The 288,358-nt window shown below is 36.3% G+C and overlaps 2 pseudogenes; both read right to left on the reverse strand.

Annotated features, from left to right (window-relative positions):
- Window positions 1–82,700: 82,700 nt before the first annotated feature.
- On the reverse strand, window positions 82,701–201,247 carry LOC140593750 (glutamate dehydrogenase 1, mitochondrial-like; annotated as a pseudogene).
- Window positions 201,248–223,146: 21,899 nt separating this feature from the next.
- Window positions 223,147–230,308, reverse strand: LOC112910729 (mortality factor 4-like protein 1 pseudogene; annotated as a pseudogene).
- Window positions 230,309–288,358: the final 58,050 nt, after the last annotated feature.

A 288,358-nucleotide genomic window follows, 5' to 3' on the forward strand; every position in this document is an offset into this window, starting at 1 on the left:
TGATTAAAAAGTAGTTTTAAAATCTCAAAATACTTTCCTGATTAAAAAAATACATAAAATATTTCCTTAGTAAAATGAAGTGTATTTCAAATCAATAGTCAAATTCATATTTACTGTATGTTACTAATATAAATAAGTTATGTCGAATTTTTAATAAATGGGCTTAGATGGCTATCTGAAATAAACACATTGCCAGTCATAGGACTAGATGAAGAGCCAGGTCACTGCCACCTCCCTCACCTCTCCAGACTTCTTTATCTTAGAGATATTGGTTGATTTTGATAACTGACCATTTGGGTTACTTGTTTTTTCACTTTCCATGCTCTGAACTCCTGCTCTTATGTTTTAAATTCAGCAATAAAGAGTAGACCCATGAAGCCCTAGGCTCCTATCCGAATCCTGATTAAAATAGTACCCCAAGCTTGCGAATGCTCTCTCTCTCTCTCTCTATCCCCCCCTTGAACTCACTGTGTGATCCCTAAGTAATATCCAGGACTTGAAAGTTTTAAACCTTTATTTTTGTTCAAAGTTTCCTAATGTTATGCTGAAGATGTCTTGCAATCCTAGGAAATACAAGGGCTGGTCCAGCCACTGTGTTGTTTATCATTAGGCTGAGTCTTAACACACTACAGACTTCCTCTTCCTAGACACTGAAGTGCACGCCAAGCAGGGGAGGTCAGCAAGGTTGGCAAACCATTTCCTTTATTCTGTGTTGTTTCTTATTATGAATATACACACACATTTAATTGTCAACATTCAGCATATACAATTGAATGTCCTTTGTACCTTAAAATATTGGATGTATTCTCCTCTCCATATTTGGTTTTCTGAAAAATGTCTTTTTAATGATTGTCTTTTCTTTATCGCCTTTTTTCTTTTTTTTCTCTTTATCGCCTTTAAAAAAAACCAACATTTTATGTTTTATAATAATTTTAATGAGTAACCCCGAGGTGAATCTGTACAAAAACTTTTGATTATTTTCTTCCTGATTAATAAAGGATTTGGGGGTCTAAAGTAATACATTTGTTAAGGCTTTTGATACATTTTGTCAGACTGTCTGTCATAAGTGTTATAAAAATGTCCACTTTACATTTTAGACTTTGCCTCCTAACAATTCATAAAGGTCAAAGAAAGTACCTTTTCCCTCTACATGCCCCTAGTAGACATATCTCAGAACTTTGCACCTTTTAGGGACACTCCTTATGAAAGTCTCTCATTTAATGCATTGTATGTCTTGCCTTCATCATCAGCAAGACCCCTATCTAGCTGAACGATTTCAGGAATGGCATTTAAACCTCATCATTTGGAAATGCAGTTGATAAAAATGATGCCCTCTGGGTTGAATTCACCTCTTGCTCTACTTACTTGCTGTCTTGCTCAAGATATTTGAGTTGGATTAGAAACCGTGATGGGCAGTTTTATCAATTTTCCGTATCTAGCAGCAGTCACTGAGAGTGCTGGTTGCACTGTATCTAATTGTTACAGCAATAGTCCATGAATGAATGTGATCCTTCCTAGCTTGAAGGGGAGGAAACAAATTCCAAAAGTTTGGGTTGCCCAAGATTACATATTTAGTTTAGCATTAATATTAATATTGTATGAGGGCTTTATACCAAACATCGTGTTTCATCTTTCTACCCCCCTGCAGAGTGTTATCCTCATTTTACAGACATCAAAACAGAAGTTGGAAAATGTTGAGAAACTTGCCTGAGGTAAGCAAAACTGAAAAGTAGTAAGCTGGTTTCCCAGTTTGTACCATTTTTCTTCAAATTCATGCTGCTTCACATGGTGTAGATAACAGTCACCGATAAGTGTGGATTTGCATCTATAATTTATGATTTTTATATTTTGCTGCTCTGTTGTACAATCCTGTTTGGAGGGAAAGAGATAGCAGAAACCATGGAAGAGTATAATAAAATAAATAAGTGGATAATCCAGAGTTTAATATAAAAAGAAATTCTATATTCCGTATCAAGATGTCACTAGCATTACTTTAATTCTAAATACTTTCTTTCTTCTTAATCCTATTGAATATGGGATTTAAGTCCTACTATAAATGCACATTTAGAGATGCTGGTCCTAAGTGCAGTTTTTTGTTTATTGTCTATCTCATGCCAAATGTTAGGTAGGGTCTCTAGATTTGTCATGTATCAGTTTATAAGCTTTTGTCCCCTTCCTAGAAGGGAGATTATTTTTTTAATAAAAAATACCATGGATTCAGAGGGCCATGTTTTTAATTATAGCTTACCTCTCATTTTCTGTGTGCATTTGGTCAAAGTATTTAATCTCATTGGACCTTAGTTATCCTGTTAAAAATTTTATTGAGTTAAGAATAGTAGAGCAGATCCATTATTATTCTATTCAGTATAGTTTAAATACACAGAAAATGAAAACTGCAAAAATAAAAAATAGAAAAAATTAAAAGAAAATTTCCTAAGCCCACACCTCAAATTATGAGTCACATCTGCAAATTCTGGTAATGGTTTTCTCAACATGAAGGGGCTTGCTGTGAAACAACAAACATTTCTCACACCTCCAAGTAGAATGTGACATGAATAAAAGTGAGGCTCTCCATCAGGAAGTGTTGGTCTGGTAATCACATGACTAGAGCAAAGATGTCCCCAAACTCAGAAAAACATGCAATAAGAGTGGAATATTTTTGAAACAATCAATTCAGTGGCAGAAGCAAGACATTTGCAGTTAAAACAATGGCACCCCCATTTTCCAAGACCTTCTCCTGGCTGCTTGAGGTTGCTGTAGTTCAAGTGGATTGAAGATGGCGTATCAGGAAAGTTCAGTCAGGAAAAGAGAAACGATTTTTTGTATTCCAGGGCTCACGTCAGCTTTGGAGAAGCAAGAGTGCCATTGAACCTAGGTTTCAATCGAGCTGACTCCAGTAACTTTGAATCCAGAATCTCTGATAGGTCAAACCATATGAATAAATTTATCCTGACCCAAATCTGGACCATCCCTCCCTCCTTTATCAAATACCCTTAGAATCCATTATGATACATATTCTATGGGTTTCTACACGTATGAGTTGGCAAAATTTTGCAATATTTTTGTTATGTATGATAATTCTTCTCAGAGTTTGTATTTACACTCCTTGAGATTCACTGGGATTTGAGTCTAAGATGAGTTTTGAAACAATGAGTGGTGTGGAATTGGGTCTTAAGGAGATTCAGCTTGGGTGTGTAGGACAAATGCCCCTGGCAAGAAAAGTATTAAGATCTTCAGTCAAGGGGGAGCAAATCTACTCAGACGGGGAGGGACATGTGGTTTTCTGTTTTGTTGTGGGGGTTTGTTTTGGGGTGTTTTTTTTTGTTCCCCCTTTGGATTGGGGAATTCACAATCCCAAACAATTATTATAGTTCCACTTTATTGCAATTGTAACTTAGGAGACCTGGGGAGGTTATGATTTCCATTTACTTTATAATACAGTCACTTGTTGGTTAAGACTTTGGTTTCAATTTCTTGAAATATTTGCCCTATAGCAATATAGCAGAGCTGTCATAAAAAATGTCTATTTTGTATCTATGCTTACAGATGAAATCTTAAAGTCCCACCATTGTCACTTTTGTCCTCTAAGATCTTCAGTGTGTTCAAAAGCAGCCTTCCCACTCCACAAAACATGTACACTTTATTTCTACCATGAGTTTCTAAGATCTACATGGTACTGTCAAATCTCACATTCCATAGGCATTCAATTCCAGGCAACTTCAAGTAGTATGTTAAGAACTATTTACTGATGATTAGTTCTGAATGTAAGACTCATAAATGGTTCTTTAACTTTTTTCACATCATATTGTATGATAAGAGGAAAAGTTCTTTCCCTCAAACAGAATTTTCAAATACTGACAAAGTGTGAATGTAAACTCCTGCACAGGGGTGGCTGGGTGGCTCAGTTGTTGAGTATCTGTGTTTGGCTAGGGTTATGATCCTGGGGTCCTGGGATCGAGTCCCACATCAGGCATCCCACAAGGAGCCTGCTTCTCCCTCGCCCTATGTCTCTGCCTCTGTCTCTGTGTCCCTAATGAATAAACAAAATCTTAAAGAAATATTTTAAACTCCTGCCTAAATAGCAGAAATAATCACAGAGCTGTCTCCCACCCCAACCTCACCCTACCTCAATAAATGACATCTACACTTCATAGCAAGTAAGCATTATTAGTTATCCAAGTGACTACATTTTTTTTCTGTGGTGTTATACTGGAAAAATATTCTCTACGAGCCAAGGGAATTGATCTGTCTTACTAATATTTTTTCATATATGCAGAATGCAAGGATAACTCTGTATTATTTACCCAACACAACAAAGGCATATTTTTTTAACATTTCTCAAACCATTCCCTTGGCATTAGGCAAATGATTTTATTTCTCTAGGTTGGACCCCTCTTTTGTAAAATGGCAATTTTATTACCTGGAACTTAGTAGACACAACTGATAAGGAAGTACTGTGTGAACACAAGAAATAAAAAAAAAAAACACAAGAAATATATAAATTGTTCATTGGATCTTTACTTATAATTGGCTTGTTCGGTCTAAGCCTTGAGGCGTGAAGCTGGCTTCTTTGGTCATATTCTAATAATTCCCGTCTTGTCTAGTTTTCTGCTGACCCAATTCTTTACCTACGATTGTTTGTGAACTGTTCTTTCCAAGCTTCCATCTGTTCATTTTGACCTCTTTAAAAAGTTTCAGGCATACATAGCTCAGCAGCAGAGAGAACCATGGACACACTCATCTACATTTTGTAATTATTAGATATTTACTGAGTCAGATCTATTTTAGCTTGAGATAGAGATATTTGAGAGGTATTGACATATTTTAACAGTATATATATATTTATTCTCATAGGATTATATATATTATATCTACCTATATATATTTTGATAATTATAGAAATTATGTATATAATTTCTATAATTCTTTGAGGATAGGGTCCCATGGGTAAACACTTTGTAAGTGGAAAAGTGGAAGAGGTTCAATTTAAACTCATATAATCATTTCCGTCTGTTTTCTTAACTACTAAGTATACTGCCTTTTTTATACTGAATGTGATTTTTCATATTTTATATAATTTATTTTTATACAGAAGCTATTTTTCTTCACTTTCTCTTATTCTCAGTGACTAATTGTTTTAGTCCTTTTCCTTGATTCTAACCTTGAATTTCCCTAGAATGTTGTACCCCAGATTCCTCTCCATTCCACAAATTTAAATCATAGGTATGCCACCCTTTGTCCTTCCTGATCAGGAGAGGAGTCTAAGACATCATAGAGATCATTCTTAAGTCATTATTAGAATCACCCGAACAGGATCTTTGGTCTTCTCTAGTCTGGTCTTATGCCCTTAACTCTCTGACAAATCCAGCTATTAGAATATCTCAAATAGACCTACTTTTCTCAGTAATTGGATTCAAGGAGTCAGACTCCTGCTAAATCAAATTCGTATATATTTGGCTGGATGACACTTACTACTTCCCAATGAGAAAATAATTGCCCTCCTCAGAAGACCCTTGCTGTGAAGAAGAGCTATACAGGATGCCAAACCATGATCCCGAGTTTACTGAGTGAGTACAGAAGTAGATGAAGAAGAATCAAATGGATGAGATTAATGGCTTAATAAGACTGATGCATCCATGTCTACAACTGAGACCAACTGTTGTAGAAACCAAATAGTGGGAGTGAGAATGGTCTCATCAAAACAGTGCTGAATATCCAATACCAGTGCTTTTTTTCTCCCTCATTTTATGTCCTCTACTGAAAGGAGCTATACAGGATGCCAAACCATGATCCTGAGTTTGTAAATACATTATTTGTTTAGCTTTCTTAAAACTGACTAAGATATCTCTAGGCCTTTTCGGGTGGGGGGGGGGATCTGTTTTAGCTCTGCTTTGTGATTAAGATAATGAGTCTCTTTAACACCTTTTTTTTATATAAGATTTTATTTATTTATTCATGAGAGACACAGAGAGGGAGGCAGAGACACAGGCAGAGGGAGAAGCACGCTCTTCACAAGGAACCCAATGTGGGACTGGATCCTCAGACCCTGGATCAGGCCCTGAGCTGAAGGCAGATGCTTCACTGCTGAGCCACTCAGGTGTCCCTCTCTTTAACTCTTTAAGAGAGGTTTTGCTGCTCTAGAGTGAGCACAAGACTCAGTACTCATTGTCAGTCTGTCACTTCTTCCAAGATGTCACTTACCTAAATACCTCTTACATATTTAAGCTGTGTGTATCTGGGTATTTTTCCCGAATCCCACAGTCTAAAAAGACATTTCAACACAACAAAATATTTGCAGCTTTGTTTCTTCCTGGATAAGAAGGTATGATTTTCTAGTCATAGTTTTGGCCCCAGTTTTCTGAGCCTTGTGGCTAATCACAGCTATGTTTGCAGCTCACTTTCTCCGCAGGGAAATAGAAGATTCAACCAGATAACTACTATATTTATTCTCAAATTGACTTGTGTAATTCAACTTGGTATCCTAGGGACTCCTTCAGGGCATCAGATTCAACATGACAATTTAATAATAATTAAAATAAGAACAAGTAATATTGTGTCTGTTACGCAGGCAGGGTTAAGTATAGAATCTTCATTAAAGAGATAAGAAAACTGATGGTACTGTGTGATTTTCCAAAGATGGCATTGTTTGAAGAAGAACCACCGGAATACAAATTATCTGATCCTAAGGGTCTTGTCTCACCATTTTATTCCAAATAGTTTCTCTTTCTAAGAATCAAATGGAATATCTTGGACACACAAATGACTATGGGATTGATCTCATCTATCTGCTCAAATCAATAGTAAGATATTTAACTTAAGCAATTCCTTTTAGAAAGGAACACAATCTGAATGTTCCAAAAGCAAAACCAAGAAACGAAAAACATTTAAAAAACCAAAATGAAAAATATTTCATGTCCCCCACAAAGACTTGAGGAAATATGTGTTTCTGTTGAAAAGAAACTCAATACACTTCAGATTCAGTCTGTTCTGAGAGAAAGGTATTGTCCATGCACAAGGTGTGAACGATCCAACATTACCAGTGAGAATGGAGTCAAAGGACCAATTAATTTGACTTCCCTAAGGATATAAAATCAAATAATCCTTACGAACATAGGAAAACCATCATTCAATTATTGATGTCAAATAATTCAATTAATTTGGATGTTAAAAACATGAGAATAATTAAAACTACACATATTCCACATCTTAGAAACTGGCAAATCTTATTTATGTTTGAATACTAACGTGAAAAAAATTAAATCAATCAGATACTGACTGAAATAAGTAATTTTCTTCAAAAAAAGTATTATCAAAAGCTTAGAGTTGCACTTTACAGAAAGTTTTTTTTAAGTCATATTTTGTGTTTCTAAGTAGAAACTACTGCCTGTAAACGAGCACATTTTTTGTTTTAGAGAGAGAGAGAGAGAGAAAGAGAGAGAGCATGTGCAATAGGAGTGGGGGGGAAGGGCAGAGGGAGAGAGAGAGAGAGAGAGAGAATCTCAAGCAGGCTCCACACCCAGTGCGGAGCCCCACACAGGGCTCAATCTCATGACCCTGATCATGACCTGAGCCAAAATCAAGAGTCGGATGTTCAACCAACTGAGCCACCCAGGCCCCCCAAACAAGCACATTTTTTTTAAATTGAAAGATTTGACAATGAAACCATATAAAGCTTATGAAATATTTGAGACCCTTTGCATACATTCTAATTTGTGGTCCAGAGCAAATATACTAAGTAGATGAGGAATGTTGGGAGCCGCATGCCAGGAAGGGGTTAATGGATTGAGCAAGGGCTCTCTGTGACTCTTCCAACCACGGCCTACCTCTCTCACCCTTATTGTTAAAGGCCTGTGGATCAAGGACGCTTACCATTGCTATCTAAGGGCCTATACCTTGGCTATCTATTCTAGGGCGCATACTATCGCTATATATTGTAAAAAGACATGTTCGAAGAACTGAGCTTAAGACATCCTGCTTAATATACAACCCTGCTCTATAAAAGAGTGAGTAATACAAATAAAGTTGGCATTGTGGCTGAATCCGGCCATATGTCCCTCCTGCTCCCACTCTGTTTGTGTCTCTTTTCTTTTCCTCATTCCCTTACCCTCATCCCTGGACCGTTGTCGCCCCCAGCGCGCGCGGCAGAGGAAAGTAATATTTCTTCCTTATATGGAAAAGAAGATTTCCTGTGTCATTCTTTGCTATGATTATGGATTTAGCTTTGGACAACCTTAGCCTTCTGGTCAGACCACTTAATTCCTAATTATAATTCCAGATCCAAATTACAGATAGTCCTTTGTCAAGCCTTCTTTGGATTTCCCAGAAAATTTATTACATCTGCATTTATCATCATTTTATGCAAATTCAATCTGTTATTAATATATCACACTGTAATTATTATACTAATATTTTTACATTAATATTGATACCACTCCTGCTCCAGAAAGTAAGTTAGTTTATGCAAATGCATTAAATAAAAAACTTCAGGGAATGCCTGGGTGGCTCAGTGGTTGAGTGTCTGCCTTTGACTCAGGGCATGACCACTAGGGTCCTAGAATCGAGTCCTGCATTTGGCTCCCCACAGGGAACCTGCTTCTCCTTCTGTGTGTGTCTCTGCCTTTCTCTTTGTGTCTCTCATGAATAAATAAATAAAATCTTTAATATCTATATATTTATATATACACATATAAATATTTATATGTGTATATATAAATATATGTATGCATACATATATATGTATGTATACATATATATAAACTTTGGAACATTTAAAAAATTGAATGGCAAATAAAAGGAAAGGGGAAAGGATGGGAAAAAAGTCACTAAAAGAATAACAAAAGAAAACTTACTATATGTTTGCTGAAATTGCATCACAAATTAAGCTCACGCTGTCAGTGAGAGAAAATGTTTTTTTAAAAAGTCAATTATGTAATTCATTATATTCAAAAATGCGAGGGAAGAATGCTCAAGAAAAAAGAAGAAGAAGCTCCTTTGTAGAAGTTGAGACCAAAATTTCTCCCAGCTCTCTGGCACATTTAGTTGGTTTTGTGTCTCTCTCACACTAGACTAAATTCTGAGTTCCCTGAGGGCTGGGTGAGTTTCATTCGCCTGTCAGAGGAGAGATTGATGTTGTTAATAGTTTCTCCCTCAGTGCAGAAGAGGTAACAACCACCCTATAAAAAGCCCACAGCTAACTTTAGCAAGACCACTGATCCCCTCAGGCTCTCTTCTCTTGCTTTCTGCCTCTTTAGTCCTAAATCCTCCTGTTCTATATGAGGGTTCCTTGACTGTTGCTTTTACAAGAATTTTCCTTCTTTGCTTCATTCCATCAGTTTGACACCTTGAATGTTCTGTCTATGGAGCTTCAGTTTCATTCATGAACATCTTCTTTAAAATTTTATTTACTTACTTACTTACTTATTTATTTATTTATTTATTTATTTATTTATTTATTTATTTTAGAGATTGAGAGAGCACTCAACAGGGCAAGGGAGAGGGACTCAGTCCCCCTCTTAACATATCTGTCGCTGTCTTCTTAACATTTTTTAATGTGATGTTTCTTAATGAATTTTAGGAGTTCCTTACATATTCTTTTAGTAGTTATATTCAATTAACCATATTGTTTGTCAGTAGCTTGTCTTCTCACTGTTTGAGGTCATCTTTGTTTTTCTTTGATATATCAGTTTCCCATTTTAATGAAGTCAATTTTGTCTATCTTTCCTGTATAGTTAGTGCTTTTTGTATCCTGCTAAATAAATCTTCCCCTGTTCTGAAAATAGTAATTCTTGAAATTTAACATGTAAAAGAATCCCCTGGAGGGACTGTTAAAATGAAAGCTGCTTTTCCCACCCCCAGAGTTGCTAATTCTCTAGGTTACAGTAGGGCCTAAAAATCTGCATTTCTAACAAGGTCCAAGGTGCTGCTATTGCTGCTGCTAATCCAGGAATTGCTCTATGAGATACATACCCTTAGATTATTAGGATAAACTTATATAGTATGAAATGTATTTACATTTAGACTGTTACTCAGTTGAATACCTATTTACTTTTGATGTGAGGCACACATCTATTTTTTTTTCCTATATGTATACCAATAGTTTCAACACTATTGATTGATTCTTATTTATTCCCTAACTGGAAATGCCAAGTTTATGATTAAATATATATGTATATATATTCAATATAGATATAGATATCTATATATTATAAGTAGAATCTAATTTTATTATGAATATTTTATTTTGGACTTCTAATTTATATTTATAAGTGATATTATTTTACATTTTTTAAGATTTATTTATTTATTTATAGAGAGAGAGAAAGAGGGCATGAGCAGGAGGAGTGTCAGAGGGAAAGGGAGGGAGAGAACCTCCTGTAGATTCCCTGCTGAGTGAGGAGCCCAACGTAGGGTTCAATCCCATGATCCCAAGATCATGACCTGAACTGAAACCAAGAGTGGATGCTCAAGTGACTGAGCCACCCAGGTACTCCTACAATTCTTGTATTATCTTAGACCTTATCTTATTTCAAGGTTCTATCTTCCCCATAAAATAAATTGAGTAAATCACCCTCTTCTTCTAAAACATAAAGCATATGAGAGAAAAAGTCTTTTTCTTGGTTAATTATTAAAGCTTACCTTTAAATAAAATAGATTAAAATTAATGTTCAAGGAATCTTATTGATAATAAATAAATAAGTAAGAAGAGGGAGCTCTAGAAAATCATCATTAGAACACTGCATTAATAGTTGCTTCAAGTAAAACACATCAATGAGTTCTATAGTTCATGGGTGAAATTTTGAAGAGTAGCAGGATATTTGCATAGTCTGAAATTATCTCAAGCATTTATTAGTTATAAATGGAAAAGTAGTTACTTCACCAAGGAGAAAATCAATATGCACAGCCTTACATAAGTGAACAAGGTAAATATCAGTAGGAATAAGATATATTGACACTATGTACTTCCAGATATGACAGAGTGAGAAGGGCATATCACTTTGTTGGTCTAGCCAAAAATGCATAAATCGAATATCATCATGAGAAACATCCAACAAATCCAAACTGAGGAATAGTCTTAAGGACTTGATCAATATTCTTCAAAAATGTCAAAATCATGAAAAACAAGAAATAATCGAGGTACTTTCATAGATTAGAAGACAATCAGGAGGCATAACAAATATGCGACACAAAAGTACATTAGTAGAAAAACTGGCAGGGTCTCAATAAAATCTGGTAATTGATGTTGTACCAGTGTCAATGTCTTAATTTTGACAAGTCTACTATGGTTATGCAAGATGTTAGCATTAGAAAATGTCAGATGAAGGATGTATAGAAATTCTGCAAGTTTAAAACTACTTAAAATGGAAAATTTAAAAGAATAGTTGCCTTATCCAGGGGTCTTTGGTGAGGAAGAATTTTGGTTACCATTACAATCACTTTTTGAAAATGTCCTCTTTTGATAACACAATTTTATTTAAAGGTAATTTCAATCTCACAGAGGAACTACAAGAAGAGTACAAAGAACTCCCACATCTCCTTTGTCCAGATTCACCACCTGTTAACTTGCCACATTTATACTCAGTAATAGATATGATTATTTTTTTCTTCTTCAATCTATCGTGTTCTTAGAGAGAGAGCTCTTAAGTCTCCCACTGTGTTTATGGAATTATGTAATTAACTTTATCAGGCCACTCTTACATCTCCTTTGCCAGAACCCAATCTCAAGACTACACTTCTCTGCAGGAGAGCCTGCAAAATGTGGTTTTCATCGTGAGTGGTGAGGTGCCAGCCTCACATGTGATTGTAGAAGGAAGAAAACAGGTAATGGTGGAGCATCGCCTTCTCTTCCACACAGGTTTGTTTTATTTCCTTCCCTTCCCCCTCCGGGATCTCACACCACCACCATCCTGGTAGCAGAGGTGGGAAATTGACATGGATGGAGAGGGAAGCAGGAAATCTGTACCACTGTCTTTTTTATTTTACCCAACAAATAGGTCTTTTCTGTTTCCAAAAGCCTGGTAATTAAATAAGTGTTCTGGTATCAAGCACTTCTTCAATGGAACCACCTGGTTATGTTTCAGAAGATACCGGATAATCTCTTTCCTTCAGTTCTAAATGATCAACCTAATAAGAAAGACTATCCATAATGATGATAACAATATTACAAACCAATAGCAGTGACTTACATTTATATAGCTTGTACTATGTGCCAAGTTTTAAGTCCATTTATACGTACATATTTGTTTAAACCTCACAGAAATCTTACAAGCTTGATACCAATGCTCTCCCCATGTCATAGGCAATGGGATTGAAACATTCAGATAATGGATTATGAGCTGCACGTCCAAATGACAGTAGAGCCAAAGCTTCCGGCCCAAGCACTCTGTCTGGCTCTAGAGCCTGAGCTCCATTGGTAATGCCACGCCATCCCACACAGTCAGAGTGTGGATGGATTGACCAGAATATCAGGCCGTGCTGAGCCTCTCCTCATTTTCTTGAGTTGGAGAACCACTGCAGGGCAATTTCATGATGAATTCTGCTTCTGCGAAGAATCACAGCGCTACAGGGTAACTACATGAATGTTGTCATGCTAAGCATTACACTTCATCACATTTTATTTTCCGTTTTCAATAAGATTCAAAAACTAAAAAAAAAAAAAAATCTGGCAGAAGTGTGGAAAGTGGATTGAAATGGGGAAAAGTCTAGAAGCAGGCTTGTACCAACAGTTCAGACAAGTTATCAGTGGAGACCAATTTCATCTCAAGTGGGAAAGGGTGTAGGCAGTGCAAGTGGCAAGAGCAAATCAGAAAGTGGTGGCAGCTTGAAAGGCTGTGCAATGGTTAAGTAATTTGCTGAAGTTCACACAGCGGTGTGCTGGTAAACCAGCTCTCCCAAGGGGAAGGAGGTAGAACCATGATTTGCAGTCCACTCATTTCTGCAGTGTAAACACGCCCACCACGCTTACTTTCAGCATATCAGTCTGATAAAACTGAACAGTGGAATTGGGAAGAGATGCATGTACTGGGCTCTCAGGAGCAGGCTGGTGGGTGCTGGACGTGAGCCAGCTGCCATCATGGTCACAGGGTGGACTCCATGCTCTTCTGCACGGTAGTGTTCTGCTTTATGCAGACCTGGCACTGAAGGCAGTTACTGCCACGTTCAGTAGCCTTCAAAGGAGCCCAAGCTCTCATTCTCTCTAAACTTCAACTTCCTCATCTTCAAACTATTGTTAATGCCTACTTCAGGGAGTTCTTTTGAAACCAAAATTACAAAACACCCATTGGAAGCCCAGATACTTGGCACAGTGAGGCCTCCATGAACACATTAAGATTATTGCTACTCTTCAGGAATCAGGAAAGGAGACAGACCCTACAAGAAATAATTCTAGTACCCCCAACTATGGTGGACCCAGGTGATTGAGAGCACGGTCTGGAGTTACAGGGTTTGCATCTGAAGTTTGATTAGATTACCTGCTAGTTTTTTTTGTTGTTGTTGTTTTGTTTTGTTTTGTTGACTGTGGGCTATCTATTCACCTCTCTCTGACTCAAGTTGCTCATCTTCAAAATGGAGATAATAACAATATCCACCACTTCCAAGCATCCTGAGGGTGTAACAAGTTAAGGTGATAAGATGAACTTAGAATGGTGTCTGGCTCAGAGTTGGGACTTTATACATGTTTCCTGTACTTGTTTTTATTTCAAACTTATGCCAAACATGGGTTATTCCTAAAATAACCTTTTCAAGACAGGGCTTCAACTTCTAACTCACCAATGGTAACTAAGAAGCGCTGAAGATGAGACATGTTGAAGATAGGAAAGGAAATCCACATTTTTTAACAGAATGTAAGAATGGAAATGTGGACAAGAGGGCGAATATAAATGAGAAATTTCTTTTTTTTTAAATTTTTATTTATTTATGATAGTCACACGGGGGGGGGGGCAGAGACACAGGCAGAGGGAGAAGCAGGCTCCATGCACAGGGAGGCCGACGTGGGATTCGATCCCGGGTCTCCAGGATCGCGCCCTGGGCCAAAGGCAGGCGCTAAACCGCTGCGCCACCCAGAGATCCCTAAATGAGAAATTTCTGAACCAAAGTACATTTTAAGGAGTAAGTACAAGATTCTAGGACCTCCAAAGACACATCAAGAACATAAAAAAGAGCTAGAGAGTAGAGAAAAAGGTATTTGGAATCATGCAAAAATGTCTTTGGAGGAGGCCATAGCTGGACTCTGCAGCTCTTCCTGGGCCTGAAAGGATGCAGTGGGTTCTGGCTCAACTCCAAAATTTGGGAAGCTCAATACAAAATGAAAATGCAGAGGTCTCATTCAAAAATGCAAGAAAAAAGTTATTTCCCTTTTTTCTTCCGTCTCCTTCTTGATCCCTCATAGAGATTTTTATTTACTATTTAACGCTGCATTCCCTTAGTATAAGGATACATCTGGGTAAGTGCAAGTGAGCACCCACAGGTCCCAGCCCCGTGATACTGCACATGGGGTGCATGTGCTTGAGTCTGATCCTCCCAGCACCCATGCATAGACCCCCTACTGGGATGAGAGAACCCACGTCAGGGAAGCAGGGAGATGGAGAGATGTGGGACCTTACTTAAGTATAGGCCCCAAGGCCCCAGTGCATAGTCCATTATCCCATGGAATTTCACTTATAAAACACAAAGAAGGAATTAGCAAGCATTTCAAGAGAGCACTGACCCACAGAGACTTGACACGTATGTATAGAGCCCCTTTCCAGTATGGTGCATGTGATCTTTTTTGGCTCAGTTTCCCCCTTTAAAAAGTGGGTGTAAGGTCCCAGCGAATAGAACATGAAAAAATCAATATTATGATTATAGTATCAGTCAAGTAAGACCTTTTCTTACCCCAAACTCCTACCACTCTATAACTGAAAGCCGATAAAACATTCTCATTAGGGAATATCTCCTGGCATTATTATGAAGATACTAGTTCACTTAAGAAGTGTAATATACCCAGAGATTCTTCTCTTGCCCTATTTCTAAATCTGGATGATGATAATCCCTAGGCTGTGTGTATGTGTGAGTGTTTTGTGTAAATTAGGATTAGTAAAGTATTAGGTAAAATAAAATCACCCTTTCTTAGTAATATTTTTATGAATTTTGTCAAATGTATAATTTTGTGTAACCATCACCAAAATTAGATACAGACATTTTATCACCTTTAAAGTTCCTGCCTGCTTCTTTGTGGTCCTCTGAAAGTAGGTCCTCTGAAAGTATTCAGTGTTTGTATTCACCACTGGCAAGTAGAGATTGGATTTCTGACCCTGTTTTCACCTTTTCCAGAAAATCACATAAATAATCATGCAGTCAGCAATCTTTTGGGATCTGGATTTTTTTCACTTAATGCAATGCCTTTTTGGTGCATTGTGTCATTGCACCTGTGTATCTGTGGCTTGTTCCTCCATATTACCGAGCACCATCCTGTCCCATTGATGGACTCTTGCTTGGTTTTGTGATGGTGTGATCACAGGACTCTCTGTTATCTAACCCTGTGAGGAAAATTATGGCATCTACCCATGTTTCTATCCAGGGACAGAGTAAGATGACCCTTACTGAAAGCAGAGGGACAAAAAGAAAAAAAAATGCAAAAGAGACGCATTCTATTCTATGAACTCATCATAGAATATATTCTACATTCATATTCTACATTCATCCTAATGCTTTCACAACTTTATTTTTCAAAACATTTTATTATTTATTTATTTATTTATTTATTTATTTATTTATTTATTTAAAGAAGAGAGAGAAAGTGAGGAGAAAAACAGGGGAAGGGAGAGGGAGAAGCAGACTCCCCGCTGAGCATGGAGCCCAATTCAGGGCTCAATCCCAGGACCCCAAGATTATGACCTGAGTTGAAACCAAGAGCCAGACAACTGGGCCCCCCAGGGACCCCTCACAGTGTTACTTTCTGTTCTAGGACTTCTCACTCCCTGGAGTTGATGAAAGTTATAAACTGTGTAGAGAAGGCCAAAAATTAACCACTGCGTTTCTACAAATCATGGCCAAAGGTTTAGGAGGTGAAGGCATTCTGGAAAATACAGTTAAAAATGAAAAGAACCATAACCATAGCTTACATTTATTAGGGTTCACAGCGTGTTTGCCATGATGCAATTATTGTTCCTATTTTATAAAGCTTTATATTGATATAAATATTAACCACAGACTTCTTTAATATATTCTAATTTTACAAATGGGAAAATTAGGTCACTTTGCTAGGATGGCCCAGATTTTAAACCAGCATTTGTTTGGCTAAGAACATTAACCCTCAAGCCCTCTTCCATTCTGCTGTTTTTCAGTTAAGTGGAAAGACTGGGACTATAATCTCATGCCATCTCTTTTTTCATAGTGTCCCTTTTCTTTTTTTTTTTTCCCCCTTTTCTTCATATGGCAAAATAGTAAGGCACAGCCTCAGCAGCAGAAAGCCAAAGGGAAAAGAGTGTAATGACTGTATATATACATATACATACAGACATATACACACACACGTCTGTATGTGTGTGCATGAGTGTGAGTCTATGGTCACATGCATGTATGATCATAAAATCACACACATATTATTTTTATTCCGTATATTATATTTTATTTTGTCTCAAAATATTTTTCAAAGAATCAGGATACTTAGTATATTCGTACTTGGATACATAGTAATTTTTTAAAAATTCTCAAAGAATCTTTGGCAGGAATTTACAAACTATGGAGATTGGTCTGTTTCACAGCCTCCCACTCACTGCCTATTTGGCTATTACTTCTAACATTGAAAAATTGATTTTAAAGCTGTTGTAAGGAGACAAATAATCAGTGCTCACCATCCTGTGACCTGAACATTAGTTGGTGTGATACCCTTAGCTTCTTATCTTGTATAATGCTAAAAATTTCTCCTTGAGATGGAATTTTGGTGTACTTCCAACTTGTCCTCCCATACAACACCCATTATTCCTTGACGGAGTCAACTTTCATTTCTAAGAGAATTTAAAGTCCTATTGGAATTGTTATCACTGGTCTGTGGTCTGTGTCAAATTGATCATGTTTTATTTTTATTAGGTTACTCCAACTCAATACTTCCTTCCAAATATTTCTGTATCCTATAAAACATACAGATGGAAGGGAGGATGCTCTTTTATTAAACACATTTTTTGTGAATCCCTTCGCTACTGTTCTTGGGGGATGTCATAAACTAGGAACAATATGCTCTGTGGAATTTATACTGTCCTGACTATATTAGTTTATCTGCCACCAGGAATTGTGCACATTTAAAAATAAAGATGAAATAAAATGAATCTACTGACAGCAAGTTTCCTTATTTTTCCTCTTGATAAGAACTGTTAGAATAATTTAAATTATGTGGCAAATTGGAGCATTTATCCTCCCATTCCAAACACTCCCAGAAGCTGAAAGCCCCTTGTTCCCCGAGCTTACATCTTTGACCATTCATGTTCATCATGTTAGATGTTTCCTAAACTGCAGGTGCGAAAAAAAAGTGCATTTCTGCTTTCAATAGAGTTAAGTCATTTATTATTTAAAATGCTAGGCAAGATTTAGCCAAAGTTTCTCTTACCGAAACAGCTCAAGAACGTTGAAGAGACAGAAAAGTTGCATTTGAATATATTTTGTGTCTTTGAGAAAAACAAACTTTCACCCACCTAGGAACTGACAGCTGATCGGTGGGGGCAAAGCAACCTGACCCAGGAGTTCCAGTTCCCACACCAGCATGTGCCCTAGCTAAAGAGCAATGTGTTTGTCTGTGTAATAGTTATTTAATGATGGCTCTCCTGTGCATTGTCTAGGGGAGGTTTGAAGCTTACATTTTTTTAAGCATGAAAAATAATTTGAAATTAAAAAAAATAACCCCCTATAAGAAAATGTTAACATCATTGAGTCGGGCGATGTTTTACTGGTTTATCTTGCATTTAGTTTTTTATTTTTTTTATCTTACATTTAAACACGAAGCATAGGCAGATGGTTCCTGTTCAGACTGAACTTTTGAATATTGTCCAGAAGAGCTTATGGTAGCAGAACTGATGTCTGACTGGGGAACAGGTCTGTGCCCTGCACTGGGAGCTTTGTGTGTTGTCCAAGTCCCATCTCCTGAGACTTTATGAGGTTCCTCCTCATAAAGAAAGGGTTCAATTACACTTTCCCTAAGATCTCTCTCATTGCTGTTGAAGGGTCTTTGACTCACAACCATGAACATTACCAGCATCCCTGCACGCTTGTTGGTTTTCAGCCGTGGAAAGACTTCGTACTAACCTCCTGGACTAAATGTAATGGGGAGGTTTGGTGGAGAATTACAACAGCAACAAGTAGTTTAGAGGTGTGATGCCCTGGGCCTGGCACTGCACTCAGACCCCTATTCACCTACAATTCAGAGGAAAGTATTCGTATTTCAGTTTAAAGACGACAAAGCTGAGACTCAAATTGTGGAAGTGGCTGGCTGAAGGTCCCACACATAAGGGAGTGGTAGAGACTGGAATAGAGTGATGAGGATGGCTTTCCCTTTGTCAGGTTCCCTTCCAACCACTCCATTGCTAACCTCTACTGTAGATCCCATTTTCGAAAGAATGTACCACAAGTTACAGATAATCATTTAATTTCCTACATAGACACTTCATAGAAACTTTGTTTCCAGTTTTCCTACCATTTTAGCAAAGCAGTTATTATGACCCATTTTTGATTTGAAGAAACTAAGATTCCACTAGATCTAGCAAATTGCCCCCAAATTATATTATAGATAAATGATGAGTTGCAATTTTTAAAAAAAAACATTTTATTTATTTATTCATGAGAGACACAGAAAGAGGCAGAGACATAAGCAGAGGGAGAAGCAGACTTCCCCTGGGGAGACCGATGCGGGACACAATCCCAGGAACCAGAGATCACAACCTGAGCCAAAGGCAGACGCTCAAACACTGATCCACCCAGGTTACCTAGTAAGTTATAATTTTAATGTTAATTCATCTGACTTGAAATCTTATGTATATGCGCCCAGAGCCCACTTGCTCCACTCATTGGCTGATTGCCCTGCATCCAGCTCTGCCCATTGGCTGTTGCCCTACATCCAGCTCAAGCCTCAACAACAGTGTAGAAGGCAGTAAAGAAACTGCTCTGGGGTTAGACAGCATGGCTCCACTCCCATTCCCCATCTTTACTTTCGGGAAAATAAGAGGACCTGTCACATGGGGTTTCTGAGGAGATTAAAAGGGTTATAGACATGTAATTCTTTACAACAATGCCTGACATATATTAATCATTCAATAAATGATAATTATTACCCTAATGATATTGCAATTATTTTTTCTTGAAGAACAAGTACCAGGGTAATTGCATCTCCACTCTTGGAGACAGTTTTTTTTTTCCCCCTTTAACTCTATTCACTAAATAAGACCCGTAATAGTTAATTTTTAATATGAACATTTCTTAAAGTTTGTTCTTTTTATAATTTTATGCATTTCAAAATGGATTATGTTTCCAATTTGAACAGTTACCTTCACTGATCCAATTAAATATTAAATATATTTTACAAACAAATATGTGCCTTTGTATGATATTCTTAATCATAAAACATTCATTTTGTCAAAAATAGCATTAAGTATTAATACCTTCAGTAGTCAATATTTAATATATGTGCATCCTACCTAAAGATAAGATTATTTTTTATGAAATATTTATAACACTGTTCACCTGTTCTGTGTGAACGATATTAGAGACCTGAAAGTTAGAGTTGTCATCCCTTTCTGGAAGGACTGTGTAGACACAACTGTATGTATTAAGTCACAATCATCCTGTATTTCTTTTTATTCAAGTTTCAAAAATTCAGCTCTAAACATCACTGTTTCTGCACCTATATAGAGGTTTCCTAGCTTCATCCAGCAAAATTAGTCAGATGATTCTCTGCATTCCTGTAATCTGCTGTGCTTATTTATAATGATTCTGGTGCACATCATGGTAGATTATGCTGTGTTTCATCAATTCTAAATTCAACTTACTTATTTTTATGTTTCAACATCTGTGGACTCAAGGTATGTCTTTTAATCTGTCATCCTACAGTTCCTATCAATTAGATATCAACATTATGTAGGTGTCATGATAGGTCCATGCACAAACATCAAAAGGAACAATATTAGAATTTAAGAGAAATGTCCAGAATCAAAACATGGAAACATTTTTAACTCCTAGCATCAAATTGACTGTAGGCAGAGGATGAGGGAGGTAAAAAAAAAAAAAAAGTTTTAGGCAGCATTTAAAAAGAGAGAGAAAAAATTACAAATCTGACTGAATAGCTTTTAGTTCTCCTCACTTATTTTAAAGAATTCAGCAACATCAGTCAATATTTCTGTTAAACACAGAGGATGGCATTGATTGGATAAACATAGGATTGACAACTCTGTTGAAATGTGATTCAAAAGGAACAAACTTCAAATGTCAAGAAATTTCAAGAATAATTTAGCCAATTTTGTTTTGAACAACTTTTAAATAACTCTTTCAACAGGGATAAAGTAAGAATTCTATGTAACAAGGGCAATGTCAGAGTTGCACGGGCACTATTTTGTATTTCTTGGTAGCACACGACATAATGGCACCTGTTATGATCAATAATGTCTTAGCATCACTGAAATAAGGTCTTCAAATATCTGCTACACTAAGAAAAGGATCTCCTGCAGGTCAAGCACCACATGCTACTCACCCTTGCGTTCTTGCCAAGCATGTTTGGCACAGGAAGAAAAGTATTAATTGAACATAAAATAAATATATGAAAGTTTTGTTTTTGTGTATATAGCTTGTCTCCCTTAACCAAGGCATAGACTCCTTGAGTCATTCTTTGATTTTTGCATCGCAAATTTTTTGGATTCCTATTGCGTTAGACATTAAAAATGTAGAAAAGAGCCATAAAATCTATAGATCAAAGAGCCTACCGTCTAATGAATAATCACATACATGGAAAGATACATAAGCCTGTCCTGAGTGCTGTGATAAGGGTGTGTTCAAGATTCAGTGGGAGCATAGAAGATGGTAAAATAAATTAAGCCTGGTATTTTGGGGAAGATTTCCTAGAAGAAGGATGTAAGCTGAGACTTGAGGGAGCAGGATGAATGAAATGAGGGGGCCTTTCTAGGTACATGGAGCAACAACCACAAAGCAAAGTGAACAGGAAACTGCCAAGAGTCCAGTATGATAATCAAGTAACCCTGTACAGGAAGTCAGAAGTAGTATGGCATATAGCTTGAGGACAAACAAGAGCTAGTTTATGGATACTTGTATGCCATGATAAATCTGATAAATTTACAATTCGCAAAATATTCTGCAAATGATATCAAGCAAAATACATACACAAAGTTGACTCCCTTTTAATCATGGAAAGATGCTGTGGGCTAGAACATGATACAAGCAGCCCGTGCATTGGATGGACTGCTGGAGAGACATTGTGCTGGAAAGGCCGATACAACCGATGAGAAGTCTGAAAGACAAAGTGCCTGGGATCGACCTCACAGATAATAATTCATTGTACATCTCCCCAGAGACCAGTCCAATTTATTTGTTTATCCATTTGTTATTTTCGGTAATTTAATATCATTGCTCATCTCCACCATATGGGAGTTTGACCCTGGAGAAAACAGGTAATTTATTTTTGAATTTGCGTAGAAGATTAAGAAAGGGGGTTAGCAGTGTTGACATTTGCATGCTGATAAATACGTCAGTAAATGGAGGAGAAGTTCATTACCAGAACGTGACCCTTGAAAGTGTCATATTGACAGCGCCAGAGAAAATCATTGTGCATGAACCATGAGTCAGGCAATCAGGTTAGGTTAGTTAGACCCCAGCAGAAGTCAAAGAATCTTCCACATCTATTTTAATACATTGTCTCTCTGTTATTTCCTCTGGTCTTCATAATAAAGGCTGCTATTTACGTGTGGATCTCTCTATCAGAAAACAATCCCTTTGAATCATGCCTCAGCTGGTAATCATTTCTGTATTTCCCCCCAATGTCATCCATGCAGTGTTAATATGAAAACTTTTGAAATTATTTGGATTTGTTGCACTGTCCTTGTAGTTGAACCATTTAACATTTCCTAACTATACAAACGTGGATAGGATCTGTTATTACATGCCTGGTGTGGTTATTTTACCTGGTCCTTGTTCTAAAGACATTTTTTTTAGATACTTTTAAGTATCTGTCATGACTTAAGATGAAGTATATGTTCTGATTTTAATGGTTTCTGGTGTGGCATCATATGCTTATTGTGCTCTCTCTCTCTCTCTCTTTAAGATTTTATTTATTTGTGAAAGAGAGAGAGAATGTGTGTGTGTGTGTGTGTGTGTGTGAGTGTGTGTGTATGAGAGAGAGAGAAAGAGAGAGAGAGGGAGCACGAGCAAAAGGAGGGACAGTGGGAGAAGCAGACTCCCTGACAAGCAAGGAACCCACTTGGGACCTGATCCCAGCACCCTGGGATCAACTTATTGGGGTCATTATATTTTCTTACATGCCAGAGGTTGCTCTGTTTCTTTCTCTCTCTCTCTCTTTCTCTTTCTTTCTCTCTCTCTTAATACAGGGAATCTATATTCCCTATTTCTCCAACAGTGAGGTCTTGTGGCCGCCAGGTTAATGTAAGTACACACAATTTCCAGGCTGGGTCCATTAACATCGCCCCCCCCCCCACCACCACCACCTGCACTTCCAGGCAGATTGGCATAGTGACCTCAGAAGCTGGAAGCTGAAGAGATGACCTGGGAGCCTCACTAGGTTGTGAGGAGCAGAGTGCTGGTACACAACATGTTGATCAGGAACGCCCATGTTGCACTATTCCATGAGCAAGAGTCAAACTTACCTTAAACCATTGAGAAGGTGGCCTGGTGTGTGACAATAGTGAAGGGGCCCCCGATCACAGAGCCGAAAGGCATAACTGGAATGAAAAAGCCAAGGAGACTCAAGAACAGCAGCCCCATTTGCAGAGAAGGGAGACTAGCCAACTCTAGGAGAAGACAGGAGTCTAAATCACAAATCAGAGTAGAAGCAAGTCCGATGCCTGGGTCCTGAGGAGTTGTGTAGGACGGATGGATCCAGGGTTTTGATAAGGCAAGGCTCTTTTGCATGGGTAGCTGACTCATAGTTCAAGCACAGTAATTTGGAACAAGATGAAATTATTTTTAAAAAAAATTCAACTTGAGGCCAGAGAGAGGAGTTGTTTAAAAGTAACTCAGGCCATGTTGGACAAATTGGAAGAAGTCAAAGTGGTGGACACGAAGACCCCCAGGGCACAGCTAGCCTCATGCCCACCCGACTTGGGAAGGTGACTGGAGATCCTTCTCAGACTTTGCCCTTGTCATCCTGACCATTGAGTCTTTATGGGCCACAAACAGGGAAGAGCAGGGCCCAGAACTTTGGGCCTTTGAAATCTCAGATAAACAAGCAAGGACAGAAAAGAATTGACCTGTCAAAACACATAGGTGGAATTCATTCATTAAAGTATGAAAATCCACAACTTTGATATTAATGGACCTTGTATTATCTACAAGATAGCCATTAAGTTGATCCCACTAAGATTGCCTTTTATTGTAAGATGTAGTCAAAAATAATCAAAACTCATCATAAAGTAAGGTCACACAATGGGTCATTCTATTAATCAAAATTACAAGGTAATTATTTTTATAACACTGGCAATAATTAGAGCAATGAGAGAGAAATAGGATAAAGTAAAAGTCAGAGCCCAATTAAAGGTTTGGAAATGCAATCTTAGAATGTTAAATGAGGCTGAGACAAAAGAGAGCAGCAATAAAAGTTGTTTCCTATTTGTTAGAAATAAAAGGGGTAACATAAAATCACCGTAGGTACATATCCTCTTGTGGTAAAGAAGGAAAATAGAGGGAAACACTCCTGAACATTGCTGCTTTCCTCTTTAGTGTGACTAAACTGCGTACTGTAACATGACATATGCACTCCTGAATAGCTTGTCTTCTGGAAGAAATGACAGGACTTATCAGACAAAAAAAAAGAACCCTAATATATATTTATGAAAAATATAGTATGATATAAGATCAATGCAATATAATCTCAATACTAGCATTGCCAAAAATGTAAAATTTGTAAAAAAATTTTTAAAATGCTACAAAATATATTGGATGTTTACCCTTCAAATAAAGGTTGGTGTTGTAGATGCCAGAGCTCTACAAACAAGTTGAGGCTGTTAAATCAGAGAGAGAAGAACCAAATGCACACAGATTAGGGAGAACCATGTAGAAAGAACTGGCAAGGCAGGCCAGGACACGTGTCCAAACTGAGCCCAGATAAAAAGTGAAGTGCATAAACAATATATACAACTGTCGAACTCTCTGTGGCTTATGTTCAGGTGTCTTGGTGTACTTTGTATTTAGCTGTTCTTACTTAGATGGCATAAAAGTATTAATGCAATGGGAATAAACATAAATACATCAGTTTGACTTCAATATTATATTGACCTCAATCTCCTATATACTCACTGGATATGAGCCAATTTGCATCCCAGAAACATGCATAGGAGCAGAATAGACTATAAGCCCATGAATACATGCTTTCCTGTTGCAAGCATCCACATTTTTACATTGTTAGATAGTAACTCGTGCACTCACACATTATAATTTTCACATGTTCCAATACTTTGAAATCTACTACAACATACAAGTAGCCATAAGAGTAGTCTGTGCTCGTGGAATAGAATATGAAATCAGGGACCTGAAAAACCAAGGCACAGTTAATACTGCAGAGATTGTAAATTCTAGTGAGGGATCTAGTAAAGAGTGAAATGGAAGGAGTCCAGATGAAGTTAGTATACATGCATTCTATAAACACTGCAACATCTTGGGAAATTTCTGCAAAAGGAAGTAATGTGACTGTCCCAGTGATTTAAGACACTAGCTCTGATGGCAGAATGGTTGAAGGCACAGTTCAGAGGCTGTTGCCATCATCAGAGGTAAAGAGATGGTGTGTGTGAACCAAAGCAGTCTCAGTGGAGATGGCAATTTACTAACAGACAGAAGAGATATGATGGAAACTAGAGATTACAATTTAGATCATAGCCCTTTGGGATTTCCTGATCTATTCATTATGACGTAAAAATTCCCTGTTTTCAAGAAGGCTAATGGGATAAAGAAAGAAAAAACTAGATCAACTCTGCTGAGATTTCAAACAACTAACTCCTAGTAAGTTCTCTGGATTCACAACTCTTAGATACAATTTCCTCCATTATTAACACCATAATTCTAGAATGGAAATAGTTGATGTGCAGAAAGCTCTTAAGTTTCTCCCAAACTGTTTTGTGAAATGAGTAGCCCTTGATGAACATTGCCTAGATCCATTAACCCATCAGAGGTTGCAAAATGGTGATAAATCATCCCTGCACTTTTTAGTTGTGATACTTCTATTAAACGAGCAACTTCCTATAATTGTGAAGAACCCTGTTGTACAGTTTAACAGCAAAGGCATTGTGTAGGATTTATTCTTTTTATCTCTTTTTAAAATAAATTCTTCTCTAGTATGTCCAAAGGTGATCAATCATTTTAATTGTCAACATGTATTCATTTATTTTAAATGTTTTCTGTTTCATTGTATTTACTCCTTTTTTTTTTTTTAATCTTTGGGTCGGCAAGAAGTTTTCTGAAATTGGCTCCTAAGACTTTTTGATGTGCCCTTTCTACTCTTGACAGCTTCTGGAACAACAAGATGTTGTAGGTTTGTCCTGTGTTTATCCTTCGTCATTTCAGAGGGAAATGACATTTTTCAGGCTGAACCAACCCCCATTAAAAAATAAATAAATCATTGAGGGTGCTTGGGTGGCTTAGTGGGTTAAACGTCTGTCTTTGGCTCAGGTCATGATTCCAGGGATCAAGCCCCAGAGCAGGGAGCCAAACTCAGGACTTAATCTCAAGGAGCAGGGAGCCTGCTTCTCTCTCTGCTCCTTCCCTCACTGGTTTCTCTCTCTCTCTCAAATAAATAAATAAACAAACAAACAAAAAAAACAAATAAAATATTTAAGAAAAATAAATCATTGAAAATCTCATTTGAGTTGATACTGTAGCTCTGTTACTCAAAGTTTTCTAAGATACTTATTTTCAATATCTTTTGCTCGATCAAAATACAAAAGTAATAATGTGTGGGACAGTACCTCTTGGATGGAAAAGTGAGTTGCATTATGGAACCATGTTATTATTATTATTATTATTATTATACGTCAAAAACTCATGTCGTTATTGAAAAATGATAAGTTATAGTTTCCAGTACCACCTTTTCCCCTGGTTATCTGGTCTCAACATTCTTTATGACAGCTGACTCAATAGTAAATATAGGGGAATGCCTGGGTGGCTCAGTGGTTGGGCATCTGCCTTTGGCTCAAGTCATGACCCCGGGGTCCAGGGATCGAGTCCTGTACCAGGTTCCCCTCAGGGAGCCTGCTTCTCCCTCTGCCTGTTTCTGTGCCTCTCTCTGTGTGTCTCTCATGAATAAATAAATAAAATCTTTTAAAAGAATAAAAAATAGTAAATATAGAAAAGATAAGGAAGTCTCATTTTCTTTCTTTCAAAACAAGTATTATTTAAAAGCTAAAAAGTTGATGGTAGCACATTCAACTTGCAACTGGTAAATTATCTGGGTAAAGAAGCCCCTGGGGGGAACAAAAAGCATATACTTAGTAAAAATGTCATAGATTGGGCTCTATGTAGATTTTCTTTCTGAGCTTGCTATTCATGTTAAAACAGATGATAGCAAAATACTGATATGCTTATAGTTCAAAATTCACTGAAGCTAGAAATCATCAAGTATCTTTTTAAGTCCCTGCTAATTATACAAATGTAATGCAGATAGATTTTTGTGAAATAATATTTGTGTGCTGTTATGAAAAGAAATTATAAATGTGGACATGTGAACAAGTAATTATGCTCCCTTGTTATGGAGAAGAATAATTTATCACGGAACTGATTATTCTTGCAGGTATTTTCAGAGTAATTTCCAAGTAATAAAAATAGTGTAAAAATATAGAGAAGTGAAAATTAGCCTCAAATAAAGGCATCCTGAAAAGCAGCTGGAGGTCTTCCCTAATTCAAGTGCATGGCCAGAGGTTATCAGTACACACATAGTGGACGGTAACTAGTTGGATTTTTCCAAAGTAAATATTTTCCTGGACTGGTACAGTAGAGAGGCATGTTTTATGCTTGGGGCATAGATAGAATAGGTTTAAGATCAAGTTGATGGATTGTTAAGTTGAGACACTGCAGATGGCCACAGGATATTAATGTGAAACATTAAGATAAGAAAAACAAAATCGGGGGTGTTTAAAATGCAATTATCATGAATTCAGAATCTCAATCTCCACGCCCTCTGTTAAAATGGCATAATATAATTTTTAACATTACCAAATTTGTCTGTGACTCAGCACTAAAAGAGAAAGCCCACACACCAGTGTCAGACCATCAATAATTCAAACTGTGCTTTCTTTGGGGTAGAAATGTTCATTTTCTTGCAGTCCCTAAACACAAATTGAGAGAAGTGACTTATCCTACTTTCACTAAAGAACCTGGCAGTGTTCTCAGAATGACCTCCAGATTAAAATTCTCTAGCTATACTGGTCAAAAGACAAGATTCTCCCCCCTAACTAAGCTCACTGCAACATTCTTTTAAAATAAAATGGAAATGGATTCATTTCACTTTCCCCTCCATTACCAGTTGTAAAGAGTGTGCAATCAGAACAAATCAAGGCATCTTAGATGAGTGGGCAGAGAAAAGCTCAGCTTCTGCTTTTGCAAGTGCACTGAGTTAATAGTCCTACCAAGTCATAGCTTATTGTGAATCGGTAATAGGCAAGCCAGCAGACAGCCCTATTTAGAGCAATAGATGTAGAAGTGGAATCAGAATCCCTACATTTGATTTCCATCTCTGCTTCTTATAGGACAGTATTTCTGGGAATGTTTCTTAACTGTGTGGGGCCTTTTTACTCATCTGTGAAAAGTGCATCAAAATATTTCCCACATAGAATTTTGGTAGCTTTTGACATTGGACTGAGCCCAAAGACTGGCGATGTAATTTATAGAAAAATGCCCTTCCCGCTTCCTTCTAGGAGTCAAATGAAGGAGACTCCATCTCCTTCACTTTGTGTTTTCCCTGACCAATAGCAGTAATAACAGTATTATTATTCTCTGGGCACTAACTCTGTGCCTGAGTATTCTAAGGGTTTTGCATGGATCATCTCACTAGGGTGGAAAGTTCTATTATTATCCTCATTTTACAGATCAAAAAGCTGAGACTCAGGGAATGTAAGTAGCATATTCGAGGTTCCACAGTGTTAAATGAGTAGGCAGGGCTCGGACCCAGCAGCCTGAGAGGAGGTCCTTGATATTCACCTTTCAGTGTCCTTCCCATACTGGGGAGGGGGGTATTTATTGTACCCTGTTTCTTAGCGTTTACTACCCTCTGCTGTACTTGTCTACTTGTCTATCCACTCACCTAATCTTCAGCTCCTTGAGGGAATGGACCACTTCCATGTCCATCTATAGGACGTGGCACATAGAAGATGCACAATGCATTTTTAAGAAACTAAACAGTGCATGTGAAAGTTTTGAGTGAAATATAATTTGATAAGAAATAGTTGAACAGCAGAAACCAACAGATTGTCCAGTAGTGGCAGGTGACTGTGCTACATACTACAGGGAATAATGGAAACACTACCCAGGAAGGAACCACAGGAAAATGCTTTGAGAGGAATCAACCTCATATGTTTCTGCAACGTCCTCATTACAGTAAGACCTTAGGAGGGCAGGCATGTTTTATTATTTATTGTTTTAGTCCTCATGCCCACTATTGGAGAATGTTTATCAAACTGACCTAAAATTGAAGTATTTCTCTTTTGTCCAAAAGTGGGAGCAGCTTAGCATGCCTTATCCAGGAATTCATATGTATATAGATAGATTTTGAGAGATAGATATTAAAATGCATGTAAAATCATAAATGTGCAAAAACAGCCAGGATATTTTAAGAATGAACAGCCAAGTTGGTTTTCCTCCCTACAAGTTATATATTAAAATATAATATTAATTAGGTAAGTGTGATGTGGTACAGATTTGACCAACGGGTCACTGAAATAAGAGACTGGGGAATTGAATTCATGCATATATAAAACTCATATATAATATATATGTAATAACTAATATAATATCTATAAATGAGTAAGATTTCAACTGACTAGTGAAAGGTAGATTACTGAATAGATGTCCTTGGGTTAGTTGGGTATCCACTGGGTAAAAGGGAACTCAAGTTAGACTATTCCTCATAACAAATTCTAGATACATTAAAAAGGAATTTATGTAAACAACACAAAACTAAAGAAAAACAAACCAATAAATAAAAACCTTAAAAACTGTAATAATAAAGATAATATGTTCATCTTAGAGTTAACAGCATATCACAAACTTCTAAATTATATGTATTCTCTGACTTTTTGTATACCTCATAGTACATGGCATTATACCAACGTGGGAGGGATCTCCTTAAGTCATTCTTACTTCTGGTACTCTCAGAGCAGAGGTGAGTTGAAACAAAATATATCATTCCAGAGTATCTACTTTTAAAGTCTATTCAAATTTATCTTTGGCAATGAATTTTGTTGCTCTGTCTAGACCTAATACAGGTGGATCTCTTGGGTTTGGGGATGTACTGAAAGGGCTAGTTCTTTTCACCTTTTGCTCTGGCCCAGGTGATGGAGCTGCATACTTTTGAACATTAGCAAAACTTAGGGAAGAAGCTCATGTTGCTGCCACAAGTCTAGGAGAAAATGCCAAGGCATAATTTCAGAGTGGGTTCAGGTTCCTGGAGAAAGAAATATGAGCTATTATTAATTTCGACTGCTGGTCAGGACAGTGAAACACAATCACATTTCAGCAACAGAACCACATGTAAGAAACCATCTTTTGTGCTCCAGTTAGCTTGCATGATATGAAAAAAATCAACATATGCATTTTTATTTAGCCATTAATATTTGGCATCATTCAAAACAAGACCATGGATGTTTCACAACAAAAATGTTTAAGCAGCAATTAATGAAAGATAAATAAAAATCAAATACATTTTGGAGGATAATTAACACCTAGCAGGTTCAGGGTGTAGGATATTATGGGATACATTGATTTGGAATATCTGGGATAAATTTTTATTGTCTAAATTTTGCATGGAATGTTTGCATTAATAATAGTCATGTTGCCTTAGAGGTTTAGATACTTTCTATTTATTTCTCAAAGTTTTCCTTAGATGTCATGAGCTCCCCTGCATTAGCAGGGTAATGATAGCACATCTGCAATCATCTCCCCTCTCTCCTATATCAATTTCTCATTATCAGATCCCTTCTAAGAGTTTATGTACATATGTAAAAAATCAATCCTTAACTGAGTCCGTGCAAATATTCTTTACTTGTTTAACATGGAAAAAATAGCAAAGTGCCCCTAGATGTCCCCATGCCCTAACCTTCCTGTTCTCTTCGCCACTGGATCCACGTTGCTATACAACTTCTACTCATATCATATCTATCAATGACCTGTTTGTTGATATATCTGTCCAGTAGTTACTTATCTCATTTCACTTTGCAGAAAAACTTCAAAAACTAATCACTTCCTCTTTGCTTCTGGATTACACACAGCATCTGATTTTCTCTTACTTCAGTGGCTATTCTGCATTGGATTTTTTTCTTTTTAAATTTCCTGAGTTTAAAATAAATAAATAAAATAAAATAAAATAAATTTCCTGAGTTTGCCTCCCCACATAACCTCTAAATATTAAGATATTTGAGGACATGGTACAGGTTTTCCTACTTTGATCTACAAATTATCCACAAGTGACCTCGCTCAGTCTACAGCTCTCAAATACCTCTTTCTAGCTGTACTATCTCCCTATAACTTCAGACTTATAGTCATGTAGATCTTTCTGCCTTTCTTAAATAGCCTCTTCTTCGATTCAGTTGGTCAAGACAAAAACTAGGTTTCTCTCTTTCTTCCCCAGTCAATCCCTCTGGAAACCCTGTGAACTTTTTCTCCAAAGCATATGCTGAAATAAACCACTCCACTCCAATCCCACTCAAGCGGGCTGATCAAAGCAGCACCATCTTTCATTAGGACCCCTGCAATTGCCTCCTAACCTTGTTTCTGTATTCATCTTTTACAATACACTCATGACATTCATTCCCTTAAACCTCTCTAACAATTTAACAACTTAGTAAAATACACACACACATATGTATGTATATACACACGCATAGGGACGCCTGGGTGGCTCAGCGGTTGAGCATCTGTCTTTGGCTCAGGGCGTGATCCTAGAGTCCTGGGATCAAGTCCCACATCAGGCTCCCTGCATGTAACCTGCTTCTCCCTCTGCCTGTGTCTCTGCCTCTCTCTCTGTGTCTCTAATGAATAAATAAATAAAATCTTTAAAAAATACACACACACATATATATGTATGTATAATATATTATATATATATATACATATATATATATATAATCTTAGTTTGCATATTATCTCTTTGGGGCAGCCTCCTGGTTATTCAATCTACAGTTTCACCTGTCCACTTGATACTGCTTCACCTTATTTAAATTTCCTAAGAGCATTCCACACTTTCACTTTGTTTCCTTGCTTGTTGCTAGATTGTTCTTTTTGCTCACAGAGGCATGAAGCTCCATATAAGATCAGAACCTTGCACTTCTTGTTGTCTCTGTATTTCCACTGACTTAGAAAGATATCTGACAAGTAATTATTGATGAAATGATATTATTTGAAAGAATGAGTAAATTCATAGCTTTTTAAAAAATATTTACTTATCTATTTTAGAGAGAGTGAGGAGAAAGTCAGAGGGAAAGTGAGAGAGAGAATCCCAAGCACACTCCCCGCTGAGTACAGAGTGTGACACAAGGCTTGACCTCACAACTCTGAGATTATGACCCAGCTGAAATCAAGAGTCTGACACTTAACTGACCAAGCCACTCACGTGCCCCTTAATTCATAAGTTACTATTTATTTGTCATCTCTTGTACCAATATTTGATCTTCCTGAGACCTGTGACTTACACGAGCCAATCTTTGTATCTCCAGTAACCTCTGTTAGCAGGAAATCAATATATGAATGAATGCTTGAATAAATGTAAAATGTCTAATGTGGCCTCCATAGTCAGATCTCTTAGGAGGTCTGAATGGTGAGATCCAATTGCAAAATAACCTAACTTAATAGAATATCATTGCAAGAAAAGTGTACTACAGAACTTGGAGGAAGAATGACTGATTTTACTAGAGAACATGGTTATAGATAGAAAATGTCAACAAAGAAAGTCACTAATATCTAAATGAGTATAGGGGAAGAAGGGTTTCACAGATGTGAAGAAATAAAGAAATATTGGAGACATATTTTGGGCCAGGTGGATGATGGCAAAGATTGCTGGATCATGGGAGAAGTTATTTCCCAAATGGTCTGAGCAATATTTCCCATCCCACATGCCCTTCTTCCATTGTGATGTTAGCATTTCTTCCATCAAGTTACAGGTCTATCTACCCTACTTTTGAAATTGGACAGATTCTTATGACTACCTCAACCAATAGAGAACAGTAGATTTAATGCTACTGGACTTCTAGGTTTGGATCATAGGAGTGCCATACACTTCTACTGTGTTCTGTTGGATCACCAGACCTTAGGTCCTAGCAAATCATGCAGTAAGCAAGCCCAAACAACTACGTGGAGACTCTGGTATAGATGTTCCAGTCAACCACCTCAGCTAAAGCCAACATCAATTATTAGGACCTTCACATAATCCAGGCAAACTGACATTGAGACATCTTAGCCTTTCCAGGGGAGACCCAGAGTCTATGAAGCAGAAAACCCATCTCGTCTGTGCCCTTTCTGTAAGCATAGTAAAATGATGCAACTAAGTTTGGGGTGGTTATCACACAGCAATAAGGACTGGAGCATAGAGAGTTAGTAGACTTACCTATATTATATGGATGAAGAGAATACGTGGACTTCTGAGTCCCTCCATGGCTGGAACATCTCAGACAAGGCAAGAATAAACACTGTTACCAGATATTAATATCACTACATGCAACCCCATGTATAATTAAATATTTGGGGAAAGTATTGCAGAGTAGAGAGCTAGAACTCAAGAGAGGAATTTGAACTTGGCCAAATTGTCACTACCTTGGGGTATAGTGGAGGTTCTTTGAAATTACTTTGCAGGGGTATGTGGAAATTGGGCACTTTCTCCACGAAAGCACATATTGGATGAAACTATATCAAGTGGACAATTACAATCAAAACAGTTTTGTGACAAGTCTCGGCTTCCATCCTTGCACTTTCATATCCCTATATGGTCAGTTTTTCCAATAAGAGAGAGAGATTTAAAAACAAGTCAGAAAGTGACTATTTCATTCAGAATAAAATTCAATCTGTAGCTTGCAAACCCTACATATTCCTGGCCCCAGCCTATTTCTTACCCATATCCTAAGGTTCTCTGCTTTGCTTATCTCAGCCTGGCCACCTTAATGTTCTCGGCCTCAGGGCCTTTGCATTTGATATTACAAATGATTGCAAGATCCTCCGGTTAGCTTGTCCCCCAGGTTCACTGGATCATTTCACTTAGAGTTCTGAATTATCACTGTCTTCTCTCCTGAGTACTTTAAACCACTCTCTACCGATATACCATGCTTTGCTTAGTTCATAGTACTTATTACTGCTTGATATTATTTTACATATGTTATTTTTATTTGCTCATTACCTGCTATTCCCACTAAAATTCATTTCATTCAGGCAGGGTCTTTATTAGGCCCACTGTTGAATGTACATGTAGTATGTGCTCAATACATATTTGCCAAACAATTAAATGGTATTAGATGAATTGAAAGTGATATTTACATTTACATGAGCATCCACATATGTATGCTCACCTAGTTTTTCTTCATTTGGGTTACAGAATCTGAAATTTCTTGTATGTAAGAGACCATTTGGCTCAAAAACATCACATTCAATGCAGCAAGAATAACAAGACAATCACACCAATATTAGCTTATCATTTAGGTGCTAGGCATCACACCAGGTATTTGATAGACATTTACTTAGTAGCTATAATCTTCCTAAGCACTTTATGGATTTTGTGTTTATGCCCATTTAATAATGTGAACTCTCATCATCGGAGACCTAAGTAAGAGAACAGGCCAGAATTTGAACCCAGATCAGTCTGACCCAGGGTCCGTGCACTTCTCACTGTCTTGCTCTGCCCATTTCCATGTAATAATTTCACTCACCAAGAACCAGATCATTTCTGGTGTAGCCCTGTTTCACCTTTGGTCTCCAAAAATGGGAAGTGGCCTGGGTTTTGAACCTTAAACTCAACCAAATTGCCTTTCCTTGTCTTTGTTTCATTTGCTATCTTGGGCTCTCTCTCTCTCTCTCTCTCTCTCTCTCTTTTTGAGACTTCTTTGGGGCAAAAAGGTAGTTTCATTATAGCATGGGGTCAAGGGGACAGGATCCTTGAGCAGATCCATTGGGATCCTAAGGAGCAACTCAGTATATACTTTGGAATTGGGGGTGGTGAAGACAAAGGAAGTTTCCAAAAGGACTTTTATTTTATTTTATCTATTTATTTGGCAGACACAGAGAGTGAGAGAGAGGTTGAGAGAGAGAGAGAGAGAGAGAGAGAGCATGAGCACAAGCAAGGGGAGTGGCATGCAGAGGGAGAGGGAGAAGCAGACTCCCTGCTAAGCTGGGAGCCCAAAACAGGACTTGATACCAAGACTCTGGGATCATAACCTGAGCTGAAGGCAAATGCTTAACTGACGGACTGAACTACTCAAGCACCCCCAAAAGGACTTTCATATGCTAATAAAGACTCACAGGATCCTGGAACTCTTGCTATCCTCACCTAAGGCTGTTTTTCCTTCTACCAACATATTGATATTAAGATTGGGGGTTCCTGGAAGAATGTTTGACTCCTCCTGCCTCAAGTATTTGTCAATGGACTGCAGGTTATGAGGAAATTTAATTTCATTTACATTTCCTTTCGTCTTCGTTCTCTATATAACTACTACAGCACATTATAGTGATGAGACTCAATGAAAACTTAAAATGGAGAGCATCTAGAAAGTTACACAATTTGCTTCTCTCCCCAGCAGTCAACCAGAACTCCAAGACCACTATGGCTGAGATTGAACAAAATAAAACAAAATAACAACAATAAAGAAACCATGATCCATACTTTGGGGGATTCAAAAATTTCCTGTGGGAACACATACACGATTTGAGAAATTATGGGGCACAATTTTAAAATTTACTCTGGGGGGATACTTGGAAGATATTTTATATTGTTGGATGGATGTTTTAGGATTTGGGTATTTAAGCACATACATAATTCTTGTTTGATGACCATATTTTGGTAAAATCACTGATCCGGATAATATCAAGGTAAGAAATAGGAAGTGAGACAGTCCTTATATCGTGTATGAGGTGGCTGTGGGGAAAATGTAACTGAAGTAATATTCTTGCACATTGAGGTGATTTCCAGAGGCAACATTAAAGAGAAGCCTGGGAGCCTGAGTAGGTTATGAGTTCTAGCAGGTTACCAAAGGTCAATTGCAAGGCTGAAATACAAGTTTAAAAAGGTAAATTCTTCTGATTATCTGCTGAGTTCTTCCTTCTAAAATGTTAATAATAGTTCTCACTGACAATAGAACTGACTGTTCAACTCTTTCAATTAAAAGATAACAAACTTGGGGCTCCTGGGTGGTTCATTTGGTTGAGCATCTGCCTTTGGCTCAAGTCATGATCTCAGGGTCCTGGGATCAAGCTCCACAATGGGCTTCCTGCTCAGCAGGGAGTCTGCTTCCCCCTCTGTCTCTGCCCCTCCCCTGGTCTCTGTCTCTTTCTCTGTTTCTCTTTCTCTCAAATAAATAAATAAAACCTTTTAAAAAAATATGTGAGGGTTCATCATTGACAATTCCTTACCTGTAAAGATTAAGGAATTCTCTCTCCATCATTCCATCCCTCCCAAGAAGGGCTGTCATTTGGGCCAAGGATTAACTTGAGTTTTAGAGTTAGGTATGTGAGCTTTCAGGAGAGTGATTAAAAGTTCAAAAGCTCTATATGTCTTGAAACATTCTCCATTTTTTGGATGATACACCACACTGCTTTTCCTTTTATTTTGCTTCTGTGATACTAATGAGTTAAAATGGGGCTTGGGTTCTATTTAAAAAGCTAAGTGGAAATTAAAGTAGAAATCCAAAAAGACAAAGTGGGAAGTGTTCCAGTTAAGTGACTTTAAGAGTCAGGGGACTCAGCAGGCAATAGTGTATTCCATTATTTCTTTTTATTGTCTTCAAACCAAGGGATTTATGAAGTCAAGTATGGGGAACAGGACTGCCATATTAAACTGCTAATTTAGGGTTTGTGTGCTTGGCTCAGTCATTCGTGAGAAGATGGCTAAATAAATACATAAATATTATCAATAACTGATATAAAACATTTTATCATTTATAAAATGCTTCCACATCTGTTTCCACAGCTGCTGTTAGTGAAGTCTATGAGTTATAAGTTATTCTCAGGTTACAGTTTAGAAGAATGTGTTGAGAAAGGTTAAAAGATACACCCAAGGTCACTAAACTGAGCACAGATCACAAATTCACAAATTAAGCTCTTCTATCCCTTTATTTTACATTTCTTTTATATGTTGGAGAAAAGACCAATGTGGCAAGTAAACAAAACTGCCAAATATAAAAGTTACATTTACAATGGAAATGTGCTAGAAATTATGTTTTCAGGCAAATTGAAAACTAATACATATGAAGACAATCCTGCATTTTAAATCAACAACCTATTAAAATTCCTAAAATGGGAGTGAGAATCCTTACATGCATTGTGTGCTAATACAGGCTGATTGTGCTTCATTCATGAGGTTTCCTAGGTTAAGCTAATCATATTTATGTATTGCAATATTCAAAGTTCTCAAATTGCCCACAAGTAATTTAATACAACTGACCCAAATGTCTGCAAGCACTGCCAAACTTCATTTGTGAATTTGCATTATCATCTAGAATATAATGTTACATAGAGCTGATCCAAATGTTGATTTTTAAATTTTTATTATTATTATTTCTAACCTTCCCTATGAATGCCAAACAGATGGTCTGATTTGGGTATCAGTAAAGACCTGTGAAGTGTGAGTTAAGAATACCTTAAAGGGAAAAAAAAAAAAAAAAAAAGAATACCTTAAAGGTCTTAGGGTAACTGTTGCTTCAAAGTATAAAATGTAAAAAACAAAAAACAAAAAACAAAAAAAAAAAAACAGTGTTTTTTTTTTTAAGAATTCTCCCAAGTAGCTAGTCATGTAGAGTCTTGTGTAGATTCTATCATGTAGAAATTTAGAACGCAATTAAGGAAAAAAAGTCTCCCTTCCAAAGTTCAGTTGTGACACTGTTTCTATGCCTTCCTCAGCCTCCCATATGAAGAGGAAATACCCAGGGCCCATGGTTTGCTAAAAAGGTGTATAATTAAAGGAGCTCCAATGTGTAAGGCAGGGGACTGGAGATAAGGAAAATGTTGGGAGAAAGAGCAATGGGAATCTACAGAAGTTTCTCAAGTCATTGTCTAAAACCTCTCAAGGTTAGTCAAAGCACAATTGCTGGGGAAAGAATGATTACAAGGAACATAAAAGTGAATAGTTTCTAGAATTCACCCAGAGGAAGGGGCTTTTTTAGTTCTCCCCAGCCAGAGTATGGAAACCTCATTGGGTATTTGTGCTCCAATAAAAGCCCAAGGATTGTCCATCTCAGTAGAAAAGATAAACTCCTTAGTAAAAAAGAGTAACACTGCTATAGACTTGCCCTAAAAAGCTTTAGAAACAAGTCTCAAAAGACTATGAGAACACAAACACTTTTAAAAGCAATGCAACCAGCTACAGCACTAAAATAATATATATATAGTCTTTAATAGAGAAAAAAGACTCACATGCATGAAAAAAATCAGTCCTTTGAACATACAAAAATAGCAAATATAATAGAATCAATAAGCAAGGACTTTAAAAGAGATATTATAAATATTTTGAAGGATATAAAGAAAATCCTAAAGGTATTAAAAATAGAATATATAAAAAGAACAAATAAAATTTTCTAGGTATGAAGAAAATATACTATCTAATGTGAAGCATATCCTGGATGGACATAATAGACTATTAGTTACCAAAGAAGAAAAGTAATGAACTTGAAGACAAAGCAATAGAAATTAATAAATTGACACCCAATGAAAAAAGATAATAAATAGAAAAATAAATAGAGCTTCACTAACCTGGGAGATAATATCAAGTGCTTTGGTATATGAACTCTTGTGTCACAAAAAGACAAAAGAATTTTTCAAGGCATAATAGCCACAGTTTTAAAATTATAGGACTACAAATGCATAATGTTAAATCAAACACACACAGGATAAATTCCAAAAGGTTGCAAAACAAAAGACATCATATTTTAATATTGTATTTGTTTATTTGAGAGAGACAGAGAGAGAGAGAGAAGGCAGGTGCAAGTATGGAGGGAGGAGCAGAAAGAGAAAATTCCAAGTAGACTCCTCACTGAGTATGGTGCTGACAAGGGACTAGATTTCAAAACCCTGAGATCATGACCTGAGCTGAAACCAAGCGTTGGGTGTTTAACTGACTAAGCCACCCAGGTGCCCCAACAAGAGACATCATATTAAAAATGTCTAAAAGAAGAGTGACAAAGAGAAAGATCTTAAAAGAAAGTTTGAGTGAAAAAAAGATATTATTTAGAGAACAAAGATATACATTTTTTTGTGGATTGTCAGAATCAGAAACTCTGCAAGTCTGAAGACAAAAAGATATTTAAAGTGCTAGGAAGAAAAAAATTGCCATCTAGAATTTCATACACAGGAAAAATGAATCAAAATGAAGATTTTTTTCAGACATTAATTCATTGACAGACCTGCAGTAAAAAAAAAAAAAAAAATGTTAAAGGTAACTCTTCAGGCAGAAAAAAAAATTGGGTGCCAGATAGGAAATATCTACATGAAAGAATAAATAGCACTAGAAATAGTAAATATGTGGTAAAGGTAAACTACTTTTTCCATGTTAAATTTAGTCCACTATCCTTGGAATCATGCTTAAGTTTGAAATTTTAAGAGAACATCCTTAAATATCTGATTTGTGCACATAATAACCTCAGGAAAGGAAAGAAATTTCTAATCATGCCAAAAGACCTTATTATAGTATATACTTGTTTTAATATCACTGGAAAATCTTTTAACTTTTACGACCTTTTTTTGTTATATGCACCGTGGGTAAGATTAGCTTTGCTATTTGTCTCTCAGAATACACATGAGAATAAAGAAATACAGTCAAGGGAAGGGATCTTTTAAAGTATTCAACCAATACAAAATGCTCAGATTGCCAGTCCTCTAAACATGTTAAATTAGGAGATATTTTTTGTAATGAGATTTCAAATATGCAAACAATGAATACCATCCATGCTCTTACAGGGTGTGTAGTCTGGCAGGACATAAAGGGAAAAGCAGAAACTTCACTAATAAACGTCACAATAGGTGTAGACAGGCTTATTAGTCAGCGGAAATAATACTGAATTGGGATTCAGGCAAACAGAGTGCTAGTAGGATTTTGCTAAAAATTAATGATATAATGCCAGGAAGTAATTTTACCAATGTGGTTCACAGTGAGTAAAATTTCTTAGCAAAGATTCCTCTGGTTCTAAAGGTCAGCCGGTTTAATTATCTTAAAACATTAATATGATAATTTGAAGTTATTGGAATTGCTTTTTGGTTGCCAGACCTTTCATGGAGGGACATATATTTTATTTTCAGACATTTAGAAAAACATTTTTAAAAGTAATATGTATAAGTAGGTGAAATTAATATATGATGTAGAAGGATATATAATGCTAAGCAAATATATATAAAGATTATATTTGTATATATAAGTAACATGATTTTATATATTTTTTTCTTTTTTATTTAAAAGTTTTTATTGATTTATTTGAGAGAGAGAGTACATGTATGTGCATGTGAACAGAGCGAGGGCCAGTGGGAGAGAAACTTCAAGCAGGATCCCCGCTGAGCACAGAGCCTTTGTGGGGCTGGATCTCAGGACCCATGAGATCATTATCTGAGCTGAAACCAAGAGTAATGTTCAGCATAACTGACTGAGTCACCTAGGAGCCCCTTATCCATTTTCTATATATGTATACTGAGATCTTTTATTTTCTTCTTCTGTGTCTTGTATAAATGGATTCTCCTCTCTGAACACTTGTTTTCTTGTTAATGACAATGACCTCGTAGATTTATCATGACAATTACGTGATCAAGATGATTGTTCTTTGCAAAACATAAAGTTCTAGAGAAGTGATGTTTACTGCTATTATGAATACATTTTGATCCAAATAATAATTTTATACTGATAGATGTGTGTGCTGTTCTTAAATTAATTCATTCTCAGATCTATCTTTTGCTTTTCCTTGCTCCACTCGGCTTCGGAGGAGCCTGCTGGCTTCTAAAACTTTTCTGAGTTTCTTTGCCAGTTGCATCGTCAGGATACAAACACAACACAAAGAAGCCAGGGATGTCCCCAGTCCATTTTTCTTTCACTCTTGTGGCTCCTAGAGTGGCTGCCTCACCCCTGTGTGCATGTCGTCGTCTGGCAGGTCTTATCAGTAGAGGCTGACCCTTGACTGGCAAAGCAGGAGAAAGGTCTTGCCGTGAAGGAATCCGAAAACTAGAAGAGATAATTTACTTGTCCAAAAATGAGGTGAACTGACTCAGGTTTTAATTACTAGTACGCTGTTATTTCTTTTTTGTGCATTACTTTTAATGGTATTTAAATCAAATGATAAATGATATTTTAGATTCTGTATATAAGTGAAATCCTATGATATTTGTCTTTCTCTGTGTGACTTACTTCACTTAGAATGATACTCTCTAGGTCAATCTATGTCAAATGCTAACATTTCATCCCTTTTTATGGGTGAGTACTATTTCTTTGTGTATATATACCACATCTTCTTTATCCTTTCATCTATTGGGTGGACACTTGGGCTGCTTCCATAATTGTGCTATTGTCAATAATGCTGCAATAAACATAAGAATACATATCTTTTCAAATTGGTTTTTCGTTTTGTTTTGTTTTTTGGGTAAATTCCCAGAAGTGGAATTCCTGGATTATATGGTACCTATATTTTAACAAAACAAATGACAAACTTCCTTTCCTTTATTTTTTTTTTAAGAGAGAGAGACAGAGAGTGAGTAGAGGGAGAGGGAGAGAAAATCTTAAGCAGACCCCATGCTCAGTGCAGCACACAGGGCTCGATCTCATGACCCTAAGATCATGACCTGAGCTATGGTCATGAGTCAGATGCTTAACCAAAATATAAAGAACAAATTGCAGGTTGACAGAGGGGAGATGGACAGGGGATAGGTAAAATAGATGAAGAGGATTAAGAGGTACAATCTTCCAGTTATAAAATAAATAACAACAAAGAGAAAAGGTACAGAATAGGGAATATAGTCAATAACATTATAATAACACGGTATGGTGATAGATGATGACTATACTCTTCATGGTGAGCATTAAGTAATATATAGAATTGTCGAATCACTATGTTGCACTGAAACTAAGATAACGTTGTGTATCAACTATACTTTAATAATAAATTCTTTTAATGAGATTTTAATGCCAGAAGTCTTTAACGAAAAATAAAGATAATCACAGCTTTAGTATTATCCCCACCATTAGCATCTAAGCCTGAAAACTGCCTTTTTCAGTATGTTTTATTTAAAAAATAGTTACACCGAAAAAATATTGCTATTCTAAGTAATCCCCATTAGGCATGTTGTTTAAATGCTAGGTTTGTGATTTGTCTTAATCTCATCAGAACCTTTAATGTTATTACCATTGGTTTTAATATCTGAAACACATTAGCTGAAGCTCCGTATCGTTAAAATGCTTGGTTGTCACGTTTTCTTCTGTAAGTAATAATTCCACAGTTTAAAAAATGTCCTTACACTTAAAGGAGTTTTCTGGGGGGAAGAACACCAAAAAGAAAAAGCCCCCCAAACCAGCATGGCCCTCCTAAGTACAGTTATTTAAGTTTTAAATAGTTATGCCACATGCAGTTAAGTTACTTAAAAATCCAAGGACATGTTGGAACCTTGCTTAAATATGAGATATAATATGAAATTTAAGATAACATCTCTTATCAGTTCAAGGTATCTAAACATCTCTCTTCCCCATGCTTTCCTCTGTTCTTCATGATGGTCAAACTTATTTCCCTCATTGCATTGTATAATTACTTAGTGGAAAAAATGGTACCTAAGCCAGTGCTAGGCTTCTACAAGGGACAAGGGCACAGAATCTGTCCCATTCATTTTCTTCCCCATCTGAAACCTTAAATGCAACTTAACTGGGTTCTTTGCCTTATCTTAACATAGGGAATCTTTGGCTTGACTTTGAGACATTAATGTAGGTAATGTGAAACAACCCACACAATGTATTACACACTTCAACAGGTTTTGAAATTGATGAGCTCCGGGAAGTTAAACATATATTATTATTGTGAGCTTGATCCAGTCTTCCCTGTGCTAATGTGTATGTCCAAGGAGATATTGTGGGGGAAGGGGTACCACCTTCCCCAAAATTACTTGACCTTCATCAAGCCTGTATTTTGTGACCTAGGTTGGGATCAATGCCTTATTCTACACTCGCCACATTGTCTCATTAACTTCCAAGGTCAGCACACATGAGGACCTCAGAGTATATTTTGAACATACACATATTTTTGAATATAGTATTCCACTGGAAATGAAAATGAGACATGGAGGAGGGAAGAAATTGTTTAATTAGTTAGTTGGTTAACTCATAGATCAATTAGTTAGTTAACTTATTCACTTATTTTCCATATAGTTACTGAGTACTGGTGATGTGCCAAGCAGAGTGTTAATCTACATGGAAAAAACTATGGAAGAATAATAAAGCCTCCAAAGCCACAGCTCAGGAGACAATTTGTCCAGCAAAGTCTTTCCAAATGGTTGGGTCACCTGAGTTTGATCTGAAAGATAAGAAAGGTTTGTCAAATAAATAAAAAATATCTTGGGCACAGAAAGAAGACAGAGAAATAAGAAAGTAGACTGAATATTTTGAGAGTGGCAAATTCCATTGATTTTGAGCAATGGAATTCGAACTACGCCTTGAGTATCAGGGTACCATTGAGATGGGTATAAGGGAAAGGATGTTACAGAAATAATTATGGGGAAAATGTGCTGAGGGCTCAGTAAAATATATTTAAAAGAAGAACCCCTGTAAAAGGCTGTTTTGGTTTAGGGATGAAACACACTTTAGCTTTTAAGGAATAGATACAGACATTGATAGACACCCAGGGTAGAGATCAGCATGGCAGGAGCACGCTCATCCAACTTTAAAATCATCTGGAATTCTAAGTCACTGCTAAACATTTGAAACTGAATCTAAAAAAAAAAAAAAAAAAGAAAAGAAACTGAATCTATCTAAATAACATATGTTTCCCACAATTCTGTATCATGTGCTCATCTCTGGTCCAACAGTCAAAGAGCTGTGAAGATCCTTTTGCAGTTTTTGGTTACGTGTTTGGAAATATGGCATAACTGAAGAGTTTGTGATTGAGATGGAAAGAGGGTGCCTACCTAAAACATCATCAAAGCCAAGAAGTAATATTTGGATAAGGACTGCGTCCTCATTTTCTGTTGTTTGTTCAGAAACCCAGGAAAAATAATAATAATAATAAAAAGAAACCCAGGAAAATATTGTGAATGAGGGTTGTCATGATGGGTTTCCCGAAGGAAGTGAGATGAGACAGAAGCTGGAGACCTGCATAGAATCTAACAGGACAGAATTTGCCACCTTTCTGTTTCTGTTTATAAAGAAAATAATATTTACTTTTCTTATAATACCTACCTCATAGCATTCCTCCACAGTTTAAAATTAAACCTGGTAATTTATATACAAAATGTTTCTAAAACATCTGCCTACACAGATGCTATTTTTTGGACATCTCTAATATGACCAGCAGAATGGAAAGGCAGCAGTTTGGGGGAAAATGAATGGTGACAGTACAATTAAGCAAAAGTATTTTCTTCTTCAATTCCTTAGTTATTCTTGTCCTTTTCTCCTTCTCCCTCATATGCTGTCTCTTTACTCTCTCTCCTTGCTTTCTGCTGTTCTTATTCCTTGTGAACTCCCAGGACCAAAATTACCTTGGTTCCCATCTTCTAGAAGATCACGGAATACACACTAGGGAAGTAAACCAGGAGAGCACCTGTAAGCACTATAGCAGAATAAGTGTATGTGTTGGCACAGGGGAGAGGGGCGGGGTTTACCTTTCCTAGGGAGAAGATAAAAAATATCAAACATATATCTCTACAGGGACATCTACATTTTCCCCATCTGCAGCAGCACCCCCCACTGCCAAGCAGGTGTCTGTGATTCTGGGTCTCTCTTAGTCTGCTTGGCATCTTGAGAAAGGGAGAATAAGCAGGAGGGAGAGAGCCTTCTACTGGAGGATGCCACGAAACTCATGTGCATTTACCAAGGAGTTATGAAGCAATACTTGATGTTAAGACTTTAGAATGAGCTTAATTCCCTCTTCCTACTATTTCCTCTGTGATCCAAATGTCCCAGGTCTAACAATCCAGGCACAGCGCAGGGACTTCCTCCTCTGACCCACCCATATAAGATATAGAAAGGATGGTAAGTGTAGTGTGATCTGGGCCACTCATTGATGGAGTCATTAATTGTTTCACATGAGGTCACAGGTGATAAAGGATCACATCTGCCAGCCACTTCTGTCCTGGTCAAAGTGCCTTTGAGTCAAGCTGTCTAGTTAGAAAACTGCCATACACAGCCCTCCTCCTCATTTGAACATCCAATTTTCATAGAAGCTTGCAGTAAAGATTTCAAAATATATTTTCTGTTTATATCTCATGTATAAACTGGGAACTCTGGTTGTTAATTAAGTCTTATAGAGCATATTTTTAGTAGAAATTATTTTTAAATGTGTTATTGGTACAAACTCATCACAGTTCTATCTGTGCCATCTGATTCAATCACTGGCAATCACGGAGTCTTGAATGAAGGCAGGTTTTGTGCGGTAACACCTCTAAAATTAGCAGGGAGAGAAAACTAACAATATTCAGGAGGAATTTTCTCTTCACATGACACTTTACATTTTTAGAGGTACACGTTTCCTCTAAACCAGAAATCAGATTGTATTTCTTTATAATTCATACCACATTATGAATGATTACACGCTTCTAAAAGATACAGAAATGTTCATGTGCTTTTTTGGTAGGAGGGCACTTATTCACATTACCTTATTTGGGGTGTAAGAGGGAAGTGGTCGAAGGATTTATTTCTAATGATAACAGTAAGAATGCACACACAGTTTAAACAGACCAATGAACATTTTACTGTCTCAATTTCTAACCCCCAAATCTTTATTAATTTCTAGTTTTTCTTTCTACATAAAAATAATATACTTTTCATTACAGCCTTTGTTGATGGGAATGTAAATTGCTGCAGCCACTATGGAAACCAGATAAAAAAAATTAAATATGGATTAAAAAAATTAAAGATTTCCATACCATATGGTACAGCAATTCCACTTCTGTGTATTTATCCAAAGGTAAGAAAATCATTATCTCGAACAGAAATCTGCATCCCCACATTCACTGCAGCATTATTTACAATAATCAAGATATGGAAACAACTAAAGAGTTCATCAAGCAATGAATGGATAAATAAAATATATATATACAATGATGTAATATTTGGCCAGAAGAGAGAAGAAAGGCCTTGCATCTGTGGCAACATGGATAGACCTTGAGGGCATCAAGCTAAGTGAAGTAAGTCAGACTAAGACAAATGATTTCACTAATATATGGAATCCAACAAAACAAACAAAATCACAAATAAAACAGAGCAATACTATGGGTACATAGAACGAGCGATGGTTGCTTGGGAGGGGGCTTGGCAGAGTGGGAGAGTTGGGTGACATGGGTGAGGAGGTACAGACTTCCAGTTGTGGAATGAATAGGTCACGGGAATGTGGCATGCAGACTATTGGTAGTGGTATTGTTAGTGCATATTTGAAGTTTCCAGGAAAGTAGATCTTGAATGTTCTCATCACAAGAAATGATAGATAGATAGATAGATAGATAGATAGATAGATAGATAGATAGATAGAGATATAGATGATATAGATATATATAGATATACACACATGTATTTTTTGGTAATTTTCACTTGGCGACAGATGCTGAGTGCCCTTACGTGGTGATTGTTTCACAGTGCATACACATGTGGAATCATTTTGTCGTACACCTGAAACTAATGCTGTGTATGTCTATTACATGTCAATTAGAGGGGAAAAAAACACAGCCACAAGCTCGGGTATGGAGAGAGGTGGGCAGGGACTGAGGCTGGCAGGGGGGCACTGTGCTTGGGTGGACATCTCCTAGGCACAAATCAATGAAGCCAACCCCACCCCAAAGATGAAGTCTCCTGGCATCATTTTCCAAAGGAACCCAGCTCAGTCAGAGTGCCTGATTCCACTTCCAAGTTCACTCATCTACGCATTTGCCTACAGTCCTCAACCCCTTCCCATCTTCTTGAGGTGCCTGGGACACCTCAATACCATCCACAGTGTACTGTTTGAGGAAGTCTTATGACTTCTGTTGTCTCACTCCCTTCCCTTCTGCAAATGGCTGGCACTCAGAGCCCGGTTCTCCATCCAGATACCCAAAGGAAAGCCTTCCCATCACTTTACCTTCTTCTCAGAGACAGTGAAAGGAGCAATGAAGAGACGTTTACAAAGCCCCTGTTTGCACATACACCTGTTTGCAGAGGGAGGGAGAGTTGCTATACACATAGTATTAAGAAGATCCACCTGAGCCAAAGGCACTCTGGAAATTTCATTATTGTGTGTGGCACGTGGCTGTCTTTTGAATAACTCTGCTTACTTGGTTTCTAATTTCCTTTTCTTAAGTGAGTCTCCTTCATAAATCTTTGCATCTTAAAAAAAAAAAAGAAAAGAAAGAAAGTAGATCTCCTAAAACATAAACAAGTACAGATGTGTATTCTGTATCTTTGCATCCTTAGCAGAGTGTAGTTATGTTGGAGGCTGACAAGGTAAAACTTACAACGGAACAAGGATAAAAGCTCCATCTGTAAATACACTAAATACATGATGATATGTAAATAGGTGTAAGTAGTCAAGTATCTTAGCTTAATTATGTTCATTTGCAAGTCTGGATCTGTGCCTGTCCTAAAATTCCATGGCCAGAAACAAAGGGATAGGGAGTAGAGCCATGACCTCCTGAGCCATCAGAACCTCCGGGGGGGGGGGGGGGGGGCACCAGCTCTTTAGAGTGAGTGAGAAATTCCTGTCAGGATTATGCCCTTTGTGACAAAGAGCAAGAGATGCAGATTGTAGGGAAGAGAAGCTCAGGATGGAGGAGACAGTACAAGAGGATGTGGTGCAGAAAGCTATCCTTATGCGCAGACGCACTAAACAAGTGCATATTCCGGGCACTGTTGTGCCCTTTCAGGCTGTGTATGGCTACCTCCGATTTCAATCAAAACTCCCATTTGCACCTGCACACTTTATACTTGGAAATCCAGGTAGCTAAAGTCTGCTTCGTCTCACACTGCTGTGTGGACCCTAGGCTCCTGACTCCATATTCCATTAAGCCACTTGATCAGGAGTCAGGAGTGGGGAAGGGGTTCATTTCCTTCTCCTGCTTCTCCCAAGAAATCGGTCTTTACTTACCAGTGCCAGGACTTCCTTTGTTTTGCAACTAGTCCATCCTCTCAAATATGTGCAAAAATTTAACACAATTTTTTTTTTTGTAAATCATTATGATAATAATTACAGACGAGGAAAAAAATCTCCAGCATTCAACTTTCATCTCAATATGTTCAAGAACCCTCCAACATTAGAGGAATTAAAATATGAAAATGATTTGCTCGGACAGTCATGACTGCTACATAATTAACGGTGTTTATTTAAAAGCCAAAATGAGTGATTGGTAGAGGTTGATAATTAAATAATTTGACAAATACGGTCTTCTTTGTTTCTTAAGTCCTACTACCATTCTGAATTATTCTAACTACACAGTCAGTGACATTCCTTGCAGAAACTTTGTCTGATCTCCTGAGCAATAACAACCCGCCCAACATTTCCGCTGCACTCGTGTGTTCTCAGGGAGCCCTCCCACCTATATGCTTGCAAGTGAACATAATTAGGCTAAGAGTTGGACTTGTCATTTTCTGAATATATGAACTAATGAATTTAGATGACTTCCCATATTTCTTTGACTACAGGAGTCTGACAGTTTTCTTGTACTTGCAACAGGGAGACCATCTCTGTGCTGGACTCCATGGCTCATTCCTTCTCCTACTTGGTTTCTGCTACTCCTTCCCCCCAACTCCTTTGTCCTTGTCACCTTCCATCACCACCTCAACTACAGCATGCCCTCTTCCCTAGATCAGGATATTTTCTCTGCTCTTAAATTCAGGAAACTGAATACAACTTAAATATACCAAATAGGAAACCTTAAAGTGAGTTGACAGTGAGAATACCCAGCAAGATTTATTTCAAAGAAGAGATTACCTAGTGCCATGTGCTTATGCCTTCATGACTATTACTCTGACTTCCCAAGTGCCTCAGCCTGGCACCTGTCCTTCTCCTGAAGTTAGAGTTTTGTTTGGGTCTTAATTTTTTTGACCTAGGAACTGACATGTAAATCCCCAAACTCTTTTCACCATTTCTCCCAATAGAGCAATAGGCCAAGAAGAGATCTGATGGCCTGCCAGATGGTCCTCAACTCTTAGGGTGAAAGTATACATTAAAGCATTCCCATGGCACCACTATAACTTCCATTTGTGCTATCTCATTATCTTTTAATGTCCTGTACTCTGCCCACTACCTGGCCACTTAGGATACGCATCAGTCATAATGCATGCCAACCTCCCAGGCTTCAAACTATGCTTTTATAACACATTTCCATATTACACATTCAAAAAATATATTTAAATTATCTCAGTCTGTCAGAGAAATGAAACACCAAATTTCTTTCGCTGTTAATCCTGTACTAGAAAGGGTGCCCGGAAGGTGGCAGCTGACTATTCCAGACAACTTGGTGATGTCTTCCATTACATAAACCTTTGGTCTGGATGAATTCAAGTAGGGATTTAATGTCATGATAGGACAATTAATCTCTTATTTCAATATGGCTCTCATGTGTTTTTAAAGGTGGGTGGTTTTGTCCATGAACACGTTTGTCAAATTCTCCAAATTTCATGAGAAAAACCAGAAGAGGAAGTTGATGCTAATTCTTAGTTTTATCAACAGTGTCAATTTAACTGATAAAGGTGTCAGTGTATGGGGGTTTCCCCAGAACTTCAAGTAAAATAATCTAGGAAACACGGATACAGAACATAGTATAAAAGACAAGAGAATCTTCTGTGTTCCAAACATATCCTATTCTAGGAAAAATAACATGTGACTCCAAAGGACACGCTTGTTTATTTTCATGCAATAAGAAGTATAGGAGAACTTGAGCTATATTATGTATTATAAACCTAGGAAGGCTGTTATATAGGATTAGGTGGCATTCTACTGGCCTAGATCTTTTTTGAATTTATATTTTTAGTAATCTCATTAAATAGTATTGTAGAGAATAAATTCTGAAATATGAAATTCACAAGAGGTTACCGAAAGCAACTTCTATATTATGATTCTACATTTGAAGAAAGTATTTTGGTTAGTAAGTATCCCATCGATTTTTACCTAAGCGTATGATTAAATACTATAAATCAAGAAATATTCTTAAAACTGAAGAACTAAGTCTAGGAGGTAAATGTACATTACTTTGTCCAGAATACTTAGAAAAGAATTGGAATCTGCAATAAAAAGGCTTACATTTCAATGTATTCAGTATGAATAAAGCATGCACATGCTATTTGAACAAAAAAATAAAGAAAATTGTCCTTCATCTTAAATAAGGCAGATATAGTAACCATATAATGTCCTCTGCTTTTATATATAAACAAGAACCATGAATCAGATTACTTAAAATACAGAACTTATAAATTCTCAAGGGCACTGGAGTAATTCAATACTGTATGGGATTAGCTTTTTAAGAATGCGTTGTATAGTCCCTAAGGGTCCTATACCTCACTAAATTCAAATTCCTAATGTTCTCACTTCAATTTTGTCAGACATAATAATAGACCCTAAGCTGTGAATATGCTATTTAGAGCAATATATAAATATAAAAGCATACCAATGTGCTGTAAATTATAGATGTATAGGCAGAAAATGTTTTCACCTTTAATATGGAACATAATTGAAAGGCAGTATTTATATATAGTAATTCAAAGAAGAGGAAGAAGAAATTACTTTACGGAAAGGAACAGAAGTTGTTTCCTAAACAAAGGTCAAATATGACTCTCTTTTGGCTGGGCCATCAATACCTACTGTACCCATTTGCCTGTGAAAAAGCAGTTATGTGGGGCACCGAGGTGGCGCAGAGAGTTAAGCATCTGCCTTTGGATCAGATCATGACCCTGAGGTCCTGGGAGGGAGCCCCGCATCATCAGGATCCCTGCTCAATGGAGATTCTGCTTCTCCCTCTGCCCCTCTCCCTGCTCATGCACGCGCTCTTTCTCTCTCAAATAAATAAAATCTTAAAAGGAAGGAAGGAAGGAAGGAAGGAAGGAAGGAAGGAAGGAAGAAAGAAAGAAAGAAAGAAAGAAAGAAAGAAAGAAAGAAAGAGAGAAAGAAAGAGAGAAAGAAGGAAAGAAAGTTCTGCATCTAGGTCATTGGAGGTCTCATTCCTCCATCTTAGTTGGCAGATTTTCAGGGAAGAGAAGTTAATAAATTGAGTGGATTTCCAACTTTTTTATTATCAGCAAATCCCCTTATTATTATTTCATCTCACTCTGCTTCTATATATACATATATATATATATATATATCATTTTTGGTAAGGTTTCCTGCCTAGCAACATCTATAAGAAGTAATAACGTCCTATTACGGATTGAGACTGGCCTTTGGAGTGTGTTAGAACTGAACTTGACCTCTCACTTGGCCCTTTGATGCCTTAGTAAGTTTTAGCAAGTTAATTAACCTCCTGGGTTTCCAGGTCCATCTGTGGCTGCTGTGCACCTCTACAGTACAGAAAATAATTGTGGTCTCAGAATGAGGTACAGGACGGCTGTTATTGTTAGCTACAAACTTTTCTTATTTGTTCTTCATCTTTTAAATTCATGCCTTTCTGCAAAACTGAAATTCCAGTAACTATATTCTAGTGTTAACAATGATTTTTTTTTCATTCCAGAAACAGCAGAGAGATTGCACCTCTTATTTATCTTTGATGATCTTACTGTAAAAAGTTTCCTATTCCAGTTATTCCTAAAATAGCATTACAAGTATTCCAAATGAATTTTTTAAATAAAAGTGTTTGTAATAGTACATGAACTCCTATCATTATATAATGTTCACTGACAGGGCTGGGCAAGAGATGCACTGGTTCTTTTCTTTTCTTTTCTTTTATATTTTATTTTATTTTATTATTTTATTTTAATTTTATTTTATTATTTTATTTTATTTTTATTTTTATTTTTTTGCACTGGTTCTTTCATTGTTACTTTCTAGCATTGCTATTTGGTGAACTCCAACGATGGACTGGTGTTCTGGGATTCTTAGAGCAAATGCCAATGTCATTTTGGATTTGGAAGCAGTGTCTAACATCTTCTCTGACTTGGGATGAGTTTCTCTTTATTCTTCTACTCTCTGAGCTGCTCAGTGTTCATTAGTGTTCAACTCTTGTCACAATTTTTTCTTTTCCCTTTCTTCAGAGTCAGAGTGAAGATGGTCAGAGTCTTGTGATACTTAGATTCTGTGGAAAATACTTAGCTCAGGAAATCAGGGCAGGAGGCTCACATGAGCACATTGAAAAATGTCTTCAGTCTAGAACATTTAATTTATGAGTATTTTATTACTTTTTTACTATATAATAATGCTTGCTGAATGAAGAATAGTTGGAAATTATAATAAAGTTCTAAGGAAAATACTACCCATCTCTCACTTTCCAAAATAGTATTTATTAATGTGTTTGAATTTATTATTTCATGCTTTTCTAATGTGTCTGTGCATAGTTTTGAGAAAATGAAAGGTTATTAAAATTATTTGTTACTATATTTATTGAACAATTATCATAACCTACTTGCCACATCAATAACTGTAGATCTTTGACAATGAATAATAGTCAAATGTAATGATGGCATTTTATTATATAAATGTGTATAATGAAATGTATAATTCAATAAATATTTTCATAGTCCAGATGGCTTTTCCCCTAAGATAATGATCAAGGCAATGAATAATTGGTATTTAAAATAATAAAAATATATTAGTTATAGTAAGAAACAAAAATTATAAACCACTACATACAGGATCTATTTGTGGAAAAATAAAATGACTCTGATGGACGAAATCATAGAAAATCTAAAAATGAAGAAGTACTCGATTCTTATAGATTAGAAGGCTCAGTATTATTTAGATTATAATTTTTTTCCAACTTGATCTATTTATTGAATGCAATTCCAACTAAAATCCAACTTATTTTGTAGTTATCAATAAAACAAATCTTAAGTTTATATATAAAGGCAAAAGACCTAGGATAGCCAACATAATATTGAAGAAGGAAAACAAAATTGGAGAATTCACACTATCCTGTTTCAAGACTTGCTTTAAAGCTATAGTAATCTTGTTTTCTCAAGCCATTCTCCAACAAAAGGAACCAGAGTTCCTTGGAGAAATGGCTGATCCATGACTAGGACGGGAAATACAAAAGATGGTTCTGGAGTATCTTGCAGTGCCTCCAAACTATAAAGGTTAGCAAAAAAGAGAAATCTGGGAAATTGTTGTAGTTGAGAAGAGCCTAAATGTAATGACTAAATATAATGTGATATTCTCAATGGGTTTCAGTAAGAGAAGAAAAGAACTTTAGGGAAATGACATCAGGATAAAAAATGGGTTTTGGTTATTTAGTTGTTAGTGATGTATTCCATAATCCAAAGACAAATATACCACAGTGATGTAAGGTATTGATAATAGGGGAAAATAGATAAGAAGTATACTGGAACTTAGTCTTTGGTCTCTTCATCCTCTTCTAAAGACACTAATCCCATCATGAGGACTTCTCCCTTAGGACCTCATCTAAACCTAATTACTTCCCAAAGCCCCACCTCTCAATACCATCACTTTGTGGAACAGGGCTTTTACTTGTGGATTTTGTAGACACAATTCAGTCCATAGCAGGGAATGAAAAAAGAGATGCTAGTGTGATAGAAGATGGGGAAATTCCTTTGTGAGGAGGTGGTATTTCAGCGAAGTGTGGCCATCTTGGAAAAGAGCATTCAATTAGATCCAACCTTTCTGTCTTCCATTCATTCTCTCTGCCTTTCCATCTTGTTTCTGCTGAAGAGCTTTTGTGCCTATTCACTCTGACTGAAGTTCTCCTCCATTAGCTGATTCATTCTCACCTGCAATTCTCAGCTCAAATATTACTTCTGCACAAAGACTGTACTTGAAGTGTACCTGATGGGGATCCTGAGGATTACTATACATTTTATCATCCTGTTCTTGCCTTCATAGAATCTATCAGAATTTGTGATTGCGTTGCTCATTTATTTAGTTGTTTACATCTACCTCTTCCGTTAGACTGCAATTCATATGAGTACAAAGAATTTGTCTACCTCATTTACAAAGGTATTCCTGGTTCCTTTTAAAGTGTGTGTTATGTGAGGGGGGTACTCCATAAATGTCTCTTGAGTGAAGGAATATTATTTCTCGTGATATTGTACCATAAAAAGGAAATTCTGCATATTTTTATCTCTATATTTGTGGTCCATTAAAAGATCCATCCTATATTAGATATCATGCATTGGTTGACTGATGAATAGTAATTTCTACATCTTCCCTGAATGCTCTCTCTTTCTAAATGAATGTCCAAATGTAATTACTTGAATTTTTTATTCAATACTCCTATTTTTTAATTTTTTAAGTAAAAAGGTTTCTTTGTAATGTTTTCTATGCTGCCTAATAATACTCTCAATTTAAGTAACTTGAATTGTCATTTAATTAGTGATATCTATACTATTCTCTTAACATGACAGTTTGGTCCTTATGTTACAACACACCTCCGTATAAACATTTTCTCTAAAAGAGACTTTTCTTTACCCTCAGAATTTTAAAAAACATCCTCTCCTGTATCTTCCTGAAAAAAAAATCCAAATGATTTTCTAAAAGCATAATTTATTAGCAGACATCCTTGTACTGGAACACAAAGTTCTACCCACACATACACTGCTTTCAAGAAATGAAGGGAAATCTGTATAAAATGTGATGAGAAAGTGAAATATGCATATATGTATGTTGGATGTGTATGTGTACATTTACAAAGAAATATTTATGTATATCTTATATCAATGTCTATCTTTATATCTAATCAACCCTACAATGTAAATAATGATATTGGAAATAGAGCCTGGTATTTTATCTATTTGCTTATCTGTAGAGCCTTATAGGTTTTTCAATGTGAAATAAAGTAAGAATTACCCTACAAACATATGAAGTATATGACTCTTCAACAAAGATATGATTAATATCAGATCTAGTTATGTTTTACTATATATATGTGACTATAATATTATTTTAATATAGCTTACCAGATATTTAAAAACTCTTGTCTCATGTTACCTGAACACAATATTTCTTAAAAATATCTAAAATTTAGTGAGGAAGTAAGGAAGGGCCAAGACTACACAATGAGTAGTAATAAAATTAAGGCTAAAATTATATTAGCAGGACTGCCACAAATTTAAAAGCCATATGCTCATGAAAACTGAAAAAAAAAAAAGCTGTATTGGAATCAGTAAGGTTCAAATATTGCTTTAAGAAAGAAGTAAATAATGAAAATAACAACAAAAATAGCACAAAACCTCAGTAACAAATATAATTTATTAAGTGCTTTCTAGCTGAAAGACAGGACTCTAAGCACTCTCTATATATCATCATACTATGTAATTCTCCCAACAAAATTGAGATTTATAGGATCGTCATATTATTTTATAAATAAAAATGAGTCTGAGATTTAAGTAAAAATGCCCATGATATGCCATAGATAGTAATATTTAAGCCCAAATAATGTGATTCTAGTACTATTAAAGTCTTGCACGTGACATGTTTCATTAAATATTCTTACTAAAGTATGTAATTCATACATAAATCATAAATATGCACAAAGTCAACAAACTCATAAAACAACCAGAAATAAAGTAGAAAGTTACCAACACGCCAGGAGCTGTCTTCAGTCCTCTTCCAAATTACTCTCCTTTTTTCTCAAAAGGTAACTGCCATCCTGATTTCAAATAAAATCTTTTAGTTCTGACTTTTTAAATTTTATATATTGACTTGCACAGTACTTATTTCTTTCTGGCCAACTTATTTCATCCTTTACACATTTTTGTGTGTATCAGTAGTTTGCTCATTTCCATTGCTGTGTCACAGTGGAGACCATGCCACTATTCCACAGTTTATTTATTCATTCTATTCACTATTGATGGATATTAGCATTAGGGATATTATCATTAGTACTGCTATGAACATTCTATAATGTCTTTGGACCACATATATATGCATTTGGGGATAAGAATATGCCTACAAGTAGAATTGATGGATGAGTCATATTAGGATATTCAATATGATAAATCATGCCAAAGACATTTCAAAGTGTAAAGATTTACATTATTAGCAGTAATGTCTCACTTCCCATCCTCACAAATACATGATAGTATGAGGTTGCTTAATTTTAGAAAATTTTGTGGATTCCTAAAAGTATCTTATTGTGGTTTTAGTTTCTATTTCCTTGTTGGCTAATGAGATTGAACATCTTTCCACATACTTATTGACTACTTGCATACTCTTTCTTTCTGTGACATGCCTGCACTAGTCTTTCATTTAATTTTAGTTGGTGCTCTTCTTTTTATCAATTTTTAAAGATTCTCTATATATTTTGAATCTAAGTTCTTGTATGCTATAAATATTATGAAATTAAGTTCACTAGTCTTTAACTTTTCTTTTACTCTTTTAAAGTGGTGTTTTGATGAACAGAAATCTATAATTTTAACAATGCTTATACTTAGTGTTTTTTGAATCTTTTTATTTAAAATATACTTTATTTTTTTAATATACTTTATTTTTTAGAGCAGTTTTAGGTTCACAGCAAAATTGCATGGAAAGAGTTCCCATATACCTTCTGTCCTCACACACACAAGGACACATGTGCACATGCTCTTGTGCACACACACACACACACACACCTCCCCATCAACATCCTGCATCAAAATGTTACATGTGTTATAGTCAATAAATTTACATGGATACATGATTATCACCCAAAATCTTGATTCCTGCATGACATTCTGGAGAAGGCAAAACTATGGAGATGATTAAAAAAGACCAGTGGTTGCCAAGGAGTAGGGAAGAAAGGAAGGATGACTAGGAGCACAGAAGATTTTTAGGTTAGTGTGTTTTGGGTCTTTGGAAAAAAATGTCTACTGAGTTTCCCTACCTGTTTTTTAATTGGTTGTATTTTCACTATCGAGTTGTATGAGTTCTTTGTATCTTTTGGATGTTAACTCCTTATTAGATATGTGTAAATTGGTGTAAACACAATGGAAAACATATGGAGTTTTCTCATAAAATTAAAAATAGAACTCTCATATGCCACAGTAATCCCATATTTAAAGGAAATGAAATCAGAGTCTCAAAACTACATATGCACTCCAATGTTCATTGCAGTGTTATTCACCACATCCAAGATATAAAAATAACCTGTTTCCATCAACAATGAATGGGTAAACAAGCTATGTATATGGTGCTTGCAACATGAATGAACTTTGAAGGACATTATGCCAAGTGAAATAAGTCAGACAGAGGAAGACAAATACTGCAGGGACCCACTTATGTGTGGAATCTTAAGAATCTAAACTCATAGACCCTGGATGGAATGGTGGTTATCAGGGCAGGGGAATAGCAGGAGATATTGATCAAAAGTACAAACTTCCAGTTATAAGATGAATATATTCTGGGAATCTGGTGTACAGAATGGTGACATTAGTTAGTTAACCATAGTGTATTATATACTTAAAGTTGCTAAGAGAGTAGATCTTAAGTATTCTCACCAAAACAAAACAAAAGAACAATTATGTGAGGTGATTGACCTGTTAGCTGACACTATCATGGAGTAATCATGTTACAGTATCTATGGGTATCAAATCAACATGTTGTACACGTTAAATATACACAATGCTATATGTTAATTTTGTCTCAATAAATCTAGAAAAAAAACCTGAAATTAAAAAAAATTGCCCTTGTTATATTGGTGAGTACTTCCACTATAAAAATCAACAGACCTATGACAGTAGACATCCATCGGACCTCAGGATGTTGGATTATATAAAAATAATTTTGCATATTTCTGAGATAGGTTTTCTGACATGTTATTTTAATAAAATAAGTCACACTGAGTAGTCATTTTTTAAGTATAAAAGCAACCCATATTCATAGAATAAATCCAAATTGGCAATCATGTATGTTTTTTACTATGACTAGATTCAATTTGCTAATATTTTATGTAGGATCTTTATATATATGTTTATGTCAGAGATCAGCCTATAATTTAAAAAAAAAACATTTCTCTTAATTTAGGTATTTATATTGTGTTTATAAATTTTTAAGAATGACGTAATAATAAATTTACTTCTAAATAATATTCACTATAAATACTTATGGTATCTAAGTTCATTTATCCCCACTCTTTAGTATAATTATTCTCCCATTGGTATTCAGAAATAGATTATGTGTGGCTGTCCCTTCGCATCAGTTAATTTAACCACCAGGCTATTGTGCTTAATTCAGTGCTTTGACTTTGTTATATTCCTTATTTTAGTAAAAAGTCCATCAGAAGAATGTTATATAACACCCAGTTGCTCATCAGATCATGTGCCCTCTTCACACTATATCTGAAACTAAGTATGTACTCGATGTTGGCTAATCAAATTTAAATTAAAAAATATATATATTATCTATCTGTCTATCATCTATCACCTATCTATCTTTGTAATCACTCTTTAAAGCCAAATTTGTCTTTAATCATGGGAAATGTTTTGCAGACTCTAAAAGATATCTACCATCATATATCTTTCATACTGTATGTTAAAAATAGTTCCTTTTAGCTTTCATCAAGCATGGATGATTAATGTAAGACACTCTCATTTGTCTACAAAAAAAAAAAAAAAAACCCACAAAAGAGGAATAAGGCTAATAGTTAAAACTAAGCACCTAACCTCGCTTCCTCAGGGTAGTATGCAGAGTGTCAGTCTTATAAAATTGAGCCTCAGATTTAAAAGAGTATCTTCCAAAATGTTTTTCTTTTTCTACAAAATACCTAATATTTCGGTAAGCTTATTTACTCTAATAGCAAATTACAAGATCCAAATATGTGATCTTCTCATGGTCTCTTAAGTGATGCTATTTTAAAGGATCTTTTTACAACAGAGTTCATAATTTATGGGAAATATAATCACATTTTTTTCTCAATTCTGTTAACTTCTGGGCAGCCTGGGTGGCTCAGCGGTTTAGCGACTCCTTCAGCCCAGGAGATGATTCTGGAGACTGGAGATTGAGTCCCACATAGGGCTCCCTGCATGGAGCCTGCTTCTCCCTCTGCCTGTGTCTCTGCCTCTCTCTCTCTCTCTGTCTCTCATGAATGAATAAATAAAAATCTTAAAAAAAAACTGTTAACTTCTAACTCTTTTGTCATGTGACAAAAATAGTTTTATGTACAGCAATCCTTGTGTCTGCATGAGAGAGAAATAATACTTTAAAAACCCTGATATGGGAAATACACATATTCCTAAAACTTTGTTCCAAGGAAGAAATCTTTAATTATTCGTTGAACAAAGAGATATAATAACTTAGGTAATAAGATCTTAAAAAACATTTTTGAAAGCAAAATATGTCCTGGACATTAGAAACATTTTTGAAAGCAAAATATGTCCTGGACATAAGTAACATTAGAATTTAGAAATAATTTAAAAATAAAATTGAATATTAAGTATGGAAATAAATGAAATGTTTTAATATTAATTTAAATATTGTGGGAATTTAAACCAAGAATGTGAATCATCCATAATATGGTCTCATCTATGTGGACACGTCTGTCTGTTTATTTATCTTTATGTAGTATTTATAGAGAAATTTTTGGAATAACATTCACAGACTTTGAATAAATAAATGCTTCATTCTCCAGGGTTAAATGTTTAGTAAGTGTTTAGTTTTAACTTTAATTATTCTTTTTAATTGCTTGATCTTTTTAAAATTAATGAATATGTATTTTTAATAAAAGAAACAATCACATTATTAAAATTTTTTTTTCAGTCCAAGTCATATCTCCAACTGGTGAATTCTTCTGTTGTGAGCTCTACCAAGCTCCTATTCTTTCCTGAAGCTCTCTGGACATACATTTATTGACATGTGCATGGCAATATTCTGACTTTATTTTCTGTGTGCTCTCTCCTCTACTAATGGGTGAGAGTAAAGAAATAGATAGAATGATGTTTCAAAGGGGAAAGCCTTGGAGATTTTCGTAGTTCCTAATATTTTGATTCAATACATTTATTGAAATGACGCAAAACTTAAAAACAAGAGGCCAGAAATCTCAAATATGAGTACAGATGAAAATCAGCTGGGAAACTATTAAAAATCCTAATGATCAGGCCACATTTTAGATTAACCACAAATTCTGGAGGAAGGAACAAGAGAGCAGTATCATCAAAGTTCTCAAAGTGAGTCCAATGTGAAGTCAAGGATGAGACACTGAAGTGGACAGAAACTCCACTGAAATGTCTGATATAATTTTTTATCTAGAGGGGCATCCTCTTCCACTAGCTTCTAATGAACTTTTAAAAAGTGACATATTTTGTTCTGTGAATCATCCTTTTTCTCTTCTTCTAAGCAGGATGTAAATTAAACACAAATAATATTTTTAAAATAAAATTTTATCCTAGCAGTTTTATATATCATTTGTGTTCACAGGAAAAAGAGAAAACTGCTAAGTACAAAATATAATAGATGTCAGTAGGAGGACAAAGGATACAAGTTGCCAAAATGCAGTCATATCTGAGGAAGATTGGTTGAATTTGGTCTAGAACAATTCCTTGTTAATGCCTAAGGGCTTTCAGAATTCAAGAAATAAATTCATTTATATAAGTCTCAGTAAATACCTTAATGCTACTTTAAAAATTTACCATAAGGATATTCAGAGGGACTGGAAATAACAACAATAGTAACATATTTAGTGAAGATTTATTTTCTGTCAGGGGCTATGCTGAAGGCTTGTACACATTTTAATTCAATTCTCTCAAAACCTTTTGAAGCAGTTATTATAATCTAGTTTTATAGACAATCAAACTGAGGTTCAGAGTTTAGGCAATTTTCCTATTATAACACAACTTATAATTGGCAGAAAAAGAATTGAACATTTCATCTGTGTCCAAAACTTATCCACCATCAGTTCATTTCCTTCCATTTCAAGTCACTTGTGATGGTGAATCATAATACAAATGAATGTATTGTTCATCTATTTTAATAAACCATTTTAGTGAGGAAGAAACATGTTTTCCTTCTATCAGTGAGCCCTAGCAATTAGCCATACTAAATTTGGATCAGAAGGTTGCTAGGTAAGCATGAAACCATTACAAATATGTTAGAAAAAAGAATATTTTTTCAATTATTATTGTTAAATAGATTCTTTTTTTAGCAGATTATAGAACTTAAACAGCTGTATACAAATTAAATAGTCAAAAATTTTCCATAAGGCTTTTTGAGAAAAAAGTCATCTCTTCCCATCCTACTCTTCCCCCAATTCCCTTTGGCTACACAGAGGTATGCCTCAAGTAGGCTTAAATCTTGAGTCTACTGTACCATGGCTTCCAGAAAACTGACCAACATTCTAACCACAAGATTGGGTTATGGCTACTTATGCATGAATTATTTGCACCTGGCTGTGGTAAGAAGAATATAATTTATTTTTGGCATTATCACAGCACTTGGTTTATAAGAAGAATTCAATAAACATTGAATTTATTGGAATTTTTGTGGCTTGAAATTAATTTACTTAACTTGCATTAAAGCCTGGGGCTGTTTCATTTGTTAATGAATTTGTGTATGAATTTCTTAATAAGAGGAAACACATTAAGGCCATGCTTAATGATTGGGATGTAATAACTATAACATTTGTTTTGTTCAATTTCTGTTCTTTGGCTGTGCTTTCCAAAAATAAAATTTATTGATAAAAACCATCACTCATATGAGCAGTCCATTAGTAAAATTTTTTTAGACTTTCTTATTTTAAATTATTATTTTTATTTTTCTATTTTTTAAAGTAATCTCTACACCCAATGTGGGGTTCAAACTCATGACTCTGAGATAAAGAGTTGTATGCTTCTTTGACTAAACCAGCCAGGTGCTCCTATGTTTATTTTATTAATTGCAATGTTTAAGGATTCTTTCACATAATTTTATTTGGCACTTGTACTTTAAACATAAGATTCACTAATTTTTTTTTAATGTTGTCAGAATAAAATGAGACTTTGTGATCATCAGGGGAGTACTTTTTAACTAGTGTATAATAACTCAAGACATTTAATTAAATACAAAGTAATAAGTAATAATCATTTAAAATTAAAACTTTCAGACATTACAACCTTAGTGACTTTCTGATTGCCAAAAATAAGCATAATGATTGGAAATATAATTGCTATATATCCTGTGTCACTACACTGGTAGATAGAATCAAAGCATCTAGTTCCAAGAATTACATTTAGATTAAGTAAAAGTAGAAATATTTACTTGGATTTCCATCACCCCTGCACATCTATGCAGATTGTCTTGAGGCACCTTAATAAACTCCTATACTCAACGTATCCAGATGCAGAAGCATGAATTAAGAGAATTTTTGACAGCATTATGATTTCCAATAAGATGTTTTGAAAGTTTTCCAAGTCCATTTGAGATTCCCAGAGCAATGGAGAACTGCTATGTAGAATGCAGAGTAAAAATAGTCGCATACAATCTTTTGCATATTCCCTCAATGCAGGCTTTGTCTCTTGCTTCCAGTCCTTCACTGTTCTGGTTCCAAAACTCCCATGTTAATGAAAACCTTAGTATACCTTTTCCTTCATGAAGAACCAGTCATCTCCATTCTATCTTTTCCCCCCTTCTATTTAACTATTATTTTTGGTACTGAAGTATAGTTGAACCACAATGTTGCATTAGTTTCAGGGGTCTCCATTCAATCCTAAGACCAGTATTTCTGGAGGGTGGGTCTCTTATCAGAACTTCTGGGGCTATTACTCAGTTTCATTAGGTTAACCCCAGTAAACTCCTGTAGGGGTAGTGTGCCTCTAAAATCAGACCACAGCTACAGAATATGTAAATGGGACCTAGTAGTTTACTAAATTGTCTCAATACAATTTGCATATGTTCAGAGATGATGAAAATCCAAGTAAATTTTTCTGCTACTTTTGTTTACTGTAGGTGTAACTCTTGGATCCAGATGCTTTGTGTCTATCTGCCAGGTTTGTGATACAGAATAGATGATATATTTCTAATTACTATGCCTACTTGTGGCCATCAGAAAGCCACTATGGTTGAAATGTCTGAGAAGTTTCATATTAACTGATTATCCTAGATTGCTATGCCTTTAATTAAGTTGTCTGCATCACCACATAAATTACTTAAACAGGGCAGCCCCAGTGGCGCAGCGGTTTAGCGCCGCCTGCAGCCCAGGGCTGATCTGGAGACCCTGGATCGAGTCCCACATCGGGCTCTCTGCATGGAGCCTGCTTCTCCCTCTGCCTGTGTCTCTGCCTCTCTCTCTCTCTCTCTCTATCTCTATCTCTATGAATAAATAAATAAAACCTTAAAAGATTGCTTAAACAAAATACACCTCTGATGATCATGAAGTCCTGCTTCCTTACATGATAAGTTTCTTTTTTGGACCTCAAAATGTATAATAAATCCATTATATATTTAAAGTGAGGACAAAGGAAAAATGAGGGAGGAGAAAGGTATTGGGAGAAATCTGAATTGTTCGAGTGAATACTGTTTGTCTGTGCTTTGCATAACTCATAAAGTTTATCCAAGTTAGATATGGTTTCATTTCCAAAGGTACATATCAATGCACAGAAAAGATATGTAATTCACTCAAGATCGCATACCTAATAAGTGAATGAAATGGAATTTTTATGCATACATATTCAGTAAGTCCTACCGCCTTTCTATATATGGTATATTCTTAGAGTCTTAGATAGGAGACATAAAAATAAATAACTCTTTAGGGTTAGGCATAAGTATAAGCATAATCAAATTAGATATAGCAGATAGAACTGATATAAAAAGATGATTTTTGTTGTTATTTGTCTTTATTTCTTTTTCAACAGGGCAATCTTGTTTAGATTATCCATATATTAAGGTATTTTTTTCAGGTGAAAATCAATTTTCCTCTTAAGAAATGTGTCTTCTCTGGTGGAAAAAGCACCGGTCTATTTCACAGAAATCCAATATTCTAATATTGTATAAACTTAAGTGTTCTATTTTACCTCCTTGGTGAGCAATTACCTTTTTTTTAATAGGGGAAATAATTACTGTTCTGTCTACCTCACTGGTTTGTTATGAAGGACCCATGAGCTAATGCATATGAAAGCACTGTAAAGAATCTAAAGTACCAAAATCATGCAATAGATATTTAATGCTATTTAATGAATCATTAGACCACAAGTCCCTTCAAAGAGAGTGATACAGTATTTTAGTTTATTTATTAATTTTGAGGGCTCTTCCACACCCAGAAATTGACTGGGACAGTGAAGTGATTTCAGAGGAATTTTACTGAATGAGCTCTAAGCCTGCGTTTATACATACTTTATCAGTTGAGGAGGAATGCTACATACAGAACCTAGTGCATTTATAATCCGCACAGCTACCTTGTGAGGTGATTAATATTCATTCATTAAAATACAAATGGAGAGAGTGGCTGAAAGAATCCAGCATCAATATCATTATTTAAACATCAACCCAAAGTACAAAAATATAGCAATTTGCCCACAAAAGAGAGGGAGGAACGATCACTTCTGTATACAATGAAACATCACAGAAAAAGAGTATCGATTCTCTAGCCAACCAAAGTGAAACCTGCCAGGATGTCTCCTTGCATCTGGTCTCCTGGCTGCAGTAGGAGAACCCAGGTGCAAAGCAGTCCTTGGCAAAATCAGAGAGTAAGTTCTGAGGGTTGCCAGAGCCAATATGATATGACAGACAGGATTCCAGGCCAAGTTTAGGAAATGTCACTTTAGATGGTATTGGAATAGTATTAAAACTTAGAACTCACTTAAACCACTGAAGTGAAGGGATTGGAGGGAGGAGGTTTCCTCTGGCAATTTTCATTTCAATTACTTTCGCTGAGCATTTTATATACTATGGCGTATCTACTGAGTCCTTTATAGTATTGTTCCACAGTGAAAATATAGATGAGTGAGGTATACTCAGGGTCTTTTACCCATTTATATTCTGACTGGTTTATTGCGTAACTCAAAAAATAGTGCAGCATGGTCAGGCAAATCTGGAGATCAGGAAAGATGCTGACACTGAAAGTAAAATGTAGACGTCCACCATCTACACCTAGTATTTATAGACGTGAAACTGGATGAGATCACCCAAGGACATCTCATTTGAGGATGAATAATCAAATACTTTTCATTTGTAGTATATAGTTTGAGAGGGTTTGGGTGTGAAATAAATGCCATTATTTCAGAAGAGCAGAAGTCATGATACAGATTAAAATTTTAGATCACTAGAACTTTCACATCCTATAGATATATCCTTTAATCATGATTTAGGAAGTTCCTGAATACCTGGTAATCATGATACCAAAGGTAAATAGAAGGAAAAGTCAAATGTTGGAAAATCACAGAAATCAAAGAAAGGAATATTCTCTACTCCACATCTTTCATTTAAAAATAATTTGTCACGGGCGCCTGGGTGGCTCAGTCAGTTAAGCTTCTGCCTTCAGCTCAGGTCATGATCCCAGGGCCCTGGGATCACGTCCTGCGTTTTGCTCCCTGCTCCAGGGAGATTCTATTTCTCCCTCTGCCCCTTACTCCTACTCTCTCTCTCTCTCTCTCTCACTCACTCGCTCATTCTCATTCTCAAATAAATAAATATATAAAAATCTTAATAAAAATAACTTGTCACAATCATCAATAGCTCTTCTTCAGAAATACTAGAGCAAGTATCCAAAGATTTACCCTCAAACCTATTGTAATTGGAGGAGGCTTACCTACTGTATTTTCATAATAAATATTTGTTGAATCATAGGATGATAAAATGAATGATCAATAAACCACATTAACAATAATATATAGTTAGTTATTACATATGATAAAAACTTTGCATTAATTTTCACAAATATTCAAAACAGCTTTCTTGGTAATAATGAAAAGGGTACAAATTCTTCCTAGGCTGTTAAAACTGTTCCTGTTAAGAAAGGTAATTTATTTCTCCACCTGTTTTGCGCCCAGCCATGGTCTTACTTTAACCAATGAGACATTAGTATCTCTGACTAAAGCGTCTTGTTAACGATGTTTGCACATGAGGGCTGGCCGTCTCTTCTTTCTGGGGATTTTTCCATCCTCATGTGTCTAACCCTGAGCTAACCTCCTGCAGGATGAGAGGTCATGAGAAGGGAAGCTCCTTCCTCCCCATAGAGCCCAGCTAAGGGCAGACATTTGAGAGCATTCTAGATCAACCACACCAAGAATAGGCAACCCAGACCAGAGGAACCATCCAGTTTACCCACAGAATAAGAGCTAATTGATTGTTGTTTCAAGTCATTAACTTACAGGATAATTTGCTTTGCAGCAATATTAATTGATAAAAGTCCTGTATTTAAATTAACAATTAACCTAGGCTATTGGATGAGACAGTTGAATTTCATCTTGTTGAAGTGACTTTCTCAGTGTCACCTAGCTAAAGAATGGAAACATTGAGGCTTAAAACCATATTTGTTTGAATCCATGTGTTTTGATTTGTCCTTTACAGACCACTGACCACAATCTGGCCCATCAAGTGGTCCGAAGCGTGGCACAGAGTATTGAGCCTTTGTGACATCTTCCGTTAGTTGTGACATCTGGAGCTCTCCCATTGAACTCGAAGGCACACAGAACATTGAAAAGAATGATAATGAGAGAGACAACTACGGTAATTAATGATACACAGGAATACAAGTGCTATAATGAAATCATACACAATGTGCTCTTGCTAATTTCTAGTGAAATTTAACAAGTCCCTGTAAAGCTCACTAGAATTTGTATTTAGTCTAAAATGCTTTTTTCAACCCTCAAAATTGATCCTGGGATGATGCATTGTGCAAAATGGAAAATAAAACTGACTCCTAGAGATTTTTGAAAGCAAAATAAAAATAAAGTGCTTTATCATTCCAAAATATTGATGTAAACAGCCAGTGGCTATATTCCCCTTCTGCCCTGCTGGGCGTTAAGTGAAGCTCAGACTTAGAATTGATAGACATTTGCTGTTCTTATTGACTGAAGTTCCAATGCTACATTTATTATTTCACAAGTTCATATCACGGCAGACATCCGAACTTAAGGAATGCTGGTAATAATGTATAGCACGAGTAAAAGGATTGCCAGCCCTCTGAACGGTTTTCCCACTGACTCAAACTGTTTGTGTGGCTTTGGATTGTCATTTACATTTTATGGCTCTTAGCTTTTGTGTTTAATACATATGTCATGGATGTTTAAAAACTGTAAGTACCAAGACATTTGTACTTGTTTTATTAAAAACATAAACCTTTTATGTTGAGTCTACCAGTAGCATAATGACCTAAAATCAGTTGCCTCAAAATATTCCTTTGGATTTGTCAGAGTTTTTAAGTGAACGGGCTTTCTAGTACATTGCTTTACTCCTACTCCATCACCAGTGTGTCCTTTTGTGTCCACACTTCTGCATCCTACAGATGCTCACTTGTCACTCCAGACTCAGGAAAACGGCTGTCTCCAGCAGAGAAGACTATGACTGAACATATGATGTAGACAAGCATATCAAAGGATTGCTTACAAATATCCCTAGAAACAACCACTCTTGTAACCTAAATTGGCTCTCAGGATCACAAAGTTTCTCACTTTTTCTCTCTCAACCTAAGCTGATGTGAACAATTTTGAAATACCGTATTCATGAAAACACGGGTTTCTGCATTGCTTAGGAGACTAAGCCCTACAGGTATACATACAGGTCACAGGAAGAGAGAAAGCATCTTTCTTTTCTTATGTCCTGCTTCAGTATCCACCTTTTTACAGAGTGATTGACAGTTGAAACCTTGTTACTTAGAAAAACCTCATCATATTTCAAGGGCATGTGCCAGACTCACAGATGGAAAGGCAATTTCAGCATGTGACAGTACATTTCCCACAGTTGGTTTTCCTTAATCTAAGGCACTATCATGTGCAGTGGCAAAGCTCAGTTCATAGAATGCTGCACCAGGCACAGTGCATTTCCTTTTTACATTTGTCCTTCAGTATATGGAAAGAAAGGCTCTCCCATCCAAAGCTGATCTCCCGCAAGCCACTGTTTGGGCAAGAACATACAAACACATGCACACACACACACACACACACACACACACACCCCACAGAAATTTAACACCATGCAAAGTTCCCCAATGCAAACAATCATTTTTAATGTCAAAAACATCATCATTTAAGGGGTACCTGGGGGTGGCTCAGCCGGTTACACATCTGCCTTTGGCTCGGGTCATGGTCCCAGGTCCCTGGAATGAAGTTCCAAGTCAAGCCCCTGCTCTGAGGGATCCTGCTTCTCCCTCTCCGTCTCCCACTAACCCCTGCTCGTGCACTCTCTCTCTCTCTCTCTCTCTTTCAAATAAATAAATAAATGAATAAACTCTTTAAAATAAAAAAAAGAAGCATCATCATATTTAGTCAAAAACAATGCATCCACCTTTCCATGGTATTAATCTTTTTATATCTCCTTTTTATATAAAAGCAGTAAGTAAAGAATTAGTGCCACTTAGTTATTTGAATTCTCTTTGCCTCAGTATATAACTTGTAAGTTTGTTATGAGGACTTAATGAAAGAATGCATGCAAAATGTAGCACCTTACATACATCAATTACTAAGCTTTATATAAATTAAATAAAATAATGACCAATTCACATTTTTAATTTAATCATCATCTATGTACAAAGCATTAATTAAATTAATTATAGCAATTTATTTGTGGATATTTATTCAATACTTACTCTGAGGTATGTAGACAGAGTTGAGTTGCTTTTATTATTTTTGGTGACATTTGCATTTTGGGGGAATGCACAGCAATGTTTTCCTTGCACTTTTGTATTTCTTCAAGATGAATTATGGAAACCAAAATACTTATTTAAAATTATACTTCTCTGTACAATAACTAAGTAGTTTGGCTGCTGATTTGTCTTGCACTTTAATCATATCTGATTACTTCCCTTACAAATATGTTCTTACGATTGTTGGCGGCAGATTCTAGGACAGATGTGGCCAACTCACTTGTCAACACAATTTTAGACTAAGCTTATATTTCAAATGTTTAATTGCTTATGAGGTTAGAAGGTGCCAAGAGAACACTATTGATTTCCAGATTGCAAATTGGAGGTGATAAATTCGGTTGGTGTCTGAAAAAAAATCTGACTCTAAATTATGTAAATGTAATAGAGACACTGTAACATAAAATCAAGTTTTTAAAAATATCATTGTATACTTCACTATATTTTCAGACCAAATCTAAAGTAAAGACTTATGAACGTATTATAGTAATATGACCAAATCTTTATTAACTTCAAGGCTTGGGTCCTCATTATGTGGCCTATGTTCTTCTATTATAAGTCAATTTGACAATTACACAACAGATATTAGATGTGATGTTATGGCAATAGAGGTCTCTATCTCAATGGATCCAAGTATCACTGCACCTGAAAAAATTGATTAGATTGAGTATTTTTACAAATGTGAACTTAAAAAAAAATGTAACCTTTAAATTACATCTAAAAGTATTCCACATGTAATTTGTAAATCATAATGAGATAAAATAAATCTATTAGGTTTGGGAGGGAAAAAAAAGACTTGTCTGCAATGTATAAGAGTTTTCTTCATTGACATAGACATGGCCAACATGAGAAAATGCTCCACATCACCGGCCATCAGGGAAATACAAATCAAAACCACAATGAGATCCCACCTCACACCAGTGAGAATGGGGAAAATTAACAAGGCAGGAAACCACAAATGTTGGAGAGGATGTGGAGAAAAGGGAACCCTCTTACACTGTTGGTGGGAATGTGTGGTGGTTCCTCAAAGGGTTAAAAATAGATCGGCCCTATGACCCAGCAATTGCACTGCTGGGGATTTACCCCAAAGATGTAGATTCAGTGAAATGCCGGGACACCTGCACCTGGATGTTTATAGCAGCAATGTCCACAACAGCCAAACTGTGGAAGGAGCCTCAGTGTCCATGAAAAGATGAATGGATAAAGAAGATGTGGTTTATGTATACAATGGAATATTACTCAGCCATTAGAAATGACGAATACCCACCATTTGCTTCAACATGGATAGAAGAGGAGGATATTATGCTGAGTGAAGTAAGTCAATTGGAGAAGGACAAACAGTATATGGTCTCATCCATTTGGGGAATATAAAAAATAATGAAAGGGAATAAAGGGGAAAGGAGAGAAAAGTAGTGAAAATATCAGTGAGGGAGACAGAACATGAGTGACTCATAACTCTGGGAAATGAACAAGGGGTAGTGGAAGGGGAGGTGGGTGGGGGGTTGGGGTGACTGGGTGATGGGCACTGAGGGGGCAGTTGGCAGGATGAGCACTGGGTGTTATGCTATACGTTGGCAAATTGAACTCCAATAAAAAATGAGTTTTCTTCATTTGCAAATTACATAATAAAATTCACAGGCAGCAATTATATATTGACCACTAAATATAACCATAGGGAATGGAATCTGTGAGCAAAAAAAATAAATCGACATTTAATGAACTACTAATCTTTTCTTTATAGTCCAGTGTGGTTTAGTCTTCATGACACCTCCATGTAGTTCATATTATTATTTACACTACTGATTAAGAAACAGTGGCTCAGAATATAAAGTAAATTTCCTGACATCACACACACACACACACACACACACATAATTTCTCCTTCTGGCAGAATGACTGGCAAAATAACTCAAAAACTCTTCCATTAAAAATATGTAGAGAAGCTCGATAAAATATAACAAACAACTTCTAACAAGCACAGATAACCTTGCAGAGGCTATGAGGAAATGTCAGGTGGCAATAGAGAAACCATGAGGATGTTGTAATCCTCTAAACAGGTGCTCCAATATTCCTAGGAGGGTAATTGGCCATGGAAGATCTTCAGTTATCCAGGACTTAGCATTTTTAGGGTTAAGTTGGTACAGTGATCCAGATTTCACTGTGACATACATGATGAATTGAAATGAGACCTGTTTCTCAATCCAGAGTCCTAAAAGTGCTACCATGTCCCCAAATAGTGAGTTTGAAAAAAATCTTCCCACTGTCTTTAGGAAACAACAAGGAAGCCAAAGTTAGTTTACAGCAAATTTAGGAATATACATACATAAACTAAAGACACATATGAGTTTTTACTATTGGCAATGCTAAAAAACAACATAATAAATTCTTGTAAAATTTTCTTTCAGATATTAAGATACACTAATAAAAATGCTCATTGCATTTTCTTAGCGCATTCTCACTTTCAAAAACCAAAACCAAAACCCAAAAAATCCCATCTGCAATATTATTTCTCCAAAGTGCCAAATGCTCACCATCTTGACTATTAATGACCTCACTTCCTATTTCCTAAGACAAATGAAACTCTGTGGGAAAGAAACTGACGACTGTGCCCCAAATTTCTCACTGCCACACGTTCCCACTCGAACTCATAACCATATATTCTGATTTCCTACACCAGTGACCAAGGAATTATTCACTCACAATCAAAGGCAATTTCCCCAGTTACGAACTATATTCCAAGTGATCATCAATTTCTTTTTTTTTCTCCCAGAGGTATCACTCTAATAATTCTCTCTTCTGCATTAACAAACTCCAACTTTTTGTTGTAATATTTCTAATATCATACAACATCCTGTAATAGCTCTATATAATCTCAGAAAAAATGTCCCATTCCATTTCATATTCCAGCTATTGCCTACTATCTCCATTTATCTTTTCAGTATCAGTATAATTACTCCAGAGAATTGTTATTGATGCCATTAATTCATTTCTTATCATTCTTTGTCATCCTGCCAATATTTTCCTTTTTAAGAAAATAATGAATGCTGAATTACTAAATCAATTAGACAAATCTCAAAATCAACTTTTTTGACTGAAGAAGAAAGGTTGACACATGATATTTCTGTTTGAAGCGCTGTCCTCATTAGTGATTTGGTTATTTATTTCCGGGAGGCACGAGCTCAAAATTCAGTGAAAAAAAATATCCTTGAAGATTTCATGCTTTAATTCGGTGGTTCTTCTCGTGGTCTCACCTGGAGTCTCCCATGGAGCTGAATTAAGCTGATATATTATCTGTGGGATAAATACAGCCAGGGCTATGGTTAGGGTTCCCCAAGTCTCTTTTCATGGCCTCTTTATAAAACTAACTTAGACATCCTTACACATATGCAGTTTCAAGGCAATGGTCCAAAATTCAGCATTTAAAGACCATATAAGTACCTTTAAAAAGATTTTAAAACCAAACTTCAAAAGCCAGTAATGACAAATTCAGCCAAATTCTATTTGTAAAATCTAGTCACAGATTCAACACAGATATAAGCAGAGGAAGAATAGTATCAACTTTTTGATAAGAAAAGTAGCAAGATTTCATTTAAAATCACAACTAATCTAGTAGATTACACTCTTTACTGGCCATGCATTCTGAGGATTTTTGCTGATTCCCTCTGATATCCTTGGCTTTAAACATTGAAATTTCCCAGGACTGAATCTATGGAATCTCATTAGATTTTTAATAGGTACAAAAAGTTAGTTCACACTATGACAAATCGAAATTTGTAGAATATAGCTAAAAAAAGTACTTAGCAGAAAATTCATAGCATTAAATGTGTATATTAAGAAGAATAAACACTGAAAATCAAATTATATAGATATAGATATAGATAGATATAGATAGATATAGATATAGATATAGATATAGATATAGATGATATAGATATAGATGCCTGGGTGGCTCAGCAGTTGAACATCTGCCTTCAGCTCTAGACATGATCCTGGGGTCCAGGGATCAAGCAGCATTGAGCTCCCTGTTGGGAGCCTGCTTCACCCTCTTCCTGTCTCTCTACCTCTCTCTGTGTCTCTCATGAATAAAAAAATAAACACATATATAAAAATTTTAAAAAGAACAATAAACCATAGCCTTAGAATATAGAAAGTATTACCAAGATGAGAGTAGAAGTTAATAAAATAGAAAGGCTATGCTTTGTTGAGAAAACAACAATCAAAAGTTAATTCATTGGAACAGCCTGGGTGGCTCAGCAGTTTAGTGCTGCCTTCAGCCCAGGGCCTGATCCTGGAGACCTGGGATGGAGTCTCACATCAGGCTCCCTGCATGGAGCCTGCTTCTCCCTCTGCCTGTGTCTCTGCCTCTCTCTCTCTCTCTCTCTCTCTCTCTGTCATGAATAAGCAAAAAAAATATTTTTTTAAAAAGTTAATTCATTGAAAAGATTGATAAAATGATAAACCCTAGGAAGACTGACTGCAATTACATAGTGTTTATAAACTATGCCAAAGGAATAAGAAAAGTGACATCACTACAGATCATGCAGACATCAAGCAGTTAAGAGGATATTTCAGAAGTTGAACTGAGGGGATCCCTGGGTGGCTGAGCGGTTTAGCGCCTGCCTTTGACCCAGGGCGTGGTCCTGGAGTCCCAGGGATGGAGTCCGACATCAGGCTCCTGGCATGGAGCCTACTTCTCTCTCTATCTCTCCATGTCTATCATGAATAAATAAATAACATCTTTTTTAAAAAAGAAGTTGAGCTGATACATTTAACAATTTAGCTGTGTTTATCAAGATTACAGAGAATAAATGCAATATATAAAAGTCAGCTGTAATCATATATACTAAAAATAAACAATACGAATTTCAATACTATACTGTATAATAGCACTGGAAAATATTAAGTACTCATACATACAGCTAACAAATTACGTGTGGAAATTTTATGCAGAAAACTATAAAACACTGATGAAAGAAATCAACAAAGATCTAAATAAATTGAGATATATATTATGGTCATGGATTGGTAACCTCAAACTTGTTAAGATTTAGATTTCTTTCTAATTTGTTCCATAGATTCAATGCAATCCCAATCAAAATCACAGAAAATCAGATTTAGAGAATTTGATTCTAAAATTTATATGGGGGGATCCCTGGGTGGCTCAGTGGTTTAGCGCCTCCCTTCGGTCCAGGGCCTGATCCTGGAGACCCGGATCAAGTCCCACATTGGGCTCCCTGCATGGAGCCTGCTTCTCCCTCTGCCTGTGTCTCTGCCTCTCTCTGTGTCTCTCATGAATAAATAAATAAAATATTAAAAAATAAATAAAATAAAATGTATATGGAAAAATAAAGGTAGAATAGCCAAAATATTTCTGAATAGAAAAACTAAATTCAGAGGAAATTACATTACCTGATTTAATTACTTACCTTAAAGATAAAAAACAAAAACAAAAACAAAACACAATTGGCCACAAATAGACACATAGACCAATGGAATCTGATGGAGAGCCCCCAAATAGACAAACAGATATATAAACAACTGAATTTTGATAAACATACAAAAGTAATTAAATAGAAAACAATGACATTTCAACAAAAGGTGTGGGAACAATAGAAAGTGTAATCCAAAATTATATATATGGATCCTTTTTGTAGTTTACTGCTTTACCTCTGACTTCGGATCAGTTTTCCATTCCTATAATTTTGCCTTTTCCAGAATTAATATGAATTGAAATATTCAATATATAGCCTGCATCTACATAGTGTCTGGGTACTGTATATATTCCTTCACTTAAGAAAATGCATTTCAGATATTCACATATGTGAATCAGCAAGTAATTTCTTTTCACCAATGAATTTCATGGATGATCCATAATTTGTTTATTTACCTATTGAAGGAATTCTTGATACCTTCCAATTTTGGGTGATTCATGAATAAAGCTACTATAAACCTAAGTTTTTGGTTTACATGGAAGAACAGAATTACATAGAAGTGGAAATCTTGGATTTTATGATAAGTATGATAAGTGTGGTAACTTTGTTTAATTTATAAGAAACTTCCAAACTGTTTTCCAGAATGGCTGTCGAGTCACAGAAGAAGTCATGTGGAATCATGCTGAGGAGAAATTCGATGGACATCATAGGACACCCACCCCCCCCAAATGCCCAAGATTGCTGGCATCCCTATCTCTGAAAGTAGAAGGATGCAAATGAACTAAAAATTTAAAAAAATGATTGAAGTCTTAAGGTGGAGTAAGACTCACATATTCCTACCTCCTCCAACATGTACATCTTGTAAATGAGCAATGACATCTCTACTGTGACAGAAGACAGAATTTTTATCTTTTGGAGAAAAAAAAATTAAAAGATGTCATATTAAGGGAGATGGTACCATTCCAAAAACCAGATGATTAAATGAAAGTTCCAAGATGTGTAAAGAATTTGAGTCCCCCCCAGTAACTGATCCCAAGATAAGACATTCACATTAGTTTCTGTGAGGAAACTTCTAAGGAAATCATGTATAAGTAAAGACCACAGAATAAAGCTCCTCTTATACACCCAGAACCCCCAAGGAGCTTTCAGATAGCCCATCTTAAATATGATGGGAGAGCTACAACTCACCCAGCTCTAATAAGAATAACTTAAAAGAAACTAAGAAAAAAAGCTACTTAGTGGAAAGAGGGACCATTCAGAAGAAAAAAAATAAATGCAATTTTCATGAAATTGGAATAGGTTGTTTTGAGTAAAGACATAGAGATAACAGGAAAGGATAATTAGAAATTAAGGTAATATGAAAACCTTAAGAACTACAAGCCTTGACTGAAGCCATTGAGAAGTTTCTAGGCAGAAGATAAAATTTATAGGATACACCATGGGTTTGAATGAATAGAGAAGGGATTTACACAATAGAAGGAGAATTTAGAGTAACAATGTCATAAATTCTGAAGCTAAGCTCAGTAACATCATTATCAGCAAAAGCTATTACAACTGAGAATCAACATAAAATAATGATTAAATCGCAAACTGAACATTGGTGTTAGAGTCCTTCAGTACAAATACCACTCTACCATTTTCTAGCCATGTGACTTTGACCAAATTACTTAGCCTTAGTTTCTTCACCTGTAAAGTGGACATATTACCACCTCATAGTATTTTTTTGAAAATTACATATATTAGTATAATATATATTATAATATATATAGTTTTCATATATATGGAGGGAAATAGTGAGCAAAATATAGTGTGTTTAGTAGACTAATGTTTATACAATATTTTTCTAACAAAAATTATAACTATTTGAGAAAGACAAAGTGTATGTGTGTGTGTGTGAGAGAGAGAGAGAGAGAGAGAGAATGATGAGGATGAGAGTTTGGAGGTGGTAATGGAAAATTAAATTCTCATCTTCTATACTAGAAAGATAATAGATAAAAGCTAATACTGAAAAATCACTAAGTGGTTATATGTGCATGTTGTTTATCAATATGGAGGTGAACACTAATGGAGTTAGCTAAAAGAGTCTTAAGCATTTGCTTCTGTAGAGAGTTAAGTGGTTAGGATCTGCTGCTGTTTTCATAATCAGCCTTGTAGAACTAATTGACTCTTTAAACTTCCTGCATTACTTTGATGGAAAGTTAAACCATTTATAAAAATCAATACTAGTATGAATAAATGCCTAAATTTACATTCTTTCTGATAGCTCTCTGCCTTTGCACATTGTTTTCCTCTACCTGTAATGTCCAATTTCTTGAACTTTTTTTTCTGGCCTTTTTTCATCAGTAAACCTGAGTAAACTCACATTCTGGTCTAGGAAATCATTACTGAACTACCCATGCAGATTTGATAGCTCTTTTATTTGCTTCTTGACTGCACTTTGAGCATTCCTCCCTAGTGCACCGCATTGAAATATCAATTATGTGCCTGCCTCCATTTCTAGGCTGGATGCTCATGGTAAGGACTGTATCTTAATTGTCTTTGTATTTTAGACCTCAAGAAAACATAGCAAATACCTAATAATTGTTTTTTAAGTAAACTCAAGTAAATAAATCCTATGGATTAAAGTTCTTAAGGATGTATAGTGCCAAATAAAAGGAATGTCTACAATATTTTCTGGTTGGTTTCTCATAACAAGAAAAGAGGTTAAATCTGAGTTAAGAGTCTGTATGTGATGGCTTATTTATAGATATTATTTTGCCTACCCTGTATGCCAACATCAGTACTACTAACCATGGGATTTCTGAAAAATGCTTCATATTTTCCTGGGAAATGAAACCTTTCTCCTTACCCCTACCTGCCTTTACAAATACACACACACACACACACACACACGTGCACGTACACACACATACATACAATCATTCACACATTCACAAAACTTACATGGTTACTGTGAACGTTAATACGTTATCAATACATGTCTTATAATTGAATGATTTATGGTCAAGGCATAATATTGCTGAGTTGAGTGGTTCACAGATGGGAATGTAACTAATTCTGGGACATCTGGGACAGTCTTGGTCCTCTGGAATTTTGGAACTGAAACTGAGGAAGGCAATGAGTCTTTCTAGGACTTGAAGCTATGTTCCATAGATTTCAAGAGTTTCCATCAGCCCTCTGTTCCACTACCTGAGCTATAGAAGTGGAGAAATTCTACCTTCAGGTAAGAGAAAGAAAAGAAAGAAAGAAAGAAAGAAAGAAAGAAAGAAAGAAAGAAAGAAAGAAAGAAAGAAAGAAAGAAAGAAAGAAAGAAAGAAAGAAAGAAGAAAGAAAGAAAGAAAGAAAGAATCCAGCAGACTTGTTTAGTTTTCTATTGCTGTATAAGAGACTATCACAAAGTTATTGGCATAACACAATACTAGTGTATTATCCCACAGCTTCTGTGGATTAGGAGTCCAGGTGTGGTTTAACTGAATCTTCCGGTCAGGTCTCTAGAAGATGGAAACAAAATGTCAGCTGGTTCTCATTTTGAGCTTGGAGTCCTCTTCCAACCTCATTCAGGTTGTTGGCAGTGTAGTTCCTTCTGGTTGTAGGACTGAGTTTTTAGTGGTTGCTTGTTGCTGTTGTTATAATATTAGCTTTTAGCTTCTAGCAGCATCATACTCAGTTCACAAGATGGTAATATGCTTCTTCTTAAAGAAAGAGCAAGAGAGAAGGAGGGAAAGAGAGGAAAAGAGAGAGGGAGAGGGAGAGGGAGAGGGGAGAGAGAGAGAGAGAGAGAGAGAGAGAGAGAGAGAGAGAGATTATTTAATCCACCAATCCTAAAATTCACTCTCCTACTGGGAAGAAGTAAGCAAGAGATGGAATGATTGTTCAGAAACACGATTTAGCAGAAGAATACATGTGAAAACTTGAAGACTAAAGAAAAATAGGTTTGTGTTTCAGGAGCACAAAGAAAAAGTTTTGTTTTTGTTGTGTTAAGATTGAGATGGCTATTATCCATCCAAAAAGAAATGTCAAGTAGATGAGTTTGGAAGGTAGATACACCACATGTACAGATAAGAATGTAAATGTAAATTGTGTGGGCATGGTGCTTCAAACACTGCAAACTATCCAGAGAGTTTAGAAAGAATATAAAATGCCACCAAAGACAGAATCTCAGTTGCTAAGAGGATAAGTCTAGAAAAAAGGAGACGAAGAAGAGAGGTAGAACTAAAACCAGCACATTACGGGATTCTGAATCCAGGAGAAGATGCCATGAAAGAAAAGAGTTGCAAATGCACAGAATGTTTCTGAGATCTGACTACTACCTTTACAACATATGGGCCCTGATATCTTTAACGAAGGGATCTCAACAGAACAATAGAGAATGAGCATGCTTATAGGTGGTTACAGATACAATTAGAGATGAAGATATAGAAACAATTTCTCTCTCTCTCTCTCTCTCTCTCTCTCTCTCTTTGTGTAGAAGTGCAGGATGGGGTGTTTGGGTAGCTCAGTTGGTAAGAGTCTAACTCTTGTTTCAGCTCAGGTCATGATCTCAGGGTTGTGGGATTGAGCCCTGCATAGGGTTCCATGCTCATCAGGAAGTCAGCTTGAGGATTCTCTTCTTCTGCTCCTCTCCCTACTCATGCTCTTGCTTCATCTCTCTAAAATAGATATAGATTGATGATAGATAGAATAGATGATAGATAGATAGATGATAGATAGATAGATAGATAGATAGATAGATAGATGATAGATAGATAGATGGATAGATAGATAGATCTTAAAGAAAGAAGTACAAGACAATTAAGCTTTAGTTGGATATAGATAATAGAGACTCATTTTATTATTAGTTTTTATTTTCTGTGAAGGTTTATTGAATGTGGTGACAATATTATACTACATTACTTATTAATTGGGTAGATATAAACAAGTTTTCCTAATGTTCTGTGGTCAGTTTATTCAAACATAAAGTAGAAGTATAAACATACCCATCTTGGCTGTGTTATGTCCTACATAAATTATTATGAATTCATAACTATATGAGTTATTGAATACCTTTTGCCTCTGGATTCAGTTCACAAAACATCAGCGCAACCCACCTAATCTGTATTCGAGGCTGTGGTAATTGTTGTAGAACTCTAAAAATTGACTTAAAAAAATCATTGGATTTCAGATGTAAAATGGGAGGATTTATGACATGTAAAATATACTTCAATAAAGCTGTTCAAAATCATCTTAAATGAACAATACCTACTTCCTATGCAGATGTAACTCGAATTATGTACCCACTAAAGTAGAGTGAAGGGTTATCCTCTTGCCCATGTTCCAGGTAAACAATTCTGCTGGAAGATGAGTGACATTCTCAAAGCACTTACTTTCCTTACATAAAATTCAGTGTCTTTTTAAAATATTTGGGGAGATATTTAAGTAGACTATTTAATGACCAATGATTTTCACAGATTATTAATTTTCACATTTTAAAACATTTATGCATCACAAAATATTGTTTTAAGATGCAGCATGATCATCTTCCCTAGATGAACTGATTCATAATTTTAAAATAAAATCTAGTGGAAAATATTCAAGTTAATGTAAGAATTATAGTAACGTGTTTTATAAGCTCTTGTGCTCTTAAAGTTGGCAAAATCCTTCACAGCAAACTAGGGAGCTTGTACATACTCCAGTTTTCTTTGCATATCAATTTTACTTAACACTATTATTGGTGGTATTCTCAGGGCTACATATCAAATAATGATTTATTTAGAGCTCACTTGATTCCAACAAGGATTTAAAGTGGTTGTACCTAAATTATTGGACCATAAATTCTGTTTTTGAATGACATACTATTGAACTGTTCTATATGCCATTCTCTGAAGCCATATCAAAAGCTTGAAATAATTCTAAAGCAATGTACTTATTTGACACACTAAATTGTTTGGGCTATAGTAGACATCCCTAAAGTATAATTTTATTATATTTTTTCTGTGAAAAAAGGCACATTCTGATAACCACCTATTCCTCAAGCGTTACATCACAGTTAATATTTCTTTTCCAAAACTAATCACACTTAATATTTCTTTTCCAAAACTAGAAGATGTAGCATTGTATAATAGTATGACCTACAGTTTAGAAACCTGATTTTGAAATAAGCACAAACTTGTGTTCACAAGTTCAAGTTCACTATTAATTAGCTCTGTGAGACTGGACAGGTTTTTAAAACTTTTGAGTCACTTTGTAATATACTGCTTCCGGGAACTATAAAATATAACTGATAGGATTATTACAATGATTAGTATAAAATATAGAACATAATTTGCAGGACTTCACATAGTGTAAGGTACAGAATAAGTGCTCAATTAAAGTTATCTTTGATAATGATGACAACAATTAAGAAACAGGACTAGTCCTCATTTCCAACTTAGTGATAAGGTGAAAAGTATATTTAAATGATTATAAAAGTAATTCTCCATCCCTATATCACTTGTCAACAATCTCAATTTCCAAAAAACAATAATTTGAGCATTTGATAACACGCCAAATATTGAAGAAATATGGAGATTTTTTTCAGAGATTACTCTGGGCATTCTTTACCAGATGATATATTTCAACTTTTCAGTTGAAGCTTTTCCTGTAAGAAGATAAAAACACTGGCAAGGGACACCTGGGTGGCTCATTTGGTTGGGCATCAGACTCTTGGTTTTGGCTCACACCATGATCTCTGGGTTGTGAGATGGAGCCCCATGCTGAGCCCCGTGTCAGGTTCTGTGCTCGGCAGGGATTTTGCTTGAGTTTCTCTTCCTCTATCTCTCCCCCCACTCATGCATGCATACTCTTTCTCTCCCAAATAAATAAATAAATCTTTAAAAAGCAAAACAAAGCAAAAAAGACCAGCAAGGTCACAGAAGTGATCTAGAACAACATGTATTCTAAATAAGTTTTTGCCACGCTTCAGCAAAAAGAAGAGGGAAATGGAGAAGAATAATTGTAGTAGGGTGGTGCATTATCATCATAATCTTTCCTTCATTTCAACCCATTTAGCTTTAATGTACTACTCACATATTAAGGGAAGGCCAATTTAATCATTGCTGTTATCACAACAACTCAAAACAATCAGATTAATTTTTGCTTTGATTTGAAAATTAATTTATTCTTAGCATGATTCTCATGACTGTTATAAATAAGAAATTCATAAGACAAAGCAATATTTTCCACATCATAGCTGAAAACTCACCTGCACAAACAGATATACCTATTTCATGCTAATTAGGTAAATTTAGCTAAATGAGGAGAAATCTTGAATTTTTTAGTTTGGATAAAAATTAACCACTCTAACTCTTTAAGGCACATATAAGGCAATCAAATAAAAATAGAACTGAACTCACACTCCTCTTTAAAGTCATTTTAGATTTAATTATTTCCTTCTTCCTTGATTTTGTTATTCAGAGGTGTTATTTTTGTTCTGACAACTGACAGAGTAAGATCCTTGAGAACATGAGAAGGTGTGAAAGTCAAGGAACAAGCAGAAAGATTTGACCATTGATAGAGGAGAAGGCATTGCCTCCACTGACAGACAAGGGAAGACAATTTAAGTATGGAAACAGTATATTCGGAGGTCAAGGACTTTCTATGTGATTATCTCTCTTTTCCAATGAAATTGCATCTTGTTATCATGAAACCACAAAGTCGTATATCTAAAGAAAATTGACTGATGTTTTATTTCATCTACTCATTCTGCAAATAATTACTGAGCATGTGCAGTGTGTGTCAGGTACTGTGCTAATTATTGGAGAGGGAGAAAGGTAAACAAGTAACGTGCAGCTAGTTGGGAAGACTTAACACTAAAGAAATCATCACATAAATATGCCATTAAAATTCCATTTAAGATAGGATCCATGCAAAAATTCTTTGAGTAAGAGGAACTTCAGGGGAGGCATGAAAATTGAGTAGTAATCAGCCAAAAAATAGAAAAGAGAGTGTTCTGACCAAAGGAATCATATGTGAAGACTGCAAAGCCTGAAAAATCCCAACAAATTCATTGGAAGGAAAGATGACAACATGAGGGTGGGTGGGCTTGGCAGGCAACATGATAAATGGAGAAAGGACCTGATTCAGTTCTTCAGATCATGCTCAACTCTGAAAGGAATGTTAAAGGCTGGAATTTTTCCTTAAATTTAATCCTAATGGGAAATAACTTAGGGACTTATTTGTCTTATATAACAGGAAGTCATGGACATGGCAACAGTTCAATAAAGGCATTACAAACCCAAGCTCTCCGTTCAACCACCTTGATTATGGAGGCTTTATATTCATACCTTATGGCAGAGAATAGGTGTTCCACTCTCATTATTCACACACTCTATATGGTGGGCCAGAGGAGGGACCAAATGGTCAACAAGGCCGTGAAATTTTTCTCTTTTACGTGAGGGAACTGTCCCCCAGTGATTCCACTGTCAATTCATTAACCAGAAACAGTAATAGTAGGCTTGGGAATGGGATAATTCATGTCTCTGGCCTTTATGCCAGAAGAAAGAAGGACGGGTTATGAGAGGTTTTGGGTAGCCAAATCTGCTGCTATCATTCCTTTCACTACTCAATTCCCGTCTTTCTAGGATGATACTTTATATGGAGTGTTGTCACCTCCACCGTAAGGGAGGCAGTTCCAAAGTTTCACCACAGGATTGCATTCAGCTTGAAATCCAGAGTCTTTGTATTACGAACCATTCTCTGAGTCAGGTCAAGATCCTGCTCCAGAAGGATCCCTTGGTCTTTAGAATCCAACAGGTGAATCAGGTGGTAGAGGCTACATAGATTGTTGTCCTCAAAATGGTCACCTGCAGGGGGATGGCAAGGTGATGATCTCTTGTAGAGCAACTCTTCTTACATAATACAGCATCCACCTGTAGCACTGTCCTTTCAATTCACGTTCTGAAACCAGAAATGATTTTAGAAACACATTTCCATGTCTTTCTTTTCATACCTCCTCCTCCCTATGTAGACAGCTCAAATGACATTCAGTTACTAGCCTTCCATATGTCTGTGATTTAATTATAATTCATACTGTCAGGGAGGGATGCTAAATCACAGAGGTCTGTCAGAGCATGCTGGCACAGCATGAGGATTTTCAGTGTTCATCTTTTCTCTGACTTCAAATTTATATTAATGGCCATCATTTCTCAGGAAGCTTTCCTAAGGAGTACTGGCCACCAAGAACGAAAGAGAAATAAACTATATATTGCCTCAAGCAGGGAATGGCTGCTGTTAAACTGCATGAACACAAACTTAAGATGCTCCATTCAAGCCTTATATGACAAAGACTTTTCTGTCTCATAAACTCATCACATATGTCTTGTCCAACTTCTCCTGCATATACAGGACAGTTAAGCTGTCCTGCCACAAAGATAGAAATTCAGAAATAGAACAACTTTGCATGAAACAAACCAACTAAAAATACATTAATAGGAATGTCACTGAACAGACATTTTAAGAGCCTGAGAATTTCTTTGAACTGGATTACATGCAACAGAACATAAGAAAAGGCATTTTTGAAGCTAAAATAGAATGTGTAGCACATTTAGCCAGGAAAGAAACTTGTTAAGATTGCATACTAAGAGGTTCCACTTAGCTGATTTCTCTCACTTACCCAGTTCTTGACACTGATGAAGCAGATCTGGTCCATATTCTGGTTTAACACACCTGTTCAGGATTTTATAAGTCCTGAAGTCTTTGGATTAAACAATAAGGATTTTCATTAGAAACAAATTCACACCACATAATGGGGATGACATAGAGATATCTACTCATCTACCCACGTACACAGGGATATATACATTGAAACATGACAGTCTCTACAAACTCCAAGGTCACCCAAACAGCAGTGAGGATATTTGGTCAGTGTGGACATGGGAACATCCCCAATTGATTATTTTCTTTCCATGTCCTACTGGCCCCATTGTGTGTCCCACATGATTTCTTCCCTAGAAAATCAATTCTGGGATATTGTTTTTCTGCTGCTCCTCCTTAAATGTCAGTTTCTACTTGAGAATTTTCTCAAATTTTACCCAACACTACTCTGTTACGAAGGTTGAGTTGCCAGCAGCTCTTCATGACCTGGCAGGTGCAGTGAACAAGACAGATCCCAATCTCTGACTGTCTCTCTGTCTATCACTCTCTCTGTCTCCCCTTCCCATTGCTGAATGTGCTCTCTACTTCCCTGCACTGAGTTTTCTGCTGTGCTGTGCTGAACAAAGGAGAATTTTAATGATTTTAGTGGGAGGAAATAGTCACTTCTAATTGGAATCAGATTTGACAAAGTTTTTTTTTCCACTAAACAGACATGTGGATGTTATGATTCTTTCTGAGAAAACCCATTAAACATCTACATCTATGACTTTAGAATATTTTCAGGAATGTTTTATTTTTTATTTTTAATCATTAAATATTTCTCAATTTAACCTCATACATCAGAACAAAGATGCATTTCACATTGCTCAAAAATAGACATGTTAAAGTACTTATATCCCACCCCTAGAGTCTGGGGTGAGCCTTGAAAAGCATTAAAGTGTTCATTAATGTCTATTAACTTGCATTCAGCTAACAAACTTGATGGGCATAAATATGATGTATATTCAATTTTTCTCTTCTCATGAGAGTTGATTTTTTTTAAAGATTTTATTTATTTATTTGAGAGAGACAGAGAAAGCAAAACACAGAGGACTAATGGGGGGCAGTGGCAGAGAAAGAGGAAGAAGCAGACTCTTCGCGAGCAAGGAGCCCGATGTAGGGCTCCATCCTAGGACCCTGAGATCATGACCTGAGCTGAAGGCAGACGCTTGATTGATTGAGCCACCCAGACACTCTAAGAGTTAAATTTTGTGAAGAAAAGGCTGATATTCCAAATATCTGATACATGTTTTAGGTTAAATTAGGTTTCTCAATTTAACAACAAGCAGTGGAATTTAAAAATATATGTTCTTTCTTTTTTGTTTGTTTTTAAATTCTTAAGCTTACATTTTAAAACACCTTTACTGAGGTATATTTAACATATAAAATACTATATATTTAAAGTGTACTACCTGATGTTTTGATATATGTATGCATGGTGAAAAGATCACCACAAACTAACTTATCCATAACCTCAGAATACTTACCATCATGTATTTATCCCCTAAGCAAATTTCAAGTATACAATGCAATATATTTAACTGTCATCACTAGCCTGTATGTCCAGAACTAATTCATCTTGTATAACTAAAATTTTCAATCCTTTGACCAACATCTCATTTCTTCCCACATTCTATCTATCCCTGACATCCAACATTCTATTCTCTGCTTCCATGAATTTGACTATTTGAGATTCCACATGTAAATGAGATCATGCACTATTTCTTTTCCTGTGTCTGGCTTTTTTAGTTTTCATAATGTCCTCCAGGTTAATCCATGTTCATTCATAAAATATAGTTTTAATAATTAAAGCTCTTTAATCATTTATTTTTCAAATAGAGAAGCAATTATTAACCCTGATTAAAAAGCAAATGTTGAAGATTACTAAGACTTAATTGATGTGGTCCAGAATAACATTTGTAAAACTTCACTATTAAATTATTTTGCAGGATAGAATAAAACCATACTTTGTATGCCCCTGCAAGTATCACTTGTCTTCTTCAAGTGTGCACTATTTCCTATACATTTTGTGTAATATTTTCCAATATCATACTAGTATTTATAATAATAAAATAAATTTTTTAAGTTATTAGTTCTAGGTAAAGCAAATAACAGAAAACAAAAGTCAGTAAATATTTTCATGTTAATATTTTCTTATATCAAATCTATGAATTTCAAAAGCTTTTGTGTGTGTTGTCTGGATGTAGGACATCTGACATGACTTATAAACTTCAGGTTCCACGTAGTTTTTATTCATGTATCCATATCATATTTCTACATAACATTGAGAATACCCCTGAATGCGATACTTGGAATTAAGGAGATCTGCTTCCTCTGAGCAACTTTCCTGTTGAAGTGTAAATAAGAGTTGATGAGAAAAATCAGTAAGAAAAAGGCATTCTGGGCTGTAGAGAGAGTTGAGAGATTTATGACAATAGTGTTTATATCAAAGATGGATGAAAAAGAGACAAGAAAGGAGCCCCATTGTAGATGGTGCCTTGCTGAAGTCTTTGGATTTTACCCTTTAGATAGCACAGAGCCTTTGAAAAACTTCAAGAAGGGACTTCCATGATACTGTTGCCCTTCAGACTCATCTCTCAGTAGCATCATGGAAGGTGTATTTGAGGTGACTGAGCAGGAGATGGGAAGATACATACAGAAACTATTGTGATGTTTTAGATGAGAAGTAAGGGCACAGCGACAAGGAATAGAATTCAGGACTTGAATATAGGCCTGTGGGAAAGAATAAAGACTATAATAACTGCTAGATTTTGGCTTGGCATGTGGTACAACTATTAAGGAAAATAAAATGTTTTCAGATTGTGGTAAAAGACAAATTCAACCACGCTATACACGCTAGTTCCTATTAAACTCATAACTGAGTTATAGAAACTCTTGGGTTTGTGGCAGAAGACTGAGAGCATGAAAAACATCACTATATTGATGAACATCTTTTCTCTTATATTTTTGTTGTATTCATGAGACAATAAAAGATGATAATGACTTAAAGATTTAAAAAAGATCATGAGGACAGCCGAGGTGGCTCAGCGGTTTAGCACTGCCTTCAGCTCAGGGTGTGATCCTGGAGTCCCGGGATCAAGACCCACATTGGGCTCCTTGCATGGAGCCTGCTTCTCCCTCTGCCTGTGTCTCTGCCTCTCTCTCTCTCTCTCTCTGTGTGTGTGTGTGTGTGTGTGTGTGTCTCTCATGAATAAACAAAATCTTAAAAAAAAAAGATCATGAGGCTAGTCTAGCGAAATAAAGCTTAGTCTTCATATCAGACAAACTCATACTTTAATCACAGATTTATTACCTACTATACAACTTTGTGAAAGTTCTATAACCTAATTAGAATTTAGTTCTCTTGTATGTAAAATCAATAAAATTATGGTAACCTGACAACACTGATGTAAGGATGAAATAGGAAAACATAAGAGAAATTGCCCAGCCCAGAATTATACACATATAAGATAACTTAATAAATGCTACTTTGCCAAAACAAAGTAATGGACAAACATAGTAATGGATATATGCTAAGAGATATTTATCTTAGTGTTTTATGAATTTGAACATGGGTGGAAATAACGACAACAGGTTCCATTTACTGAGTGACTAGTACAGGCTAGTAATTCTAAGACATTACTTCTCTACAATAATTCAAATAAGCCTCACAATGGCCCTGTTGAGATAAATATTATTGCTCCCATTTTACTAATTCTTCAGATTATGAGTATTCCAGCACCAGGAAAAGAACCCAGATCTGTCTGTCTCTAGACTAAATCTGATAACACTTTCTTGCCTCAAAGATAAGGTCCTACCATGTATATCCTGAATATCAATGCAGAAAAGGACAGAAGCAGCAGTATTGGGCAAAACACCCTGAAAATTAAAACAAAAACAAACAAACAAACAAAAAAAAAACCTTAACACCAATAGCACTATGTTGCTAATATTATTCTGTTTTTGAAATCATTGGTTTATAAATGACAGCTACACACAGCTAAACTAAAGCCAATTAACCAATGAATTTCTTTCTCATTATCATTATGGAAAAGATTGAAAACTGATGTTATACCTGGTTATCTTTCAGAGTTTTATGAAATGTTGTCTTTTTCCATATTACCACTATTTCCCGTGATTCTTTCATCAGTAGCATCATTTTCAAAAACATTTATTATATGTGCCGATTATGCTTCATCCTTCCTTATGTTCCCCATTCCACCATGTAATCACTATCAATACCATACAGAAGCCATCAAAAGGAGGCAGAAGAAAAATAATCTAAATTCCAAGATGTTTTAAGCGGTGCATTCTAAGCAGATAAAAACCAAAGGAATGAATAGACTTCACAGAAACACACACAGCATAGGAAAGATAAGAAATGTCTGCTTTTAGGTCAAAATGTTTAAAGGTAACAGCTGTCTCAGTATCAGCAATGTAGGACTATTTAAGAGATACTTACTTTGGTGGTCAATGTATACTATTTACTAATTGTGCTGTTTTGGATAAGTTACCATGGTTTTTTGAGTGCGGGCTTTCTCATCTGTAAAAAACAAAACAATGAAAGGAAAAAATATTTTAATAACTATCTTATGAGATTATTGTGACTATTATGTAACATAAATATATATAAAGCCTTTGACATGCATCATTGAGGGTTTTTTTGCATCAAAAACTGATCCCGGGCAGCCCAGGTGGCCCAGCAGTTCAGCGCTCCCTTCGGTCCAGGGCCTGATTCTGGAGACCCGGGATCGAGTCCCACGTTGGGCTCCCTGTATGGAGCCTGCTTCTCCCTCTGCCTGTGTCTCTGCCTCTTTCTCTGTGTGTGTGTGTGTCTCTCATGAATAAATAAGAAAAAAGAAAGAAGAAAAGAAAGAAAGAAGAAGAAAGAAAGAAAGAAAGAGAAAGAAAGAAAGAAAGAAAGAAAGAAAGAAAGAAAGAAAGAAAGAAAGAAAGAAAGAAAGAAAGAAAACCAATCCCTTAGGGACATCTGGGTGGCTCAGCGATTGAGTGTCTGCCTTCTGCCTAGGGTGTGATCCCAGAAATCCCTGGATTGAGTCCCACATCATGCTCCCTGCATGGACTCTGCTTCTCTCTCTGCCTATGTCTCTGCCTCTCTCTCTCTGTGTCTCTCATGAATAAATAAATAAAATTTAAAAAAAAAAGAAAAGAAAACAGATCCCTTAAAAAAAAAGAATTCTGGTAAGTGCTGATTTCAATGAGTAACATGTTTGTTTCCATAAGGTAATTAAAATATTTGGCAATGGTTACAAAACTTAAACATACTATAGTCTCTTTCTCAGGCCTTGTTCCAATAAGATAAAAACATAGTTGAAAAATGATAGATTTAGTTCATATGATCAATGCACAAAAGTTTACCTATTTTGTTTAATTTACTTGGCGTGGGTTTAGAGTCTGTTTCTAAATCAGTATTGATAAACTGTCAATCAATAAAGTTATTTTTCCCCCTTTTGGAGATAAATTGTCCAAGTCTATGCATCCAGTTTAACCAGGCTATATTTTTCCAGGTACAACAGGTAGACTCCTTCAAAGGATCCACTAAGGCCAAGTCTTAAAGCCTAATCACAGCAAAAGCCCTCTACAGCCTGACCTCAACCTGTCTATCCAGCGTGATAACCTGAGGCCTCCCCTCCAACCACTGTCCTCATACACTCAGTATTGTAGGCACACTACAGTACCCTGGTTTTCAAAATTATCCATTCCCTTTTTCTTCCTCTCCTTGAGGAGTCCAGCCGTTGGCCCATATCCAGTCAGCCTGTGATCTTTCAGGACCAACCGTAGGCAGTTGTAAGGCATTGCCCAGCAGAACCCACAAGGAGAAGCTGCCTTCCTTTACCAGACTTGCTGCACAGCCAGCCCCCTGCAGTCTCTGCATTGAGAAATTGAGAATTGGTCAAGGACTCCCTCCCTCCCCAGTTTGGCTCATACACAGTCACACGCATAGCTGTATTCCTACCCAATCTGGCACAATTGGGAACCATCTGAGGGGTGGGGAGTTCAGCTAAGGCACATTTTAGATACCTATGTTTAAATTTCATTGAGAGGGGGTTGGCTTAAACATTTCTCAATACTTCTCCATCTTTAGTCTTTCCACATCCTCTGACCCCTACCCCCAGCCCTAGAGGTCCATAAAAAGGCATTCTTTTTCTTATTTCCAATTTGATTCCTTGCCTTTGTTGATGTCTAGAGGCTAGCTCCTTATATGCCTGGAAAAGTCTTTTTACATGTGGCAAGGCACAATGATGTATTCTCTTACTTAAGGGACTCAGAGGAAATTCAACCAATCCCTACATTATAAATGTATTTTTGTCCTAACGTACCTCTACATGTATATTATTATCGTTCCTTATATGCCCTTAAAATTGCATGCTCTTTGGGTTTTTTGTTTGTTTTTGGTTGTTTGTTTTGTTTTGTTTGTTTTATTTGTTTGTTTTGCCTGAGAGATCATGAGGCTTTGGAAAACACTTGTCATATTTATTTCCCCATATAAACTATGTCAATGTGTGACACGTTAGGTGAATAATACAAATGTTCAATGAGCCAGTATTATCAAAATCTAGCAAATGTTTTCGTATCTGGTTCTTATAAAGATGTGCATGTCTTGCTTTGCTTTATATAGTTTAAAAACATGTTTAGGATATGAAAATAACATTATGTAACACATAATAGCTAACATTATCACAAAATAAAATGTTTAAAGAAAAATAATTTCCCAAATAACAAAGGCTTGCATCATTAAATGCTACTTCTTTTTAGTTTTAAGAATTTATTCAGGAGGTGACATTCAATTTCTATTGCCTAATTCCTTTTTTTTTTTTAAATAACTCACTGGTATGTATTTAGATAATCATCAATTTATATTCACATTTACCTCCTCACATAAATATGACAAAAATGTTCTTTGCAGTTTAAAATATCTCCAATTCTGAATTGTTCATAAATACTCCAGTTGCTACTTTTGTTACAATGGACTGGTTATAAAAAGCAAAATACAATTTTTATGTTATGTAGCTATGAAATGAGATGGAAATAATTTGTTCATGAGTCGGATATGCCCATTATTCAAAGAACACTCTCTCAAGTATTAAAATGTCATCCTACTTAAATTTTTACAAAATTATAGTTCCTAAAATAAGCTGATCAACTGTTAAAGAAAGCTAGTTAGTTTAAAATTCTATTAAGAGATACAAAAAAAATGGCCCAAGCCTTTTGGTGTGAATTAGATATTCAGTAAAATTCTCATCTGACTGTGGAATTACTTCTAAAGACTCTTCTCTTCTACTTCTAGGATGTGGTGAGGCGGGTAATAATCCAGCACCAGAAGAATAACAGCGGAAAAAAAGAAAAAAAAAAACCTAGTAAATAGGAAATTCTCATCGCTAGTGGAGAAGTGGATGGCTGAGAAAGCCCTTGATGAATTATCTGCAGAATGTGTGTCCAGTCAGCTTTTGGGATGGACTTCCTCTTCTTACAAACAATCCCCTTGGATCCACTGCTAATGAAACTCTCAGATTGGAGGGGAGAAAAAAAAAAAAAAAGCAGGAGGAGCAACCTGTTTGGTACTCTTTACAGTATTAGTCCCAAAGAAAGAAAAGCTCTCCTTTCAGATGCAGGGAACGCACAGGGATAGAACACGGCCAACTATTCTACTTAAAAAACTATCTTGTAATTTGAATGATTTCTTTATTCTTCCAAAGACTGTAACATCGTATATTGTCATCCATCAGCTCATCTTGTTCTGGGCATTTAAGTCTTTCCTAGTTCATTTGCAATCACCTTGCCCTTTTAAATCAGTGTTTACAGATTAAAGTTAATTCTTTTGGAAACTTGAAATAATGATAATAATAGCCATATTCTAGAATAATATGAAAATGCCTGGACAAGCAGTTGCTTCTGAGTGAGATATAGTAGATACTGGGAAGCCACCGCATCCAAATAAATACAGACAGATGAGCAAAAAAGTTAAAACGAAAGGAATGAATTGCATGATCCATTTGGTTAAAAACACTGAATGGCCATGGTTGCAAAGAAGTTTCCATGAAGTAAAATTCTAGATAGGGAAGCGCACTGCTTCGCTGAGCTGAGCTGATTGGCCATTTTCATCCCTGGGAGAACTTTGCTCTAGTTCTGGTGAAGACCAAGGATCTGGTTCCCTGCCAATGACAGAAGTGTCCTACTGGGGAAAACAGGCAGCGATGGGCCTTACCTCACAGCTGCAGGGGCTTGTAACCTGAAGAAGAGAACTTGCAGTGTCTTCTCCCCTGCTGTGCTTTGCCAAAAGCTAGACCCATGTATGAATGTGGCATGCTGGGAACAAGAATGAAATTCTCTAGTTTTGTTGTTGTTGTTGTTTACTTATTTATTTATTTTGATGCTTAAGAGACAGGACTCTACAAACAAGTTGCCCCCCCCACAGAATCTGCCAGATTTTTAACCTAAATATGAAAGCAGGCTAAAAAGAGCTAAACTCAAAATATCTGAAGGGACAAACTTTCAGGCCAGATGAGAGAGGGGCGTTACGTGTCAGGAGAAAGCCAAATGAAAATGAACAAAAACAAAAACAAAAACAGAACAGAGAAAAATCCCCTTTTCTCATAGTAGGAGAAACACTATCCTTTTAGTTCCCTGTGTTTCCATTAACACTGAAACTTTTTTCTTTTTTCCGTGTCTCTCTCCCCACCCTTGACTCCCACCATTTGTACGATTGCAATCACAGATGGTGGACATACTCTGTGCCACATGTCACTATGTCTATTTAATTTTCAGTCGTTTAGTTTTTGTGTTCAAGTTTGCATAGTTTATATTTTCAGGAAATCAAGCTCACTCTATGTTTTTTTACTGTGGTGTCCAATCAGTTCTTTTTTCTTTTTTAAAAAGATTTTATTAATTTATTCATGAAAGACACAGAGAGAGAGAGGCAGAGGGAGAAGCAGGTTCCATGCAGGGAGCCTGATGTGGGACTTGATCCCAGGACCCCAGGATCACACCCTGGGCGGAAGGCACCCAGGGATCCCTGTCCAATCAGTTCTTAAGCTTATCCAGGAAACTTCATTTTAGTGACTATGGTTTTCAACTCCAGGTATTCATTTGATCGACTATGGATCTTCCATGGCTTTGCCTATATATACTTACAGGACTACACTTATGATGCTAATGTTATTGAAACATATATCTATATCTACATATAGATTTTTCAGAGAGGGGGAGAGAGAGCTCATGCATGGGGAGAAAGGAGGGTAGAGGGAGAAAGATCTTCAAGCAGACTCCATGCCCAGTGAGGAGCCCAACTCGAGGATTGATCTCATGACCCTGAGATCATTACCTGAGCTGTAATCAAGAGTCAGACGCTTATCCAGCTGAGCAACCCAGGCACCCCTTATTGAATATATTTGTGATAGTTATTTTTAAATCCTTATCTGTTAATTCTGTCATCACTTTTCATTTTAAGCCTACTTCCTTTGTCTGATTTTCCCCCACTCGCTTTTGGGTCCTTACTTCTTGCTTCTCTACATTTTTAGCTTTTGAAAGGGACTAAAGGGAAAGGAGGAAACGGAGTGGGGAAAAATTAAAGAGAAAGATTAAAAAAAAGAAGAAGAAGAAAGATAAACCATCAGAGACTCCTAACTCTGGGAAACAAACAAAGGGTTGTAGAAGGAGAGGTGGGTGGGGGGATGGGGTAACTGGGTGACAGACACTAAGGAGGCCATATGATGAGATGAGCACTGGGTGTTATACTATATGTTGGCAAATTGAAGTTAAATAAAATATTTTTAAAATAATATAATGGCGATCCCTGGGTTGCTCAGTGGTTGAGCATCTGCCCTCAGCTCAGGGTGTGATCCTGGGGTCCTGGGATCGAGTCCCACATCGGGCTCCCCACAGGGAACCTGCTTCTCCGTCTGCCTGTGTCTCTGCCTCTCTCTCTCTGTGCCTCTCATGAATAAATAAATAAAATCTTAAGAAAAATAATATAATCACACACACACACAAACATTGTGAATTTTAATCATTCAGGCGTATATTTTGTTTTATTTGTTTGAGTTCTGCCATAGTTTGTTCTGGTTAGCAGTTAATTATTTGCAGGTAGTTTGATTACTGCTGCTTTGAAGCTTTTATAGGGCTTTGTTGTCAAGCTGGTTTAGCTCTACTGCTGAAGCACTGTCATCATGAGAAATCCCCTGAATGCCCTGGGTATTTAAGATCTCTTTCCTGTTGTTACTTGAAACTTGAATATTTTTCAGCAGTGTGCAAGGTCTAAAAACTGTTCCAGTTACACTCACCAGTACCTCTTTGCTTGGTCTTGTGGAACTCCAGCTCTGGCATAAACAGGTTAGTACTCCACAGCAGCATCAAGAGACTGGGGTTATATTTCTGGGGTTCTTTTCTATATAGTTCCATCATCTCATGTATTCTTTCCACAAACACAAGTCACTCATCCTCCTCAAAATCCAATCTCATTATCCCTCACTCAGGAAGATGGCTTTGTTCAGCCTGTGATCCTCTTGATGTCATCATTCCAGAATGCACTAAGGCTGGAGGCTGGGTTGGTCACAGGGCTCACATCTTTATTTTGTCCTCTCCTCCACAATCTCTGTACTGCCCTCAAACAAAGTCTTAAAATTCTGTCTCCTATGCTACGTCCAATTTATATTTGTCCATAGTATAAGGGCAAACTCAATCCAAGACAAGGCCAGAATTGAAATTCTGATTCCTCTTTAATGTTCCACATCACAAATGTTCACAAAATAGCTCTAGTTTAGTTACTCTGTGTAAATAATAATCTTTCTTTCTAATCTTGATCATCAGAATTTTAAGTTGTTGGGATGTGTCAGCTCTTTGTACTCACTGAAATTAAGTTAATTTGTGCTACACAGGGTTTGTTTTTTTTTTTTTTTAAGTTTTTATTTAAGTTCCAGTTAGTTAACATACTGTGTAATATTAGTTTCAGGAGCACAATATAGTGATTCAATACTTCCATAAATCATCGGATGCTCATCACAAGTGCTCCTAATCACTATCACCTGTTTAACCCATCCCTCACTAACCTCCCCACTAGTAGCCATCAATTTGTTCTCTATGATTAAGAGGCTGTTTTGGGATGCCTGGGTGGCTCATTTGGTTAAGCATCCAACTCTTGGATTTGGCTCAGGTCATGATCTCAGGGTCATGAGGTTGAGCCCAACATATGGCCTGTGCACAGTGGGGAGTCTGCTTGAAGATTCTCTCTCTCCCTCTCCCTCTGCCCCTTCCCCTGCTCACATACTTTTTCTCTCTCTAAAATAAATAAGCAAATCTTAAAAAAAAAAAGTCTGTTTCTAGGTGTTGGTGAGGATGTAGAGAAAGGAAAATCCTCTCGAAGTGTGGTGGGAATGTAAACTGGTGTTTGCCACTATGGAAAACAGTATGGAGTTTCCTCAAAAAATTAAAAATGGAACTATCTTATGATCCAGCAATTATACTACTAGATATTTACCTAAAGAATACAAAAATATTAACTCAGTGTTTATAGCAGCATTATCTACAGTAGCCAAACTATGGAAGTAATCCAAGTGTCCGTTGATTGATGAATGGACAAAGAACATGTGGGACATAAGTACAATGGAATATTACTCAACTATAAAAATAATGAAATCTTATAATTTGCAGACACGAACAGAGCTAGAGAGTGTTATGCTAAGTGAAATAAGTCAGTCAGAATGATGAATACCATAGTTTTTTTTTTTTTTTAAGGGAGCCAACACTGTGCTCTACTAAAGTTTGTTTTCATAATATAAATACAAAAATAAGTATATATGCTTTTTAACTGACTTCACAACATTTATAATAAATCAACCATTTAATCTTTTCCAGACTAAAATTCTAAAAGTGTTACTTGGATTTCATGAGCCATTTGAAAAAACAAATTAAGCCATTATTAGAATTAGTTAATTTTTTTGAAGCATCTAATGACACTAGTATTATTTAACTGTTTATAAAGTCTCTCTTTTGCTAATAGAGCCAAAAAATAGCACTTTTTATTTCTACCTAGGACACTCTGGAATCCAAAATGAACAAAACTAGTTTAGAAATGCTTTTGATTTAAATGCAAAGGCATGCTTCATAGAATAAAATATAAATGCATCTTCTGAAATTCTGCGTGTTAAAAAATTCTACATGTACATCTTTGATAACATCTTGTTAAAGCTTCTACTAATTCTGAAATAGATGCTGATGTTTTCAGCAGTGTTGTGTCTGATAGTTTTGTATTATCAGTAATAACACTCTAACTCCACCATGGAAAGTAAATTTAACTTGTATTTTGTGCAAATTATAGATTCATTATCTGCCTTCTTGAAGAATGAAAATTCAATTATTTTTTAATTAAATATTTACTTTTTTGACCACTGCTGCTAAAAGGTATATTGCTCTTATTTAAAACTTTTATTGCAAAATGCATAAGCAACTGATGAATAAATAAGAAGCGTTGCCAAAGAAGATAAGCCAATCAATATATACTTTCACTGCATATTACATGAGCTTCTATAGGTCTCTGGTTATACTTCTCAGCCCCTGCTTTCTATACTTGCTTTCTATATTCTTAATCTTGAATTTTCCACATTTCTCATTGACTACATTGACATGAAAGCTTAGTTTTGCTGGAAGATTAGCATCAACTATGGCAAAACTTGCTGGTACATGTAATGTCTGGCAGACCATAGTATTGAGCACTTCCTCTATTACTGCCCAAGACTAGGAAGAAATCTCTGTCCATAATTGTCAGTGTCTGAGTATTCTGCATTTTTTATTACATAAAGAGAAGGGACTAAGTTAGATTCCATGTGAAAGTTTCATGAAAACGGAGCTGAGTTCCTATTGGTTATTTTTCAGATTAAACTATGTTCCAAAGAGTAAGCCCTTTTACTGAACGTGAATCTGATGAATTAACAGATGGCAAGGAAGTTCTCCAAATCCACCTTACCTTACTTTAATGCAACTTTTCATTATAATATTTTGTTAAAATTAAAAATCTAGAATAAATTTAACAAAGATGGAATGCCAGTACAATAGGACTACCAGAATTTTCCTCAGCTAAGGAGCCACATAGACACCCTGTCTTAGAAAAACTCTCCCATCCCCACTGAGCAGCCTACTCAATTGAGTTATTTTCCTGATTTCTGTTATTTAATTTTTCTATTATGTTTAGACAACTCTAAATTCTTAACAGTTACTGAATCAGGGGAAAACACAACAAAACTTATATAACCTCAAAATGCATGAGAACTATATGAAATTTCAGAAAATCATTTAATTAGTAGCATGAATGTACACTCCAATTTGCATTTCAAATGAATCCCAAAAAAGCACATATGTAAATTAAATAACTCAATAAAGTTGTTTTGATGTACATAGAATTGTTTTAGGCAAAATAGAAGAAAATGATAACAAAATTAACAGTCCTTAACAACTGGGGTTGTATGTGGGAAATGGTATTTGACTAATATGCTCTATGCAGAATAAGTGCCCCGTATTGGGAAAAGATTTAGTATGCACAAAGGACATTAGAGGAATGTTTATAGAAAGGGCGTGGTTTGGGATTTGAGAGGGAAAGCCCTTTAAGAATACATTCTATGTGCTAGAGGAAATGCACAATGTTAGGATGGGACTGTGCCTGAAATGTGCTAGAGGTGTTGATAAAATAGTTCAGCTGAGGCAGAGATTTTTCTATAAAAGAGCAGAAGGTGGAAAGTAACTAGAGTTAGATTGTTAATACCCTTGAAAAGCAAGTTTACAAGTCTAGACTTCAACTTGTTGAAAACCATGAAAATAATATGAAAGAAAGAATAGACGTTCTAAAAGTAGTTTCAGAATAAATTTGAGGAAAGTGTTATTAAATTTGAGCTGGATGAAGGATTCTTTCAAATGCAAGTGTCAGAAAACCAGGCTCAGACTGGCTTATAGAGTAAGTGAATTTATCAGGTTATTGCAAATGGAAAATCTAGAAGCAGAGCTATCTTCAGGCATGTCCGGTAAAGGAATTTACTTCAATTCTCTAGCATTCTGTACCCTGTTTACGTTGGCTTGACCTTTTAATTGTGTAGCTCCATTCCTGGTTACAATACTGCTGCCGTTAGTAATTAGAGTATCAGATCTCTTGTCTTTATCCAAATATTGAACTTTTCATTAATCAATCTAACTTGAAACATATCTATAGGCTTGAAAATCCCATATACTGATTGGCATAGCACTGGGTTATCATCTATCCTTGAAACAACATTTTGGCAAACTCAAAGTCCCTTTGCTTTTTTCTTTTTCTTTTTTTTTAATTGGTCCCTTCCAAAGTTCAAAGTCTCTTTGCTTTTTTTAAGAATTGTATTTATTTATTTGAGAGAGAGAGCATGAGTCAAGAGAACAGCAGATGGAAATGGAAAGGGACAAATGTACTCTCTGTGGAGCATGGAGCCAAATGTGGGGCTCAATCCCAAGATCAAGTCCTGAGCTGAAGTTAGATGCTTAACTAACAGAGATTAAAGGCACCCCATCAAGGTCCCTTTCCAAATCTCAAAGCTATACCCTAAAGTAAACACAAATACCATTCTAAGGAATGGCCTACAAATAGTGAATACCCAGCTCTTCTATAAGTAGTGTGAACAGAATGAATTCTGATTTTTTTCTGTGTAGTCTTATTGTGCTAGTGATCACAGTTAGCAGTTATATATTTACAATAAACTGTGAAAATTCATAAGAATAAATATGCCAATCTTTCAGTTTTGAAACTATCTGATTTAATGATACAGATGAGTAAAAATAAACAAAATTAATCATTTCAGAGATTTTATGGGTATGAAAAAATTAGCGATTTTCTGATCCATGACACAAATTGTAATTAAATTCCATTTAAATAAAACAAGCCAAAGAAACCTTTGGCATATTCGCTAAAACACTAAAGTATGACTTTCCCTATATGACTTGAGGGTACACTAGCAGGGCCTTGCTCCTTAGTATTAGAAGACTTGGTCTTAAAAAACTTCTTTCTTCATCTGCTTCATGTTTAAATATAAACCCAATTAAAACAGGGTATGAGAAGAAAATGTGTGAATTCTTAAACAGTATATGACAGGCATGCTTATGTGTGATCACGTCTAATTCACCTAACAATCTTACAAGTTATTGCAAGAGACATGACTTGTACAGAGATGGGGGCTAGATAATTTGCCATGTTTCTCACAAATTTGTAAGTGGTAGAGCCAGGGTGGGTCTTAAGCTAAGTAGGGTACCTGAGAAGGCAATTCCTACCCTACGTTGGTGCTTTGATTTATTAACTTCTAGATTTTCAATGGATATGTTCAAAGTCAGCCTAGTTAACTTCTTCGTGAAGGATGTCTAGGTGATTGCCTTTTGGGTCTACTCCTTGGTACACGTCTTCCAGTAAGTAGAGCTGACATTTCCTGCTTGCATTCTCTTCACAGCAGCATGACCACATTTCTGCTATTGATGAAGGCATCAACTTAGACCCGCTTTTCCCATGGACAGACCCGCTCTTGTGTGTAATTAGCAAAACAGCATTAGAATTCTTCTATCTACGTGTCAGCATTCCCCTATCTTTTCCCAGAAATCTTTTCATGGATCCCGGAATTCAACTGACTTCTTTATTCCACAATCAGATTAAAGATGAAAAGGCCGGCATTTTCTAGGAGTAATAAGAGTCTGGTTTATATTCACAACAAAGATTAAATGATGGATGCATATTTTCCTGAATACATACTTAAACAGGCTATATATAAACCAGGGATTGATAGTAAATTGGGAAGAAAAAGTAAAGGATAAAATTTGCTGCAGAGGAAGGAAATTCTCAGAGGAGAAAGAGAGAATAGTAAGATCTCTCTTGCCTCCAATTACCTCTTATGCTGGAGATGTAAGTGGGAAAAAATGCCAGGGTTATCTGTCTCTTAAATTTAACTGTCAAAGTCAGACTATAGGAGTTTTTTTCTTAATTTAGGCTTTGTCTTCCTTTCTGCTATGCATATATTTTCTAGACCTACACAATCTGCCTTTTATACCTCCTTTAAAAAAAAAAACAAACGTTCGTAGAGTGTTATTTCATAATAATTTCTGTACTGAAATTATTGGCTGTGGCATGTTTCAGGAAGTGACGAGAGGTTTGACAAATTAATTTTTTTTTCACTTAAATGCCTCTTCTGAGGAATGTAGCGCTGTGTGTGTGTCCTACCTCTTCCACTTTGCATTTCGCTATAGTGAAGGTAAAGCCTATGGCTGTTTTGCTTCCAGTTGCTAAGAGGAAGCAGGAAGAATTTCTGTGGCTAACAAGGTCACCTAATCATCTCCAGCAATCAAAGGATTTGTAAATGTCAGTGCACTTGTTCGCATACTTCCAGCTGCTAAGACAACTGTGATTACTTTGCTTGAGTGCTAAGTTTTTCTTCTTTCTGACCTCTAAACTCCAAGTGTTTGAAGACCATTGGAGAACTGAAAGCTGGAATTCCCCGAAGGAAGTTGCTCAATCAAACCCATTCAATGTGTTTATATCCACGCTAGTTGAACCCCTCGCTGTGTTACCTTTAAAACGCATCTTCTCTAAAAGTGCTTTCTTCTCTCTTTAAAGTTGGTGGAGTTCCTGGCAGTCTGAGCAGAAAATTGAGCCTCTACTTTCTAATGAAACAGAAAGCCCAGTTTAATTTTCTTCAGCAGATATGTATTTAATTCAACACTCTCTGTGTATCACATTGCCTAAGATAATGTGCTCATGCGGGTATACTGAAGTATCTTTTTGACATTAATCAGGTTTCTATTATTTTGAGGACCTTTTGAGCCTTCTGGAAAAAAAACAGGACTGACCGGTTCAGCCTGCTATCCTCTGTTCAGCCTGACAATCAGGTAGTTTGTACATAATAGTCATAATCTTCCAAACCAGGGTATTATATGTGCAAACACATCATATTAAGAAGAAAGAGAATTAGAGACATAACTTTGTTTGGTTTGGTGAAAAAGGATAATTTGAGTACCTCATTATGTGGTGTCATTAAAATTGACCTTTATCTTTGCTTCTAGAGAACTTAAAATAGCGTCAGTCAGTGAACTGGAAAAAAAATCTCTTAATTAGAACAATATGCCTACGGTTACACTGATATGATAATCATAGTGTAATAATCATGCAAAGTATCAACCTATTGACAGTATATTTGATATGGAAAGAAGGTAGTGTAAATAATTGCTTTTTGGCAAACAAGCATAGAACAAGACCTCCCAGATCAAACTAAGATTTTTATCTACCCTAAAATAGGTGAGATTAAAAGACATGAGAAAAAAAAAAGTCCCATCGATGCTAACCATTATCCTCACAGCAAATCACCCTCATCATACCTTCATATTTGAAGGTGACTACTTCGAAACAGACACATTCATACAGCAAGTGGCAAAAAAGCAACTAGAAAGTCACAGGTTGAATGGCAGCATTAGCAAAGAAGGCGGAGGATGCCACATTGCAGGAGAGAAGACTCAGGATTATTTCCAAGCCATTAAAAAAAAATTTAAATCCCAATTATCCCAATTAATTACCATACAGTGCAATTATTAATTCCAAGTATACAATATAGTGATTCAATACTTCCATATAACACCCAGTGATCATCTCAAGTGCATTTTTAGACATGTTCTATATTTATTTATATTTGAATTTATACAGAACCTGGTGTGAAGTCATATTGGTTTCAAAGTGTATGTTTATCTTATCAGAATATATTGCCTAAATATCCAGAATAACTATTGGGGTTGAGAGGTGATAAAAGTACTTGTTAGCATGTAGCAGATATCTACATTGGTTATGGAAAGTAAATGAAGCATTTCGTGGGTTGGTGACTATTTGAAGATTAAAATGACCTTTAACACCTGCTATATTATAGGGAGGAGAAGGTTGAGAAAATTGCTTGGACAGCAAAAAAGGAATGTTCTTCAGTAGCCACTTCAGATGTGACAAGGGGAAATAATGGAGAAGGAGAATCCTCACAAAGATAAAGGACTCTGTGGTTGGCATGGTGGGTAACAGGCTAGGACAAGTGTTAGCATTCAAAATGGAGCAGCAGTTGCTGCTCTATTAGCTTCCTAAATGATTGCAACAGCAGACATCTTCTCCTAACCCTTATGGATAAAAATTTATAGTGAGAAATAAATTTTTGTTATTTAAAAATCTAAGTTGTCTATCCAAAATCAAGTATTAGATTGACTAGAGTAAGTTCTTGAGGTTGCTGGTTATTTTAGTGAGATGTAGCACAGGCTGACCCAATCATTTCTGTTTTCCCCATCAACTATGATGAGTCATCCAAGGGAGTCAGTTGCTCGTGATATCCTTGATCTCCGAGTCTTTGTTGAAACTTTGAACCTTTTGCTGGTTTCTGTTCTCCTTCACCTGCTGCTGATAACTCTACTCTACTCTACATGATAACTCTACTCATGACCAGCTACCAGATAGCTGGTTGAGACTTTTTTATCAAAAATTCAAAGATTCTACTGTTCCAGAGGCTTTCTCTTAGCATCCCTGTGACAAAATTTCTCCATTTGTAAATACGGAAAATAAAAACTAATATTCTACAGAGCATTTAGAGGGATTACAAAATGGTTAATAAGAATTTAGAAGTTTCTGTTATCTCACCATCATCATCACTTTACTATCAGCATCCTCATTATCTCTGAAATCTATAGCAGACATGGAAAAGCTTAAAGATTATTTCCTGTATCATATTCAGAACTATTGGATCACCTAGGCATTCTTTCCTTAAACATTTCACTCAGAGATTGTGATTATTCCATCCTAAATTAATCAATTTTGTGTTATTTCTAGGTTTTACCTTATAAAGGAAGCTCATATGTTCCAGGATACTTCCAAACGTATCTACGAATTTCCATTCATACCCTTAACCATCTCTTTGGATTTGACTAAATGAATCAAAGCAGGAGGTTGTAATTGTTATATTCACTATGTCTAAATTCTACTCAAGACCTCTCTTATTCTCACTCTTCTAACACATGCTTGGAGGCTAACTTATTTTCTCCTTTAGGTAGGAAAATGATAGTGCTATCAGGAATTCTTCTCAATTTTATGGTTTAAGGGCCATATAGTCTGAGGCCTTCTGAGTTTCATCTCAATCTACCTTGCATGCTCTACTTTTTGAATTAAAAATAAACACCCCAAATAAAAAAGAGCATATCAAAAGCACTACCATTTCTGCCAAGGGCTTAAAAAATAAACATTGAAATTTAAAACTGAGAAGTAATTTCTTTATCAGACTGGATCATCACTTTTCCTGGGGCAATACATGCACTGGCTTAATGTGTGAGAGACCATGGAAAAGAGAAAAAAAAGCATGAAAAAGTAACACTTCAGTTTAAAATCTTCAGATTATATCTTGCAATACTAATAATTATTAAAAGGCTGTGTTTTGGGGGTGTTGGCTAGGGAAAATATATAATAGTCTATACCGACTCATTAGATTTAATATTGGTAATTGGGACAACTACATGCTGACAAAACTGTGTACTGTACTGTGTTTCTAATGTATGTTTGTGATTTCACTGCCTTATATGCCATCTCCAAGTGCTTATATGAAGCACTTCCACCTACTCATGGACAACCTTTCCTATTTCATTTCCCTTCCCTGAAGGAGAAAGAAACGGGATTTCTAAAACTTCAGTGGTTCTTGTGTTATTGCTACCTATTTGTTTAATGACGGATTATGTATTTCTTGCCAGAACAAATGATATATCTCACCTATGTTTTTTTTGTCTCTTCATACAGATACATGATTATTCCCTTATCTAATTGTTATCTCTACTTTCCTTGTCATCAAGTTATGCATTTTAAATATCATAATACTCAATAAATAGTTGCTCATGGAGTTCTTTGATTTTGCATCTTTAAATGAAGAGATGATACCTTGTGTGTTGGCAGCCCAGAAAGTGCCCAAATCCCTACACTGCTATTAAAAATGCTCAAATATATTTGTCATCAGAATTTCCCAAGAAACTCTAGTAATGGCATTTAGAACATATTATACACTAATAGAAAGTCTACCACCAAGTAGACTTTTTCCTTTTATGTTATTTTTTTGGCCTAACAATATAATATGAATATATTTCAAAAATATATCCCAAACTTTAAACTTTTATGATCATCCTTTTGGTAACTTAAACTCCCTATATTATGGGTTTTCAAATTTCTGGATTCTCTTCAGCCAGGCTTCCTAGATTAATGGAAGATTTCCATAGATAGGTCCTGTTGCAACTAATGACAGCTATATAAATTAATCCCAAAACTGCTTCTGTTGGCACATCTATTAAAAGCCTGCATTTTTGATGATAACTCAACTAAGTTTTTCTCCCATAATTGGAAATGCGATGACAAAATGGCTTAGGCAACATAACTGCAAATGTTTCCCCTCTAATAGCTCTGTATCTTTTTAAGATTATAGGCAGAGGCAAGGGGAAGGTGAGGATTCCAATGTTTCAGTGGTTTTTGTTTCATAAAAATGAATTGTGTGTGCTTCAATGTACATTAAAATAATAGCCCAGCTGTTATTTGCACACATTTCATAAAGGGTGACAGAAAGTGTTAAAAATACGAAATTACCTGAGAGTTAAAAACAATCCTGTGAATTGATGATAACTAGAAAAAAGTTTCTGGCAGCACATCTCTGGTTTGCAGTATCTATTCAGCCAAGATCTGAAGCACAGAACTATTATGGAAAGAAATACAAGTTGATGAAAGGAGATTTTTTTTCTAATACACCAAGCATTGTTTACAGGAAGGGATGATCTAGTTCTTTCTCTTGAGGTAGATATCCCAGAATAGGAGACTTTCCTTATCCACAAACTACCCCCTTTGATTAGCCTGCTAACAAGAGCTCTTACTCAGAAGGTCTAAAATCCCTCCCTTCTTTTAAAACATATTTTGGTGTCTCTCTGTGTGAACCAGAAGACATCTTTACATAGCGTATGAACAATTTATTAGAGCTCACCATGAAGTTCTCAATTTCACAAACACTGAATTAACCCTTCCTAATCTTTGCTTCTTTTCATCATGGTTTCACATCTCCAAATTTGGGCAAGTGAGTCTGAGTGGAGTTTGGGTCATATGCCTATTCTCTATGGAAGGAGATACTGGAAAAGCAAGAACAAGGCATTTCATTTCCTACTGAGGGAGAGAGGATTGGCTGCCACTGAGTTTTATAATACAGTAAGTTCTCTCTACATTGGAAGGAGTTCAGATACTCAGCAACCTCCATCCCCCAAGTGACAAGTGTCAGGTAAAGGGGTTAAGAAAATAAGCTGTGAAATTACCCAAACTTGGGTTTCAATTCCAGCTCTTAATTTCGTTCCTCTGGGAAAATGGTGTGCCCTCTCTGACCATCAGTTCTTTAACAAGTTAAATGGGGATCCGCCTTCCCTCCCTGTGAATTTACTGTTAGGTTTAACAGAATGTAAATAAAGTGTATAACAGCGTCTGAAATATAGTAGATAAACATTAGTGACAACTGCATATAATGATACGTGGGTCTCTACCTTTCTCTTAAGATTTGAGGGGGGATATTGGGGATTGTGATTAAAAGGCAACAGAACCTTAATGACTAAAGTGCTGAAAGAAATAGCAATCATTTTGGGAAGTTCCTCCTTATACTAGCTCCTTTCCACATGAATCATACTCAAATGAAACACAAAGGCCATTTGGGCAAGGATGCTGGAAAATGGCTTAAAGTCAAGAATACTATTATTATTATTATTATTATTATTATTATTATTATTTATTATTATTATTATTTTACTTTCTCAAAGTATCAGTAGCAGCCTTAGAACTGAGAGTGAAATCAATTCCCCCGGCCTTAGGATAGTTTGCATTGTAGTTTACACAACATATTAATTGGCTTGTTCCAAAAGAATTAGAAGGTATACAAATTGCACCATGGGTATAGAGGTATGTTTTTGAAATCCAGAACAAGCCTGACCTTTCACTGATGATCTGACATTTGCTAATTTTTACATTCATTGGAAAATTATTAGAAATTCTTAAAGTTTAAGTCATCCACTGCGTGATATTTCTGGAATGACTTGTTATAAAATGATACTTCCTTAAATTGTCACTGTTTTAAAGAATGGGGTCTGAAGTTTAAATTAGTTATACCTAAACAATAAAACTGGGATGCACGAGTGCCTGTGGCTGCTGTGGCCTCAGTAAGAATTGCCATCTAATTTTAGACGGAAAGGCAAGGAATTTATCTACTTGTCGCTACTTCCTGATTACATTAGATGTGAAAATTTTAGTGGACAAAATGCAGTGTTAATGATCTCACTGACATTAGTATACATATATCATTACGTTATTTTATCTCCAAAAGCACATAGTCTCAGTTGTAAAAAAATTGCATTTTATTGATTTTAATTATTAGTATTTTAATACATAAACTACTATGCCAATTTCTATTAGAACTTGATTCAGAAAAGTTTGCCAGCATCTTCAAACACTTTATAAAATTGTGATTCTAAAATACTTGTCATTCTAGGTTTTATAGCCAATTCATTTTCAGTAGGGAGTTAATAGTATTGCTCAATTCATTAACAACTAGATCCAAAAATTTGCTTTGGTCTATTGTTTTCAGTCTTTCTTTGATCACTTTCCATATTTGTTCCACTTTATTGACTTTCCATTTGTTTTGCATCCCTCCTCTCTACTCTGTACAGTATAAACTTATCCTTATCTGTGTAGGTATGTCAACATATGTATATTCCTAAATGTACATACAACAAAGTACTTACATATTTCGCACAAATGATAAAAAACACAGATGATCATCATCACCATCATCACCATCATCATTATTAAATGGGGCTTGCACATTGCTACCTTACATGAAACACATTCTCTCGAACATATTTGCTAATGTTCTTAGTCTGCGTTACATGCAATATATCAGCTTTGTGTGGATTCAGACAAGTTTCTTACCTTTTCATGGCCTTATGTGAATATTTCTAAAAATGCAGTAATTAAGATTTATGCCTCACATGCTTGTGCAAATAAGGTAATTATATCCTATACACACTACTTAGTCCCTTGCTAGCTCCTTGCTCGACAAATAGTATGTGTTCAATAAATAGAATCAGCAATTTCTAAATTCTAAGTTGCATAACTTTGATTATAGTAGATTCTTCATTCTATCTCTGATCTCTATATTAAATCTTAATTATATTATCCACGTGGATTCTAGCCTTAAAAGAACAGTTTCCTGCCACTGATTCTACTGAGGCAATAGTTATCATATTTTGTATTTCACAAACAGTTAATTATAAACTAGGAACTGTTGGGGCATCTGGGTGTCTCAGCTGGTTAAGCGATCGACTCTGGATTTCAACTCCAGTCATGATCTCAGGATTGTGAGATTGAGCTCAGTGTCAGGCTCCCTGCTCAGGATGGAGTCTGCTTGAGATTCTCTCTCCCTTTCCCTCGGGCCCTCCTCTCCCTAAAACTAAATGAATTAATCTTTAAAAATAACTAGGAACTCATATATTTTCCATATTTAAAAATTTTTCGACTAATGTATTTCCCACTTGCAAATATCCAAACTCCCACCTTCATTTCTGATGTTCAAAAAAGAATCAAGGAATAAATGATTGCCAATTTGGTTTCTGTCTATGAGTGGAAAAGATTGGGTAGGCACATATAAAATTTTTCATGTCTACAAGTCTCCAGGATAAAACTATCACCTGTATAAATACAATGATGAGTTCATTATAAAACAAATAATGGATATTCTATCATGGACTACAGTCTGCTCAAATTAGATTGGAAAGGCTAACAAATTAGTAGTAGATATTATGCTGCTAAGATGTCTGCCATAGTCAAATTTAATCTAGGAAAATGACATTATAACCCACATGATACCAGTCTTGTGGGGGCTATGGGTAAAAGGACACAAATCTAGCATATTTGCTTTTTATTTTTTTAAACAAAATTAAAAGTTCTAATTAGGAAACCACATAATGGACAGTGGGGAAAAAGAGAACAGTTTAAGTGAATTAAATTTTTTTTCCAATGTGAGTATACTGGGCACTGGAAAATAAATCAATATAGCACAGTAAAGTAACTGAAAATTATTTAAAAAACACCCTTACAATCCACTGAGAGCTTTTATTTAAAAAAAAAAAGGTCAGCTAATGTTGTTAAGATAATATTAAAAACACCCGTAAAAGATCGAATTCTGGACTTGTCAGCATGGGGAGCTTTGTGCGTCCACTTCCCAGTGAAACTGGTGAAAATTATTTTAAAAGAAAAAAAAAACATTTAAAGCTTCTAGAAATAGTCCTAACATAATACAGCAAATGAAGCAATACCTACTCAAGGAAATCTATAAAAATACTATAAGAAAAGCAGGAGTCTGATATTTGAGCCAATACCCCTCTTCCTCCTTTCCAGCAAAGCTCCTTTTGTCTTTTTATATTTGTTTGCATTTTCCAGAACGTTATACAAATAAAATAATACACAACACGCACTTTTGTGACTTGATTCTTTAACTCAGTAAATTAATTTTGAGTTATACCCCTGGAAATTTCATTCGTTCACCTGTTTTCATTGTTGCATATTATTCAATTTTTAGATATCCCACATTCTGTTTATTCTTTCACAGGGACATTTAGCTTGTTTCTAGCTCTTGGCTACTGTGAATAAAGCTCCTATTAACATTTGTGAGCAAATCTTTATGGGGATGTATTTTTTTTTTTTTATTTTGCTTAGGTAAATTCCTGGGAGTGAAATGACTGAACCATAAAGGAGGTGTAGGTTTATGTCCAACCTTAAAAGAAATTTCCCCAAGTTTTCCAAATGGTTTTATTATTTTGCAGTAGCACAATTAATGATGAGAGTTCTAGCTACTTTAGATCCATATCAAAACTTTTGAATTTTTTTTCAGTATTAAAAATTTTAGTCATTCCAGAGGGTGTATATTTCATTATGGTATATTTTTTAAAGATGTTATTTATTTATTCATGAGAGATACAGAGAGACAGAAGCAGAGACACAGGCAGAGGGAGAAGCAGACTCCATACGGGAGCCCGATGTGGGACTCCATCCTGGGACTCCAGGATCACACCCTGGGCCAAAGACAGACACTCAACCGCTGAGCCACCAAGGTGTCCCTTATTGTGGTATTAATTGGCTTGCCCTGATGACTAATTATGTGGATTTTGATGTATTTGGCCATTCACATCTTTTTACAAAAAGTCTATTAATAACAATACCCATTTTATAAATTGGGTTGCCATCTTACCATTGAGTTGTAAGAATTCTTTATCTATTTATGATACAAGTCCTTTTCCATATGTGTTGGAATATTTTCTCCAAGTGTCCAGCTTGCTTTTTCATTTTTTAATGGTGAATTTCAAAGAGCAAATCTTTAAAATATTTTTGACGTTCAATTTTTCTTTTTTAATTTCAATTCAGGCATCTTTATCCTACAAAGACTTTTCAGTGAAATGATAATGATTTTCACTCACTTTCTTCTGGGAGACTTAGAGCTTTTAATTTTAAAAGTTAACATGATCAAACAGCTAGTCATTGAATATAAAATAATAATAGTTGTTACTATCTCCTAACTGTGTAACAGGTACCAGCTACTGTACTAAAGTACTTAGATGCTAAAGGGATATAAAAAAACTTAATAAAGAAACTTAAATAATCAGCTAATCGTTTCCTAGGAGGTAATATCTAAGTTGAACAATTAGGAAATAATGGAATTTAAGTAAAGAAGAACAGGGGAAGGTTAATCATTAGAGAGAAAACTAGCTGTAAATGCCAAGAGATGAGAGTTCATGACAGCGTTGGAAAAGTAATTTTAGCTTGATTGAATCTTAACGTATAGCAGAGAATCAGCTGAGAGACAACTATGGAATGATTAGGAAGGGCTGGATCATAAAATGTCTTACATTCTATGCTCTGTAGACTTTACTCTGAGTTCAATGAGAAACCATTGACATGTTTCTTGTTGTTTTGGGGGGATTTTTTTTCCTCTTTTAAGTTTTTATTTTAATTCTAGTTAGTTAACATACAGTGTTACACCATTAACATGCTTTGAAAGGAACAGGATGTAATACATTTTAATTTTGGGGAAAAACACACTGGTCATGTTCCAAATTTATTAGAGACAGAGTAATAATAGTTCAAGGGCGGTTCTGATAACCGAGAGAGAGAGGTGATAGGAGACTCTAAGTATTGAGGTAATTTTGAGAGATAGTGAGGAGACCAAATTGGCTAAATTCAGTCATTGATTCAATGTGTTCATTAGGCAAAGGGATGAAAAAAGTTTGGTGTGCATGTATCCGGCTCAAGCAAATGTGTGAATGTTTCCAATGTCTGCTAATATAGAAAAACAAAGAACAAGACAAAAACTTGAGAGGGAAATGTCATTGCTTTATCATGTTTGAGAAGCAATAGCATATCTTAATGGCGTTGATTAAATACTTGATAGCATAGGTAAGGAACATAGGACAACACCAAAACTGTACATGTACATTTAGGAAGTCTTACAATTATCAGTGGTGTTTCATTCGATAAGAGAACATACAATTATATGAGGGAAGATTATTAATATCCCTTTGCTTGAGTGTCAGAGCATCCTGAGCTTGCACATACATATTAATCTGGTGATAAGTATTTGCTTGTCTGTTCACACCTACTTTATTAGACTGTGGTTGAGAGTCTGAGCTATGGCTCCTCATAACTACATCCAAGTCATGAAACATAACAGGCATTTATTATTGTTGCTAACACAAATAAACAAATAGTGAGTGAAGGAATGAATATATTAAGGAATCAATGAATAAATAAGATGTGAAGATTTCAAAATGCCCTTCCTATGTCTTATCCTCAAAAGTCCCAGAGCATTACATTAGTCAGGTCATTAATATCATACCTACTCATTGTTGAGCCCAGCAAAATATAGTCATTATATATTTAGAAAAAGTAAATGTCACTATCTAGGTGTTATGCATTATCGTGATTGCTGGAAAGTGGTTTTCTGGACTCCTTGGCAGCTGCTTCTGGGAGACAAGTATGTTTGGCCTTTATTAAATGATGCACCTTTCCGTAAGTGATTACATCAACTAAAATAAATACTACAAGTGACTTTTAAAATTCACTGTATCATTTCTCACTGATTTTATGATCCAAGATAAATATACAACGTGGAAAGGCTTGGGTTAACTATCTTAGAGTGAAATTTATATTCTAAAATAGATCTGCAAACATGGAAACTTTATTCATAGTGTTCCGATAACGTGCTCAAGAAAAGAACCTATTACACTGAATATATTAAGAGATGAATAAATATCTATATATCAATAAATGAAAAATAATTGCCTGAAAGAAGTAATTCTATATAAGAGCTGGGCATGCCAAGCCAGATAATAGCAATCAAAAGTCCATACTCCTCCTTTTAAAATATTATATACAAGAAATAAATAGATGCTAATCTTACTTGATTTTTAACAATCCTTTTCCATGCGCCCTCCCACTCACTACTAATTACAGTAAAATGCCTTTCAGTAAGTAGTTTGTAGTGATTCTGAATTCAGTGCTATTTGAAATAAAGTCTATAAGCTTTACCAGCTCTCAAAAGGTTGATTTCTAGTCTGTAATGAGGTGAATACACAAGTCAGAGTGTTAAGAATTTTTTATACGAATTTTCCTCTTTGGAGGATATTCTCTTTGATGATAAACAATGAAGTAATCAGTTATTTATTTTTATTATGGTTTACAAAAGGATTGGAACACAGCATTTTAAAATCAGAAATAAAATCTGTTTCTTCACCACAGGCAATGTAAAAAGCAATATATCTAGTCAACAATTTATACATTAAATGCACCCTTGTCTTTTTATGTTAGTGGAACTTGTATTTCTTCTTCTGAAACAAGTTGTACACTCAACAATCTGCTTTCATGATATTTCAATGTTAGTGTAATGTAATCTATTATACTTGATGTATTTTATCGCATTGTATAAATATATTATAATGTACATAAATATATATATGGTATATATATATATACACTATTTTTCCTCTACTGAATAAAAATTTAAATTCTTTCTTTTTTTGGAATAATGCAATAAAAACCCTTCCCCATTTATCTTTATATGTACATGTGTGCTGTACTTAGGACAGATTGGTAAAAGCATAATTACCAGCTCAATATATGTGCATAATTAAAGTTCAACTGTATAATGGCCAGTTTCCTTCCAAAAAGGCTTGTTAAAATGTCTTTCTCTTCTACTTCTGACTATGGCAAATCAGTTTACAGGAGAGAAAACTTTCCACCAGGAAGAATTAGAAACTAAATACAATTTTAAAAATTAGTTTTAAGGCTTTGAAGAGAAATCAAGACAGCCAATAAATTCCGGAACTCATTTAGTCTCTAGAGAACACCTGGGATAAACAATTCATTGATGTGATTCCCCACATTCCACAATCTTTTCTTCCTCTCACAATATTATCTAATTCATCAATGGTAAAAAAAAAAAAAAAAAAAGTATAATATGTATTTTTTTTCCAAGTGATCATGATTTTGAGTCAAAATGAGAGCCCAGCATTCACTCATAGCTCATTAGAGAAGAGAATATGGCACAAATCCAGAGTCTGCCACTGAGTAGCTCTTGAAGAGTTGGTCAATTTCCTTCCACTCTTGAAATCTCATCTTTCTTACTTAAAAAATGTGGATAGTGACATCTAATTCACAGAATTCTTAGGAATAAAAATGAGGTTAAAAGTCTTAAAAGTTCTTAGCCTTAAGAATAGTGGTCACTCAGATATTAATGTACTTCCTCATCAATATTCTAATTTCCTTTGACTTTGTTCAAAATGATTTTAAGTCTTCTTTCTCTCTGCAAGGTAGTGAACTGGATATCATTGCTTTATTATATCAACTGCTTAGGACAGAGATAATAAGTTAAATGCCTGCCGGGGGCACCTGGGTTGCTCAGTGGTTGAGCATCTGCCTTCGGCTCAGGGCATGATCCCAGGGTCCTAGGATCGAGTCCTGCATCAGGTTCCCTGTAGGAAACCTGCTTCTCCCTCTGCCTGTGTCTGTGCCTCACTCTCTGTGTCTCTTATGAATAAATAAATTAAAATCTTAAATATATATATATACACACACACACACACACACACACACACATACGCCTGCCAGGCTTAGATGCTTTGTCTACAAGAAGCCTGCTTACTCATTCCTGGTAGGATGCCTGTTTCCTGGGCCAATCATGGATTCACTGCCCCTCCAACCCCCCGCCTGAATTTAGTTAATTGCCACAGGTCTTGGGTAGGGTTTTTTTTTGGGGGGGGGGGTTGTCTTGGGCAGTTTGAGCCTTGATTCTTATGTTCAATGTACTGCTTTCATGCTCTGATACCAGGTAGTGAGTTTGCCTATTTTGCACTTTGTAATCTGAGATTGTGGAGTCAGGGAATATTTATATATCTGGAGGGTTATACATATACTTTCCTGTGTACAGCTGGTAATATATAATGGGCGTTTCCTCAGCCCCCACAACCATGAGGACAGTGGGAAGCTTCAGAGGTCTTTGCAAACTCTCCTAACTATTCCCTACCCAGGAAAGCCTGTTGCCTTGTCTTGCAAGTCCTCGTATTCTGTTAAAACCTTTAACTCGACAGTTGTTTCCTAGGATCCTGAGATAGCTTGTACTTTTTTCCCAGGGAATTGGAAAGCTCACAACCAATGCCATTAGTCCATTCCTAGGCAAGTTATTGTCTTCTAATTTCCTAATTTCCTTCTAACTAGGAAATACACCTGGTGTATTTAGCAACATACACATGGTGGCCCTTCGTGCAGACCCTATTGCAAGGCACTTGGATGGCTCACTCTTTGGTGGAGGCAATGAAGTTGGCTCAAGGAGTAAAATCATTTGGCCTATTTTTAGTTTGTGCACTTCCAATGCCAGTCACCTTCTTTAATATATCTCTTGCTATGTCATTTCTCCCACCCCCAATTCTGCAAGGGCAATTGAGTTTCTTCTATTCCTTTGAACACCAAGTTTCATTTTTATCTTATTCCAGAGAATCATAATACTTACCAGTTTGACCTAAAAAGCTTCAGTCAATATTCCCATGTCCTATCAGCAAACTTGAAATTTAAAAAAAATCCTTTTTAAGTTGAAATTGTGTACTTAACAGTATATATAATAACCATACTTCAACCACTGCTGAATTAGTTATAGTTGCCAATCTGCTCTAGGGAAAAGAGGGTTATCAAGAGGGTTATCAAGTAAAGATGTTACTTTCTTCTCCAGTGTTTTTTTTTTTTTTTTTTTTTTTTTACTCTGCACTACTTTATGTGTTCATGGCCCATGGTCTCCAGGAAGCTGCCATTATGGATTTCTGTTTCTTTTGATTTGAAGTGAGGAGAGCACTATAGGTGAACGGCTTCATGAAGTCCTATTACAGACGATGGAATTTAGACAAAGGAGAAAGATAAGCCTCAAAATACCTTCTTCTGAATTCTAGGAAATATTTCCCCAAATGAAGGTTGGAAATAAAGTACAGAAATCATTTGGAAAATTTTCTGAGTTGAAATGTGAAGAATAGTGTAGTCTTTGGATTGCAGTATCTAAGTTAGTTTAGATTTTGCTGTCATCTGAGACCAGTCAGTTTAATATTGGGAAGCAGTAGGGACATGGGATAGGAAGAGACTCTGGAACTGAGTGTTCCCTAGAATCCCAGCACTTCCACTCACCAGCTGTTTCACAAATACCAGACGTCCCCACATCTCCATGCCTTGATGTCTGCATTTCTAAAATAAAACGATATAAGTAGCTATACAATATAGGGCTGCTTTTTTATAGATAAAATGAACTAATACACATAAAATAGTACTCCGCGGCTTTTTTTTGGCACATAGTAATGGCTCCATAAATGTTAGATATAATTTAGCAAAAAAGGGGGTATTACAAAATTCATTTATGATATGAATATTGTCCAGTTCACTAATATTGGCCACTTAAATATAACTTGCATTGTAAAATATTTGAGTTTTTTTTCAAATTTATATAGTGTATGAGAAAGGAAAGCAGGTATAGGAAAATGCATTAGAGATAATATGCTGATGCATTATTATTTCATGTATCTGAATGTCAGAACATAGTTGTAGGACTGCTACTGTGACTTGGATCTGCTGCACATCTTTCTCATTTGCCCGTGCGGTCCTTGTGCATTTGAAAATATGCACCGCACAGGTATGTATATTTATATGGATGCAGGTAAACAAATCTTGGGACAAAATGATTTATTTCTGTCGCCCTTTTCCCCTTTAAAAATAACTATGAAAGTCTACCATGGAAGGAAATGTTTTGGAAGGCTTTAGTTGTAAGGACTGTCCCCATTTAACCTTTCCACAATATCTGTGCTTCTATAATTTCTTTCAAAATTCACGTTTCAGTTGACAATGCCAAAGAAACTTCACTTACAACCGACAGGCTTGTTATTACACATTTTATTTTATCGTAATCTTCTTATCCATATTCATTTTTATAAGATGATATATTGCTCAGTAACAAATTTTAATATGTGGACTTATGTGTGACTTTCGGTCGTTAATAGCAGTGACTTTTATTAACATCTAGATGATTTGTATTAAGTCAAGGTATAGAGTGGCTATCCTTCCCCCATATTTCATAGTCCCTGAAAATCTTGAATATTTTCTACTATTTAAGCAATTTTAAACATTTAAGAGAAGTAATAGTTTTACCCATGCAAAAGAATAATAGAAGTATATGTTGTGTATATGTCTGTGTACACACACACACATATGTGCATACAAGTATGTACCTAAAACATATATGTATGGACGTGTTTGGATATATGGGTCTATGTATTTATAAAATGAAACATAGTCGATGCATATATGTGTATATATGTGTAATACTTCAGAAATAATAAGCACAAATAATAAACAGCTGTTTTTTTTTAAATTTTCAGCTAGTGAATATATTTTGTAAAAATCACTCAGATCAAGTAACAGAACCTTACTAACAGCATGCAAGCCCCCCTTGAACTGTCTTCAATTCCCTAACCTCCAAGGATAACTGCAATCCCAGTTTCTAACACCATAGATTAATTTTAGTTGTTCTCAGTAAGTTTGTTTTGTTTTTTTTTTTTCTTTCCAGTCTGTACAGCTTCAGAATTTACACATAACCATGCTGGGGTGGAGCTCGTATACTCAAGACCCTCCAACTCTCATTTGTGTCTCTCCAGTCCTTGAAGATCACAATAGCTTGACTGGTTTCTTGATTCCCCAGCAGTCTTTCTCTGCTGGGGCTGAAGCTCAGATGTGTAGCTTCCAGCCCTGCACTCAGAATCAGCAGATACCCTCTGAGAAATGCCCCTGCACAAAGCTAAGTGACCTCCCCCCGACTCTTTCCTCACAAGCATCTTATCCCTCTCCACTCATTTTATTCCTCACAGCTCTCCAATGCCACCAACAATTGATAAATTGTGTTTTATTCAGCTTTTTTAGTTGTTCCTGATGGGAGCATTGTTCCCTTATAAGATACTCTATCTTACTCAGAAACAGAAAACCGGAATATAATATATGTAATATAATTTTGAGACCTACATCCTGTTTCACAGTATGAACATTTATTTATGGTTGTGGTCAGAACCAGCAATAATATTGAAGATAAAACCAACCTAAAGTGGGGGTGATTAATTCAATCTTGTCTGAAACAATTAGCTGAAATATTAAGATAGACAAGGAAAGGTGGTGATAAAATATTGATTGTGCTTGATTCCCAATTAGAGACAAAGTAAAATTCCCGATCTCTTTGTTCCAAGGCAAGTAAAATACAAATCTACCAGATTTTGCTAAATAATGTTTCTGCTCAGTGTTTTTCTCTAAGGTTAAGGAGGCACTCCCTGCAGTCAGATGCAGCTATCAGTCATAATTATAGTCCACACACCTATATCAGAGCTTGGGCAGAATTACATTTAATTTTAGCATTTAAAATGTTAAACATGAAATGTCACCTCATACCTGTTAGAATGCCTATTGTCAAAAAGACAAGAAATAATGGGTGTTGGTGAGGATGCAGAGAAAAGAAACCATTGTGTACTGTTGGCGGGAATGTAAATTGGTGCAGCCATTGTGGAAAACAGTGCAGAGGTTCCCCCTAAAATTTAAAATAGAACTACCATGTGATTCAGCAGTTCCACTTTCTGGGTATTTCTCTGAAGAAAATGAAATTACTAATTCGAAAAGGTATCTGCAGTCACTGCTATATTTGTTGCAGCATTATTTATAATCATCAGAATATGAAGACAACCTAAGCGTTCATCGATGAAGGAATGGATAAAGAAAATGTGGTGTGCCTACCATGGAATATCATTTAGCCTTTAGAAAAGAAGGAAATCTTGCCATTTGCGACAACACAGAGGGACCTTGCTAAGTGACATAAGTCAGATAGCAAAGACAAATATCATATGATCTCACTTAAATATGAAATCTAGAAAAACCCACAAAAACAAAAAACCAAGCTCATCAGTACAGGGGACAGATTGATGGTTGCCAGAGGTGGGGGCCAAGGGGTGGGTCAAAAGGGTAAAAGGGATAAACAGGTACAAAATTCGAAATATAAAATAAATAAATCATGGAGAAGTAAAGAACAGCATGGTGACTAGAGTTAATAATACTGTATTGCATATGTGAAAGTTGCTAAGAGAATAGACCTTAAAAGTTTTCATTACAAGAAAGACAATTCTGGGGATGCCTGGGCGGCTCAATGGTTGAGAGTCAGCCTTTGGCTCAGGTCATCATCCTGAGGTCCTAGATAGAGTCCTGCATCAGGCTCCCTGTAGGGAGCCTGCTTCTCCCTCTGCCTGTGTCTCTGCCTCTATGTGTGTCTCTCATGAATAAATAAATAAAATTAAAAAAAAAAACAATTATGTAACCGTGTATTATAATGAATGTTCATCTGTCTCCTTCAGAGCCTGCCTCCTGCAAGATGATCAGCTTCTCCAGCCTTCCTCTCCTGCAGCACATAATTTCTTCAGTGGTCAGTGCTTGCAGCACAGATGGCTTCTCCAACACCAGGTCCTGGCAACTGAGTATTTTCTCCCTTCAGTCTGCAGTGGTCAACATCACCTGGTGGCCATAGCTTTCCCCGGAAACTCCGAGGCTGACCATCCTGGTTGCCTCGAGACTGAGGAGATCCCTGGGATATGGGACTTTCTCTTTTAAAATTGGGACATTCTTGGACCAGCCATGAGCAGTTGGTCATCCTATGGACAAATCTCCTTTCCCACATGGTTTACTAGCCTCCGGTAAGACACCTTCCCATAACTTGAGTGCTCTGCCAGCACAGCATGTCAGTGACTTCTCTACCATCCAGAAGACCACAGCTGTGATCTCCTGTAAGGCTTGGATCTCAGAGTTGAGGCTTGGGAGTGGGGGCTCTTTGTTGGGCACAGCATCTCAGCTCAAGGCATAGTGATTGTTACTTGCATCTACTATTCCTATATTTTTTAGAATTCTCTTCACTTCTTATCAGCCAATGCCTCATTACTCCAATTCCAATTATAGTCACTAATGCTTTAAATGAAATCTTCCCCAGTCAAATTTCTATGCTGTGTCTGTTTCGTATTTGTACTCTGACTGATACACCTGGCACATTTAGTTTCTAAATAGCATGTAAAACATAACCTGACACATAAAAGGTGCTAAGTACATATTTGTTTATATATTAACATATATTTTATATTGATATAAAAATTATGGCAGTGCATCTCACACAGCATTGAACAATAGAAATCCATAAGGAAAAACTTGTTTATTAAAAAATAGAATTTTTTTTTCTAGTCAGATGATATTAAAGTGGACAGAAGAATATAAAAGATTCTATCCTGTTACATTCCAGAAGCACCATGGCGGTGAAATTTGGGTCAAAGTCTGAAATAATAAAAAACCTCCTGCCTGAATATATTGTGGAGTAAAGACGTACAACAGTATACAGTTGTTGACAGTATTTTGGGAGGATAAATTGAAGAATAATTTCCCTAATTAATAAAATTTCCCTAATTAATAAAATTAATAAATTTTTATAAATAAAAATTTTAAATAAATAAAATTTACATCCTGGAGTACCCAGGTTCACAAAGCCTAAAATAGGATTTATATTTTCAGAACTGGAGGGGTATTTTTAGGATTTGGATCATTACCATTCCTATCAGTAGGAGTTAATGATAACATCACAATATAGAAAACATCACCTTAGCGAATAGTTTCAAGATTAGTATGTTATAAGAAAAACAGGTCATACTGATCAGAGAAATTTAATGTTACCTTTGAATTATCTGCTACCTATAGGGTACCCTTAATTCCTTCAACACTCATCATTGAGCTTGCAATTCTTAACAAGGAGAACTACATTGATTTTTTTCTAGCACTACTAATAGATTGTTCCCTATTGTTATAGATATTGCAAAGGTCTGCCCTTTGTTTGGGGAACGTCTTGAGTTATTACTGTATCCATACTCTCTCTTCTTGTGTTTGAGACTATGACTTCACATCATTTATTTCCCATATATGAGAGGTTATTGTATTTTGCGGTCCAATGTTTTTTAAACCATTGTTTTGTCAGTTTGGTCCAGTTTTTTCACTACATCAGGTTTGAGTGTAAATCTGGTCTCTGTTCTTCAATCTTATTTGGAAGCTACTCAAAATTTTTGACTATTATTATATTACTGGGGGATTGGAAATATGGCTTTAATTTTAAATTACTTTTCAATTCATATAAACCTGATACCCTTAGATTAAGCCACACATCCATGTAAATGGAGTAAAGCAACCTAACACACTTGACTGGTGATTCAGAGTATGATTCCAAATCATTCGAAATCGTTTGGAAGGTTTGATTAGTAAACCTATTTTTCAAGCAAGTTTTTCAAATGACTATATGTGAAGCTGAAGCTAAGCATATGCCCAGGTGAATCTGCACTGAAATTTCTGACATCCACCTCAAGAGGGACCTCCCTGCATTCTCCATTAGGGAGATGAAAAAATGGGTTCAGGATCCAAACTTAGCTCAGCCATGAGATTTGTGAAGCTCAGCATCATATACCTTCAGAAGTTACTTTTTTCATGTGACTCAGACTGTTTTGTCATATCTGAGAAATCAAAGAAGGGGGGGGGGGAAGATCTGCTTTCTTTCCTGTGTTTTTTATTTGTCAAGATTTATATGGCCAGTTCAAAGTTGGTATCAGAAGATTAGTTGTGCTGACAGAGACTGAAGAAGTAGAAGGCAGTTCCTCAGTGGCTCGAACTACTCAAACAAGGAAGTTTTACTTCATTACTTCCATTTTGAAAATGCATTGATCCCGTCTGAGGAGAGGGACTGGAATGTCGGCCTGTATTTTGAAACATAAACTGCCAACAATCTTTTTCAGTTTATTGCTTTCCTAAGACCAAATGAGATATTTTAGAGTTACTTTTCTCCCAAGAAAGGGATAGCTTGAGTCGCAAGTCTCAGCAATCCAGGCCTGGAAAAAAATAGCTATCTTCTTAAGTATCTTAAATACTTCTACTAATGTATTTATCAAAAAAAAATGTTTTCTTTATTTTTTATTGTTTTAAATGTTTTCCATGTTAAAAGCGTGCATAGTCAAAATACCACAAATGGCAGGTTGCATATTCCAAGTGAGTTCACTCTTTTAGGCACTGAATGTTTTCCAAGTTCACAACAGAAGTAGGTATTTGATTTACAGGTTTTTCAAGTGTACTGTCACAATTGTGGCGAAGTTTCAAGTCACAGCAAGTATAAATGAAGTACAAACAACAACACATTTTTGAGAATTGGAGTGCTTTTTAAAATTTAATGTCAACAAAATGAAAAGATGGATGGTTATTATTTGGAAATGAGTACTAAGAAATATGTTATGGAGTCCTGGGTTAATTCAATTTAAAAAGATTTAGAAATTACTATTTTAAATAGATATCTGCACTCTTATGTTTATTCAAACATTACTCACAATAGTCAAGATACAAAAATCTCCTAAGCGCCCATTAATGGATGAAGGGATAAAGAAAATGTGGTATACAAATGAGAGGGGAGAAATAAAAACCAACACCAGAGAAATACAAAGAATTATAAGAGAATATTAGAAACACTATATACCAACAAACTGGAAAACCTAAAAAAAAAATTGGATCAATTCTTAGAAACATATAGATTACCAAAACTGAAACAGGAAGAAATAGAAAATTTGAAAAGGCTGATAACTAGCAAAGACGTTGAATCAGTAAGCAAAGAATTTTCAACAAACAAAAATCCAGGACCAGATGGCTTCTAAGGCAAATGCTACCAAACATTTAAAGAAGACTTACTACCTATTCTCAAATTATTCTAAAAAAATGGAAAGGAAGTAAAGCTTCCAAATATGAGGCTAGTATTGCAATGATAACCAAACCAGATCAAACACCATAAAAAAAAGAGAACTACAGGCCAATATCCCTAATGAACAAGATGCAGAACTCTCCAACAAAATATTAGCAAACCAAATCCAACAATACATTAAAAAATCATTCACCACAAACAAGTAGGATTTATTCCTGGGTTGCAAGAGTGGTTTGATATTTGCTAATCAATCATTGCGATACACCAAATTAACAAAAGAAAGAATAAGAACCATATGATCATCTCAGTAGATGCAGAAAAAGAATTTGACAAAGTACAACATCCATTCTTGATTAAAAAAAGTAACAAAGTAGGTTTGGAGGGAACATTCTTCAACATAATAAAGGCCATATATGAAAAACCCACAACTAATATAATTCTGAATGGGGAAAAACTGAGAGCTTTTCCTCTGCAGTCAGGAACAAGACAAGGAAGTCCAAACTCCCACTTTCATTCAACATAGTACTGGAAGTCCTAGCAACAGAAATCAGACAACACAAGGAATAAAAGGCATTCAAATTGGCAAGGAAGAAGTCAAACTTCACTATTTATAGATGATACCATATATAGAAAACCCAAAAAACTCAACCCAAAAAATTGCTAGAACTGATACACAAATTTAGTAAAGCCACAGGATACAAAGTCAATGTACAGAAATCTGCTGTATTTTTATACACCAATAATGAAGCAGCAGGAAGAGAAATGAGAGTCAACCCCATTTACAGTTGCATCAAAAATATTAAGAGAATTAGGAATAAATCTAACCAAAGAAGTGAAGACCTCTATCTACTCTGAACATTATAAAACACTGATGGAAGATATTAAAGATGACACAAAGAAATGGAAAAGCATTCCATGCTCATGGATTGGAAAAACAAATATTGTTAAAGCATCTATACTTCCCAAAGTAATATACACATACAATGCAATCACTATCAAAATATCACCAGCATTTTTCAGAGCTAGAACAAACAATCCCAAAATGTGTATGGAACCTCAAAAGACCCCAAGTAGCCAAACCAATCTTGAAAAAGAAAAGCAATGCTGGAGACATCACAATTCTGGACTTCAAGTTACATTGCACAGCTGTAGTCATCAAAAGAGTGTGGCACTGGTACAAAAATAGACATAGATCAATAGAACAGAATAGAAAATCCAGAAATGACAATTATGTGGTCAGTTAATCTTCAAGAAATCAGGAAAGAATATCCAATGGAGAAAAGACAATCTCTTCAACAAATGGTGTTGAGAAAACGGTACAGCAACATGCAAAACAGTGAAACTGGACCACTTTCTTACACTATAAACAAACATACATTCAGAATGGATTAAAGACTTAAACATGAGACCTCAGGCAGCCCCGGGTGACTCAGCGGTTTAGCGCCACCTGCAGCCCAGGGTGTGATCCTGGAGACCCGGGATCAAGTCCCACATCAGGCTCCCTGCATGGAGCCTGCTTCTCCCTGTGCCTGTGTCTCTGTCCCTCTCTCTCTCTATGCCTCTCATGAATAATAAATAAAATCTTTTAAAAAATCATAAATGTGAGACCTGAAACCATAAAAATCCTAGAAGAGAACACAGGCAGTAACTGCTTTGAGATCAGCTGTGATAATTTCTTTCTATGTATGTCTTCTGAGACAAGGGAAACAACAACAAAAACAAACTATTGAGACTAGATAAAAAAAAAAAAAGTTTCTGCACAGCGAAGAAAGCAATCAATAAAACTAAAAGACAACCTATGAAAGAAATGACATATCTGATAAAGGGCTAATAGCTAAAATATAAAAAGAACTTATAGGCACCTTAGTGGCTCAGTGGTTGAGCCTCTGCCTTTGGCTCAGGTTGTGATCCTGGGGTCCTGGGATTGAGTCCCCCATCGGGCTCCCTGCGGTGAGCCTGCTTTTCCCTCTGCCTATGTCTCTGCCTCTCTCTCTTTGTGTCTCTTATGAATAAATAAGTAAAGAAACCTAAAAAAAAAGAAAAATAACTTATAAAACTCAACACCCAAAAAATGAATAATCCATTTAAAAATGGGCAGAAAACATGAACAGACATTTTTCCAAAGAAGACATACAGATGGCCAACAGACACAAGATGCTCAACATTACTTATCAGTGAAACGCAAATAAAAACTACAATGAGATATCACCTCATACCTGTCAGAATGGCTAAAATCAACAACATAAGAAACAACAGGTAGTGGTGAGGATGTGGAGAAAGAGGAACTCTCTTGCACTATTGGTGGGAATGCAAGCTGGTGTGGCCACCGTGGAAAACAGTATGGAAGCTCCTGAAAAAGTTAAAAATAGAACTACCCTATGACCCAGCAATTGCACTACTAGGTGTTTACCCAAAGAATACAAAAATATTAACTCAAAGAAATAATGTTTATAGCACCCCAATGTTTATAGCAGCAGCATTATCTACAATAATCAAACTATGGAAACAGCCCAAGTGTCCATTGATTAATGAATGGACAAAAAGGTGATGTGTGTGTGTGTGTGTGTGTGTGTGTGTGATGGAATATAACTCAGCCATAAAAAATAATGAAATGTAGCCATTTGTAACAACATTGATGGAGCTAGAGAGTTAAGTGAAATAAGTTAGAGAAAGACAAATATTACTATGTGATTTCACACATATGTGGAATTTAATAAACAAAGGAGCAAAGGGCCAAAAGGAGAGAGAGGCAAGCCAAGACACAGAATGTTAACAATAGAGAACACACTGATAGTTAACATAAGTGATGGGGATTAAGGGATGCATTTGTTGTGATGCGCACTTGGTGGTATATGCAAGTATTGAATCACTATATTGTACATCTGAAAGTAATATTACACTGTATGCTAACCAACTGGAATTTAAACAAAAACTAAAAAAAGAAAAAGAAAAACCAAACCACCAAACTAGGAAAAAAAGAAAATGTGGTATATATACAATGGGATATCTTTCAATCATAAAAACAAAGAAATCCTGCCATTCACGACAACATGGATAGACCTTGAGGGCATTATTATGCTAAGTGAAATAAGTTAAATACGTCACACAAAGACAAATACTGTATGATCTCACTGAAATATGGGATCTAAACAAACAAACAACGCTCCTAAACAAAGAGAGAAGACTGGTGGTTTCCAGAGGTGGGAATTGTGGGTGGAGGAAAGGTGTGAAGGGGGTCAAAGGTATAAGCTTCCACTTACAGGATAAGTAAGTTCTGGAGATATAATGCACAGCATGGTGACTATAATTAATATTGTATTATTTATTTGAAAGTTGCCAAGAGAGTAGATTTTAAATGTTTTCACCACAGGGGAGAAAGTTGTAACTATCTGAGTGATGGATGTTAACTAAATTTATTGTGGTAATCATTCTATAATATGTATCAGATCATTATTTTGTATACCTTGGACTAATAGAATGTTATCTGTTAATTCTTTATCAATACAACTGGAAAAATTATAATCGAAAGAAAGGATATTTTATTTTATTTTATTTTTATTTTTATTTTTTTTAAGAAAGGACATTTTAAAGAAACTATTCCTACTTATACAGTGTTGCAACTATCACAAATAATTTGGCTTTATTTTCAGTTAATGAGCTATAACCAAATGCTTAGTCTACTTGGCACCTCGGTGTGTTTACTGTGTTCTCATGCTTAGGGAACATTTTGTATTCATTTCATCATATACTACACATGGAATCCCACGTTGGAAGACGGCACTCTGACTTTCAGATATATATTGTTTATGATTAACTTTAATCTGGGAAGTTTTATTTTTTTTCATTTTTGCCTTTTATTTTATCCCTTTTAGAAAAGATGCAAGTGTGTATACAGGGCAGCTTCAAAGTTTTGACATTGGATTTCTACTCAGTGACCTTGGCAAATCATTTCACGTGATTATTGATCTACTAATGAAAATCATAGTCCCTATCCATAGTTGTTTTGTGGATTGAATCAAATAGTAGCGTAACAATTGCCAAGCATAGTGACTGTCTTCTAGTAATAGGTTTTAAAATACACAAGCTGGATCAGATGCAATTTGAGCCCCAGGTATAATTAGGTCCAAAAATTGAGTTTTGCTAACTTATATATTAACAAACTGATATTCTTGTTAGGATGTGATGACAAAATATTGGGATTTGGGGGTATTTTGTCTACGGTAAAAATGGGAGAGAATGAGAAGATTGAATGAATATGATTTGAAGGAAGTCATGTTGTATATAATACCTACAACATTGCTCTAGGTGTACTAAAAGCCCCACATGTATGAATGTTAAAATAAAGAATGTAATGATTATAATAACAATAATAGTGATATTGATAACTCATGAATTTAGCGAGGAAGGGCATAAATGACATTTTCTTTCTTTTTTATTTCAAGATTTTTTTTATGTATTCATGAGAGACACAGAGAGGGAGGCAGAGACATAGGCAGAGGCAGAAGCAGGTTCCCTGCAGGGAGCCAATGTGGAACTCCATTCCAGGACCTCGGGATCAGCCCTGAGCCAAAGGCAGATGCTCAACCACCCAGCCACCCAGGTGTCCTCAATGCTGAAACTTTCAATGCCACTTTTCCAGGGAGAAATATGGGTTGAGCCATTGAGAATAAGGACAGTAAGGCTTTACATTGTCACTACTCCCCTACCACCAAAGCTACCCACACTATGCAATAGAAAGATCAAGTGATGACATTCGAGGTGAGGTTTTTGAAGGAGGAGTGATTTTTCAATTAGAAAAAAGAGGGCTGCCAAAGGTCAGGGAACACAAGGAAAGAGAGACATGAAACTTTGAAAACGAACAGCATTTTGGGAAAATAGTAACCCAGTTTAAAGCACTATATTCATAAAACAAGCACTCATTGATTTTCTTCTGTAAGCTAGGCACTATCTAGCAGGAAGAAGCATCAGATAATTTCATAGCCAACATCTGGTTAGGAAAGGAAGAGTAAATATGGTTTCCTCCAAAACAAACTGAAGTGTCTGTATGTATCTACATATTTTAACAACAGTTTCATTTTTTATTTCTTTCTCCAGTCATTGTCTCCAAGGTAAAAATTGCTACTTTGCGAGGAAATAGGTGGCTTAGTCAGGTTAGCATCTGCCTTCAGCTCAGGTCATGATCATGGGGTCCTGGGATGGAGCCCCCCATCAGGCTCCCTGCTCAGCAAGGAGTCTGCTTCTCTTTCTCCTTCTGCCCCTTCCCCACCCACTTTGTGCTCTCTCTCTCTCAAATAAATAAATAAAATATTTTTAAAAAATTTGTTACTTTGTTAAAGGATGTTACAAATAATTTTTTTCTTATCAGTGAGACTGAGTTAGTTCTCAAAAATGGAAGTAGGATGAATGCTTATTCCTCAAGTTCAGTATCATTCAGTTCAAAACGCTTTGTGATTCACCTTTCTGCTTCTTTGACCAATGTATTGATTATTTTGAAGTTTATTGCTTTATTTCTAAGCAATTAGATATTTTCTAGTTATCTTTGGACTGTTGACTTCTAGCTCGTTTTCATGAAGTTAAGTTAGAAAATATATTTAGTATGATCTCTATCCTTTGAAGTATTTAAGCCTTTTTTTGTAACCCAACATAGGGTCGATTTGGGGAAATGTTCCATGAACATCTAAAGATAATGTTACTCTATATTTATTGGGTACAGTGTCACAGTGTTTAATATGTGCCAGTTGGGATAAGTATGTTAATTTTTATGGTCCAGATACTCTATAACTTAAAAAAGTGTAGTATATCCAGAAATATTTTTTGCATCTTTCTTTTGTTCTTGAAGACATCAAAGCAACATTGCAACTAATTACCTATATTCCAAATGTAAAAAACAAACAAACAAACCACAAAACCAAAACTAGATTATTTCAATTGTCAGATTAGCCCCTACTGATATAACAATAAACTGGCAATGTGGAACATTCCTGTCTGTGTTCAGGAGCAGAGGTAAACTGAATGGATATAGTGAGGGCAGAGAGCTCTCGATGTTGCATATTTTTAGATAATTTTAAATTTCCTTAAATATAAATAAGTTAAAATTTTGAAAACATAAATAAAAAATCACAATAGGTATACTTAAAAAAAACTTTGTTAAAATGAAGAAAAAAAAGTAAGCAAAAAGGTTTGGTAACATGAAATATTGTGTTTTATCACAATTTGTAATAAAATGGCTAACTTTGTTTTCAATGAATGAAGTAAGATGGGAGAGAAATATCAATACAAATATTTATGTCTAATAGCACTGTATGTAATAATTACAGAGGTTATTGAAATTGCATAAATGTAACCATCCTGACAAATTTGTAGTTGAATATTGCACTGTCAACTGCTACTGTGGAGTTTTCATGTGTTTGTGCACAAACCAGCTGTTTACCTTGTGCCTGGATCAAGCTTATATAATGTAGTGAAATCAAAATTCAATATTTACTTTTCAAATTATTTTACATATTGTTCAGGGATAAATTATATGATAATTCTATTTGAAGACATTTCAGGGGCACCTGGGTGGTTAAACATCTGACTCTTGATTTAGGCTCAGGTCATGATCTCAGGGTTGTGAGACCGAGCCCTGCTCCAGGCTGAGCATGGAGTCTACTTTAGATTCTCTCTCTCTTCCTTTCCTTCTGCCCTTCCTCTCCCCCCTCATGCACTATGCACTCTCTCTAAAAAGAAAAAAAGAAAAAAAAAAGATTTCAGCAAACTAAAAATAGCTAAAGCAATATAAAAAATGCTAATTTTACTAATTAGTAAATACAAGTTATAAGCACCTGGGTGTTTACAAGACTAGGCTAGTTGTTTTCAATCTGTTTAAAATTTTTCATCAAATAAAGTTAAAAAACACAAAATATATTGAGTTGTGTTTCAAAATACACCCACCACAATTATCACAGTTCTCATGCAGTTTTACATTTTGTTATAAAAAAAAATTGAAAGTGATTCTGATTACAGATTTTTAAGTGATATAAGAAATTACAATAATTTATCTTGATATTTTTTAAAAAGGTGATATAAACAGAATATTATTGAGATTTTAAAAATACATACTTTTTCTTTGAATATTTTCTTATTTATCTATCATTTCAAATATTTTCTCCTCACTTTTCATTTTATCTTATCAGAAATGAGAGGGCAATTTATCATCAAAGATTTCACTACTTATATAGAATATTGCAAAATGATCATACAAGCTAACATTTATTAGTGAGTTTTATGTGCTCTTAGCTATACTACGGTACCAATTGTTTAATATTTAGATCTAAGTCTTAAGAAAAGAATCTCATTATCTCCATCTTAGATGACAGAACTGAAGATCAGTGAGTTTGAGTAATTTCTCGGATGTCATATGCATGGTAAACAAATGCAGAGAACACTTAACCTGCTATGAAGTGACTGACAGTTAATGAAATATTACTCCAATATGCACATCCCTGTTAATATGTGAAAGAACTGGGAAAATCATAATTTCCTAATAAAATAAAAAAATCTTAGTCTAATTTTAATTGTTCTTTGATAAAACTTTCGTATTCCAGGACTAAAATATACATTTATGGCATATTTAAATGAATCATATTAACTTTTGCTACCAAAATGGTAGTAAAAATGTAAATGGAGAATTTTCAAAATAATACTTTAGTTGAAAACCAGTTGCCAATGCATCATTAGCATTGAGAAACAGCACTAATCATAATAGAAATATTTTCTTTAATCATATCTGATTAAGGAATTTATAAAGTATTTCATTTTGAATAATAGCTAATTACACTGGAATTTTACTTTAATTATAGCTGTACTAGTAAGTAGATGTCATCTCTATAAAATTTGTTTCAATTAACCATTTAGCAAAAAGTTTGTAGTTTATTTTGCATTTAGTTTCAATTCTCCACAATGGAAATTTTATTATCCTTAAAGCCCTTGTTAAAGAAACTCATAGATCGGAGATTGCAAATTCTTAGCCTAAGGGGAGAATCTGGCCAGCAAATATGTTTGGCCTGCACAGTTTTAAAACTTTGGTTTGTGTTTTCCTAATGTTTTATTTTTTTATTTTTTCCTAATGTTTTAAAATAGAAAGATATATCATAAAAATCTAAATACCTTTACCTCAATAAGGAAAATCAAATCCAAAGATATAATATTTAAATAACGTTGAATAATTAATATTTTATTTGTAAGGAATAAAGAAAACAAATCCCAGAGCCCAGCTAAGAAATGGGTAAGTGAAATAAAAAAATATTTTAGTTTCTTGAATTTCAAGGCAAGATATTTATAATGTTGGCTAATTTAGGTATTATTATTTACATTTTATTTTTAAATGTAGGTATCATGCAAATATTTATATATGCTAGAATTTTGGGGTAACCACTAAGATTTCATCAATTTTCTAAGTAATAGAAAAAATATAATAAATTTTCTAAGTAATAGAGAATATAATAAAACCCTAGAAGATTGAATGTAAAAGGATAAAAATATATAAAGGCTAGAGCTAACCAAATATTAAACAACACACAAAATTACTCTTGAGTTGAACATGCTTATTTTGGGGGAAGGGTAGTAATATTGACTTCATTGAATCCATTTGCTAAGTTTATCAGGTTTCGTAAATTATTGAAGATAGTCCTAGTAGTGCAGAAAATTATTTGTCTTTGAAATTTCATGCTTTAGTTAAAATTTCTCTCCAGCTTGGTAATTATGCATACACACAATTATTGCTCCAAGTCTGCTCAGGGCAATCTGTCTCTTTTTGTATATTCTAAGCATTTATTACATAACAGAAAATAGATATTCTCTTGGATTTCCTTTTCCATAAAATCTTGACTAAAATATACATGTATTTCATAGTTATTCGGTTCTGATTTTCAAACCAGTTTTTCTCCCCTTTAAATCTCTCTTTTTATTTGGGGGAATAGACATCTTGATACTGTGTACTTTCAAGCTGTATTAACACAAGGTCAAATAAAATGCATAAGACAGCATTTAGCGCCTTGAATCCATAGTCACATCTAACAGGAATCCATCACCTAAAGCCTAGTAGAGTGACAGAATTTATTATCACTCTTTCTCAAACTCCAGCTTTATTTATTTTGTGAGCAGTCTAAAGAAAATAGCACAGTTAATGGGTAATTCAGTGAAGAATCACTTTTCAATTATGTAGGAAACAATTTGTTAGTGTCAGGATGTGGAAGTAGAGGAAGTACAGCCTGTTTTAAAGAATCATTTTTAAAAATTAGAGGATGTGAGGAATTATTGTGGTTGTGGTTTAAAATTTTTAGCTTACCATATCCACAGCGAGGCTGCACTTCTCTAAGGGGTCAGGGTTCTACGCACATGCCACATAGCCCTGAGGAAGCATGGTGTCGCCGCCACTATATTTGTCACACTGATGTGGGTACAGTCCATGCATCCAATATCCCCTAATCTTCATTTTGAAGAATAGATATTCACAAATACACCCATGTGTATAAACAATGGAGCCCAAATCAACTGCCTTTCAAAGTCTTAAAGGACTCAAGATTGATGGATCCAGATCTGAGAAGAATTTCACCTGACTTTAAGCTTATACCAATGATAGTAAACCAATCCTGAGTCTCTATCTTCAAAGAAGTTGCAGTTTAACTGAGAGAAGGAGAGAAGAAGAAGGAGAAGGAGGAGGAGGAGGAGGAGGAAAAGGAGAAGGGGGAGGAAGGGGCAGAGGGAGGGAGAGAAAGAGGAGGTGGAAGGAGGAGTGGGAGGGGGAGGAGGAGGAGAAGAAACATTACCTAGCAGGCAAATATAAACAAATTCAGGAAATATTAAAAAAGTATCTTCAGTATGGAAGCAGCCCAAGTGTCCATCGATTGATGAGTGGATAAAGAAGATGTGGTATATACACACAATGGAATGTTTCTCGGCCATAGAAAAGAATAAGATCTTGTTATTTGCATGGAAGGACCTGGAGGGTATGCTGCTAAGTGAAAGAAGTTAGAGAAAGGAAAACATTATATGATTTTATGTGGTTTTGGAACATAAAACATAGAACAAATAACAATCACAAAAAAAGCAAAAACAGGTCCATGAATAGAACAAACTGATGGTTGCTAGTAATGGGGGGCGGGGATGGGCAAAATGGGTGAAGGGAAGTGGGGGGTACAGGCTTCCAATTGTAGAATGAATAAGTCATGGGTATAAAAAGCACAGGGTAGGGAATATAGCCAATGGTATGTAATAACGTAACGTTGTATGGTGACAGATGGCAGCTACACTTGTGAGCACAGCCTAGCGTGTAGACATGTCAAGTCAATATGCTATACACCTGAAACTGATGCCATACTGTGGGTTAACTAACTTGCAATTTTTTTAAGTATGTCAAAAAAAGAAGTATCTTGAACTAGCTGGTAAATTAACACACAGATGAACTCATATGAATATGGTGTATTAGCTTTCTATTGCTTCCTAACAAATCTCCACAACTTTAGTGGCTGGAAACAACACAAGGTTATTATTTCACAGTTCTGTAGGTTTAATTCAAATACCAAGTTCACCAAGGTAAAAGCAAAGTGTTAACAGAACTGCTTTTCTATTGGAGGCTCTAGGGAATAATCTGCTTCAAAGCTCATTCAAATTTTGGCATTTAAAGGACTGGTCCCAGTTCTTGCTGGCTCTCACCCAGGACCCACATTTGCCCCTAAAGACTATCTTCCTTCTCGGGTTCTCCATGAGCTCTTGGAGGCTTCTCTCTCTCTGATCCTTGCACATGGGCACCCGTCTGCCCATCTCAGAGGCAGGGCAGCCTATCAAAAGTACCTCGTGCTTAAACTTTTTCTGACTTCCCTTTCTTTGCGCATCATCTCCTCTGCCTTTCTCTTCTACAGCATCTTTATCCCCCCAGCCTGAGTGACTTGAGTGCTTTTAAGGACTCATATGATTACATTGGCTGCACCCAGGTAACCCAGGATCATCTTATTTAAAAGCCCATAGTCTCAGGTACATCTGCAAAGTCCTTTTGACATGTAAGAAAATACACTGGTGTGTTCCAGGGATGAGGGCATAGTCAGCATCGTGGTGGGGACGTGGAGGGTTATTCAGTCAAATACAGCCAAGGGGAAAGAAAGTAAACTTTTTGAAGTAACTGAGCATTGAAGGTACAAATTGGTCTTTGATCCACCTTAGAGAAAACGGCCATGGGATGAATGAGGACTTTGGAATCCAGCCAATGGTTGAAGAGCTTTTTCATAAGACGGTGAGTGGAAAGTACATGGGGGGTTCTTCTGCTTTAGTCCCTTTGTTTTAAAAAGAGAAGCCTTTTATAGAAGAGTAGTGAGTCCTCTGAGTTTTTACAAATACTAGTTGCCAGAGCAACCACTTAAATGGGTTGGGACATATGAATTAATGGAAGTAAAATGCCTACACGGCGGAAGCCCTGTGAGCCTGTTTGCCCTCGCGTGTTCTAGGGCGAGGCAGATTGCCATATTCTCTCTTCCCATTTTCCTGCAAGTGCAGGAGCCTCAGACTGATGGGAGGTTGCAAATTCTTATTGTCAAATCTCCTGTTGATCTCCATTTCTGGGAGATTTAAACTCTCTCTACCTGAGTCCGGATTGCCAACTATCCAATCCAGTACTGCATTACCTTTTACTTGATTCCCTTTGTGGGATCCTTACGTTTGTTTTTTTAAAATGGTGCACTTCCTCCAGAATGTTATGGCAAACAATTTCACCATGTAGGGAAGGGTCACTCTATAGTTTATAATCTTTCTCCTTTTCAGAGAAGTAAGTATCTACTAAGCTTTACAAACCAAATTATCTTACTTTTCATCAACGAGATTTCTTGCTTATCCAAAAGGAAGATTTTTATTGTTGAATATATCATTCAGAATTTTATGTTCTACAACTTTTATTCTATTTCTCTTATGTCAAGTAGAAACTTGTATTTTAATATTGAATATGATTTCCCGAACTTACTTACAAAGTCCCCCTTTGTAATTACTTCTTGCTGCTGCTGATACAATTTGGGAATTATAGGCCACAGACTAGGGGCAGGGATTTGGTTCTCCCTTTGCTCATTTATGAGATTATTGTACCTGGTTTGTTATGTCACATCACTGAGCCTCAGTTTTCTCATCTGTGAAATGAGAATAATACTCAGCCAACTGTATTGCCATATGGATTAAATAAAATCATGTATGTGAAAGCATCTGGATGAAACACTTGCTCACAGTGTTGATTCTCTCTCAAGGCTTCCATTTTAACCGTGCATGTGTTTTCTAGAAAACTGGTGCTGCATTAAATGGATAAGGGAGAGACCTAGATTCTAAATTCACAGAGAATGTGTTAATAACCGTTCATTAATGAAGCTTTGAAGACAATAGTGTAAAGAAAATATTAGGGTAAATTTCAAAACCTTCCTGCAATTCCCCATGTTGTCTTTATAATTAGATCTTTTCTCAGAATGCAGTTATACATTTTGTAAATGACTTGTGAATGTCAGCTAATCTTGTTTTAATTAGAGCAAATAAGACTGATGTGAGGGAAAGTTTCAAACTTTAATGTTGAATTCCTTTCAAGTGTAAAGTGCAGTGAAAAAATTCTTTTTTCAAGTGAGAAAGGAGACAACTATAATGAACCGTCAATCTCATGAGAGAAGAGGCATTTCTTTTTTGATGCACAAGAAAAGATTAATATTTTAAAACAGTAAACAAGTTCCCTTTGAGAAAGTGTATAAAGCCGAATTGCAAATTTAAAAGCTTAGAGCACACACCAAAAAAAAAAAAAAATGATCATTGCACTAATCACAATAGTTAAAGTGCATTGAGGATGTTCTATGTTCTAGTTGTTGATCAAGATGGCCTTCATGTTCCCCTCTGCTTCAGCAAACTTTAGACTGGATTCTAGGCTCTAGCCTCCCTTTCCTTAGAGCACTGACTTCAGAAAAATTGGGATTGCAAATTCCTTTCCTGTGTCTTTGAGATGTAAATCTTTCTAAAAGCCTCTTGCCAGTTTTACAACCCAAGCAGGTCTTTCTCAAGCACCTGGGAGCCATCCCTTTGAAATGTAATCATCAAGGAAGATAGTGTTTCTAGCTCCTCGTTTTTTTATGGGAGGTTAGGAGCAGAACTTCAGTGGGTGTCTTGCTTTCAGTTGCAAAACAAGCTCCTGCCACAAAGCTGTGAGAAAGTCCCCTTTACTTTTGAGTAAGGCCAATTAGCAAACACGGATGGCCTGTCATTCCTTCAGTCCAGCTCTGGGCTCCTACCCTTTGTTTCAGTGGATTTGCCTTCAGACTGTGTTCTGGGATCTCTCCAATTCAATAACCTTGAATGAAGTCTTCCTGACCCATTTAACTTTGTCCAGTGCAACTTTTACCTTGAAAATATCTGTACTTGGTAATTTGCTTATGGGGCATATAATACTTCCACCCTCTTAGAAATTCAATTCCACTATTAGTAAATATACCTGGTTTAGGCAGCATTGCATATGGAAAGCAGTTTGGACAAAGATCACTAGAAGTGTGGCTCATATAATTAGGTGTTGCCTCATGATCTATCAAGTTAGTCTTACAATCTCAGGGGCCCTTAAACTCAGATTTTCCGATTAAAAAAATGTGTTGACATTGACTGAAACCTCATCTTGTGAAAAAATATAAAAATACACATGCCCATAAAACAAAGTTTAAGAATTTGTATTAATGTGGCTTCACAGTCCATTCTATACAGTTCTCTTGAAGTGTCTGGTCAGGTGCTGGCATCCATCCTGGAGACTTCCTACCCAGCTTTGCATCTCGTCCAAACTCTGTCACTATCAGAGGAAGTTCTTAGCCTCAAATGAAGTGACCTCCCGGAGAACAGCCCTGACATACAAAGTTCTCTCAGTGCTTTCTGGATTACATTTGTCAATGTCCAAATCAGCGTTGAGTGCGCAGAGCAGGTCGTGAAGGGCAGCATCACCCTGCATGTCCCACTGGGGTGCCCTATGTGTGTATCTGCACCCTGGGTGTATATTCGCTCTCTGCGAGGACCCTTCACTCTGAGATCAGGTGAGAGTATTTTTAAAACCCTTTGGTAGGAAGGACCATTCCCTGCTTAGTGTAGACTCTGGGAACAACTCACCCCACCTCATTTGCACAGATTTGTCATGACGCTTTTGCGCAGCAACATGAAACACTCCCTCTGGACTCAAGAGCAGTTCAGGTGTGTCCTTGATGATATTATTCCAAGCCTGAGTTTTGTCTGCAGCACCACACTCAATTCACATAACAAAATAGTGCAGAAAAAGCAATGGTCTCCATTTATAAATGGGGAAGCTAATAGAAAGGTGAAGAACATTTTTCAGAGATACGTGACTAGTAATTTAACAAACTTGAATTCAAACCTGACATCTCTAGTCTAAATCAAGCTGTCCTTCCACTTACATTTGCTCTTTCATAGGAAACATCACATCACCTTACGGCGCATAAATTACAGATGAAGAAACAGAGGGTCACAAAGGTGGTAAAGCAATTTTTGCCCAAGCTATTTCCAGCTCCTGAGTGGAGGGGCTTGCTTCTAGGGATCCCAGATCTTCCCATTCAAAGTCAGTGCCTATATCATAATAAGAGAGGGATTGAAATAGATGAAATTGTAAGTCTTCTTCGTGAGGGTGGTGTTAGGGGACATTTGGAAACTAATTGCTTTTTTTTTTGTTTTGTTTTGTTTTGTTTTGTTTTGTTTTGTTTATTTATTTATTTTGGGTGGAGGCCAGGGAAGAGGGAAAGAGAATCTCAAGCCCACTCCAAAGGAAGCATGGAGGTGATATGGGGCTCCATCTCACGACCCCGAGATCATGATCAGAGCCGAAATCAAGAGTTGAATGCTCGACTGATTGCACCACCCAGGTGCACCACTGATTGCTTCTTTTATAGAAGTAATTGCTAATAAAAATACTTCCCCCATAGTAACTCTCAGAGCTTCTATTAGTATAAGTTCTGGAGGTTTTTCAGTGGTACATATTATTCTTTATTTGCGGGCAAAAGAAAGGTAGCCGAGGAAAAAGAACACTTTATCAATTGATTTTTCTTTCCATTCAGTGTTCTGCTGATCGAGATTCTTCAAAGAAAGACAACACATAGAAAATGGGGAGGGTAAGAGGAGGAAAGAGACGGTGAGGATGATTGGTTTTAAGAAATTGGCTCAAGCAATCATGAAGGCAGGCAAGTCCAAAATCTGCAGGATATAGGTGAGCAGGCTGGAGACACAGGGAAGGATGCTGTCGTTTGAGTGTTAAGGCCGTCCACTCTCAGACATCCCTCTTCTTCAGGAGAATTAGTCTTTGTTCTATTAAGACCTTCAACTGATTAGATGAAGCCCACCAATATTATGGAAGGTAATTTGCTTTACTTAAAGTCAATTGAACTAAATGTTAGCCTCAAAAAAAAAAAAAAACTTCACAGAAATATCTAGAATAATATTTAAATATCTGAGTTCTGTGGCTTAGCCCAGTTGATACATAAAAGTAACCATCACAAGCATATACTGAGTCACTCACTGTGTTAATGTTAAATATTCAAAGATTAAATAAATGAAATAAAATAGATTTATGTAGTTTACCAGGGAGGGAAACAATCATCCAAACGGTTACAACACCATGAGATACTTGTGCTTAAGGATAGGTCTGCAGACAAAAAGCAGAAGAGAAATGTACTTGATTGTTGCTAAGAGATGAGCAAGGAAGACTTGATAGAAAGACCGATGGAGGGATCCCCTGGGTGGCTTAGTGGATTGGCCCCTGCCTTTGGCCCAGGGCGCGATCCTGGGGTCCCGGGATGGAGTCCCACGTTGGGCTCCCGGCATGGAGCCTGCTTCTCCCTCTGCCTGTGTCTCTGCCTCTCTCTGTCTCTCTTTCTATCATGAATAAATAAATAGAATCTTAAAAAAGAAGAAGGACCGGTGGATTCTTGCTGCCCAGTATACCACCGGACTATATGGCTTTATTATTATTCAAGTTTCAGCACTTTAGACCCCTGAGCAGGTCACTTCTCTGGGCTTAGTTTCCTTACCTTTAAGATGGGGACAGATCTCTCCCTGGCAGGTTATTGTGGGGAGTTAAAAATAATGTATGGAAAGTATTTAGCCCAGGGTTTGTAGCATAATACTCATCCTAAAATATCATCTGGCTGGGTCAGGTCTTTGACGGCCTGTCTATGTTCATTCCTTCTCCTACCTGACACAGTGTCTTGCTCTTGGATATTGAATATTTTGCTACTCTGAGTCCACCCTGACATGACATCCTTCCCTACTGATCCTCCTGCCTAGAATATCCATTATCTGTAGTGTGGTTGGTGGACTCCTCTTATAATTAAACTCTTAGTTGAAATGCCACCTCCTCCAGGAAGCCTTACCTCTTACCAGCTCTCCAGGCTTCCTGGAACTGCTTCTTCTCTTTATGATAGCTGTCACCCCTGCATTACTGGGGGGCACACTTAGAGCTAAATATGGTTTATTTCCCTTGAAGTTTATGAAGAACATGATGCACAGTGGATGATAAATGTTTACAATAGAAAAAATACAACAGTGAGGTGAAAAGAGCAAATTCAAATACCGGCAAGGGCACCTGGGTGGCTGAGTTGGTTAAGTGACTGAGTCTTGGTTTTGGCTCAGGTCAAGATCTCAGGGTCCTGAGATCAAGCCCTGCATCAGGCTCTGTGCTTGTGGAGTCTGCTTGAGATTCTCTGCCCCTCCCCCTACTTGTGTTCTAGCATTCTCTCTCTCTCTCTCTCTCTCTCAAATAAATAAGCAAATGAAATATTTAAAAACAAACAGACAAGAAACCCCAAATGTACAGGCAATACACCAAGGAAAGATTTCCCACAGGCGTAGTTTCCATATTGATTTAAATCTGCTGTCCTCTTACAAACTTGTTTAGTGAATTCAGGCACAGTATTTCTCCTCCTTGGTACTCCTTTCCTTGTCTATAATAAAGATTGAATTAGATTACTGTATAATAGCATCTGTAGTTCTGAATCTGGGTTCCTTTGAAACAATCCCATAGTAAAAAGGTAAATATTTTCTTGAGAGAGAAAAAAAAATGCCCTGAATTTTAACAGAGAACAATTGCACATTTACTGAAACTAAGTCCTGTGTAGATCACACCCACGTGGGGACGTGCCTCCAGCTGACGAGTTTCCAGAGCATTTCTTCCTTCAAACTCGTCAGCCTGCTGTCTCCTCCTACCATGTACCTGTGTGCGTCAGTGCACATCTCCTGCTCACGCCCTCAAAGGCAGCAATGGTTTGGCTATTTTCCCTTCACTCTTCTCCTAGTCAGAGAAGTGCTTTAGATTCCCAGAGCTCAGCACAGCACTTTACATTTCCAGAGAAAAGAGTGGATTAAAATTCAAGATGTTATTTTCTTTCAAAGTAGATGAAATCTCTGACTTTCAACTGTGTACTTAGACATCATATAAATGCTTAATCTTATGTATTTATATTAATAATTAATAGCAGCCTATTTAATAATTCCTCATAACAATATCACCTCATCTCCCCACTAACCAAAAACGACAAATGATATTTGCATGAGCCATCGCATTTTCTGTTCCATTTATCCTTACGCACATGTAGGCATCAATTATCTGATTGTGATCGTTAGCAAAATATCTTTGCATTGCTTGTTTTCTTAAACTCAGAAAATTCATTTCCTCAGAGTTTTTGCAAACAATTAATATTTTAACCTATTACCTTAGTATTGTTTCTTAAACACATTTCTTTTGTATGATAAAAGCAGAATGGTTGAAATCAGACAGATCTGAATTAGAATTCAGACTGACACCAGTGTGCTGGGTTTCCTTGGACGCACTGTTAACAATGCTAAGCCAGGTTTTCTTATAGAATGGACAAAATAATTCATAAATCATAGAGCATTTATGGAAACTAAATGCTACTATATGTGACAAAATCTGGTGTGTTGCCAAGACACAGTAAATACTTGATACATACATTGTTTTCTTCCTCTCTTAGAAAGTTATTTTTTTATTTTTGCTAGTAGAGATCATGTTGCAGATAATGCGTTAGATATAAGGTTATAGCTATTTATTCTCATTTATTCTCATAAAGATATGTGCGTGGAAAATTGTGCATATGATTTTTTCTAATTTTTTAAATTACACGTATTACATACAATTACATGTATTTCTAGATAAACGGATACATGCATGAGGGCAGGAGTTGTCTAAGCCCTATCCACTTTAAGCCAGTGGTCCCCCGCTGTAAGCATGTTTGCCCCTAGAGGACATGTGGCAATGTTAGCAGACATTTTTGGTTGCCATAACTGGAGGGTGAGGTGAAAGGGGAATCTAGTGAAACCATGGATAATGCTAAACATCCCAGAATGCATAGGACAGCCATGCACAACAAAGAAATCCTTGTCCAAAGTTCCAATAATGCTGAAGATGAAAAACTCTGCCCTAAATGGATGGCAGTACTTGGCATATCATACATGGCCAATAAATATTCGCTGACTCTATGGGAAAGTCTCACCTCCCCACTGAAAACAAAAAGTTGGGTGCATGAATTCACAAGGCCCATTTCCTGTAGTATGCCCATTTTCATATTAAAAGGGAAGAGCAAAGGACACTAATACTTATTACTACATTATTTACATTCTGGGAACATGTTAAATAAAGTACAGTTTCTCCAAATAGCACTTTGTCCTCACGAAGGTAATTTTTTTTTTTCAGATACAAAATAGATTACCATCCACTCTTACCCATTTTATCAAAAGCCATAATGCACTTAAAATTAATAGAAAGGAATGATCTCTATTAGAAATGTTGCCAGCTATCTGTGAGATCAGTGAGTATTTAGATGGCCTAAACTAAATGACACTCTCAGATCAAAAGCACACTAAAGTTGAAGTATACTTCGGATTAAGTTAATTGCCACCCAGGAGGAATGATGCTAACCAATGTTGTTCCACGAAATCATTATAATTAAAGAAAGCCAGGAAGAATCAAGAGCCTTTAGGGACCTCTATCAGGTTACAAACTCCTGAGCTCAACATATTTGGTGAAGTAGAATGTGTTTACAAGGAACAGCGGTACTATCCCAAGAACCATGAGGAATAAAATGAAGGAAGCATCCATCTTGATGGAGAACATGACATTAGGACCTAATTTACATCCTGGATTTAAAAATGTTTTTACCTCGTTTAAACTATCCATTTCTTCATTAGCATCATTATTATTGTCATATTATTATGATTTCTTTTAAAATGAAATAAAAAGTTGGAGCCTGCTTCTCCCTCTGCCTGTGTCTCCGCCTCTCTCTCTCTCTCTCTCTGTGTGTGATTATCATAAATAAATAAAAATTATTAAAAAAATAAATAAAATGAAATAAAAAGAGATGAATACCAGAGCAAACAGTGAGAATACAGTGAAAATGTCTAAGAAAAATTCTAAGAAAAAAAAATGCATGGGTAAAACCTCCTTACACCAGGAAGAGATTTTGTTAGAACTATTTGCATCACCTCATCCAATTCTTGGAGCATGTATTTTTAGCAGTATTTTAAAGATAAAAGAGACCAAGGCACATATAAGTTAAATGGATCAGCCAAGATCATGCAGGGTTAAGTGATGAGAAGAGATTCAACAGTCCCAACTCTTCAAGATATTCCTCAGAGCTAGTAAGGAGAGTGACTGGGCTTAATGTTAAGTCTCCTGATGCCACGCCCTATTAGATATACTCCTATCCATGGAAGACTGGTGCATAAACAATGATAACAAATTCAAAAACTGCCTAAAAAACTTTAGTGGCCATCTGATATTAGCATCTGTGATTTTAGCTAAATTTCCTCAAACTAGGATATAATTAATCATGTGTAGAAAGAAAGTAAGGAAGATGTAGAAAACCATTAAGGACAGTGATTTTAGGTAAGAAGCTTTGCTTTACTGGCTCCAAGAAGCTCTAGAAGCTGCCCTTTGGCCACTTGGGGCCAAGTGGCAAAATAAACCTGAATAGATATATCTTTAAGATAATGCCTTCACTCTGTTAGCTGAAGCAGTCATATAGGAATAATATTTCCTTTTTATTTACTTAATAAATATTGATTGGTCTATTACTATGTTCTAAGGAACTCTGTGCTAGCTGGTAGAGGTAAAGAACACACAATTCAGATAAGATCCTTGATCTCATTAAGCTTTCATTCAAGGCAGAGTGACACAAAATAGACCAGCAATAAGCACCATAATTCATGATAGTGATAAGCACAATTTGGAGAATAAAATATGGTAAGAGAGAGGGAAGAGCACAGGAGGGGCAAAGGGAGAAAAATCCTCAAGCAGAACCTTTCTCCCCCAAGCCAAGGAGGGGGTTCTATCTCAGGACCCTGAGATCATGACCTGACCTGAAATCAAGAGTCAGAGGCTCAACCAACCGAGCTACCCAGGTGCCTTCAGAGGAAATATATTATTAACATTTGTTTTGATGTCCTAAGTCTTTATGACACCTTACCCTTACCTTTGCAAGCCGGGACTAACCATCTGAAATAATTAAGAGCACAAAATTCAGAGGTGGCATTGACTGCACCATCACTCAACTCTACTAATGTAATTAGCTGGAACGGAATGGGAAAAGATTTAGGATTCAAGACCATGGAGGACACTTCTGAGTTTGAAGGTAGCAGGTTACTTGGAGGCTGTAGGGCCACGGATGACTTACACGAATGCTGAGTTTCTGCTTCCCTCTTTGTTGACATGATTGATAACACATCTCAAATAGTTTTGGTCATGTAAAGAATGAATGCATGTGAGAATCTTAGAACAAAGTGGGTGCTAAATGGCCATCCTTTCTACCCCTTTCACCCACTGGCGGGATTGACTCCTAAAGATGACATATGAAGAGTCTGAGCTCAAACTGCTGCCATAAACATAGCTGTCTCTGGAACAATTTCTGTAAAAAAAAAAACCCTAAAAACTAAGTGAGGGACACCAACTCTTGCAAAGAGAAAAAAGATAAAACATATTGAAGTGGGTAGGAAAGGCTGAGCTGCAGTGTGGCCATAATTCTGCAGGGCAAGGTGCAATCCAGAGGGAACTCTGCCTCCCAGACGCCAGCAGAGACTGGAGCACCAAGAGGAGATGGGGGTATGTGCCGGAGACAGACGGGATGACACCTTCTGGGAAAGGCAGGCACATGCCCACGATGACACAGCTGCCCACTGGGGAGGCTCAGCCAAATAATCCCCATTTGATGCTCTTTCCAAGACTCTGTTTACCCACTTCGGTGATGTGAGGAATTTAAGTGGTAACGGGCAAAAAGACTTCAGAGGAGGATCTGAAGAGGGCCGTGAGTGGTCCAAGCTTCTTTGTGGGAGGAGTGGGCTTGAACCTCAGTGAGGCCTTTCCTGGTTCTCAAAGTGTGTTCCTAGGAGCAGCAGCATGATTGCCTCTGGGGAACTAGTTAGATAATGCAAAGATCTGGGGCAGGCCGGAGCCATCTGTGCTTTAACAAATTCCTGTGATCGGGGAATGCATCAGAGTTTGCAAACCACTGTGCCAGACAGATGGTTAGAAAGAGAAAGGGTATCCACTAAAAAAACAAAAACAAAAACAAAAGCAAAAAAGGTTAGGAGTCCTTTGTAGTGTGATGATGAAAAAATGAAATTCTCACCCTATAAAGGACGCTTTGTGAATGGAAAATTGAATATAGATAAATGATAGATATCCATGGCACCTAGGTCACAAATCATGTTTACTTTCTTTTTCTTTTAATTTTAAAAGATTTTATGTATTTATTCATGAGACACAGAGAGGCAGAGACACAGGCAGAGGGAGACGCAGGCTCCTGCGTGGAGCATGATGTGGGACTCGATCTCAGGACCCCAGGATCACGCCTTGAGCCAAGGCAGATGCTCAACCACTGGGCCACCCGGGTGCCTCTCATGTTTGCTTTCTAGCTATCCCTTAATTCATTTTGCTTTTACTTCCTTTGCTTCTCATTGCCCTAAAAAGCAGCTTGGCAATATTGTATCTGGTAATTTTAGGTAATAATAATCATATTGTGTTTATTCACTTTCACTTTACATAACTGCAGAAAAAAATTTTTTTCTGTAGGATAATTTAATGAATGTTCATGGAATTGCCCTCAGACTTTGAGCAGAGCTGTTGTATGATGCTGAGTGAAGATATCCAAGGTCTGAAGCATCCCTTGTGGGTGTTGCCATAATCTGGGCTACACTATCAATAATCACTTTGTAAACCCTAAAATAGTAATCAAATATTAATCATCGCCTATAAGAGAATCCGACATGTGCTCAGATAATCTCAGATGGATTCTTGCTATAACATGATTTTATACTTTACTTGCTCATAACATACATGCTATTTTGGATAGATTTGGTAGAGGAGGTACCTTGGAGATTTAGCATCATGGATCAATGAGAGAAAGAACAAAATCTGTCTCAGGTGGTGGGCATGTCAAGGATAAAAATCCCTCATTTACTGAGATCCATGTGTGGATATTGTTGCTGTGGATTTACAGATGTTCTATGAACTCCTCACAGCTCTACTTTGAGTCTTGTGTTATTCCATATTAAGTTGAAAAAGTCAAAGCTTGACTTTAGAGAAAGCTGAAATCTTCACACCTAGGAAAACTGATTGAAACCCAATTCTGATTGCTTAAAAGTTCTTGCTTTTCTACTCTCTGGAGTCATAACCATAAAACAGTTTGGTCTCCACCTGTCAAACCCTTTTTTGCACTTTTCATGCCAGCGGATGTTCTGTAGAGGATGGGGCTATTTCTTACTTTTTTCTACTCTGCCTCCTTCACCCTCCAGCCAGTTTCAACTCTAATATCTTGTAGAAGCCTTAGCTTAACATTCTGCACCTCGGGTTTCTCATTTATCAAATAAAGCAAATAATATTCTGTAATATATAGAGTTGGGATGAAGATTAAAATGTATTTAAAGGTATCATTAGTAGAATAATAGGTGTTTTTTTAAGGTTCTGCAGTTTCCCAATGTTCCATAATGAATATATATTATATAAATATTGGTAAGTACATTTATTTTCTAGAGAGAATCGTTTTCTGCCAATGTTCTATAAAATGTATTCAATCTCTCTTCTTCTTAAAAAATCGTATTTGTCTCTCCCGTCATCTTGGGTATTGCTGATATCAGAATAAACGGAGGTATGAAACAGCAGTGGATAAGTAAGGGGGCCATTTCTGAACTCCTAAAATAATTAAGATATTAAAGGGAAAAATGAAATGCATGTAGAAAAAAAGGATCTTCCCTACCAAGTTTGGAATCCAAATCCTTGGGCAGATTTCCTTCGCAAATTTTTACAAGACTGCTTTGAGGTCTTTTGATAGGTGCCTTGTCAATTTCTGTAGAAAAATGCTTCAACTACCAATATCTATCTGTATGCAAATTGTGCCCTTCCTTCAGACTCCAGCCATAGGGGCCAGTAAGTCTGTCTTCCCTGGTTCTTTCCACCCAGGAACCTATATACCTTCTCTGTATTTAATGGTTCTTTACCTTTGGTGTCTCCCAGGACACATGCTTAAGGAATTGTTGATAAGGAGGAGAGGGTTATTATTACACTGCTGAAAAGGAGTATGGAGAAGAAAGAAAAAAAAATGTCTGTATTTTATTCTAAAGACATTGACTGTAAGTATTTTGTTTTTTTTTTTATGTTCACTATTTTTTTCTTTTTAAAAATATTTTATTTATTTATTTGAGAGAGGGGGAGAGAGAGAGAGAGAGAGAGAGAGAGAGAGAGAGAGAGAACAGGGTTAGAGGGAGAGGAAGAAGCAGACTCCTCACTGAGCAGGGAGCCAGATGACAGGGGCTGGATCCCAGGACCCTGAGACCATGACCAGAGCCGAAGGCAGACACTTAACTGACTTGAGCCGCCCCTGTTCACTATTTATTTTTCAATGTTTATTTGGAGTGTGTTTTTGCTTACCTAATTAAAGTCAACATAAAAATATAACATCAATATGCAGAAATGATCAAATTTTACATGGTAAAGTGACATGATAATTAATTTGTCAAGGCAGTAAATTTTTTGGGATACATAGTTTTCCAACACACAGTGTAGGCTGTCATTGTTTGTTACCCACCATACTAGAATACAAACTGGATGAAATCATAAATTGTATCTGAATTGTGCTTTTCCCCTGGATCTCCCAATAGTAGATATTCAACAAATAGTTGTGTACTGAGTGGCTTTCACTTTTATTGCATATTGGAATCTATGAAATACATTGTGTCATTTAACAATGACAACCCCTTAGGAAAGAGTAGACCTTTTTACTTATTTCATGGGTGATTTAACTTCTGGGAGTGAGCGGCCAAAAACACTTAACCATCCATCCTGAGCTTTTGTCTCAGAGCTGGTGTTCTTTCTTACAAGACAGGTTGACTTAAATGGAAAGAATGGATTCCAAAGGGTCTTTTAATTTGGATTCATACTCTTTATAGGATAGCCAACCAACTCTTCCCTGGTGATATTCGGGATATCAATATGCCAAGAAGTTTGAGATATTTCTAATGAATCGGTCTTAAAATCTTCTAAGCACATAGAGTGCCAAAGTCATTATTTTGATGAATAGGTCCTAAACTTTTAAAAAATGAAGCAGTGATGACAAATATCAAATCTTTTAAACAAAATCAAATTCAGGAGTTCAATTTAAATCTTGGCAAAGTTTCAGGCACATTAAAAGAAAATTAAATGGGTTTTAGGAAGCAGAGCATTCATATTTTACCTTTATTATTAAACAACTCTTAAAACCTCTACCTTTTTGTCTCCCCAACCCAGAGAAAAAAGGCCTCTTTAGCAGCAACCAGTCTGACCTCAGACATATTAATTAAAATTAATAGAAGAACAAGAGGTTTTTATTTTAAAAACTTTCAGTAGTGAAGAAAGTATATCACCAAGAGTAAGCAATTAGAAGTTTACAGCTGTGTTGTTTTGATTTAAAAATATACATATATGGAATCCTATTTTCAAGGGGAAGTTAAAAGAGTCATCATATCTACTATTTTAAAATACCTACTATGAGAGAGATATAGTTCTAGGCTTTTTAATACTTTAAGTCACTAGTTTCCAGGACAGCTGTTAGTATCTCTGTTCCATAGATAAGATCATAATCCCTGAGATGGTAAGAATTTTTGCTATAGTGGTGTGCTTATTACCTGATGAATTGTGGCCTTTGACTTTAAAATATCTGTGCTCTGCATACTACCCAGCCATTGCTAAAATCCATAAGTCACGGTGCTTAAAAAATGTAAAACTTCCCCTATAGTATGTAATATGTCCATTTATTTTAATGCACAGTTAATATTTTACATTGTCTACCATCAAGAAAAATTGGTACTCTGGAAGGAAATGCCATGTTTTTCCTTGAGCTTTCTATACATCTTGCAAACAGATGTTTATCCCAGGAGTATGTGCTCCACATTTGAGAAGAATAAACAATGTACCATGTATTAGGTGTTCACAGTGAGAAAGGATTATACTAAGGACTTTGCACTCATGTTTTCACTTGATCCTCAGAGAAATCATTGAGACACAAGTTTTTGAGATCTATTTGTATAAAATATCCTGTGGCTTATCATTTAATAGCATCATTAATTTCCCTTAAACTGAGTTGTTTTATAAGTCACACCAGGTTTGAGCTACGGGTATAGGGTCTATGTGGTTGATTTGTTTCCCCAACGTGTAGAAACAGTGCCCCTGGGGGAAGGGGAAGTGGATGGGGGGAGTATCTAGTTATAGGCAGTGGGTAGGATTTCAGAACTTTTTGAGAAAGATCGTCTTGATATGTGAATCTGTAAATACTACACTCTTCAGATTGTATCTCTTTTTTATGGAACATGAAAACTTTTATGTTAAAAGGAGTTAACATTTGTGAAGTTAACTGTCATTTAATAGCTAATGAGAGAAGCGGGGCAAGATGGTGGAGGAGTAGGAGTCCTCAACTCACCTGGTCCCACCAACTTACCTAGATAACTTTCAAACTGTCCTGAACACCTATGAATCTGACCTGAGATTTAAAGAGACAATAGCCAGAATGCTACAGAGAGAAGGGTTTTGGCTTTTAACAAGGGAATGGGGCAGCTCCCCCAGGTACACACACCTGAGAGTCAGCACACCAGACCCTCTCCCAGAAGACCAGCTGGAAGGACAGGTGAGGAGCAAGTTCTTGACCAAGCAGCACAGGAAAGTTCCAGAGGAAGTCGAGGGATTTATAGTATATAAAACTAGAGGGCACCCCTCCTGTTTTTTTTTCCTTTTTCCAATACAACTCGTTTTTATATCAGACTATAAATTTACATTTTTTTTCTCTTTTCCCACCTTAACTACAATATTTTACCACTCTTCATTTTTAAGTTTCTTCTTTTTTGACTTTCATATTTCTATGATTACAGGTCTTAGATATATTTTCCACTTCTAGATTCCCTTCAACATACTCAACTTAATTTGGGGAGATAGACAAGATATGTTTTTTGTTTTGTTTTGTCTTGTTTTGTGTTTTTTGTTTTCTCTGCCTCATTTTGCTCTACAATGGCAGAAATTAATAACTTCTGAAACATGACCAGCATGCACCCAAAACCAAGTGGTGTACCACGCTGGTTCATCCTGTGAGATCATATTTTCTCTTCATCCCCATTCTGCCCCTCTCTTTTATCTCTATGTTGTGGTGGTCAATGCTGGGGCCCTCTACAAGTATTTCTGGTTTATATAAATTTGGGACTGAGCGCCTCCTAACATACAGAACTTAATATATGCAGAACCAAGAGGATAACCCTCTAGAACCCCTCAGGTAGACTACATTCTCCTTACACTACAACTTCATCACCACCACCTTCTCCCAATCCTCCTCCCCTTTTTTTCTTCTCCGTTTTTTCTATATTTTTTCTTTTTTTTCTCTCTCCTTACTTTTGCCTCTTTTACCCTTTTTTTCTCTTTTCTTTTTTTCCTTCTTCTTTGGGATTTTCAGCCTTTTTTTTTTTTTTTTTTACTACTTTGTTATTAAATTTGTTTTCACTTTAGTGGTCCCTTTGTTTTATTTTGTTCTGATCTTTGTTTTCAATTTCTGGTCTCTGACCTTGAAAGAATCATCTGGAGTGAAATTTACATAGGTTGTGGTTGATATTCTTCACTCAACATGTTCATACAGCCACACTGCACTGAGCAAAATGACTAGAAAGAAGAACTCACCACAAAAGAAAGAATCAGAAACAGTACTTTCTGCCACAGAGTTACAGAATTTGGATTACAATTTGATCTCAGAAAGCCAATTCAGAATCACAATTATAAAGCTACTGGTGGCTCTGGCAAAAAGCATAAAGGATTCAAGAGTCTCCCTGACTGCAGAATTTAGATCTAATCAGGCCAAAATTAAAAATCAATTAAATGAGATGCAATCCAAACTGGAGGTCCTAAGATGAGGGTTAATGAGGTGGAAGAAAGAGTAAGCATAGAAGACTAGTTGATGGCAAGGAAGGAAGCTGAGGAAAAAAAAGAAAAAACAATTAAAAGACCATGAAGAAAGGTTAAGGGAAATAAATGATAGCCTCAGAAGGAAAAATCTACATATAATTGGGGTTCCAGAGAGCACCGAGAGGGACAGAGGGCCAGAAAGCATATTTGAGCAAATCATAAATCATAGTTAAGAACTTCCCTAGTTTGGGGAAGGAAACAGGCATTCAGATCCAGGAGATAGAGAGATTGTCCCACAAAATCAGTAAAACTGTTCAACACCTCAACATTTTAGTGAAACTTGCAAATTCCAAAGACAAAGAGAAAATCCTTAAAGCAGCAAGAGACACGAGATCCCTAACTTATATGGGGAGAAGTATTAGGTTAACAGCAGACCTCTCCACAGAGCAGGGCAGGCAGGATATATTCAGGGTCCTAAGTGAGAAGAACGTGCAGCCAAGAATACTATACACAACAAGGCTCTCATTCAGAATAGGGGAGACAAAGAGCTTTCAAGATAGGCAGAAACTGAAAGAATTTGTGACCACCAAACCAGCACTGCAAGAAATATTAAGGGGAACCATGTAAAAGAAAGAGGAAGCCCAAAGAAATAATCCACAAAAACAGGGACTGAATAGGTATTATGAAGACACTAAATTCATATCTTTCAATAGTTACCCTAAAAATGAATGGGCTTAATGATCCCATCAAAAGACACAAGGTTTCAGGCTGGATAAAAAAGAAAGACTGTGTACAAGAGACTCATTTTAGACCTAAGGACACCTGCAGCCTGAAATGAAAGGTTGGAGAACCCTTTACCATTCAAATGGTCCTCAAAAGAAAGCTGGGGTAGCAATTCTCATATCAGATAAATTAAAATTTATCCCAAAGACTGTAGTAAGAGATGAAGAGGGATACAATATACTTAAAGGGTCTATCCAGCAAGAAGACCTAACAGTCATGAATATTTATGCCTCTAATGTGGGAGTTGCAAGTATATCAATCAATTAATAACCAAAGTAAAGACATATTTAGATAATAATACACTAATAGTAGGAGACTTCAACACAGCACTTTCTGCAAATGACAGATATTTTAAGCAGAACATCACCAAAGAAATAAGAGCTTTAAATGATACACTGGACCAGATGGATTTCACAGATAGATACAGCACTTTGCATCCGAATACACCTGAATACACATTCTTCTCAAGTGTATATGGAACTTTCTCCAGAATACACCACATACTGGGTCAGAAATCAGGTCTCAATCAATACCAAAGGATTGGGATTGTCCCCGCATATTTTCAGACCACAAAGCTTTGAAACTAGAACTCAATCACAAGAAGAAATTTTTAAGAAACCCAAACACATGGAGGTTAAAGAGCATCCTGCTAAAAGATGAATGGGTCAACCAGGAAATTAGAGAAGAATTAAAAAGATTCATGGAAACCAATGAAAGAGTAACAACCATTCAAAATCTTTGGGATACAGCTAAAGCAGTCCTAATAGGGAAATACATCACAATACAAGCATCCTTCAGAAATTTGGAAAAAACTCAAATACACAAGCTAATCTTGAACCTAAAGGAACTGGAGAAAGGACAGCAAATAAAATCTACACCAAGCAGAAGAGGAGAGTTAATAAAGATTGGAGCAGAAGTCAATGAAATAGAGACCAGGAGAACTGTAGAACAGATCAACAAAACCAGGAGTTGGTTCTTTGAAAGAATTAATAATATAGATAAATCATTAGCCAGCCTTATTAAAAAGAAGAGAGAAAGGACTCAAATTAATAAAATCATGAATTGAAAAGGAGACATCACAACCTATACTAAGGAAATACAATCGATTTAAACCATATTATGAGCAGCTAAATGCCAATAAATTAGGCAATCAAGAAGAAATGGACACATTTCTGGAAAACCACAAATTACCAAAACTGGAACAGGAAGACATAGAAAACCTGAACAGGCCAATAACCAGGGAGGAAATTGAAGCAGTCATCAAAAACCTCCTAAGACACAAAAGACCAGGGCCAGATGACTTCCCAGGGAATTCTATCAAACGTTTAAGGAAGAAACAATACTTATTGTACTAAAGCTGTTGCAAAAGATGGAAAGGGACAGAATACTTCCAAACCCATTTTATGAGGACAGGATCACCTTAATTTCAAAATCAGACAAAGACCCCACCAAAAAGGAGAATTATAGACCAATATCCCTGATGAACACAGATGCAAAAATTCTCACCAAGATACTAGCCAATAGGATCCAACAGTACATTAATAAGACTATTCACCATGACCAAGTGGGATTTATCCCCAGGATGCAAAGCTGGTTCAACACTCATAAAACAATCAACGTGATAGACCATATCAATAAGAGAAAAAAATAAGAACCATATGGTCCTCTGAATAGATACAGAGAAATAATTTGAAAAAATACAGCATCCATTTGTGATCAAAACTCTTCAGAGTGTAGGGATAGAGGGAACATTCCTCAGCATCTTAAAAGCCATCTACAAAAATTCCACAGCAAATATCATTCGCAGTGGGGAAACACAGGGAGCCTTTCCCCTAAGATCAGGAACAAGACAGGGATTTCCACTCTCACCGCTGCTATTCAACATAGTACTAGAAGTCCTAGCCTCAGCAATTAGACAACAAAAATAAATAAAAGGCATTCAAATTGGCAAAGAAGAAGTCAAACTCTCCCTCTTCACAGATGACATGATACTGTACATAGAAAACCCAAAAGACTCCACCCCAAGGACTCATACAGCAATTCATCACTGTGGCAGGATACAAAATCAACGCTCAGGAATCAGTGGCATTTCTATACACAATATGAGACTGAAGAAAGAGAAATTAAGGAGTCAATCCCAGTTACAATTGCACCCAAAAGCATAAGATACCTGGGAATAAACCTAACCAAAGAGGTAAAGGATCTATACCCTTAAAATTTAGAACACTTCTGAAAGAAATTGAGGAAGACACAAAGAGATGGACAAATATTCCATGCTCATGGATTGGAAGAATTAATATCGTGAAAATGTCTATGCTACCCAGTGCAATTTTCATGTTCAATGTAATCCCTATAAAAATACCACGGACTTTTTTCAGAGAGTTGGAACAAATAAACTTAAGATTTGTGTGGAATCAGAAAAGAGCCTGAATAGCCAAGGAAATATTGGGAAAAAAAACAAAAAACAAAAACAAAACAGAGCCAGGGGCATCACAATGTCAGATTTCAAGTAGTACTACAAAGCTGTGATCATCAAGACAGTGTGGTCCTGGCACAAAAACAGACACATAGATCAATGGAACAGAATTGAGAACCGAGAAATGGACCCTCAACTCTATGGTCAACTAATATTGGACAAAGGAGGAAAGACTGTCCACTGGAAAAAGGATCGTCTCTTCAATAAATGATGCTGGGAAAATTGGAGAGCCACATGTAGAAGAATGAAACTGGACCATTCTCCTACATCATACACAAAGATAAACTCAAAATGGATGAAAGGTCTAAATGTGAGACAAGAATCCATCAAAATCCTAGAGAAGAATACAGGCAACACCTTTTTTGAACTTGGCCACAGTAACTTCTCGCAAGATATATCTATGAAGACAAGAGAAACAAAAGAAAAAATGAACTATTGGGACTTAAGATAAAAAGCTTCTGCACAGCAAGAAACAGTCAACAAAACTAAAAGACAACCTACAGAATGGGAGAAGATATTTGCAAATGATGTATCAGATAAAGGGCTAGTATCCAAGATCTATAAAGAACTTATTAAACTCAACAGCAGAGAAACAAACAATCCAACCATGAAATGGGCAAAAGACATGAACAGACATTTCACAGAGGAAGACAAAGATAGACATGGTCAACAAGCACATGAGAAAATGTTCTTCATCACTGGCCATCAGGGAAATACAAATCAAAACCACAATGGGACACCATCTCACACCAGTGAGAATGGGGAAAATTAACAAGACAGGAAACAACAAATGTTGGAGAGGATGTGGAATAAGGGGAACCCTCTTGCACTGTTGGTGGGAAAGTGAACTGGTACAGCCACTCTGGAAAACTGTGTGGTGGTTCCTCAAATAGTTAAAAATAGAGCTGCCCTATGACCCAGCAATTGCACTGCTGGGGATTTACCCCAAACATACAGATGCAGTGAAACACTGGGACACCTGCCTCCAATGTCTTTAGCAGCAATGTCCACAATAGCCAAACTGTGGAAGGAGCCTCGGTGTCCATTGAAAGATGATGGATAAAGAAGATGTGGTCTATGTATACAATGGAATGTTACTCAGCCATTAGAAATGACAAATACCCACCATTTGCTTCCACGTGGATGGACCTGGAGGGTATTATGCTGAGTGAAGTAAGTCAATCAGAGAAGGAGAAACATTATATGGTCTCATTCATTTGGGGAATATAAAAAATAGTGAAGGGGGTTGTAGAGGAAAGGAGAGAAAATAAGTGGGAAAAATCAGTGAGGGCGACAGAACATGAAAGACTCCTAACTCTAGGAAATGAACAAGGGGTGGTGGAAGGGGAGGTGGGCGGGAGTTTGGGGTGACTGGGTGACGGTCACTGAGGGGGGCGCTTGATGGGATGAGCACTGGGTGTTATACTGTATGTTGTTAAATTGAACTCCAATAAAATATATTTAAAAAATGGAAAAACATAGCTAATGAAAAATATCAGGCTGAATTGTACCTGAGAAATTTGTGCGAAACAGAAAATTCATGGAAATGCTGTGTATCCGACAGACTATATTAGATTAAATAAAATATTTCCGTTTTACTCTTTAGCCACACTTTCAGATGGTTTACATCTTTAAGATTTCTTTGGCACTAATTCTATTTGATTTATATAGAGCTGAATACTTAGAATGAGTCTCCATATAGCATCCATTACTGTGGGACAAAGGGAGGTCAGCTCTTACCATCTGTGTGCTACCAGTGTGAACACTGTGGCCCTCAGGCCTTAAACGTTGTCTTAAGGTCAAACGTTAATAGGTAGCAGAGATTGTGCTTAAATAATTTGACTTTAAAGAATTTCAGTTCCCAAATTAACTTCGAATTTTTACTTTGAAAAATAACGCACAGATGTGATAATTTTGCAGGTGGGTGTAGATTGAGGTAATCTGTCACACATCTCTAGTAGCAGCTGGGAATGTGGTCAGTGACGCTGGACCCAGACAGCGATTATTTTGTGGCCAAAAGCAATGTACACTTGATGAGCTACTGATTTGTCTACATCTATCCTCATTTCAGGAGAACTTGATTATAAACATAGACCGTTTATGGAGGGCAGCGATCATTGTTCATTCACTCATTCCCACTATCATGTACAAATTTATTTTGAAGTGAATTGATTTATTTCCGTCTGTTCCTCAGTTGAACAAGGATTACCTCCCAGGCACTGTGCTAGATGCTGGTGCTACATTGTGAGCTTCTTTACTCATCAAACACATATGTGGAGGGAGAAAGACATTCAACTGATTAAAAAAAAAAAAAAAAGATGAGTTACAAAATGAGTCACTTTATTGACACAGAGTTAACAGAGAATTCTAGGCTTTTCTGAAGAGGTGACATTTTAGGTGACATCTGCATGAGTCCAAGAGTGGAAAAAGAGCATGTGGGATAGGAACAGGCTGCCTAGATAAATGGTTTGAGGTGAAAACAGCCTTAAATAAAGTCAGCGTGGCTGGAACAAGTAGAGAAGGAGAGCAAGTCCAAGATGAGATTTGAAAAGGAAGGTGGAAGTTGTAAATCACGAAGAATATTAAGTCATTACATTAAAGTCCTAGGCCTGCTGTAACCAAGTATCCCAAACTGAGTCACTTAAAACAACAGAGGTTTATTCTCCCACACTTTTGGAGGCTGGATGTCTGAAATCAAGGTGTCTAGAGGGTTGATTCCCTCCAAGGGTACTGGGGAGTGCCATGCCGTGCCATGACTGTCCCCGGTTTCTGGTGACAGGTGACAGTACTCAGCATTCCTTGGCTTGTAGATGCAGCTCTCTCCAATCCGTGCCTCTGTCTGCACTTAGTTTCCTCATGTGATCCTGTTTCCTCACATGGCCAACACTTCACAAGGACACCCATCTACAGGGTTAGGGACCCAGGCCACCCCAGTTTGATCTCCATTTAATTATATCTACAATGACCCTATCTCCAAATGTGGTCACATTCTGAGGTACTGGAGATTAGGATTTTGATATTATCTTTCTTGGGGGGGGGGAGGTGACACAGTTTGATTCATAGCAGCCATGTGATGAGATTTTTATCTATTTAAGCTCAAGAAGAAATCACTGAAAAACTTCATGCATCCCTCTGATAATTTTTTGACGAATGTAGAAAGGCAACAGCAGAAAAAGAAAACAAATTAGTAAGCTTCTGCAAATACCTTGGGGTGGTTAGAGATAATAGTGGCTTAAGCTAAGACTGCAATCCTAAAGATAGAAATAGACACATTTGACAAGAGCATCATAAGAGGGGAAATAGATTTGAGGATAGCAGCAAATCAATAAATCATTATGGACTTGTTAAGCTTGGCACGCTATGAGACACCAAGGAGAAATGAAAGTAAGATGTTGGCCCCCTAGGAGCATCATTCAAGAGGGAAGCTGACAATACAGCTTTAGGACTCGGAAGCACACAGATGACGCTTCAAGAGATGAGATGGTTGTCTCATTAGGAGAGTGTAGGAAGGAGGATAGGGTGCTGGGGTGAGTCCAGTCCAGGGAGAGGAGGAGGGCATAGTGGCTTCAGACATAAAGGGAAAAACAGTCAGACAATAATGAGTAAATAAGAGGATAATGTTGTATAAATTAATGGACAAAAATGTTTCCAGAAAGGAAGGTTGAAAAGTGCTTAATTCTGCTGAGGATGACATAAATGGGGGCGGCATTGCCAGAATGGGACTATAGGGGTGCTGTTTTTTTTCTATCTCACAAGAGAATGCCACATTTATTGGAATAAATTCATATGTAAGTAGTAACATAGAGCTCTATGTGTAAGGAAAGTTTGATAATGTAGCCAAACAGGGTAGACCAATTTTGTTCCTGGTACATACAAACAAACGTCAAAGGCATAAATCAATAGGGTTAAATTGATAAGGGCCTGAATAAATCCCAATCTCATTTTTAAAGACTTCGTTGAATCTTACAAGCCTCCAAGCATATTTGGTAGGAATGATTGAAGGCAGTTACTCTGTGTGGAAACTACTCATAGGTGTTTCTCAGTTTTCAGGAATCATCAAGTAATCTTTGAATAGTTGCAGTTTTGATTTTATTTCTATATGGTACTATTTTGTGACATCATAGGGACTTTTTGTTACTTTTCCTGCTCTTACATCTGCCTCTCCTCTATTCTCTTAGTGGAGGGTTTGTAGAGTAGTCATGAAGTCTTGGTGAAAAGTGGAGTCAGTAAAGGACATGCCATGCCTGAAATCATTTATATTAATTTTCAATTTATATTAATTTTCAAGCGTTTTGGAGGACTTCCTAAACAAAAGAAAACAAACAAAAAATGAAAACAAACAAAAAACCTTGCCCTAGCTTCTTGAAGCTTTATGGACTATCTCTGAAAGTACATTTTCATAACACTGGGAACATAAAAGTCTCAGGAAGACAAGAAACTTGAATGAGGTTTTGAGTATACCCAGAGTCCTAATTCTTTCCATGCTTCAATTTATTGGATTCACCCAACAGTATAATATTTTTCTTTCCTTCCAAAAGACTTGTCTACCTACTGTTAAGAATTGGACAAGATTTACTGATTTGGTTGCCTTCTGGTGTGGTGTCTTTAAGTGGTGAATATAAATCTTTAATCACACTGCTTAGAGTGACTTCACTTCCTCCTAGTATCTCATCTGTGAATAGGAAGAAAAAATCTACTGAGACTATATTATTGATGTTTGCAATACCACTTTTTTTCCTATTTAAATTCATTTTCAACAATTTTGGGGAACCATTTTTTTTCCTATTAGAGTGTAGCTAGTATTTTCTAGAAAAACAACCTTAGAAGAAAGAAATGATCTACTCTGCAAATAAAGGCAAATGTGCTGAAAGATGACAAGTTTGAGATGGGACATCTGGCCACCACATATTCTCTTTTAATATCTGATGAATGGACATACTTGAAATGAGTGTTATCTGTTTGTTTACCGAACTTCACTCTTCAGTTCATGATAATGTCAAATGAGTCATCATTTGCTGTTGCTAAGAATTCTGGGACATTGCTGGAATAACTGGACATCCTAAACACCAGCTTCTGGAAACACACCTAACTTTCCCCATTCCACATGTACCGCTGCTCCACATTTCTCTTTGTACTCTTTCTACAACCCCACCTACTCTTTTTCTATTACTGTCTTTCTTTCTTTTTAGATACAGATTATTATAACAATTTAATTTGTGGTTGAACACATATCACCTTTGGCAAATTGTTCAGTTTTTGTGTTAATTTTTCAGACTCCAAGATTTCAAATATACTAAGGTACAGCAACTGCCAATGTCCCTTTTGAGAGTGGAGTAATACTAGGCCCTACCAGTGGAGTGGAGTGCCAGAGACATTGAGGCACATGCACTTTGGAAGAAGAGGTTGGAAATCAAATTCTCTTTGTCCCATGGACTAGCCTTGTTGTTTATGGAGTCAGTAATCATTTCTCTCAGAGTTTCAGGTTACCACCCATCTATATAAACAAAACAAACAAACATGGAAACCCCCAAAATACATTCTAAGAATGATAAGAAAGAATGTAGGTGAAAGACCCTAAAAATTAAAAGGTACTTAAGTAAGAGTACCTTTCTCTTCCCCTTCTTTCTTAAAGACAGGAAAACCAGATGCTATTATTTCTAGGCAAATGGCCTTTTTGAGAAGAAATCTTGCTTTTCAAAAAATATTATGATTATTATATTTTTAGTTAAAAACAACTTGTGTCCAGTGTTAGAATAACTATTATTCTTGGGACATTTGGAAACTTGCTTTCTAGAAGAATTGTATTAGTTTAAAATGTCATCAGTAAGTAGAATACCAAGTCATTTTTACTAATATGCTTGCTATTACTTATTGTTATTTTACTATTTGTAGTGTAAAAGTTGTAACTCTAAGAGAGAAGGACATATGGTGTTATCAGAAAGAGCACTATATTCAGTTACTCCATTTTTTTCTGCATACATATTCAAAGGTTATTTTTCCCTAAGATCCTCACCTGAAATCGAATAGAAACTGCAGGGCTCTTTTGGCTATTTTCAGGTAACAAATGTCCTTGGTAACTTCTAGTCTTGTTGAATAACTTGAATAGTGCAGTAAAATAGTTGCCTCTTTTCTGTTTTGGATCTTTAATGAATTCACCAACTGTACTACAAATTACGATGTAGTTTACCTGTCCATCTTTCCCGATCTAGTGTGCTTTCTTCCATCTTAATAACTATGGTTTCTAATATCTCCAGGGTTAGAAGTAGATATGAGAAGTGATTTGAGGACGCCTGGGTGGTTCAGCGGTTGAGCGTCCGCCTTTGGCTCAGGGCGTGATCCCGGGATCCCAGGATCGAGTCCCACATCAGGCTCTCTACACGGAGCCTGCTTCTCCCTCTGCCTGTCTCTGCCTTTTCCTTTCTCTGTGTTTCACATGAATAGATAAATAAAATCTTTAAAAAAAAAAAAAGTGATTTGAGGCAGGCAAATCCCACTGCAACTACTCATTTGCTCTAACGTCAGAGCATTCTGGTTGCCACAAACTCCTGTTCTTTGGCTCTCTGAATCATGAAATAGGCACCACTGCTTATTGTCTTCCAAGTTTCAGTGGTGATATATTAAACTCTGAGTGGTCCATCAGAGCCACTTTCCCTAGACTTTATCCATTTTTTAGGAGTTGAGAGTAGGATTCACATCTCAATGATAGCTTTTTCCAAAATACCTCCCTAATCTTGAACTGGTTTTACAACCTCCCGTTATAAGAGGATGGAAGTGAATGATCAAGGAGATGTTAACCAACTTTTAAAAATATATACTTTAATTTTTAGGGAAGTTTTATATTCACGGTAAAATTGAATGAAAAGGGCATAGAATTTCCATATACCCCCCTGCCCCTACACATGCGCAGCCTGCCCCACTATCCATATTTGAACCAGAGTGGCACATCTCTTACAGTAGATAAAACATACCATGTTCATGAATTGGAAGACTCAAAATGGTAGATAGGTGGCCAAATTAAGTTTAACACAGTTCCTATAAAAATATTAACAAGGATCTTTGTAGATATTTTATAGATATAGACATGCATATTCTAAAATACTCTAAAATATGAGTGGAAAGAAATTATGACATCTGCAAGACCTCAAAAAGCTAAAAGGATATTGAAAAATATTAATTTTTTTCAATGCTAAGGTATACTAACTATCTCCTGTAATAACACAGTTAATACCAGATGAAGAGCAGACATGGATAAATGGAACAGAGACAGACCTGCACAAATATGTCCAATTGACTTTTATGATAGTGCAAAAATAATTAAATGGAAGAAAGGTGGCCTTTTAGTTGGACATTCAATGGCCAGAAAATGATCGTAGTCTTATTTTTTTTTAATTATTTATTTTTGATAGTCATACAGAGAGAGAGAGAGAGGCAGAGACACAGGCAGAGGGAGAAGCAGGCTCCATGCACCGGGAGCCCGATGTGGGATTCGATCCCGGGTCTCCAGGATCGCGCCCTGGGCCAAAGGCAGGCGCCAAACCACTGCGCCACCCAGGGATCCCTGATCGTAGTCTTGAACCTCAAAACTTACACAAAATTTAGCCAAAATATCACAAACTTAAATACAAACCATAAAGTATAAAATCTTTAGGAATAAATAACAGCATTGGAGGAAATCTTTGGGACCTAGGACTAGGCCATGAGAATTCACACCAAGAACACAATCCATAAAGAAAAATAATTGATAAATACCATATCGGAATTAAACATATTTGTTCTGTGAACAACTCTATTAGGAAGATAAAAAGATGAGTTACAGACTGGGAGGAAATATTCATAAACTATATACCTAAAAACATATCTAGAATGTATAAAAAACTCTCAAAATTCAACAGTCTCAAACCCCTAAACGATCCAGTTAATAAATGGGTAAAAAAAAGGAGCAGTCAGGTTACTGTAGAGGGTATCCAGATGGCAAATAAGCATGGAAAATAATTTTACTATTGTTAATCATTAAATAAGTACAAATTGACATTTTCACAATATTAATTCTTCCAATCCATGAGCATAGAATATTTTTCCATCTCTTTGTGTCTTCTTCAATTTCTTTCAGAAGTGTTCTGTAGTTTTTAGGGTATAGATCCTTTACCTCTTTGGTTAAGTTTATTCCCAGGTATCTTGAGCTTTTTGGTGCAATTGTAAATGGGATTAACTCCTTAATTTCTCTTTCTTCAGTCTCATTGTTAGTGTATAGAAATGCCACTGACTTCTGGGCATTGATTTTGTATCCTGCCACACTGCCAAATTTCTGTATGAGTTCTAGAAATCTTGGGGTGGAGTCGTTTGGGTTTTCTATGTACAGAATCATGTCATCTGTGAAGAGGGAGAGTTTGACTTCTTCTTTGCCAATTTGAATGCCTTTTATTTATTTTTGTTGCCTTATTGCTGAGGCCAGGACTTCTAGGACTATGTTGAACAGCAGTGGTGAGAGTGGACATCCCTGTCTTGTTCCTGATCTTAGGGGAAAGGCTACCGGTGCTTCCCCATTGAGAATGATATTTGCTGTGGGCTTTTTGTAGGTGGCTTTTAAGATGCTGAGGAATGTTCCCTCTATGCCTACACTCTGAAGAGTTTTATCAGGAATGGATGCTGTATTTTGTTAAATGCTTTCTTTGCATCTATTGAGAGGATCACATGGTTCTTGTTTATTCTCTTGCTGATATGATCAAACACATTGATTGCTTTATGAGTGTGGAACCAGCCTTGCAATGCTACCCAGGGAAATTTACACATTTAATGCAATCCCTATCAAAATACCATGGACTTTGTTCAGAAAGTTGGAACAAATTATCTTAAGATTTGTGTGGAATCAGAAAAGACCCTGAATAGCCAGGGGAATATTAAAAAAGAAGACCATAGCTGGGGGTATCACAATGCCCGATTTCAGGTTGTACTACAAAGCTGTGGCCATCAAGACAGTGTGATACTGGCACAAAAACAGACACATAGGTCAATGGAACAGAATAGAGAATCCAGAAGTGGACCCTCAACTTTATGGTCAACTAATATTTGACAAAGGAGGAAAGACTATCCACTGGAAAAAAGACAGTCTCTTCAATAAATGGTGCTGGGAAAATTGGACATCCACATGCAGAAGAATGAAACTAGACCACTCTCTTTCACCAGACACAAAGATAAACTCAAAATGGATGAAAGATCTCAATGTGAGACAAGATTCCACCAGAATCCAAGAGGAGAACTTTTTTGAACTTGGCCACAGTAACTTCTCGCAAGATACATCCATGAAGGCAAGAGAAACAAAAGCAAAAATGAACTATTGGGACTTCATCAAGATAAGAAGCTTTTGCACAGCAAAAGAAACTGTCAACAAAACTAAAAGACAACCTACAGAATGGGAGAAGATATTTGCAAATGACCTATCAGATAAAGGGCTAGTTTCCAAGATTTATAAAGAACTTATTAAACTCAACAGCAGAGAAACAAACAATCCAACCATGAAATGGGCAAAATACATGAACAGACATTTCACAGAGGAAGACATAGACATGACCAACAAGCACATGAGAAAATGTTCTTCATCACTGGCCATCAGGGAAATACAAATCAAAACAACAATGAGATCCCACCTCACACCAGTGAGAATGGGGAAAATTAACAAGGCAGGAAACAACAAATGTTGCAGAGGATGTGGAGAAAGGGGAACCCTCTTGCACTGTTGGTGGGAATGTGACCTGGTGCAGCCACTCTAGAAAACTGTGTGAAGGTTCCTCAAATAGTTAAAAATAGAGCTGCCCTACACCCAGCAATTGCACATCTGGGGATTTACCTCAAAGATGTAGATGCAGTGAAACACTGGGACACCTGCTCCCAATGTTTATAGCAGCAATGTCCACAATAGCCAAACAGGGGAAGGAGCCTTGGTGTCCATCGGAAGATGAATGGATAAAGAAGATATGGTCTATGTATACAGTGGAATATTCCTCAGCCATTAGAAACGACAAATACCCACCATTTGCTTCGACGTGGATGGAACTGGAGGGTATTATGCTGAGTGAAATAAGTCAATCAGAGAAGGACAAACATTATATGGTCTCATTCATTTGGGGAATATAAAAAATAGTGAAAGGGAATAAAGAAGAAAGGAGAAAAAAATGAATGGGAAATATCAGAAAGGGAGACAGTACATGAGAGACACCTAACTGTGGGAAAAGTACAAGGGGTGGTGAAAAGGGAGGTGGGTGGGGGTGGGGGTGACTGGGTGATGGACACTCAGGGGGGCACTTGATCGGATGAGCACTGGGTGTTATGCTATATGTTGGCAAATTGAACTCCAATAAAAAAAAATAAAACAAACTGGGGAAAAAAAGAAGTACAAATCAAGACTGCAGTGAGGTATGACTTCACATGTATCAGCCTGGCTAAAATAAAAATAATAACACCAAATGCTGGCAAAGATGTGGAGAAACTGTATCACTCACACATACTTTGTTGGCGGTAATTTAAAATGGTAGAAACAGTCTGGAAAATAGTCATTTCCCTTTAAAACTAAACATATATTTACCATATGATCCAATATGCATACTTTTGGCCATTTACCCCAGGGAAATACAAGTTTATGGTCACTGAAAAATCTATAAACAAATGTTTATACAGCCCTATTAGTAATAGACAAAAACTGGAAACATTAAAATGTCTTTCAACAGGTATATGATTAAGAAAATTTGGCACACTTACATCATGGAATATAGCTCAGCAATTTAAAAGAAGGATCAAACTATTGGTACACATAAAAACTTCAATGAGTATCAAGGGAATTATGTTGAGTGAAAGAAGCTAATCTCAACAGAGTACATACTTTTTTATTCTATCCATATAGCATTCTTGGCATAGCAAACTAAGAGTGTATTAGTAGTTGCTAATGGTTAGAAATTTAGGAATTGGTCGGGGGATACGGATGTGGCTATAGATAGGTAGCAATGGAGAACCTTGTGGATTGATTGTCCTCACAACTACATGAAGCTACACATATGATAGAATTATGTAGAATTATACAATCACATAAGTATGTGTGAAGATGACAAAATTCAAATAAATTCTAGGAGTTGTACCCATGTCAATAGCTTGCTTTTAATGTTACATACTTGATATAAAAGATGTTATTATTGAGAAGACTGCTACCCGGGTGGCTCAGTGGTTTAGTGCCGCCATCAGCTCAGTGCATGATCTTGGAGACCCGGGATCGAGTCCCACATTGGGGTCCCTGCATGGAGCCTACTTCTCCCTCTGCCTGTGTCTCTACCTCTCTCTATGTGTCTTTCATGAATAAATAAATAAAATCTTTAAAAAAGAAAAACGAGAAGACTGCTTGAAGGGCACATAGGATCTCCCTGAACATTTTTTTTTTTTTTTGCAATTTTCTTCAAATCTCTTATTTCAAAATAATAAGTTTAAGAATGTGATTAATGCTATCTTATGCATACAGTAACAAAATTATTTGTTATCACATATAAAAATAATCCTTAGCTGCTTTCCTAATGTATTCTTTCTACTTATCTACCTTATTTTATTTTTAAGTATTACATGGCATTATAAGATTAGCTATGATCCCCAAAGTCCCAAAGGTCTAATAACTTCTTCTTAGTAGTAGACTCTGATAATACAGTTTTTACAGGTGGAAGTGTTGTGGTGCACCTCGATATAGCAAAACTACTTAAGTATTATTTAACATAGGTTTTATCACTTCCGTTCTGGTGTTCTATTAGGCCTCAATGGTGGCCTTGATCTTAAGTCTCATACAAAGATGAGCATGGTTTCTCTCCTAATTTAACTTATATACTTAATCTTGAGAAACTTTCACCCAAGGAATTTTCTTTTATCCACCTGAGGTCTTTACTATTGCTTAGCATAGCTTCACTGAAGTATTTCTCCCTTCAGTTTGCTCTTTTAAATGTTCTCAAACTTTTCCTTTAGTATCATCTTATTTTTTTTTCTATAAGCTTAGAAATTTCTCTTTACTCAGTCTCAGAAAAAAATGTGCCTTCGACCTTATTTTTAAATAAACCCTCATCTCTTGACTTAAATCATCCTAACATACATGAAAAAAGATGTTTCTATCTTGCAAGAAGAGTGTAGTTGTTGAAAGTACCATGTTATAATATAATGCATTCATTCTGCTTTACTGAACTTGAAAATATTGTATTGTTAAATGACAAAAATGATGAAGGAACATGTAGGGAATCCATGCAGAAAATCATCTTTCCTGACCAAATAAACCTAAAACAAATCTAACATTCTAAGTAAATATCTAGCCCAGCACCGGAAGTGGACATGACACCTCAGGTTAATTTCAGCGACTAGGTGGACCAATGTGGACTAATGCTGGAATACAAGTCATTCTGTGGAAACCTGGGATTTTATCTGAGGCTGAATCTCCAGAGGATTTTTTAAATTTTCTCTTTCTACTCCAGGAAAATGCTTTTCAAAATCCAGTCTCATAAAGTATTTGATTGATAGACAAGAATGAGTTTAATATTTAAAAAAATGGGAGAAAGTTGATAATTTTACAGTTAAGATATGGAAGTCAAGTATTCAGTCTTAGAAGCAATTTGAACTTGTGTGTCTTAAATATATGTAAATAGGATGAATGATAGTGTGATCATCAAAAAATAATGTAGATCTTTATTATCTCAGTGAAATTGCCCCATGATTTATATAGAGTGTATTTAAAATTTTACCTCTTCTGTCTAATTTTTACTTCTTAAGATTCTGGATTTTTTTTAATTGGATTGTATCCAAATAAATAATTTTACTCTATTTTTCAATTTACATAAAGCAGATTTTATCTATTTTGTCCATAGACAGATTTTGTCTATTTTGCCTTAATCTGATGTCGATGGTACATGAATTTATTGATCTCATCACCATTTCAGAGATGGTAAAAGCAAGACCCAGCAAAAGATACGTGTCCTACATCACTTAGCTAATATAAGGCAGAGCTGAAATTCTAATTCCTGTCTATCTAAAATCATAGCTTATGTTTTTTTCTGATCTGTTCCACTGTGTTAATGAATTTTGTACTCACTGCACTTGAAATACTTTTGAGCACCCAGGGGAGAATGCGTTCCCTATGTGGAGTCCTAAAGATCTGTTGAACAATCTTCTCCTTCTCTGATTAATCTAAGCGGTCTAGGAAGAAAGTGAAGTATAAAAAGAAGAATTAGAATTTCATTAAATATTTCAACATCAAAGCATGAAGTTTGTTTTCCTCCTCTGCCATGGACCCCTATCTTACTAGTTTTGCTATGCCACTCTAAGTAGAAGTCTGGGAATTTCTGTCATGGGTTTTACATGGCATAAAGTATCATAGCATTTGGAGGAGGATGGAAGCTCAAGATTCCTCTGGTTTGACTTCCTTCATAATACTTGACTTCCTTTGATAATATTGACTTCCTAAGAAGTTCATAGTATAGAGCTTTTACTTTATTCTCAATTTTTACTTTTTTTTTATACTTTAAGATAAGGACCCTAAAACTCACAGAGGTTTGCACACAGCTTAACCAGTGGCATTGCTAGTAGTTGGCAGTGCTAAGACTTGTGTTCAGATCTGTAGGATCCAAACAAACAAACAAATGAGGCTAAAATGCCAGTTTCCCTCTTGGATGAGCAGTCAACTTTAATTAAGTAGTTAAGATACAGAGGGCCCAGACTCTATGGGAGGAGCCATCTCCCCCTAGGTTCCAGAAAGTGACACACAGCCCAAGGAGTGAGGGTGCACCAGGTTGAGGGACCAAGGCTATTACCCTGGTTTGCCGAAGGTAGGCCTACTACCCTGGTGAACACGGTTGTAAAGCATCTGGCCATAGTGGCTTATTCTCAAACTTTAAAATGTAATAGAATTTGCCCTGGTAGGTTTTGGACTTGTTTGGAAACAGTGACCTCAGAATGTTATAATATTTGAAGGTAGAGTATTTAAAGATATAATTAAATTAAAATGAGATCATATAGGTAGGCCTTAATCCAATGATACTGGCAATGCTTATAAGAAGAGGGAATTTGGACACAGATACCGAGAGAAAAATGTGAAGACACAGAGGAATGGCCATCTATAAACCAAGGAGAGAGCCCTGGAAGTTTTCCTTCATAGCCCCCAGAACAACCAGCCATGCTAACACATTGATCTGGACTTCTAGACTCCAAAATTATGAGAAAATACATTTCTGCTATTTAAGCAACCCAGTCTGTGAAATTTTGTTATGGGAGCCATAGCACACAATACACCATGCACAATGATATCTTTTTTCTACACCTGCTTTCAGACAAGGCTTATGAAGTTAAAAGTAGTCCTGGCACACAAGACTGTCCATTTATGAGAGCATGAATTTATGTAAATGTTCCTTATTTGAAGCCAATATAATGTCAAAGTAACCTTAGTTGTGTATTTGTTTTTCTTACAGTTTCTATGCAATTTTAGCAAAGCGATTATAAATTCGTGCATGATATGGATTGAGAAGAGTCGTGTCTGCCATTCAATCTGGTGCATCAGAGTAATAGTATTTTAGAGCTGGTAAAGCATTTGAGAATTTTATTCCTACCTAATGTTACATAATGTTCTTGGCCCAAGCCTTTATTTAAGTAGTAAGTGTGTGTTAATTTTTGCTATTACTAAAGTAAAATATTATTTATAATTTTGCATCACTTTTTCATTTTAACTAAATTTTTTCTTGGCAGGGAATACTTGTTTATCAATCAGACAGAAATAAATCTCTTTAAAAAAAAAGAAAAGACAAATTTTCACCCAAACATGACTGGATCATGAAGTCATGAAGTAGCATTTTTAGTAGAGGCATAGCCACAAAGGAGGTCTTAATTTCGGACTTTATGAACTCTTTTTTTCAACTTTAAGAATCCACTGAAACATTTTTAAGGACAGAACTACTTTATAGGAAAAAGAACTCTTTCAATATTATATTATTTAGTTAGCTTAAACATTATTTATGATAAGCTCAACTGATATGTAAGGGACTTAGGCAAAAAATACAACTTTTCTCCACTAAGAAACTGATAAACATCTTTAGGATAGATAGGATAAGAGAATAATTTCTGAATGAAACAGACTGTTTGAAAACTGTACCTTTGTGCAGCATGTCCTCCAAACTTAATTCTTGAGAGTGGAGTTTTTAAGCATTCCAGAGAATATTCACTCCACAGCCAGAGTCTTTGATGATGTAAACAACCTTCCAGCTGCAGATAGTGGTCCTGTTTCTGTATTATTTCCAGATTCCTCTGCATTTTGAGATTTTCAAGATCTGTTTCCCTCCAAATCATTCATCTTGTATTGGTCTTTTTCCATGCTAATTTTACATTTACATTAGTTATCACAGACCTGCCCTTTTTATGATTCTACCCTTGGTTTCCATACATACATAATCTGTAACCCCCTGGATATTTCTATTTGAGTGTTTAGTATATAGGTACTCCCATTGCCCTACAGGAAAAAAAAATCTGCTTCTCCTTCAGGAATCTCTACACTAGAAACTATCACTGTATTCTATGCTAAAAAAAAAAACGCACATCATACCCTTCTCTTCATTTCAATATTCATTCAAATCATTCTTTATTCCCAAGGTGTTAAAAGAAATATACTTGTTTCGGCTTGTTTGTTTTTTAAATTTAAATTTTCACCTCCAAAATAAGATAAGATAAAATAAAATAAAATAAAATAAAATAAAATAGAATAAAAATTCTCCTCAGTTTTTCTAAACATTATCCTTGATTTCTGGATTACCATTGTGTCTTTGAAAGTATGTTCCCAGCTTTCCGTCTGGCTTCCTTCAATCTGTTTTCTGTATTGAGTCCAGATTGATCTTTCCAAATAGAAAATCTGCTTTTCAAAATTTTCTTTGCTTCAAATCCTTGCACCTGTTGTCTTCAGGATGCCTTCCAGTATTTTTGGTGAACCCAACCCAGTCCCTCATGATTTGTCCCCAGACTTTCTTTCGTTAATACTGCCTCCTATCTAGTAGAATAAACTCAAAAATTAGACTCATGATCCACTCATAGATTCCCAAAGTCATGTTTCTTCCCTCTTTTATCAGCATCTCATCTGAACAACCTCTTCACATCCGTTAGGGCTCAGATTTGAAGTGTTATTTATTACAAAGAAAATTTTCCAGGGCTGATTTTGCTATTCTTGCAAGATGCTTCACTAAGTATTTTGTCATTGCTTAAACCACAACATTTGTGGGATGTGTGCCCTTTTCTGTTTGCTTCACTAAGCACCTTGTTGGAAAGGAACATTATTTTGCTCCACTTATAGAACCTAACGTAGTTCTTAGTGCATAGCAGACATGCAAAAACTATTTGTTAAAAGTTTGGCTAATAAATGCCTTCACTTTAGCTGAATCCCTTCTAGTTCACTTGGCCTTAATCTAGTCCTCAGGCTTTAGTTAATTTCCCATGTTGCTGGTCCTTACAAGTACAGGACTTAGGTTGGGAGTGAACGTACATGGTACAGATAAATTAGGCTCTATTCTCAGGGTATATATAGTAATCTCCATATAGATTGCTAATGTTGATGGCTTCACAAATAAATATTTTTAAGTGTTTAGGATATTTGACTGACTTATATAAAATTGCTCATATTTCATAGTGTTTTTGGCCTAAAACATAGCAATTTCAATTGCTACAACTTAAAGTTTGCCTATAAATTTGGGACATGTTATGAGATTTGCTTGATTTTATTATGTTCTATAAATAAATTTCAGCATATATATTCCTAGCATAAAACAAGTCAGAAGTCACCATTTCCCTTGGGTTATAATCACATAATCACATGAATTCAAGTAAATAACAGTTACCACCCCAAGATATACTTGCAACATGGATAAAATACATAACTATTGCCTGTAGTCTCTAGTACTTATATCTATTTCGAGTTATAGTGGAAAATTTACTAACCCAAACAACATACTCAGATTCATATTTTGTTTAATTCATTAACTATATTATTAACTATATTAACTATATTATTTTGGATAGTAACCTTGAAAATTTATTTCAGTTACTCAACACAGACATCCTTGGTATTTGTCATTATATACTTTTTGAATTACATATTCACCCCACTCTTTGCCCCAACGTAAGTCAAACTTTGTACCTAGGGGATTGAATATGTTCCTTAATCTATTTTTTAAAAATATTTTATTTATTTATTCACGAGAGACACAGAGAGAGAGGTAGAGAGAGAGGCAGAGGGAGAAGCAGACTCTGTGCATGGAGCCCAATGCAGCACTCGATCCTTGGGTCCTGGGATCACAAACTGAGCCACCCAGGGGTCCCAGTATGTTCCTTAATCTAAATAAATATTAAGAAGATACTAAGGAAATGATTTTAAAAGTGAATTACTCCCCTAAAAATTACATTCTTTCATAAACTCAATTCTCATTTCTCAGATGCTCATTTAGTGGCAGCACATCTCAGGTGCTTCCTGCTGTCTGACTTTGAAGTAGTATCTGATTCCATCCTCCCCGTCTTTCTTGCTAGTGACTGGAAGAACAATTTTTACATAGGTTTAGATAAGCCAGTAATCAAAAGGCAGTCTTTCTATCCCAAAGGAACAATGAAGTTGATTCAAACAAAGAAGCCATTGGAGTTGTCATGACTATGGTTCTGGGTTTTGTCTCACTATCAGAACATATAGAAATAGCAGACAGGGGCCTCTGATACCTCTGCCTCAATCCAAGTGGAAGAGTTTGGTGTGACCCAACAACCATGTCTTGGAGACGTCAAGAACCTATCATCTGGTGCATGTGATTTATGAACTTCCTATTTTCACAATTGTCATTTAATTAAAAGTACTACAATTTATTTTTTAAGAAAATTAAGTTAAAATTTTTTAGGTAGGGGCTTGAACTCACAGCCCTGTGATTGAGAGTTGCATGCTCTACTGACTGAGGCAGCTAGATGCCCCAAAAGTACTAAAGTTTCTTTTGTAGAAATGAAAGATGGTTCAAATTTTCACTATCGCCTGTACCAAGCTGTTAATGTATAATGTATAAGTAGTCTGAGGACAAAGAAGGACAAAGGTATGTAGCAAGTAGTGAGAAGTAGATGTAATATTGAAAAAGTGTTGAGCACAATGTCCCGTTAATGGTAGATTGGTTTCCTATGACTGTTGGCTTCCTATGACTATTGGAGACAATTTCTTATAAATTAAAAAGGAGTGAATGAATAAAGATTCTCATCTATCTTTCCTTTTTAAGATTTTACTTATTAAAATAAATAGTGAGAGTGAGGCAGAGACATAGGCAGAGGGAGAAGCAGGCCTCCTGCAGGGAGCCTGATGCAGGACTAGATCTTAGGATCCCAGGATTATGCCGCTGAGCCACCCAGGCACACCCCCTCTCCTCTGTCTAGCAAAGCCTATTTTAAGTAGTGTTTTTCTCTAAGAAATCTCTATAATCCCTGAGAATTCTGACTCCCATCCCAGACTTCTCTTAGTGTTTTTTTTTCATATGTATGAGAGTGACACTGTATTTGTATTAATATTTACATTTAAAGAATTCCAAAGAAACTGCATGGACAATGCATATGGTTTGTGAAGATTTGGTATGTTTTGAAAAGGGCCTATAGTTGAGCACATATTGCATAAAACTAGGGGAAAGAGGTAGAGTTTGCAGTGGAAATTTAGGGGGAATGGGAGATTAGGTCACATAATTGAAGGTAGAGGAGGTGTTTGGTGACTTTGGTCCTAGTCAGCAGGTTTAAATTATCTACAGTTTTCCATTGAACATCTATGCTCTCATTTCTATAATGAAATGTCTAACCAGGACTAGGGTGTACTCCAAAACTGGAAAAAGAAAAGTGAAGGTAGGAGCTTAAAATTGTCACTGTGGTCTGACAGGATAAATGGACAGAAGTATGGCTCAGTGAAATACGAAGTGCATAAAATGAATCATGTAAAGGACACACTGAAGACTTTTCAGAGCTCAGGGAGGGAACAAGAAGAAAGGATGATTGGATTCTAGTCATTAATCTGCCAGATTATTTGTCATAGTGTCAGGAACATTATGGTTCATAGGATAACAGCTGATTTCATCAACCAAATGAGCCTATTTTCAGGATCCACCCCTCTCCCTGGGTTGAGTAAAAATTAAGATATTTTGAAAGCATCAGATGGAAAGAGAATTATATCAATCCACTATTAACATACATCAATGATTTGAGGCACATTTTCCCCTTAAATGTAAACTTCTTTTAAATTTTCTCAGTTGATAAATACGCACTAAATCCAAGAATTAACAATAGTAGTAAAAGAATCCCTTTAAAAAGTGTCGGGACATTGTAGCTTCAAAGCACATGCAAATGCTGCAATATTATTGTCTATTATGTACCGAAAAGATTGAAAGCTTTTAAAATCATTCAAGTACTTCTGCTAATAGCTGGAGAGAAACATTAGAGTTTTCCCACATCAGGGAATAACGGGACCTATATAAGGGCTTTAAAATTTGAATTACAGTAATGACCCTCTACTTTCACCCTGCAATGTACAATTCAGTTTTGGCTCTAAATCACTCTTCAGTAACACTTCTAATTTTTTTATTTATTTAATATTCTTTGGTGATTTTCATTTTTAAATAAAAGAAACTGCTGAAATTTAGATAATTGATGTAGGGTGTTTTTTTTTTTTTTTTTTTACCTAAGTCAAAGTGAGTGGCTTTGTGTGGCTTCTTCCAACAGGAAGAACTAAGGAAGTTTGCAAATCCTCTCTCCCCAAAAGAAAACTAGACAACACTATCAAAAACAGCCATTTCAGTGCTCTGAAAATTGACCAAGACGTGTAGCAAAATGAGAATTTTTTGTTCATGAGAAACGACCTTTTAGTAGGAAGAGTGGGAAACTGGTGTTTCTGCGTGGGACCAACACCATTCCTTCATTGTGATGATCATTGCTCTTTATATACATTGAACTGTAATAAGAATTTAAAAAAAAAAAAAGAATTTCCGTAAGAGAGACCACCTCCTTCAGTAGGTGAGACTCTGCTGTGGCACCTTTAAGTGGCAGACAGTCTTTTCCCATCCAACACATTTTTACAAACCTTTGGCTCCAGTAATAATACCACCACAATTCTTGAAACTCAAACTATGCTGTCATCACTCAGTTAAAATAGAGCTTTTGTTTCCATATAACCATGTATAATGTTATTTTAGCCATTAACATCCTCATTGAACTTCAAGGCTCAGCTTAAAAGGAACTCTTAAAGAGTTTAATGGATGTTAATCATTCAGGCTGAGGAAGTAATTTTCCCCCTAAGTTTTCCTAGAAATGCATACATGCATGCATAAAGTATTATAATACGTCTTCCAATTTTTACCTATAGTTTCTCATCACATTTTTGTGTGCATCTGTGTTATTGTGTGTGTGTGTGTGTATGACATTTTTAAGACTGACTCTCACATTAGTCTATACATTTCTTGAAGTAAAGAGACTTTCATACATCTGTACTTACTTTAGAGGTGAATTATTAGCTCGACATTTTTTCCCTTAATTTAAGATTATAAGACTATAATGAAGTTTCCCAGCTATTTGCTCAAAAATTGAAGATGAAATTGTTTTAATAAGAATACAGAGATGAATATGAATACATGTAAGAATCACTTTGTATTATAAATTAGACCACATTCCAGCATTTGCTCTAGTTCCACAATGGTGTGGAAGCACACACAGATCGAGGTAAGCCGTGGGAGTGTCTTTTCCTCATGAAATACAGCTCCCTCTGTAAAGGATGTTGAAAAACACCATTTTATGCTTCAGTAGTACTGACTTCATGAAGTAGTTATTTGAGATCTGATTTTTAAAGTAGAGGTGCAATTCATATAACATAAATTAACTATTTTAAATTATACACTCAAATGACATTAATGTATTCACCACGTTGTACAGCCATACTTTGCTCTAGTTTCAAAATACTATCATCACCCCAGAACAACAACTCATATCTAAGAAGTAATTATTCTCCATTTCCCCATCCCTGATGCCCTGCTAACCAATAATCTGTCTCCTATGTATTTGTTGAAGCTGGATAGAGCTTATAAAAAGAAACATAAAATATGTGACCTTTTGTGTTTGGCTTCTTTGACTCAGCATAAGTTTTTTATGGTTCATCATTTTTCTGCTGTGTATCAGTATTTAATATATATTGCTGAATAGTATTCTATTGCATGTAAATACCACAAATTGTAATTTCCTTATCAGTCATTTATGAGACTTTCTATACATTATTGAAAGTGAAATATCGAAGCCTCCAAATATCATTATAGAGCTATTACTCTCATGTTGTCAATATTTTATTCATACATTTGGGACTCTGTTGTTTGATATTTAGTTATAATTATATCTTTTCTGTGAATCAGCCCGTTTATCAATATGAAATGCTTTATCTTTCTCTTATAGTAACTTCTGCCTTAAAAATCCATTCTTGTGGGGATCCCTGGGTGGCTCAGCGGTTTACCACCTGCCTTCGGCCCAGGATGTGATCCTGGAGTCCCTGGATTGAGTCCCACGTCGGGCTCCCTGCGTGGAGCCTGCTTCTCCCTCTGCCTGTGTCTCTGCCTCTCTCTGTCTCTCATGAATAAATAAAAATCTTTAAAAAAAAGAAAAAATCTATTCTTGTTAGTGTAAACTCTTCAATTCTTTTATCGTTATTGTTTGTATGAAATATATTTTTCCATCCTTTCACGTTCAATCCTATTAGAGGCTTAGGATGATACATAACTGGGTTTTGTTGTTTTCATCAATCTGTCAATCTCCATAATTTATTTGGTGATCTTAATCCATTTACATTTAAAATGAACTGATGTTCAAGGACTTCTGACAGTGTGGATTACTTTTCTTTTTGTTAAAGATTTATTTATTTGGGAGAGAGCAGCGCATACAAGTCAGAGGAGGGGCAGAGGGTGAGGGAGAGAGAGAATCCTCAAGCCGACTCCTGGCTGAGCGTGGAGCCTGACACCGGGCTCGATCCCAGAACCCTGAGATCATGGCCTGAGCTGAAATCAAGAGTCAGCTGCTTAACTGAGCCACCCAGGTGCTTCTGTGGATTACTTTTCTTGATTCGCAGATACTGTCTTCCTCACTTCCTTTAGTACTCTTTTATTTTGTGTTTTCTTATTTTTTTTTCTTGTACTGCACCATTTTGATTCCCTCATCATTCCCTTTTCTGTATATTTTTTCAGTTATTTTTTTCGTGGTTACCCTGAGGATTATAGCTAATAAATTTATAGCAATGGGGTATAAATTGTTAACAACTCAGCTTCCATAGAATGATTGAACTCTGCTTTTACAAAGTCTTCCACACCTTTTATGTTCTTATTAAAACAAATAGCATGTTTATTCATTCTATGCTTATCAACATAGGTTTATAATGATTATTTTATGCATTTATCTTTTAAATCATATATAGAAAACTAAATGAAGAAACTTAAGAACTAAGTGCAGTTTTGTAAACCAAAACTACAATAATAGTATTTATAGTTATCTAGATCGTTTCCCTTACAGTGATCTTTCTTTGCACGGTTGTATGGTTTTAAGTCATTCTACACTGTCTTTTTTTCAGCTCAAAAGACTCCCTTCAATATTTCTTACACTAGCAACATACACCCTTAGCATTTATCTGGGAATGTCTTACTATCTCCTTTATTCTTAAAAGATAAGCTTTCCAGATAGAGAATTCTTGGCTAACAGTTTTTTTTTTTTTTTCTTAGCACTTAAAAATATCTTATCACTACCTGCTAATATACATGGTTTTAGATGAGAAATTGGCTGTTAATCCTATTGAGGATCACTTAATGTGACAAATCATTTTTCTCTTGTTGCTTTTAAGATTTTCTCTTTATTTTTGGCTTTTGACAATTTGATTATAACATATCTCAGTGTGGATATTTTTTTTTTAATTTTTTTTTTATTTATTTATGATAGTCACAGAGAGAGAGAGAGAGGCAGAGACACAGGCGGAGGGAGAAGCAGGCTCCATGCACCGGGATCCTGATGTGGGATTCGATCCCGGGTCTCCAGGATCGCGCCCTGGGCCAAAGGCAGGCGCCAAACCGCTGCGCCACCCAGGGATCCCTGGATATTTTAAATATATCCTGCTTGGTATACATTGAGCTTCTAGCATGTATAGATTCATGTTTTGTGTCAAGCGATATTTTCATCATTTTTTATTCCAATTATTTTTTCTGCCCTTTTCTCTCTCTTCTTCTTACTCCACTAATGTTACTCTGCTTGATAATGTTTCACAGATTCTTTATACTCTCTTATTCAATCTTTCTTTTCTTTCTTTTTCTTTTTCTCTCTCTCTCTTTCTTCACTGACTGGGAAACTTTTATTGCCCTAATTTCAAGTTTGCTGATTCTTTCTTTCTTTCTTTCTTTCTTTCTTTCTTTCTTTCTTTCTTTCTTTCTTTTGCTTCCTCAAGTATTCTGTTGAATATCTCTATTGATTTTTTTTTTCAGCTCCTCTACTCTCAACTTCTGAATTTCTACTTGGTTCATTTTTATAATTTCTGTATGTTTATTGGTATTTCCTGCTTGCTCAATACTGTTCTCCTGATTTGCTTTAGTTTTTTATTCATGACTTCCTTTATGTATTTGAGCATTTAAAATTAAAATTTTTAATTAAAAAAAATAAAAAAAAATTAAAAAAAAATTAAAAAAAATAAAAATAAATTTAATTAAAAAAATCAATTCCAGTACAAATAACATGCAGTGTTATATTAGTTTCAAGTGTACTGTATAGGGATTCAACAGTTTTCTGTGTCACCCAGTGCTCATCATTTACTTCACCCATGCTCCCACCTACCTGCCCTCTGTAACCACCAGCTAGTTTGTTCTCTATAGTTAAGAGTCTGTTTCCTGGCTTCTGTCTCTTTCTTTGAGAATTTTTATGACAGATAATTTAAAGTCTTTGCCTAGTAGGTCCAATGACTACGCTTTCTTAGAAATGGTTTCTGTTGAATTTTGTTTGTTTTCCTCTTAATTAACCGTTACTTCCTATTTCTGTTTGCTTTGTCATGTTTTTGTTGAGAACTATACAGTTCAATATTACAATGTACTAAGCGGAAATCAGATTCTTTTCTTTCCCTAGGGATTGCTGTTGTTTCTTGAGGAGAACTGTAATCTATTTAATGACTTAACTATATTTTTTTGCAAGGACTATATTTCTTATCACATATGGTTAATGAAGTTTTGTTTTCTTTTCTCTGTAATCAGCAAGTGACCTGAAAAAGATTTATTGAAATTCCTGATCTAAATGAGGAAAAATAAAAGGCACTCTGGATCTTTAAATCCTCTTGATCAACACCATTAAGGAAGGCACTCGCACAAGTGAAAATGGAAACAGTGGTCAGCTTCTGGGTCATGCCCTCAGTGAAGCATCAGGTACATCAAAACCCACAGCCCCATTTTTTTTTTATAGGATAATGTCTCTATTGTGTAATTTGGTGTAAACTTCACTGAGAATCTGGGCCACCATGCAGGGTTAGGGGTTGGGAAATTGTACCTACTACTCAAAGTGCCAAAGTTGACCAACATTTACAAGCTTTTTCCTGCATGAGGCACTTTTTTGGATGCTGTGCATGTTCAACTAGACTTCAGTTTCAATAGTTTAAATAGTTGATTAGCTCAATTCTTTAGCTACTCTAAACTCAATTCTTGAGCTAAATGCTGTGTCTGCTAGAGTCATGGATTCCTGGAGCTCCCTCCTCTGCATCTTCTGTGAGATCAAAGGTGTGAATGTTCTTTAAAATATTTATTTTAGAGAGAGAGTATGAGTCAGAAGAAAATGGCAGAGGGAGAAGCAGACTCCCTGCTGAGCATGAAACCTGATGTGGGGTGGGGCTGGATCCCAGGACCCCGAGATCACGACCTGAGTTGAAGGCAGACACTTAACTGACTGAGCCACTCAGGGAGTCCCCAAAGATGTTAATGTTTTATGCTGCCTATTTTCATTAGTCCTAGTCTTGCTTGTTTTCTCTTTCTTTCTTTCTTTCTTTCTTTCTTTCTTTCTTTCTTTCTCTTTCTTCTTTCTTTCTTTTCTTTCTTCTTCCTTCCTTCCTTCTTTCCTTCCTTCCTTCCTTCCTTCCTTCCTTCCTTCCTCCCTTCCTTCTTTTTCTTTCTTTAACCTTTAGTAGACCTTTTTGTTTATTTTATTTATTTATTTATTTATTTATTTATTTATTTATTTACTTATTTATTCATGAGAGACACAGAGAGAGAGAGAGGCAGAGACACAGGCAGAGGGAGAAGCAGGCTCCATGAAGGGAGCCCAACATGGGACTCAATCCCGGGTCTCTAGGATCAGGCCCTGGACCGAAGGCAGGCGCTAAACCTCTGAGCCACCCAGGGATCTCTGACCTTTTTTTTTTTTAGAGTAGTTTTAACATCACAGCAAAAGTCAATGGAAAGCAGCAAAAGTTCCCATAAACGCTTTCCCCTATACAAAGCACAATCTCCTGCACTATTGATATCCCACTCCACAGTGGTATATGTGTTACAACCATGATACCTACATTAGTACATAGTTATCACCCATAGTTCACAATATACTTAGGGTTCTCTCAGTGTTGGACACCCTGTTGTTTTGGACAATGTATAATGTGTTTTTAACATTATATTGTCATACAGAATAAGTTCACTAACCTAAAAATCCTCTGGGCTCTGCTTGTTCATTCCTTCATTGCCCCTAAACCCTGGCAACTACTGATCTTTTGAGCCTCTCCATAGTTTTGCCCTTTCCAGAATGTTACTACGTTGGAATCCTATACTGTGAAACCTTTCACATTGGCTTCTTTCCCTTAGAAAAATGCATTGAACTGTCCCTCATGTCTTTTCATGGCTTTACAGCTTATTTCTTTTTGGCACTGAGTAATATTCCATTCTCTGGTATACCATGGTTTATTTATTCATTCGCCTACTGAAGAATATCTTGGTTGCTTCCATGTTTGGAAATAACAAAAGAAAAATAAAGCTGCTATAAACATAGGAACATCTTTTAAGAAAAAACGAATATGAAGAAACCTGTGGTATACATTGGGGTGTATATTTTAATGGGTACATAGATTTTTAATTCATCTGATTAAATACCAAAGAGTGTGATGGCTGGATTGTCTATTTAGTTTTATAATAGGCTACTAAACTGTTTTCCAGAGTGGCTGTACAATTTGGCTTTCCTGCCAGCAGTATTCACTGAGAAATAATTCTCTTTATTCAAAGAGACCCTGTTGCTTTACATCCTCCCAACATTTGATCTTGTCCGTGTTTTGGATTTTGGTCATTCTCATGGCTTAATAGCGGTGTCTCATTATTTTAATTTACCTCTCCCTAATGACATATGATGTTGAAAATGTTGAATATCTTTTGATATTTGTCATCTGGATATCTTCTTTGCTCTAGTGTCTACTAGGTCTTTTGTTTACCTTTTAATTGGATTTTTAATTTTCCTGACATTTGGTTTTAATAGTTCATTGTATATTTTAGATAATAGTCCTTTATCATATACGTCTTTTGTAAATATCTTCTCCTAGTCAGTGGCTTGTCTTATTCTCTTGACAGTGTCTTTCACAGAGCAAAAGTTTTACATTTTAATGAAGTCCAGCTTATTAATTACATCTTTTATGGGCCATGCCTTTGGTGTATCTAAAAAGTTATCACCATTCATAATGTCAACTAGATATTCTCCTAAGTTACCATTCAGGAGCTTTATAGTTTCACATTTTACATTAAGGTCTATATTCCATTTCGGGTTATTTTATTTTCTTTTCTTTTTAGGGATATATGGTCTGTATCTATATTCAATTTTTTTTCTCCATGGATGTCCAGTTTTAGGAACATTTGTTGAAGCAGTGGTCTTTACTTATTAATATTAATATTTACTTATTTACTTTTAATACTTACTGTATTGCCCTCCTTGCTTCATCAGTGATTACTTACCTGTATTAATGTGGATCCATTTCTGCGCTCTGTTCAGTAATATATTTGTTCTTTCACCCATATTACAGTCTCTTGTTTATGATAGCTTTACAGTAAGTCTTGAAGTCAGGTGTTGCCAGTCTACCCACATTGTCTTTTTCAAACTTCAGTATTATATTGGCAACTCTGGGTCTTTTGCCTCTCCATATGAAGTTTGGAGTTAGTTTGTTGATAACCATGAAATAATTTGCTGGAACTTTGATTGATAATATATTGAATTTGTAGGTCAAGTTGGGAAGAATTGACATCTTGATAAAATCAACAGTGTTATTCATTCCATTGCTGAATATGGAATATCCCTTTGTATTTAGTTCTTCATTGGCTACTTTCTTGAAATGCCATACTCCTCTTTTTGCACTTATAAAAATTATTCTTCTGTGTCCATGCGTTTGCCATCTGAATCTCCCTCTGAATACCTTCCTGCAACTGTCCCATCAATAGTATTTAAGGACTGCATTTGATTTGTTTAAAATATGTATCATAAGTTTAAATTAATGTTACTTTTATGTATGAAACCTTGTATCATAGAGATTATCACAGTATTTTGCACTGTCTTATATTTCATCATTCTTTATCCCTTTCTTGTATGAAGTGAGAGATATTTACCTTTCCTAACTTGTAATGATAAATAAATTACTTAAAATGATATACATTTATAACATAATGTGGGAGAATTTCAAAAGTAAACAGAAGATTTTTAAAATATATTGTCTCCATAAATATATATGTAGATTTTATTTTTGTATTAATGAATTTACTTAAGTGTTTTTCTTTCTCTTGTGTGCTCTCTTATCATACATATGTAAACATTTATGAATTTGTTCCCTATAGAATATAAATCTTTGCTTATTGAATTTTATCTCATTATATCATGACCATTTAATTGTGTCTTTACACATTGTTTCAAAATATATCCTTTTCCTAAATGATCTAATTCACAGTCATGGCTTTTTTGATTTGCTTTTATTTATTTGTTTATTTGTTTTTACAATTATAGTTTTGAGAATAACCTATGCAGATCATCCAGAAATGCATACCTCCATCTCATTTGGTCTCGACATCTATATATCAAACTGCCTATTCAAAATATTTTTTGATTCTCCAAGGTTTATCAAACTCAATAAGTAAAAATTCTAATCTTCTAAAACTCTATTTTATAATCTATTCCAAATTTAGTTATATTCAAGCTTTCTATGTTTTCTATAGTTGATATGATCATTCACTCAGTTATAGGAGCCACAAATTTTGAAATAATCTTTATAAACTTTTCTTTCTACTATACTTTATAACATTTTAATTACACTATTTGAACTTAACAATAACAAAACACACATGTAGTTGTAATAGGCAAATTCAACGCTTCACTATTTATATTAGCATAGAGCTTTATTTGAAAGTTGATAGAATACCAGCATTTATCCAAACATCCTGACAGGGATCCCTGGGTGGTGCAGCGGTTTGGCGCCTGCCTCTCGCCCAGGGTGCGATCCTGGAGACCCGGGATCGAATCCCACGTCGGGCTCCCGGTGCATGGAGCCTGCTTCTCACTCTGCCTGTGTCTCTGCCTCTCTCTCTCTCTCTCTGTGACTATCATAAATTAAAACAAACAAAAAAACATCCTGACAATAATCACATCATCCCAGGTTGATTTAAACCTGTAGTCATACTTTTAAATCTTTGATTTATCTTTGGAGCTTGTACATTATTCATCTTCTAACTGATGTCACTTTGCTTTATGATCCAAAACAAATTGATAAATAACCATCATTTTTGGGACTGTATTTTGTCCTTTAAAAAGACAGATAAAGGGGCCCTTGTTAGTTAAGCATCTGACTTTTGCTCAGGTCATGATCCTAGAGTTCTGGAATCGAGCCTTGCATCAGGTTCCCTGCTCAGCGTCTCCCTTTGCTCCTCCTCCCGCTAGTGCTCTCTCTTTCGTTCACTCTGTGTCTCAAATAAATTAATGAAATCTTCAAAAAAATGAAGGGACACTGGGGTGGTTCAGCAGTTGAGCATCTGCCTTTGGTTCAGGGTGTGATCCGGGAGTCCAGGATCGAGTCTCACATCAAGATTCCTGTAAGGAGCCTGTTTCTCTCTCTGCCTATCTCTCTGCCTCTCTCTGTGTGTCTCTCAGGAATAAATAAATAAAATCTTAAAAAAAAAAAAAAGAAAAGACCAATTAAGTTAATACCAAACTATTACATAATTACATAAATCCTAATGGGCCTTTTTAAAAAAGATTTTATTTATCTATTTGAGGGAGAGAGACAGAGACAGAGATAGTGACAAGAGCAGGGAGGAGAGAGAGAAGCAGACTTCCAGGATCCTGACATGGGTTCAATCCCGAATCCTGGGATCATGACCCAAACCAAAGACAGATGCTTAACCCACTGAGCCACCCAGGCACCCCCTTAATGGGCTTTGACAAGGAACCAATATGAAATGCAGATATATGTGTACAAATATTATTCATAATGGTGAAAACATTGTTAACTACATAGATACCCAGTAATAGGAAAATATTTAAGTAGAATAAACTTATAGGTTAGATGATTTATTGCAACCTTTGCAAGGGCAAGAGATAATGAGGTACTGAATTCAAATGTTATAAGTTAGAATGGAAAATAATGGTGTAAAGATGAACACAATGACAATCTACAAACTTTTCAGTAATAAGTTGAATATGTGCAATTTGAATGGGATAAAGTGGTATTTGAAGATGTGATGAACCCCCCCCCCCATTTTTAAATTGATTATCTCTAATCAAGGATAGTGTCAGTATGTAAGTATACATAAACATTCACATGGCCATACAAATTAATAAATATTTAAGACAAAGTTGATAAAGTAAGCTTTGGAAATCCTGAATCATACAGATTTGTCAGATATCCAGGAAGAAGTATACACTAGGTCATTGTCACTACACTTTAGTTCACAAATGAGAGATCATAGTATCTATAAGATTATCTTTATAAAGATGTTTATAAGCATAATTGCTTATAAAAATAAGGTTAATACCCTCAAAGACAAAAATCTAAAAGAAATGAATGAAGACTAATGAGACAGTGGCAATTTTAATGGGAAGATAACATTATGCCTAAAGTCTTTTGTTTCCCTCATTGTTTTCCAGACTTTTCTTAGTATTCAGAGCCTGGGAAGTATGAACACATTTCTACATGTAGAAAAGTCTCACAAATGTGCTTCTCTTGGTTAATGTTAGAACAAAAAGTGATCTGATACCTTAGTTTTCTAAATTGTGCTCTTTGCCATCCCAAGACCCATCACAGGGGCAAGAGCCAATTTGTCTGATTGAAGTCCCTTTTCTTCACTCCAGTGGCAATTTTTCTCTGTCTATTCCGCCTATTGGGATCTTGCATACATTTTCTTTTTCTGTATGAATAAAGAATTGAACTACTCATCATTTCCTGTTCTACTACTAAAACAGGATGGATTTTGACCAACCTATATCCCAGAATGAATATGTGTATAAGAAGTGCTTATTCAAAGAAAATATAGGGAATATCAACAAATCATTCTGTTGGGAAATTATATTGCTTAATTGATTGAGAATTTACTGTGTGCACTTACTAGGCGAACTTACTTCCCAATTCAATGCATTATGCAGTTTATGCAATAACAACAACAACAAAGAGCCATAGCATAAACAAGAGAGTATACATTCAGTAAACTCATAATTTGGTGGTGGACCTAGGATTACTAAAGGAACTCCCACAGACAAAATATGAGTAATAGTAATCACTGTTTTAAAGGGTGTGGTTTATCCTAGGGACGTTTGGGCAAGGTTAAAATATTAAGAGATACCTGCAGTATTTTAACCTTACACCCTCCCAGACAGATAAGCACCTACACACTTCTGTTTGCCAGCCCAGATTGGCCCCATTAGCAATATCTTCAGTAAAAGATTTAGAACCGGGTTTAAATGATGAATTGAAATAGTCCAGGGAATGAAAATAGATTGTGCAGCCAAACATAAAGATAAATTTTCTCATTATATGCTGCCCAATGTACATGTGCATGGATTCTTTTAAGTGTCTGAATGGCTTATAATTTAACATCTATGAACATTTATAAATGCTGTTAGACTATAATGACACATTTCACTCTGAATTATAGCCAATTTATGTATCTGAAATTAAAGAAGCTCAGTTTAAAAAGAAATAATCTCTTGAGCGTTGCAGACTATATAATAGCTTTTCCAAAGAAATGAAATAAAACAAAGCAGGCACATTCACTACAGAAAAATAAATCAAGACTCTTACATGGCATCCAGAATAAACATTCTATTGCAGTTGATAATTGGAAGGCCTAGGATGTAACCTTTTACAGGACAACATAAATTAACCAATTTGTTTTCCAGAAAAATCACTGGCTATAATCCTCATCTTAAACACTTAATGGTATTGTTTGTTTATTTGTTTTGGTTTTGGCTCAGAAAAGATAGCCCTCAGGCCACCAGATGGTATTCCGTTAAAATAAATTATTTCTTAGCACTTATCTGCATTAATTTCAGTAAATATCATTGAGCACATTTCTAAATGCTCACCACACCCAGGAGATTCAAAGATGAATTTGAGTGTACTTTTCCCTTGATGATACCCAAGTCTAATGAGGGAGACAAAGATGTAATTAGAAAATTTCAATATAATATGTCAAGTGTCATGATAAATATATGCCCAATGAGTAAACTATAAGGAGGGGTTGCTTCACCAAATTAGGCACTTAGGGAAAAATTTGGGAAGAAGATACTTGGTTAAATTTTGAGGAATGACTAGGCTTTCTCCAAAAAGAGACTGGGAAAGTAGAGCATTTCAGACAAAGGGAACCAAACAAATGAAGGTACCGAAGCATGAAATCCCATAGCACTCAGAGGAACTGCTGAACGTTTTGATTTACTGGAGTATAAAGTTTAAGATGCAGAATCTTGATGAATGAAACTGTATAGAAAGGAGGAAGCCAGGCAATGGGAGCACTGCATGCCTTATAATAGTTTGGACTTTAACTCAAAGGTAAAGAGAGAGCATGGAAGAAATCAAATACAGAGTATGTCCAATTTTCCCAGCACCATTTATTGAAGAGACTGTCTTTCTTCCAATGGATAGTCCTTCCTCCTTTATCGAATATTAGATGACCATACATTTCAGGGTCCACTTCTGGGTTCTCTATTCTGTTCCACTGATCTGTGTGTCTGTTTTTGTGCCAGTACCACACTGTCTTGATGACCACAGCTTTGTAGTACAACCTGAAATCTGGCATTGTGATGCCCCCAGCTATGGTTTTCTTCTTTAAAATTCCCCTGGCTATTCGGGGTCTTTTCTGATTCCACACAAATCTTAAAATAATTTGTTCTAACTCTCTGAAGAAAGTCCATGGTATTTTGATAGGGATTGCATTAAACGTATAAATTGCCCTGGGTAACATTGACATTTTTACAATATTAATTCTGCCAATCCATGAGCATGGAATATTTTTCCATCTCTTTGTGTCTTCCTCAATTTCTTTCAGAAGTGTTCTATAGTTTTTAGGATATAGATCTTTTACCTCTTTGGTTAGGTTTATTCCTAGGTATCTTATGCTTTTGGGTGCAATTGTAAATGGGATTGACTCCTTAATTTCTCTTTCTTCAGTCTCATTGTTAGTGTATAGAAATGCCATTGACTTCTGGGCATTGATTTTGTATCCTGCCACACTACCAAATTGCTGTATGAGTTCTAGCAATCTTGGGGTGGAGGCTTTTGGGTTCTATGTAGAGTATCATGTCATCGGCGAAGAGGGAGAGTTTGACTTCTTCTTTGCCAATTTGAATGCCTTTAATGTCTTTTTCTTGTCTGATTGCTGAGGCGAGGACTTCCAGAACTATGTTGAACAGCAGTGGTGAGAGTGGACATCCCTGTCTTGTTCCTGATCTTAGGGGAAAGGCTCCCAGTGCTTCCCCATTGAGAATGATATTTGCTGTGGGCTTTTCGTAAATGGCCTTTAAGATGTCGAGGAAAGTTCCCTCTATCCCAACACTCTGAAGGGTTTTGATAAGGAATGGATGCTGTATTTTGTCAAATGCTTTCTCTGCATCTAATGAGAGGATCATATGGTTCTTGGTTTTTCTCTTGCTGATATGCTGGGAAAATTGGACATCCACATGCAGAAGAATGAAACTGGACCACTCTCTTTCACCATACACAAAGATAAACTCAAAATGGATGAGAGATCTAAATGTGAGACAAGAGTCCATCAAAATCATAGAAGAGAACACAGGCAACACCCTTTTTGAACTCGGCCACAGTAACTTCTTGCAAGATACATCCACAAAGGCAAAAGAAACAAAAGCAAAAATGAACTATTGGGACTTCATCAAGATAAGAATCTTTTGCACAGCAAAGGATACAGTCAACAAAACTAAAAGACAACCTACAGAATGGGAGAAGATATTTGCAAATGACCTATCAAATAAAGGGCTAGTTTCCAAAATCTATAAAGAACTTATTAAACTCAACACCAAAGAAACAAACAATCCAATCATGAAATGGGCAAAAGACATGAAGAGAAATCTCACAGAGGAAGACATGGACATGGCCAACATGCACATGAGAAAATGCTCTGCATCACTTGCCATCAGGGAAATACAAATCAAAACCACAATGAGATCCCACCTCACACCAGTGAGAATGGGGAAAATTAACAAGGCAGGAAACAACAAATGTTGGAGAGGATGCGGAGAAAAGGGAACCCTCTTACACTGTTGGTGGGAATGTGAACTGGTGCAGCCACTCTGGAAAACTGTGTGGAGGTTCCTCAAAGAGTTAAAAATAGACCTGCCCTACGACCCAGCAATTGCACTGCTGGGGATTTACCCCAAAGATACAGATGCAATGAAACGCCAGGACACCTGCACCCAGATGTTTCTAGCAGCAATGGCCACAATAGCCAAACTGTGGAAGGAGCCTCGGTGTCCATCAAAAGATGAATGGATAAAGAAGATGTGGTTTAGGGATCCCTGGGTGGCGCAGTGGTTTGGCGCCTGCCTTTGGCCCAGGGCGCGATCCTGGAGACCCGGGATCGAATCCCACATCGAGCTCCGGGTGCATGGAGCCTGCTTCTCCCTCTGCCTGTGTCTCTGCCTCTCTCTCTCTCTCACTGTGTGCCTATCATAAATAAATAAAAATTAAAAAAAAAAGAAGATGTGGTTTATGTATACAATGGAATATTACTCAGCAATTAGAAACGACAAATACCCACCATTTGCTTCAACGTGGATGGAACTGGATGGTATTATGCTGAGTGAAATAAGTCAATCGGAGAAGGACAAACATTATATGTTCTCATTCATTTGGGGAATATGAATAATAGTGAAAGGGAATATAAAGGAAGGGAGAAGAAATGTTGGGAAATATCAGGAAGGGAGACAGAACATAAAGACCCCTAACTCTGGGAAACGAACTAGGGGTGGTGGAAGGGGAGGAGGGCGGGTGTTGGAGGGGAATGGGTGATGGGCACTGAGGTGGACACTTGACGGGATGAGCACTGGGTGTTTTTCTGTATGTTGGTAAATGAACACCAATAAAAATTAATAAAAAAAAAATACAGAGTATGTTAGGAAGATCATCACCCTCACAAAAGGTAGTTCCGAGAGGAAGCAGCTGGGGACAAAGATTAAAAGTTAAGAGAATCCTACTTTCTGTTGGGGATTGGATCAGCAGTTGAGTGCCTACCTTCGGCCCAGGGTGTGATCCTGGAGACCAGGGATCGAGTCCCACGTCAGGCTCCCTGCATGGAGCCTGCTTATCCCTCTGCCTGTGTCTCTGCCTGTGTCTCTGCCTCTCTCTCTCTCTCTCTCCCTCTCTCATGAATAAATAAAATCTTTAAAAAAATAAAAAAATAAAAGTTAAGAAAATCTGTCTCATTCAAGCACTATGGTTATAAAATATGTTAATTCTATAAATTGACCTATGCTCAAATGAAAAATTATTAAGAACTACAGTGGCCATATGGTCTCCTTTGATTTGTTACATAATGATGAATGTCCCCTGTGTGTTTCCCATTCATGGAGAATGGCACTGTGACTCTACTGGTCCCATTTGTTCATCAATAACAACTAACATTGAGCATAGAGAGACCCTACACGGAAAGGTATGTCATTATAATCTATATATTCTGCAGGCCAGAATGAGAAGCCTTTAAGAAAAAAATTGTGGGTGGCTCATATATTTTAAGGAGTTAGTATATCTTGCTCAGCTTCATGACAGTTGGCTGTGGCTGAAACTCACAGATCCTGGGCAGAAATACAGTTTTCTGAAAAGTTCAGGTTATTCGTGGGCTAACTGTCTTCTTGCATGGAAGGAAATTATCAGGAAGGTTTCCCTTAATGGCAAGGTGCCACAGGTGTTTAAGTATTTTTGTAGTTCTTGTTGAAATCTAGAGGTTTTAATGATCATATTAATTGAGTCATTGTTTCCTCAATTATCATTTATTCATTCATCCATTTATTCATTTGGCTAACAAATTCAGAAATTCCTCTGAGACACTTTTATAGGCCCCTATAATGCAGAGTAGAAAACTCTCAACTGCTTGCAAATATTCAATGGCCTAATAACAAGATACTGCTATTTCTTTGCCACTGTGGAAATTAAAGGCAGAAAACATTCTTGAAAAACTTCCAAATATACACAAGCCTTGCTCTGATTAAGCAAATCATTAAATCTATAATATCTCATTTATTTTGAGTGATCCCTTTTATTTACTTATTTTTTCTTCTATTTTCTTGACTCTGTCTTCCAGTCTTCCCAGCCCCTATACAGATGAGTCACTGTCCTAGGTTTTACCTCCTGGTTAGTATAAATCATACATTTTGGTATATGGGATCTTGTCTTTCATTCATACTGCTGGGATAAGGAGATTGAAAATAATCTCAAGCAAAAGATATACTCAATATATTACTGCTATATACTCAATATATTACAAGTTATTTTCAACTACAATATCATACTCACAGCAGTCTTGTGAATTAGAAATTACCATCCAATTTGATAGATGAAGAAAATGGAAATTATTTTAAGATTTGTCTAAGACCACTTATGGAAAATGTCAGAGCTGGGAGTTAAATATGGATCTCTGTGTTCTGAAAATCTGCCTCTGATATCACTGACTACAGTTGTTCGGTCAAATTCTTCTATTTTACAACTTTGCCTTATACACAAATTCCTGATGCCTGCCTTCTCATTTTGTTAATATTAACCTCTAAGTATTGGTCATGGACAATGACCTGAAGACTATGTTCAATGGTCAACTGGAACCATGCAAACATAAGTGACCTGGACTTAATAGAACCCCTTGTCTGAACAACCATGACATAAAATATGAATTTTTAAGCAGCAGGTGGCAGAGTTAAAATGCAAACTCACTCTTTCATTGCATGTCCACATATAATGGATTAGTCTGCAACAAAATCTATACATCTAAGAATATGAACATCGAATCATTCTATGGAGGGTCCTGAACAAAATGTAGTGGTGATTATGTATTTGTTTAATATTACCATCCCCCACTAACTGGATTCTCTTTTTAGGATGCTACTGCAATATACATATAGTTGTCCATATTTTATGTTTGCAAAAACTAAGAAAGAATTTAAAGAATTTGCCACATATCACTTACACAAAGTATATAATTCAGGAAATCAGGTTAGTTCGAGACTAAGTTTCCATACATTCCAAGGACATATAGAGTAGAAAGAAGGGCTACTATTGATGATGATGGATTTGATATGAGAAAAGCATAATTAGTATAGAAGAATATTGTTTTAAAATAGACTAAAGGATAGACGATTACCCTGACATATTTACAACTCTAAGTAAGGCATAAAGGCTTGAATATGAGTCTTTCTCCAAAAGTAGGTTTTGAATGTGTATCAAATTCTAAATGCAGGGGATCCCTGGGTGGCTCAGCAGTTTAGTGCTTGCCTTTGGCCCAGGGCATGATCCTGGAGTCCCAGGATCGAGTCCCGCATCGGTGTCCCGGCATGGAGCCTGCTTCTCCCTCTGCCTCTCTCTCTCTCATGAGTAAATAAATAATCTTAAAAAAAAAGTTGCAAGAGAGTCTTTAACAGATGCCCTTCCCCAGCATCTGTTTGTGCGCCCATTAATCTGAGTGCAACCCTGCAAAAAAGAGCTCTGAATTCATTCCTTCTCTTAAAAAAATAAAATCTAAATGCTACAAAAATCGAGTCTACTGTTTTTAATTTTTTCTTCATTATTGTTTAATTGGCTGTGTCATTTTGTTTACACTCTGTAAGTTTTGAGATAATTGTACATTTAAATATAGTAGAAACAAATAATACAATAATCCCTTTTACCCTTTACCCAGTTTCCCAAAGATAACAACTTGCAAAACTAGAGTACAATATCACAAATAGAATATTGATTGGCATTGGTATAGTTAAGGTCCTTAATATTTCCATCACCAAAAGGAACCCTTATGTTACCCTTTTATATCCACATGCATTTCTCATCAAACCTTCATCCATCCTTCACCCCTGGCAACTTAATCTTTCCACTTTTATAATTTTGGCATTTCAACAATGGAACATAAGTACAATTATAATGTGCTTAACTATTTTATTTTTTCCATAAATTATACTTATCTCAAGATTCATCCAAAAAAAAAAAAAGATTCATCTATCTGTTTTATCAATAGTTCTTCCCTTTTTAGTTAGACTAGTATTTTGTGGTATGTACATACCACAGTTTGTTTAACTCTTCACCCACTGGAGGCTATCCAGAGGGTTTCCAGATTGGTGTTATTATAAATAAAGCTGCTGTGAATATTAGTGTATAGATTCTTGAGTTTTCCTTTTTATGGGATAATTGCATATGTAGTTATATAGGAAACTCCCAAAGTGGTTTCTGTTGCATTTTCATTTTCATTCAGTTCAATGCATTTTTTATTTCCCTTGAGACTTCCACCTTGACCCATGGATCATTTGCATGTGATGTTTACTTTTTTAAGTGTTTGGAGATTTTTTTTTTCTGGTATTAATTTATAGTTAACTTCTTTTTTTCTTTCCCCAAGAGAATACACTGTAAATAATTTCAATGATCTTAATTTGATTATTTGTTTTTTTATGTTCCAGCAAATGGTCTATCTTGGTACATATCGGAGGGCACTCAAAATTAATGCATACTCGGGGATCCCTGGGTGGCTCAGCGGTTTGGCGCCTGCCTTTGGCCCAGGGCACGATCCTGGAGTCCCGGGATCGAATCCCACGTCGGGCTCCCGGTGCATGGAGCCTGCTTCTCCCTCTGCCTGTGTCTCTGCCTCTCTCTCTCTCTCTCTCTGTCTATGATAAATAAATAAATAAATCTTTAAAAAAAATTAATGCATACTCAGCTGCTATTAGGTAGAGTGTGCTACAGATGCCTATTAGAACTTATTGGTGTTGAATTCTTCTATACCTGCTCTGATTTTCATTCTAGTTGCTCTATCAGTTATTTGTAAAATTGTTTATTTCTTTTTCAGTTCTGTCAGTTTCTGCCTCAGATATTTTGCAGTTATTTTGTATTCAGGCATACAGATTCATTATTGTTGTGTCTCCTTGTTGGATTGACCTTTTCTCATATAATGTCCCTTCCTAAAAAAAAAAAAAAAAAAAAAAAAAAAAAGTCCCTCTCTGTCTTGGGTACTCTTCTTTGAACTAATGTGTACTTTAATAAAGCCACTACTGTTTTCCTTTGAGTAAAGTTTGCATGATATATCTTTTGCATTTCTATTACCTTTGTCACTATATTTAAGGTGAATTCATTGTAGAATCTATAGTTAGGTCACACTTTTTTTTTTTTTTTAATTTATGATGGTCACACACACACACACACAGAGAGAGAGAGAGAGAGAGAGAGGGGCAGAGACATAGGCGGAGGGAGAAGCAGGCTCCATGCACCGGGAGCCCGATGTGGGACTCGATCCCAGGTCTCCAGGATCGCGCCCTGGGCCAAAGGCAGGCGCCAAACTGCTGCGCCACCCAGGGATCCCGGTCACGCTTTTTAATCCACTTTGCCAATCTCTGTCTTCTCATTGATGTCTTTTGACAAGTTACATTTTGTGTCATTACTGATATGTTAGTGCTTCAGTCTGCCATTTTATTTTACTAGGGTTTCCTTTTTTTTTTTCTTTTTTTTAATAAATTTATTTTTTATTGGTGTTCAATTTACCAACATACAGAATAACACCCAGTGCTCATCCTGTCAAGTCCTTTTTTTTTTCTTATATTTTATTCTTCCTGCCTTCCTGTGGTTTACTTGAACAGTTTTTACAATTCTGTTTTGATTTATGAACAGTGTTTCTGGGTATATCTCCTTTTTATGGCTTTGTCAGTGGTCTTTCTGGGTATGACATTATATACACATAACATGCCACAGTCTACTTATGCCATTATTTTACCAGTGTTACTGGTATAGAAACCTTGCCTCCCTGCACATACTATTATTATTTTCCATTTATAATTGCCCTCAATAATTTTTATGTTATTAATACTAATAATTAAAAGTTTTTCTACATACATTTAGAACCGTATCTGATAGTATTATAATTTTGCTTCACTTACAAATCATAATTTGAAAAGCTCAAGAGAAGATTTGGAAAGTCTATTATAATACCCTTATATTTCCTTCCTGTGCTCTTTTTTCCTAATCTTCCAAGGTTCTTTATTCTGTTGTCTTCTTTCTTTGGTAAAATTGATTTAGTCATTCTTTTAGGGTAGGTCTGCTGGTGGCAAGTTCTCTTGGTTTTCCTTTATCAGAGTATTTTTTGATTTCCTTTTCATTTCTGATGGATGTATCCTGTGAATCTAAGATTCCAGTTGACAGTTCTTTTCTCTCATCCTTTGAAAAATGTTGTGCCACTGTCATTTGGCTTCCATGGTTTTTTATGACAAATCCACTGTCATTCAAATCATTTTCCCCTAAAGGTAAGGATAGTTATTCTTTCACTACATTCAAAATATTTTCCTTGCCTTTAGTATTCAGAGATTTGACTACTGTGTCTTGGTCTGGATCTCTTGGGGATTCTAGTAGAGGTTTTCTCAGCTTCTTGAAGCTACAAGATTTTGTAATTTTTTTTCACATTTACAGAGTATTCAAAATTATTTTTCTAGTACTTATTTAGTTCTGCTCTCTTTTTCATCTTTTTCTAGGACTCTGATATCACAAAATTTAGAAATTTTTAATAGTCCCACAGGTCACTGAGGATTATTCATAATTTGCCCCCCAATTTTCATGCTATTTTTTAGGTTGGGTATTTCTACTAGTGTATCTTGCATTTGACTCACTGTGGTGAGTTCTCTGGATTTTCTTCTTTCTTCATATATCCCAAACTTAAAGCTAAAGAAGCTACACACCCCAAAACACCAACAGTGTATATTAACAGATGATTAGATCAACAAAATTTGGTGGATGCATGCAACAGAATATTATTCAGACTTAAAAAGGAGAAAAAAAATTCATATATGTTTGTAAATTTAAATCTTTCTATCTTACACCAATCCTCTGCTTTAAGAATAATACTCATATTTCACGCTGGGGGAAATACCCTATTGTGGTCTTTTGGGACTATTAAACATGGTGTCCCAATTTGTAACCTAGAGTTAGAGCCAGTGTTCCAGGGGTCTCCATAACCACTCTCAGGTTGGATAGAAAGACTCACAGAACTCAGTAAAGCTGTTATATTCACTTAAAAAAGGTTTACTACAGAGAAAGGCTATAGATTAAAATTAGCAACCTTTAACAGACATGTGTCCTGAAGTCTAGGCAAATCAAAGCAGAAGATCTCAGCTGACCTCAGTTTAGTCCTATAGACAGCACTTAAGAGCCCAACAATGATGTATGGCAAAATGTATGAAATATTACCAATCAGGGAAGCTCACCCAAGCCTTGATGTTTAGGGTTTTTATTAGAGGTCAGATGACATGGGCACAGAGCCCCTGTGTACCTGACCTCAGCCTCCAGCCATCTCCCAGAGGTTAAACTGATACAACATGGCCCAGAGACCCAGATGAATAAAAATAGATATTTGCCATTAATTCTATCATTAACACAAACTATACAGTGTGGCCAAAGTTCTCCTGTACATGAAAGCACTTTTATCCCAGAAACTAGTCAAGGGCAGGTTCTTTCTTTGGAATGCATGGGGGTTTGAAACCACATTTTCAGCATCAAAATTTGACTGCATAGCTGACTGTGTACTTTGCAGGACTCAGTGCAAAATGAAAATGTGGCTTTCTTTGATGAAAAAGAAGGTAAATAGAGTCATTAAAGGAGCTAAATAGAAAGAATTTTCCTGTCTTCTATTAGCTCTTTCAGAGAGCCATGGTATTTTATATTTGCTGTGTAATATTCTAGTTAAAGAAGAATTAAAATTCTCACCTATTAGGGATACTTTTACTATTTATCTTTATGCTGTGTAGTACCAGTTTTAAATGCAAATAGGAACCTTTAACTCATATATTGAATAACTGGAATTGCACAATCTGTATTTCTTCACTCATGAGAGCATATGTATGCAGCTCTGGCCAGAATGGTGGAAACCACACACAAAATTAACTCAGCTGTTTATATTTCACTTCCCAATATGCACACCTCCTACCAACATTCTCTACCTTTGGTTTATAGATGAGTACAAAGGGCTGAAAGAGAAAACTGTTTGTGTCTGTGTTTTTTTTTTTTTTTTTTTTGTCCCACACTCTCCTTTTCCTTGATGTCCTTCTTTTCAGTGTAAGTTGTTGGCTAACACAGTCGTGCAGCACAAATAAAGAACAGGGACGGCTTCCTTGGTTCTCTGTCATTCTTGGAACACCAGAGTCTTCTTTTTTGGGAGGTGTTACATCTCCACGTTATCAGTGCCTCTCCTTACCTGATGCCCCTGTACTTGCTTTCATGTGTCACGGGCCTCCCAGGATTCTGCTCATGGGGCATTCGAAGCTGAGTACAAACAAGCTAGCCAGGAACCATGCAGACTCACCCACTGTGCAGATTATCTCTGCTTGTTCACAGGCTCCGTCGTCCCATTGACTTCACACATAAAATACAAGTTCAAAGATGAAATTATTAACAATTTCGAGAAAAGACCGCAGAGCCAGTAAACCAAGGCTGGAGTTCATTTCACCACAAGGCCCTGTTCTGTTGTGAGCCTCACGGAGTGGGAATGAGCTTTTTAGTAGTACATAATATAGTGTCTCAACTGGGAGTAGAACAGTAAAATATTACATCATACTGTTCTTAGTGAGCTTGAAGTTTATATGAGGGTCCAAGCAGTTAAGCTAGCATTAGAATAGAGCATGAAACACAGCAAACTAGAGAAGTTTCTGGGTGCTCTGAGAACTCCCTGAGACAACTAGATTAATTCAAGTTTCAGAAAAGGCTTTTTGAAAGAAGTAATATTTAATGATAGCCAGGGGATGCCTGCATGTCTCAGCAGTTGAGGGCATCTGCCTGCAGCTCGGGAAGTGATCTCGGGGTCCTGGGATCGAGGCCCGCAGCAGACTCCCCATAAGGACCCTGCTTCTCCCTCTGCCTGTGTCTCTACTTCTCTCTGTGTCTCTCATGAATAAATAAATAAAAGCTTTAAAAAAATAAATAAAAACAGCCAACTGTAGAAGCTAGCTTAAAAAAATGTGGGTGTTGGGCAACTCGAGTGGCTCAGTGGTTTAGAACCGCCTTCAGCCCAGGGCGTGATCTGGAGACCTGGGATCAAGTCCCACATCAGGCTCCCTGCATGGAGCCTGCTTCTCCCTTTGCCTGTGTCTCTGTCTCTGTCTCTGTCTCTCTCTCTCTCTGTGTCTTTCATGAATAAATAAATAAATAAAATCTTTAAAAAAATTCTTAAAAAAACGTGGGTGAGGGAAAGTATATTTTAGGGAGAAGAAATATCATAGACCATCTCTCTGTATGACTTTTCTCTCACAGTCACTGGATGCATTTTGAAACCCCAAAACCAAAACCAAAAAAAATGCCCCCCAAAAAAACAAAAAAAAAAGGGGAGACTTTTCCCACGATTTTTGAAGATTTTGTATGTTTATTCATTTAGTAAAATGCTCTCCTAAGCCTCAGGGGAAGGCAACCACCATTTGAATTTCAGGGTAAAGGCTGAGAGACAGAGTAGCTGCAATTTCAAAAGAAAACACAATTTTGAATGGCCCTGTTTAAAACGTCACAGCTCCACCCAGAAATTTCCCTCCTAGTTTGTTAGGTACAAAATCGAAGATGATTTGTTCTCTTCTAAAGTTTTCTTTTTTCTTTTTTCTTTTTTTAATTTATCCATGAGAGACACAGAAGGAGAGGCAGAGACAAAGGCAGAGGGAGAAGCAGGCTCCCTGCAAGGAGCCTGATGCAAGACTTGATCCCAGGACCCCGGGATCAAGCTCTGAGCCAAAGGCAGATGCTCAACTGCTGAGCCATCCAGGCATCCCTCCATATAAAGTTTTCAAAATAAAATGGACGATGGAATTACCCAAGTTATTTATTTTAAATCTAATACCCAGACACTGTGATTTTGGGTGTTAGGATAATTGGCAATTTATGCATTACTTTTACTCTCTTCCTCCCTTTTCAAATTATTAATATTAATTCAGGAGCGAGCAAAGTTTTAAAAGAAATAGCACATATCCCCTAAGATCAGGAACAAGACAGGGATGTCCACTCTCACCACTGCTGTTCAACATAGTTCTGGAAGTCCTCGCCTCAGCAATCAGACAGCAAAAAGACATTAAAGGCATTCAAATTGGCAAAGAAAAAGTCAAACTCTCCCTCTTCGCCGATGTCATGATACTGTACATAGAAAACCCAAAAGCCTCCACCCCAAGATTGCTAGAACTCATGCAGCAGTTTGGTAGCGTGGCAGGATACAAAATCAATGCCCAGAAATCAATGGCATTTCTATACACTAACAATGAGACTGAAGAAAGAGAAATTAAGGAGTCAATCCCATTTACAATTGCACCCAAAAGCATAAGATACCTAGGAATAAACCTAACCAAAGAGGTGAAAGATCTATACCCTAAAAACTATAGAACACTTCTGAAAGAAATTGAGGAAGACACAAAGAGATGGAAAAATATTCCATGCTCATGGATTGGCAGAATTAATATTGTAAAAATGTCAATGTTACCCAGGGCAATTTACACGTTTAATGCAATCCCTATCAAAATACCATGGACTTTCTTCAGAGAGCTAGAACAAATTATTTTAAGATTTGTGTGGAATCAGAAAAGACCCCGAATAGCCAGGGGAATTTTAAAGAAGAAAACCATATCTGGGGGCATCACAATGCCAGATTTCAGGTTATACTACAAAGCTGTGGTCATCAAGACAGTGTGGTACTGGCACAAAAACAGACACATAGATCAATGGAACAGAATAGAGAACCCAGAAGTGGACCCTGAAATGTATGGTCAACTAATATTTGATAAAGCAGGAAAGACTATCCATTGGAAGAAAGACAGTCTCTTCAATAAATGGTGCTGGGAAAATTGGACATCCACATGCAGAAGAATGAAACTGGACCACTCTCTTTCACCATACACAAAGATAAACTCAAAATGGATGAGAGATCTAAATGTGAGACAAGATTCCATCAAAATCCTAGAGGAGAACACAGGCAACACCCTTTTTGAGCTCGGCCACAGTAACTTCTTGCAAGATACATCCACGAAGGCAAGAGAAACAAAAGCAAAAATGAACTATTGGGACTTCATCAAGATAAGAAGCTTCTGCACAGCAAAGGATACAGTCAACAAAACTAAAAGACAACCTACAGAATGGGAGAAGATATTTGCAAATGACCTATCAGATAAAGGGCTAGTTTCCAAAATCTATAAAGAACTTATTAAACTCAACACCAAAGAAGCAAACAATCCAATCATGAAATGGGCAAAAGACATGAAGAGAAATCTCACAGAGGAAGACATAGACATGGCCAACATGCACATGAGAAAATGCTCTGCATCACTTGCCATCAGGGAAATACAAATCAAAACCACAATGAGATCCCACCTCACACCAGTGAGAATGGGGAAAATTAACAAGGCAGGAAACAACAAATGTTGGAGAGGATGTGGAGAAAAGGGAACCCTCTTACACGGTTGGTGGGAATGTGAACTGGTGCAGCCACTCTGGAAAACTGTGTGGAGGTTCCTCAAAGAGTTAAAAATAGACCTGCCCTACGACCCAGCAATTGCACTGTTGGGGATTTACCCCAAAGATTCAGATGCAATGAAATGTCGGGACACCTGCACCCCGATGTTTCTATCAGCAATGGCTGCAATAGCCAAACTGTGGAAGGAGCCTCGGTGTCCATCGAAAGATGAATGGATAAAGAAGATGTGGTTTATGTATACAATGGAACATTACTCAGCCATTAGAAACGACAAATACCCACCATTTGCTTCAACGTGGATGGAACTGGAGGGTATTATGCTGAGTGAAATAAGTCAATCGGAGAAGGACAAACAGTGTATGTTCTCATTCATTTGGGGAATATAAATAATAGTGAAAGGGAATATAAAGGAAGGGAGAAGAAATGTTGGGAAATATCAGGAAGGGAGACAGAACATAAAGACTCCTAACTCTGGGAAACGAACTAGGGGTGGTGGAAGGGGAGGAGGGCGGGTGTTGGAGGGGAATGGGTGACAGGCACTGAGGTAGACACTTGACGGGATGAGCACTGGGTGTTTTTCTGTATGTTGGTAAATTGAACACCAATAAAAATTAATTAAAAAAAAAGAAATAGCACATAAATAGGAATTTCTATTTATCTTTACACAGATGTGCCTTAGACTCCAAGAAATAGGTGACAAGGCGGCACAGCTTTATTAAATAAACCCTTAATTCACAAGTAAAATATTACCCCTCCACTTGTTTTCTGCATAATTGTGGCTAAAAGTAGGAAGTAAAAAATTCCAGACTTGGGGGTGGAACTAATTAAGTTGAAAGCCTGGTGCTTCCATCCTGTCATCTTGGTCCTTCCCACACCCTGAAAGATGTGCTTCATGCAAATCACAGCCCTGCTACAGTTTACCTGAGAGCCTGAGATAATAAGATGATCCATTCTGCAGCCTGAGTGAGTTCAAAGCTTGAGAAGGGAGCCTAATAGGTGTTATAACAAGTATACCACGGTGTTTGAAATGCAAAATAGTATAAAGCAGTGGGGCAGGAAGGAAATGACAAGAGAAACAGAATTCAGGTGCTGGGGTCTGGGGTGATTAATTAAATGCCATCACTGGAGGAAAATCAATTGTAGCCATGTCTTTTGTCTACACAGAGAACTGTGCAAAGTTGAGGCATGGCAGAAAAAGAGATTATGAGACAATGCATACTTTTAAGTAGTGGATACGTAGGCACATAAACACACAGCATAATGGTGGGGAGGTCCCAAATTAGAATTGTTACTGGTTAGATTCAAAGGAGATACAGGGAATGGTACCAGAGAAAACATTAAATAGTTTTACGGTATATTTTCTCGCTGACTTGCAGACAGAATCCAGGCTCCGTCACTCTCTGTTGTCTATGGTTCCCCCTTTTGTTATTCTTTGTGTACTGTGTTCTCCTTCTGAGTTCCTTTCTCTGAAGGCTCAGGGACCATCATCTGGCAGTTCTAGAGCACACTAGAACCTTTTACCTGCCCTGTGTACCATCCTCTGGAGGTATCTTTAGAAACTTGAATAGACACAATCTAATCAACCAATCACCCATTTTTAAAATATTTACCAAACACTTTCTATACGCAAGATCGATTTTCATATTTTATTTTATTATTTATAGATTTATTTTAGAGAGAGAGAGAGAGAGAGAGAGTGAGAGTGAAGATGGGTGGGGAGAGGGCCAGAGCAAGAGGGAGAGAGAAAGTCTTACGCAGGCTCCCCACTCATGCCTGATGGGGAGCCTGATTTCGTAACCCTGAGCTGAAACCAAGAATCGGATGCTTCTTTTTTAATGATGTTATTTATTTATTTATTCATGAGAGTCACAGAGAGAGAGGAAGAGACATAGGCAGAGGGAGAAGCAGGCTCCCTGTGGGGAGCCCAATGCGAGACTCAATCCCAGGGCCCCAGGATCACGACCTGAGCTGAAGGCCGTCGCTCAACCACTGAGCCAAGAAAGGTCTATTTTTAAATAATAGAAGACTTGGAGAGATGAAACCGATTTGAATTCTCGTTTTAATGATTTGACACACCTATAAGCAACTGTCTACAATCCAGAATAAAAGTAATAAATGCCATAAGCCTGGTATGAGAATGTTGTAAGAGGAACATGGAAGGATTTTTCAGAAAAGATCCTTATTTAAGTTAGTTCATGAGGATGTGTATACAAGTTTAATACACAGAGATAGGGGCTGCTCTATTTAGGTTATTGGAAAAATTGAACAAAGACAGAACATTAAGTAAGTGTGGATGTTTGGAAAAATTAAGAAAAATTTACATGGGAACATGAGACATATTAGGAATTTTTATGTAAACGCTCTTTCTTTTTGGAAAGATTTGATTCTTAAAACACGGGGATATTAGAATGTGGAACCAGAAAGTGCATTGGAAAGTGAATGGAAGAATTTAGGGAAATAATACAAATTTGGGAGGGAGTATGGAGACTCAATTTTTCATTTACATATTTTTTATTTCTTTTAGTGATTAAAGGCAATTTTATTACAGCAGCATGTACTTATTTTATTCTAAGAGAACAAAATGCATAAAGAGAAACAGCTTTTATCTTTGTTGCAATCTGTAAAACTGAGTTATTTTGCTGATGTAAAATACCAGTAAGTCACTTGTGGACCATGCCACCCCCTGAAAATGCCCCATACCTGCTGCTCAGAGGCATCAGAGCTACCGTAGGTCTCAGACTCGTCCAGAGCCAAGGCAGTGAGCCACTGGCTGCTGCTGGGCAACAGGTGCATTCCCGGCCCCAGGATCCGCCCTGGGGGTCCCATCTTCCCGGAGCAGCCGGAGCAAGGCAGCACAGCCTGAGGGAAGAGACCTTCCATTTAAAGGCAAAAATAGGGATCCCTGGGTGGTGCAGAGGTTTGGCACCTGCCTTTGGCCCAGGGTGCGATCCTGGAGACCCGGGATCGAATCCCACGTCGGGCTCCTGGTGCATGGAGCCTGTTTCTCCCTCTGCCTATGTCTCTGCCTCTCTATCTCTCTCTCTGTGACTATCGTAAGTAAATAAAAATTTTTTTTAAAAAGGCAAAAATACCCAAATGGCTCCGTGGCGCAGGTCGTTTCTAGTTCCATGGTGTAAGCTAGGCCAGAGTGCACGATGTCCTTCTCGGAGGCGCCCGATAGCGTGTCTTGGAATTCTGCTGTGGGCACAACGGGAATGGTTCCACCATGCCTTCCAAATATCCTTTCCAAGCTCTCTTGAACAGACATGAGCAAGTGGTGGTTAGAATCCTTTTCATATTTGAAGGTCAAACGCCCATAGCTGACATGATTCAGATTCTTCAGCCACTCAAAGTAAGATGCTGTCACTCCTCCAGCATTCAAGTAGAGGTCTGGAATCACCATGATGTTCCTCTCCAGGAAGATCTTATCGGCCTCTGGGGTTGTTGGTCCATTGGCCACCCTCAGCAATGATCTTGGCTTTGACTCTGGGTGCATTGGACTTGGTCAGCTGCTTCTCGCTGGCAGCAGGGATCAGGATGTCACAATCAGCTTCCAAGATGCTCCCTTCATAGGTTTGCCTTGGGGAAGCCCAGGATTGATCCATGTTGCAATTTGAAGTCTTCCAGTTCCTTTGGGTCAATACCATCTGGATTCCATATACTCCCATAAGATTCACCAACACCAACACATTTAGCACCAAAACGATGTAAGTATCTCATAGAGTGCAGGCCCACGTTACCAAATCCCTGAACAACAAACGTTTTATCTCCAAACCCTGGTGTCATTCCTAAAATACTCATGTAAGAAGCTTCATTGATGAAATTTTCAATCCCATGGAAGACTCCCTGGCCAGTTGCAGAGATCCCCCATGGATCCCACCCTGACTGATGGGCTTACGGGTAACACAGGCATGGGCATTAATATCATAGTGCCCTATGGTGCTGGCATAGGTGTCAGCAATCCAGGACATCTCCCGCTCACCTCTGCTCATGTCTGGGGCAGGCACATCAATGCCAGGACCAATAAAGCCCTTCTTTGCCAGCTCCATGGTAAACCTCCTTGTGATCTTTTCCAATTCATTATCAGTATAGTTTTTGGGATTGATCTTAACACCAGCCTTGGCACCCCCAAATAGCACATCAACCACTGCACACTTGTAGGTCATCAGAGAAGCCAGAGCTTTCACTTGGTCCACACTCACATCAGTGCTGCAACGGATACCGGGGCTGCGGGTGGGGGCCGCGGGCGCAGGCTTACATATTTTTTAAATGAAGGCATTATTTACATACAATAGAATTTAGCCATTTTGAGTATGTAGTTTGATGAATTTATTAACTGCATGCAATTTAGAAATTACAGCAATGTCTAACGCTCCCTTGGGTGGTTTGGAACCAGATTCATGTCTCTTAAAGGGTTCAACTTTCCTTTCTATAGTGCACCCATTTCTCACGGTATCTACCATGAAATTAAGCCACACAGCTTAGTAGGGTTGAAAGTAAAGCTTGCCTACAAAGAAAAGTAAATGACTTTAGTTTACAGTCATTTGCATGGATATGACTTTACTATTCTAGAGAATTCTTTCTCAGGAAGATGATACTGGAGGTAACTTTATTGTTTCTTTCAGAAGCTTCGCTCCCAGAAAAATCAGTTACCAAATGGGATTTATCAAACAACTGTTTACTTCACAAAATTCATTTTAAAAAATGCCTCATATGCACTAATTCCAAACTATGATATTAAAAACATGGCCCAGCCCGGTCCAGCCTCCAAATTGAAAGTCTTGTCTTAAAAATAAACAAATAAATAAAATAATAAAATAAAATAAAATAAAATAAAATAAAATAAAATAAAATAAAATAAAATAAAATAAAATAAAATAAAATATAAAATAAAATAAAATAAAATAAAATAAAATAAAATAAATAAAATAAAAAGAAGTCTTGTCTTACCCCGGACACCCAGAAATTTGTAAATACTCGACCTCAGACCTCCCTCGTACAAGATAATACTTAGCACTATGTTAACGTGGCTCTCTCTGTCCCTGTAGCCAGCACAAACCCTGATGTACTTGGTCAACAGCTTATTTGATTTCCTTTCATGGGATCAGCAATAAACAGCTCACTTCGCTCCTAGCTGCCACCCCATGAGGAAGACAGGACAAGCATGTTTTACAGGATGAGAAAACTAAGACTAGGAAGATGACACAACTTTTGGTTTTTTTACTTTAATCCAGAGATGTTGCCAATATGCGGATCTACTTCCTAAACAATAACATCTTAAGTTAAGTATGAAGAATTCTAGCCACTGGAAGACCTGAAGTTAACTAGTATCCATCCTAAAGCACTAAGCACATGCCTCACAAGCCAATACTCTTTAACCTTTTTTAATCTTTCTAAAATCACTTGCATGATGTTATATTCATGCTCATAGCTCTATGGTCCTGAGTTTCCTGCAGAGTAAATTACACATAATTAACTTGACATTAAAGACTCTTCCTAATCTGACCCCAAACTTCTCCCTTTGGCTTATTTTCCATTTCTGTCTCCCATGAACCAACTTTCCTTCCTTCCTTCCTTCCTTCCTTCCTTCCTTCCTTCCTTCCTTCCTCCCTTCCAATTTAAGATTTATTTATTTATTTGAGAGAGAGAGTGCTTGAGCATGGGGAGAGGATAAAAGGGAGGGGAGAGAGCCAGAGAATCTCAAGCAGACTCCCCACTGAGCACAGAGCCTGAGATGACAAGGAGATGACATGAGGCTAGATCTCAGAATCCTGAGATCATGACCTGAGTTGAAATCAAGAGTTGAATGCTTAACTGACTGGGTCAGGCAGGTGCCCCTCCCGGGAACCTTTCTTCATCATAGTAATGTTTGCTTGTTCCCACCCCTTGGTGTCAGCTACTTTTGGTTTCTACACTTTTGTTCTCTCGAATTAAAAATGACTGTGAAGATTATTTTTGTTTATGCCTCTTCTCCACCTGTCTATTTTATCTCTGAGAAACTAAAGAAAATCTGAGAATTCATAATTTTACACCTAATGGATTATCAACTGTGTGTTGCTTCAGGAGAACAAATTGCCCACCCTCATCCCAGAAAAGGGTAGGGAGAGAGAAAGAAATGTAAAGCTGTAACTATCTGCCTTAGTATGTTATTTCAGGGAGTTCACACAGGTTAACTTTCACATTCTTCTTGTGATGAGCACAGTGGTCAATTCAGGCTTCTGAAACAACGCAGCAGTAAATTCTGAGGCAGAGAATCACTCTGTGGGCAAATCTAAACAATGTGTTAGAAGACCAAACGGTTTGTACAGAAGGGAAACCAACTCTACTATTACTTTAATTATTCACCCTATTAACTGTGACAGTGTGGTTTTAAAATCTCTTCATTACTCACTGTAATTAAGTAGTGCAGCAAACAACAGGATGTCAGAAATCACATTCAGGAAGACAGGCTGTGAATGATGGCATGCATACCATATATAGACAAAACATTTTAAACAGAATAATTGCCTTCACATCACTTCCCCGGGATGCCTCACCTGCCTTGTTTTATGTTGTTTTAATTTTTTCAAGTGGAATGTATGCAAATGTGCTGCATCAATTTAGCACTTTCTGGTTTGCAACTCTGTAAACATCGGCTTTGCCAGTTGAGCAGCTAAGAGTGAAGCGGAAGTTCAGAATTGTTTGTGTATAATTGTTGATGGATAACAACTGAAAGTAAAGTAAAACACAAGCCTTATAAGGAGAAGAGAAAGAGGAAAGAGGACCATATTCCACAGAAACAAGCTGAGCACTTTTCTAATGGGCTGATCATGGCTTTGAATAGGTTAAGTGTGAAAAAGAAGGAACAGAATTGGGGAAACAAAAGAGATAAAGGTGAGCAGATGGAGAAGTGGTAGGTTTTAGTTCATTTTGTTTTAGTTTTGTCATCTTGTGAACGATATTATCTTCAGCTTGAGAGGAGACATTGCTGAGATAAAATAAAGGAGATCCTTCAATAAGCTAGATTGTTTTTCTTGTTTATTTGAATGTGATATGATGACATTAAACAGTAGCAGAATACACATTTTCTAAGCATCTCCAGATAGGTACCAGGAGGACAGGTGATACCCTAAGTCATAAAATCTCAACAGAGTAAAAAAATGAAATTATACAAAGGGTGTTCCTGACCTAAGCACAATGGAATCCATTTAGAAATCAATGAGGAGAAGGTAGCACAAAGTCTACGAACACTTGGAACTCAACAACCACTTCTTAGAAAAAATCTATGTGTCTCCGAAGAAGACTTAAGAAAAATTTTTAAAAATGCATTAAGTTTAATGAAAATTAAAATACAACATATCAAAAACTGTGGGACACAGCCAAAGCAGTGCTGCTAGGGGTGTGTATGGAGGTATATCTAGCAGATGGGGTTCTTCGTGTGATAGAGTATGTCTGCATCTTGATTGATGTGGTGATGAATCTACACACACGATTAAGATGGAAACACACACACATAGATTGTTCTAATGTTAAATTCTTGGTTTTGACAGTGTATCATAATTATGCAAGAGGCAACCATTGGAAGAAATTAGGTAAAGATTATGTAAGAACTCATATTATTCTTTTTTTCAAGAATTATCTTGGCAAGTCTTTTCATTGTTCTTCTATATAGTTTAGGTACATGAAATACTCTGCTTTTCCTCTTTGGATTTTTGTTACATATTTATTACATGTGTCATATATAATTGACGTATTTATGAAATGTTAACATTTAACTGAATAGGTCAAAATAAAATATTTGAAGATAATCTGTTTTATTTAGGTCTATTCCATGCCTGCTTCCAAAATGCCTCCCTAAAATTTGCATATAAAAACTCAACTAATTTTAATATGCAAAATCTGTACATATCCCAGTTTTTCTCTCTCCTTCTTCAACCCTAAACCCTCCAAAAGCTTTTCATTGACACAGAACAGTATTTAAAATCTTTCTACTGGCCTTATTACTAAGATGTCACCTTCCAGGAGAAGCCTGCTCTCATAACTCAGCCAGAGGTATATGACTGTTCCCTCCCTACCACATGGCTGTGTTTTAGTTCTTAGCCTAGTATTTGTTACTATTGGGGATTTTCTATAGTATTCGTTTATTTACTCTTTCTTCTCCATAGCATGTATGTTCCCTGAAAACAGGTGTTTTCTTTTTTGTTCACTACTGAGCCATCATTAATAATGACAGAAAACACTTTTAAGGTCTAATGTTTTTTAGTCACTGTTCTAAATGATCTGATAGGTATATATATATATATATATATATATATATTTATACATAGGTACATTAACATATTGTTACATATTTATATATAACTAATATCTCTTCATATATTTGAATATATAAATATAGATTCATAAAAACAAACATATTTGGGGTGATATTAGTTATATATAAACACTAATATGAGCTAATTGTCATAACAACAATATAAGTACATATCATTATTGCAATCATTACTATTTTATGGTTGAGAAACTGCACAGAGAGATTAAATTCCTCAAAATCATAAAAGCTAATAAATTGCTGAGAAAGAATTCAAACCCAGTCAGTCTGACTCCAGTCTTTCCTCTTAATTATTAAGTTAGAGCATCTAGAATGGTGTTGAGACCGAGGTTTTTAATTAGTATTTCTTGATTCAGTGAAAGTGTTATATTGGCTCCCCGGAAGAGGTGCTTATATTTTGATTTAACATATTATACAGTTGGCTATACAAAGTTAAACATTTTATATCTAGAGATAATTTTACTTGTGAACTTTTTTGGGGGGGCAATAGTCTACAAATTATATCTCTATTATTTACTAATGAATGAACAATTTAAGTGAGTCTTATTGGAACTGTATGAAATTATATCCTGAGCATATCAAAAGAATTTTTTTCTAATGAGAGCACAAATTAACTATTACATCAGTAAGATTTAACAATGAACATCAGTATGCTTTCATAAAATATTAGAGAACCCAATATACATATGATTTGCAAATATATACCAAATATTATTATAACATAGCTAAAATGGCAATCCACAGCTTTATTAGTTAGAATATACTTAATAATTTTTAGCATATTTCATGTTACATCCAGCTCTCAGGGAAATTCAAAGATCTGTCACAGCCTTGGCTCTCAGAAGCCTTAAGCATAGGCTTGCTTTAGAATCAGGAGCTCTTAAGGACATATTGCTTTCATTTTTTCCCCATATTTTGGATGCTATTGATTTAGATGGAATTCAAAAAACATAATTGCCTTTTAAGAATGGCAATTATTCTTAAATGAAAGAGATGTTAGCAATCGAAGAAAAATAGAGTTGCTCTTTTATTCAACTGAGTCCTCTGTGTATTTGTACTTGTAAAGTGGGTCTGGAGTTTCAACCAGAAATGAGAAAGATACATTATTCTTGGTTGGTAAGTAGAAAAAATTTGCTCTTCCTAGAGTAGAAATACAAGGAATCAGGATGGAGAGGTGTGGGAAAGAATGGAAGACAAATGGAGTGAGCCCCAGAAGATGAGCACTCAGTGGTGGGGTGCAGTGAGAAGTCAAAACAGCACTTGAAAACAGGTGCTTCACCACTATAAGTCCTCAGTAAATATTGTTAATATTGATTCATATCTTTCAAAATTAAAAAAATATATATATTTGTTTATTTTAGAAAGAGAGAACAAGAAAGCAGGGGAGAGGCAGAAAGAGAATCTCAAGCAGACTCTCCACTGAGGGCAAAGCCTGATGTGAGGTTTGATCCTAACATCCTGAGATCATGACCCGAGTGAAATCAAGAGTTAGCTGCTTAACTGAATAAGCCACCCAGGAGCCACAGTGTTGTAACATATTAGAAACTGTATCTAGGAGGATATTTTGTTAGCTATTTCATTAGTTTTGTTTGTATTGTTAACTGTAAATCATGAAAATAGCTGCTTTCATAACTGCATTGGTAGTGATGAAGAAGGCATCAGGTCTTGTGCATGAACCTATGTAGATTATCTCTAAATCTGAAGAACAACTCTGTTACATCATCCTCATTTACTAGTACATAATTGGAGTGAGAATAAGTAATTTGTGCAAGTTTACACATCTCGTCATTGACAAAAATGGGAGTTAAAACACAAATTTTTGTACATGACAAATATGAATTGAAGTCACTGTTCCTTCCAATTCTTCTAATGCTGACTAGGCCCTGATGGATATGAGCCCTGTTTGTTTCACAAGTATAAGGTTTTGCATATGCCATTTTTCCTGTTGTGAAGACGCCTTCCCCATCCTCCCTGGCTTAGAAGTTTTAGTGTGTGATTACAAACAGATTTAAGATGATAAAAGAACAGCTTAAACATATTTTTTGGTAACCTTGGCTACAAAAAAAAAAGTCTCTGTCTTCTTTATTTCTTATAAAGATTTGATTATTGTGGATACTTGTGTTATTGGACACTGATTGTCACCGTGACTTGTTTATAAGACTGGATCATGAGAACGAGAAGGCCAAAGATGGAGTCATGTGGTATAGCACCGATTAAATAATTGTCAAATTAAAATGCAATTGGAATGAGAAGGTGATCCTAAGATTCTCTTATTTGTTAATTATGACCAGAACACAGTCTATCAACACATTAAATAATACCCTATGTCTAACCCCTTCCTACAAATTCAAGGAAGAGGGATGACTTTGTGACCAGTGAAGAGCTTTGAAATAGGGTATAATTTCATTTTAATATTATTTTTTTTCCATTTTGGAGATGTTAAATACATACACACCTCTGTAAGATACCAGGTATTAGAATAATAATTTATTGCTAAGATAATTGTAAAACTCAAGATATGAGGTTAGGAGAAATATTTGTCAGTTTAATACTAATGCACAAAAGCAACTTTTATTGGGCAAAATCAAATTTTTGTGGTATTAAACCATACAAAAACAAGTACAAATACATACATATTTTTTATATACATTGAAAGATGCCTCAAATTTGGGAGGTCAGGCATGCATCAGCTGTCTAGCTCAGTGTTCAAGAGCAATTTTTCAAATTATTTACTCATAATTTCTTTTTTATTTCAATATCACTTTATAAAAATATACTTTTAAATAATGTATGACAGTAGAATTCTGACCCAGGACTTCTGCTGCAACCAGTCCAGGAATCCAAACCACAAGCACAGCAATCAGCCCAGAAACATTAAGACTGGTCAGTGACTGCCACATTCTTAAACTTTCCCCTAGTTTTCATGATAGGACTAATCAAAGGGAATCAAATATGTTTCCCAAACCAATCACCCAAGATGTCTTGCCGCCCACCTCCAGCCTCTCCATGCCAAGAATGTCCAAAGCACAGCTAAAACCTTCTGCTTTTTTCACTAGGAAGTTGTTCCACTCTCCTGCCTCCCTTTGAGCCTCTATCAAAAGCAAGTGGTGGCTGACTTGCCATAGCAAGCTCTGGATAAATAGCTTCTGTTTCTTTTCATCTGGGTGGTCTTTGTTTATTTTCACAAAACCAATGAGTAGAGACTTTTAAATCGAATAAATTAGATCCAAAAAACAGAAGCTAGGTTTAAAATATAATTTAGCGATTTTTATTACAAGTTATGTGACTGTCCCTACTATATTTAAAAGAGAATTAGATTATTTCTTTGTTATAAAAGAAATAGTTCATATGCACCAAATGAAATTAGTAAAAGAAAAAGCTATGCATCTTTTAGGTTTTCTCAAGATGTGGATATCATGAAACGGTGTTTATGGTTAAAAATACAAGTCTGATGAGGTGCGTGGGTGGCTCAGTGGGTAAAGGCTCTGCCTTTGTCTCTGGTCATGGTCCTGGAGTCCAGGAATTGAGCCCCAGGTCAGACTTGCTTCTCTATCCTCTTCTGTCCCTCTCCACTCATGGTCTCTCTCTCTCTCTCAAATAAATAGAATCTTTAAAAAAAATTAGAAGTCTGATTATGTTTGTACTCCACTCAAAATCTTCCCATGAGGGCACCTGGATGGCTCAGTGGTTGAGCATCTGCCTTTGGCTCAAGTATGATCCTGGGGTCCTGGGATAGAGTCCCACATCAGGCTCCCTGCGAGGAGCCTGCTTCTCCCTCTGCCTATGTCTCTGCCTCTCTCTCTCTCTCTGTCTCTCATGAATAAATAAGTAAAATATTTTTTTAAAATCTTCCCATGGCTTTTTAGAAAGTTTCTTAAAAGTATTTATTTTGGACAGTCTTTAGTTGAGAATAGAAATATGCACTTTCAGGGGGAAAAAAGGAATTCTGCTAGCACTGTCCTGGAGCATAAAGGAAGAGTCAAGTTCTTCTAAAATCTTTTTTCAGTCTCATCCCCTCCAATTCCTACTTCTTGAAGATTACATTCTCTGTTGAAATATTCACCATTTTGAGCACCCCAAGATTTTGAATTCTTGGAGGTCAGTTCAATTCAATTCAGTAAATAAGGCCTGAATGTTTAACAAGCTCAGAGGCAATATCTGTTGTGGAGTTTACATTCTTCTGGAATGGATTTCTTCTGACTGGGCTTCTCTTCCTAAGTGATGAACCTCTGTCTCTTCTACATGATCCAGTTCCTCTTCTTAGTAAAGCTTTTCCTGAAACATCTGTGCAAAACTAACTGTTTCTGGTTCCAAGTTTCCAGAGCAGTATCTATACATCTTTCATGTCCATCGCTTTTCTTTACATTGCCTTATGATTGTTTCTGATAATTTTTTGCTAATACTTTAAATCCTTTCAGTGGACAGTACATCATGCTGCACTTTATACCCATTGTCTTTTCTCTGCCTAATATCTGGAGTAGGCATTTCTTAATATGACCATTCACACGAGTAAATTGAGGATGACAGAGATTTATTAATTTCTGCAAAATCATGTCATAAGTGGGGACAGATGTAGGATTCCAACTCACAGCTATTTGGATTGTTAAAAACCCCAGTGACTCTCCAACTCTGACCCTGTTAGACAATAAATCTTCCAAGGTTCAATGTGCACATTCATTTTGTATTCTTTTTTCTTCCTTTGCAAAGTAAGAATAGAAAGCGAGCTATGTAGGGTGTCTGCCCTCCTGACTGGCATGTTGTGTATATAGATACGGTGTGTGGACTGACCAAGAAGGCAAGCTTCTGTCTGCAGATCCCTGACTTTCTTTTGCTTAGAGCATTTACTCTAGGACATTTGTGATTGCAAATTATGTCTTTTTGTCTTTGATGTGTAAAATCCTGTTAAAAGCTTCTTGCCAGTTTTATAACCTGGGGCTTTCTTTCTCAAGGACCTGGTGGCCATTTCTTTGAAATGTCATCAAGGAAGATCTTGCCTTCATCTCCTACTTTCTGTTGGGAGCCGGGGTGATAGCCTAACTTTGGTGGATGCCTTGTTCCTTGCCTGAAATTACCTCCTGTCACGGAGATTTGAGAAAGTTTACTTTTTCTTTGGATGAGGCCAATTAGCAAAAACAGATGACCTAAGATTCACTCATTCCTGCTGTTTTTGTTTTTGTTTTAAGATTTCATTTATTTATTCATGAGAGACACAGAAAGGCAGAGACATAAGCAGAAGAGAAGTAGGCTCCATGCAGGGAGCCTGATGCAGGACTCAATCCCAGGACCCCAGGATCACTCTCTGAGCCAAATGCAGATGCTCAACCGCTGAGCCACCCAGGTGTCCCTCATTCCACCTCTTAAAAACTCATCAGCCACTAGTTTTAGTAGAATTGAGTTTAGACTGGGTTTTGACCACTCTCCCCTATTATGTGCCCTCAAAGTCTTTCCCTGCTTCTTGATCTTCTTCAGGTGCAGTTTTTGCTTTGACACTTTGAGCTTTGGTTTGTTACTCAGTCCCCTTTATCAGGAGTGAACTTCTTTTCTTTATTTCCATGAAATTGCCTCCCAATTTCCAACCCTTATAAATCTTCAGGCTTTGGGAATGACATCAGAATTTCCAGGAATTCTAATAGATTCTCTAAATCATATTTAATTCTGAGTTTTACTTAACACTTTATTTATGTATTTTAAATAGTAGTGAATGACCATGAAAATAAACTGTAAATTGGTTATCTATGATAGGGTTACTTTTCAGTGGTTTCTCTTCTCTTCTATCCTATCCTGTTCTATTATGCATATATTATACCTGTGCCTAGGTTATTAATATTATGAAAAGATATCTTGGGACAAGGTCATATATTCCAGTAATATATAAAAATAATTTCTACTTGTAATAGAAAACATTAAAGAAGGCATTAAATTCTAAGTGAAACCATTAAAAATTGAAAGATAATAACACAAATATTTAATTACCAAAAGATATTCCTAAAATGAAATTGTAAATTATAAGTTGCACTCTGAAAATTCTTACAAAGTTCTCAGAGATTGGATTCTGGGGAAGAAAATTGAGGTAAATTTTTTTAAGACAAAGTTCTGCAACGGAATATCTCCCATATTAGTGGCAATTCAGTGAGTAAAGGATAGTCTTTTCAGCAAATGATATTATGATAATTTGATATCTAAATTCAGGAAAAAAATGAACTTTGATCTAGAACAGATCATAGATACAAATGTAAAACCTAAAATTAAAACTTGTAGAATAGAATATAGGAGGAAACTTTTGTGACCTTGAGTTAGGCCAATATTTCTTAAATACTATAGCAAGAACACAATTCATACAATTTTAAAAAAATGATAATTCAAACTAATTAAAATTAGAAATTTTCTGTTTCTCAAGAACATGAAAATGAAAAGAGGCCACAAGTTGGGATAAAATACTTTCAAGTCAAATATCTGATAAATGATAAGAAAACAAACAAATGACTTTAAATGATGGGTGAAAGATTTAGATAGCTGTATCACCGAGAAAAGCACATAACAAGACTCTCAATATCAGTCATAGGGAAATCCAGATCGAGGCTCCAGTGACATATCACTATGTGCCTTTTAGAATGGCTAGAATAAAAATGATTGACAATATCTCATATTGACAAGGATATGGGGAAATTGAAAGCCTCATACATATAAAATGGTGCAACCACTTTGGAAAATAGTTTAGTAGTTTTCTAACAAGAAATATATATACCTGCCATATGCTATGGTCCTTTTACTCCTAGGTATTTGTCCAAGTGAAATAGAAAACATATCCATACAAGGCACTTGAACATGAATGCTTGTGGCAGTTTTATTTGTAATAGCCCCAAACTGAGAACAACTCACATGTCATCAAGAGGTGAATGGATAAGCAAACCGTCATGTATCTATACCGCGGAGCATGTCTTCCTGATGAAAGAACCATTGATACAGGATATAACATGGATGATTCTCAGAGTGACTACTGAATGAAAGTAACCAGACCAAAAAATACACATAGCTCTGGCATATTCAAAGCAATAAAAATACTCCCTTTGAAACAAAGATCTTGTCTAAGATTACCCTATTTTGGAGAACTAGGTATCTTATTTCTGGTATCTCCTATTCTAAGAAATCAGTAGTATTATCCAGTCTCATTAAGACAGCAATAAAGAGATTTGGGGAAACTTCCTTTGTGGTTTTCTAAAAAGAAAATTATGATGAGAAGTTGCTTGATGAAAAAAGGATAGCCCTCCAGAGCTCTGTGTTTATAGTGATATGTTTGTATCTATGTGTCAGCTTTTATACAAATATTACTATTTGCTTTAAAATAGCCAACAGGGATGACTGGGTGGCTCAGTGGTTGAGCATCTGTCTTTTGCTCAGGTTGCGATTCTGGGGTGCTGGGATCAAGTCCTGCATCTGGCTCCCTCTGGGGAACCTGCTTCTCCCTCTGCCTATTTCTTTGGCTCTCTCTGTTTCTCTCATGAATAAATAAATGAAATCTTTAAAAAAAAATAACCAACAGATTCTTGGCACCTGGGTGGCTCATTTGGTTAAGAATCCAACTCTTGACTTTGGCTCAGATTGTGATCTTAGGGTTGTGAGATTGAGCCTTGCATCAGGCTCTGCATTAGGCTTAAGATTCTCTCTCTCTCTCCCCTCTGCCCCCTTCCCCAGCTTGCATGTACATGCACATTCTCACTTCCTCTCAAAAAAATAGCCAACAGATTCTGCAAGAATATCATAAAATAGGCCAAATAATATGAGCCTACCAAATCAGCTGGTAACATCTACTAGTCTCCAGATGTACATCTCATAATTTTAGGGTTATAAGGGTTAACCCAATACCAAATCTGGGGAAATCTGTATGCAAAACGACCCATTGTGTTTGCTCCCTAACTTTTTAAAATCTCTTGGGCGTTATTGAAAATGATGTGTTGTGATGTCCATTTTTTTGTGTTCTCATTTTCACCTCCAGAACTGATTGTTGGCAATTCTGTATCCCATTCAAACTCCATTACCTGTATGATTTCTGAACAATTAAATCGTGCCTATACAAGATATCACTTGGAAGGGATTCATGAATCCCACATGTAGCAGAGTCAGTTCAGCTGGGAACCAGGAAACTCTCAGATGTCTGTGAATAATAACTGGAATTACATGGTACTAGTTTCTTAGTGGAGGTCCTAAGAATGAAATTGGAAGTGCCCATATACCCCACATTTTATACATTAAGTGCAATTGCAAATTCTAAGGCTAATTCCAAATATATACTTTGACTACAACAAAACTATCATAAATAAAAAAAGACCTCAAAGTATTTGAGTTAAACCAGGAAAAGAATACGAGAAAAAATAATTATGAAAAGAAAAGAATTAAGAAAATTCCTCTAGTATGCCTTGCTCCCTAATATAGGACAGAAACTGTCATTTCAGTAGTTATCTTTTTGGGAACACTATTTGAGTCTAGAGTCATAGGTTTCTAGAGGCTTTTAAATTAGTCTTAGTTTGAGGCCATTCATGTGTGGAACTCCGCTGATATGGAGACTGGTGGCATGCCTCTACTATGTCTTTAATCTTGACTGTTGTAGCTGTGATCAGAAGAATTTGAAATCTTGCCTTCAGGCAAAGATAAAGCATTTGTACATCACTGTCTCTTCTGGTAGATCCAGTTATCATGTTGGAGATCATGCAAACCTGGGAAGGTATCTCCTTTGGAAAGGTCGCTTGTATTTGTTAGACCTAATTATGAGTCTACCAAGTGAGTCCTTGATAATATTTAGCTAGATCTATGTGTAACATTGTAGAGTCAGTTATTGTTGGAATTCTTTAAATTTTACATATCCTATGATCTCAATAGAGGGAAAGTCAGTTTGCACTCTGAGACTATTTTCTGGCCCTTAATGCTAGAGGCAGCATTTTAGGTCAAGGTAGAGCAAAGATTTCTTATGTTTTTGATGAAATTGAGCACTATGTTTACTGGTTCTGAATTTCTTAATGACTCATGGTGATAGGAACACAAAATAAAACTTCTGGGTTAGGAGAATAAACTTAGTAAGCTATTTCTGTGTCGGGAACTCAGACTATACTTTGCCAACTATACTCTTTTATCAGTGAAAATCTATCCAACCAGAAACTTTACAAGCAGAAACTAATGTATATTCATAGTTTAAAGATGGGTAGTTTTGTGAGATTAATTTGCTTCAGAAAACTTTGAGGAGGAAGCTCTGAACCATTTTTTTTTACCTGTGTATATGCTAGGATTTTGTGGTTACATGTGAGACATGTAGAAGCAATCTCTTTTATTATCTTAAGGGCAATAAAAGAGTAATTTGACCAGGATCCATTGGATTAATTGTGGCTCTCCTGAGAAGCCATGAAAAAATCATTAGAATTTATGATTGATCAAAATCTTTCTAAATTTATTCTAAATTTATTTATTTATTTATTTATAAATTTATTTATTTATTTCTAAATTTATTAGCATAAATGCTAAATTTATTAGCATTTAATATACCTGAGTGGTAAAAGCCACTTGTTTTCCAAGCAAGTTAGGTGAAGCATGTCCTTAGCTTCTGGAGCGGTCTCTTATATGGTATCATAGTTAAATTACAGATAATTCTTTGGGATATTGAAAAGTTTCTGAGAAGTCACTGATTTTTTTCACCATTCTCAACTGTCTTCTCTATTGAGGTCATAATACAATCAAGTCATGCACAACTCCCAAAGCACATCTACTGTTTGTATTAATGTTTTTACTCTTTGAACTTTTACCAGGGTTCCAGCTCAAATCATAGGTCCTCAGTTTAGTTATCTGAGCAGGTTAAGCATTAGGAAAGAAACTTCATCAGTGACTATAAATTCAGTGGTTACACTGTATCCCATGTAGGGAATGCCTTTGCCATTTTTAAGATAAGAGCCACATCAAACAATATTAATTTAGGACCCAACAAGAGAGGTCGGTAAAATCAGACCTGGGTATATTTAATTCCTGAATTATAGCCAAACAGTAATGTATTCTCCTTCAAAGGAGTAAAATTGCAGGATTAAGATTTGAGTAAACTTTAATATCAGCAAACAAAGTTGACAATAAAAGGTTTTCATAAACTTTGACATGATCAAATAAGAATTAACCAGAATTCTTGGCATGTGGATCCCTCTGTGTTCTTTTATGGAGTTCGTGGAAAAAGCAAGTACCATATCGGCAGAAGCTTCGAGCAATTTGGCTGCTGCTGATAGTTCATACAAGCAGGAAATGTATGCTTTGCTCCTGAATGGAAGGTTACCCAAATGGCAGCAGACTCTTGTATGAACCATGTCATTGTGTTCTAATGCAGTCAGCCTTCTCTCTCATAAATCACAAGACAGATGTCTTTTTGTATAGTTAGGGATACTCAAAGTTGCAGGTTGCAGACAGGCCTTTAATGAGGAGGTTTCTCAGCATTTGGATCCATGGAAGATACCAGTTTTAGGAAGTTCGTGTAAAGGCTGAGCTATATTAGCACAAATCATAATTATTGTCTACAAAAACCAGTCAATCCTAAAAGCAAGCGAGTGTACAAACAAACAAAACACCCCAAACCCACCAAACTAAAACCTTTAGTTGTCTTTTAGTTTGGAGACAGATATAATTGGAGAGCCTTTATTTTCATAGAGTACAGAAAACATCCATCTACTGAGACCCAAATATTGCACAGATTCTTTATAGATTTAAAAGTTTTCTCTTGGGACGCCTGAGGGGGTCAGTGGTTGAGCATCTGACTTTGACTCAGGGCATGATACCGGATTCCTGGGTTCGAGTCCCACATTGGGCTCCTTGCATGGAGCCTGCTTCTCTCTCTGCCTGTGTCTCTGCCTCTCTCTCTCTCTCTCTCTCTCTCTCTGTCTGTCTCTCATGAATAAATAAGCAAAATATTTTTAAAATAAATAAAAAAGGGATCCCTGGGTGGCCGGGATCGAATCCCAAGTCCGGCTCCCGGTGCATGGAGCCTGCTTCTCCCTCTGCCTGTGTCTCTGCCTCTCTCTCTCTCTCTCTCTCTCTCTCTCTCTCTCTCTCTGTGACTATCATAAATAAATAAATAAAAAATAAAATAAAATAAAATAATAAATAAAAAAATAAAAGTTTTCTCTTGATGCTCTGTGCAGCTCTTCAGCTAATCTTAAAAAAATATAGGGAGTCCTGTTCAGAACATGGCACTAAATCATCTACAGGTCATTTCAGAGTGGATCCTTAAGCAAAAATCAAATCTTTAAGATTATCGTTTAGACAGTGAGGGAAATAGGAAAGAGTTTTCATGTATACCTGAGGCATAATTAACCAGGTATACTGCTGTTTGTCCCACCAATAAAGCAAACAAATACTATCTTTACCTACTGGTGTCTAAAGAAGATGGCAAATGAATCTGCCATTGTAAAGTGTTTGTTTAGCAGGTAGAAACTCCCTGGAATCTAGGGAGCACTGTTCTATTGATTGCCCTCAGAGCTTGTACAGATAAGTAGCCTTTTCCATTAAGCTCCTTAACTGGCCATGTGGGAGTACTGCAGGGACTGGTACAGAGCACAGTGTGTCCCTGCTCTAATAGAGACTCAATAAGAGATATTCCTCTGGCCAGAGCACACTGAAGGATCATTCAAGCAGGGGTTTATATGGAATAATTTGAATTTTTATAAAGTCCACTCCATATATTCTGCTTAGGTTAATTGAATCTAGGGCACAAAGAAGAGAGAGTGAGCTAATATTTGGTTTGTAGGGGCTCCTAGGTGCACACAGTTGCACACCTCCATGCTTTATATCACACTTTGAGAACCAACTGTTCACTTACATGTTCCACATAAATAAATTTCTGAAAAGTGGATCTCTAGCATATTCAAGTTAGGCCAAGGGGAGAATTGGTATTGGTGCTATTGCCATCTTTTTGAATCCACTTCTATGCATATTAAGCTCTTGCAGAAGTCATTCTAGTTAAGTCATATAATTGCATATTGTGAGGTCAGCAAAACCATGCCCTTGAACTGAGCCAGTCCGCTACCTGTTTTTGTACAGCCTATAGGCTAAGATCATTTTATATTTTTAAATAGTCGGAAAAAATCAAAAGAAGAATAATATTTTATGACATGAAAATTCTATGACATTCAAATTTCAGTGCCCATAAGGTTTTATTGAAATACAACTATGCTAATTTGTTTACATATTATCTATGGTTGTTTTCACACCATGACAGCAGAGTTGAGTAGTTGTAATAAGATCATATGTACCATAAGACCTGAGATATTTGCTCTTTGGCCTGTTAGAGAAATGTTTGCTAAACTCTATTAAAGAGACTCAGGGGCAGCCCGGGTGGCTCAGCGGTTTAGCACCGCCCTCAGCCCTGGGCCTGATCCTGGAGACCTGGGATGGAGTCCCATGTCGGGCTCCCTGCATGGAGCCTGCTTCTCCCTCTGCCTGTGTCTCTGCCTCTCTCTCTCTCTCTGTGTCTCTCATGAATAAATAAGTAAAATCTTAAAAAAAAAAAAAAAAAAAGACAAAGACCCAGGATGCTAATTTTTATATATTACATTTTTTTCTTATTTTTTACATAACTGATATTTGGGCTTTAATCTGTATACTAGACAAAGAATAATATGTATATTACAATAGAAGTGGAGAATCTAGGGTATAGATTTTCCAGTAATTTGATGCATTGAATAGGGTATGTTATTTGGGATCAGCTTAGTGTCTGTCACCATCCACCTGTGTGTCTTTGTGTAAATATATCAATAATTTTACACTGCAGTAATTAATAAATAAATGTTGGCTTGAACCAAATGAGTGGTTCTTAAAGAATTATATTCAGCTAAATTAGGAAAAATACATTTTTATTCGATTTGGTATAACCCTCCTTTTTTTATCTGAGAGTCTGTTATTCCCAACTGTAGTGTTGAATATACTTTTTCTTTTTATGAAGATACTATAATAGTAGGTTTTGGGTTTTTTTAAATTAATTCATAATTTTCCAAAAGGCAAATTAAAACAATGGCAACCCAATTACATGCATATACATACCCAGACAGAGGTGTATGCATATGTAAATAAATACACATATATACACATGTATATATAGTCGTCAAATATTTATTTATTTATTTATTTATTTATTTATTTATTTATTTATTTAAATTTTTAAGTGTCAAATAATTTAAGTTCTCTAAACCATTTGGCTAGATGACTACTGCTGCCTCCGTTCCGAAATACTTCTGTACTTTACACCTATGAGTCTTTAAGTAAGGATTATAGTATATATAGTTTTTGAGAAAATAGTCTAATCTTTATAGAATATTAAGCAACATTTAAGTGAATAGTACCATATTGGCTATTTATTGCTATGATATTTAAATGGCATGTCTTTTAAGATATTTACTTATGTCCTATGAATAGAATAATTTCCCCTATTTTTCTAAGAAAATAATTTCTACCAAGATTTTAGAATTCATTGTGATTCATAGCTTCTGTTTCTACAGAAGTATTTTGAGTGCACTCTTCTCTAACACAAACACCTCATGAATTGATCTGCCATATTATATGTCAGAACAAATCGCCAGCTGCTCTCAGAAAATAAGGCAATTCCCATTACAGCCTCTCCTCTAAACTTTCTTATCTTCATGGGCAATTTAAAGAATGTGACTTAGGAATTACATTTATTCTTTTCTGACAGTGTATGCCCAATTACTTAAATATCTAACTTGTAGCTATTGATCTCTATTGAAATCCCTTTGTCCTCAAAAACCTTTGAGGAATTCTCCAAAACTGCTCAGATGTTTTTTTTCTGAAAGGTAAAAGATGGAAACCCCGAGGAGTTCATGTGTACAAGGATAACTCTGGACAATTCATCCTTTTTCACCTATAAAATCCCATAAGTTGGTTTATTTCATGTTCACAATTTTATGTCTTTTATAAGCCTCTCAGTGAAGCTGATTTTAGTTTTGGTGATGAATGATATACAAAATGGTGTATAAAATGAATTATAAACGTCACAAAGAAAATTAATCATTTCTATATATATGCATTATATGTATATGTACATGTATATGTATAGTATTCAAGATTTATATATGTATAGTATTAATAAACATAACTGAAATGCCTCAGATGTTATTGATAGAGAGAGTTGCAAAATATTTTTATCAAATCACAATTAAAGATCTTTAAAGAATAGTGAGTAATGGATAAAGTACTAAGACAATGAAAAAGGAAATGCCCTCTTATTTTGAAAAATATATGAGCAAATTAAATTTTACAAACCTCTAGACTTTGTAGCTTCAAATTGATGTAAGACAAATATTAAATTGTTGAGAGACAGTTTATTAAATTACTTAGGAAAGGAATAGCTGATTTCTCAGTAGTAACATTATTTCAATAGTTTACATTCCTATGAGACAATATTCTTTCTCTCCTTTGATGAGGTCACTGGCTCAGTAAAGCATGGCTGGAGGAAACTTGATTACAGGTAATTCACATGGAGCAGACTTCAAATTGTGGGTTAATCAGTATGATTCACTGGTGTGATATGGCTGTCAACAAAAATTTAATGTTATCATAAGTTCATTACAAGAACTAAACTGTCTGGAACAACTGCAATAATATTCTGCTCTATTCAGAACTGGCAAAGTCATAACGGGTGGTGTATTCTCTTCTGAGTAAGATGTGTTGCAAGCAAAATTAAGAGAACAGAATGTGTTATTAGCGGAGTGACCAAGGGGGTGAGAGGAACTGAAATTATATCAAAGAAAGGGGACAAGGGGTTTTGTAGCTTTCAAGAATGCCTGATACATCTGTTTGGATGAGGGATAATTGCACTTTGGATTTAGTTCTAACCACACAAAATTAAGTTTATTTTTGATATCTGCTTAACTTTTTGGATTTTTTCTTGTAGACCTAGGAGTTTCCCCAGTGTTGTTTGAATGCCTAATCTCTCCTTGTGTATTTTAAATGCATTTTAGATTTTAAATTTCTGTATATGGAGACATCACTCACCACTACATCATAGCCTCTTTCATTTGGGTATTTGTCCACTTCTAAAACATGTTACAAAACTACTTCATATAATGTAGCTTGATAGTATTTCTTGATCTGGAAGGATATGCTCATCCTCAATCATCTTGTTGAAAAAATAATTTTGACTATTGACATCATTCAAAATTATCAATTTCCTCCACTTCTCCAGAAATTAGACAGTTCTGGTATAAAGTGTGATTAGTTGAAGCAGAGGCCTGATGGCATTAAATTCTGTAATTTTACTTTGTGATCTACAGCTATTCCCTAATCTACCTAGAACCTAGAAATGTTAGTAATAATAATAATAATAATAATAACAATAATAATCTATTTCATACAGTCACTGAGAATTTTAGGATATGCTACATGTGAAGCAGTTTGTATAATGCATTCTACCAATAATATACTAAACAGATGATTACCATATTATTTTTCCTGACAAATATTAGAAATAAGTTTTAGAATTTTGGAGTTTTGAAGGCAGTTGCATTAGTTTTCTAGAGTTGTCATAACAAAGGACCAGAGACTGCTGGTTTAACTAACAGAAATTTATTTTCTCACAGTCCTGGGAGCTAGAAGTCTAGGATCAAGGTGTTGGCAGGGTTGGTTTCTTCTGAGGCCTTTCTATTTGGCTTATAGGTGGCCATCATTTCTCTGTATCTTCTTATGCTCTTCTCACTGTATGTGTCTGTGTCCTAATTTCCTCGGGAAACCAGTCATATTGTATGAGAGCCAGCCCCTATGGCCTCACTTTACCTTCATACCTCTTTAAATACCCTACCTCCAAATGAAATCACATTCCGAGGTCTGGGAGGGGCAGGGTAGTTAGAACTTCAACATAAATTTTGGAAGGAAACGATTGAACTTCTAACAGCAGTTGTGTCAAATTCATTTTGGAAAACTTCGAAAACTCTGCAATATTGAATTTTCCCATCAGGATATATGTGCTGTCATGTTGGTTGGTGCAATATTTATAACAGCCTATGCATGGAAGCAACCTAAATATCCATCAGTGGTTAGGTGGATAAAGAAAATCTGGTATACATTTACAATGGAATATGATTCAGCCTTAAAAAAGAAGGAAATCCAGCCCCTTGTTACAACATAGATAAACCTGGAGAACAGTATGTTAAGGGAAACGAGTCACACATAGGAGGAAAAATATGACATGATATCATTAATAGGAATTATCTATAATAGTCAAACCTATAGAGGCAGAGAGTACGAATCGTGGTTTCCAGGGGCTTGAGGGAGAAGGAAGTGAAGAGGTATCAATCAAAGTTTATAAAAGTGCCAGTTATGTAAGATGTGTAAGCCCTAGAGGTCAGCTGGACAGCATAGAGCCTGTAGGCAATGCTATTGCATTGTATACTTGAAAATTTGTTCAGAGACAGATCTCAAGTGTTCTTATCACAAAAAGTAATAAAGCATACAGCAGGGGGAAACTTTTGGAGGTGGTGGATATGTTTATGGCATAGACTGTGGTGTGGGTTTTACGGTTGTATACTTATGTGCATACTCATCAAGTTGTATACATTAAATGTGTACAACTGTTTATGTCAATCATACATCAATAAAGTGGTTAAAAAAAAAAAAGACTAGTGGCAACCCGTTACGTATTTCCAAGTTTGAAAGTACCGAGTGTATACATCACTTCATTTCCTGGATGAAGGTGGTATGACAGGGCAAGTGTTGCAGTCTTGTTTGTGGTCCTCCTTCACAATATCACTTGGTATCATAACCTCTAATACTACAAAATCAATCTTAGGTTCCCTGCGTAGTCAGATGTGCTAGCAGAACAAGGCATATCCTGAAGGCAGCTTGAAGGTGTTCAAAGATAAGTTAGATAGATAAAACAGTTTTAAGAAATCAAAAGAAGCTATAACAGAGTTGCCTGGGTGACTTGGTTAAGCATCTGCCTTTGGCTCAGGTTATGATCCCAGAGTCCTGTGATTGAGTTCCGCATTGGGCTCCCTGCTCAGCGGAGAGTCTGCTTCACCCTCTCCCTCTGTTTGCTCTCTCTCTCTCTCTCTCTCTCTCTCTCTCAAATAAATAATTGAAAAAATAAATCCTTAAAACAAACAAGTTATAACAAAGCTTAAGTTAAGATTTCTAGAAATGAATAAAACCCTGTCACAGGAAGTGGCTGATATAAGACTTCAGATCTGAACAGAAACAGATGGCTCTGAGACTCAGTGAAGGTTTTGTGTCAAGTAAGTCCTGGACTGGTCCTTAAAAGGCAGCTTGAATTTCGGGTTATGAAGGCAGAGAGTGATAGCCTGAGGAATGACATCACCGATAGTCTTGCTTGACTGAAATGGGAGAGCGACAGATTTAAAATTCCCATGAGAAGGAAGTCAGAAGGATCGGTGTAAACAGTTGACTCCAGAGATCACCACTTTCCTTAAATCTGTTAATGAAGTAAATATTTTTCTACTTTCTACTCTTAGGCAGGTTTTGTAACCTCTTTTATACATAATCTTCCCAAGATTATTTAAGTGTCAATATGTCATAAATGGCCATTGAAGTGCTTTTAGTTTTTCTGGAATCAAGAAATCATGTGTATAGTTTTTTGTTTTGTTTTGTTTTGTTTTGTTTTTGGAGCTATAACCCTTCTTATTTTCTCTGTTTAAAATCAAGCAGAAAACAAACATCAGTTGTTATACACTAACAGTTTGAAAGTACATCATTTGTCCAAAAGAAGGACTAAGAACAAAAATGTGTATTCAGAGATCCAAACAAAGGGAGTGTCAGGGCGTCACCTCACACAGCCTCCCGATGGTACACAAGAAGAGCCACTTCATAATCTCTGGCACTAAACTGGGTTGCAGAATTCTGTGCCAGGTATTTTAGGAAATCACGAGGGTAATTTAGTAATAACACAAGGCTTTTCTTTTCCAGAGTTGTGTAGGCCAACATTGCTCCAATTCATAAAAATAATCTCAGTAGATGTGGTGCTCCATACACCTGGGTCAGGTACATCTGGATGATCTGCGAGGATCTCCGTGTCCTGTGGTCTCTCAAGGTTGTAGAGTATTTGAGTGCCCAAAAGTTCTCTGAACTATTTCTTTATATGTGCCACAACCTCACTAACTGCATTACTCCTTATTATCTGTGTTTCTTGAGATTTCTTGTAATTTGCAGGGCATGGGATCCATATTCTTCTTGGCAGGAAGATAAAAGACCTGTTGCTGCCTGGTAGTTAAGTCCCAATTATCAACAAGCCATGGTTTTAGTTCGTAGGAATTTTTATTTTAATTTTGTTCATGAATTAAAGGGCAGTGGGATCCATTGAGGCCTTTTACTTGTGAGGGGGCTGAGGTGTTTTCCTGGTCTGCGACTATCTTATCCAGCTTTTTCAGTTCCCTCTTTTTGGCTTTTACTTGAGCATTTGTCTATTGGCAGATCAGAAGTCTTCTTTCCTGGGGCAGCCTGCCTCGTTGCAATCTTTGCATATTGCTCCTGACTGGCTGTTTGTTTTTTGTTTTGCTTAAAAAAAAAAAAAAAAAAAGAGATTTTATTTATTTATTTGAGAGACTGAGAGTGTGAGAGAGCACAAGCAGGGGGAAATACAGAGGGAGAAGGAAGAGTAGGTCCCCCACTGAGCAGGAAACCCCATGTGTGGTTTGATGGCAGGACCCCAGGGTCATGACCTGAGCTGAAGGCAGATACTTAGCCCACTGAGCTACCCGGGCACTTCCTGACTGGCTGTTTGAAGTTCACACTGTTTCCATAGATTGGTGTCCATATATTTGAATACCCTGCTTTCTAGAATCCACTCAATCCCAATTTTTATTCCAACCACTGTAATGTAAAAAGTATTTCACTCATTTGTCCTTTATCGCAACCTTTACATAAAGGTTGTATAGTTTATTTTGTAAACTGTTTTGCTTGTAACTCTATGATCTATTTTCTTCGCCAGCCACAGTTCTTACTTCATTTCCCTTATATCATGTACTTAAGTCTTAGAGAAATGCACTGAAAATCTGAATGGATTCTGCTTCCTCCCATTTGTTTCCAAATGCATGTGATCTGTAGGAATGCCCTTTACCCATGCACTGGCTGACTAATTTCTCATCCTGCAAGATTTGGTTCAGTCACAGTATTCGAAAGCATGCTTCCCCCCAACACGCACTAATCAGAGTTTGGTCATTTCCCCCATGCAACCTCTCCCCATGTTACCTGCTTTCATAGTGCATATCCATAATGTTTACCCAACGCTCTAAAATTCTGGTTTATTTGTCTATTATCATAATAGACTGAGCTGTTTCAGAATAAGAACCACAGTTTCTAAATGTTTCCATCTTTGGCAATGATCTAACACCTGGAAGGTTATAGCTAATTAATGAATGCTTGTAGGAATGAAAGAACAAGTTCAAATCAAACTTCAATTAAAAAAAAAAAAAAGAACGAGTAAACGTAACATGAACATAACACTAATACCCAACTGTATGCCTCAAGAGGAAATTGTCCAAATCAATGTTCAGAGGAGTATGACCCTAAAACTGCATGGCCTTACTACCTTTCGTTTACTGTCAATGTCACTGGAAATAAATCTGATTCTCAGTGGTGAGTATGAAATGATAAATGATAAAGCACATCTCTGAACTCTTGCAGTCAGAGGAGATGCTCAGTGATGCCATACATGAAGATAAAAGCATTTCTGCTTCGGCACGGCAAAGGAAAGCTTTTTCAGCTTAAACATCAACAAGAAAGTTAGTTTTATCAAAAGGAGCAAATTATAGTAACACTTTCCCAACACAAGCCTGCCGCAGAATACAAAACAGAGAGGCAAACACAGAATCACCAAGTTAGAGAGCAGAGTACTTCATTTGGAAAGAAGCAAGACAGAAAAGCTACAGGGCCAGACAGAGGCCAAACATGTGACACTTATTAACTCATGAACTAATGGGTGGCCTTTTAAAAAACACACTTAAAGGACAAAGGCCAATTACTTCAAGTGATCCTGAAAAGTATAAGAAAAAAATCAGAACTATCTTCACTTAAATTGAGCCAGAGATGGAAATTATTAGGCATCCCCTCAAAGAAAAATAGGTATGGCAACAATTCGGTCACTCTGCGTCCATGTCCCAGCAGGCAGGGCTGCTTTGTGGAGTAGTGAAAAGAATCCTAAAATTCATCTTCGGGTACAGTATGAGCATAATCAGAGACTTTTTGCAAAAAAATATAAGATTAAGACAAACTAAAAAAAAAAACTAAATAAAAATTAAAAAATAAAAAAAGAATAAGACAAACTGCAAAAGTGAAACAATGCATCATAGACTTCAAAATGGTGATACTGATACACAAAGAAAGACTGATGGAATAGAGTAAGATCAATATTTGTATAATGTTAATACATTAAGGGAATGGAATCTTCAGTCCGTAATTTCTAATCAAGTGATGGCAGAGTAAAGCCATTTAATCCTGTTCTAGTCCCTGAATCACACTGGAATCAGGACAACAATAACAAAGAACATTTCAAATTCAGTAAGAATTTTAGCTGTGAAGCAATTGCAACTTCAAATCACTAGTTAAGGCTTCTCAAAGTATTAGTATTTTACTAAAATCCTTACCTCATTTCCTTTTTACTTTGGGTTGTGGCATAATCATTAATTCAGCTGATGCCCCAGGGTATCAGTGCTTTCAGGATCTTCCATGTGATTTGTCAGCACATCTCTGTCTCTGTCTCACGTTCACTGTCTCTTTCTCTGCTCTATTTGTCTCTGTGTGTCTTTCACACCCATGCCCCCTGCACACCCCAACACATTGCCACACCCCCCACAGCCGCACCCCCACACCCACACACAACCAGGCACATGCCCCACAGTCACACACACACACACAACCCCCCATACACAGACATACACCCCCACACACACAACCCCCTTGCACACAGAGCCATTCATTCAGCCAATCCTCATTAAGTCATTTACGTAGCAGCACTTCTCTTTAGGAACATTCATGTCTCTTTGCAACATCATCTGGGTTCTTTTTTTTGTTTGTTTGTTTGTTTTTTTCATCATCTGGGTTCTAAGTGTACATTTATACCAGACAGTTGTGTTGTCATCATTGTTACAGTTGTTGTTTGGTTATTATTTGTTTTATGATCTTGCCTGCTCTCTTGTTTTCTTCAAGTTAAGTTCAGGGAGTCAATTTTTGTTGGGTCCTTTCTGCCTTTAAGATGCTGATTTACCTTTAACTTTTGATGTTTTCTAAATGAGTAGAAAGTAGGCTGATAAGCTGAGCTTCTCTGAATTCTTAGTTTTTCAGTGTAAGGTGAAGAGGACAGTCCCTTACATAAACAGTCGTATTAGAGGTAGCGTTTGAGCTGTCAGGGTGGTCACTCTGTAGGCATGCAGGGGGAGAGACGGGAGTGGAGAAGGAGATGTGGAGCGGGGGAGGAGGGAGAGATTTATATTAAGAAATTGGTTTTTATGATTTTGGGGATTGGCAAGTCCAAATTTACGGGTCAGACAGGCCAGAAACTCAGGGAAGAGTTGATGCGACAGCTGGAGGTCAGAAGTCCTGAGGAGACATGACCAGCTCTTCCTTGGGGTCCCTCAGTCTTTTTCTCTATAGACTTCAAATGGTTGGACGAGGCCCAGGCACTTATGGAGGATAATCAGATTACATGTGAATCTCATGTAAAAATACCTTCACAGCAACATCTAGACTGGTATTTGATCAGATATGTGGGTACCGTGGACTGGCCAAGTGAACACATAAAATTAACCATCACAGCAATTCATCAGTCCCCATTTCTCTGTCCCTTTTCTTTCCCCAAACAAGGAGCCAGTAGTGGCACACAGAAACACTCGCCCCCCCCCACCCCAGCCTTTTTCTATTTGAAAGAATGTGAAATTTTCCATGTTCAAATTTGTATGTATTTGCTGTATTTCTAGGAACCTATTAAAATATCTGAAGTGCTATTTTTTTATCATACCATAATTTAATGATTTTGAGGCTTATTCTTGTATTAATTTTTAAAGATTTATTTATTTGAGAGAGAGAGAGAGAGAGAGTGAGCATGAGCTCCTGAGGGGCAGAGGGAGAAGGAGAGAAGCTGACCACCCCCCCCCCCCCAGCTGCTGAGCAGGGAGTCCTATGTGGGGCTCCATCTCAGGACCCTGAGATCATGACCTGCACCAAAATCAAGAGTTGAGCCCTTAACCCACTGAGCCACCAAGGTGCCCCCCTGCATTAACTTTTGTAATTACTAATGATAGCATCACTTTGTGTATTTTCTATTTTAATGTGAAATGTGCATTTTTGTGGGCATTTATATATGGAAATCACTTGAATTGTTTGACCTCAGGTGAAAACTCCTCCTAAAAAAAGTTTATTTTTGCTTCTTCAAGAGGTTTCCACAATCACAATAGAACCATGACTTAGAATTTTAAACTAGTGTCTTGCAGCTCTTTGGGTTGAAGTAGTTTCTGTTGAGCTATAAACTTCCTTCAGGGCTGGGGCGTGGTTGCAAAAATCCCAGAAGAAAATCAACTTCTGTTTTTCCTCACTGCTCAGGGCCAAAGTGTCTGAAAGGATTTCTCGCCTCAAGGCGATGATACAGTTATTGCTAGTTTTCTTTCCAGAGTAATTGTTTCTTTCCCTACTATGTCATACACGGATGAAAGAAATATGTGTATTAGTTGGTTTTATTTTTTGGTTATTACCAGGGAAGGTGTCAGTGTAGTCAACCAGATATGTTAAGTATATAAGTTATTTAAGTATGATTTTCAATTGATCACATTTTTATTTTTAAAATCACTACACTTGGAAATCACTTGTTTCTATTGAAGTTTTATTAAGTTATGAATTCTCTTATTTTGAATTCATAGTCAGATTTTTCTATTTGATTAAGCATTTCAAAAAACACATCTTTGGGTATTTTGAGTACAGTTGACCTTCAAACAATGCAAGGGTGAGGGGTGCCCTGCGCAGTTGAAAGTCCACAGATAATTTTTGACTCCTTCAAAACTTAGCCACTAGTGGTATACTGTTGAAGGAAAGCTTTACCAAGAATTTGAAATGAGCTCTTTATAAACAGACACTGAATGTAATTAAATTAATTTGGGATTTGTCCTGAAAGTATTAAAATACATAGGTGCCTATTTTATTCTGAGAACTCTGGGTATCACCCACCAAGTGATTCCAATGTCATGACTTTTTATTGGGATTTTTGACTCCATGAAGTTGTAATTTAGGCAAGTGTTTGGAAGCATAGAAAATTACAGGCTGTTGGCTTGACCCCATTCATAAGCCCTCTCCTCGGAGAATCTAGGACACAGAGTTCAAAACTTGAAAGTCACTTGAAAACACATTTGTAGTTTTGGGTAGAGCTCATGAATGCACATATTTCAGAATAATAAATACCTTGACAAGGAAAATCTGAAGTTGTATTGGATGACACGAGTTCCTACTGAGCAGCATAAGTGGCCTTTCAAGGCTTAACCTAAATCCGTCTTGGTAAACCTCTAACGTTCTCAGTTGACAGAAAAGGCCACTGCTCATTTTTCCCTAAGCAATATTGCTTCTCCTTGAAGATGAGGTGTCCATTCTACCTTCTTTCTTTCAAGCTATAATGAATTCTGTTTTTCTCTCTTTCTCTCAATGGGGATAATTCCCTGACTTTTCATCACTTGGTTTTTCCTCTGTGGCCTCTGGCTCAGACCCCCATAACCACCTTGTTGTCAGGGTGTCTGAGTTATCCAGAAGTTCCCCCCGGTCGGCCCTATCCTTTTTGTTCTTCTGTGGCACAGATAGCAATCAGCTGTGCAACAATCTGTATTCTTGTGCAGGTTTCTGCAAGGAAGTAAAAGGACTTCTTTCTCTGGCAAGTCAACACTATAGATTTTATAAATTTTATCGAATCCACAACATGTGTGCTGACGGTCCCTTAGATAAACAGTGTATCACTTCAGCTGGGCACCTCATGCTGGGAAAACAGTGGCCGCCAGTGACAGTTCTTTTCTTCTTCCTAAAACTGTCGACCTTCTCTAAATATTTCATTTCTTTTTAGGAAAAATGCAGGGATGTTGTTAAACATAACTCAATTCTTTTAAAAGTTTAGACTCTGTGGCTTGTCAGCAGAACAAATAGACACAGCTCCAGTGGGCCCTGCATATGAAATCACTAGCAGGATAATCCTACAGGATGCCAACTTCTATGCTTCAATGACAAAGCACTTCAATAATAGTTTGCTACAGAGGTATATTTTACAATCCAATGAGCTAACAAATTCTAACCCACCGAGCTTAAAACAAGATGAAATAAAATAAAACATAAAATGTTCTTGTTCTGGAGAACTGGGCATGGCAATTTCTTGTGGCTTTTTTGGAAAAATATTAAATTTCAAATGGCTCTTCTCATGGAGTTGGGGAAAGATAATTCATAAGAAAATATTAATTAATAGCTGTGTGTTATTAAAAAGCTGTCCAAGTTATTTTTTCCCCTCATGGTCTGAGAAGATTTTATTTAAAGCCTTAAGCAGGATAAATTAATGTTCTGTTCATCCCTTCTGCTGTCTTCACTTGTTTATTAATTAGCATAATCTTCTAACATTTAGCAAGATAAAGCCTGCTGAACACTGGGGAGATACATTTAGGAAAGAAATACAAAAGCTAGTGAGAATCCTACCTCATAGCCAGCCTTCTCTCTTTATTAATTTTAATCAAAGGAGGTTTGACTGTAAACACATCATCACATTATATTTACATGTAATGCTTCCTCATTAGTAGAAAGAGGGAGACTGAGGATATGGGTGATAAATATGTCTGTCCTAAATTTATTGTGGTATCATCAAGTGAAATAGAGAGTGAGAACTTTGAAGATGTTTCAGTACCAAATTTAATACTTGGGTCACCATGGCCAGGATAGCAGGCTGTGTGACACAACACAAGCTGTCCACCTTCTCAGAGTTCATGCTAGACCTGCCTGTCATTCACAATATATTCACAAATATATCAGGCCATTGTGATACGTCAATCACTAGACATAAAAGTGACACATACTTTGCCTTCTGGAAGTATTATCTGGTAGGGGCATACAGACATTAGTTAAATAAACATGCAGTAAATATTTAATTAAACCTATGAGAATTACTTAAAACCAAAAAAAGCAACAGCAACAGCAAATTTAATCTGGGAAGTTTTTCCTGAGATAATGCTTACTTTAAAAGTCTCATATTTGGGGTTTTGTTAGTTAGTTTGTTTTTTGGTTAGTTATTTGATGATTATTTGATAAACAGTTATTTTAACATAGTGGCCTATATTTCAAAAGAAATTGAGTTTTACAATCTTTTTCCAAAGATAATACTTAATATGGAAGATGACTTTTGAGGGCAATCATTTCTAAGAATTACGTTGAGTTTATTAGTAACTTCAAGATAATGTTTTGACAATATGGGTTTATAGATTTCAAAACTCTCTCCCATGACAATAGAAAGTTTTCCAACAAGAATATAAGCACAACAGTGCCTGAGTAGCTCAGTTGGTTAAAGCTTCTGACTCTTTGTCTCCTTTCTCTGCCTCTCCCTCAACTCTCTCTCATAAATAAATAAATCTTAAAAAAAAAGAATGTAAGTACAGACACACAAAAACATACAACTCTCACGTGTCAATGGGAAAATTTCTCTCTAAATAAATGTACATCTTGAGGAAAAAAAAAGAATGAGGCCCAAATGATATCCTAGAAGGCTGGTCAGTAGTACTTAATCTGAAATAGGTCGAGATGCAAAAGCATAAATGTTATTCCGATCTGTACTCAAATGACTCAGCTCTGGCTTCTTAATGAGAGCTATTAAGTGTAATAATACTCCTAGACAACAAAATGTCTAACATTAATTCTTAATCTGTACTATATTATAGGTTTGTAGGCCTTAACTCAGTAGGAAGAGACAAAACTTATTCTCAACAAGATTTAACAAATCTCAGATAGTACGTTAAGCCTGCTTTGGTTGATTTTGAAAATAGCAGGCCAGTTGGGTTCCCAGGGGTCACTCTGCTGCTCCTGCACCTCCCCCCACCTTCTCAACCCTCTTAATTTGTCCCATTTCTCATTTTCATCACTACTTCTTTTACCTTCTCCCTCTTTTTTTCAATTCCGTTCATGTTATATGTCCTTCTTCTTATTAGAAGTCATGTAATTTATCTCCTAAAGATAAATTTCTCAAGGAGTTGAAACTAACACAGCAATTCCTTGGTGCTAAAAAAATATACTTCTATTATTTTATGTTTTCAAATACATTTTTGATATGTTAATAGAATTTCCGTTCATTTTTCTTTCCTACTTTATTTTGAGCATCAAATGTATTGCTACCTTTCACAATTCTAAAGACTATTTTTTCCTATTAAAGCACTAGTTCCAGACATATATTTAATGAAATGTAGAGTTATAAATCCTCATAAAATCTTGGGTTATAGGCCTACTCAATTCTTTAAAAATTCAGACGCCTAATACGTTTCAAAAGTGAACATAGAAATAAAAAGAAAGGTTTGCTAATACAGCTGAAGCAGTAGTAATTATTCAACAACAGATAGCTTTCATCTGCTTTGGAGGTTCAAATGTTGGTTGATACTTTGGCATTAACCCAAAGCAAGAGAGGAATTTCTGGTTTAACAAAATTGTATTTTCAAGGAAATGGATTATTAAATCGAATAAATATGTAAAAGTGATGAATGTTTCAAATGAGAATTAGGAGAATTTATCTAGAAATTAATTACCTTCTCTAAAGTAATTACCTTTTCTAAAACAATGTAAATTTTTGGAATATATTTTATTGGATTTGGAATATCAAGGAATGAAGGAAGGGTATAGAGTAGTGGAATTGAATGGAGGATCAAGTAAATAGGGACAGGTGAAATCAGAGAGATCGAATTAAGGAAAAAGTTGGGTAGAAAATAAATATAGACTCAGATTCTTTTGGGGTGGGGTAGGACAGCTGCATCAAATAGCTGGTCTGTGGCTAGGTTCTCTTCATTGACAGTTGCTAAATTACCCTACCTTCTTCTCCCCCTCTGAGGAGCTGAGCAGAGTTTGTTCACATTCTTATTATCAGGATCAAAGATAGGTTCTGGGTAATGAGGGTATGTTGACAGCCTGCTGCCCTCACCCACAATCCCTGTACCAGGGCACTACTGACATTGTGAATCCGACAATTCTTTCAATTCAAGGCTGTCCTTTGTATTGTGGATCTTGTGGTGGATCACTGGCCTCTTCCACCAGATGCCAGGATCACCCACTGGCCCCAGTCACTCTATTAAAAACTGTCTCCAGGCTTTGCTTAGTTGAGAACCACTGGCCTAGAGTGTAAACACTGGGCTTAGGGAACCCTAAGCTATCAGTGAGTGGACAATGCAGTGCTTTATCCCATGTTCCTAGAGGAGAATCTGCTGAACTTTAGAAGTGACACTTTCAAATGAGAGACCCTCAAGCTTAGACTTCAAGGCAAATCTGCTTTTCAATCCACACCTCCTAGCCATCTCTAATACAGTATGGTAAATAATTTGAACACTCTATTTTCCTTCTTTGGGTCTTTATTCATGGGTTGGACATCAGCATTCTGAATCTAAGGAATCCACCTTTGCCCATATCTGTTTTTCTATCACCTCCCAAATTCCTGGCAGGGTAAGACCTCCTCATTTCCATTTGCTGAAATGCTTTTCAGACTGAAATACTTTCAATCATAAAACAACTCCACTCATTTATGAAATCAATCAACAATGACATATGTGTTCTCCTAGAAAGGGTAGGCTAGCTGATGAATATATCATAGGTGAAAGTCTGTCCCTCTAAGAATACTGTATGAGAATTCCCCCCAGACAAACTCATCATGTGTAAATGTTTCCCTGCCTTTTCACATATTTCCAGTCAGTGATGTACAACTTAGAGCAAATTTTATCTTGTCCTCTTACCTCACAGATTCCCAGTAGTAGAGCTTATTTCTACAGCTTCGTGCTTGGACTACAATGGAGTCCTCACCAAATGTTTCCCCCTGTGCCCAGTATAATGTGAGCTACATAACAAATGCTCAGCAAAACCTTACTGGTTTGATTGAAAAAAATCCTTTAGTATACTGTTAAGTAACTACAGGCTAGATGACATAAAAATCATCCTATCATTTTTTTAGGTGGATTTGAATTAGTCTCTAATAACTCATGTGGTAATTTCAGTTCCCAAGCAACCAAGGACAGCTACCATTATGTCAAAATTGTATCTGTATTCATCCATTCTTTCATTAATTAATAAAGATTATCTGATCTTTTGCTCAACTCCTAGTCATCAAGACAGCCACAGAAACAACCAGGTGCTGTAAAAATATATAGATGTTGTGATAAAAAATAAGTAGAGAGGTAACCAGTGTAACATAATGGAGAAGAATACAGACTCCAGACATAGGCCTGGGTTCAGACTCCAGTTCTATCACGAATTATGTAACTTTAGGAAAAGTTACTTACTCTCATCATGTCTCAATTTCTTCATCTGTAAAATGTGGATGATAACAGTACCTAATTTACAGGGTTGTTGTTGAATACAGAATTTTAATTTTTTTCTTTCAGCGTTTTAAATATTTTCACTTCACATCATCTTACTGATGTCTTGAACTTTAACCAAGTACCATCATTACCCCAGGGCTCGTTCAACTCTTCAATTATTTGTAGTCTCCTAATCCAAGACTGAGAAACATATCTTCCACCGCTCAGCTTCTATTTTCTTAATTGTTTAATTCTGGTATACATGTGTAGTGGTTTCGAAATTGTTAGCCTGACCCAGTGCACACTGGCACACTAGGAGAGTACAGTGCTGATGTACTCTTTCTTTGACCTTTAGTTATACAGACTCCATTGCGTTCCAGCAGTTCACAGGTGAGCATCTCTTTCCCCCACAATGAGGTTGATTCATATTTTTTAATTCAATCAGTTTCTTTTCTCACATTCCATTCTGGAATTCCCCAAACATCACATAAAGTATATTTCTGTGTCTGTATTTAATTTTCATATATTAGTTTTCACCCTTTATACTGTAAAGTTCTATGAGATTTGTCAAATTTATAGTGTCATGTAGCAACCATTACAGTATCCTAAAGAAAGTTTCACTGCCTTAACCATCCCTTATGCTCCACCTGTTCAATTCCCCAAAACCTCTTTTTAAGTTTTTATTTATTTATTCATGAGAGAGGAAGAGAGAGAGAGAGAGAGAGAGAGAGAGAGAGAGAGAGAGAGAAGCGGCTCCACACAGGGAGCCCAATATTGACTGGATCCCAGGATCCTGGGATCACAAATTGAGCCAAAGGTAGATGCTCAACTACTAAGCCACCCAGATGCCCTAATTCCCCCAAATCTTAACTCATGACAACCACTGGTATGTTTAATGTTGCTGTAGTTTCCCTTTCCAGATTGTCAAATAAATGAGGTCATATAGCATGGAGCCTATTTACTGGCTAATATCACTCAGTAATGTTCTTTTAAGTCTCACTGTGACTTTGCATGGATTGGCAGCTCATTCCTTTTTATCAATGAATATGATTGCGGTTTATAGATGTGCTACAGTGTGCTTAGCCATTCATCTGTTGAGAACATTTTGGTTGCTTCTAGTTTCTGTTGATTATTAATAAAGTTGTAATAAACACGAATGTCAGATTTTTGAGTGGCCTTAACTATTCAAAACAATTGGGCAAATATCTAAGAATTCATTGCTAGATCATATAAGACTATGTTTAACTTTATAAGAAACTGCCAAACTCTTTTCCAAAATCGCTATATGATTTTGCATTCCTCTCAAAAATGAATGAGAATTCTTCGCAACTGAATCCTTCCTTTCTTCCTTCTGTCCTTCATCTGTCGTTCCTTCCTTCCATCTACTTTCTTCCTCCTTTCCTTATTTATTATTGATTCAGTTTGTTTAATATAGATCTTTGTAGTTTATGTCTTTCAAGGAATGAGTGTTTTTGAGTAATCAAATGGATAAGCATGAAATTGTTCATAGTATCCATTATTATCCTTTTACTATCCACTTAATATCCATAAGTCAAGATAACCTCTCTTGCATAAATAATATTGGTAATATGTGTCTTCTGTCTTTTTTTTTTTCTTGTTGAGACTGGGTATAGTTTTATCAATTTTATTAATCTTTTCAAATAACCTACTTTGGGTTTGTTGATTCTCCTGTATGATTTTTATGTCTTCAATGTCACTGGTATTTTTTCTAAGTTGTATTTATTTTAAAAGTTCTTCCACTGTTTTTTTTTTTTTTTAGCTTAAATTTCTCTCTCTCTCATTTTTTAAGACTTTTTTTATTCATGAGAGACACACAGAGAGAAGCAGAGGCATAGGCAGAGAGGGAAGCAGGCTCCCTGTGGGGAATGTGATGGGGGACTCAATCTCAGGACCCCAGGATCATGACCTAAGCCAAAGGCAGACGCTCAACCACCGAGCCACCCAAATGCCCCCCAAAATTCTTTTTTTCCCTTTAGTTTACTAAAGGGGAAACATGTTTAACTTTTAGATATTTTTTCTAACATATGAGTTAAATTCTTATCTTAAGCTCTACTTCTGCTGAATGCCATAGATTTTGATATATTGTGTTTTATTTTTTTTAACTGAAAAAATTTTTTCAATTTTTTATTTAAATTCCAGTTAGTTAACATACACTGTAATATTAGTTTCAGATGTAGAATTTAGTGGTTCAGCACTTCTATACCTCATGTGGTGCTCATCACAAGTGCCCTCCTTCTTCCTTATCCATTTCACCCATCCCCCCCACCCGCCACCCTTCTGGTAATCATTGGTTTGTTCTCTATAGTTAAAAGTATGTTTCTTGGGATGCCTGGGTGGTTCAGTGGTTAAACTTCTGCCTTGGGCTCAGGTCGTGATTCCAGGGTCCAGGATCAAGTCCCTCATTGGGCTTCCTATAGAGAGCCTGCTTCTCTCTCTGCCTATGTCTCTGCCTCTCTCATGAATAAATAAATGAATAATCTTTAAAAAAAAAAAGTCTATTTCTTGCCTTCCTCTCTCTTTTTGTTCCTTTGTTTATTTCTTAAATTCTACATGAGTGAAATCATGCTATTTGTCTTTCTCTGACTTATTTCCCTTAAAATAATATTCTCTAGCTCTATCCATGTCCTTGCAAATGGCAAGATTTCATTCTTGTTTATGTCTAAATAATATTCCATTGTATATGTATACCACATCTAATTTATCCATTCATCTATCATTGGACACTTGGGCTGTTTTCAAAATTTGGCTATTACTGCTAATACTGTTATCAATATTGGGGTGCATGTATTCCTTTGAGTTACTATTTTTCCATTTTTTGAGTAAATACCTAGTAATGCAATTGCTGGATCATAGGGTCGTTCTAGTTTTAACTTTTTAAGGAACATCCATACTTTTTTTCCACAATGGCTGTATTACTTTGCATTCCTGTGAACAGTGTTAGAGTTCCCCTCCCTCCACATCCTCACCAACACCCACCTATTGTTTCTTGTGTTGTTGACTTTAGCCTTGCTGACAGGTGCAAGGTGATATCCAATTGAAGTTTTGATCTGCATTTCCCTGATGACAAATTATATTGAGCATCTTTTCATGTGTCTGTTGCCCATCTGTATGTCTTTGGGAAAATGTCTATTAATGTCTCTACCCATTTGTAATTATATTATTCATTTTGGGGGTGTTGAATTTTGGAAGTTCTTTATATATTCTGGATTTTAGTTGAAAACATTTTAACTTTTTAAAAAAAACTTTAGTGACCTATTATCATTTGGGTGTGTGATGTTTAATTTGCAAGTACTTAGGGATTTTCCTGCTATTTTTCTGTTACTGAATTCTACTTTAATTCCATTTGATCTGAAATCATACTTTATATAATTTCTATTCTTCATGTTTTTAAACTTTGTTCTATGGCCTTTCTTGAATGTCCATGTGAGCTTGAACTGAATATATATTCTGCTGCTGTTCCATGGCGTGTTCCAAAAATGTCAGTTCAATGAAGTTGATTGACAGTGTTAGTCAAGTCAGCTCTGTCTTTACTGACTTTCTGCCTGCTGGATTACTAATGGAGGTTATTGAAGTCTCTGACAATAATAGTGGAGTTATCTATCTTTGATGTTCTCAGTTTTTGTCTGATATATTTTATTTGACCTTCTGGTTGTTACCTACATCCATATATAAGAATGTTGTATTTTCTTTGAGAATTGGTACCTTTATCATTATGTACTGCACCTCTTTATCCCTTTTCATTATCATTTTTTTGAAAAAATGCTTCTTCTGAAGATAATAGAGTTATTCCAGCTTTTCTCTGTTAAGTGTTAGCATGGTATATCTTTCTTCATTCTTCTTTATTTTTTTGGAGGCCTAGTGAAAACGCATTTAGAAAGTGAACCAGAGGGATTTTTATTTTAATGAAAACAATAAAAAGCCCCCTGCAAGGAAAGCAAATATAACAAGATTATTTAAACATATATATGGGCTTTAATGTTTCAAAAGAGGTTTTAAAAAATAGGAAAGCATCTGGGTGACTCAGTCAATTAACTGGGTGACTCTTGATTTCAGTTCATGTCATGATCTCAGGGTCCTGGAATCAAGCCTGGTGTCAGGCTCTGCCCTTAGCAGAGAGTCTGCTTGAGATCTCTCTCCTTATCCCTTTGTCTCTACCCCCAGCTCATGCCCCCCTTGTCCCCCATCTATTTTTCAAATAAATAAATAAATCTTTTTAAAAATGGTATTTAAGCTAATTTGTAAGTTTGGGCCTGGGTCTCAGGGTGGCTACCAGATAGTCTTAGAAAATAAGACTCCTTTGCCAAGTAAGAGTTTAGAATAGATTCTATGGTGTTTGAGTTGGATGGGGACTTAGAGATGAAGTAATTTTTTCCCTAAAGATATTTATTTTATTGAAGTATAATTAACATACAATGTTATATTAGTTTCAGTTATAGGACATATTGATTCAACAATTCCATTCCTTACGCAGTGCTCATCATAGAAGTGTAGTCACCATACAATATTATTATAGTATTGTTGACAGTATTCCCTATGCTGTGCTTTTCATCTTTGTGACTCATTTTTTCTATAGCTGGAAGTTTATACCTTTTAATCCATCTAGTTCACCCATACTCCACCCACCTTCCTCTGGCAACCACGTTTGTTTTCTGTCTTTAAGGGTATGTTTTTCTTGTTTTTGAGTTTTTTTTTTTTTTCATTCTTTACATTTAACCTAAAAGTGTCTTTATATGTAAAGTGGGCTTTGTTTAGACAACAGATAGTTTATTCCTGATTTTTCATACTTTCTGACAATCTCTCTTTTATTTGGTATATTCAGGACATTCACATTTAAAATTATTATTGATATGGCTGGATTGATATCAGTTTCCTAATTTTAGTCAGTATTTAATATTTATTGATTTTTTTTTAGTTTCTTCCCACTATTTTTTTTTTACCTTTTCTGGTTTTAGTTAAGCATTTTAGATAATTTGATTTTATCTCTTGTATTAGAATATCCATTATATTAAAGAAATAGTGCTTGCCCTAGAATTTGTAATATGCATTTTTATCTTATGTAAGTTTACTTTCAAATACTATACCATTTCACGTGTGGTAAGGAATTATAACTCTTTCCAATTTCTATCTACAACCCCTTGTGATATTGCTGTCATCACTATAAATGCTATAAATGCCCAATACATTTTTAACGTAATCATTTAAAATAATTTTTATATCAGTTAATTTAAAAAAATAAATATTTGATGTTACATTAATTTATTCTTAGATACTCTTCTGTTCTTTGTGCAGATCTAAATGTTTGACCTGTATATTTTAACATCTGTCTGAAAAACTTCTTTTTTCGCAGGGTAGATTTAGTTGCAATGAATTACCACAGCTTTTGATAATTGGGAAAATATTTACTTTTTCTTCACTTTTGAAGAGTAATAATTTACTGTGTATAGAATTCTAGATTGTTTTTCTTTTTCTTTCAACATTTTAATTATTTACCTACACTCCCTTAATACTTGCATGGCTTCTGAGAAGTTTTTTGTAATTGCTTGTGTTTTTTTTATTTTTTTAAAGATTTTATTTATTTATTCATGATAGACATAGAGAGAGAGAGAGGCAGAGACACAGGCAGAGAAAGAAGCAGGCTCCATGCCGGGAGCCCGACGCGGGACTCAATCTCGGGACTCCAGGATCGCGCCCTGGGCCAAAGGCAGGTGCTAAACTGCTGAGCCACCCAGGGATCCCCTTGTGATTGCTTCTTGTTCCACTATAGGTAATATGTTCCCTAAATCTAACCCCTTGGGTTTCAAGACTTTCTCTTTGTTATTCTGCAAGTTGAATATGCTTTGCTCAGGATTTTTTGTTTCATTGTTTTGGTAATTATTCTATCTGATGTTTCCTGGGCACCTTAGAACTAGAACTGTGGCTTGTTACATAACATCCATTTTGGAAAATTCACCTATTATTTCCACAATTATTTCTTCTGCTTCATTTTGACATTCCAATTATACTTATGCTGCATCTTTGGAAATTTGGAAATTGCCCCACAGTTCTTAGATGTTCTGTTTTTTCTTTCTTTCTTTCTTTTTTCTTTCTTTCTTTCTTTCTTTCTTTCTTTCTTTCTTTCTTTCTTTTTGTTTATCTCTTTTCATTTTATTTTATGACGTTTATATTGCTTCATTATCAAGCCCATGGATTTTTTTTTTTAAGCTATGTTGTATGAGCTCATTAAAGGCATTACTCATTTCTGTTGCAATGGTTTTGATTCTAGCATTTTCTTCTTGTGGAAGTTCCATCTTTCTGTTTATATTGCTCATCTACTCTTGCATGTTGTCTGCTCTTTTGATTAAAGCCCTTAATGTATTAATCATAGCTATTTTAAATTCCTGCTCAGTTAATTTCTACACATCACAGTCCAATTCTGATTATTGCCTTTTCTTGTCATAATCCATATCCTTTCACCTTTTGATATGACTTCTAATATGTCCTTTTTACCCCTAAAAATCAGATTTTTTTTTTTAAATTTTTTTTTTTATTCTTTATTTATGATAGTCATACAGAGAGAGAGAGAGAGTCAGAGACACAGGCAGAGGGAGAAGCAGGCTCCATGCACGGGGAGCCCAACGTGGGATTCGATCCCGGGTCTCCAGGATCGCGCCCTGGGCCAAAGGCAGGCGCCAAACCGCTGCGCCACCCAGGGATCCCAAAATCAGATATTTTATAGCAAGTCATAAGAACTGAATTAAGTAGGACTTCGGTGGGGGAATTATGTAATTTGGTATGAATTAGATTCTGTTTAATGTTTGTTACAGCTCTAGGTTGTCATAGCTAATAGTTATTGTATCTACAGGCTTCCAATTCCTCTATGATCTCTGTTTTTATCTCCTTTCTTGATTTTGGGCTTCCCTAAGTATTCTTCCTTGGAGAGAATCAGTATCTTTCACATCCTTCAGATGTAATCCATTGTTGTTACATTGGATCTTTGTTAATGTGGTGGTAAGGAGTGGGGAATTGAGAGTGTTCTATACTTGTTTGACTAAATATCAGTGTTTTAGTGGGACTGTACTTTAGGGCTCTGACTTTCACAGTCTTTCTCCAGTGGTATTGTTTTTTCTCCCTGAATCCCTATTCCCTCTTTCAACCCCTGTTATTTCCACCTGGGATGAGACAGTAATAGCAGAGCAGCCTGGAGTGAGAGAAACATCTCTTCTCTAAAACTGGGATAAGAAGGCTCTGGGGAAGCCTGTTCTCCTGGAGAGAAGGCATTTATTATGCAGAAGGCTGCAGATGTATTTCACAAAGATTATGCTGCCTCTCCTCCTGCCAGACCAGTGAATCTTCTTCAAATCTTCACAGTGAGAATATGGTGGGTTTCCTGGTGGTATAACCTTCAAAAGTTTGAGGACCTAAGGCTGCTATTCCCAAGAATTTCTTATTTTTTTGAAGATTTTATTTATTTATTTGAGAGAGAGAGAGAGAGAGAGAACAAGCTCAATAGGACATCAGCGGGGGGAGGCAGAGGGAGAGAGAGAAACAAGGAAAGGGAGAAGCAGACTCCCCACAGAGTGTGGAGCCTGACCTTAGGCTCGATCCCAGGACTCAGGGATCATGAACTGAGCCTAAGGCAGATGCTTAACTGACTGAGCCACTCAGGTACCCAGGAATTTTACTTTCAAGGTAATCCACACACAGCCTCCACCAAATCATCAAAATTAGCATTTAAAGTATGTCTACCATTTCAGATTCCCCTTTAAGTATGCTGAGCTACACTGTGTTTTGGTTGTGATTTCATCTGTTTCCTCAGTTTTATGATTCAGAAAACGTGTTGAATTTCTGTTTGTCTAGATTTTTCTAGTTGTAGGTATGGGAATGCTGACTTCCAAACACTTTACACTCTAGGGCTGAAACTGGAAGTTAGGGACAGTTTTGAAAGCCACATTTCTAACCTTGCTTCTTTTTATAAAAATAAGATTTATTTATTTGGGTGAGTATGTTTGCATGTGCGCACACACATGAAGGAGCAGGCAGAGGGAGGGAAATCTTAAGAAGACTCTCTCCTGAACGTGAATCTGGACTTGGGTCTCTACACAGGGCTCTATCTCATGACCCATGAGATCATGACCAGAGCAGAACCCAAGAGTTGGATGCTTAATCAACAGACCTGTCCAAGCACCCAACTAATTTTTCTTCTTTATTCTTTCCTATAGTAAAGGGAAAAAATTGTTTTACTTACTTCTACCTTATTTCAGGAAACGATACAAACACATGCCATAAAAGCATCTGTCTAGATTTAAACATAAATTATTGCTATGCGCACTGTTGCTTTAACACATATTATTTGAAGAACATGTTACTTTTCTCTTCACTCAAAATGTGATAAGTACAATACCTTGTTTTTGTTGATTCCGTGTTGAATAGTACTTGTTTGTTTGTTTCACCTTTAATAAGAATATGTACTAGGGAGCCCTTTGAAAGCAAACATATTATTTCTTTCAATTTTTGATCCATGTGTCCACAGTGAGTTGAACATATAATAAGGTTTATTAAAATATATAGAATAAATTAATAATGATTTAGTATAATGGACTTTTCAGTATCCATAAATACAGGATCATTTAGGGGTCATTTTCTTACTTTTCCCTCTTAGTTAAATGTATCTAATTAGGTTCCAATTCTTACATTTTAATGAGTGATATAGTCCTTAATTTGTCTCAATTCTAGAATATATTTGGAACTAACTCCTATGCTTAGCCCTTAAAAAATATTTTCCCTTTTTAAAAAATATATTTAAACTCAGTTTGCCAACATATAGTATAACAACACCCAGTGCTCATCCCATCATGTGCCTTCCTTAGTGCCTGTCACCCAGCTACCCCATTCCTCCACCCCTCCCATTCTGCAACCCTTTGTTTGTTTCCCAGAGTTAGCAGTGTCTTATGGCTTGTCTTCCTGTCTAATTTTTCCCGACTTAGTTTCCTTCCTAAGAAAATATTTCTTAAATGCACATATTTGCAGATAGGATACTCACCTTTGCCTGAAAAGGCATGCTCTTCTTTCCCAAGTTCTAACACCCACATTGTTACATTTGAAAAAGAAGAAAAGGAAAGAATAGATTCACTAAAAAGTACCTGTGAGGATGATAGTAAAATTAATTTCAGAAATTTGAAAGCCTAATGAAAGTAGATAGACCAGTTATCTGCCTATGCAATGCATACTCTTTTTTTTTTTTTTAATGCATACTCTTGTTTCATAGAGCTTATATTTTTGTTTATAACCATTCAAACACATTTTGGAGAAAAGCTTATAAACATAACTGTCAATATTAGCAGAAAGAATGATTGCATAGAAGAGAGTATCCATGAGAGATATTCACATTTCCAAACGTTGTAATACTAAGAAAGCATTCAGGATTAATTCACATTATGTGTAATTTAAGTCTTATTTTGAACTAATTGCTTTTAATATGCATAGTTGATTTTTGTATATGGACAGGGTTTAAGTTGCTGTTTAAAAATAGATAAATATCTTCGTATGATGTTCCTGTACATTTGAGCTTAGTTTTTAATGCTCAGAAATCATGAGCTACTGCTTTAAGGGTGCAGTTTCCTTTGTTCAAGTAAAATGAAATGAAAACAAATTTAGAAAAAAATCAGAAATCTTTCTTGTTCCTCATGAATAATAATCACAAATTAAAATCACTATGGTAGAGTGCCGTAAACAGCAATGAACAATAAAATTATTTTTTCCACTCTCATTGTTTTGTGCAACAAGATTCAATATATTTGTATATATTTGAATAAACAAATAGTAGTACAATTTTAAAAGTATAAAATGTAAAAGTCATGAATATTTCCAGAAGTAAAGTGAGACATTTACCTCTACCATATGCATTCTACTTTCATTTTAATTAGCTTAAAAGGTTGCAATTAAGACCATTCATCTTATTAATTCTGTAAAGAAATGAAGTGCTTCTTTTTGATATCTCTCGTAAGGAAGATTTGGAAATGTCAGAGACTGAGTTATAGGAAAAGAACATTTCATGGCCTAGTAATTCAGGCAATGCATGCCAAGCAATAAGAAGGAGAGAAAGATAATTGAACTAGGTAGGATGGAAGAAAGATTGTGGGATAAACATTATGTATGGAGGCATACTCCCCAGGTAATGAGGTGATAGATCTAATCTTTTGTAAAATGTAATATACAAACAGCCCTGTTTTCTAGAAACAGACAATACATGCAGCTATAAAAGAACAAGTAATCAAGCATTTATTATTCTCTAGCTCAAACAATAAGCAGAAAATTATAATAGTGAAAGAAACTCTTTCAGATTGAGGAAATTGCTCACTATAAGCTTTCTCTAACTCCAAGCCAGCTCTCAATTACATGCACTGATGGAAGAGGAAGCATGATGCAGGCTATTTGAAATGACATCCATAAAAAAAATTACATATAATTTGGTAATGGACAATGCATATTCTGATGTGAGCCCTATAAACAATGAAGAGTCAACATTTGCTGACAGTTTTGTCATGGATCCACAAATTGGGTGCACTGTGCAGTGATAGTTGAAAATCTTCCGTTAAGAGGATTCCAGATTTGGTATTATGAGGCAAGTCAAGAAACTCTTTTTGTACCTTCAATCATTAGTGTTCCAATCAGTGAAATTGTCTCAATACTCCTAATACCTACTTTACATGGTCATTATCAGAATTCAGGTGAATAGGGTATGTGAAAACATTTGGGACTTGTTTAAATTACAGTTATTAACATTATACCATAAGGGTAGAGAATTTGTCTTTTTTAACATTCTCTCTTCTATATGTGGTCCAGTAATTGGCAAACAGTAAGCACTATATCAGTATCTCTTGAACAAATGAATAACTGAATGAATGAATTCTCATTAGTATTGTTAGAAACTATGGAATGAAAAGGGTTCTTACAACTCCTCAAATAAGGGATTATTTTTTTTGCCGTGATAAAAGAAGAGGTAATAATTTTGAGGAGCCATGTAGAAATATAATTGGCAAAATCTGAAGCTGTAAACCCTTGAGAGACTTGCCAGTAGTCCACTTTGCTTGAGCAGCAATGTCTTAACATTAACTAATGAATAATGTACTGAAAATATTTCTGTATCACTGGATCATTTTTAGAAGTCCCTAGTTGGTGGAACCTCATATTCTTTGAGTATTTAATATTTGCATCAAATCACATTTTTCATTTAGAACTCAAAAGCTGGTTGCACATATAGTATTATTATGCTCAATGACTTAGTAAAGAAAATAAGACCATAAAAGTTTTAAAACTTGTCCAAATATAGAGCTAATTAGGAGTCCAGCTGAGATTTATATTCTGTTATATATGACTCCATGTCTTGCCTTTTTCCTTAATAAAACATCACTTTTACATAATGTGAATTTGAGATTTTTGCTTAGCCAAAGAACAATATGTATAATATTTGTGTATTATATAAATCTTCTCAACTTGACATCCAACCTTGTTAGGTAGAATTCCTTAGATATCCTTTTTTTTCTACTCATTCTTTATAAATCTCAGAAGATTCCACCTTTCTATGGGTATCCTTCTTTTGTGAGACAAAATTATGGGTGAGAACAAGAAATGGGAACTGGTAATAACAAAACAAAATAAAACAAAACACAACATTCAACTTTGATAGACTGTGATGCTTGGAGTTTTTATTTTTATTTTGAACTATTCAATGTTCAAAACATATTTGTAAATTGACTTTAAGGCAATTAGAAAAGAAAGGGGAATCCTTAGACTTTATAAATCATAGCTAGGCCCCGAGAAGGTGAAATGTAAAAGAGTAGACCCCATGCCTTGTTCATATTCCCTTTTCCCCAAAACCATATAGCAGTCGTTTATATGAATATTTGTTCAATACCTTTTTAGCTGAAAAATTAAATGAGAAAATGTGGAATGTAAGGGTTCAGTGACAAAGCAAAGGCCAGATATAGAGTAAAATCCCCCTCTCACCAACTTTATTCAATTTAATATATTGTGGAATTTTTCTATAAGCATATAATGGGGGTCAAATGGAAGATACAAAATGATATAAGATAGAATAAAAAGCCTTATATTGTCAGTATAGTATGCAGTCCAAACTGCATTTGTAGATATATTTGCTTTTTGACCTCATTTTCTGGGTTTTATTTTGGAAATAAATTGCACCGGACCAATCATTGTTAAAGCTGAGGCTTTAGTGTAATGAATAAAGGAGACTCTATGTAAGGAGCATAACTGAATTAATGGGAAACAATGTGACAGTAAGCAGCCCATGGAGGAAAGTGAACTAAATCACTGGGTAAGAGCCTTCTAGGAAGAACCAAAATAATTCAATGGAAAGCAAATGAAGACAGTGATGCAGATGACAGCCACATGGAGGAAAACAGGATGGCATCACACAGAGAAAGAAGCTACAACTTCTCTTTCTTTTCAATATCTTCTAAAGTGGATTTGTTGAATTTCCCAGCAGCTAAGGAGGAAAGCCCAGGATTGGTACCATATTGGGAATGCAGTGTGTCGGAGGTGGTGAGGATGGAAGGAGGGGATAGGAGATGCTTTGATGAAAGCCTGGTCAACCTTTTCAGTTATCAGATTCCTGTGCCTTCATAGGCTGGACTTGTAACGGGAGCCCTTACCTCACTGATGTTCCATAAGAGCAAATGCTTTATATACATGATCACAGTAAAACTTTTAAGAACGTTACAGAGTATTAAGCACTATTGCTGTTATATACAAAACTCCCCACAAAACCGTATTAAAAAAGCATACATCACTTTTCCTAGGTTTCAGAGCCTATAGTAGACAGAGATCCTGTACTTAATCATTATGTGATCCTGACTCTCATCTTCTGAAACATTGTGTTAGATATGCCCTCTCTTATTAGTGGCTTTTCTATTCTAATTTTCTCATTCAAATTATGCAATGAAAGGTATAGACACAGAGACCACTTCACATTTCAAATATTCCCTGGAGTGCTGTGTAGGAATTGGGCATGGCACTCAAAGGAGGCAACATTTTAAAATGCTGACCACCTGAAGGATTGGGTCAACCCAGGTATTATGTATGTATTAGAAACATAAATATTCATGTTAATATAAACACCTTAACCTATTAGGAAATAAATATATAATATTCAAGTGCTTCTGGGCCCAAAACAGTACAAAATGCTTTACATGGATTATTTCATTTAGTTATGGCAACAAGCAAAATCATCTTTACCCCCGTTAAGATTACCAGAGATATTCTCTTATAGTGTTTCTTTAAGGACTAAACGTTCAAAGATCATGATTACACTAGTGTTCTGGGGAAAATGAAAGTGGATTACTACCTTTTTTCTGGATAATGCTCACAAAGAGTTTCGTATCACTGCTGAACTGTCAACAGATAATTCTTCCTTACTATGCAGGAGGTCAAGCTGATATGGACAAAGTGCAGGGTAATGAGATTAACCTTCCAGTGTCACTTGTCAGCTCCCTAATTCTTTAAACCTCTTCAGAAACGAGACGCAAGTTTGTGGTATCAATAAAGAAATAAATCATGGCTGAAGATTATTTTCTCATGTATCTGTTAAAATGTGGAACAAAGAGCTACTTACCATTGCTTAGCTCAAGTCATAATAGTTAAGAAGCATTCATTTATTGAAAAGCTAACTTGTGACCTCAAAATTCCATTTGAAGTTGCTTCTTACTTTCTTTAAAATCATCTGCATAATAATTAGCTAGGATTTTTTTTTTCAGATGTACACAGTGATCCTCTAGGTGTTTTAGAGACTCATTATCATGTGGTTTTCCAAAAGCATTCATGGTTTTTGCCATTCCCCTGCATTTAGTGGGATTTGTGCACTTTGAATGGTCCCAATTACCAGATGCAATTCCTAACAGCTGGATCATAAGCATGGGGGTCCAGGCAAATGCTCTTGCAAGGATTACAAATGAAGTCTACCTGTTTTCAAAAACTCTAAGGTGCAGAAGTGAATGTACAGTGGAGGAATGGCTTTACTATTTCCTCTTGGTACCAAAAATTATGTGGTCACATATACCATATTTCAGAAGTGACCAAGACATCAATTAAATAACTAGACCAGTGAGATAAGATGTTTTAGCCAATGCTGTTATTCCGTGGGGATAAGGAGTAGAAGCTAATTAAAAACCTAGCTGAATTAGCTGAACCTAAATGTTCTCTAAACCTGCTTCTCACATGAATTTTGAGGACAGAGTAAGAAATTGGTCATCCAGTCATGGCCAGTGTTGAGTTATAATCCAATGCAATGATCCAGAATATGTTGTCAGGGATCTCTGCGTGGCTCAGCAGTTTAGCGCCTGCCTTTGGCCAGGGGCGTGATCCTGGAGTCCCAGGATTGAATCCCACATCGGGATTCCTTAAAAGTAGGCTCCTTTTCCCTCTGCCTGTATCTCTGCCTCTCTCTCTTTCTCTGTGTCTCGCATGAATAAATAAAATATTAAAAAAAAAGAATATGTTGTTAGATATGTCAGTTATATGTCAATTAAAAAAATGGATAGGTTATGACTTGTTAAAGAAGAAGACAGTTTTAGAGGGGAAGGAAAGGGATAGAAAAAAAAGAGAATGTGTCATTCATATTGGATCCTACAAGGCTGGAACTAGGGTAATAATTACCTATCTATGATAAAAATCAGCTAGAACTAGAACTGAGAACATGGTTAGCACAAAGGACATATTTTTGGGTGTGTACCATGACCCCTGACCCAGGAAAAATTGCAGTTCTTTGCATGCCATTTGGCATGTGAGGCCTAACAGGGTTGAATTAACATATCAAATCATATATAGAGCAAACATTCAGAGGTTTCAATGGTATTTAGTTACTTAATTTTCAACAATGTATAATAATTAATTTAAAAGAAGTTATTAATTAAGTCATCTATATGTGGTGTTCATAATTTGATCATTATAAACTGCTTCTACCCCATTGGCCCTTAGGGCACTAGAACATGTGAATCCTAGCTCCTACAACCATTACGGAGTATTAAATAGCCATTATACATTGTCCTAGATAACATGAAAACAAATTCACAAATTCTTTCATATGTATTATTACACATCTAAATATATGCTTCCTTTTTGTAAATAATCGTACAAAATGTATTCAGACTGTTTGGCTTGCTGTTCTCTGAAAATTTCGTTGTATGTATTGCTGGGCTGAGCTGATAGCAGATACTGATTCACATTCTTATTCTTCTCTCACAAGTTGTGTAAATTTAGGCAGTTTAATTAGATTCTTTGAGCCTGGTTTTCCCATTTAAAATGGAAATGATAATGCTTACTTTACAGGGCTAATTTGAGAATGAATGAGAAAATGTATGCACAAGTTATGGCGCAGTGCCTGGCACTTAATAGAGGCTTGGTTAATGTCAGCAATTTCTTTCTATCTTCTTGTTCAAGAGGTTGAACAGATGGGTATATTATAATACATGAGTAAAAACACCAATTATTTTCAACATAACAAAAATTCTGATATACCCTATAATAGAGTAACTAGCATGACATCATGTAAAAATCATAGTTTTTGTAATAATGGCAAAGACTAAAATCTACAAACTGAAAGGGGAGGATTTTCAATGAAATATGATCATTTGAAATAATCATTTGAATCATTTGAAATAACTACTAAGTCAGTAAAAGTCCAGACACAATAGTAGGCCCACCAAAAGGGAGCTCAGTTCTGGCTACTTCTCCACAAGAAGGATATGAACAAATAAATTTAAACTTAAAAGATGGCAAAAGATCTTGAACTCTGGTTATGAGAATGGCAGAAGCAATTGGGACTAACTTTAGTCTGTGTTGCAAATTTGAGATCAGATTTGTCTGCTCTCAAGTTGCAAGGGCTATCATGTGGAAGGAGGACTGAAGACTTCTCTGTTGCCTAAGGGCTGCATTAGAATGACTCAGAAGAATGCAGAACAGAACATTCAAACTAAAGGAAAAATAGCACAACTAAAACAACAAAAGCAACAAAATAACTGTTCACTGATGGAATGGGTAAACCCACAAAAGGCAAGAAACAACCCACCACTGGTGATATTGGAGCAGAAGCAGAACAGAGACCACAGGTTAAGGAAATTGAAGAGGAAGTGCTCAATTTGGATTTGGATTAAATACTAAAGCCCAGGCTCTCTCTAATCCTTCTCAACATTAAGATCTCTCAATATGGGGATCCCTGGGTGGCGCAGAGGTTTGGCGCCTGCCTTTGGCCCAGGGCGCGATCCTGGAGACCCGGGATCAAATCCCACGTCAAGCTCCCGGTGCATGGAGCCTGCTTCTCCCTCTGCCTGTGTCTCTGCCTCTCTCTCACTCTGTCTGTGTGTGTGTGACTATCATAAATAAATAAAAATTTAAAAAAAAAAAAAAAAAAGATCTCTCAATATGAATCCTGCTCAAGTTTAAGATCTCTCAATGTGTATAGTCCAAAAGATGGAATGTGGTAAAAATTAAATAGAAGTCTGTCTTTAGGGATCCCTGGGTGGCGCAGCGGTTTGGCGCCTGCCTTTGGCCCAGGGCGCGATCCTGGAGACCGAGGATCGAATCCCACATCAGGCTCCCGGTGCATGGAGCCTGCTTCTCCCTCTGCCTGTGTCTCTGCCTCTCTCTTTCTCTCTGTATGACTATCATAAATAAATAAAAAAAAATTAAAAAAAAAAAAAAAGAAGTCTGTCTTTAGAAATAATCATTTTGTTCAATCAATAGCCTTGGCTTTTAGGAATTTCTCAGAGAGGAGTTGCTAAAATTAATTTTGAAAGTATTCGTTGATCCCTAATGATTAAAAAAACTAAAGGAAATTCAAAATACTTTTTTAAAAAAGATTGTATTCATTTATTTATGAGAGACACAGAGAGGCAGAGACATAGGCAGAGGGATAAGCAGGCTCCCAGAGGAAGCCTGATGCAGGACTCTATCCCAGGACCCCAGGATCACAACCTGAGCCAAAGGCAGATGCTCCACCACTGAGCCACCCAGGTGTCCCTCAAAATACTTTCTGAGAAAGCAATGACTTCCAACGAGTGTGAGTGACACCAAAAGATCATAGAAAAAAATTACTATAAACATCAACTGCTCAGATACTTTTAATACTTTCTGTCACTTCCCCCCCCCCCCGCCCCCCTAAACACACACACATAGAAACACACATGAAAAGGAAATCTAGGACAGCCCTGGCAGTTCAGCGGTTTACTGCTGCCTTCAGACCAGGGCTTGATCCTGAAGATCCGGAGACCCAGGATTGAATACCATGTTGGCCTCCCTGCTTCTCCTTCTGCCTGTGTCTCTGCCTCTCTCTCTCTCTCTCTCTCTGTCTCTCATGAATTAATAAATAAAATCTTAAAAAAAAAAAAAAAAAAGGAAATCTAGATGAGACTGGAGATGAAGGTAAGAGAAAGACTTTGGTAGGGCAAAGGAATTAGGATTCTTCATCCACTCTACATTTACATCTGTTTCTGCCTTTATATTTAAGTAACGTTTTGTTTATTTTTAATCCCAGTTTACCTACACAGAAATTCACTCTTTTTGTTGCACAGATCTGCAATTTTGACCAATTCATAAAGTCATATAACCACCAGAATCAAGATGCAGGACAGTTCCATCACCCCCAATATAATTCTCCTGCTCCCTCAGTCATCATTCTACTCTTTGTTTCCTGTGACTTTACTAAATTCAATTATGAATTGTAATAGCTATTTTACTTATTAATCGCTGAGATTTTCCTCATAGGTGATCACGCAGTCTGCAAATAAGAACATTTTCTTTCCTATGTTATGATCTCTAAAATTATTTATTTATTTAAATACTTATTTAGCCCTATTGACCTAGTTTGACCTTTAGTGCAAAGTTCATTAGAAGTGGTGAGGATGGATATCCTTTCCTGGCTCCCAATCTCAGACAAAAAGCACTCAGACATTCCGATAAAGTATGTTAGCTATGAATTTTTATAGATGACCTTTATCTAGATGAAATATTCTATTCCTAAAGTATTAAAAGTTTTACTTTTGTCTTCTTTGTTTTTATTTTGAATCATGACTGGGTATTGAAATTTGTAAATTGTATTGAGGTGATTATGTGGGCTACCTTTATTTTAATCTGTTGAAAGTTAAATTATGCCTGATTTTAGAACCTTAAAATCATTTCTATGATGATGCCCACTTACTTATGATGTATTTTGAAAATATATTTTATATACTTTTAGATTTTATTTATTAACATTTTGATGAAGATTGTTTGTATCTATGTTCATAAGGTATATTAGTCTGTAGTTTGTTTCCTTATCATGTCTAGTTTAGGGATTAAAGTAATGGTGACTTAAAAAATGAGTTGCAAATTGTTCCCTCCTTTTATTTTCTGGCTTAGTTTACTAGAATAGTTATAATTTCTCCCTTAGGTTTTTAAAATAAATTACCAATTAAGTTTCCTGGGTATGAGTCTATCTTGGTAGAGGTATTTAAAAATTCAATTTATTAATAAGTCTATTAAGATTATCTACTTTGTCTTCAAAGAGTTCAATAGTTTGAGTCAAAAAATTGTCCCATTTTTCCTATATTATGAAATATATTGGCATAAAGTTGTCATAACACTCCTTTCTTAGGCTAACTGTCTGTAGGCTCTATAGTAACATCACCATTTTCATTCCTGATATTGGTGGTTTGTGTGTTCTCTTTGGTTTAACTTGATCAGCCTGGCTAGAAATTTATCCAATTTCATTGATCTAATTCAATGAACTTTTAGTTACATTGATATTTAAATCTTTTTTTTTTAATTGTCCTCTCCTCTTTATTTCCTTCCTTCTGTTTGCTTTGGATTATATTTGTTCCTTTTTTCTTTCTTTCTTTCTTTTTTTTTTTTTTTGAATGTTGGTACCAGTTTAAGACCTTTTTTTTGTGTCTTAATATAGATTTCTAATTTTATAAAATTCTCACTAATAACTCTTTGGTTGCATCCCATAAAATGTGTTATGTTGTGTTTTTCTTTTTACTAAATTCAAAATAGATGCCTATTTCCCTGTCAATTTCTTCCTTGATTTATTGATTATTTAGAAATAGATTGCTTAGTTTCCAAAATCTCAGAAAATTTCTAGGGATCTCTCTGTTACTGGTTTCTAATTTAATTCCATTTTGATTAGAGAATATGCTTTGTATGAGTTCAATATTTTAAATTTGTTGACTTTTTTATTATTTTAATCAACCAGAATATAAGTGAATATTCCATGTGCATATGAAAAGAAAGTATTATGCTCTTTTTGTGGTATAGCGTACTATAAATGTCAATTAGGCAACACTGAATATTAGTATTTTAAGTTACTAATTTTCTATATATTCTTACTGATGAAACAGTGTACTTGTTCTACCAAATACTAAGAAAAGAATGATGAAATTTCCAAAAAGAGTTGTGATTCTTTTTCTATTACTCCTTTGAGTTCTATCCTTTATTGATTCATGAATTTTTAAAGTTCTGTTGCTGGTATATACATATTTCGTATTGTATGAATTCAACTATTAATATTTATTTTTTGTACAATCATGGTTGGATTTCAGTCTACCATTGCTTTTTGACTTCTGTTGTCATATCTCTTATTTTTAATCTTAATGTTCTGCCTTTTAAAAATTAATTGTGATTTGTTATGCATTAGTTTATCTCTACTTATTACACATTTAAACACATTTATTATCTGTGAATTTTAAAATGTTGACTTAATTTAAATTAACGTTTTGAACCATCAAATGATATCCTACCACTTCATGTAGAATATAAGAATCTTACAATATATTTTATTCACTCCATCTTATCCTTTATACTATCCTTTTTATTCAACTTAATTGTGTATATCTTATAAAACACACAATCCATTATTACTCTCTTTGATTTAGACAGTCCATTATTTTTAATGTAATTAAAAACAAGAAAAATACATTGTATATGTGCCTGCACTTTTGACCATATAGATTTCTCGTTTTTTCTTTATGTAGACCCGGATTTACAGCTGATACCACTTTCCTTCTGCCTGAACAATTCCTTTAACATTTGTTATAATTAGGTCTACACAGCATGAATCATCTCAGTTTTTGTTGGTCTGAAGAATGCTTTATTTCACCTTCATTTTTGAAGGATATTTTCACTGGGTAGAGAATTCTATAATGGAAGATTATATTTTCTTTCCATATTTAAAGATGTCATACAGTATGTCTTATCTTTGCTCCTCTGTGTATGTATATTTTTTCTATTCTTCATATTGCCTATAAAATTTTTTTCTTAATGTTGGCTTTTGTGCATTTTAACTGTGATATGCATAACTTTTTAAAATTATTATTAATAATATTTGTGTTTCTTTGAGCTTCTTAAATCTGTGTTTGTTTTTTCTTTTCTCATTTCATTCTTTTAAAAGTTCTCACCTGCTATATTTGGAAATATTTCTTCTGACCTGCATCTTTTTCCTTTAGGAGTCTCCAATTATGTAATGAGGTCGAGATGTTTCATATTGACCTATACCTATACCTCTTGGATTCTTTGTTCTGATTTTCTTTATTTCTCTGTGCTTCATTTTAGCTATTTATTTATTTATTCATTATTTATTTATTTTATTTATTTATTCATGACAGACAGAGAGAGGGACAGAGGCAGAGACACAGGCAGAGGGAGAAGCAGGCTCCATGCAGGGAGCCCAACATGGGACTCGATCCCGGGTCTCCACGATTACACCCTGGGCTGAAGGCAGCACTAAACCACTGGACCACCAGAGCTGCCCTCTGTGCTTCATTTTAGATAATACTATTGAACTCTTTTCAAGGTATTTGATTTTTCATTAGTTCTATTTTGCTGATAAACCCACTGAAGGAATGTTTTATCTGTGATATCATATTTTTATTCCTAGCATTCTCAAATGACTTTTAAAATAATTTTTCATGTGTCTACTGAGATTCCCCATTCTGTATCAACTTATGCCTGTTAATTGACATTTACACTATATATTAATTCCTTAGGAATTCTGTAATAAATCACCACAAACTGGCTGGATTAAAACAACATAAGTGTTCTGTCACAATTCTGGAGACTTCAAGTTTGAGATCAGATTCACACAGCAAGGCCAAGCTTCCTTGAGAGTCTCTAGGAAGAATTCTTTCTTCTAGCTTCTGTCACTGGATGTTAATTCTTAGTGTTTCTTGCCTTGCAGATTTATTACTCTAATCTCTGCCTCTGCTTACATATGGCATTGTCTCTGTGTGTGATTCTGTGTCTTCTCCTAGCCTTTAAGAATATATACCATATTGGATTTAGAGCCCACCCTAAATCCAATAAGACTTCACCTTAATTTAAATAATAACAGTTGTTAAAACCTCATTTCTGAACAAGGACACATTTCTAGGTAGGGCTTGGGACATCAATATATCATTTTGGAGGACACAATTCAACCTACAACATACTATAAACTATGTAGTTATCATAGATTTTTTTAAAGTCCCTGTAGGATAGCTCCATCATGTTGGTCATCTCTGAGATCTTTATCTCTTGACAATAGATCATTTTTGTTACCTGTTTATATATATGTTATTTTTATTTTTTATTATTTTAAAAATATTTTATCTATTTATTCATGAGATACCGAGAGAGAGAGAGAGAGAGAGAAAGAGAGAGAGGCAGAGGGAGAAGCAGGCTCCATGCAGGGAGCCGGATGTGGAACTCGATCCCTGGTCTCCAAGATCACGCTCTGGGTTGAAGGTGGCGCTAAATCTCTGAGCCACCCAGGCAGCCCTATATTTGTTATTTTTTTTAATAAATTAATTTTTATTTTTTTTTCACCACAAATCTTTTTTTTTTTAATTAACTTTTATTGGTGTTCAATTTACCAACATACAGAAAAACACCCAGTGCTCATCCCGTCAAGTGCCCCCCTCAGTGCCCATCACCCATTCCCCCCCACCCCCCACCCTCCTCCCCTTCCACCACCCCTAGTTCGTTTCCCAAAGTTAGGAGTCTTTATGTTCTGTCTCCCTTCCTGATATTTCCCACACATTTCTTCTCCCTTCCTTTATATTCCCTTTCACTATTATTCATATTCCCCAAATGAATGAGAACATACACTGTTTGTCCTTCTCCGATTGACTTACTTCACTCAGCATAATACCCTCCAGTTCCATCCACGTCGAAGCAAATGGTGGGTATTTGCCGTTTCTAATGGCTGAGTAATATTCCATTGTATACATAGACCACATCTTCTTTATCCATTCATCTTTCGATGGACACCGAGGCTCCGTTCCACAGTTTGGCTATTGTGGACATTGCTGCTAGAAACATCGGGGTGCAGGTGTCCCGGCGTTTCATTGCATCTGTATCTTTGGGGTAAATCCCTAACAGTGCAATTGCTGGGTCCTAGGGCAGGTCTATTTTTAACTCTTTGAGGAACCTCCACACAGTTTTCCAGAGTGGCTGCACCAGTTCACATTCCCACCAACAGTGTAAGAAGGTTCCCCTTTCTCCGCATCCTCTCCAACATTTGTGGTTTCCTGCCTTGTTAATTTTCCCCATTCTCACTGGTGTGAGGTGGTATCTCATTGTGGTTTTGATTTGTATTTCCCTAATGGCAGTGATGCAGAGCATTTTCTCATGTGCATGTTGGCCATGTCCATGTCTTCCTCTGTGAGATTTTTCTTCATGTCTTTTGCCCATTTCATGATTGGATTGTTTGTTTCTTTGGTGTTGAGTTTAATAAGTTCTTTATAGATTTTGGAAACTAGCCCTTTATCTGATATGTCATTTGCAAATATCTTCTCCCATTCTGTAGGTTGTCTTTTAGTTTTGTTGACTGTATCCTTTGCTGTGCAAAAGCTTCTTATCATTAAGAAAATTATTCACCATGACCAAGTAGGATTTATCCCCGGGACACAAGGTGGTTCAACACTCATAAAACAATCAATGTGATTCATCATATCAGCAAGAGAAAAACCAAGAACCATATGATCCTCTCATTAGATGCAGAGAAAGCATTTGACAAAATACAGCATCCATTCCTGATCAAAACACTTCAGAGTGTGGGGATAGAGGGAACTTTCCTCAACATCTTAAAAGCCATCTACGAAAAGCCCACAGCAAATATCATTCTCAATGGGGAAGCACTGGGAGCCTTTCCCTTAAGATCAGGAACAAGACAGGGATGTCCACTCTCACCACTGCTATTCAACATAGTACTGGAAGTCCTCGCCTCAGCAATCAGACAACAAAAAGACATTAAAGGCATTCAAATTGGCAAAGAAGAAGTCAAACTCTCCCTCTTCGCCAATGACATGATACTCTACATAGAAAACCCAAAAGCCTCCACCCCAAGATTGCTAGAACTCATACAGCAATTTAGTAGCGTGGCAGGATACAAAATCAATGCCCAGAAATCAATGGCATTTCTATACACTAACAATGAGACTGAAGAAAGAGAAATTAAGGAGTCAATCCCATTTACAATTGCACCCAAAAGCGTAAGATACCTAGGAATAAACCTAACCAAAGAGGTAAAGGATCTATACCCTAAAAACTATAGAACACTTCTGAAAGAAATTGAGGAAGACACAAAGAGATGGAAAAATATTCCATGCTCATGGATTGGCAGAATTAATATTGTGAAAATGTCAATGTTACCCAGGGCAATGTACACGTTTAATGCAATCCCTATCAAAATACCATGGACTTTCTTCAGAGAGTTAGAACAAATTATTTTAAGATTTGTGTGGAATCAGAAAAGACCCCGAATAGCCAGGGGAATTTTAAAAAAGAAAACCATAGCTGGGGGCATCACAATGCCAGATTTCAGGTTGTACTACAAAGCTGTGGTCATCAAGACAGTGTGGTACTGGCACAAAAACAGACACATAGATCAATGGAACAGAATAGAGAACCCAGAAGTGGACCCTGAACTGTATGGTCAACTAATATTCGATAAAGGAGGAAAGACTATCCATTGGAAGAAAGACAGTCTCTTCAATAAACGGTGCTGGGAAAATTGGACATCCACATGCAGAAGAATGAAACTGGACCACTCTCTTTCACCATACACAAAGATAAACTCAAAATGGATGAGAGATCTAAATGTGAGACAAGAGTCCATCAAAATCCTAGAGGAGAACACAGGCAACACCCTTTTTGAACTTGGCCACAGTAACTTCTCACAAGATACATCCACAAAGGCAAAAGAAACAAAAGCAAAAATGAACTATTGGGACTTCATCAAGATATATTTGTTATTTTTAACTGAGTACAAAATTTAGTGTATAAATGAATAGTATGTATTAAGAAATTTACAACAGGAAGTAAGCAGACATTTTCTTCCATCAAGTCATTAGTGTGCAATGTTAGGTCAGTCTACTCACTTGGTTGAGCTGGATTTGGGCTTTGCTGTTATTATTGTTATTCTTATTTCCCCGCACACTTTACATTCCTTCAGTAAGACTTTTGTTGCTTATTATTCCGTGTTAAGCTTGTGGTATAGGCAGGAAAAATTTCTTAATCCTCTGGTCCAACTTCTTTTGGTAAAAGTTGTGCTCCTGGGCTAGAGGTTAGGCCCATTAAGCATTCCACCCTCCCTCCCTCATTGTAGCCAGTACTTCCTTGCATCTGTTATGGATCGTGGGCATGCAGAAATATCTCGCCTTTCCCCTCGTGGCAGGTGGCCTTGACTTCTACTCTTCTTCTAAAATACATCATCATTATCAATAACAAGAAAATTCCTGGATCTTTACTTGGGTTCCTGGGGGTGAGAAAGCTTTCTAAAAATAGAGGGTTCTGCTTCTAATTTTCCAGCAGTGCCTTGAGTACAAAGAGACTTCGATGACCTTTTGTAGTGGCTGAAGCTTTTTGTAATTAATATTTACTAATATTATTAATGCTTAATAGCAGGGTTCTAGGAAGTGTTTGTGTCTATCACATATCAATGGCTGATCTCCCATGCTACTGAGGAAGTCTCCTCAGGGCGCTCTTGCCCCTCTTCTTTTTGTGAGTACTCAGGAGAGATGCATGGAAAAGAGCTTCTGAGTAAGTGTGAACACTCCCACGTCCAGATCTATTTTAAACTGGTATGCCAGTGTACATTTGGCCTTTACAATTTTGTTAAACTGTAACTGATTTATTCTTACCCACTTCTGCGGAGACTACTCCTTCTTCCCATGCCTGTCAAAGGTGAAACAGTTCATATATCTCTGCTGTCCTCAGAGGCACTTTTGGTACTCTTTGGAATTCAGTTCCCTGTTCTTCCTTGTGACCTTCGCTCTTTGATGAAGTCGAGAAAAGTCATGATTTGTAGATTATGTGGTTTTTCTCATCCTTAGGATGGTAGCACCATTATCCCAAATCTTTCTACACCCTGATCACCTCAGTCACTTCTAGGTCTATGTTACAATTCAAGGCAAACTGAGGATGACCTCATACCTAAGGATCTAAGGACTCACTTGTTTTGATTTTTTTTTTTTAATTTTACATGTCTGTTTCTCTGTACTAGACTAAAAATGCCTTGAAGACCAGAGTTTGTGCCACCTTTATTTATTGCTGTTATACTTAGGACACTGAGAATGGAGTCTGCCACAAAGTTGCTTCTCAATAAATGTTATTGGATGAATAGCTTTTTAATAACATGCAGTTTAATGAGGCATTATGTTTTCATATTTTGTTCTCAAACAACACTTAATGTAGATAATATCCTCATATTTAAAGGAGTAAAGTAATTTTCAAAGATATTTAATAAACTGACCTGCATAATATAGCTTTACTCGGCAAAGAGAGATAGAAATTAGTATTTTATTCCTGGAAGGAACAAGAATATTTGTGTTGGACATAACTGTTGTTGAATATTGACTTCTCTCCTACCTTTGATGGCTTGAACAAATCACTGAACTTTCCTGTTTTTCAGTATTCTCTCTTTCAAAGTGAGGCCACCACTTCCCCATTTAAAATATTATTATAAAGAACTAATGGAATCATTATTTAAAGCAACCAACACAAAATAAGCTCTTGATAGCTATTTTTATGACTCCTACTTCTTCTAACATTAGTATTATTTTTGTATGACCTTCTTATCATATGGATCTTGATTCTGGTTTCTCTAATGCTAATTTTGAGCAGATTTAACTTAAACCTGGAATATTTGAAACATGGAGTATTTTAGGTAAAGAATCTATGGAATGAGAGGTATGATAGGGAGTGCAGAGCCAGAAATTGGACAGCCTGTAATATACTTAGATGGCTATCCAGAAGGCAGAATAATATTGATAAGTCAACAAATGTAATCTCAGCAAGGGCTTTCTAGGCTATAGTGTTTTGCATTCTGTTGTCAAGGTCATAAAAATATGGAAAGGATTAAAAGAGAATAATAGATTTATGTATTTTAAACTTATCTGTCCCAGCAGAAAGGAGTGCTATTAAACAGGGTGTCATAAAGACTTCATTCAGATTCAGATGCTTTATTGTCTTATGTTGTTTGAGACCAGGAGCTTTGTAGGTCTAGGAGTGACATGGCAGACAGAAGAGTTGATAAAAAGAAACATCAAAGTTGTAATATAAATTGAGCTAGTAGTGCAATAATGATCACACTGAATAAGAAAGGAAATCAAGTTTCTGTATATCTATGTAAGTTTTCTGGGTTGCCTGGGTCTGTGGCCTAACATGCATATTTTTTATTTTCCATTTTGAAAGAGTGAGAGACTTTTCTGTGCCATTTAAAAAAATACAAATTATTTTCCTCTGAGTTAAAATTTCTTGGTGATAAGATGTTTTGAAAACATCTCAGTGGTGGCAAAGTACATTTTTCTTATTTGCAATAGAATTCTATAGGGATTTACTTGGTGTCTTTATGGAAAATAGCCTGAGGCATTATGTGCTAACATATTGGTTAACATCTATTTTTGAGAGTCCATTAGCCAAGGAAACTCAGGCTGAAAACTAATGTTTTCTTTTTCTTTTTTGTTATATGTTTAGAAATAAGTGAAACTGTTTTGAGATCTGGAAAGACATTGTTGCTGAAAGTAATCTTGGATATTATCAAGGAAAACTTATTTTATAGTTGAGAAATCTAAGATCTAAATTGAAAAAAAAAACCAGTATAACCAATGTCACATAATTATGTTCAATGGATATATTTTATCATTAGTGTCCTGAATACCAATTCAGTCTGCTTTAAACTATAGCTTATTATATGTGAGTGAATCTTGCATGAGTGATTGGTCATATAGAAATAAATACTTTATTTTACTGGGTAGTTTGAAATCTAAATAACTCTTTCATATTTTAAGATAATTTAATGACTCGTCATTTTGCTAATATAAATGTTTGATTTTTAAAAAATCACTGACAACTTTTCTAATTACACACGTTCTATAAAATAATGAGAAATGTATATAGAATAATTTGTATGAAATGCACAAATTAGAAAATAAACACTAATTGCCACTACTCAGAAGAAAAAATTCACCCTCAGTAAAAATAACATTTTGTAGATTTGTTATTGACTCAAAGTATGACTCAAAATTTAATAATACATGAACCCTTACCTCAAGGAACTCACTATCTAGTAGTGAGAAAGACACTAGGAGGGGTACCTGGGTGGCTCAGTGGTTGAGCATCTGCCTTTGGCTCAGGTTGTGATCCTGGGATCTAGTCCCACTTCAGGCTCCCCATAGAGAGCCTGCTTTTCCCTTTGCCTGTGTCTCTGTCTCTCTCTCTCTCTCTCTATTTCTCATGAATAAATAAATAAAATCTTAAAAAGAAGAAATACACTAAGAAAATGATTACAATGCTTTATTGTAATTGAAATAATAATCATCATTCAATAATTAGTTTAGGGGTTAAATAGTAGAAAGAAATTGTGCAATTAGGGATTTTTTATTATCAGGCTGTACATCTAATAATACGATTATTAATAAAGGAAGCCTGTTCTCAGTTTAGACACTAATTAGAAAATTACCTCTGGGTCAAAGGGAATGAGTGCAAGCTTTTCTATTGAAGAGATAACATGGATGCAAAATATTAAAGAACCCTCAGAACTAAGGAGTACAAAACAAACAACCCTCTACCACCAAAAAATGAAAAGGGCAAATGACTTGGACATTTTACCAAAGAAACATATGACAAATTATCTCAACCAAAAGATGCTCAATGTCATTATTCCTTTGAGAAATGCAAAATAAAACCTCAGTGGAATGCTATTATACACCTATTAGCATTGCTAAAATAAAACAATCCTTATAAAGCCATGTGAGGAGCAGCAAAAACTCTCATGCATCACTGGTGGCGATGCAAAATGACACAGCCACTCCGGAAATCAGTTTAGCAATGTCTTATATATAACATTAATTGTATTATTCTCATAATCACCCAAATTAGGGGCAACCCAAATGTACTTCAGTGGATGAATGGATATACAATCTGTGATACATCCATAAAATGAACTACTACTCTCCAGGCAATAGGAAGGAATTAACTCTTGATAGCCACTCTACAGCATGAATGAATCTCAAAGACTGAGTGAAAGAATGCAGCCACAAATGATTCCTTACTGTACAATATCATTTACATAATGTTCTGGAATAATCAAAACTATAAGGATGGACAGATTAGTTATATTAAAGGGCTAGAGATGGCAATGGGCGCTCTAAATGCTCTATAAGGCAACACATGGGAACATTTTCTGATGATGGAGATCATCTGCATCCCTATTATGATGGTGGTTACAAAATTCTATTTGTGTGTTGAACTCATACAACTATACACCAGAAAGTCTATTTTACTGTATATAAATTTAATAAAAAGTAGCTGTGTTGTTGCAACAATACACAACTAATTCAATGATTGTTTCTAAAACATGATAATTTTAAATGCTGAGGACAAGAAAAAGTGGAACTCTTGTAGTTTCTGACAGAAATATAAATTGATTCAGTCAGTTGGGAAAATAGTTCTACATCTATTAAAGCTAAACATAAGGTAACCATATAACCCAACATTCCTACTACTAGATATATACCCAAGAGAAATAACTGTGTATGTCAACCAAAAGGCATATGCAAGAATGTTCATGGTAGCTTTACTCATAAGAGGCAAAAGAACAGCTTAAGTAAATGGCAAATAAGGAATATCTAAGTAAAACAAAATTTATTTACATAATGGAGCACCAGACAGAAATAAGAAAAAAACAAGCTATTGATAGCACACAATATTGCTGAACTTCACAGACATTATACTGAATGAATAAACACAAACACAAAAGAGAACATTTATATAATTAACTGTGTGTCTCAAAGACAGGCAAAATTAATCTCTAATAATGGAAACGAGAGCAGAAGTTACCTTAAATGTATTGAACACACTGGGACATGAGGGGTCATCCTAGGGGCAATGGAAATATGCTGCATCTCAAACTGAGTAGTAAATATAACATTTATTGAATTACATGTACTGTGTACTTCATTTAATGCTGTACCTCAGTTTCAAAAAATAATATTTATTTTTTAAAAAAGTAAGGAGACAGGAAAATAAAGAAAGAAAAAGAAGAGAAAAAAAGGAAAACCTTCCAGTCATCATTCCTTCCTATAGAATTTTTATTAGGTCATTTCTAATCTAACTGCTGATCCCAGAGTGGATAAAATTAGTAAGCTTCCTTCTTTAAAAATGTTTTTGCACTGGCTTCTCTGAGTATATTATTTATTCCACACAGATACTTAATTATCCCACAACCTCAGTGATTAGTCATTTGTTAATAAATTCATATTAATATATAAATCAGGATGACAATTAAGTGATTTAATATGGAACGTATTTTCCCTGAGCAGTTAGAGTCCTGTACACAGTCCATCAGTTCTTTCTTTTTGTTCTAGCATCTGAAGAGTAATTTAGCAGTTGCTGGCATAACTTGAGTCTTGCACAACTCATGGAGACATATTTACATTGTGGTCTAGGTAATTTCATTTCATAATTTGTATAAAATAGTAGTTCTGGTTATTTAGTAAGGAAAATCTAACAATTTAGAGACTATGTTACCTAACTTCTGGCAAAGTCTATGATTATTAATACTCTACTACCACCAACTCCTTCTAAGATGTCCATTGCATTATTGAGGAAAAGCCAGGAACAATGTAGTCTATCCATTTTGGCCTTTCTTCTGAGGGAATAAACTATGATATTTGAAACATAGGAGAGAAACAGAGGTCATAATTGTGTTGCACAACTTATGGGCAGTTAACATACTCAGAGGGTTCATGCAGGGTGCTAAGTAGCTTCTGGAGGAATCCTTGAGATCCAACAATCTTGGTGCTGAAGAGGGCTTAGCCACTAGCCCCTAGGACCTTTGCTTCCCTAGGCATTTATATGGTTGTGTAAATCTTGAATCCTTTGTATTACAAGCATTCATTCCTTGAACAGATAGAATAGCTTCAATTTTCCTGACAAAAATCATATTGAAACATTTTCCACAGTTGACACTAAATCTCCGGCTCTTTGGTTGTTTTTGCACAAATAGATTTAGCAGTTCTTTCCCACAGAGTCACAAAGTTGTACTTATGAGAGACCAAATTATTTGTCATGTATTTAGCATGGTATCTCCTTGGTAATGGACATATCATAGACTAAGCTATAAGATATCACAGATAATCTATGAATCTGGAAAATATTTATTTGTTTCCAACTTTAGGCATTGTGGTAGTGAAAATTAAGCAATTTTAATTTTCAAGGGCAATTATGGGACATCAAAGTAGAAGACCTCACCTAGGGTAAGAGAAGGCTCAATAGAGGGAAGGACATTTAAAGTTACAAATGGAATTGATATTAATTTAGACAAATTAGAAATTGGAATATTCCAAGAGGTCCTGTGAAGGACAGAGATACCTACCTCTTCTTTTTTCAAACAAGACCTATAGATTCATTTAGAAAAGCCCTCCCAGATATGGGAAACTTTCTGTTGTAGCCTACAAACCTACATGTTTTTAAAATAATGCTTTCACAAGGAAGAGAACTATTTAAGACTAGAACCAACATTAGATATATTTGCGTAATGACCATATTGCACTGGTTACAAACTTAGATACGTTCTGTGACAGGTGCCTTTCAATAGGGCAGATATCAAAATATATCTTGGAAGGTGGTTGTAACTCAGTTATTGTTAACCACTTTTGGCTGAGTACCAGCTCCTTGCCTGATGCCATGTTTGGCATTCCATACTTATAGTTTTATCTTCCTTGCAATCCTTTAAGCATCTATTTTACTGATAAATAGAAAGCTGAAGTAAAACTATACAACCTGCCAGTTGGCATATATGTAGTAATTTTGGGGGGCTGGTGGGGGCAGGAGTGGAGGGATGGGGAATGAAAGTAGTTCTGACTCCACAGACTGGACTGTTTTCCCCACTGTACAATGGCTCTAAGATTCGACTACATGTTTCTAGATTGCTGGTAACTGGTGTGAAACACTGTATTTATCTTTTGAATTCCTGAGAGTTAGACTCCATTTATCATTTCTACAGGAAGCCTTATTTGCTGAGACTATATCATGTACTAAGCCTTGTGTTAGCTGTTTTATAAACACTGTGTCATTTTATTTTCAAGCCCTCTGAGTAAAAAACATGCTACGCTTCCTATAAGGGAGCATTCCAAATTCAGGGAGCAAAAGTCCAGAGTTCATAAGAATGGGAGTTCAGTTTTGAACTCTGGCTAACCAGACTTGGATTAGACCCCTTCACTTTTCAACTGTCCAAAAGGGATGATTTCTAACAGAAAAACCTGAGTGAGGTTCAGTATATTCAGTGAACATAAGTATATTCAGTTAATATATATTCAAATAAAAGTAAATTTCTCAGTGACAGAAGATTTAATTCAATGTGGTAAAGAAACTGATAATTCATTCTGGCAAGCTGCTGAAATAATACATCAGATTGTGTTTTGAGATTTAATTTAAATTTTAAGATTTAAACTAACATACACTGAAAATTAAATATAGGTATTATAGCTGAGATAGGAAACTATATAAACAAACTCAAGTTTGGAGAATGGATACCAGGTGGCATGCATGACACCAGCTGAAAACTTTTTTTTTTTTTTAAGACTTATTTATTTTGAAAGAGAGAGTGAGAGAGTGAAAGTAGGAGTGTGGGTCAGGCAGAGAGAGAATCTCCAGCAGATTCTGTGCTGAGCGTGGAGCTTGAAGTGGGCTTTGACCTCACAACCCCAGGATCATGACGAGAGCCGAAACCAAGAGAGTCAGATGGCTAAGGCCCCCTGCCAGCTGAAACCCTTACAGTCAAGCTCCTCCAGCGCATGAAGGCACACTTGGTGGCTTGTGTGACAACAGAATTTTGGAATTTTGGAAAAAGTTGATCCTGGTGTCTGGCCCTGAAGAGGAAGAGAGGTTATGGTTGAGAGACAAAAAGAACAACAACAACAACAACAACAACAACAACAACAACAACAAAAAACACCCTCTGTTTTCTAGATAATAAAAAATAATGGAAAAGAAAAGACATCTGTTGGACATGCAAGTTTTTCTAGCTGAAAGGCACTTGCACAATAAGCTAAACCATCTCACTTTAAAATGCAAAAAGAGAGAGAGAGAGAGAGACCAAGAGAAGATTAATAACATTCCCAAGACCACAGAGCTTATTAGGCATAATACCTTAGGTCCCTTCCCTGCCCAGCAATTTCCTGCAGACCACACATTAGTGGAGTTGAGGGGTGAGTCTAGGAGATACAACTACTAAGAAACTGTTATTAATCTTCTACACATGGAAAGACAGCAGTTACACAATGAGAAGTGCATTTTCAGCTCAGATCACAGAAGAAGTGACTCTTCTTACCAGGTAATATTTAAAATTCTGTTCTTATTTCCACAGCTTGAGTAATGTACTGATTATGACAGAGACAAATGCAGCCCGAAAAGAGAGAACGCGGGTGTCCTGAAAAGCCTCCTACTGTAGAGAGGAAGAAACTCATGTGCAAATGGAGTCCCACTCACTTGTTCCACAGATCAATTAAGGAAAAAGAAGCAACACGTTGCAGAAGATATTGTGGAGAAGTAAAATATATTGTGGGATTCAATGAAGAGTTTTCAGTATTTGCATTATAGTTGCCTTAACTGAATAAACTGGTACCGAAATAATACTCCCTGAGGAAAAAGTCCCAGTCTCAGCCAGATGCTGGGGACTGAACATGGGACAGGAGCAAATTTCTGGGATTTGGAAGGAGACTGAACAAGATCAGTTTAGAAGAAAGGATTTCTTGCACAAAGGTTATGACACATTTATTACTGAGTTTAGGATGAAAAGTAGTATCAAAGTTCACTGGTCGTATCCTAGGATCACCCAAAACAACCTGACTCAAGAACTTGGATGCTGGAAGTTTCCTGGTGAGGTGATCTCAGGAATAACAGCTTGGAGCGAGTGAAGCCATAAAGGAAGAGAAACCAGTAAAAGGTGTGTTACAAATATTTCATTGGTAGGCACCACGAGACCCGTGATAGCCATAGGGAATAGAATCATCCACCTGCACCCTTTATCAACTAGCTGCAGTGCCCATGAATGAAAGCTTGCCCTGGGAATGTCATCCCTTCACATTGGCAATCATTACTGGAGAAGAGCCTGGAAGAGAATGCAGGCAGCTGACCAGAGTGAATTTGAGGTGAGTCCTTGGTGGGAGGGGTGCATCTGAGCTCTTTAGAGCAGTTCACCCCTGCCATGGCTGCCTCAGATGGGATGTGCCATAGACACCAGAGGGGTAACAGTACAGGACTGCATATTCTGTATAATTGGTTATAAGCAAATTTCACTTCAAACCCTGGGCTCTTTTATACCCATCATTAATGAAGTCAAAAATATCCATCCAGGCTGTAGATACATTATCTAGGCCTGCTGAGGCCCAGTTTCTCAACCCTGAGATCATGACCTGAGCCAAAATCAGAAGTTGGATGCTTAACCAACTGAGCCACCCAGTTGCCCAACACTGAGAATATTCTGAAAAGCTTGCACTTGAAACCCAGAGTTTTAAGAGGATCTCCTATTATCATATGATAGTTTTTAATTTAGTGTAGTTTTCATTTTGTAGGATTTCAAGGACCTGAGCATTTTTCTTGTTATTTAAGGCAGCCTCCATTTGTCTTTTGCAGTAAGGTCTAATGGCCAGAGATGCCAAAGGCAGAAGAGCAGCTACCCTTGACATTTACTCCCTCATCAGCCAGTTTTTTTCAGTGCTAATTAATTAGACACGTATTATGCTTCATGTTGTACTTGAAACCACACCACTCTGACTGTGTATTCTCTGCATTGAGAGTGAGGATGACTTATTCATGAGCCATACAATGCTCATCTAGTTAATCATTTAAATGACAATACTGTGAAAAAGAGTTTCAGTGATCTTTTCATTTTAAAAAATTAAAAAAAAAAACCTCTTCATCATCATTAATGAGGATTCAAATAAGGACATCAAAAGGAAAAGAATGAAGTTGATGGCGAAGAGATAATTAGTTAGTTTTTTAAATATGCTGTTTGTTTAGTAGATAGCTGGAAATTCAATATGCAAGAGTAAAGATAATTCAGAAGCTGGAGATCTAGATTTGGGAATTGTTGGTGTTAGATGAAGAGAAGAGGAACTCCCTGATGGAAAGGGGAAAAATAAAACAGGAGCTGTTTGTGGATAGAGAGATGGAATTCTCTATGAGAGCACATAAAGAAGAAAGAAATAAAAAACAGCCTCAAGAACTAGAGAATCTGCATTTATGTCTTAGGAAGCAGAGAAAAGAAAGCTTTGATTACAGTGTTGAAGGCTATTGTAACTTTGAAATTCAGAAGTCATAAAGGACTCTACACTTAATGATTCCCCACCTCCTTTTTTTTCCTTGAAGAGTATTCCCAGGAAACTGATTGCATGACTTTACTTACTAGAGCAGAGCTGGAAATGGGGTGCAGTCCCCTCATATCCATATATATGTGATTTATATGATATATATATATATGTATATATATGATTTATTATTTGAGAGAGAGAGTGAGTGGATGGAGGGGCAGAGGGAGAGACAGACTCTCAAGCAGACTCCCCACTGAGGCCCAGTCTCATAACCCTGAGATCATGACCTGAGGTAAAATCAAGAGTTGGACGCTTAACCAACTGAGCCACCCAGTTGCCCAACTCTGAGAATATTTTAAAAAGCTTGCAACTGAAACCCATAGTTTTAAGAGGATCTCCTATTTTCACGTGATAGTTTTTAATTTAGTGCAGTTTTCATTTTGTAGGATTTCAGGAACCTGAGAATTTTTCTTGTTATAAATAATTTTTTTTAAAAAAAATGGAGGCCAGAAAGAAAAGTGGAATCTATTAGAGGAAGACAAACATTAATACACAAATTGATGGAGGCACCATCAAATTGATGAAAGAGGAACTAATCTTGTAAAAGTAGCCGTATAATGTTCCTTTTTTCAAAAGGAGAAGGAGTAGTTATGGTGAAAATACAAACTACTCTAGAAACCAAAGGAAAAAAAAATATAGAATTTCAGATCAGATATTACCAATTTTCATAGGTAGAAAGTGAAACCATTGGATAATTTCTCAGGGTAACAGGTGTTTTGTACTTGAGAAGAATAAATTCAATTCAACTGTGTAAGAGGATGTGTATTTAAGACATAATAGTGATGGGCACCCAGTGGCTCAGTAGGCTGGGCATCTGACTACTGATTTCAGCTCAGGTCATGATCTCAGGGTCATGAAATCGAGCCCTGCATCAGGCTCATGAACTGGGCATGGAGCCTGATTCTCTTTCCCTCTCTCTCTGCCCTACTCCCCCCATCTCTCTTGCCCTCACCTTCTATAACAAAAAAGAAAGAGTACATCAACACAGTGTGGTCCTGGCACAAAAACAGACACATAGATCAATGGAACAGAATAGAGAATCCAGAAGTGGATCCTCAACTTTATGGTCAACTAATATTCGATAAAGCAGGAAAGACTCTCCACTGGAAAACAGTCTCTTCAACAAATGGTGCTGGGAAAATTGGACACCCACATGCAGAAGAATGAAACTAGACCACTCTCTTTCACCATACACAAAGATAAGCTCAAAACGGATGAAATATCTTAATGTGAGACAAGATTCCATCAAAATCCTAGAGGAGAACATAGGCAATACCCTTTTTGAACTTGGCCACAGTAACTTCTTGCAAGATTCATCCATGAAGGCAAGAGAAACAAAAGCAAAAATGAACTATTGGGACTTCATCAAGATAAGAAGCTTTTGCACAGCAAAGGATACAGTCAACAAAACTAAAAGACAACCTACAGAATGGGAGAAGGTATTTGCAAATGACATATCAGATAAAGGGCTAGTTTCCAAGATCTATAAAGAACTTATTAAACTCAACACCAAGGAAACAAACAATCCAATCATGAAATGGACAGAAGACAGGAACAGAAATCTCACAGAGGAAGACATAGACATGGCCAACAGGCACATGAGAAAATGTTCCGCATCACTTGCCATCAGGGAAATACAGATCAAAACCACAATAAGATATCACCTCACACCAGTGAGAATGGGGAAAATTAACAAGGCAGGAAACCACAAACGTTGGAGAGGATGCAGAGAAAGGGGACCCCTCTTGCACTGTTGGTGGGAATGTGAACTGGTGCAGCCACTCTGGAAAACTGTGTGGAGGTTCCTCAAAGAGTTAAAAATAGACCTGCCCTACGACCCAGCAATTGCACTGCTGGGGATTTACCCCAAAGATACAGATGCAGTGAAACGCCGGGACACCTGGGCCCCGATGTCTCTAGCAGCAATGTCCACAATAGCCAAACTGTGGGAGGAGCCTCGGTGTCCATCAAAAGATGATGGATAAAGAAGCTGTGGTCTATGTATACAATGGAATATTCCTCAGCCATTAGAAACGACAAATACCCACCATTTGCTTCAACGTGGATGGAACTGGAGGGTATTATGCTGAGTGAAGTAAGTCAATTGGAGAAGGACAAACGTTATATGGTCTCATTTATTTGGGGAATATAAATAGTAGTGAAAGGGAATAGAGGGGAAGGGAGAAGAAATGGGTAGGAAATATCAGAAAGGGAGGCAGAACATGGAGACTCCTAACTCTGGGAAACGAACTAGGGGTGGTGGAAGGGGAGGAGGGCGGGGGGTGGGGTGACTGGGTGGCGGGCACTGAGAGGGGCACTTGACGGGATGAGCACTGGGTGTTATTCTGTATGTTGACAAATTGAACACCATAAAAAATAAATTTTAAAAAAATAAAAAATAATAAAAATAAAAATAAATAAATAAATAAATTTATTATTTTAAAAAAAAGAGTAATAGTGAGATTCTGTTTGTGTGCATAGTAGCAGACCAAAGGTGTAGTGAATTGTGAGTGTCACAGAAAATCAGGACCTAGGTGATAACTGTTGCTTTGCCATTAACCAATTGACTGAGAAGTCATTAAACATCTTTGGATCTTACTTCATTTTTAAAACTGTGGATGCTGAAAAAAAAATTTTTTTTCTGAAGTAAGAATGACAATACTATGCTTTAGATGAAGGCCTATGTAATCAAATCAGCTTCTCAGAACAACTGTGAATGGGCAGGTAGATGTAAAGACTATGGACAAGGATGACCTCTCTTGAGACAAAACAATGGCGAGAAGGGAGACTTGATGATAAATTAGATACTGAGGGTTTGCTCTATGCATCCTACATGCAGGGCGCTTTCACATATTAAAATATATATATAGGGGATCCCTAGGTGGCACAGTGGTTTAGCGCCTGCCTTTGGCCCAGGGCACGATCCTGGAGACCCGGGATCGAATCCCACGTTGGGTTCCCGGTGCATGGAGCCTGCTTCTCCCTCTGCATATGTCTCTGCCCCTCTCTCTCTCTCTGTGTGTGACTATCATAAATAAATAAAAATTAAAAATAAAATAAAATAAAATAGAAATATATATAAATATTTGGTTATTGTTTGCAAGAAGTTAGAGTTAACTGTGAATATACATAGGGAAGTGTCTTCACCATAAGAAATCATACATGGACCAGGAAATCGTCATCTTTAAATATTGGAGAGAATAAATATTCAGTTTAGACATTACATTCCTGGTCTAGTCAGTCAAAAAGAATATATTGATATTCATTGTGTCTGCCTTTTAAAATTAAAATTAATGAATGATTTCCAATGAAGGGTCATTAAGATATGATTTGGGAAACAAATGCAAAGATCTTAAGAAAAACATTGTGGAAATAACTGAATATATAATTTCCATAATTTTCTAAGGGGAAAGGTATGTTATGAATTATCCATTCATATTGTGATTTGTAACCATTTATCCTAGATTAGATCGGCAGCTTCCTACCTCTCAACCTCAATCCAAATACTTTGGAAAGCAGATCATTTGTAAAGACATGTTCTGAGAAAATATCTATTAAGGCACTAAGCTTTTCTCTCTCTCTTTCTCTCTCTCTCTCTTTGAATAAAAATAACCTTCCATTATTTGACAACAAAGGTACTGAATAAAATAGCTACAAGAGAAAAGGCAATTTCTAGAAAGAATATAGCTATTGGTAATACAAGAACTTCTAATCGTTGGCATCCAAATGATTCATGATTCATGATCTTATAAACGTATTTTGCTGGATTAGACATGAAATAAGTGATTAGGTTTCTGCTTTGCTGAGCCATTTTGGTTATCTTCATCTTTGTGGATTTCTTTTCTTCTACACTTTTTTCCTGTATAATTTTAAAGAATTTATTTATTTATTTATTTATTTATTTATTTATTTATTTATTATTTATTTATTGAGACAGAGAGCACAAACAAGGGGGAGCCACAGGCAGAGGGAGAGGGAGAAGCAGGCTCTCCGCTGAGCAGGGAGCCTGACATGGGGCTTGATCCCACAACCCTGGGATCATGACCTGAACTGAAGGCAGATGCTTAACTGACTGAGCCACCCAGGCTTTATCCAGTATCATTTTATTCAGTCCTCAAGAATTGGTTCTAGTACTATCTCTACCGCCAAGGCTTTCTGTTCCTCCCCATGTTGCATTGACCCCTCATGCATTTGGCTCTCTCTGCATGTTATGTCTCAGTAGTATGTGTACCAGCCAGTGTCCAGTCAGGAAACCAAGTGAAATGCTATTTCTTTTAAGTGGAGAATTTAATGCCAGGAAATAGCTATCATGTGCAGAAGGAGTAGAAGGACAAGATAAGGTTTAAATTCCAACTGCAGGGATCCCTGGGTGGTTCAGCAGTTTGGCGTCTGCTTCCACCCAGGGCATGATCCTGAAGACCCGGGATCGAGTCCCACGTTGGGCTCCCTGTGTGGAGCCTGCTTCTCTCTCTGCCTGTGTCTCTGCCTCTCTGTTTCTCTCTGTGTCTTTCATGAATAGATAAATAAATTTTTAAAAATTAAAAAAATAAAATAAAATAAAATAAAAAATAAATTCCAACTGCAGGCTGACTTGAAGTTACCATCCACCAACTGAATGAGGGAGGCAAGCAAAAGAGTATCATGGACCAAGAAAGCATTATCTCAGAAAAGATCACCCAAAGAAATTACACTATATTAAAGCAAAAGTACCAAACAATTTCACTTTTCAAAATTCAAACTGCACGCCAGAGCAGGTGAACTTGCATCTGCCCTCTCAGAGTGTTCCATCCCGGAAGTATTAAAGTATTCAGATGGTGTGTGTAAAATAATTAAGAGAGAACGGAGAGCCATGAGCTATTAAGAAAATTATTCTATAGCCTTGGAATTGGACAGCATGGCTGGATTGCTCCATTCTTCCAACTCAAAGAAGGGAATACAATTCTGTCTCACAGAACTGCTGTTGTAATTGGAAAAGGTAAGAGACACAAAGGGATTGCTGCTTAGTGTGTGCTCAGGCACTGAGAGCTATTGTTGTTATTAGTATTTTTAAAAAGATTTATTTATTTGTTTATTTTAGAGGGGGGAGGGGCATAGGGAGAAAGAGAGAGAGAGAGAGAATCTCCAGTGGACTCCACACCCAGTGAGGAACCCTGACTCGGGGCTCAATCTCATGACTCTGAAATCATAACCTGAGCCAAAACCAAGAGTTGGATGCCACCCAGGTGCCCCTTATTATTACTATGTTTTTATTAAAGCTCTCTGTCTCCTTTTACTCTAATTGTATCTGAAGAAACTCATATTTAAGATGATTCATTTGACTTTCTGGAGATATTGATTCTGTAAAACTATACTCATATACGTGACTCTATTGGCACACAGATTCTGTTTTGTTTTCTTGTTATGTAGGTCACCCTCAAGCTAAACTAAGACTCTGAGCAATTCTGGGTGCATGAAAAAGCCCTGTCTGATGACCAAACCTGGGGCACGGTGAGTTTACCAAATTAACGCACCCTGTTGGTCCTGATGGGGGCGAATCTGCCTGTTTCTTTTCCAGTGCAGCCCTCATCATCACTCTCACTGCAACATGCCATATTGTTGCCTTTTTCTCTATTCACATTTCACCAGTATCCAAGATTTCTTTGACATGATCGTGACGCTTTTTGTTCCCAGAACCTACTCATATGGTGATTAATACTGGCTTAGAGTAGAGGAAATAGAGCCAGAAAGTTTTATTACAAAGAATAAGTGGATTTTTAATAGTATGATCAAATGTATTTCTATAAGAGATTATGTATCATATAATTCATTTAAAGTAAATACAAGATTTCAAAACACCCTACACTAAATAAGAATGCACAGATTACATTTACCTAATAAAAACATTTCTAGATGTAAAAAAGCAATTTTCTTTTCCTTTTTCTTTTCTTTTTATTTTATTTTATTTATTTATTCATGAGAGACACAGAAAGAGAGGCAGAGACACAGGCAGAGGGAGAAGCTTCCCTGCTGGGAGCCTGATGTGGGACTGGATCCCAGAACCTGATCACACCGTGAGTCAGAGGCAGACACTCAACCACTGAGCCACTCAGGCATCCCATCATTTTACTTATGTAACACCACAGGCAGAGTTTTTGCTCAAAACAAAATAAGGAAAAATGGAAAATAAACCACAACTTTAAGAAAGGGGTGCTCTTAAATTTCTGGTTAACTGAAATTCAAGCAGGGGCCTTTGAAAATCAATTTTTTATGTATAGAAGTGAAAGCTTCCCTAAATAGCAGTAGTATACTTTTTATTTCACCAAAAATATTTTTCTTGGGTCAGCCCGGGTGGTTCAGTGGTTTAGTGCTGCCTTCCACCCAGGGTGTGATCCTGGAGACCCGGGATCGAGTCCCATGTCTGGCTCCCTGCATGGAGCCTGCTTCTCCTTCTGCCTGTGTCTCTGCCTCTCTCTCTCTCTCTCTCTGTGTGTGTGTGTGTGTCTCATGAATAAATAAAATATTTAAAAAATATATTTTTTTTCTTTGATAATGTAGAGTCTTACTAATACATCTGTCACCTTTACAAACAGCATCTGATTAACTTCTTAAATTTAGTTACCAATGTAGCCTTTCAAAAATTGGTAACATTGTAGTTTCTTGAACATTTTTTCCCTCCAATGACCTTAGGTGCTATAATCAGGAACACACTGAAACCCACTTAGATAAAAATTAGTCTTTTTTTTTAAGTCTTTTTTTCAAGATTTTATTTATTTGAGAGAGAGCACAAATAGGGGAAGAGGCAGAGGGAGAAGCAGGCTCCCCACCGAGCAGGGAGCATGAGGTAGGGCTTGATCCCAAGACTCTGGGATCATGACCTGAGCTGAAGGCAGATGCTTAACCGAGCAAGCCACTGGGATGCTCCTACTCTTAGAGACTTTATTCATTAATTACCTCAAGAAGCACAGCTTACTACATTCCCAGCTTCGTCTAGATAAAGCAAGACGGCCTCTCCTGTCTTCAGAGAGCTCACCTTCTGGAAAACAAGTCAAGTACACTTTCTGAATCACCAAGAGCCTTCATTTCAGTTTTCAAGGTTTGTGTAAATAATTTCATCCATGAGGGTAAAGAAAGCCCTTTCTTATGTAGAACAGACTTTGGAATTCATAAGCAGAATTTTAAACATTTGACAGGATTTCATGTTGACAAGCCTGTTTTCTGATTTAATTCCCTGTTTCCATCTCTGTGACAATGCCAAGTGTTTTTCTGGGTTTTCTTTATTTTTGGTTTTCCCCTCAGTTCTTCCAGTATGCCTTCTGTGGTTTCGTGATCCAGTTGGCTTTGTCCTGTGACACTTTGCTGAAGCTTTTTATTTTTCCCTCATTGTCTTCTATGGCTTCCTCCTCACCGGAAGTTTGCCCATTGGGAACGCTCCCTCTTCCTTTTTCCTGGCTTCTTAATCATCTTGGGCAACAAGATGATTTCAACACTTTTTTAAATATTGGGTTTTCAATAAGGAAAATGATTGTCCTTCATATGAACTTGAGGTTTGTTGTGAGATGCAGATTTTTTCTTGCAACAGTACTCTCTTGTAGATGCCATTTATAACTCCTCCAGAAGATAGTGGCTTCTGTTTTAAAGGCAGCAATAAAACATATTGATAAGGAAATGCATACTTCAGCAAAGGATGCTTCTAATGTACTGTCAGTTCTCACCACTATTGGATTTCACAAGATCATAATTTAAACTATTTGACATGGGATGTCAATTTATATACACTTAGCAGTCAGATAAAAAATGTTAGCTACTCATACATTGATAAGAAATTAAAACATATAGGAATACATGGAATTTAAAACTTTTAAGGGAAAAAAATCCTAAATGGCAAAATGTTAAGATATTTAAGTATCCATTGGCATAGCTATTATCTTCAGCATAAGCTACTTTTAATTCCAAATTCAACTATTTACATATCTTGCAAATCAGATGTTATCAAACTGCCATCCATGAGTCATATTTTTAACTCAAAGATGAGTGGTTAAGATTCAGTAATTTTTATTAATAGATTTTATTTTTAGAAGTTTTAGATTTGGATAAAGTTGTATTGTATTTTAAAGTTCTATGTCTCTTTCCAAACGCAAAATATTACATATTCACCATTATAGTATCATGCAGAATAGTTTCATGGCCCTAAAATTGCCCTGTGCTGTACCTATTCATCCCTGTACACTTTCCTTGCTCCCAGATCCCTGGTAACCATTGATCTTTTTACTTTTCCTGTAGTCTTGCCTTTCAAAGAACATCACATGCTTGGAATCACTTAGAATGTAACCTTTCAAATTGGATTCTTTCACTTAGCCATATGCATCTAAGCTTCCTCCATGTCCTTTTTGGGATGATAGCTCAGTTCTTTTTAGTGCTGAATAATATTCCATTTCAAGGATGTACCATAGTTTGTTTATCCGAGAACCTACAGAAAGATGTATTGGTTTTGTCCAAGTTTTGGCTAATACGAATAAAGCTGCTACCAGCATTCATGTGCATGTTCTGTGTGAGTATAAATTTTTAACTCATTTGGGTAGTAGGTAGGAGTGATAGTAGTGGTAAGACTATGTTTAATTTTCTAAGAAACCACCAAACACTCCTCCAAAGTGGCTGTACCATTCTGTATTCCCACTGTCAATGGATGAGACTTCATGTTTCTTCATATTCTTGCTGGAATTTGGTGTGGTCAGTGTTTTTGTTTTAGCCATTTGAACAGGGAAGTAGTGTTATCTCATTTTTTAAATCTCCTCTAATGACATGATGTTGAACATTTTGTCATGTGCTTATTTGCCATCTTATATCTTCTGTGGTAAAATGTTTGTTCAGATCTTTTGCCAATTTTTTTTTCTTTTGCCAATTTTTAAATTGGGTTGCTTGACTTCATGTTATTATGTCATATGATTTTTTTGTATATTTTCAATATAACTCATCAGATGATGTTTCACAAATCTTTTCTTGTAGTCTGGATTGTCACTTCATCCTCTTTACAAAGCATCACAGAGGAGTGTTGTTTTTTTGTTTTTTTGTTTTTGTAAGATTTATTTGTTTTAGGCAGGGAGGGGCAGAAGGAGAGAGGATATCTAACAGACTTCCTGCTGAGTGGGGGGTTGAGCACAGAGCCCAACACTGGGCTCAATCTTAGGATTCTGAGATTGTGACCTGAGCTGAAATCGAGAGTTAGCCACTTGACAGACTGAGTCACTCAGGAGCCCCCAGAGGAATATTTTTTAATTTTAATGAAGTCTGAATTTTTTTTCTTTCATGGATCTTGATTTTACTATTGTATCTAATAACTCATTGCCATACTCTGAGTCACCTAAATTTTCTTCTGTTATCTTCTAGAAATTTTATGGTTTTGTCTTTTCCATTTGGATATATAATCCATTTTAAGTTAATTTTTGTGAAAGATATAAAATCAGTGTCTAGATTCTCTTTTATTTTGCCAGACAGCCAGTTGTCGCAGCACCATTTGTTAAGAAGACACGTCTTTACTCTTTTGTCAAAGATCAACTGACTATATTTGTGGGGGTCTGTTTGTTGACTCTCTGTTCTACGACATCAATCTGTCTGTTTTTCTACCAATACTACACTGTCTTTATAATTGTGGCTTTATGGTAAAACTTGAAGTTGGGGGGTTCCCATCCTCCAACTTTGTTCTTCTCCATTATTGTTTGGCTATTTGGGTCTTTTGCTTTTCCCTATAAATGTTAGAGTTAAGTTTTCTTAAAAGAAAAGATTTTCTTTATTTATTCATGAGAGTCACATAGAGAGAGATGCAGAGACACAGACAGAGGGGGAAGCAGCCTCCCTGCAGAGAGCCCCATTTGAGACTCGATTCCAGGACCCTGGGATCATGACCTGAGCTAAAAGGCAGACGCTCAACCACTGGGCCACCCAGGTGCCCTAAATAGTACTTTATATAGCCTGACTTAAATGTTACAAAGCATTAAGAAACAATAGTTATTCTCAAAGTAATCACAAACTCCAAATAACAGATATTAACCACTTCCAACACTATTCTAGGAATAATTCACAGTCTGAACCATATTTTAAAAGAAACATATTTCTGGGGGTCTGTGCAGGTTCATTCCTTCGTCAGTAATCACCGCCTTGTTGCTGCAGAAACTTTACATTCTGCAGCTGCCAACTAAGTCTGCTGTGAAAGGTGTACTTTCAGGAAAAGTGAGTACATTGTACAGTTGTACAGCAGCCGTGGTCCATCATAAGCATGATTTAAAAGCAAACATGTAACATGGCAGAGCCAGCCTGGACAGTGACCCCAGGGCAACTCTATCAAGTGTCTGCATTTCCTCCCTCGTGTCATGAATTTCCCCTCCCCACTCAGGAGCATCTAGACTTTTAAGTACAATTCTTATTTTTTCTATCTGGAAATGAGTATGATAGTGCTATATGCCAGAGAGACATTGATATCCAAGAAAGCTGGGTCTTACAGCAAGTGTAAGGATATGTTTCTCTCTAAGAACACAACAGGATATAGAGGGAAAAAAGCAAAAGATATTAGTTATCCATCATCTCCAGTGATTTTGCCTATACCATTGGGTTTCGGAGAACCTCAGTGTCCTCGTCTGTAAAATGAAGCTATTGACAGTTGTGTAGAATGTAGAGTTGATTGACTTCAACCACATGTAAAACCCCCTGGTACTTATTAGGTAGCCCATAAACACTTCTTTCATTTAAAGTGTTTATGAGGTATTTAGTAGTTCTTCCTTTGGCATCTGATTTATCAGTGAGAACACTATAACCCCATCCACCAGACAAGTCCTTGAAGAAGTCTCATCTCCCTTTACTAGTACAATCTTTACTGTACAACCAGAACTCTTTTCTTTCCTAAATCCTTGTTTTCAACAAGATGGTTTTTCATTTTCTGCCAGTGCCATAGGGTATTCCCATAAAAATAAAAGTGAGAAACTTATTCACAAGCAGAATTGAAAGAGCCCTGTAGGAGTTAATATCTGGTGTGCACAATTAAAGGAAGTCTGAACTATGTGAGAAATATCGTATGTTTAGTAATAGGCAGTTATGACTTTCTGAATGCTGTAGTTCAGAAAGTAAAAGGCAAATTTTTTTTATTATTAGTTTACAGAATCATGTTTGTGAAAAACAAAAAGGAGGGATGTATGCTGGGACATTTTCCACTTTCCTACTACTTATGATATTCATATATTATATGAATGGAATTGTAAAATACATGACCTATTTCATATTAGATTTTTTTATTCAGCATAATTTTCTTTTGATACCTTTGAGTCATTAGATATACCAGAAACTTAAACTTCATTTTTGGTTTCTTACTGCATAGTATTTCATGGTATGAATCTACTGAAGTTTTTTAATGGGAAATTTTTGTTCCAGATTTTGCATAGTACAAATAAAGCTTCTGTGAACACTGTTGTATTGGATTTTATGAGGACATAAGTATTTATTTTCTCTGAGGAAATGTCCAGAAGTGTGATTGTTGCATCATATGATATGTGTATATTTACATTTAAAAAAATCCACAAAACCATTTTTAGCATAATTGTGTTATTTTACATTGCCATGAACAATGTATGTGTAATATAGTTTCTCCACATTTTTGTCAACTTTTGGGTATCAGTGCTTTTGTTTTTATGTTTTTAGCAATTCTGGGGACTGATATCTTATCATGGTCTTACTCTCCATTGACCTAAACTAGTGAATGCTGCATATGTTCTTATGCACTTATTTGCCATCTGAATATCCCCTTCATTGAAATATATAATCATGTCTTTTACCCATTTTGTTTTCCTTTTTTTTTTTTTAAGTTAATGGTGAAAGATTTTTCTCACTCTAAAGGGAAACCCTAGTATTTTTACCCATTTTCTAATTGGATAGATTTGGCTCTTGTTTTATATATTTATTTCTTTATGCTTTACTGCTGAGTTTTGAGGGATCATCATGTATTCCAGATATATGTCCTTTTCCAGATATGTGGTTTTCAAATACATTCTCACAGTCCGTGGCTTGTCTTTTCATTCTTTCAGCATGATTTTCACAAAGCAAAAGTTTTTAATTTTCACAAAGTATAATTTAAAATGCTTTTTATAAATTTTATGGATCATGATTTTGATGTCAGGCTGGAAGCTGTTCATCATGCCCAAAATTTGCAAGACTTTATTCTATTTTTTCTTCAAATATTCATAGTTTCATTTTATTTTTATTTTTATTTTTTTAAAGATTATATTTATTTATTCATGAGAGATGCAGAGAGAGAGAGAGAGGCAGAGACACAGGCAGAGGGAGAAGCAGGCTCCATGCAGGGAGCCCAATGTGGGACTCGATCCCAGGGCTTCAGGATCAAACCCCGGGATGAATGCAGTGCTAAACTGCTGAGCCACGAGGGCTGCCCTTCATTTTATATTTAAACATATGATCATTTTAAAAAATATTTATTAATTTATTTGAGGGAGAGAGTGTGAGAGAGAACGCCAGCTCGGGGAGGAGCAGAGGGAGAGAGAATCTCAAGCAGACTGTGTTGAGTGTGGAGTCCACATGGGGCTCAAACTCATGACTGAGAGATCTGACCTGTGCAGAAACTGAGTTGGATGGTTAACTAAACCACCCAGGGGCCCCATCAATTTTGAATTAATTTTTGTATGACATGAAAGATTCAGATCAACGTTTCTTTGTTTTGCCTGTTGATATCTAATTGCTCTAGGACATGCAGAGAAGTCATCAAGAAAATGTGACAGTCAGTTGACCTTTGTACTGGATCCAGGCAATTGGAGGTGGCTCCTCACCCCCTATTAAAGGGGTACTCTGGGATATACATTCTGCCCACTATTCCCACCGTGGGAGCCATTTTCAAGGATGCAGCCTTGAGAGAAAGAGGTGTTGTTGAGCCATCTGGATGGTGTATTGTCCCTGCACTCAGAGCCTCCAGCAGGCAGGTGCAGGGATCTGCTCATCTTGGGGGCCACACAAGACCAGCCTCATGTCTAAGGTCCCTTGCTTATTAAAACTACCATCTCCCAATCTGGACTCCCAATCTGGAATGGCCTGCTTATTTCTTCTGTCGGTCTCTGCCCTCCTCTATAGGTTGCCAGTTTCAAATATGACCTGGGAAATTCTTAAGGATGAGTGAACCAACAGGACTATTTGCTGAAAAAATTGTACCTGTTCTACTGAATTGCTTTCATGACTGTCCCCAAAATAGTATGCCCAACCTGTACAGGGCTGTTTTGTGGTACTCTACTGTTCGGTCAATCTATGTGTCTTTTCCCTCTCTGAACACACACAGTCTTGATTATTGTAGGTAAATACTGAGTCCTGAAATAGGAAGCGTGATTTCTTCTACTCTAGTCCTTGCAATGATTGTTTTCAGTATTCTGGTATCTGTTTTTCTCCACATACATTTTAGAAAAGGCCTGTCTATATCTCTAAAAATAAAACAAAACTGGGGTGCCTGGGTGGCTCAGGTTGAGTATCTGCCTTCGGCTTAGGGTGTGATCCTTCAGTTCCGGGATTGAGTCCCACACTGGGTTCCCTGCATGGAGCCTGTTTCTCCCTCTGCCTATGTCTCTGCCACTCTCTGCGTCGCTCATGAATAAAAAAATAAAATCTTAAAAAAAAAAACAAAACAAACCTTGCTGATATTTGTGTAAGAATTACATTAAATCTGTATATCAAGTGGGATTTTTTTTATTTTCAGTTTATTTTGTCTCTTTGGTTTGGATAAGTTTTATTTTTTCATCTTTAATTTCAGTGATTTCTTTCTAGTACTCTCATTCTTCTGTTGAAAGTTTTACTTTACATATTGCAATTCCAAGGTCTAAAATTGCCATTTGGTTTTTCTTTACATCTTCCACTTCTTTATTAAGACTTTCTATTTTGTTGTTTAAGTTCTCTATTCTTTTTATTTTCATTTTTTTCCCCAAGTATGTTCATAAAGCTCATTGAAACATTTGCGTGATAGCCACCTTAAAATCCTCGCAGGTAATATCTCTATTATCTTAGTATTAGCATCTATTGACTGTTTTCCTCCTTCAAGTTGAGATTTTCGAGATCTTTGTTATGACAGGTGATTTTTGATAGAAACCCTGATGCTTTACACATCATGCTATGAATCTCTCAATATTATTTAAATCTTCTATTTTAACTTACCTTCTGTGACACTGCCCCATTAGGGGAAAGTAGGGCACTGACTCCTTACTGATACATAAAGTAGAAGATCATGCTCCCATTCAATATCTACTGATGCCAGAGGGGAAAAGTTCTGTTATTGCTCAATTGAGGAAGGGAGTATAGCTGCTTACTAGATGTCTACCCTACTATCCTGTCTAGAAGGACAGTAATGCCTGATTACTATTTCCCATATAGCTTCCATTGACATGGAAGGGTGCCTGACCTTGTTATATCCGGGTGCTATTGAAAGTCCTGACTCTCCAGTCTCATCAAGTCCTCTACTCATACCACTCCAGCTAGAAGATGTGTGGATATCTCTCTATCCCCAGGTGGAGGTGGAAGTTCAGGCTCTCCTGTGTTCTCCACTGATAACAGTAAGGAAGTGGGCCACACATTACTGCCCAGCAGGAATGAGACTCTTCACCTCCTTTTTAGCTCTAGGCTTTGCTAATGCTGTTTTAATACATTTCATAATGCTGAAATCTTAAACTTCATAGATTAAATTTCATATTTGAATTAATCTATTAAAATCCACTCCTCAACATCGGGGTTTATTTGTACGTTTCAAGCTAGAGCAAATACTCCTGTTGTTCTGAATTCAATTATGAAGTTCTGGCTCTGACCTTTAACAAGCTTCTAGAGATGTATAAAAACATGAAAACATTAATAAGTTATTAGCCTTGGCTGCATCCGCCAGTGAGAAATGTCATTTTGTTTCTACATGCTATCCTGTTATCATGACTTGAATAGTTACAAAGACTATTTTATATTCCCTTGTGCTTCTGAGGGTTTTTTTTTTTTTCCCACATCTGCTGCCTTAAGACTAGCCACTCATCAGCTTTAATTTGACCTTCTGGTCTCTAGGTTTCTCACAACAGCTAAAAGGACCCAAAGGTTAATTACTACTGGACTGCTTTGAATGGCATGTATACCCTCTGTTGTCATCTCTGCTCCTGTTGTCCTTCTCACAACTCCCCAGCCCCTAATACTTTCTTCCTTATGGTGTATCCATTCTATTATTAAATAGACATTTTCAGATATTTCTTACTTCTCAGGCAGTGTGTGTATACAATATACTGTCCTCTTGCTTGGAATCCATGGCCATCCTGTTAAACTACTTGCAGCCCTTGCTAAATCATCTCAGGAGTTCTATCTTCTGAGAAAATTTCCATGACATTCTCCTACATATGTCCTCAATTATCTTAAGTCCAGTATTCACTGTTAACACATAAATCTTGAACTGTTTGTTATTTTTATTTTTTAAAATATTTTATTCATTTATTCATAAGAGACACACACAGAGAGAGAGAGAGAGAGAGGCAGAGACACAGGCAGAGGAAGAAGCAGGCTCCATGCAGGGTGCCCGACCTGGGACTCGATCCCGGGTCTCCAAGATCACACCCTGGGCTGAAGGCAATGCTAAACCGCTGAGCCACCCGGGCTGCTCTGTTATTTTTATTTTTGAAAGCAAACTATTTCAGGACAGTTTTCAACATATAAAAAATTACAGAGATATTACAGAGTTTCCATATACTCACACCCAGTTTCCTCTATTATTTACATTTTACACTAGAATAGTAGAATATAGTTACTGATACATTATTAACTAAAGTCCATATTTTATTCAAATATCCTTATTTGTTACCTACTGACTATTTCTGTTCCAGGATTATATCCAGGATGGCACATTACATTTCATTGTCATGTCTTCTTAGGCATCTCTTGGCTGTGACAGATTCCTTGACATTTCTTATTATCATTGATCTTAAGAAGTTTGAGGAATACTGGATATTTTGTCGAATGTCCCTCAGTTTGGCTTTATCGGATTTTTCTTTCATGATTAGAATGGGTTATGATGTTTTAGGGGGATATTACAGTGGGAAAAGGCCATTCTTATCACTTCATGTCAAGTGTGCATGCTCTCAATATGACTTCATACTCTTGATTTGACCTTTAGCACCAGACAGGAGTTTGTCAGGTTTCTTCAGTAAAACTTACTGTTTTTTCCCCATTTCCATACTGTAGACTTTGGAAGGGAGTCACTATGCACAGCTTACACTTAGGGAATGAGGAGTCAGACGTCATTTCCTGAAGGTGAAGTATCTACTGCAAATCACTTGAAATCCTTCTGCATGGGAGATCCATCTCTTCTCCATCTATTTCTTTAGTCGTTAATTCATTTACATTATTATAACTTTGTTTAATTAAATGAGATATCACTACAAAATTGTCTATATCTATACAATGTTTTTAAATTCACTGATAATACGTTTGATATTTACTGTCATTCTGTTTAATTTCAGGCTAATGAATCATCTTATCTATAAAGGAAGATATAGAGAAAGAGATTTCATATACCCATCACCCAGGATAAAATACAAAATTTTTACAAATGTACTAGAAGTGCCTTGAGTTCTATCTTCTACTACCTTCCCTCTTTGTTAGAAGATAGCCAATATTCTGAAATTTGAGTATTCTATTTCATATATCTTCTTGCTTACCTATTATTTTGTATGTTTCAACTCAGCAATATATACCAATTTAACTTATTTAAAAGAAACATTACATAAATGATATCATACATGAACATATGTATACATATTTACATATGTATCTACACAAATCTTACTTTATCATTCATCATTATATTTATGAAATTTATACTTATTGGCACGTATGTCTCTAATTTTTTTCAATTTCATCTTTTAAGTATATCAGAGTCGAGAACTAATTTATTCATTTAATTGTTCATAGGACTTAAGATCAGCAATGTCCAATAGCATTTTCTGCAATGATATAAATGTACATATTTTAATTGAGAGCTTTAAATGTAGTTGATGCAACACAGTAATGGATTTTATTCTATTTTAATTTAGTGCACTAAAATTAAAAAACATTTCTAAAGATTTTATTTTTTTATTTAAGAGAAAGAGAGAGATAGAGAGAGCACGGGGAGGAGCAAAGAGAGAGGGACAGGCAGATTGTGCTGAGCTCAGAGCCCAGCGTGGGGCTCAGTCTCACAACCCTGAGACATGACCAAAATCAAGTCAGACACTTAACCAACTGAGCCACCCACTTGCCCCTAAAATTTAAATTTGAATAGCCACATGTGGTCAGTAACTACTATACTGGGCAGCACACAGATTCAGATTTGTTTTCAGGTTTTGTTACATTGTCTAATGCTTGTTCATGACCCCTATGGACATGTGAGAGTTTTACCTAGATGCATATCAAATACTAGCATTGATGGGCCACGGGTCAGACATATCCCAAAACTGTAATAGTATTGCCATGTTGTTCTCTAAAATTATTGTAACAGTTAATACTCCTGTCAGTAGATGGGAGTTCCTGTGTTCCTACTCACTAAATAACTCTTGACATTGTCAAGCTATAAAAATATCAATATTATGAGTCTTAACATTTTCTGTTCTGCTTTTAATTTTTATTTACTTAATTACGAGAGAGGTTGAGTACCTTTCATGTTAGTTATCGGCCATTTGGAGTTCCATTTCTCTTAAAAAGCTGGTCATAAAATGTAACCATTTATTTTATTGGCGAAAATTTTAAATATAGAGTGACCTTCAGTATACATTAATGCTGTCATTGTATTCAAGAAGAATCTGATACAGAGAAGCAGAAAATTGTGCAAAGTCACAATCATGTCAGTGATTAAGCCTCCACCCCCACTCCCACCCCCACCAATTACTTGTCTTTTTCCTTTGGACTTTGAGATTTTGCTGATTTCCTTATTCAGGGAAACTAGGACCAAACATCATGGTCCTGGTTACCTTATGTGTGACTTAACTGGGTTTGAAAAATAGTATCATAAATAAATAAAAATAAAAAAAAAAAAGAAAAATAGTGGATGTAACTTGACTATTGAGTGTTCTGTGATCCACTGGAGCAGAGTATTGATAAGAACTATTAAGATGACCCAGCCTGGAGAAGTTCTCTGTGGGGATGCATCGATCATTCATTTTTCTGGACCTGTCTTGCATGGTGCTTTTCTATTGCCTGAGGTTCCTTTAGATCGGGAAATCACTTTTGGGTTTCCTAACTTTAATACCCGCTCCTGTAATTCTCAAATCATCTCATCCCTCCCTGGTGTACAGCACACACAGAACCTGTGTTTTGGTATTATCACCAATGAATTTAGAAGGTACACAGTTTGATATATATTTCTCCTTCCTTCCATATGGGCTCTGTCCTTCCATCAGGATATAAATATGTATATGCACATTTCTATAAATATTCTTATGTGTGCCATCTATATTTGGTTCAACAAGGGTTCATATTCATGTCCACCTCTAATCCATTACCATAGGGATCATTCTGTCCTCTTCTACTTGGTTTTCTATTTCTACCTGTTTACTCCACTTCAACAGTGAGGAAGAGTGCACCTCAATCCACTGTCCAACTGCAGTTATAACCACAGTTATTCAATACAAACACACATGTAGCATGTTTCCAAGATTATTAACCCATATCTCTGTGAGACACAATTTTGTCAAAGTATAATGCTTTGTACAATACTTTTTACTTTTACAGATTGCACATTTCCAAAGTTACTTAGATCAGCATCTGGTTTGTACATTGGTAAAACAGATTCTCTTATCACACTCTATATTCCATCCTGAGACCCCCTGACCTCTGAAATGTCTCTTGTCTACATAGTGTACGTCAACATTCAATATTGAACTATAGAGTTCTATAAGTTTTGACAATGCATGGTGTCATGTATCCACTATTCTAGTACCATACGGAAGGGTTCACTACCCTAAAAGTTCCCTGTGCCCTACTTGTTCAGTCTTCTCACTAAAAAACCTCCCACTTCATCCTCTGACGACCACTGAACTATTATCTTACAATTTTGCTTTTCCAGAATGGCATATAGTTGGATGTAATCTTTTCAGCTTGGCTTCTTTCACTAACTAATATGCAGTTAAGATTTATTCTTGTGTTCTCATGGCTTGAGAACCAATTCTTTTTCATCCTGAATGGCATTCCATGGTATGGATGTAACACAGTTCATCTGTTTACCTACTGAAGGATGTCTTAGTTGATTCCAGTTTTGGACAATTATAAATAAATCTGCTATAAACTTTCAGGTGCAGTGTTTTTGTCTTTTCTTGTGTGTGACTGTAAGTTTTCAAATTAATTGTTTAAATATTTAGGAAAGTGACTTCTAGATTATATGGCTAGATGATGTTTAACTTTTTATAAAACTACCAAACTGTATTCCGAAGGGGCCGTAATCCCACCAGCAGTGAGGAAAGTTATAGTTGTTTAACATCCTGGTCAGCAGTTAGCAGTGTAGTTTTTTTCTTTTTATTTTTGAATTTGCCTTTTGTGTGAGGGTTGTATTGTGGTACCACACTGTTTTAATTTGCAATTCCGTTAGGACAATAATTTTGAGCA

The sequence above is a fragment of the Vulpes vulpes genome, chromosome 8 (genome assembly GCF_048418805.1).
Source record: "Vulpes vulpes isolate BD-2025 chromosome 8, VulVul3, whole genome shotgun sequence".
NCBI lineage: Eukaryota > Metazoa > Chordata > Mammalia > Carnivora > Canidae > Vulpes > Vulpes vulpes.